Here is a 288,358-nt window from a genome sequence, read left to right as displayed (position 1 = left end):
CACAATTTACCCATGATGCATTAATGTTTTGATGCTCTCAAACACAGTGTCTGTGCCTCTCTCCAGGTAACCCTGCAGCTCTGGGGAAGTCCTTCAAGGAGGACGGTTCTGAGGCATCCAGCCAAGAGGAAGTTGTGTGTAAGTAACCCCCCACCCAATCCGGTTCACCCCCCACCCAATCTGGTTCACCCCCCAACACAGTCCACCCTACTCAATACTCATTCCAACATGGTTACCCCCCAACACAGTCCACCCTACTCATTCCAACATGGTTACCCCCCAACACAGTCCACCCTACTCCCTACTCATTCCAACATGGTCACCCCCAACACAGTCCACCCTACTCCCTACTCATTCCAACATGGTTACCCCCAACACAGTCCACCCTACTCATTCCAACATGGTCACCCCCAACACAGTCCACCCTACTCCCTACTCATTCCAACATGGTTACCCCCCAACACAGTCCACCCTACTCCCTACTCATTCCAACATGGTTACCCCCAACACAGTCCACCCTACTCATTCCAACATGGTTACCCCCAACACAGTCCACCCTACTCATTCCAACATGGTCACCCCCCAACACAGTCCACCCTACTCCCTACTCATTCCAACATGGTTACCCCCCAACACAGTCCACCCTACTCATTCCAACATGGTTACCCCCCAACACAGTCCACCCTACTCATTCAAACATGGTCACCCCCAACACAGTCCACCCTACTCCCTACTCATTCCAACATGGTTACCCCCCCCCAACACAATCCACCCTACTCATTCCAACATGGTCACTCCCCAACACAGTCCACCCTGCTCCCTACATTTAGTTTTCACCAGGGGGGGGGTGCACAGGGCCTGAGATTAAGTCCAGTTGTCCTAACTCCAAATTTTATGTCTCCTGTCGATTTGTGGAAAGTCTGAGCTGTCGCTCTCTGTCTGTCTCTCTATTCAATTCAATTCAAGGGGCTTTATTGGCATGGGAAACATGTGTTAACATTGTCAAAGCAAGTGAGGTAGATAATATATAAAGTGAATATATAAAGTGAAAAACAACAAAAATTAACAGTAAACATTACACATACAGAAGTTTCAAAACAGTAAAGACATTACAAATGTCATATATATACACAGTGTTGTAACAATGTACAAATGGTTAAAGGACACAAGATAAAATAAATAGCCATAAATATGGGTTGTATTTACAATGGTGTTTGTTCTTCACTGGTTGCCCTTTTCTCGTGGCAACAGGTCACAAATCTTGCTGCTGTGATGGAACACTGTGGAATTTCACCCAGTAGATATGGGAGTTTTTCAAAATTGGATTTGTTTTCGAATTCTTTGTGGATCTGTGTAATCTGAGGGAAATATGTCTCTGTCTGTCTCTCTCTTTCTATCTCCCTCTCTCTGTCTCTCTCTCAGTTTCTGATTCTGATTCTCTCTTTCTCTCTCTGACTGTCTGATTTTCTCTGACTGTCTGATTCTCTCTCTCTCTCTGACTGTCTGATTCTCTATCTGATTTTCTGATTCTCTCTCTCGGACTGTCTGATTCTCTCTCTGACAGTCTATTTCTCTCTCTGACTGTCTGATTCTCTCTGACTCTGATTTTCTCTCTCTCTCTGACTGTCTGATTCTCTCTCTGACTGTCTGATTCTCTCTGACTCTCTGATTTTCTCTCTCTCTGACGGATTCTCTCTCTCTCTGACTGTCTGATTCTCTCTCTCTCTCTCTGACTGTCTGATTTTCTCTCTCTCTCTGACTGTCTGATTTTCTCTCTCTCTCTGACTGTCTGATTTTATCTCTCTCTCTGACTGTCTGATTTTCTCTCTGACTGTCTGATTTTCAACTGACTCTGATTCTCTCTCTCTCTCTGACTCTCTCTCTGACTCTGATTCTCTATTTCTCTCTCTGTCTCTTTTGAAAGAATAAAGACATTTCAAATGTAATATGATTGGCTCTGTCTGTCTCTCTCTCTCATTCTCTCTCTCTCTCTCTGATTCTCTCTTTCTCTCTCTGATTCTCTCTTTCTCTCTCTGATTCTCTCTTTCTCTCTCTCTCTCTCTCTGATTCTCTCTTTCTCTCTCTGATTCTCTCTTTCTCTCTCTCTCTCTCTCTGATTCTCTCTTTCTCTCTCTGACTCTCTGATTCTCTCATTCTGACTCTCTGATTCTCTCTTTCTCTCTCTCTCTCTGATTCTCTCTTTCTCTCTCTGATTCTCTGATTCTCTCTTTCTCTCTCTCTCTCTGATTCTCTCTTTCTCTCTCTCTCTCTGATTCTCTCTTTCTCTCTCTGACTCTCTGATTCTCTCTTTCTCTCTCTCTCTCTGATTCTCTCTTTCTCTCTCTGATTCTCTCTTTCTCTCTCTCTCTCTGATTCTCTCTTTCTCTCTCTCTCTGATTCTCTCTTTCTCTCTCTGATTCTCTGATTCTCTCTTTCTCTCTCTCTCTCTGATTCTCTCTTTCTCTCTCTCTCTCTGATTCTCTCTTTCTCTCTCTCTCTGATTCTCTCTTTCTCTCTCTGACTCTCTGATTCTCTCTTTCTCTCTCTCTCTCTGATTCTCTCTTTCTCTCTCTGATTCTCTCTTTCTCTCTCTGATTCTCTGATTCTCTCTTTCTCTCTCTCTCTCTGATTCTCTCTTTCTCTCTCTCTCTGATTCTCTCTTTCTCTCTCTGACTCTCTGATTCTCTCTTTCTCTCTCTCTCTCTGATTCTCTCTTTCTCTCTCTGACTCTCTGATTCTCTCATTCTGACTCTCTGATTCTCTCTTTCTCTCTCTCTCTCTGATTCTCTCTTTCTCTCTCTGACTCTCTGATTCTCTCTTTCTCTCTCTCTCTCTGATTCTCTCTTTCTCTCTCTGATTCTCTCTTTCTCTCTCTCTCTCTCTCTGATTCTCTCTTTCTCTCTCTGACTCTCTGATTCTCTCTTTCTCTCTCTCTCTCTGATTCTCTCTTTCTCTCTCTGATTCTCTCTTTCTCTCTCTCTCTCTCTCTGATTCTCTCTTTCTCTCTCTGACTCTCTGATTCTCTCATTCTGACTCTCTCCATTTCTGAGGCTATATATTGCCCGTTGTCCATGCTCTAGCTTCGCAGGCTATTCACAGCCCTAGGGATGCTAATGCTAGCCCGTGTGGTGCTGTGGTATAGCCTTTGTATAGCACACAACGTAAATATTCCGGGTAGCCATTTGATTACCAGTTCAAGAGTCTTATGGCTTTTTGTCCTAGACTTGGTACCGCTTGCCATGCGTTAGTAGAGAGAACAGTCGATGACTGGGGTGGCTGGGGTCTTTGACAATTATTAGGGCCTTCCTCTGACACCACCTGTTGTAGAGGTCCTGGATGGCAGGAAGCTTGACCCAAAGTGATGTATTGGGCCGTACGCACTACCCTCTGTAGTGCCTTGCGGTCAGAGGCCGAGCAAATACCATGCAGTGATGCAACCAGTCAGGATGCTCTCGATGTTGCAGCTGTAGAACCTTTTGAGAATCTCAGAACCCATGCCAAATCTTTTTAGTTTCCTGAGGGGGAATAGGTTTGTTGTGCCCTCTTTGACTGTCTTGGTGTGTTTGGACCATTCTAGTTTGTTGGTGATGTGGACACCAAGGAACTTGAAGCTCTCAACCTGCTCCACTACAGCCCCGTCGATGAGAATGGGGGCATGCTCGGTCCTCCTTTTCCTGTAGTCCACAATCATTTCATTAGTCTTGGTTCCGTTGAGGGATAGGTTGTTATTCTGGCACCACCCAGCCAGGTCACAGACCTCCTCCCTATAGGCTGTCCCGTCGTTGTCGGTGATCAGGCCTACCACTGTTGTGTCGTCTGCAAATTTAATGATGGTGTTGGAGTCGTGCCTGGCCGTGCTGTTGTGGGTGAACAGGGAGTACAGGCGAGGACTGAGCATGCACCCCTGGGGGGCTCCAGTATTGAGGATCAGCGTGGCAGATGTGTTGCTACCTACCCTCACCACCTAGGGGTGGCCCGTCAGGAAGTTCAGGATCCAGTTACAGAGGGAGGTGTTTAGTCCCAGGATCCTTAGCTCAGTGATGAGCTTTGAGGGTATTATGGTGTTGAATGCTGAGCTGTAGTCAATGAACAGCATTCTCACATAGGTGTTCCTTTTGTCCAGGTGGGAAAGGGAAGTGTGGAGGGCAATAAATATTGCATCATCTGTGGATCTGTTTGGGCTGTATGCAAATTGGAGTGGGTCTAGGGTTTCTGGGATAATGGTGTTGATGTGAGCCATTACCAACCTTTCAAAGCACTTCATGGCTACGGACGTGAGTGCTACGGGTCTGTAGTCATTTAGGCAGGTTGCCTTCGTGTTCTTGGGCACCGGGACTATGGCGGTCTGCTTGAAACATGTTGGTATTACAGACTCAGACAAGGAGAGGTTGAAAATGTCAGTGAAGACACCTGCCAGTTGCTCAGTACATGCTCGGAGTACACGTCCTGGTAATCCGTTTAGCCCCGCAGCCTTGTGAATGTTGACCTGTTTAAAGGTCTTACTCACTTCGGCTACAGAGAGCGTGATCACACAGTCGTCCGGAACAGCTGATGCTCTCATGCATGCCTCAGTGTTGCTTGCCTCAAAGCCCTGCCACATAAGAAGAGCGTCGGAACCGGTGTAGTATGATTCTATCTTAGCCCTGTATTGACGCTTTGCCTGTTTGATGGTGCATCGGAGAGCAGAGCGGGATTTCTTATAAGCTTCCGGGTTAGAGTCCCGCACCTTGAAAGTGGCAGCTCTACTTTTTAGCTCAGTGCGGATGTTGCCTGTAATCCATGGCTTCTGGTTGGGGTATGTACGTACAGTCACTGTGGGGACGACGTCCTCGATGCACTTATTGATAAAGCCAGTGACTGATACTGTGTACTCCTCAATGCCATCGGAAGAATCCCAGAACATATTCCAGTCTGTGCTAGCAAAACAGTCCTGTAGTTTAGCATCTGCTTCAATCTGACCACTTTTTTTATAGCCCGAGTCACTGGTGGTTCCTGCTTTAATTTTTCGCTTGTAAGCAGGAATCACATACATTGTAGTGTGTGTGTCCGTGTGCATACTGTACTGTGATATTCAGATGTGCAGCATACACGTTCAGACTTAGCTAAACCAATAAATGTCCTATTAGTATAACAAGTTCGCAATGTCATAAAGCATGATGTTTCTCACTGAGAAATGCCTGTTGCTACTCACTGATCTCACTAGGTATGGAAACGAGTGTTGATGTCAAATGTTGATTAAAATGCATTGGTTTCCTGTCAACTATGAATGAATAAATGAATGAATAAATGTCTTCAAACCCTTCAGATTTGGATCCGTACGTTCTGGGACACCGAAAGAAACATGTCAGCAATAGACCCTGCCATAGGTAGGTACCCTATTGAAACATGTCAGCAATAGACCCTGCCATAGGTAGGTACCCTATTGAAACATGTCAGCAATAGACCCTGCCATAGGTAGGTACCCTATTGAAACATGTCAGCAATAGACCCTGCCATAGGTAGGTACCCTATTGAAACATGTCAGCAATAGACCCTGCCATAGGTAGGTACCCTATTGAAACATGTCAGCAATAGACCCTGCCATAGGTAGGTACCCTATTGAAACATGTCAGCAATAGACCCTATTGAAAAACATGTCAGCAATAGACCCTGCCATAGGTAGGTACCCTATTGAAACATGTCAGCAATAAACCCTGCCATAGGTAGGCACCCTATTGAAACATGTCAGCAATAGACCCTGCCATAGGTAGGCACCCTATTGTCCCGACACCGTAGTAGGTGGCAGGGTCAATCCCATTTAAATTCCTATCAATTCAGACTGTAAATAACATTTATGTTCCAAATGTTCCTAATTGAAAAGCATTGAAGAGATTTGAAATTGAAGTTCACATGGTACTCCCTGAATTGACTGGAATTGAAAAGGAATTGAACCCAACCTTAGAAGGTAGAAGTTGCTCCTAATCACAAGTCCAGAGACTACCTGATGATTATGGTTTGGAATGGGGATAGATTAGCCTGATCCTAGATCTGTGGTTAGTAGCCCCCCCCCCCCTCCAGTGCAGATATACACCATATGTTTGTTTCTGATGAAAGACCTGAAAATGATTCTTATTCCCCCTTCCCTTTTTTCCCCCTGCAGCATTCCCGATGCCAAAAGTTCCCAGGGAGAGAGCGTTCCAAAGGGGTCACACAGCCTGCCTGACTGGACGAGGAAGACCCGCACGCTTCAACTCGACCAGGAGGCCTCTGGGGGCCAGGAGCAGGTGAGACAGACCGAGAACAAAGCTACATCCAAAATGGCCCCCTATTCCCTTTATAGTGCACTACTGTTAACCAGGGCCAAAAGGGGGTTCTGTACAGGAAGTAGAGTGCCATTTGAGATTCAGACTAATTCTCACAAATACAAAGAAGTTAGTTGTTGCTAAGCAATTAAACCATTGGTTTTTTTTTTCAGATTGTCATGTATCATGTTCAAATGTATGAACAGGCATTTTGATTGGTTGTTTTTTGTGTTTGTTTTACATAGACTGTTTTACATAGTTACATAGACTGAGAAAGAGTTCATTTAGACCAGGCAGACATTTTAAGATGGATGATCTCTACTTCTCCCCTGTAGCATGTGTTGTGTCAATGACCAAATTAGGGCTGATGCTCTGTATAAGCAACGTGTGTGTGTGTGTGTGTGTGTGCGTGCGTGCGTGCGTGCGTGAACATGTTATATTCTTATTTACAATAAAAGTGACTCCAAAATGACACAATACATTATTTACCATTCATTTCTATCGGGCACAAAATAATCTGAAACACAACCATAACAAACTGCAAATGAATCCAACAAGTTTGTAGAGTCACAAGCTTGATGTAGTCATTGCGTGTTAAGAACATGGGACTACATTTAATACACTTTAAGAGTAATTACCAATGACACCTTCAAATGGGGGGATTAGATACATAAAGATATAAAAATATTAAATAAAGTAAACATAAAGTGCTTTCATGTCTAAACTGTAAAACTGATACACAAAGTATGTGGACACCTTCTCGCCAATCATGGGCATTAATATGGAGTTATACACTACATGACCAAAAGTATGTGGACACCTTCTCGCCAATCATGGGCATTAATATGGAGTTATACACTACATGACCAAAAGTATGTGGACACCTTCTCGCCAATCATGGGCATTAATATGGAGTTATACACTACATGACCAAAAGTATGTGGACACCTTCTCGCCAATCATGGGCATTAATATGGAGTTGGTCCTCCCCTTTGCTGCTATAACAGTCTCCACTCTTCTGGGAAGGCTTTCCACTAGATGTTGGAACATTGCTGCTATAACAGCCTCCAGTCTTCTGGGAAGGCTTTCCACTAGATGTTGGAACATTGCTGCTATAACAGCCTCCACTCTTCTGGGAAGGCTTTCCACTAGATGTTGGAACATTGCTGCTATAACAGCCTCCACTCTTCTGGGAAGGGCTTTCCACTAGATGTTGGAACATTGCTGCTATAACAGCCTCCACTCTTCTGGGAAGGCTTTCCATCAGATGTTGGAACATTGCTGCTATAACAGCCTCCAGTCTTCTGGGAAGGCTTTCCACTAGATGTTGGAACATTGCTGCTATAACAGCCTCCACTCTTCTGGGAAGGCTTTCCACTAGATCTTGGAACATTGCTACTATAACAGTCTCCACTCTTCTGTGAAGGCTTTCCACTAGATGTTGGAACATTGCTGCTATAACAGTCTCCACTCTTCTGGGAAGGCTTTCCACTAGATGTTGGAACATTGCTGCTATAACAGCCTCCACTCTTCTGGGAAGGCTTTCCACTAGATGTTGGAACATTGCTGCTATAACAGCCTCCAGTCTACTGGGAAGGTTTTCCACTAGATATTGGAACATTGCTGCTATAACAGCCTCCACTCTTCTGGGAAGGCTTTCCACTAGATGTTGGAACATTGCTGCTATAACAGCCTCCAGTCTTCTGGGAAGGCTTTCCACTAGATGTTGGAACATTGCTGCTATAACAGCCTCCACTCTTCTGAGAAGGCTTTCCACTAGATGTTGGAACATTGCTGCTATAACAGCCTCCACTCTTCTGGGAAGGCTTTCCACTAGATGTTGGAACATTGCTGCTATAACAGCCTCCACTCTCTGGGAAGGCTTTCCACTAGATGTTGGAACATTGCTGCTATAACAGCCTCCAGTCTTCTGGGAAGGCTTTCTACTAGATGTTGGAACATTGCTGCTACAACAGCCTCCACTCTTCTGGGAAGGCTTTCTACTAGATCTTGGAACATTGCTACTATAACAGTCTCCACTCTTCTGTGAAGGCTTTCCACTAGATGTTGGAACATTGCTGCTATAACAGTCTCCACTCTTCTGGGAAGGCTTTCCACTAGATGTTGGAACATTGCTGCTATAACAGCCTCCACTCTTCTGGGAAGGCTTTCCACTAGATGTTGGAACATTGCTGCTACAACAGCCTCTACTCTTCTGGGAAGGCTTTCCACTAGATGTTGGAACATTGCTGTGGGGACTTGTTTTCATTCAGCCACAAAAGCATTAGTGAGGTCGGGCACTGATGTTGGGCGATTAGACCTCACTTTGTGCATCGGGGGAATTGTCATGCTGAAACAGGAAAGGGCCTTCCCCAAACTGTTGCCACAACGTTGGAAGCATAGAATCATCTAGAATGTCATTGTTATGCTGTAGCATTAAGATCTCCCTTCACTGAAACCATGAAAAACAGCCCCAGACCATTATTCCTCCTCCGCCAAACTTTACAGTTGGCACTATGCATTCGGGCAGGTAGCGTTCTCCTGGCATCTGCCAAACCCAGATTCGTCCATCTAACTGCCAGATGGTGAAGCGTGATTCATCTGTTCAGAGAAGATGTTTCCACTGCTCCAGAGTCCAATGGTGGGGAGCTTTACACCACTCCAGCAGACGCTTGGCATTGCGCATGGTGATCTTATGCTTGTGTGTGGCTGCTCGGCCATGGAAACCCATTTCCTGAAGCTCCCGACGAACCGATATTGCGCTGACGTTGCTTCCAGGACAGACGAGGACAGACGATTTTTACGCGCCACGCGCTTCAGTACTCGGCTGAACTGTTGTTGCTCCTAGACATTTCCCATTTCACAATAACAGAACTTACAGTTGACTGGGGGGCAGCTCTAGCAGGGCAAAATCTCTGAGCTCTTCAGTAAGGCCATTCTACTGGCAATGTTTGTCTATGGAGATTGCATGGTGGTGTGTTCGATTTTATACACCTGACAGCAACAGGTGTGGCTGAAATAACCAAATCCACTCATTTGAAGGGGTGTCTACGTACTGCTGTATATATAGTGTATGTTTATAGTGTTTATAGTGTATGTATGTGAATATCCTTGTATATAAGTTGACATTCTGTACTGTCACCTCATATAACACATTGTATCTCAAATCCAAAATGCTGGAGTACATAGCCAAATTAAATATTTTAGCTGTACTGTACAAATATGTTGGGGAGAGTGTGTGTGTGTGTGTGCGTGCGTGCGTGCGTGCGTGCGTGTGCGTGCGTGCATGTGTTAGTGCATGTTTGTGTGTTTGTGCTCCAAAGTCAAGTCCAGCTCAGGAGCAATACGAGTGCTATCAGCGTTAGCCAGGGTGAGGCGCTCTGCCCTTTGACCCCCCCCACTCTCCCCACCCGCTATAGCTCTGGGTCAGAGTCCAGCAATGCCTCATTCATGTGACAGGGGTTACGTAACAGACAACAGCTCTATGGCATTCCTGCTCTGGCAAATAGTGTAATGGAGCTACAGTATATGTTTTAAAGGCACACTCGGGTCAAGTAACTTCTTCCTAGAGAGCAAATGGGTGTTCAGGGTTTTGCTCCAGCCCTACTTTAACACAGCTAATTCTATCTATCTGGTCCACAGCATCAGGGCAGTGAGAAGAGGGGCAACCACCCTGCCAGCATGAGGCAGCCACTGGGACCAGACAGGTAATCACTGGCTATATCAATGTTCAACCCACCAGGCAATCAGGAGCCGTATGTACCAGAGTTGGAGTGCTGACTTAGGATCAGTTTGGCCTTTTAGATACCAATGCATGAGATTATATGGACATGGGGACCTGATCCTAGATCAGACTCTGGATACATAACAGCCCCTGCTCTACATCTAGGGTCTACTGAGAAAAGCCAGTGAGAGCATTTGAACGAGGCACAAAGACAGTTGATCACTTAACCCAGTGAATACAGTCATTATTACCCACCTTCTAAAAGGGTCCTCACATTGACTGACAGTGAAGAGACTTCCCTGCACAGACATACTGGCTCAACACTGAGCCAGCTGACAGTACAGTTTCTACATTGTGATAGGTGTTGCTTCGTAGACACATTTGTTTGTTGTCTTTGGCTGTAGATTGACTATGAGAGGAACGTCGGATACAGAAAGCTAACAGTGTGACTGTGTTCAGGAAATACCCACCAGCACAGCGGTGCCTGTCAGAGATGGCCTAACATTATGCTAGCTAGCATGCTAACAGAAGAGCGTTAGCGTCAATCCCCCCCCACAACAGGGCCTGACATGGAGGACCTAGCATTACGCTAGCGTAATTACACAACATATACCCAATACACACAAATCTAAGTAGGAATGAATTAAGACTAAATACATATGGATGAGCGATGTCAGAATGGACTAAGATATGTAAACATTATTAAAGTGACTAGTGTTCCATTCCTTAAAGTGGCCAGTGATTCCTCGGCTATGCCTGTAGGCAGCAGCCTCAAATGTGCTAGTGTTGGCTGTTTAACAGTCTGATGGCCTTGAGATAGAAACTGTTTTTCAGTCTCTCGGTCCCTGCTTTGATGCACCTTTACTGACCTCGCCTTCTGAATGATAGCTGGGTGAACAGGCAGTGGCTCGGGTGGTTGATGTCCTTGATGATCTTTTTGTTCTTCATGTGACATTGGGTGCTGTACGTGTCCTGGAGGGCAGGTAGTTTGCCCCTGGTAATGCGTTAGGCAGACCGCTCCACCCTCTGGAGAGCCTTGCGGTTTGCGGGCGGCACAGTTGCCATACCAGGCGGTGACACAGCCTGACAGGACGATTTCAATTCTGCATCTGTAAAAATTTGTGAGGGTTTTAGGTGACAAGCCAAATGTATTTAGCCTCCTGAGGTTGAAGAGGCTCTGTTGCACATTCTTCACCACACTGTCTATGTGGGTGTTCCATTTCAGCTTGTCAGTGATGTGTACGCCAAGGAACTTGGAAGCTTTCCACCTTCTCCACTGCGGTCCCATCGATGTAGATAGGGGGGTGCACCCTCTGCTGTTTCCTGAAGTCAACAATCATCTCCTTTGTTTTGTTGACGTTGAGTGAGAGGTTGTTTTCCAGGCACCACACTCCCAGGGCCCTCACCTCCTCCTTATAGGCTGTCTCATCATTGTTGGTAATCAGGCCTACTACTGTTGTGTCGTCTGCAAACTTGATGATTCAGTTGGAGGCGTGCTTGGTCACGCAGTCATGGGTGAATAAGGAGTACAGGAGGGGGCTGAGCACACAACCTTGTGGGGCCCCAGTGTTGAGGATCAGCGGAGTGGAGGTGATGTTTCCTACCTTAACCACCAGGGGGCGGCCTGTCAAAAAGTCCAGGAACCAGTTGCACAGGGCAGGTTCAGACCCAGGGCCTCGAGCTTAATGATGAGCTTGGAGGGTTCTATGGTGTTGAATGCTGAGCTATAGTCAATGAACAGCATTCTTACATAGGTATTCCTCTTGTCCAGATGGGATAGGGTAGTGTACAGAGTGATGGCGATTGCATCGTCTGTGGGATCTATTGGGGCGGTAAGCAAATTGAAGTGGGTCTAGGGTGAAGTGGGTCGATTACCAACCAGTCTGTCGAGCAACATGCTTCAATTCCTCTTCTCCTCCCTCATTTATCCTGTATCGTTGACGACGAACCCTCATCTCTGTCTCTCCTCCTTCAGGGAAAAGAGGAAGAAAGCATACTTGGCGGCGAATGGGAGCATGGTGCCACCAGCCTCTCAGCGAGCGCGACAGTCGACAGGGAAAGGTGGGTATGATGGAGATGATTTTGCCCTGATATTCTTCCTATCCTAAAGCTCTGAAATGGTAGCTCTGTGAAGAAATGGCTTGATGTTTTTTGTTGTTGTTGTTGTTGTTGTTTGGAGGAAAAGGCTTAAGCGACAGTCTCACCAGAAGTGGGCGGAGCAAGCAGAGGGAGGCGGGCGGAGCAAGCAGAGCGAGGCGGCTGGAAAGGGACGGGACAGGCAGAGCAGGGACTGTATGCTAGCAGGATAGTCCATATCTCCAATGTTTCCATCAGTGGATGAATTGGTCTAATCGAACCTAGCTAACTCTTCCAATTAAAAGGAGCTAGAAGAAAGTGATTCATAACAAAAAATATATATTATTTTGTGTGACTACAGCGCCAACGATTTAACCCAAAAATAGAAACACAATCTAATTGAGCGAGGCTTCGGTTGGGTCATTATAAGAGGATTCGGTTGGGTCATTATAAGAGGCTTCGGTCGGGTCATTATCAGAGGATTCGTTTGGGTCATTATAAGAGACGTCGGTTGGGTCATTATAAGAGGATTCGGTTGGGTCATTATCAGAGACGTCGGTTGGGTCATTATAAGAGGATTCGGTTGGGTCGTTATAAGAGGATTCGGTTGGGTCATTATAAGAGGATTCGGTTGGGTCATTATAAGAGGATTCGGTTGGGTCGTTATAAGAGGATTCGGTTGGGTCATTATAAGAGGATTCGGTTGGGTCATTATAAGAGGATTCGGTTGGGTCATTATAAGAGGATTCGGTTGGGTCATTATAAGAGGATTCGGTTGGGTCATTATAAGAGGATTCGGTTGGGTCATTATAGAGACGTCGGTTGGGTCATTATAGAGGATTCGGTTGGGTCATTATAAGAGGATTCGGTTGGGTCATTATAAGAGGCGTCGGTTGGGTCATTATAAGAGGATTCGGTTGGGTCATTATAAGAGGATTCGGTTGGGTCATTATCAGAGGATTCGGTTGGGTCATTATAAGAGACGTTGGTTGGGTCATTATAAGAGGATTCGGTTGGGTCGTTATAAGAGGATTCGGTTGGGTCATTATAAGACACGTCGGTTGGGTCATTATAAGAGGATTCGGTTGGGTCATTATAAGAGACGTCGGTTGGGTCATTATAAGAGACGTCGGTTGGGTCATTATAAGAGACGTCGGTTGGGTCATTATAAGAGGATTCGGTTGGGTCATTATAAGAGGATTCGGTTGGGTCGTTATAAGAGGATTCGGTCGGGTCATTATCAGAGGATTCGGTTGGGTCATTATAAGAGGATTCGGTTGGGTCATTATAAGAGGATTCGGTTGGGTCATTATAAGAGGATTCGGTTGGGTCATTATCAGAGGATTCGGTTGGGTCATTATAAGAGGATTCGGTTGGGTCATTATAAGAGACCTCGGTTGGGTCGTTATAAGAGGATTCGGTTGGGTCATTATAAGAGGATTCGGTTGGGTCATTATAAGAAGATTCGGTTGGGTCATTATAAGAGGATTCGGTTGGGTCATTATAAGAGGATTCGGTTGGGTCATTATCAGAGGATTCGTTTGGGTCATTATAAGAGATTCGGTTGGGTCATTATAAGAGGATTCAGTTGGGTCATTATAAGAGGATTCGGTTGGGTCATTATAAGAGGATTCGGTTGGGTCGTTATAAGAGGATTCGGTTGGGTCATTATAAGAGGATTCGGTTGGGTCATTAAAAGAGGATTCGGTTGGGTCATTATAAGAGGATTCGGTTGGGTCATTATAAGAGGATTCGGTTGGGTCATTATAAGACACATCGGTTGGGTCATTATAAGAGGATTCGGTTGGGTCATTATAAGAGACGTCGGTTGGGTCATTATAAGAGACGTCGGTTGGGTTATTATAAGAGGATTCGGTTGGGTCATTATAAGAGGCGTCGGTTGGGTCATTATCAGAGGATTCGGTTGGGTCATTATCAGAGGATTCGGTTGGGTCATTATCAGAGGATTCGGTTGGGTTGTTATAAGAGGCGTCGGTTGGGTCATTATAAGAGGATTCGGTTGGGTCATTATAAGAGGCGTCGGTTGGGTCATTATCAGAGGATTCGGTTGGGTCATTATAAGAGGATTCGGTTGGGTCATTATAAGAGGATTCGGTTGGGTCATTATAAGAGGATTCGGTTGGGTCATTATAAGAGACGTCGGTTGGGTCGTTATAAGAGGATTCGGTTGGGTCATTATAAGAGGATTCGGTCAGGTCATTATAAGAGGCGTCGGTTGGGTCATTATAAGAGGATTCGGTTGGGTCATTATAAGAGGATTCGGTTGGGTCATTATAAGAGGATTCGGTTGGGTCATTATAAGAGGATTCGGTTGGGTCATTATAAGAGACGGGTTGGGTCATTATAAGAGGATTCGGTTGGGTCATTATAAGAGGATTCGGTTGGGTCATTATAAGAGACGTCGGTTGGGTCATTATAAGAGGATTCGGTTGGGTCATTATAAGAGGCGTCGGTTGGGTCATTATAAGAGACGTCGGTTGGGTCATTATAAGAGACGTCGGTTGGGTCATTATAAGAGGATTCGGTTGGGTCATTATAAGAGGATTCGGTTGGGTCATTATAAGAGGATTCGGTTGGGTCATTATAAGAGGATTCGGTTGGGTCATTATCAGAGGATTCGGTTGGGTCATTATAAGAGGATTCGGTTGGGTCATTATAAGAGACGTCGGTTGGGTCATTATAAGAGGATTCGGTTGGGTCATTATAAGAGGATTCGGTTGGGTCATTATAAGAGGCATCGGTTGGGTCATTATAAGAGGATTCGGTTGGGTCATTATAAGAGACGTTTGGGTCATTATAAGAGACGGGTCATTATAAGAGACGTCGGTTGGGTCATTATAAGAGGATTCGGTTGGGTCATTATAAGAGGATTCGGTTGGGTCATTATCAGAGGATTCGGTTGGGTCATTATAAGAGGATTCGGTTGGGTTGTTATAAGAGGCGTCGGTTGGGTCATTATAAGAGGATTCGGTTGGGTCATTATAAGAGGATTCGGTTGGGTCATTATAAGAGGATTCGGTTGGGTCATTATAAGAGGATTCGGTCGGGTCATTATCAGAGGATTCGGTTGGGTCATTATAAGAGGATTCGGTTGGGTCATTATAAGAGGATTCGGTTGGGTCATTATAAGAGACGTCGGTTGGGTCGTTATAAGAGGATTCGGTTGGGTCATTATAAGAGGATTCGGTCGGGTCATTATAAGAGGCGTCGGTTGGGTCATTATAAGAGGATTCGGTTGGGTCATTATAAGAGGATTCGGTTGGGTCATTATCAGAGGATTCGGTTGGGTCATTATAAGAGGATTCGGTTGGGTCATTATAAGAGGATTCGGTTGGGTCATTATAAGAGGCGTCGGTTGGGTCATTATAAGAGGATTCGGTTGGGTCATTATAAGAGGATTCGGTTGGGTCATTATAAGAGGCGTCGGTTGGGTCATTATAAGAGGATTCGGTTGGGTCATTATAAGAGACGTCGGTTGGGTCATTATAAGAGGATTCGGTTGGGTCGTTATAAGAGGATTCGGTTGGGTCATTATAAGAGACGTCGGTTGGGTTATTATAAGAGGATTCGGTTGGGTCATTATAAGAGGCGTCGGTTGGGTCATTATCAGAGGATTCGGTTGGGTCATTATCAGAGGATTCGGTTGGGTCATTATAAGAGGATTCGGTTGGGTCATTATCAGAGGATTCGGTTGGGTCATTATAAGAGGATTCGGTTGGGTCATTATAAGAGGATTCGGTTGGGTCATTATAAGAGGCGTCGGTTGGGTCATTATAAGAGGATTCGGTTGGGTCATTATAAGAGGATTCGGTTGGGTCATTATAAGAGGATTCGGTTGGGTCATTATAAGAGGATTCGGTTGGGTCATTATAAGAGGATTCGGTTGGGTCATTATAAGAGGATTCGGTTGGGTCATTATAAGAGGATTCGGTTGGGTCATTATAAGAGGCGTCAGTTGGGTCATTATAAGAGGATTCGGTTGGGTCATTATAAGAGGATTCGGTTGGGTCATTATAAGAGGATTCGGTTGGGTCATTATAAGAGGATTCGGTTGGGTCATTATAAGAGACGTCGGTTGGGTCATTATAAGAGGATTCGGTTGGGTCATTATAAGAGGATTCGGTTGGGTCATTATAAGACACATCGGTTGGGTCATTATAAGAGGATTCGGTTGGGTCATTATAAGAGACGATTGGGTCATTATAAGAGGACGTCGGTTGGGTTTATAAGAGGCGTCGGTTGGGTCATTATAAGAGGATTCGGTTGGGTCATTATAAGAGGCATCGGTTGGGTCATTATAAGAGGATTCGGTTGGGTCATTATAAGAGGATTCGGTTGGGTTGTTATAAGAGGCGTCGGTTGGGTCGTTATAAGAGGCGTCGGTTGGGTCATTATAAGAGGCGTCAGTTGGGTCATTATAAGAGGCGTCAGTTGGGTCATTATAAGAGGCGTCAGTTGGGTCATTATAAGAGGCGTCGGTTGGGTCGTTATAATTCAAAACAATGCTTTCTAAAATAAATCATACACACTTTACACGCTCGCCATTGGTGAGTTTAGGCTTTTACTACTTGTAGTAACTACATTCAACCTACAGAGAGCAATGTTGTACAAGATTATAAGGCATAGCTTTTCAGTCAACATCTGATCTGCTTATCTGTGTGTCTCAGTCATACGCATATGCCTTCAGGTTGATTTGATGTAAATCAAAGGTTTGCAAATCATATTTGAACTAAATCTAATTGAATGAATGTTGGGGTTGTATGTGTGTCTAGACGGAGACTCCAGTCAGGAGGTATACGGCGAAACCTCGTCTGAGAGCTACAGCTCGGCCTTCAGCCCCCAGCACCACGAACCAGAGAGCCTGGACAGTGAGGACGAAAAGGATAAAGGTGAGACAGACACATATACCATGATTAGATTTTGGGCTTGTCTTATTTTTGGGACATCACTAAGACTTTTGTTCTCCCTCTCTATCCCTCTCTCTCGCTCTCTCTTTCATTCTCTCCCTCTTTCTCGTGCTCTCTCTTTCATTCTCTCCCTCTCTAACCCTCTCTCTCGCTCTCTCTTTCATTCTCTCCCTCTTTCTCACGCTCTCTCTTTCATTCTCTCCCTCTCTCTCCCCTCTATCCCTCTCTCTCGCTCTCTCTTTCATTCTCTCCCTCTTTCTTGTGCTCTCTCTTTCATTATCTCCCTCTCTCTCCCTCTCTATCCCTCTCTCTCGCTCTCTCTTTAATCCTCTCTCGCGCTCTCTCTTTCATTCTCTCACTCTCTCTCGCTCTCGCCCTCACCCAGATACGGACAGTACCCAGGGCCCAGCGGACTCCTTCTTCCCCTGCCAGGAGGTTGCAGGTGGGGCAATGCCCACCATCCACCACCTGGTCTCTGCCAAGCCTGTTGGGGAGCCCCCCAGCCTTGACTATCCCCCAAACACCTTCATGCACCCCATGCCCTGCATATTGCCCAACGGTGCACTACCTGCCGATGCCCCTCTGCCAGTCATGCCCCCCCACCAGGTGGCAGCTGCCCTGGTAGACAACAAGGTGGTCGGAGGGCTGATCATGCAGGTGCCCTTGGTCCTCCGAGAGCCTACGTCCACCACCGTGCCAGTTCCCTTGCCAGGGGATCCAGAGCAGATACCCATGGTACTCCCAGGGTTTGGCTCCCTAGCCCTGGGCTTACACTCCCCTGGCAGCCCTGCCCTGCAGCCCCCAGTCCAGCACTTCAAGACAGCCCCTCCACAGACCACTGCCAGCTCTGAGGGTGTCACCACCCTCCCTGCCCACCAGCCCCTGGTGGAAGCTATAAGTGTCATCACCCCTGGTCCGCCCTATGCCTCACCCCTGCAGCCTGCCTACTCCAACCCAGACCCTGCCGCCCCCCTAACCCCATCCGTACCCCTGGGGGACCTTAGCATCCCTCACATCAAGCACCCAGATGTGTCCCTTTTCTCGGGCCTGCCCTCCCTGTACACTATGGCCCCCATCCCCACTTCCGTCATGGCCACACTAGGGGTAGCGCCTTCCCCTGGACAGGTTCAGGCGGTGGTGCCCCCGTCCGTACCCACCCACATCCCCGGCCCAGCGCCCGGCTCAACCCAGACCGACTCCACCTCCTACGTCAACAGCACCAGTAACTCCGTCGCCCAGCAACAGGCGCAACCACAACAACAACAGCAGCAGCAGACAACTCACCAGGAACCGGCCATGTGCTGCGGGGCGTGCGGTTGCCGAGGCGGCTGCGGCAACAGCCGTACAGCGCCATCGTTTTTCTTTCCCCACCAGATGGCGCCACGGCAGGTGTTTGGTGCGCCGCCCATCTTCCAGCTCACGTCCCTGTGCGCCAGCAACTACCTCAACCAGCCGCCCCCGCAAAGCAACGGCCAGGCCCAGCTAACATTCTTCCCCCCCGCCCCTTACGCTGGCCAGACCCTGCTGCACACCCATCCTGACCATGTACTGGGCACCCAGCTAGGCTATAGCCTCCAACAGATGGTGTCGCCCTTCAACCGTTTCTACCCGCACATGTACCCCTCCAGCGTGGGTATGGTGCCCAGTTCGGGAGGCGGCGGAGGGGCCCTGGGGGGAGCGGTTGGCGTCAACAAGAACAACGGCAATGTCTCCTGCTACAACTGTGGGGTCAGTGGGCACTACGCACAGGACTGCAAACAGCCCTCTGTTGATTCATCACAGCAAGGTAATAACGCCACGGCCAGGGGCCTCTTCAGATGGACCCATTCGGCCCCTCAGCCCGCTCTTACTCTCTATCACATACCAGTGCTTTATAACCCTACACCCACCCACACAGAGGGTACCCTTGACCAAGTTTGGGAAGGCACACCTTTGCAGTAACCCTCCCCACCTCCATTGGCAGGACTTATTTACAGCCAGGAGCTGCTGTTAAAGTGCTCTCTCTCATCTCAGGAGATCTGTGGACGTTTTTCTCTCAAAACTCTCTCTTAGCAGTTAAAAATGACAAGAAAAATCCCAACCGCTCAGGTGCATTTTGGGAATTCATCTCAGTGGTTTCTTGTCTTTTTGCTTAATTTTTCGGAGGTTATTTTAATCCTCCCATTTTGTATTGTCTTCTTTGTTCCACTGACGCCGTCCCCTCTCTGTTTTTCAGGCAGCTTTCGGCTGAAGTACGCCGCCTCCCACTCTTCAGAAGGACTAGACAACGCCAGCTGAACACGTCTTTTCGTTCCGTCATCTGGTTCCTTGTCACGAGCGGTCCAAGAGAACCCTCCGTTTCAAGAGGGTTTCACTCTGATGTTTCTCAGTCATTGTCATTGTTGGTTTGACCTTTTTAAAGAGCGTGTGTGAGGAAGGTCCTGAGTACTTGTGGCGGAGACATCCTCTACGTCCCGTCACAGCTGAGAGTGAAGCTGTCTTGTTTCCATAGAGACGCACCCCCCCCACTGATCCCTTAGAGGCTTTTGGTATTTTGCACTGAAAACTGGCACAAGACAGCAAGCAGCTCGTGTTCACTAACTTGTTTTTGATATTAGAGTGTGGGAGCTTGGGAAATGACACCACGTCTCTTAGAGTATGGGAGCTTGGGAAATGACACCACGTCTCTTAGAGTATGGGAGCTTGGTAAATGACACCACATCTCTTAGAGTGTGTGAGCTTGGGAAATGACACCACGTCTCTTAGAGTGTGGGAGCTTGGGAAAATGACAACACGTCTCTTAGAGTATGGAAGCTTGGGAAAATGACACCACGTCTCTTAGAGTATGGGAGCTTGGGAAAATGACACCACGTATCTTAGAGTATGGGAGCTTGGGAAATGACACCACGTATCTTTAGAGTATGGGAGCTTGGGAAAATGACAACACGTCTCAGAGTGTGGGAGCTTGGGAAAATGACACCACGTATTTTAGAGTATGGGAGCTTGGGAAAATGACACAATGTCTCTTAGAGTATGGGAGCTTGGGAAATGACACCACGTCTCTTAGAGTATGGGAGCTTGGGAAAATGACACCACGTATTTTAGAGTGTGTGAGCTTGGGAAAATGACACCACGTATTTTAGAGTGTGGGAGCTTGGGAAAATGACACCACGTATTTTAGAGTGTGGGAGCTTGGGAAAATGACACCACGTCTCTTAGAGTATGGGAGCTTGGGAAAATGACACCACGTATCTTAGAGTATGGGAGCTTGGGAAATGACACCACGTCTCTTAGAGTATGGGAGCTTGGTAAATGACACCACGTCTCAGAGTGTGTGAGCTTGGGAAAATGACACCACGTATTTTAGAGTATGGGAGCTTGGGAAAATGACACAACGTCTCTTAGAGTATGGGAGCTTGGGAAATGACACCACATCTCTTAGAGTATGGGAGCTTGGGAAAATGACACCACGTCTCTTAGAGTATGGGAGCTTGGGAAAATGACACCACGTATTTTAGAGTGAAAAATGACACCATGTATTTTAGAGTGTGTTGGTAAATGCTCTCTTAGGTGAAAAATGACACCATGTATTTTAGAGTGTGGGAGCTTGGGAAAATGACACCACGTATTTTAGAGTGTACAAGCTTGGTAAATGACACCGCGTCTCTTAGAGTGTGTGAGCTTGGGAAAATGATTTTGTTCTCTGAATACATGGGGATTCTGCGTGATCTCGATTAAAGAATTTCCTATACTTCATTTTTTACAGCGGTATATTTATGCCTCCTTATTGTTATTAGACGAGGATTTGAATGGTTTAACTGTACAACTACGAAAGATGAGTACAAACAAAAAAGTTAATGTAAAAAAAAAAAGCTGGGATTATTTTTTAAATATTTTTTGCTCCAGTGTTTATGAATGTACAACATATTTCTTTTTTTTTTTTAAATGTAAGGAATCTGGCAGTATCAAAACATGTTTCTTAAAGCATTTGCCACTTGATAATAATGTGAAGCGCAGAGTAAGACGTTTTTAATCATCATGTTTGTCATGTTGAAGTTAAATGCTGCTGGGTGTTTATTTTAGTTATAATCTTTGACAAAATGCACTACAACTTCCAGGAATTCTGAAGTTTCTCAAGTGCACTGAAGCAGTCCTAGAAGAACTAGAGCCAGATGTTATTGCAACAGTGAAGCTCTGACAATATACACTGTTGTCCCTCCATCCAGTATTCTCTTGGAAATGCTGTGCTGACCTGCAGAGTCGGGGCCACTATTTGGCTCCTACTATTGATAACACTGTTCTCCTCTGAAAATAACTATATTTTCTTTGAGCCATTTCTACAGGACTGTGGTGGCCAAGGCAGATATCATGTAACTTTTCTGGAGATTCATTATATTTATTCCCACTTCTTCATTTAAAATGCAGCTGTGAGATCTAACTGTATGGCATATGTTTGGTACATTGGTAAATGTACATCAAAGAAATATGCACATACACACTACGAATTGTGTGTGTTTTCATGTGGAGTATGAACACGATTAGCGTGAGCACTAATGGAGGTGTCTGACTGGAGTTGTTTGGGGTATCAGGATCAGTAGCTTTCCAGGGATTGATTTTTTTTAAGTGAAAATAACCAAACTGCAAAGCATTCCAGTAGACTAAATCTGATCTTTCTTGGTCCTCCCCATTGTTTAAAGTGAAAGACAGACATTTTATGGCAGTCTGGAAACTTTAGCCCGCTCTGATTTTTTTCACTGATATACAAAATGCAAAGAATTCAATACATCTGTTTGATTCCTCCCGTATGTGTAGGTGAAAGGCAGGAAATATATGGAACTTCTGCCTGTAACTGGGGGGGGGGCAAGTGATCATAATCTTCGGGCAAACCAAATAAAAATGCTCTTGACTTACCCCGATGGGCAAGTGCCTTTTCAGACCTTAAAGTCAATCCCTGCCTTCTCAGACATATCACTTGAGGGAATTCTCAATGATTTAGAACTCTTTCATGTCTGTCTTAAGATTTGGGGTCTACAAGTTGTAAAAGATGTGCATGTACAATGGGGAGAACAAGTATTTGATACACTGCCGATTTTGCAGGTTTTCCTACTGACAAAGCACGTAGAGGTCTGTAATTGTTATCATAGGTACACTTCAACTGTGAGAGACGGAATTCTTACTGGTTGGTAGGTGATCAAATACTTATGTCATGCAATAAAATGCAAATTAATTACTTAAAAATCATACAATGTGATTTTTCTGGATTTTTGTTTTAGATTCCGGCTCTCACAGTTGAAGTGTACCTATGATAAAAAATGACAGACCTCTTCATTAGTAAGTAGGAAAACCTGCAAAATCGGCAGTGTATCAAATACTTGTTCTCCCCACTGTATATATTACACTTGTGCATACGGAGTACACACTCATTTGTTGATATGATAAGTTCTGTCCATTTTCATGAATAGCCACACTTAGTACTGTTTTCCTCCAGAAACATGATTAAAAAGCTGCCCCTGTCCCCTTACATGTACCTAAAATGTTGAGGCAAACTCGGAATTTGATTCAAAAACGGTGTGGACATGTGTTGAACACAGGGAAAGAAAACATGTGGACACTCTGTACAGAATTGTATGGATGATTGAAGAACCATGTGAGCTCGGAGGACGATTGTACATATGAACCTGCCAGTTAAACTTGTTAAACTTTCCTGGTTAAAAAAGGCTGTACTGTATGGGGTACACTCACTGTTACCTTCGGGTGTATGTTTACTGTACTCTTTATGTAAATGTTATTGTACTGGAAATGTCAAATATATTTCTAAAACGAATTGGGTTTTTATGCAAATTGTTGATCTGTTTTCCTGGAATTAACAGCAATAAATACAAAATCATTATTCTTGTTTATTTCACTCTGTGTATATTTAGACCATACACTGCTTGGATGTAGTTTTTTACTTCATAGTACTGTACATTCGTTTGATCCAGTTGGTTTGCCGTAGTAGTCAGCTGAAAATAATTGAAAAGCGCACTTTGACAGGCCACGCTGTGTGTCTGCAGTTAATTGTTTAATAGATGGTTCCCTGGAACGTGTCTGTAGAAAACCACCTGTCTGGAAAAGGACCACCTGACATTCACAAATAACCAGTCTTTGGTGAGTAGCTGCTATATAATATTTCCCCCAATCAACTGGTGACGGTGCTGAACATGTTTTAGGAAGGTTTACTCTGTTGATCTTGACAACTTTCTGTTGAAGTTACGATTAGCTACGACTTTTTGTTTTGTTTAATTGGTGAATTACTTGCCGATTTACTTAACATAACTATTGATGTCTGCTTGGCTGCCTGGACGTGATCAAACATTTGGCCACCGCTCCAAAATCAGGAGAATAGCATAAATGTAACATCAGAGAGGACGGGACATTTTATCATTTAGGGTTAACGTTAACTAGCTGCTTTTTTTGTGTGTGTGTGTGTGTGTGTGTGTGTGTGTGTGTGGCGTACTTTTTTCAAAAGTAATATCCGCATTAGATGGATAATTGCGTCCCATTCATTGACGGGTCTGTTTCACTGATCCACGTTTGACTTTTCTTTCCAAGTTCTGCCTGCCTTCCTCTCCCACCAGTTACAATGGCAGCCGTGTCTGTAGCCAATACTAACTTCACCCTGGCGTTGTTCAAGAAGATCACAGAGAAAAACAAGAAGGGCAATGTTTTGTACTCCCCTCTCAGCATCTCCGCTGCCCTCGCCATGGTTTTTCTGGGTGCCAGTGGCAACACTGCTACTCAGATGTCAGAGGTGAGTCCGTGTGACCCGTTTTATTTTCGTTGTTCCGTCGATACGACACACTGTAAAACCGTAGTTATCCTGTATGACTCGGTGGAGTATGGCCCTTGTAACGCCAGGACTTTGGCTTTGTTTTACCATGACCAACTACACAATGTATACACACACATGTACATCACTTTGGGTTAAAACTTCTGCTAAATGGCAACAACAAAATAAACATATAGTACCAGTCATGTTTGTGCTGTCTAATTAGGATAACGTAGTTGAAGGAGATGACTATACTACAGTTCAAAGGTCTGGGGTCACTTAGAAATGTCCTTGCTTTTTATTTATTTTGTCGCTTAAAATGACATCAAATTGATTTAGAAATACAGTGTAGACATTGTTAATGACTATTGTAGCTGGAAACGTATTTTTTATTTATTAAAATGTACGTCTAGGTAGACCTTCTATAACGAGGCCCATTATCAGCAACCATCACTCCTGTGTTCCAATGGCACGTTGTGTTCGCTAATCCAAGTGTGTCATTTTAAAAGGCTAATTGATCATTTAGAAAACCCTTTTGGCGTTATGTTATAGCACAGCTGAAAACTGTTGGTCTGATTTTAAAGAAGCAGTAAAACTGGCCTTTGGGCAAGTTGAGTATCTGGACCATCAGCATTTCTGGGTTCGATTACAGGCTCAAAATGGCCAGAAACAAAGACTTTTCTAATGCATTTCGTCAGTCTATTCTTGTTTCTGAGAAATGAAGGCCAGGTGAGAAATTGTGTGTGTGTATATATACACACATCTTGTCCTATTTTGATGGCACGTTTCCAGTGTTGTGGTACAGGAGTGAATAGACTACAGTTACATTATGTTGGCTACATCTAAAAAGGGGAAGCCGTGTTACAATTGGAGATCTCCCATTGTAAAAAGGGGAAGCTGTGTTACAATGGGAGATCTATTGGAGATCTCCCATTGTAACACATCACACACACACATACAGTACCAGTCAACAGTTTGGACACTTATCCATTCAAGGGTTTTTATTTTTACTATTTTCTACATTGTAATATAACAGGCATCAGACTAAACATGGACTTAACATGTGTTTTTTTTTTTTAAATGTATGTTTTATATTTTTGTTCAATGTGTTTGATGAAAATAGTTTGGACTGTTCACTAGCAACAAAGATTGGATAATGGTGGCTAGCATTTGACTTGTCATATCGTCCTGTCTGTTATAGTTCACCCTATATCGTCTCAACTTCCATCAATTAATAAAAAATATGAGAAAAATTAAAGGCTCTACGTGAGTTCTCACTTACGTTCACTGGAAAGGTTTTTCCCACAGGTTTTCTGGGATGAATAGGCGTGGCTGACATGGCTAACCTATCCATGATGTCCTTGTCATCATCTGATCTATAAAACTGAGGTTATTGGTCAGCCCTACACACTGCCTTTTATTGTGGCAACGTGGAGGGTAATGTAGTTGTGTATATTGTGAGGTAATATCTCATCAGGCTCTCGGCTCTTCCTATTTGTTTTAGACTATAGGTTGTAGCCATGACAGGAAAACAAGGGTTGCAATATTATAGGGCGAGGCCCTGACATGAACAAACTGGGGGGAAAGCTACTTAGTCTGTTCAGTTCATGCAATCCCTACCTCTAGTGATGCACGCAAGATCGGTGGTGTGACGTTTAAGGTCATTAAAATGGGAGTGTCTCAAGTAAGTGAGGGTGGGACACTAATGATGCTTTCCTGTTGAGTAATGTTCACAGAACAAATATGTCAGGGGTGGTCTCAATTTCCTGTCAAGGACTCGACACTACAAGTGTCATTCCACCCACTTCGATGTCCGCTGGGTCTCTGTCCCGCTGATGTCTCTGCTTTGCCGACGCACACAAACCTAAAGAGGCTAAAGGCTTCGGTCCGGCTGGCGCCTAGCCAGACACGGCTAAGCAAAACGAACGTGTGCTCGCACACTACTTTAAGAAACCTTTTTAATAAGACCTTCTCTTGAAAAACTAGAACAAAAGCTAGTCCATTGTGATATGCCATAGCCAGTATTGATGGGTATAAATCTATACAGTTACATTTTGGAATGTTTTTCACTCTGTATCATATCAACAATATCTCAATATTATTTTGTGCTAGTTGGCTATACCTGCACCAAAACATATATTTTTTCATAACTTGTTTCTCCTTTTGTTTAGGGAGCTAATTTGTTTAATGCGCTTTTCATTTCCATAACTGATCAACCTTGTTTTCTCATGGCTTTCTGCAGCAGACATGCAATAGGTTTGGATCGTCATCTCGCAATAAATCAGAATTGAATCACTATGTATTGTATCGGCAGATAAGTATGGTGAGGTCCCTCCGGTATGGGGGTAATATGGTGAGGTCTCAGTGTGATCCTTGGTAATTCCCAGCTCTAGTAGCCTTTATACACTTCCTCAAAATAGTCCGAATTAAACTACGATAATTCAAGAAATCGGTCATTAATTCAGTCGTTAAGTCGTAAGGATCTTAGTCATTACATTTTACATCCAACTTAGATGTTTGGTGCAGTATTTCTCAAGTGAGTGTGCATGAAAAACAACTTGTTATCATTGAATGGCAACAAACACTTCATTGAATCCCTACTGTTGACGAAGGGGGCGTGGACTTCGGCTGCCCCAAGAAAACAATGTGCATGAACCGCCGAAAAACCCCTTATCAAAGACCAACAAGACCGTCACAAAATGTTGTCATTTTAATGTATGCTCTTTAATTTGTTACTTTAATTTTATTATTAACTGCATTGTTGATTTATGGGCTTGTAAGTAGGCGTTTCACAATACCTGTTGTATTTGGCACATGTGACAAATACAATTTTATTTGAGACTGGAGGGAATACTAGCTTATTTTCTCTACTAAGGTTTCAATTTGTTATATTTTTTTCTCATAATTGTTAAGGAAATATAAACAGGAAGTTCTGGTCACAAACCAATCATTTTGAAATAGTTCAGCAACACGAATGTAATCTGGGCTTGTCTAAGTGACAAATGGATGTCACAGGAAGATGCAACCACAATGTCACATTAGGTACATGTAAATTTATTTTTTGTTGGTTTCTCCCCCTACTTTTGTCACTAGACGATGTGCTTCAACAAAGCTACGGGTGACATCCATGTTAGCTTCGGCAAACTCATTCATGACCTGAACCTGCAAGGAGCCCCATACTCACTGAGACTGGCCAATCGCCTGTACGGAGAACAGTCTTACCAGTTTGTTGAGGTAACGTCCACAATGTGGAGTAAGTGTTGCATCTCAAATTAAAACATTTTTCTTTCTGAATAGACCCCAGTGACTGTATTAGAAAGTCATTATGCAAAGAGATACACCACACTAGCAATTTCCAGGATGTCCTATACATTCTATGACGAACTGTACATAGTCTAGTCCATTGTAGACGAGTCTCTTTAGTTTACGTACTAAGGGGTTTATAAAGTTAAGATATTGACTGTCTTAACCCTCTTGCGTCTGTGGTAAATGTGACAGACTTTCCTCGGGGACACCAAGAAGCACTACAATGCTGAGCTGGAGGCTGTGGACTTCAAGTCCAACGCGGAGGCTTCTAGAAAGAACATTAATGCTTGGGTGGAGAAGCAGACCTCTGGTGAATAGAGGCCAAAAGCTGTCTCCATGTGCACAATAACATTAACTCTTCTTTAAAATAATAATTAATAGCCTATGTATTGATATTATTCACTAAAATGTTTAACTATTCTCATTTGGTGTAAAAAATCTTTAAGGGACCACTAGATTGAGAATACATTTATTTCCTCCATTAGGTGTCCTTGATGCATCTGCTGTTTGTAACAAAGCTGTAGAAGAAGAAAGTAATTATCACCTCTAGTCTCTGTATTTTTGTTGTAGAGAAAATAAAGGACCTGTTGCCGGAGGGGGTTGTCGACCACCTGACCAGACTGGTGTTGGTGAACGCCATCTACTTCAAAGGCAACTGGTGTAAGAAGTTCAAGGGGGCCAGCACCAGCGATGCCCAGTTCAAACTGAACAAGGTACCAACCAGCCTGACAAAAATAACTACAGACATGAGAACAATAGTTTAACACCCCTGGTGATCATTCATCAAGAGTCTTTAGAGTAGCGCTTCTAAGGCAAAAGAGATGACTTTCACCAAACCACATTTTTATTTCTACTACATTTAATTACATCTTTATTTATTTACCATGTGTGTCACATGTGTAGCTTGATTCACTTTCATGACAATCAATGAGTAACTTTTGCAACCATGGTAATTTGTGACTACACAATAATTTGACTCCAGAATGAGTGTAAGCCAGTGAAAATGATGTGTCAGACGGCCAAGTTCCCCCTAGCCTTCATCCCTGAGGCCAACTGCCAGATCCTGTGTCTGCAATACGAGGGGAACGAACTGAGCATGTTCATCATACTCCCCAACGACATGGAGGACCACGTCACTGGTCTGCAGAAGGTAGGCAATGTTTACTCCGTCAGCAACATGGGGTTTGTGGCCTAAAACAATACAGTTAACTGCACGGCAAATACCTGCATTATGGTAATTAGAGGGTTAGCTCAAACCGAAATCAGTCTGTCATCCTCATATTCTTTAGAAGTGTCAGTCATGACTGTTTCCCAACCCCCCCCCTCAAAAAAAAACACAGCTGGAGAAGCTGCTGACCTATGAGAAAATTGTGGCGTGGACCAGGCCTGACATGATGGACACAGTGGAGGTTCAGGTGGGCCTGCCTAAGTTCAAGCTGGAGGAGACCCTTGACCTGAAGGACTTGCTGATCAGCATGGGCATGACGGACGCCTTCGACCTCTCAAAGGGAGACTTCTCGGGCTTGTCGCCCAGCAACGACTTGGAGCTGTCCGAGGTGGTGCACAGGGCCTTTGTGGAGGTCAACGAGGAGGGCACAGAGGCGGCAAGTGTCACGGCCGCCATCATGGGGATGCGCTGTGCCTTGAGGACCCCCAAATTTGTGGCTGACCACCCCTTTCTCTTCTTCATCAGCCACAACACCGAGAGCATTCTGTTCTATGGTCGCTACTGCTCCCCTTAGGAGCTTTAGCAAATGGGACATTCCACTTGGGTATTAAAAGATATATAATTACTGAAGCTGCTACATCAATATCGCATCTGTGCTTAGTGATCTTTGTCAATAAAAAAAATTGATGCGTTGAGTATATTTGTGGTGAAATGATGTTTTGAGGAATTTTCTTACTGATATGATGTCTATTTTTACCTTATCATGATCAATGTTTGTCTCCTCTGACCACCTAATTCAAATACCATTATCCTCAAACGTGTTTTTGTACTTTTTGTTTTGCTTACGAACTCCTAGTCTTCTGATTTGAATACTGGAGTTCTATTCAATTAAGCAACTATGTTTACAGAATAGTAAAGAATGTATCAACTAAAGTGTGCGTCATTGTTAGTAACTTTGATTTGGAAGTTTGACTATGAAAGCACTGATCATTTGTGCAATCTGGTCTCCTTGGGACATTCCTAACCACTCCGCTTTACCATAACCCTTACTGAACCATTGACAATGGGGTAGGGACATCCCTATCCTAACCACTCCCCTTTACCATAACCCTTACTGAACCATTGACAATGGGGTAGGGACATCCCTATCCTAACCACTCCCCTTTACCATAACCCTTACTGAACCATTGACAATGGGGTAGGGACATCCCTATCCTAACCACTCCCCTTTACCATAACCCTTACTGAACCATTGACAATGGGGTAGGGACATCCCTATCCTAACCACTCCCTTTACCATAACCCTTACTGAACCATTGACAATGGGGTAGGGACATCCCTATCCTAACCACTCCCCTTTACCATAACCCTTACTGAACCATTGACAATGGGGTAGGGACATCCCTATCCTAACCACTCCCTTTACCATAACCCTTACTGAACCATTGACAATGGGGTAGGGACATCCCTATCCTAACCACTCCCCTTTACCATAACCCTTACTGAACCATTGACAATGGGGTAGGGACATCCCTATCCTAACCACTCCCCTTTACCATAACCCTTACTGAACCATTGACAATGGGGTAGGGACATCCCTATCCTAACCACTCCCCTTTACCATAACCCTTACTGAACCATTGACAATGGGGTAGGGACATCCCTATCCTAACCACTCCCCTTTACCATAACCCTTACTGAACCATTGACAATGGGGTAGGGACATCCCTATCCTAACCACTCCCCTTTACCATAACCCTTACTGAACCATTGACAATGGGGTAGGGACATCCCAAGGACCACGGCTAGCAATGATCATGCACAAATCGAACACTGTTATTCATGTTGGTGTATAATAAGTCACATTGTCATAGATGCTAAGCAACAACAGCCCTTTGAGTGTTTCTAAAATCCTCTTTGGGGGGGCAAATGAATGGTAGAAAAACAATAGGAACCGTTTCCCTGTTTGAGCGCTAGGTTTTATGGGTATTATGCCTCATACTGTGGTGCTCTCTTATCGCAGCATTGGCCAACTCCTTGACCAACATGGCTGACCTTCTGAACTCCACCCTCTCCACCAGTACAGTTGGCATCCTGTACTGGTTACTGATTGGTTGGGAAGATGACACCCTTTTTAAAAAAACAAAAACATCCTGGTTTACAAATAATGACGGCTCTGCAGTAACTTTTATTTATAGTCAGTGTGAAAAATATGTTGATATAATGGCTGAGATATTTAGATGCAGATTCAAAAGTTTGGGGCCACTTAAATGTCCTTGTTTTTGAAAGAATCACTTTGTCCATTAAAATAACAATTGATCAGAAATACAGTGTAGACAATGTAAATGACTATTGTAGCTGGAAACGTCTGATTTAGTGTTTTTTTATGGAATATCTACATAGGTGTACAGAGGCCCGTTATCAGCAACCATCACTCCTGTGTTCCAATGGCACGTTGTCTTAACTAATCCAAGTTTATCATTTTAAAAGGCTAATTGATCATTTAAAACCCCTTTTACAATTGTTAGTACAGCTGAAAACTTGTGCTGATTGAATTAACAATAAAAATGGCCTTCAAGGTTAGTTGAGCATCTGGAGCATCAGCATTTGTGGGTTCGATTACCCTCTAAGAATGGCCAGAAACATAACTTTCTTTTGAAACTCGTCAGTCTATTCTTGTTCTGAGAAATTAAAGCTATTCCATGTGAGAAATGGCCAAGAAACTAAAAATCTCATGCAATGCTGTGTACTACCCTTCACAGAACAGTGCAAACTGGCTCTAACCAGAATAGAAAGAGTGGGAGGCTCCGGTGCACAACTGAGCAAGAGGACAACTACATTAGTGTCTAGTTTGAGAAACAGAAATCTCAAGTCCTTCAGCAGCTTCATTAAATAGTACCTGCGAAACACCAGGCTCAACGTCAACAGTGAAGAGTTGACTCCGGGTTGCTGGCCTTCTAGGCAGAGTTGCAAGGAAAAAGCCATATCTCAGACTGGCCAATTAAAATGGCTGTAGTTATGGATGGGCCCAGTAGAAAGCCCCTTGGTAATAACCAGGTCCAGAGTATGGCTACGGTTATGGGTGGGCCCAGTAGAAAGCCCCTTGGTAATAACCAGGTCCAGAGTATGGTTATGGGTGTGCCCAGTAGAAAGCCCCTTGGTAATAACCAGGTCCAGAGTATGGCCACAGTTATGGAAGGGCCCAGTAACATGTTGGATAAAGTCCATAGATTTCAAAAGATTCATAAATTCAATGGCCTTGGAGTCAGCGTCTTTGTCAATGTGAATATTAAAATCACCCAACACAATGATTTTATCATTGTTCTCAAGGACAATAGACAATAGTTCTGATAAATCAGTAAAGAAAGTGGGGCAGTGCTTTGGTGGCCTATACAGGGTGATGGTCAGCACTGGTGGCTGACATTTAAACAGTATAACATGATACTCAAAAGACCCAAAGTCGCCAAACGAAATATCCTCGGGGCGGCAGGGTAGCCTAGTGGTTAGAGTGTTGGACTAGTAACCGGAAGGTTGCAAGTTCAAATCCCCGAGCTGACAAGGTACAAATCTGTCGTTCTGCCCCTGAACAGGCAGTTAACCCACTGTTCCTAGGCCGTCATTGAAAATAAGAATTTGTTCTTAACTGACTTTCCTAGTTAAATAAAGGTTAAAAAAAAATAATAATATCCTCACAGCTGAGAGCGTTAGTAAAAATAGAGGCTGTACCCCCCCACCCTTTTTCAATTTTCTGATAGAGAATGAAAAGCTGTAGTCCGGAGGGGGGGGGGGATTCAATAAGAGCAGTACTACAGTTTGATGACGGCTATGTTTCAGTGAGAAACATGCAATCAACTTTTCGCTCAGTAATGAGGTCATTCACAAGAAATGTTTTACTGCTATAACATGTAAAAGTGCCATTTTCAATGAAAGGGAAAGGGGTAATACCTAGTCAGTTGTATAGGGAAAGGGGGGATACCTAGTCAGTTGTATAGGGAAAGGGGGGATACCTAGTCAGTTGTATAGGGAAAGGGGTGATACCTAGTCAGTTGTATAGGGAAAGGGGGATACCTAGTCAGTTGTATAGGGAAAGGGGGATACCTAGTCAGTTGTATAGGGAAAGGGGGATACCTAGTCAGTTGTATAGGGAAAGGGGGATACCTAGTCAGTTGTATAGGGAAACCTAGGGGGATACCTAGTCAGTTGTATAGGGAAAGGGGGATACCTAGTCAGTTGTATAGGGAAAGGGGGATACCTAGTCAGTTGTATAGGGAAAGGGGATACCTAGTCAGTTGTATAGGGAAAGGGGGATACCTAGTCAGTTGTATACCTAGTCAGTTGTATAGGGAAAGGGGGTCAGTTGTATAAAGGGGTGATACCTAGTCAGTTGTATAGGGAAAGGGGGATACCTAGTCAGTTGTATAGGGAAATACCTAGGGGGGAAAGGGGATACCTAGTCAGTTGTATAGGGAAAGGGGGATACCTAGTCAGTTGTATAGGGAAAGGGGGATACCTAGTCAGTTGTATAGGGAAAGGGGGATACCTAGTCAGTTGTATAGGGAAAGGGGGATACCTAGTCAGTTGTATAGGGAAAGGGGGATACCTAGTCAGTTGTATAGGGAAAGGGGGATACCTAGTCAGTTGTATAGGGAAAGGGGGATACCTAGTCAGTTGTATAGGGAAAGGGGGATACCTAGTCAGTTGTATAGGGAAAGGGGGATACCTAGTCAGTTGTATAGGGAAAGGGGGATACCTAGTCAGTTGTATAGGGAAAGGGGGATACCTAGTCAGTTGTATAGGGAAAGGGGGATACCTAGTCAGTTGTATAGGGAAAGGGGGATACCTAGTCAGTTGTATAGGGAAAGGGGGATACCTAGTCAGTTGTATAGGGAAAGGGGGATACCTAGTCAGTTGTATAGGATACCTAGTCAGTTGTATAGGGAAATACCTAGTCAGTTGGGGAAAGGGGGATACCTAGTCAGTTGTATAGGGAAAGGGGGATACCTAGTCAGTTGTATAGGGAAAGGGGATACCTAGTCAGTTGTATAGGGAAAGGGGGATACCTAGTCAGTTGTATAGGGAAATACCTAGGGGGGAAAGGGGGATACCTAGTCAGTTGTATATGGGAAAGGGGAAAGGGTATAGGGATACCTAGTCAGTTGTATAGGGAAATACCTAGGGGGGAAAGGGGGATACCTAGTCAGTTGTATAGGGAAAGGGGGATACCTAGTCAGTTGTATAGGGAAAGGGGGATACCTAGTCAGTTGTATAGGGAAAGGGGGATACCTAGTCAGTTGTATAGGGAAAGGGGGATACCTAGTCAGTTGTATAGGGAAAGGGGGATACCTAGTCAGTTGTATAGGGAAAGGGGGATACCTAGTCAGTTGTATAGGGAAAGGGGGATACCTAGTCAGTTGTATAGGGAAAGGGGGATACCTAGTCAGTTGTATAGGGAAAGGGGGATACCTAGTCAGTTGTATAGGGAAAGGGGGATACCTAGTCAGTTGTATAGGGAAAGGGGTATAGGGAATACCTAGTCAGTTGTATAGGGAAAGGGGGATACCTAGTCAGTTGTATAGGGAAAGGGGGATACCTAGTCAGTTGTATAGGGAAAGGGGGATACCTAGTCAGTTGTATAGGGAAAGGGGGATACCTAGTCAGTTGTATACAGGAAAGGGGGATACCTAGGTATAGGAAAGGGGGATACCTAGTCAGTTGTATAGGGAAAGGGGATACCTAGTCAGTTGTAGTCAGTTGTATAGGGGGGGGATACCTAGTCAGTTGTATAGGGAAAGGGGGTCAGTTGTATAAAGGGGATACCTAGTCAGTTGTATAGGGAAAGGGGGATACCTAGTCAGTTGTATAGGGAAAGGGGGATACCTAGTCAGTTGTATAGGGAAAGGGGGATACCTAGTCAGTTGTATAGGGAAAGGGGGATACCTAGTCAGTTGTATAGGGAAAGGGGGATACCTAGTCAGTTGTATAGGGAAAGGGGGATACCTAGTCAGTTGTATAGGGAAAGGGGGATACCTAGTCAGTTGTATAGGGAAAGGGGGATACCTAGTCAGTTGTATAGGGAAAGGGGGGATACCTAGTCAGTTGTATAGGGAAAGGGGGATACCTAGTCAGTTGTATAGGGAAAAGGGGGATACCTAGTCAGTTGTATAGGGAAAGGGGGATACCTAGTCAGTTGTATAGGGAAAGGGGGATACCTAGTCAGTTGTATAGGGAAAGGGGGATACCTAGTCAGTTGTATAGGGAAAGGGGGATACCTAGTCAGTTGTATAGGGAAAGGGGGATACCTAGTCAGTTGTATAGGGAAAGGGGGATACCTAGTCAGTTGTATAGGGAAAGGTTGTATAGGGAAAGGGGGATACCTAGTCAGTTGTATAGGGAAAGGGGGATACCTAGTCAGTTGTATAGGGAAAGGGGGATACCTAGTCAGTTGTATAGGGAAAGGGGGATACCTAGTCAGTTGTATAGGGAAAGGGGGATACCTAGTCAGTTGTATAGGGAAAGGGGGATACCTAGTCAGTTGTATAGGGAAAGGGGATACCTAGTCAGTTGTATAGGGAAAGGGGGATACCTAGTCAGTTGTATAGGGAAAGGGGGATACCTAGTCAGTTGTATAGGGAAAGGGGGAACCTAGTCAGTTGTATAGGGATACCTAGTCAGTTGTATAGGGAAAGGGGGATACCTAGTCAGTTGTATAGGGAAAGGGGGATACCTAGTCATTGTATAGGAAAGGGGGATACCTAGTCAGTTGTATAGGGAAAGGGGGATACCTAGTCAGTTGTATAGGGAAAGGGGGATACCTAGTCAGTTGTATAGGGAAAGGGGGATACCTAGTCAGTTGTATAGGGAAAGGGGGATACCTAGTCAGTTGTATAGGGAAAGGGGGATACCTAGTCAGTTGTATAGGGAAAGGGGGATACCTAGTCAGTTGTATAGGGAAAGGGGGATACCTAGTCAGTTGTATAGGGAAAGGGGGATACCTAGTCAGTTGTATAGGGAAAGGGGGATACCTAGTCAGTTGTATAGGGAAAGGGGGATACCTAGTCAGTTGTATAGGGAAAGGGGGATACCTAGTCAGTTGTATAGGGAAAGGGGGATACCTAGTCAGTTGTATAGGGAAAGGGGGATACCTAGTCAGTTGTATAGGGAAAGGGGGATACCTAGTCAGTTGTATAGGGAAAGGGGGGATACCTAGTCAGTTGTATAGGGAAAGGGGGATACCTAGTCAGTTGTATAGGGAAAGGGGGATACCTAGTCAGTTGTATAGGGAAAGGGGGATACCTAGTCAGTTGTATAGGAAAGGGGGAACCTAGTCAGTTGTATAGGGAAAGGGGGATACCTAGTCAGTTGTATAGGGAAAGGGGGATACCTAGTCAGTTGTATAGGGAAAGGGGGATACCTAGTCAGTTGTATAGGGAAAGGGGGATACCTAGTCAGTTGTATAGGGATACCCTAGTCAGTTGTATAGGGAAAGGGGGATACCTAGTCAGTTGTATAGGGAAAGGGGGGATACCTAGTCAGTTGTATAGGGAAAGGGGGATACCTAGTCAGTTGTATAGGGAAAGGGGGATACCTAGTCAGTTGTATAGGGAAAGGGGGATACCTAGTCAGTTGTATAGGGAAAGGGGGATACCTAGTCAGTTGTATAGGGAAAGTATAGGGAAAGGGGGATACCTAGTCAGTTGTATAGGGAAAGGGGGATACCTAGTCAGTTGTATAGGGAAAGGGGGATACCTAGTCAGTTGTATAGGGAAAGGGGATACCTAGTCAGTTGTATAGGGAAAGGGGGATACCTAAGTTGTATAGGGAAAGGGGGATACCTAGTCAGTTGTATAGGGAAAGGGGGATACCTAGTCAGTTGTATAGGGAAAGGGGGATACCTAGTCAGTTGTATAGGGAAAGGGGGATACCTAGTCAGTTGTATAGGGAAAGGGGGATACCTAGGTTGTATAGGGAAAGGGGGATACCTAGTCAGTTGTATAGGAAACCTAGTCAGTTGTATAGGGAAAGGGGGATACCTAGTCAGTTGTATAGGGAAAGGGGGATACCTAGTCAGTTGTATAGGGAAAGGGGGATACCTAGTCAGTTGTATAGGAAAGGGGATACCTAGTCAGTTGTATAGGGAAAGGGGATACCTAGTCAGTTGTATAGGGAAAGTCAGTTGTATAGGGAAAGGGGATACCTAGTCAGTTGTATAGTCAGTTGTATAGGGAAAGGGGGATACCTAGTCAGTTGTATAGGGAAAGGGGGATACCTAGTCAGTTGTATAGGGAAAGGGGGATACCTAGTCAGTTGTATAGGGAAAGGGGGTCAGTTGTACCTAGTCAGTTGTATAGGGAAAGGGGGTACCTAGTCAGTTGTATAGGGAAAGGGGGTACCTAGTCAGTTGTATAGGGAAAGGGGATACCTAGTCAGTTGTATAGGGAAAGGGGGATACCTAGTCAGTTGTATAGGGAAAGGGGGATACCTAGTCAGTTTGTAGTATACATTATGTTAGTATGGGTATTCGAACACAGCTCTTGTCAGTTGTATAGGGAAAGGGGGGGGGATACCTAGTCAGTTGTATAGGGAAAGGGGGATACCTAGTCAGTTGTATAGGGAAAGGATACCTAGTCAGTTGTATAGGGAAAAGGGATACCTAGTCAGTTGTATAGGGAAAAGGGGATACCTAGTCAGTTGTATAGGGAAAGGGGATACCTAGTCAGTTGTATAGGGAAAGGGGATACCTAGTCAGTTGTATAGGGAAAGGGGGATACCTAGTCAGTTGTATAGGGAAAGGGGGATACCTAGTCAGTTGTATAGGGAAAGGGGGATACCTAGTCAGTTTGTAGTATACATTATGTTAGTATGGGTATTCGAACACAGCTCTAGTCAGTTGTATAGGGAAAGGTGGGATACCTAGTCAGTTGTATAGGGAAAGGGGGGATACCTAGTTAGTTGTATAGGGAAAGGGGGGATACCTAGTCAGTTGTATAGGGAAAAGGGTGATACCTAGTCAGTTTGTATAGGGAAAGGGGGATACCTAGTCAGTTTTATAGGGAAAAGGGTGATACCTAGTCAGTTTGTATAGGGAAAGGGGGATACCTAGTCAGTTGTATAGGGAAAGGAGGGATACCTAGTCAGTTTGTAGTATACATTATGTTAGTATGGGTATTTGAACACAGCTCTACTCAGTTGTATAGGGAAATGGGGGATACCTAGTCAGTTGTATAGGGAAAGGGGGGTTACCTAGTCAGTTGTATAGGGAAAGGGGGGGATACCTAGTCAGTTGTATAGGGAAAAGGGTGGATACCTAGTCAGTTGTATAGGGAAAAGGGTGGATACCTAGTCAGTTGTATAGGGAAAGGGGGATACCTAGTCAGTTGTATAGGGAAAGGAGGGGATACCTAGTCAGTTGTATAGGGAAAAGGGTGGATACCTAGTCAGTTGTATAGGGAAAGGGGGGATACCTAGTCAGTTGTATAGGGAAAAGGGGTGATACCTAGTCAGTTGTATAGGGAAAAGGGGTGATACCTAGTCAGTTGTATAGGGAAAAGGGGTGATACCTAGTCAGTTGTATAGGGAAAAGGGGGATACCTAGTCAGTTGTATAGGGAAAAGGGGTGATACCTAGTCAGTTGTATAGGGAAAGGGGCGATACCTAGTCAGTTGTATAGGGAAAGGGGATACCTAGTCAGTTGTATAGGGAAAGGGGGATACCTAGTCAGTTGTATAGGGAAAGGGGGATACCTAGTCAGTTGTATAGGGAAAGGGGGTACCTAGTCAGTTGTATAGGGAAAGGGGGATACCTAGTCAGTTGTATAGGGAAAGGGGGGATACCTAGTCAGTTGTATAGGGAAAGGGGGGGGGGTACCTAGTCAGTTGTATAGGGAAAGGGGGATACCTAGTCAGTTGTATAGGGAAAGGGGGGATACCTAGTCAGTTGCACAACTGAATGCATTCAACTGAAATGTGTCTTCCGCATTTAACCCAACCCCCTCTGAATCAGAGAGGTGCGGGGGGCTGCCATAATTGACATCCATGTCTTCGTCACCCAGGGAACGGTGGGTTAACTGCCTTGCTCAGGGGCAGAATGTCTGCCTTGAGGCAACCAATGGAATATCAAACAAATTATTTACCTTAAAATCTCCAATCTAACAGAATTGTAGGAGATGACTCACTAGGTTTAAATACTTACTTACCTTTTTGTATTCAGGAAATGTTTTCTTCTTCTTTTGTCTCAGGGTATTCGCCTTATGTAGCCCCGCCCACCTGACTGGTTGCTCTACCTGGAGTTTGTGGTATACAACACATGTCTGCTCATTTGGCTGGCTGGACTGCTATTCTTGATAATTTAACTCATTCATTATGGTACAGATCATTACCTATTGCACAGTGTGCAGAGACTGAAAGCAGATTGACATCCAGACAAATAAATCATTCACACTCAATTCTACATTTCTTGTATATAAGCAGAGATCTGGTTATAAAATAAAAACTACTGACTACTAGTATCTAACTTAGTGGCTGAAAAACGAATCCTGCCATGGATGTCTATTCAATAGATTTATATTGTAAATTGGCTGTTGGATGTTTCAAATTGATTTTTAAAAAATATATGTATTTATATATTTTTTTTAATCAAAAGCTTAAAATATATATATATATATTCTTGTTAAAAAATTCAGTACACACAATCCAATCTTGTGTAATTTACACATGTCAAGAAAAAATCTTGTCTTTTCAAGACACTACCCAGTAGTAAACTAAAGTACATAGAAATTGAACAGGGTGCTTTTTTTTAGTTAAGTCGGAAGGTGGCAGCATTTAGCTGATGACTGAGCTGAGACAGGCTCTGTTCTCAAACACCCCCAGTATCATTGAGGTGTTCATCCATGAACAAACACAACTGAAAACAAACAGTAATACTGTATTTGTAACTTTAATATCATGGAGATTTTAACTTTATAATTTTGCTCTATTTTTGGTATCTACATATTAGTTGAGTCTTAAACCATGAAAGTGTGTTTATGTGATCTCAACCCCAGAAGTATATTCCTGACTGACTTTGAAGAGGTCATGAAAGAGGCACTAGGGTGTTTAAAGCTGTCCTTTGGGTTCTGACCATTGGCTTGAGTGACCGCTGGCAGCGCTGTGTGTGTGTGTGTGTGTGTGTGTGTGTGTGTGCGTTCATGCTTGTGTGTGGCTCAGTCAGTTGTGGCTTTGCCTAACTGGGTCATGAGTTATATACAGTGCCTTGCGAAAGTATTCGGCCCCCTTGAACTTTGCGACCTTTTGCCACATTTCAGGCTTCAAACATAAAGATATAAAACTGTATTTTATTGTGAAGAATCAACAACAAGTGGGACACAATCATGAAGTGGAACGACATTTATTGGATATTTCAAACTTTTTTAACAAATCAAAAACTGAAAAATTGGGCGTGCAAAATTATTCAGCCCCTTTACTTTCAGTGCAGCAAACTCTCTCCAGAAGTTCAGTGAGGATCTCTGAATGATCCAATGTTGACCTAAATGACTAATGATGATAAATACAATCCACCTGTGTGTAATCAAGTCTCCGTATAAATGCACCTGCACTGTGATAGTCTCAGAGGTCCGTTAAAAGCGCAGAGAAGTCAGCGTGGTTAGTCATTTAGGTCAACATTGGATCATTCAGAGATCCTCATCTAACATTACAGACCAATAGCCTATCCCATCTAACTGTACAGACCAATATCCTATCCCACCCCATCTAACAGTACAGACCAATAGCCTATCCCATCTAACAGTACAGACCAATAGCCTATCCCATCCCATCTAACAGTACAGACCAATAGCCTATCCCATCTAACAGTACAGACCAATAGCCTATCCCATCCCATCTAACATTACAGACCAATAGCCTATTCCACCCCATCTAACATTACAGACCAATAGTCTATTCCACCCCATCTAACATTACAGACCAATAGCCTATTCCACCCCATCTAACAGTACAGACCAATAGCCTATTCCACCCCATCTAACAGTACAGACCAATAGCCTATTCCACCCCATCTAACATTACAGACCAATAGCCTATCCCATCCCATCTAACATTACAGACCAATAGCCTATTCCACCCCATCTAACATTACAGACCAATAGTCTATTCCACCCCATCTAACATTACAGACCAATAGCCTATTCCACCCCATCTAACAGTACAGACCAATAGCCTATTCCACCCCATCTAACAGTACAGACCAATAGCCTATCCCATCTAACAGTACAGACCAATAGCCTATTCCACCCCATCTAACAGTACAGACCAATAGCCTATTCCACCCCATCTAACAGTACAGACCAATAGCCTATCCCATCCCATCTAACAGTACAGACCAATAGCCTATCCCAGGATCGCTAGTCTCCATCTGTCTCCATCTGCAGGAGTCTGAGGGTTGTGACATCATCTCCAAGGTGTCTTCTCATCAAGACCAATATCAACGACGGGGCAGGGAGGGGTAGTGGCGGTTGATGTGACCAAATAGAGAGCAATGGTGTGTAGGGAGGAATGACTAGTGGGTGCGAACGAGTCACGCAAACCCTCACTGCAACAAAAAAAACAATTTTCTGTTCATTCGTCTCCATGGATCAACCCCTCCTCTATACAGCTGTCAGGGCGCATCACAGGTACCACTTTACACCATGCTTCTTGCTCTGCTACCGAACTGCACAGCCCCCCTCTGTCAGATGTCGTGCTGCGAGTTCGCCTGCGTGCAGATTAAACATTTCAACTTTACTTCTCTATACAGCGCATTTACAGTCATATCACCACAAATGGGAAGTGTGTGTGTGTGTGTGTGTGTGTGTGTGTGTGTGTGTGTGTGTGTGTGTGTGTGTGTGTGTGTGTGTGTGTGTGTGTGTGTGTGTGTGTGTGTGTGTGTGTGTGTGTGTTTGTGTGTTTGTGTGTTTGTGTGTTTGTGTGTGTGTGTGTGTGTGTGTGTTCTTGAATGCTAAGTGACTCAGATGCTACTATCCCAGAGAGTGATGTATTTTTGACTGATGGCCATAGTTCTGTTGTTCCTCAGTGACAGATGACTAATGACACTCCTACAATACTGTGGGTGTTGTTCCTCAGTGACAGATGACTAATGACGCTCCTACAATACTGTGGGTGTTGCTCCTCAGTGACAGATGACTAATGACGCTCCAACAATTCTGTAGATGTTGTTTCTCAGTGACAGTTCCTACACTACGGTAGCTGCCACCATTACATGCTAATTAATGTCATCAAATAAAATAAAATTTATTTATAGAGCCCTTCGTACATCAGCTGATATCTCAAAGTGCTGTACAGAAACCCAGCCTAAAACCCCAAACAGCAAGCAATGCAGGTGTAGAAGCACGGTGGCTAGGAAAAACTCCCTAGAAAGGCCAAAACCTAGGAAGAAACCTAGAGAGGAACCAGGCTATGTGGGGTGGCCAGTCCTCTTCTGGCTGTGCCGGGTGGAGATTATAACAGAACATGGCCAAGATGTTCAAATGTTCATAAATGACCAGCATGGTCGAATAATTATAAGGCAGAACAGTTGAAACTGGAGCAGCAGCACGGCCAGGTGGACTGTGGACAGCAAGGAGTCATCATGTCAGGTAGTCCTGGGGCATGGTCCTAGGGCTCAGGTCTTCCGAGAGAGAGAGAGAGAAAGAGAGAATTAGAGAACGCACACTTAGATTCACATAGGACACCGAATAGGACAGGAGAAGTACTCCAGATATAACAAACTGACCCTAGCCCCCTGACAGATAAACTACTGTAGCATAAATACTGGAGGCTGAGACAGGAGGGGTCAGGAGACACTGTGGCCCCATCTGAGGACACCCCCGGACAGGGACAAACAGGAAGGATATAAACCAGGCAAGGCAGTCATTTGAGAAACCAAGGCTGTTGAGTCTGCCGATAAGAATGTGGTGATTGACAGAGTTGAAAGCCTTGGCCAGGTCGATGAATACGGCTGCACAGTAATGTCTCTTATCGATGGCAGTTATGATGTCGTTTAGAACCTTGAGTGTGGCTGAGGTGCACCAATGACCAGCTCGGAAACCAGATTGCATAGTGGAGAAGGTACGGTGGGATTTTAAGTGGTTGGTGATCTCTTTGTTAACTTGGCTTTCGAAGACCTTAGAAAGGCAGGGCAGGATAGATCATCAAGCACTATGATGAAACTGAAGGTCAGTAATGGTGGACTGTCATTTCTCTTTGCTTATTTGAGCTGTTCTTGCCATAATATGGACTTGGTCTTTTACCAAATAGGGCTATCTTCTGTATACCACCCAAAACACAACTGATTGGCTCAAACGCATTAAGAAGGAAAGAAATTCCACAAATTAACTTTTAACAAGGCACAACTGTTAATTGAAATGCATTCCAGATGACTACCTCATGAAGCTGGTTGAGAGACTGCCAAGAGTGTGCAAAGCTGTCATCAAGGCAAAGGGTGGCTACTTGAAGAATCACAAATATAAACTATATTCAATCACATAACAACAGTATATCACTGAACATAAACTCCTTAATCCCTCCCCTCAGACATCATTGCAATATTGCAGAACATGCAGAACACTGCTCAACGCACCCCCATTCTTGCCATAATATGGACTTGGTCTTTTACCAAATAGGGCTATCTTCTGTATACCACCCAAAACACAACTGATTGGCTCAAACGCATTAAGAAGGAAAGAAATTCCACAAATTAACTTTTAACAAGACACAACTGTTAATTGAAATGCATTCCAGATGACTACCTCATGAAGCTGGTTGAGAGACTGCCAAGAGTGTGCAAAGCTGTCATCAAGGCAAAGGGTGGCTACTTGAAGAATCACAAATATAAACTATATTCAATCACATAACAACAGTATATCACTGAACATAAACTCCTTAATCCCTCCCCTCAGACATCATTGCAATATTGCAGAACATGCAGAACACTGCTCAACGCACCCCCATCTCCGTAAGTAATAGAACAGCAGAACACACTGCTCAACGCACCCCCATCTCCGTAAGTAATAGAACAGCAGAACACACTGCTCAACTTACCCCCATCTCCTTAAGTAATAGAACAGCAGAACACACTGCTCAACACACCCCCATCTCCTTAAGTAATAGAACAGCAGAACACACTGCTCAACACACCCCCATCTCCTTAAGTAATAGAACAGCAGAACACACTGCTCAACGCACCCCCATCTCCTTAAGTAATAGAACAGCAGAACACACTGCTCAACACACCCCCATCTCCATAAGTAATCCGATTACATTGCCGTGTTTGGGTAATACAAAAGTTACGTTACTGATACATTTTTTGGGACAGGTAAGTAGTAGCTGTAACAGATTACATTTAGAGAGTCATCTACCCAACCATTTTCATCAATCTTTTATGATATTACTTGTTTCAGCTAGGTTTTTGATTTGATTTTATTAAGATTTATTTTAGTCCTCATTTGGACTAATCTTCCAAGAGTCCTTAAACATTAAAATACAGTTGATAATACAATCACATTTTCACATATAACAAACACACTGTTACAAACAGACATAATACACTGACATATTGACCAGATAAATACTGTAACAGTCTGAAAAGGTAGATTGATTCCTTCACCTACCATAGTCCTGCACAACCTTCCAATGTATTACATTGAAATGGTTGTAATGTACTGTATTTATATATTGAAAGGTTTCTGGTTCGCTCAGATACATTATTACATTTCTTTATTGCTCTGAATCTAAATGTTCTTTTGCCTGTTTCTCTTTTCTGTCTGGAAAACACATAGATGGTGGACAGTCTATTCCTAGTATTTACTGAATGTTTGTCTCTTATAAACTGAATACTGTTGTGAATGGAGTTTGGTCATTTTTAAATGGTGTACATTCATGAAATAAATAAAAAAACTGCATGTATGATCAGAAGGATATCCAAATATTTACCGGGAAAGTTTCTTAAGCAAACAACCCAAGCATTAATTGAGAGTCAGGTGAACTCCTGTTCTACATTCTGTAATGTGATTTAAATAATCCTCGAGATAAATCAGCTCCCAGGGTACAGCAGCCAAATCATTTAGAAATAACTCATGATTAAATGTAAAACAAACAAAAAAAATGTCTCTTGACCACAATCCTTTGGGGTTTCTTTGGAACCTTGGTGTTCATGGTTATGGTCACAATATTATGGTCTGTCCAGCCCACTGGCATTGGTCTTGCTTTTAAGCATTGCAATGGTATATTACAGAAGATCAGATCAATGCACGTGTCCGAACAGTGACCTAACTAATGATCCAGTTGTATGGTGGTGTTTAAAGATAGTTTTCTTTTGTTTTTGGTCTTTTGAATCCTAAGGTTAGTCAAGGTTATAGCTTTATTCCAAGCAATAATAACCCTCCTCCACTTGCCATGTGTCATGACAATTCACTGTATTTAATTCATTGAAGAAGGTGTTTCCTGTTTCAGCTCTGACCCAGACTGTGGAAGGAAATCCGTGTTCCATTTCCCTAATCATGCGAAGGAACTGTCACGTAGCGTTCATCATAAAATGGGTAGTGCTCCTGCATATCTTATTTTTCTCTCATCCATTTCTAATTGAGAAAGACCATAAGACCGCTGTTTGATATAGGGCACTAAAGAGCTACTAATAAAGTAAAACAATAGCATGATAATAAACTGGAACGAGGTAATATTCTCATTTGACAGTTAAAAAGTCAACAATGTCATCTAAAGAGAGCCTTTTGCATACCTTTCTTAAAACATCTCTGTATGATTTGATTTAGTTCATTCATTGTGCACTATCTATCGATATAATACTCAGTATGTTGTGGTCCGACAACAGGACAAGAGAAGCAGGTACTACGTCATAAATAACAATCATGTTTTATTATTCTTATCATTGAAAAACAGAAAAAAGAACAAGATGGAAATACATAAGTGTTTAAGTGAGAGTGAAAGCTAAGATAGACAGAGAGCTAAGATAGACAGAGGGATAAGATAGTCAGAGAGCTAAGATAGACAGAGGGATAAGATAGACAGAGGGATAAGATAGTCAGAGAGCTAAGATAGACAGAGGGATAAGATAGACAGAGGGATAAGATAGTCAGAGAGCTAAGATAGACAGAGGGATAAGATAGACAGAGAGCTAAGATAGACAGAGGGATAAGATAGACAGAGGGATAAGATAGACAGAGAGCTAAGATAGACAGAGGGATAAGATAGACAGAGAGCTAAGATAGACAGAGGGCTAAGATAGACAGAGGGCTAAGATAGACAGAGGGCTAAGATAGACAGAGAGCTAAGATAGACAGAGAGCTAAGATAGACAGAGGGATAAGATAGACAGAGGGCTAAGATAGACAGAGAGCTAAGATAGACAGAGGGCTAAGATAGTCAGAGAGCTAAGATAGACAGAGAGCTAAGATAGACAGAGGGATAAGATAGACAGAGGGATAAGATAGTCAGAGGGCTAAGATAGACAGAGAGCTAAGATAGACAGAGGGCTAAGATAGACAGAGGGATAAGATAGACAGAGGGATAAGATAGACAGAGGGCTAAGATAGACAGAGGGATAAGATAGACAGAGGGATAAGATAGACAGAGAGCTAAGATAGACAGAGAGCTAAGATAGACAGAGGGATAAGATAGACAGAGGGATAAGATAGACAGAGGGCTAAGATAGACAGAGGGCTAAGATAGACAGAGGGCTAAGATAGACAGAGGGATAAGATAGCAGAGGGCTAAGATAGACAGAGGGATAAGATAGACAGAGAGCTAAGATAGACAGAGAGCTAAGATAGACAGAGGGCTAAGATAGACAGAGAGCTAAGATAGACAGAGGGCTAAGATAGACAGAGGGATAAGATAGACAGAGAGCTAAGATAGACAGAGGGATAAGATAGACAGAGGGCTAAGATAGAGATAGACAGAGCTAAGATAGACAGAGGGCTAAGATAGACAGAGGGATAAGATAGACAGAGAGCTAAGATAGACAGAGGGATAAGATAGACAGAGGGATAAGATAGACAGAGGGATAAGATAGACAGAGAGCTAAGATAGACAGAGAGCTAAGATAGACAGAGGGATAAGATAGACAGAGAGCTAAGATAGACAGAGGGCTAAGATAGACAGAGGGATAAGATAGACAGAGAGCTAAGATAGACAGAGGGATAAGATAGACAGAGGGCTAAGATAGACAGAGGGATAAGATAGACAGAGGGATAAGATAGACAGAGGGATAAGATAGACAGAGAGCTAAGATAGTCAGAGGGATAAGATAGACAGAGGGCTAAGATAGTCAGAGGGATAAGATAGACAGAGAGCTAAGATAGACAGAGAGCTAAGATAGTCAGAGGGATAAGATAGACAGAGGGCTAAGATAGTCAGAGGGATAAGATAGACAGAGGGCTAAGATAGTCAGAGGGATAAGATAGACAGAGAGCTAAGATAGTCAGAGGGATAAGATAGACAGAGGGCTAAGATAGACAGAGGGCTAAGATAGACAGAGGGCTAAGATAGACAGAGGGATAAGATAGACAGAGGGATAAGATAGACAGAGGGATAAGATAGACAGAGAGCTAAGATAGTCAGAGGGATAAGATAGACAGAGAGCTAAGATAGACAGAGGGCTAAGATAGACAGAGAGCTAAGATAGATAGACAGAGAGCTAAGATAGTCAGAGAGCTAAGATAGATAGACAGAGAGCTAAGATAGTCAGAGAGCTAAGATAGATAGACAGAGAGCTAAGATAGTCAGAGAGCTAAGATAGACAGAGGGATAAGATAGACAGAGAGCTAAGATAGACAGAGAGCTAAGATAGTCAGAGAGCTAAGATAGTCAGAGAGCTAAGATAGACAGAGGGCTAAGATAGACAGAGGGCTAAGATAGTCAGAGAGCTAAGATAGACAGAGGGATAAGATAGACAGAGAGCTAAGATAGACAGAGGGCTAAGATAGACAGAGGGCTAAGATAGACAGAGGGATAAGATAGACAGAGGGATAAGATAGACAGAGGGATAAGATAGACAGAGGGATAAGATAGATCAGAGAGCTAAGATAGTCAGAGAGCTAAGATAGACAGAGAGCTAAGATAGACAGAGGGCTAAGATAGCAGAGGGCTAAGATAGCAGAGGGCTAAGATAGTCAGAGAGCTAAGATAGACAGAGGGCTAAGATAGACAGAGGGCTAAGATAGACAGAGGGCTAAGATAGACAGAGGGCTAAGATAGACAGAGGGCTAAGATAGACAGAGGGATAAGATAGACAGAGGGATAAGATAGACAGAGGGCTAAGATAGACAGAGAGCTAAGATAGATAGACAGAGAGCTAAGATAGACAGAGGGATAAGATAGTCAGAGAGCTAAGATAGACAGAGGGATAAGATAGACAGAGGGATAAGATAGACAGAGAGCTAAGATAGACAGAGAGCTAAGATAGACAGAGGGATAAGATAGACAGAGGGATAAGATAGACAGAGGGCTAAGATAGACAGAGGGCTAAGATAGACAGAGGGATAACACAGACAGAGAGCTAAGATAGTCAGAGAGATAAGATAGACAGAGAGCTAAGATAGTCAGAGAGATAAGATAGTCAGAGAGATAAGATAGACAGAGAGCTAAGATAGTCAGAGAGATAAGATAGTCAGAGAGATAAGATAGTCAGAGAGCTAAGATAGACAGAGAGTATACATTTCTGCCTAGACAATAAATATGAATCATTGGACATTTACTGAATTTAACACACACAAATAAAAGTAATTTTAAATCTCAAAGGTGAATGTGCATGTCAACTCGACATCATGTCTCGCTAGTTATTGAATGGATGATGAATCAGTCCCCTGTAGTGCAACAGTAACTCCATGTGTGAAATACTGAAAGAAAACATCAAACGAAAATTGGTATTGTGAAGACTGAAATTGTCATGTTTATTTTATGTAGAGCAGAACAACATACTTTTGTTCATAAGAGCACGCATGGAAAGCAACTGAAACCATTTTGAACACAGACAGTTCCTTCTAGAATTACTGTCCAGGGGTTTGACTGTGTTTAACTTTATTCAGCAGTTTCAATGATACGACAGTGAACTGCCAATTTACACAAAGTTTAGTAACGTGTGTGACTTGTCAGGGTGGGACTGCAGGAGAATGATTTGGTAGTGAGAACAATGAAACACAACACAGGCAATATTGACCATAGAGTTAGAGACAGTTTTAGGGGTGGCAGGTAGCCTAGCAGTTAAGAGGTCGGTTAACAGAAAGGTCGCTGGTTCGAATCCCCGAGCTGACTAGGTGACAAATGTGCCGATGTGCACTTGAACAAGGCATTTAACACTAATCTCTCCAGGGTCGCCGTCAATAACGGCTGATATGAACCGTCCCCACTGTCCCCACCTTCCCCACTGTCCCCAGTGTGTCTCAGGGAGAGTGGGATATGAACCGTCCCCACTGTCCCAGTGTGTCTCAGGGAGAGTGGGATATGCAACAAAAAAAACTTGCCCAATTCCCCCCCTGGGGCGGCAGGGTAGCCTAGTGGTTAGAGTGCTGGACTAGTAACCGAAAGGTTGCGAGTTCAAATCCCCGAGCTGACAAGGTAGAAATCTGTCGTTCAGGCAGTTAACCCACTGTTCCTAGACCAGTTAACCCACTGTTCCTAGACCAGTTAACCCACTGTTCCTAGACCAGTTAACCCACTGTTCCTAGACCAGTTAACCCACTGTTCCTAGACCAGTTAACCCACTGTTCCTAGACCAGTTAACCCACTGTTCCTAGACCAGTTAACCCACTGTTCCTAGACCAGTTAACCCACTGTTCCTAGACCAGTTAACCCACTGTTCCTAGACCAGTTAACCCACTGTTCCTAGACCAGTTAACCCACTGTTCCTAGACCAGTTAACCCACTGTTCCTAGACCAGTTAACCCACTGTTCCTAGACCAGTTAACCCACGGTTCCTAGACCAGTTAACCAACTGTTCCAAGACCAGTTAACCAACTGTTCCTAGACCAATTAACCAACTGTTCCTAGACCAGTTAACCCACTGTTCCTAGACCAGTTAACCCACTGTTCCTAGGCAGTTAACCCACTGTTCCAAGACCAGTTAACCCACTGTTCCTAGACCAGTTAACCCACTGTTCCTAGACCAGTTAACCCACTGTTCCTAGACCAGTTAACCCACTGTTCCTAGACCAGTTAACCCACTGTTCCTAGACCTGTTAACCCACTGTTCCTAGACCTGTTAACCCACTGTTCCTAGACCAGTTAACCCACTGTTCCTAGACCAGTTAACCCACTGTTCCTAGACCAGTTAACCCACTGTTCCTAGACCGTCATTGAAAATAAGAATTAGTTCTTAACTGACTTGCCTGGTTAAATAAAGATTAAATTAATTCACACAGTCATTCACACACTTGTTCATGTGTGAAGTAGGACACATGTGATACGGTATCTTTCTCTGTGATAGTAACTAAGTGGATTGTGATGGATACAGACTTTACAACATTTTACAACCATGAAACAACGTTCTTTCTCGCTTCAACTGGAGCTGCACACAGACACGTCACACACACACACACACACATAGACACGTCACACACTCCCTCACATAGACACGTCTCACACACACACACATAGACACGTCACACACACACACACACATAGACACGTCACACACACATACACTCCCTCACATAGACACGTCTCACACATACACACATACACTCTCTCACATAGACACGTCACACACATACACACATACACTCTCTCACATAGACACGTCTCACACACACACACACATACACTCCCTCACATAGACACGTCTCACACACATACACACATACACTCCCTCAAATAGACACGTCACACACATACACTCTCTCACATAGACACGTCACACACACACACACATACACTCCCTCACATAGACACGTCTCACACACATACACACATACACTCTCTCACATAGACACGTCACACACATACACACATACACTCCCTCAAATAGACACGGCACACACATACACTCCCTCACATAGACACGGCACACACATACACTCCCTCACATAGACACGTCACACACATACACTCCCCCACATAGACACGTCACACACATACACACATACTCAGCCTGGAACGTAATTCAAATGATCCTTCAATTGATTTACAAATCCTGACTGAAAAGAGCACGTCACAGACCTCTTTGGGTAAACCGACCTTGACAGAAAATAATTTATTGAGGTCAAATATTAACAGCAAAATTTCTCTCTCTCTCTCCTCTCCTTTCTCTCTCTCTCCTTCTCTCTCTCCTTCTCTCTCTCTCTCTCTCTCCTTCTCTCTCTCTCTCTCCTCTCCTCTCTCTCCTTCTCTCTCTCTCTCTCTCCTTCTCTCTCTCTCTCTCCTCTCCTCTCTCTCTCTCTCCTTCTCTCTCTCCTCTCTCTCTCTCTCTCTCCTTCTCTCTCTCCTTCTCTCTCTCTCTCTCTCACTCTTTCTCTTTCTATTTCTCTCTCTCATCCTGTATCACCCAATTCTGTGTTCTGTGTATTTTCTACAGTGTATATTTACACGTGTATAAACGTCCAGAAAATTCAGGCATAAACACACAACACAAACAGAAATGTGACTAGAAAATATTTGAATCACTATATCAAAAGTGCTTTGGATAAATAACTACAATTTATTCCATTCATCAAAACAAATCGAGATAGAATCCCCCCCCCATTCCTTTCTTTGATTGTCTCCACCACACTAGTCTTTGATTGTCTCCACCACACTAGTCTTTGATTGTCTCCACCACACTAGTCTTTGATTGTCTCCACCACACTAGTCTTTGATTGTCTCCACCACACTAGTCTTTGATTGTCTCCACCACACTAGTCTTTGATTGTCTCCACCACACTAGTCTTTGATTGTCTCCACCACACTAGTCTTTGATTGTCTCCACCACACTAGTCTTTGATTGTCTCCACCACACTAGTCTTTGATTGTCTCCACCACACTAGTCTTTGATTGTCTCCACCACACTAGTCTTTGATTGTCTCCACCACACTAGTCTTTAAACCTGAGCCGTACCCTGCATGTCTTCTGCCAATGTGTTATGCTGGTGAATGAGGAAGTTATGGGGCGCATCAGCGTCTATTGCATATAAACACAAGGGTTGGCTTTGTGCTGCCCAGCATTCATCACACGGTGAGGCATAACGCTTCTCTGAGAGTGTCCCGCGGCACGGTTCATGTCGTGGCCGCTGCCGTCCGACCACTGGGGTGAGTCCGCGGGCTCCTGCTTGATGGTCTGGCGCGGTCCGTGACCTTTGAACTCGTAGCTCAACTTGTCCTGCTGCTGCTGCTGCACGTAGCCCTTGTTGCTGTGCTCCATGGGGCCGCTTGCGTACACGTCAATGCAGTTGATGCTCTGGCTGCTACACAGGGGGTCTGGGTGGGACAACCTCTGGGGACTGAACTGGGACAGGTCCTTATTGACCTTCAAGGGCCTGCTGCCACTGCCCACCATGTTATTATAGTCCTGGAAGTGGCCGTTGTTGTAGGGCGGGCTGATGGGGCTGATGCCCGCCTTGCCCCTCTGGCACGACGAGTACTGTTCGTAGTAGTCCGCCTCCGACTTCATATGGAGGCCGTTGTTGTCGACGTAGCTGTTGCCGTCGTGGTAGCGATGGTCCAAGGGCTCCCGGCAGGGCCACGGACGGCCATACGTGTCGCAGCCGTTCTCCGAATCCGAGTCCTGCTCCACCTTGATGGGCATCTCAGGCAGCAGGAGGTTGCCATAGCACTCGCTCTTCACCTCCTCTCCCACGCAGTACAGGTCCAAGCCGCCAGGGCTCTGGAGGCTCTCGTACATCCTGGGCACGTAGATTTCACCACCTCGCCCTCCTCCGTGGCACATGCTGGGGGACATGCGGTAGGGCTTGCCATAGTGCCCACCCTTCCCGAGTCGATTAGAGGGGGTGTAGCCGCCACTTTGCCCCCCCCGGATGGGCCCCGAGGCAGGCCGCATGGGCCACAGGGAGTCCAGGCCTGGGCCTTTGTGGTGGGGGACGCCGCCCATGGAGGTTTTGCAGTAGTTGAGGGGCTCGTCCTGTCCACACTCTGTCTTGTACTTGAGGCTGTCTTTGGACAGGGGCGTCCAGGGGGCGTGGCGGCGATGTTGGGGACCACCAAGTTTGGAGCAGTTGAGGAGGAGCGCTTCCCCGCCATCGACTACCCCCCCCGCACTGCCAGCCTGCCTCCTCAACTGCTCCTCTCTCTCACTGCAACATGGAGGAAGAGAGAGAGGGAGGGAGATTAGTGTGATGCATTTGATACAGGGAGAATGACAGAGATGATACAGGGAAAATGACAGAGATGATACAGGGAAAATGACAGAGATGATACAGGGAAAATGACAGAGATGATACAGGGAAAATGACAGAGATGATACAGGGAGAATGACAGAGATGATACAGGGAGAATGACAGAGATGATACAGGGAGAATGACAGAGATGATACAGGGAGAATGACAGAGATGATACAGGGAGAATGACAGAGATGATACAGGGAGAATGACAGAGATGATACATGGAGAATGACAGAGATGATACAGGGAGAATGACAGAGATGATACAGGGAGAATGACAGAGATGATACAGGGAGAATGACAGAGATGATACAGGGAAAATGACAGAGATGATACAGGGAGAATGACAGAGATGATACAGCGAGAATGACAGTGGCATTATTAGACTTGGGCTTTGATCCAGGTTGGAACCTTTTGAGATGAGTTTCCATAACCACATATAACTATGATCGGCTATGAAAAGCCAACTTACTCCTGAGGTGCCGACCTGATGCACTCTAAAACCACTGTGATTATTATTATTTGACCCTGCTGGTCATCTATGAACATCTTGGCCATGTTCTGTTATAATCTCCACCCGGCACAGCCAGAAGAGGACTGGCCACCCCACATAGCCTGGTTCCTCTCTAGGTTTCTTCCTAGGTTTTGGCCTTTCTAGGGAGTTTTTCCTAGCCACCATGCTTCTACCCCTGCATTGCTTGCTGTTTGTGGTTTTAGGTTGGGTTTCTGTACAGCACTTTGAGATATCAGCTGATGTAAGAAGGGCTTTATAAATACATTTGATTGATTGATTGACATCACTTGCGCTATGCAGTATTTTCATTTTTTTTTACTGACAAATATTAATAACAAAAATAAACTTTACAATGTACTGCTTAGGCAGTAGCAGGCACTGCTAAAAGCCCCTGGAGTGACGCAGTACTTGATGTGATTGGTCGAGATTTCATAATGAAGTGGACCACTCACGTCCCTTGACCCCTATCCCACCCCTACAACACGGGTGAGTGGTAGCAGATCTTCCGCTTCTTAGACTTGCTTTCAATGAGAATTACAGATCTATAATTCACATTTCTATGTGAATTTGGTCGAGTTGACAAAACAGTTACATATTGCAGCAGTATATTTAGTGATTGGGCAAGCTAAGGATGTTGATATAAGTCATGATATTAGGATTTATTTATTTTTACATTTCATTTGAAATGATTCTACTGTCAAAATTGCTTACAAAGTGCAAATAAGATCTTTTTTTTTTTCATAAAGTCAGTGTCTCCCAAAACAGAGTTTTGTACCAGAGTATGTAACAACGTAAATAAAGGTTGGGTTTGTTTCAATCCTGCCCACAGTTGACAGCACACAATAATCATCCATTTGGAGTTCAGCTGGACGCGACCTGATTGCAAAGAATCTGGTCAATTTGGGTTGGATTTGGATATCGTTATCGGGGCTAGATAGGGACCATTCAGTAAATTACACATTGTATGAGGGACAATATGTTAAAATTCCAAAACCTGACAATTTCAATGACTTAAATACCTCAAACTTACTATAAAAGTTGTAGCAATTCATATGCAAATATCGAAAGCATTTAATGAGAAAAATAAAAGGTGTGCAACATAAGAATATCGTCTCTCTGACATTATGTAATTTATTGACGGTCCCTAACGAGCCCCGGAGGTAGTCTATCCAAAGTCAAAGTCAGGTGATGATGTCTCCTTCTGTTCTAGTGTAGTGATGATGCCCCCTCCTTACCTATATTCTAGTGTAGTGATGATGCCCCCTCCTTACCTATATTCTAGTGTAGTGATGATGCTCCTTCCTTACCTATATTCTAGTGTAGTGATGATGCCCCTTCCTTACCTATATTCTAGTGTAGTGATGATGCCCCTTCCTTACCTATATTCTAGTGTAGTGATGATGCCCCTTCCTTACCTATATTCTAGTGTAGTGATGATGCCCCTTCCTTACATATATTCTAGTGTAGTGATGATGCCCCCTTCCTTACCTATATTCTAGTGTAGTGATGATGCCCCCTCCTTACCTATATTCTAGTGTAGTGATGATGCCCCTCTTACCTATATTCTAGTGTAGTGATGATGCCCCTTCCTTACCTATATTCTAGTGTAGTGATGATGCCCCCTCCTTACCTATATTCTAGTGTAGTGATGATGCCCCTTCCTTACCTATATTCTAGTGTAGTGATGATGCCCCTTCCTTACCTATATTCTAGTGTAGTGATGATGCCCCTTCCTTACCTATATTCTAGTGTAGTGCTGATGCCCCTTCCTTACCTATATTCTAGTGTAGTGATGATGCCCCCTTCCTTACCTATATTCTACCTATATTCTAGTGTAGTGATGATGCCCCTTCCTTACCTATATTCTAGTGTAGTGATGATGCCCCTTCCTTACCTATATTCTAGTGTAGTGATGATGCCCCTTCCTTACCTATATTCTAGTGTAGTGATGATGCCCCTTCCTTACCTATATTCTAGTGTAGTGATGATGCCCCTTCCTTACCTATATTCTAGTGTAGTGATGATGCCCCTTCCTTACCTATATTCTAGTGTAGTGATGATGCCCCTTCCTTACCTATATTCTAGTGTAGTGCTGATGCCCCTTCCTTACCTATATTCTAGTGTAGTGATGATGCCCCTTCCTTACCTATATTCTAGTGTAGTGATGATGCCCCCTTCCTTACCTATATTCTAGTGTAGTGATGATGCCCCTTCCTTACCTATATTCTAGTGTAGTGATGATGCCCCCTCCTTACCTATATTCTAGTGTAGTGATGATGCCCCCTTCCTTACCTATATTCTAGTGTAGTGATGATGCCCCCTCCTTACCTATATTCTAGTGTAGTGATGATGCCCCTTCCTCCTATATTCTAGTGTAGTGCTGATGCCCCTTCCTTATATATTCTAGTGTAGTGATGATGCCCCTTCCTTACCTATATTCTAGTGTAGTGATGATGCCCCTTCCTTACCTATATTCTAGTGTAGTGATGATGCCCCTTCCTTACCTATATTCTAGTGTAGTGATGATGCCCCCTCCTTACCTATATTCTAGTGTAGTGATGATGCCCCTTCCTTACCTATATTCTAGTGTAGTGATGATGCCCCTTCCTTACCTATATTCTAGTGTAGTGCTGATGCCCCTTCCTTACCTATATTCTAGTGTAGTGATGATGCACCCTCCACTCTTGTGCTTGCCCCTCATCATCATGTTGTTCATCTTCATCTCAGTGATGGAGGGCAGCAGAAGGGGCACGGCCACACAGAACAGGGCCAGCTGGGGGGGTAGCGGGGCCCCCGAGCCCCACTTCCTCTTCTGTCCTTGGAGGAACTTGAGTCGGCCCTGGATCTGCATGGTCTGTCAGAGGGAGACGAGGTCAGAGATTACAAAGTGAAGTGTTTTAGCGCACACTAAAGAACATGGTCATGTCAAATAAGTTATTTTTGGCCAGATGCCATTTAGAAGCCTATACTTTGAAGCGAAATAATAATGTAAAAAAATTAATTATGGCATACAACTTGTCGATCTCAGCACTTTTAATTAATGAGGAAAAATAACGTATTTGATTGAGACAAAGCCAAGTTTTCATTCAGTCACAACAAGCCTAGAGAATTAACAGCACGACCATAGTTGTGACACTGGGACACTGAATTCTGTACAGTCATTTTTTTTTTATCTCTCTCTCCTCCCACATCATATTTGAAATAACTTTTAGACTATACACTTTATGACACTGTCATGAAGCATTATGACCATCCTGTGTCACTTTACTTGGACTAAGAAAACACACTTTACGACACCGTTTGACAGGAGAAACTCTGTTGACCTTTCCAACTTCAAGCCACATCAATTTCCACTGTTATATCCAAACCTCCAAACGGATCGTCAGACATATGGGAGGTGGACCAACGGCTCTAAATAGCAAATACATCTGTGTCCAAGCACCAAATCCCTTGGCCTGTTACGTGCGGGATAGGGGCACATTCTATTTATACCTACACTCAAGCTACAATTTCAGCAAATATTTTTCATCTGGGGAAGTTAATCTCAGTCAGCTCTCATTAGAAGCATTGTGGCTGGCTGGGGTCTCTGGCAGGGTTCATCTGACTCACCAGGAAGCCAGAGGTGCTGTCCAGCAGGCAGCGCACGCGGGACATGAAACAACGGTTGAGAAAGGAGGAGAACTCAGGAGCGACTCCCCCCGTCTCCTGAGAATGAAACAGGCTGCTCACCACCAAGTCTTCATCTGTATAGAAAAAGACAAATATTCACTACAATGCAGATTTCCAGTTTTGTACAGTAGACAAGACCTAAAAAATACTGACAAGTGAACATTGTAGAGTAAATTGTGTTTTTTCACACACACACACACACCATCTCTGGCGTGGAGAGGCATCATAGTTTTAGTGGGGACTTTCCACTCATACTTTGGCCATTAATCACAGATTCTGCTTGGTTGTTGTGAGTAGAGAATAACATTTGATAACAGTGACTCTCTCTTTTTTTTTCTTCAAAACGAATAAACAGTTGCAGTCTAGTCTGTTTAATGAATCAGTACTCGTTACTCACTCACTCCCTCTGTTACTAGGCAGAGGGCCTACCTCTACTAAACCCCCGTAACCCCCCCCCCATACTGTTGCTGGTACTTATATACACACACCAGTTCCTGAGACTAAGTGGTGCTGGCTGGGGTTCATGGCCCAGTGGAGCTGTCTTCTGAACTCTTGTCGGTCGTCCACATGGACATAATCAAAGACGTTTTGCTGCATCACATCCGTCTGCATGAGGAGAGAGAGAGAGACAGAGACAATAACGCAACGAGGCCCCCCCCCCCAGAACCTAGAACCTATAACACCCCGAGCCCATTACCAGATCGCCCTCTGCTTGAAGTATTGATGGGATCCAGGGTCGTGGCCTATTGTGTTGGCAAACAGTGGTGCCCTCGCCACTTAATCTCTGCCGCGGGTTCACTGGGTCGGCCCGACGGTCTCACACGCAGACCCAAAAAGATCTGTAATGGGTCTGGTTAACAGGCTGCTAATGGTGTGATTTTTGCATGAGTTTCAAAGCTGGATCAAATCTTGTTTTTAGGTCATTTTGTAGCTGGAATAACTTTGAAAGAAATACATTTAACTTTTTTTTTTCTTTTTTTTTAAAGAATGTGACTGTTTGAATGACTGAAGTGTAACATATTGCAGTGAATGACTGAAGTGTAACATATTGCAGTGAATGACTTCACACAACTTGAGTTAAATTGGGTATTCAGAGCAATATCCTCAAACAGCTCTTTAAAAAAAAAAAGTGACATATTTACTGAAAGATTCAGTAAAGAGCAGCTGGTTGTTGTTGCCCATATGTGTTTTATTTGTATTAGTGTTGCTGCTGAATTCCTCAAGGCCACAGAACGGACCCCACTGATTCCCCTACAGTACACTACAGTGGCTCTTGGCTCTCCAATGTCACCGAATCACAGGGAGGAGGGGGGGGCCAAAGAGTGCAAGCCTTGTTTGTTCAAACATTGCGTGACACCAGCTCCCTAAAAGCAGAGCAGCCCAGCCCTCCTGAAAACAAGGCCCTTTTTACAACCCAGCCCAAATGTGTAATGCCTCTCTCTTAACCAGCAATAGCTGTGCTTTCTGTCAGGGAAATTACAGATTCCAACTGAAATATTCAACCCCCCCCCCATAACTTCCACATTGGAGACACGCAAGGTTTTTTTTTTTTTTTTTACAAGATTTTTGCCAATGGCAAGCGCCACCACAGCTCCCAGCGGCAGACAGATCGGATGTCTATTGTGTGAGGTTCTCTCTAAAACAGAATAGTGATGTTTTCCCTGGATCCTCGCGTTTAAATTTTCAAAAGCGTAATTACAAATGGAACAAATAGGATCAAAGCAACAACACTGTCTCTGCACCATTTCAGGGCTTTCTTGCGGTGTCGTCCCTAGAAACGCTCCTACATTTTGTCTCCCGTGTTGCATATTAGTGCTGTGTCTGTTTGTCTGTCTTCACTATGGCTTCTTAAATATGATGAGAAAAAGATTAACAATGTGTTTCGACTCCACCTCATATCAACTTCAATCGGGGGATCTTTATAACCCAACAGAAATGGAACATACTGTTTTTATTGTGAAGGCTTTTTATTTGTGTTTATATTTTAGGGGGTTGATCATCTTTAATATTGCAGATAGATTGTGGCTTCCATCAATGTAATAGTCTGCACCATTTCCAATCACCCAGGAATTTTTTTTTTTTTTTTTGGGGGGTAAATATACAGTATGTACACTACTGTTCAAAAGTTTGGGGGTCACTTAGAAATGTCCTTGTTTTCCATGAAAACATACCTGAAATGAGTTGCAAAATGAATAGGAAATATAGTCAAGACGTTGACAAGGATATAAATAATGATTTTTTTTTAAATGTAAATAATAATTGTGTCCTTCAAACTTTGTTTTCGTCAAAGAATCCTCCATTTGCAGCAATTACAACCTTGCAGACCTTTGGTGTTCTGGTTGTCAATTTGTTGATGTAATCTGAAGAGATTCACCCCATGCTTCCTGAAGCACCTCCCACAAGTTGGATTGTCTTGATGGGCACTTCTTACGTACCATACGGCCAAGCTGCTCCCACAACAGCTCAATAGGGTTGAGATCCGGTGACTGTGTTGGCCACTTCATTATAGACAGAATACCAGCTGACTGCTTCTTCCCTAAATACTGTAGTTCTTGCATAGTTTGGAGCTGTGCTTTGGGTCGTTGTCCTGTTGTAGGAGGAAGTTTGGCTCTAATTAAGCGCCGTCCACAGGGTATGGAATGGTGTTCCAAAATGGAGTGATAGCCTTCCTTCTTCAAGATCCCTTTTACCCTGTACAAATCTCCCACTTTACCAACACCAAAGACCATCACATTGCCTTATCAGACGCTTTTTCACAATCACACCCAAATGCATCAGACAAACAGATAACAGTTGTAAGCTGCGAATTGAAGAGTCAACTTTGTGTGTCTGTGTGTACATATGAGTTGAAGTTTGTTTTGAGCCAATTACACATCATACAAATTATGAATTGAATGGTTCAGGTGAACAATGATTCATACTGCGTGATCTATCGTGTGTGTGTCCATACTTCCTTCTTACCCGGAAGGAGCCCCCAACCCTGTGACCTGGTGTGAAGAGACAGTGGCCTTTGACTGACACCTCCACATTTTGTATTTTTATCTCACTTTTATTTAACTAGGCAAGTCAGTTAAGAACAAATTCCTATTTACAATGACGGCCCTACACCAGCCAAAACCTGGGCCAATTGTGCGCCACCCTATGGCACTCCCAATCACAGCCGGGTTGTGATACAGCCTGGATACGAACCAAGGTGTCTGTGGTGATGCCTCTAGCACTGAGATGCAGTGCCTTAGACTGTTGCACCACTTGGGAGCAATGCGGAAGGTCTCGGGGTCACTAGGTCTCCGACTGACACCTCCAGATTGTCACCAGGTGTGACTGTATATTAATCTGTGTGTCTGATTGCCGTGGCCATTGGGACAGCAGTCTCTACCACGCTGACACTGGGTGTAGAGACCTCTGTCTCAACTCACCACTGTCTATGGGGGGGGGCTCTCTCAATGTGCAGAGTACACACACACACACAGTCCCTCCACTTTACATGGCATACTAACCTGCCACTGCTCGACAACTGTTGTAAATGTCAGCAGAAATAACTTTAAATTAAGACCAGTTATCTAATCTGTATACCCTGGAGTACCATACTTGTCAAAATAAAAATAAACATTCAATTAATAATAATAATAATAATAATAATAATAACGAGACATACCTGATGGAAGCCCAAATAGTCAACGATGTTTGAGGAGGAAAAGAAAACCATTCCATCGCTGCTCACCACCAACGCAAAGCCAGTAAGGGACTAAAAGGGGAAATAGAGGAGACCAACATTAGTTTGTATTAATCATGATACTAATAAGAGGCACTTGGCTCTTGGAGCTTGGTTTATCTTGTTTGGCTTAATGGCAATTTAATATCACAGATATGAGGGTGAATAATTCCTCATATTATATGTGTCTTCCAAGGAACAACCCACAGGATGTCCACAACTGAGGTGGGTGGGTGGGTGAGAGAGAGAGAGAGAAGGAGAGAGGAGAGAGAGAGAGAGAGAGAGAGGGAGAGGGAGAGAGAGGGAGAGAGGAGAGAGGAGAGAGGGAGAGAGAGAGAGAGAGAGAGGAGAGAGAAAGGGGGAGAGAGAGGAGAGAGAGAGAGAGAGAGAGAGAGGAGAGAGAGAGAGAGAGGGAGAGAGAAAGAGAGGAGAGGGGAGAGAAAGAGAGAGAGGAGAGAGAGAGAGAGAGAGAGAGGAGAGAGAGAGAGAAAGAGGGAGAGAGAGAGAGAGAAAGTGTAAACTGTAATTGATGAACTTCCAGTGTTTGTACTTGGTGATCCCCGGCGATCGCGTGACTGGTGCTGTACTCCTGCCAGAGCCTGTCACCTCCAGTTTACTGTGAGCAACACCAGGTCAGCTCTGGCTGCTACACTGCTCTACTCCTGGCTAGTACTGAGACTGCTCTACTCCTGGCTAGTACTGGGACTGCTCTACTCCTGTCTAGTACTGGGACTGCTCTACTCCTGTCTAGTACTGAGACTGCTCTACTCCTGTCTAGTACTGAGACTGCTCAACTCCTGGCTAGTACTGAGACTGCTCTACTCCTGGCTAGTACTGGGACTGCTCTACTCCTGTCTAGTACTGAGACTGCTCTACTCCTGGCTACCACTGGGACTGCTCTACTCCTGTCTAGTACTGAGACTGCTCTACTCCTGGCTAGTACTGAGACTGCTCTACTCCTGGCTAGTACTGAGACTGCTCTACTCCTGGCTAGTACTGGGACTGCTCTACTTCTGGCTAGTACTGGGACTGCTCTACTCCTGGCTAGTACTGAGACTGCTCTACTCCTGTCTAGTACTGGGACTGCTCTACTCCTGTCTAGTACTGGGACTGCTCTACTCCTGGCTAGTACTGGGACTGCTCTACTCCTGTCTAGTACTGGGACTGCTCTACTCCTGTCTAGTACTGGGACTGCTCTACTCCTGGCTAGTACTGGGACTGCTCTACTCTTGTCTAGTACTGGGACTGCTCTACTCCTGGCTAGTACTGGGACTGCTCTACTCCTGGCTAGTACTGGGACAGCTCCAATTGCTGTTTGGGTGTGTGTTGATCTAGGTTTCAATGGTTGTGTGTGTGGGTGCGTGCGTGCGTGCGTGCGTGTATGTGTGTGTGTGCGTGTGTGTGTGTGTGTGCGTGTGTGTGTGTGTGTGTGTGTGTGTGTGTGTGTGTGTGTGTGTGTGTGTGTGTGTGTGTGTGTGTGTGCATGTACTGTATATAGTCCATGATGGATAAAGGGTGGTCTGAACTGGTCTGGTGCGGTAGCTGGTAGCTGTCAGTTGCCTGAGCTGTCCCATGTAGATCAGTTGATAGAGCATGGAGCTTGCAACACCAGGGTTGTGGGTTTGATTCCCGAGAGGAACCAGTTTTAAAATGTATATCCTCAATACTGCAAATTGCTCTGGATTAGAGCGTCTGTTAAATGTCAATGTTTTGTTGTCCCTCGGTGGCCACCCAAGTACCAGCCCTTTTGCTCCCTGCTCTCTCCTACACTGCCAATCATTCCTCTCATACAGACAGAGGTACAACACAACATAGAGAGCCAATGGGCTTCTGTTTCAACACTACATAGACAGCCAATGGGCTTCTGTTTTAACACAACATAGACAGCCAATGGGCTTCTGTTTTAACACAACATAGACAGCCAATGGGCTTCTGTTTTAACACAACATAGACAGCCAATGGGCTTCTGTTTTAACACAACATAGACAGCCAATGGGCTTCTGTTTTAACACAACATAGACAGCCAATGGGCTTCTGTTTTAACACAACATAGACAGCCAATGGGCTTCTGTTTTAACACAACATAGACAGCCAATGGGCTTCCGTTTTAACACAACATAGAGAGCCAATGGGCTTCTGTTTTAACACAACATAGAGAGCCAATGGGCTTCCGTTTTAACACAACATAGACAGCCAATGGGCTTCCGTTTCTCAGGCTCCATCCCTTTCCTCAACCTCCAACCAACATAGCACGCCTCAGACTTCAACAGGCTTCTGTTCTTTGTCAACTTCTTTTATCCCCATTACTTGCCTCGTGCCTTCACCTCCCTAGTACTCCTTGTCTGTGAGTGACGGGCATATTTAACCGCTTTATTGAAAAGCAAACTCCGGGGCTGTGCGGTGTATTCTCAAAATGGTCGTCCCCTTATATTAGTGAAGGAGTTGTGATGCCTTGCAGGAGAGCTACGCGTCGACGACCTCATTTAGAAGGAAACGTCTGGATGACGACATGTGACTCCAACAACAGTACAGAAAAGGTTCATGCAACGAGGCCGCAGCCCCCCTCCCCCAAAAAATAAATAATAATAAAAATGATAAATGATCTATTTTCCACCATGAACAACTAACACCCTTGACACTTCAGTGTTGCTTACTGAAAGGTCTAATTTGACGGCGCAACATTTGTATTTGATTTTGTGTGTAGATAAAGACGTTAAAACCACAATACACAAAACAACAAAAACATTCAAAATGTTACCAACATTTATTTTATTTGATTAAAAAACGTTTTTTTTTTCAATTCAATTGACTACTGATCCTCCACATCCCCAGTGGAAAACAAGAACAAAGAACCTGCGCACAGATCCCAGGGAGACACTGAGGAGATCTACCGTGGTAAATCTAAGGTGATGGAAGCTATCTCTCACTGCTCTGAGCCAGATCCTTACAGGGTGAGATCACTTCACTGGCATGCCATTTAACCTACGCTCACTGCTAATGTACTAATGCAGGTACTGCCTGCAGACGTGTGTGTGTGTGTGTGTGTGTGTGTGTGTGTGTGTGTGTGTGTGTGTGTGTGTGTGTGTGTGTGTGTGTGTGTGTGTGTGTGTGTGTGTGTGTGTGTGTGTGTGTGTGTGTGCGGTGTGTGTGTGTGTGTGTGTGTGTAGCGGTGTGTGTGTGTGTGTGTGTGTGTGTGGTGTGTGTGTGTGTGTGTGTGGTGTGTGTGTGTGTGTGTGTGTGCGGTGTGGATGAAGACAGTGTCAGGTGTAGCAGTGTGGATGAAGACAGTGTTTGACAGGTTTAAACGGCACACTCCTGGAACTGTGAGACTGCTGATCTGGCCCAGTAAATTAACTTCCACTCCCCCAGCGACCAGCGATGCTGTCACCAAGCACTGCTCAGCAAAAAACAGCAGGCCTGTGCGTGACAAGCTACTCTATGAATATCTATTACTGTTCTGTAATGCATAGTGGATATAGGATATGGTGTGCATGTATTAGTAAATATCTTGTAGTACAGGAAATGGTGTATATATATTAGTAAATATCTTGTAGTACAGGAAATTGGGTTTTATATATTAGTAAATATCTTATAGTACAGGAAATGGTGTATATATATTAGTAAATATCTTATAGTACAGGAAATGGTGTATATATATTAGTAAATATCTTGTAGTACAGGAAATTGTGTTTATATATTAGTAAATATCTTGTAGTACAGGAAATTGTGTTTATATATTAGTAAATATCTTGTAGTACAGGAAATGGTGTATATATATTAGTACATATCTTGTAGTACAGGAAATGGTGTATATATATTAGTACATATCTTGTAGTACAGGAAATTGTGTTTATATATTAGTAAATATCTTGTAGTACAGGAAATGGTGTTTATATATTAGTAAATATATTGTAGTACAGGAAATTATGTTTATATATTAGTAAATATCTTGTAGTAAGCAGGAAAACTTTTGAAGTATTCACAAGGAAGATATAGTGGCCAGTATATTTACTCAGGGCACCATTGGGAATGAGACCCTGGTCTACCCTGAATAAATACAAGTTAATCAAAAATAATTCAAAGATGAGGTACACCATCCCGTTCACGAAAATGGATCGCTCCAACAGACACGTGACGTGGCTTGGCTTGCTATATAAAGCAGGCAGACAGGCATCAAGACGTTCAGTTACTGTTGCATTGAACGTTGGAATGGGTAAAACGAGTGACCCATGTGACTTTGAGCGTGGTATGATGGTCAGTGCCAGGCAGCGCCGCTTCTAGTATCTCAGAAATGGCAGGCCTCCTGGGCTTTTCACGCACGAAAGGGTCTAGGGTTTACCAAGAACGGGTCTAGGGTTTACCATGAATGGGTCTAGGGTTTACCATGAATGGGTGTAGGGTTTACCATGAATGGGTCTAGGGTTTACCATGAATGGGTCCAGGGTTTACCAAGAATGGGTCTAGGGTTTACCATGAATGGGTCTAGGGTTTACCATGAATGGGTCCAGGGTTTACCAAAAATGGGTCTAGGGTTTACCATGAATGGGTCTAGGGTTTACCAAGAATGGGTCCAGGGTTTACCAAGAATGGGTCTAGGGTTTACCAAGAATGGGTCCAGGGTTTACCAAGAATGGGTCTAGGGTTTACCATGAATGGGTCCAGGGTTTACCAAGAATGGGTCCAGGGTTTACCATGAATGGGTCTAGGGTTTACCATGAATGGGTCTAGGGTTTACCATGAATGGGTCTAGGGTTTACCATGAATGGGTCTAGGATTTACCATGAATGGGTCTAGGGTTTACCATGAATGGGTCTAGGGTTTACCATGAATGGGTCCAGGGTTTACCATAAATGGGTCTAGGGTTTACCATGAATGGGTCTAGGGTTTACCATGAATGGGTCTAGGGTTTACCATGAATGGGTCTAGGGTTTACCATGAATGGGTCTAGGGTTTACCATGAATGGGTCTAGGGTTTACCAAGAATGGGTCTAGGGTTTACCAAGAATGGGTCTAGGGTTTACCATGAATGGGTCTAGGGTTTACCATGAATGGGTCTAGGGTTTACCAAGAATGGCTCTAGGGTTTACCATGAATGGGTCTAGGGTTTATCATGAATGGGTCTAGGGTTTACCATGAATGGGTCTAGGGTTTACCATGAATGGGTCTAGGGTTTACCAAGAATGGGTCTAGGGTTCACCATGAATGGGTTCTAGGGTTCACCATGAATGGGTCTAGGGTTCACCATGAATGGGTCTAGGGTTTACCATGAATGGGTCTAGGGTTCACCATGAATGGGTCTAGGGTTTACCATGAATGGGTCTAGGGTTTACCATGAATGGGTCTAGGGTTTACCATGAATGGGTCTAGGGTTTACCATGAATGGGTCTAGGGTTTACCATGAATGGGTCTAGGGTTTACCATGAATGGGTCTAGGGTTTACCAAGAATGGGTCTAGGGTTTACCATGAATGGGTCTAGGGTTTACCATGAATGGGTCTAGGGTTTACCATGAATGGGTCTAGGGTTTACCATGAATGGGTCTAGGGTTTACCATGAATGGGTCTAGGGTTTACCATGAATGGGTCTAGGGTTTACCATGAATGGGTCTAGGGTTTACCATGAATGGGTCTAGGGTTTACCATGAATGGGTCTAGGGTTTACCATGAATGGGTCTAGGGTTTACCATGAATGGGTCTAGGGTTTACCATGAATGGGTCTAGGGTTTACCATGAATGGGTCTAGGGTTTACCATGAATGGGTCTAGGGTTTACCATGAATGGGTCTAGGGTTTACCATGAATGGGTCTAGGGTTTACCATGAATGGGTCTAGGGTTTACCATGAATGGGTCTAGGGTTCACCATGAATGGGTCTAGGGTTTACCATGAATGGGTCTAGGGTTTACCATGAATGGGTCTAGGGTTTACCATGAATGGGTCTAGGGTTCACCATGAATGGGTCTAGGGTTTACCATGAATGGGTCTAGGGTTTACCATGAATGGGTCTAGGGTTCACCATGAATGGGTCTAGGGTTTACCAACTAACAAAAAGTGGGTGAAAACAACTCGTTGATGAGACGTCGAAGGAGAACGGCAAGAAGCGAGCTAACAGGTGAGCCACAAACAGCTGAAATAACGTTGCAGTACAACAGTGGTGTGCAGAACACCATCTCAGAACACACAACTGGTCGGTCCTTGTCACGGATTGGCTATTGCAGCAGACGAACACACCGGGTTCCTATCAGCTAAAAAACAAGTAGAAGCGGCTCCGGTGGGCACGCCATCACCAACACTAGATAAATCCCGGGTTCCTGTTGCGTCATGCTGATGGGCGAGTCAGGATTAGGTGTAAGCCGTATGAGTCCGTGGAACCATCCTGCCAGGTGTCAACGGTACAGGCAGTGAGAGGTGGTGTACTGGTGTGGGGAATGTTTTCCTGGCACACGTTAGGTCCCTTCATCCCTTGACACATTCATAGAGCCTTTATGTAGTTCACCGGTGTGTCAATAAGACTCGCTATAAGCATTTATAACAGCTCATAACTCTTTACAATACATTACACACAGATGGTTCGTAGACGTAGCTGTCACTTGTCTTCATGATTCAGTACTCCAGCCAAGTCCTCTGATATCATATCTCTAAACCACTAAACCAGACGTCAGAATCCCTTTCATATAGAGTGAGAGAAAGAAAGAGAGAGAGAGAGAGAGAGAGAGAGAGAGAGAGAGAGAGAGAGAGAGAGAGAGAGAGAGAGAGAGAGAGAGAAGAGAGAGAGAGAGAGAAAGAGAGAAAGAGAGAGAGATAGAGAAATAGAGAGACAGAGAGAGAGAAAGAGAGAGACAGAAAGAGACAAAGAGAGAGGTTCATGGAATTCCAACAGCATTAGATCATGGAAACTTGCTACTGGCCTGGACTAGAAAACATTTCAAATTCAAAGTCCAAATACTCTCATGGCTCCTATATATGAACACATTACAAAACATACTCTCATTACATTTGGAAACGGCAGAGCGCTGATGGAGAAAGAGAGACTGGGGGGGGGCGACATATCTTTGTTTAACTTCACACACGTTTGATTGTTTTTCTCCTCACATTGTCACCGCCAGATCAAAGCGTGAAAGCCAGGGTCACGGCACAGTGAAAAAGGTGTTCCTGGTATTCAGAGCTGTTCCTGGTATTCAGAGTCATCTGTGGCAGCCGTCGGGGGGGCAGAGACAGAGAGACAGAGAGACAGAAAGACAGAGACAGAAGAAACTCACTGGCATTCTTTCCCTGCCCCAGTGGGGCCCGTTGCCACAGCATCGGCTAACACCGCGAGGTGGCAGCGTGGTTAGTCATTTTTAGAGTGTACGTCATGCAACAAGAGGCGACATGGTTATTATTGCCAATCAACTCCTTGTTTATGGCCTGTGTTGTGCCCGCCGGACACATTAACCTTAACCTTAGCCTTGGGGTGGCAGGTAGCCTGGTGGTTAGAGTTAGAGGTGTAGTGGTTAGAGTGTGAGGTGGCAGGTAGCCTGTGGTTAGAGAGGTGGCAGGGTAGTGGTTAGAGTGGGTGGCAGGGTAGTCTAGCCTGGTGGTTAGAGTGTAGAGGTGGCAGGTAGCCTAGTGGTTAGAGTGTAGAGGTGGCAGGTAGCCTAGTGGTTAGAGTGGCAGGTAGAGGTGGCCTAGTGGTTAGAGTGTAGAGGTGGCAGGTAGCCTAGTGGTTAGAGTGGTAGAGGTGGCAGGTAGCCTAGTGGTTAGAGTGTAGAGGTGGCAGGTAGCCTAGTGGTTAGAGTGTAGAGGTGGCAGGTAGCCTAGTGGTTAGAGTGTAGAGGTGGCAGGTAGCCTAGTGGTTAGAGTGTGGAGGTGGCAGGTAGCCTAGTGGTTAGCGTGTAGAGGTGGCAGGTAGCCTAGTGGTTAGATTGTAGAGGTGGCAGGTTGCCAAGTGGTTAGAGTGTAGAGGTGGCAGGTAGCCTAGTGGTTAGAGTGTAGAGGTGGCAGGGTAGCCTAGTGGTTAGAGTGTAGAGGTGGTAGGTCGCCTGGTGGTTAGAGTGTAGAGGAGGCAGGTAGCCTAGTGGTTAGAGTGTAGAGGTGGCATGTAGCCTAGTGGTTGGAGTGTAGAGGTGGCAGGTAGCCTAGTGGTTAGAGTGTAGAGGTGGCAGGTAGCCTAGTGGTTAGAGTGTAGAGGTGGCAGGTAGCCTAGTGGTTAGCGTGTAGAGGTGGCAGGTAGACTAGTGGTTAGAGTGTTGGACGAGTAACCAGAAGGTCGCAAGATCAAATCCCCGAGCTGACAAGGTAAAAAAAACTGTTGTTCTGCCCCTGAACAAGGCAGTTAACCCCACTGTTCCTAGGCTGTCATTCAAAAATAAGAATTTGTTCCTAACTGACTTGCCTAGTTAAATAAATAGAAAATGTACCTTAACCTCACTGAGTTGTTCTCTGGAGGTGAATGTACAGTATCAAACAAAAGGAACACCTTCCTAATATTGATATTTTGCCGTCAGAACAGACTCAATTCGTCGGGACGTGGGACTCTACAAGGTGTCAAAAGCGTTCCACAGGGATGATGGCCCATGTTGACTCGAATGCTTCCTTCCCACAATTGTGTCAAGTTGGTTGGATGTCTTTTGAATGGTGGACCATTCTTGATATACACGTGAAAAACCCAGCAATATTGCATTTCTTGACACAAGCCCGCTGTGCCTACTACCATACCCTGTTCAAAGGCACTTAACTCTATTAACTTGCCAATTCACCCTCTGAATGGTCACACATACACAATCAATCTAAATGCTTCTTTAACCTGTCTCCTCCCCCTCATCTACACCTGGGGTCTCCAACAGCTACCAGCCAAACAATTCTGTACGTACATGCAATTTGAACGTGTTCCATCGTAAAATGTCATAAACAAATCTCAGACAACGCAAGCTCCCAGCGCAACTTGACATTATCCCACCCCCCTGGTTAGCCACTATTGGCTTAAAAACCACAACACAATATCTGCCAATTCAATTTCCAGAATGATTTATCTTGTCTGTGTGATGAGCGCGTTCGTCTATAACTTTGTGTGTAGCCAGTTGATGTGATAACCGTCTTGTGGATTGACAGAAATACTTTCTTTCCCCAAAACCTTCTCATGTTAACAGAAGTCTATCATGAATGAGTATATCATGAGGAAGTATATCCCGAGGAAGTATATCACAAGGAAGTACATCATGAGGAAGTATATCATGAGGAAGTATATCATGAGGAAGTATATCCCGTGGAAGTATATCACGAGGAAGTATATCATGAGGAAGTATATCCCGAGGAAGTATATCACGAGGAAGTATATCATGAGGAAGTATATCACGAGGAAGTATATCATGAGGAAGTATATCATGAGGAAGTATATCATGAGGAAGTATATCATGAGGAAGTATATCATGAGGAAGTATATCCCTAGGAAGTATATCATGAGGAAGTATATCATGAGGAAGTATATCACGAGGAAGTATATCACGAGGAAGTATATCACGGGGAAGTATATCACGAGGAAGTATATCATGAGGAAGTACATCACGAGGAAGTATATCATGAGGAAGTATATCATGAGGAAGTATATCACGAGGAAGTATATCACGAGGAAGTATATCATGAGGAAGTATATCATGAGGAAGTATAGCCCTAGGAAGTATATCATGAGGAAGTATATCATGAGGAAGTATATCATGAGGAAGTATATCCCTAGGAAGTATATCATGAGGAAGTATATCATGAGGAAGTATATCACAGGAAGTATATCACGGGAAGTATATCACGAGGAAGTATATCACAAGGAAGTATATCATGAGGAAGTATATCATGAGGAAGTATATCACGAGGAAGTATATCACGAGGAAGTATATCACGAGGAAGTATATCATGAGGAAGTATATCATTTTTTATTTATTTATTTTTTTACCTTTATTTAACCAGGTAGGCAAGTTGAGAACAAGTTCTCATTTACAATTGCGACCTGGCCAAGATAAAGCAAAGCAGTTCGACAGTTACAACGACACAGAGTTACACATGGAGTAAAACAAACATACAGTCATTAATACAGTATAAACAAGTCTATATACAATGTGAGCAAATGAGGTGAGAAGGGAGGTAAAGGCAAAAAAGGCCATGGTGGCAAAGTAAATACAATATAGCAAGTAAAACACTGGAATGGTAGGTTTGCAATGGAAGAATGTGCAAAGTAGAAATAAAAATAATGGGGTGCAAAGGAGCAAAATAAATAAATTAATTAAAATTAAATACAGTTGGGAAAGAGGTAGTTGTTTGGGCTAAATTATAGGTGGGCTATGTAGAGGTGCAGTAATCTGTGAGCTGCTCTGACAGTTGGTGCTTAAAGCTAGTGAGGGAGATAAGTGTTTCCAGTTTCAGAGATTTTTGTAGTTCGTTCCAGTCATTGGCAGCAGAGAACTGGAAGGAGAGGCGGCCAAAGAAAGAATTGGTTTTGGGGGTGACTAGAGAGATATACCTGCTGGAGCGTGTGCTACAGGTGGGAGATGCTATGGTGACCAGCGAGCTGAGATAAGGGGGGACTTTACCTAGCAGGGTCTTGTAGATGACATGGAGCCAGTGGGTTTGGTGACGAGTATGAAGCGAGGGCCAGCCAACGAGAGCGTACAGGTCGCAATGGTGGGTAGTATATGGGGCTTTGGTGGCAATCATGAGGAAGTATATCACGAGGAAGTATATCCCTAGGAAGTACATCATGAGGAAGTATATCATGAGGAAGTATATCACGAGGAAGTATATCCCTAGGAAGTACATCATGAGGAAGTATATCATGAGGAAGTATATCACGAGGAAGTATATCATGAGCAAGTATATCCCTAGGAAGTATATCCCTAGGAAGTATATCATGAGGAAGTATATCCCTAGGAAGTATATCCCTAGGAAGTATATCATGAGGAAGTATATCATGAGGAAGTATATCATGACGAAGTATATCACGAGGAAGTATATCAAGAGGAAGTATATCACAAGGAAGTATATCATGACGAAGTATATCACGAGGAAGTATATCACGAGGAAGTATATCACGAGGAAGTATATCCCTAGGAAGTATATCCCTAGGAAGTATATCACGAGGAAGTATATCAAGAGGAAGTATATCACAAGGAAGTATACCATTTGTATCTATTATTTGTTATTTGCCATGAAATTAGCAGCAGCAGTACAGAACCCTCGCTAGACCGGCACATTCCTACTCACTAGATTAAAGGGGAATAACATAAAAAAATCTAAATGTGTTAGTTTTCTTCCAGACCTAAAAAAAAGTGTCTTCTGATGTGATTTAAATGGACTCAGAACAACCAACATCGTTGTTTCCCTATGAACAAATGTAATTTTAAGAGTAAAAAACTAAAAACTAAACTAAAAACATCTAACAATTTGGAAAAATATAAAACATAATCTGAGAAATAAATGACAGATTTTATAGGGCCCCTTACAGTTGTTCATGAACCATTATTTTACCAGGTATATTGGCAGAAAACAGTGTGATACTTTCTTTTGTACACTAAGGACCTGGGACGAGTTGTAGGGGGAATAGAAGAATGAGACTATTTGAACGCAAGGACAAAATGTGTAGCTCACAACATGTTTAATTATTTTTAAGTAGCTCTCATGCTTAAAAAAAAAAGGTTGGAGACCCCTGATCTATACTGATTGAAGTGGATTTAACAAGTGACATCAACAAGGGATCATAGCTTTCACCTGGTCAGTCTGCGGTATATTCAGAATGTATTCAGACACGTTGACTTATCCCACATGTTGTTACGTTACAGCCCTATTGTATAAAATGGATCAAATAAAATCCTCATCATTCTACACACAATACCCCATAATGACATCACAATACCCCATAATGACATCACAATACCCCATAATGACATCACAATACCCCATAATGAAAACTACTGAAGCTACTCTTCACTGATCTCCCTGTCCACCATCCCCACCTCCATCAAGCGATATTAGATAGCTCCAGTGGCCATTAGGGCTCAGGGTACAGGGGGCAACAGCCCTCCCCTACCCTCTCCCCTGCCCCTCATCCCAAAAGCCCCCCAGAGTCTGCTACAGAATAACCAGAGTGGAGGTTTATTGGTTTGTTACAGGATAACCAGTGTGGAGGTTCATTGGTCTGCTACAGGATAACCAGTGTGGAGGTTCATTGGTCTGCTACAGGATAACCAGTGTGGAGGTTCATTGGCCTGCTACAGGATAAACAGAGTGGAGGTTCATTGGTCTGCTACAGGATAACCAGTGTGGAGGTTCATTGGTCTGCTACAGGATAAACAGAGTGGAGGTTCATTGGTCTGCTACAGGATAAACAGAGTGGAGGTTCATTGGTCTGCTACAGGATAACCAGAGTGGAGGTTCATTGGTCTGCTACAGGATAACCAGTGTGGAGGTTCATTGGTCTGCTGCAGGATAACCAGTGTGGAGGTTCATTGGTCTGCTACAGGATAAACAGAGTGGAGGTTCATTGGTCTGCTACAGGATAACCAGTGTGGAGGTTCATTGGTCTGCTACAGGATAACCAGTGTGGAGGTTCACTGTTGTGTCATGCACACTCTTTAACCATGACAATATACACGTTTGTCCAACATGATCTCTCCAAACGTCAACTTTTTAAGTTGCTTCAAACATCACATTTCAAAATGTTTTTGACACCCAGGATTGCTACTTCTACTCAGCCAAACGTTGAAGTGTTTGTAAGGGTTAAGGATCAAATACAAACATACCATAGGGATTGAACACATGACCTTCAAATCCCTGGGATTATTCTCATTACACTGTAGTCATTGGGGCAGCAGGGTAGCCTAGCGGTTAGAGTGTTGGACTAGTAACCAGAAGGTTGCAAGTTCAAATCCCCAAGCTGACAAGTTACAAATCTGGCGTTCTGCTCCTGAACAGGCAGTTAACCCACTGTTCCCCGGTAGGCTGTCATTGAAAATAATAATTTGTTCTTAACTGACTTGCCAAGTTAAATAAAGATACAATTTGGTGGATGCTGTTATCCTGAGTGGCTCACAGTAGTGAATACATACATTTTCATGCTTGTTTCCCCCCCCCCTCCACCCCATGGGATTTGCACCCACAACCCTGAGTGCTATTCTCTATCAACTGAGCCGCCCACTACAATTTAGCAAAACTCAAACCTACGGTGGTAATAGTTCTCACTGTTGCCCACCTAGTGGCCGGGTTTTTAAGACATTTCCTGACGTCCTCAGGACACGGACAGACGTCCGATTTCGAAGTGTTATCTTGAACGATCTGGCTGCATTTTGTCTGCTTACCTCCAGAAGGAGTCCGCTCTCTGTGATGCTGTTGCCCACAGGCAGGCTGTCTTTCCTGGGATCAGGGACAGAGTTGGTGGATGGACTGATGTGCTTTCTGCTGGACGGCTTCTCGTGATTAACTGGAAAATAAGAGAGAGGGAAATAAAACATAAATACAGTTACCAAGTTGATATTTCTGATGACTTGACTCTGTCAACTTGTTCTTGTTTAGTGGTGGACTATTAATGCAACCTTAATATAACTAGGCAAGTCAGTTAAGACCAATTTCTTATTTACAATGACGGCTTACCCTGGCCAAACCAAGACGTTGCTGGGCCATTTGTGCGCCGCCCTATGGGACTCCCAATCACATCTGGATGTGATACAGCCTGGATACGAACCAGGAATTGTAGTGACACCACTTGCTTTAGACCCCTGCGCCACTCAGGAGCCCGACTGTACTACCTACTATACTGATCCCTATACCAACTACTATACGGCAGAGTAGCCTAGTGGTTAGAGCATTGGACTAGTAACTGAAAGGTTGCAAGTTCAAATCCCGAGCTGACAAGGTGCAAAATCTGTCTTTCTGCCCCTGAACAAGGCAGTTAACCCACTGTTCCTAGCCCGTCATTGAAAATAAGAATTTGTTCTTAACTGTGCTTAGTTAAATAAAGGTAAAAAAAAAAAAATCCATACCACCTACTATACTACCTCCTATACTACCTACTATCCTACTATACTACCTACTATACCACCTACAATACAACCTCCTATACTGCCCCCTATACTACCTACTATACCACCCACTGTACTACCTACTATACCACCTACTATACTGCCTACTATACTGCCCCCTATACTACCTACTATACTGCCCCCTATACTACCTACTATACCACCTACTATACTACCTACTATACTGCCCCCTATACTACCTACTATCCTACAATACTACCTACTATACTACCTACTATACCGCATGCTGTACTACATACTATACTGCCTACTGTACTACCTACTGTGCTACCTACTATACTACACTGTACTACGTACTATATTTCCTGCTATACTACCTACTATACTACCTACTGTGCTACCTACTGTACTACGTACTATATTTCCTGCTATACTACCTACTATACTACCTACTGTGCTACCTACTATACTACACTGTACTACGTACTATATTTCCTGCTATACTACCTACTATACTACCTACTGTGCTACATATTACACAAACTACTATACTACATACTATACTGCCTACCGTACTACATACTGTACTACTGTACTACACACTATGCAACCTACTATACTACCTACTATACTACCTACTGTACTACCTACTATGCTACCCACCGTGCCACCTATAATACTACCTACTATACTACCTACTGTGCCACCTACTGTACTGCCTGCTATGCTACCTACTATACCACCTGCTGTACCACTGTACTACCCACTGTACAACCTACTATACTACCTACTATTCTACCTACTATACTACCTGCTATACTACCCACTGTACAACCTACTATACTACCTACTATTCTAGCTACTATACTACCTACTATGCTGCCTGCTATACTACCTACTATACCACCTGCTATACTACCTACTATACTGCCCACTGTACTACCTGCTATACTACCTACTATACTGCCCACTGTACAACCTACTATACTACCTGCTATACTACCTACTATACTACCTACTATTCTACCTACTATAGCAACTACTATTCTACCTCTTATTCTAGTCTCCTCAGTTTAGTCTGACTGGTGGAAACCAGGGCAGTTAATGAGAGTGACCGTGTAGTTTCTCTCTCTCTCTGTCTCTCTCACACTCTCTCACACTCTCTCTCTCACACACACACACACACACACACACACACACACACACACACACACACACACACACACACACACACACACACACACACACACACACACACACACACACACACACCTCTCTCTCACAACTCTCTCTTATGAAAGCCTGGGAGAGGATGCTAGTCCGGGAAAGACAAATATAGAGGATGACTAAAATCGTTAAGAGTTCTGCTTCCTGAGTCAACATCTTCCTGAGCCAATCATTACCCTGGTTTTTGGTGTTGTGTCAAAAGAAAACCTAATGGGTCAACGTTTATATGATCTCTTTATGTATAACCAGGTGACAACTGCCAGACTAGTAGGTCTGAGTGACCCTTCTTTTTCCCGCTGCTTTAAATAATACAACTGTCACGTTCTGACCTTTATTTCCTTTTGTTTTGTATGTATTTAGTATGGTCAGGGCGTGAGTTGGGGTGGGCAGTCTATGTTTGTTTTTCTATGATTTGGGGATTTGTATGTTTCGGCCTAGTATGGTTCTCAATCAGAGGCAGGTGTCATTAGTTGTCTCTGATTGAGAATCATACTTAGGCGGCCTGGGTTGCACTGTTTGTTTGTGGGTGATTGTCTATGTTGATTGCTTGTGTCAGCACAGCACAGCACAGCACAGTTCTCATTAGCTTCACGGTCGTTATTTCATTATTGTTTTTGTATAGTTTTTCAGTGTTTTCTTTATTAAAATTCATGATGAACACATACCACGCCGCATTTTGGTCCTCCGATCCTTCTCGCCTCTCCTCTTAAGATGAAGAGGAGGACGACCGTGACAACAACCCTCAGATGTCAGTAGCAGTCTACTACACAACACAGGCAATAACAATACAGGTGTGTTCTTATATGCAGGGTGTATCATATAATCGTTATGCATGATTAGTATCCATCAGTCATACGTGTACACAACTAGTGAAGAGAACGCGTAAGGGCCCCTCACCTTCTAGTCCTCTGTAGCTCACAACCCCCAAACATTTCAAATGCTTAGTGGTATCTCTGTCTCTAACATTCCTCCAACTCAACATCATGTCACTCACCCTCTGTCTAACATTCCTCCAACTCAACATCACATCACTCACCCTCTGTCTAACATTCCTCCAACTCAACATCATGTCACTCACCCTCTGTCTAACATTCCTCCAACTCAACATCATGTCACTCACCCTCTGTCTAACATTCCTCCAACTCAACATCACGTCACTCATCTGTTCAGCAAGCGACATGTTATTGTTTCTAGTCATTATAGGCACACAAAGACATGTTTCACAATTGCAACTCTGAGAATATATCATCAATCTGGAGGGAGGCAGGAAGGGAGGGAGGAAGGGGTAGAGAAAGAGTGAGAAAGAGAGAGACAAAGAGAGCGTTCAACTCCCTGTGAAGGCCTAACGTTCAGCTACCTGTGAAGGCCTAGCATTCAACTCCCTGTGAAGGCCTAACGTTCAGCTACCTGGGAAGGCCTAGTGTTCAGCTACCTGGGAAGGCCTAACGTTCAGCTCCCTGGGAAGCCCTAACGTTCAGCTACCTGGGAAGGCCTAGTGTTCAGCTACCTGGGAAGGCCTAACGTTCAGCTACCTGGGAAGGCCTAACGTTCAGCTACCTGGGAAGGCCTAACGTTCAGCTACCTGGGAAGCCTAACGTTCAGCTACCTGGGAAGGCCTAACGTTCAGCTACCTGGGAAGGCCTAGTGTTCAGCTACCTGGGAAGGCCTAATGTTCAGCTACCTGGGAAGGCCTAACGTTCAGCTACCTGGGAAGGCCTAACGTTCAGCTACCTGGGAAGGCCTAACGTTCAGCTACCTGGGAAGGCCTAACGTTCAGCTACCTGGGAAGGCCTAGTGTTCAGCTCCCTGGGAAGGCCTAACGTTCAGCTACCTGGGAAGGCCTAACGTTCAGCTACCTGGGAAGGCCTAGTGTTCAGCTCCCTGGGAAGGCCTAACGTTCAGCTCTCTGGGAAGCCCTAACGTTCAGCTCCCTGGGAAGGCCTAACGTTCAGCTCCCTGGGAAGGCCTAGCGTTCAGCTCCCTGTGAAGGCCTAGTGTTCAGCTCCCTGGGAAGGCCTAGTGTTCAGCTCTCTGGGAAGGCCTAGTGTTCAGCTCCCTGGGAAGGCCTAGCGTTCAGCTCCCTGTGAAGGCCTAGTGTTCAGCTCTCTGGGAAGGCCTAGTGTTCAGCTCCCTGGGAAGACCTAACGTTCAGCTCATTGGGAAGCCCTAACGTTCAGCTCCCTGGGAAGGCCTAATGTTCAGCTCCCTGGGAAGGCCTAACGTTCAGCTCATTGGGAAGCCCTAACGTTCAGCTCATTGGGAAGCCCTAACGTTTAGCTCCCACCCCCGTAAACATTGTAGGGGTGCCAACTTCAGAAGCATGCGAGCACTCCCCTCTGACAGGCCTTGTGTGCACCCTCCCTCCCTCCGCAGCACAGGAAATCCACAGGGGAGAGAGGAGGGGGGAGAGGAGCTGGCTGACCGAAGCCCCATTGTCACACAAGCTAACCGCCTATCAATCTTCTCTCTGGTCCCTGACAGAGCGCTGGCACCTGGCCAAACCCTTGCGTGCAAGCCGGCAAGACACATTAGCCTATAAAGAATTTAATCATAACAACAGCTGTTAAATATTGATGACTGCTGGCAAACACTGAATGCTCTCCGCAAAGGTCAAAACCGCAGTGTAATGGAAACAAATTCTTCATTACATGATGTATTGAATATCCCAAACTCTCTTCTTTTTTTTAGGTAACGTGGCATGAAATCAAGGACAAAAGCTGAAGAACATAAGCACATTGGGTACGTTTAGCAGGTGCTAGAGTTGTAGGTACACCCATTGTAGTATTTTTCTGTAATGAAATATCGGACCAAGTCGCAGCGTTGGTAAGTGTCCATAATGTATTTATTAAACTGAACACAGAATACAAAAAAAAACCAAGAGCGATAAATCAAAGACCGAAAGAGTTCTGTGTGGGAAAAAAAAGACACAGAAAACAACTACCCTCAAATCATAGTGGGAAAACAGGCTGCCTAAGTATGGTTCTCAATCAGAGACAACGATAAACAGCTGCCTCTGATTGGGAACCATACCAGGCCAAACACAGAAATACAAAAACATAGAACACATAGAATGCTCACCCCAACTCACGCCCTGACCAAACTAAAACAGAGACATAAAAAGGGAACTACGGTCAGGACGTGACAATTTTCTGTGTTATGGTTGCAATTCTTGACCCGAGACCACAATCACATTAACTCCTTAATCTGACTTGTTGTTTTTAGAACATACAAACTGATGTTTATTCTGTGTCAAATATACTTATATCTCTGTGGATATGTTGTTGTAACCTGTTAAAAAAACAGATTTGGCAACTCTCAATTTATGTTTGAAAAAATTAGAAGCTAACTCCAATCAATTTTATTTGGGCGGGAAATCACACATTTCATATTTCGCTGTAGAATAGAGTGACATCATGAAAAAGGGGCGGCAGCGTAGCCTAGTGGTTAGAGTGTAGAGGCGGCAGGAAGGCCTAGTGGTTAGAGTGTATAGACTGCAGCGTAGCCTAGTGGTTAGAGTGTAGAGGCGGCAGCGTAGCCTAGTGGTTAGAGTGTAGAGGCGGCAGCGTAGCCTAGTGGTTAGAGTGTAGAGGTGGCAGGTAGCCTAGTGGTTAGAGTGTAGAGGCGGCAGCGTAGCCTAGTGGTTAGAGTGTAGAGGCGGCAGGTAGCCTAGTGGTTAGAGTGTAGATGTGGCAGGTAGCCTAGTGGTTAGAGTGTAGAGACGGCAGCGTAGCCTAGTGGTTAGAGTGTAGAGAAGGCAGCGTAGCCTAGTGGTTAGAGTGTAGAGAAGGCAGCGTAGCCTAGTGGTAAGAGTGTTGGGCCTGTAACCGAAAGGTTGCTAGATTGAATCCCTTGAGCTGACTGAATGACTGACTGAATGACTGACTGACTGAATGACTGACTGACTGAATGACTGACTGACTGAATGACTGAATGACTGTAGTTCTATTTCTATCTGTAGTTAATTCCGGTTTTCTTTGATGAACTATACACGTTAATTAATTTGTTTCAGGGTTGCTCCTCTTCCAGATTCTTCCAAAGGGGGTTGAGATACAACCCTGACTCTGTTATCGGCATGGGTTGGGACTGGCTTCTCTGTTGCTTTATCCACAATATTTGTTGGCCATTGAAGATCCCTTGAAACCCAGTCAAGGGTTGGGGCTAGCTATCTATGTAATGGTAACATCTACTCGCGTAAAGGAGAGAGAGGCCAAGTTGTTGGGTTTTTACAGTTGATATCAAACCGGAGCTGGAGACCTCACACACTGCGTTGTCTGAGGCATCGGCACCCATGAACCGACTTTGTGTGTGTGTGTGTGCGTGTGTGCGCGCGTGCGTGTGTGCGTGCGTGTGCGTATGTGCGTGCGTGTGTGTGCGTGTGTGTGCGCGTGTGTGTGTGTGTGCGTGTGCGTGTGTGTGTGTGTCCAATGCTATTTATAGCTTTTCCTTTCCATTCATATGCTGACAAGAACGATGGCAGCGTTACATTCATAAAAGTGATGAGAAGGGGATTGTCACTAGAGGCTACAGCTGTACTTCTCCATTTACTTCCTCTCTGTTTTTCACAAGCAGGGTGTTACCATAATACATAATACATAATACTACATAATACAATGTATTAATTCATTGTTTCAAAGGAAAAATGTATGAATTCAATTCACTTTTATATATTTACAACAGTGAACCCTATTGGATGAAGTATTGCAACATAGGCATAATGTTTGTACACACATGCAAGACAACGTTTTTAGTAAACTGTAAACTAATTTATTAAGTTGTAAGCTCATTTAGTAAACTGTAAACTCATTTAGTAAACTGTAAACTCATTTAGTAAACTGTAAACTCATTTAGTAAACTGTAAACTCATTTAGTAAACTGTAAACTCATTTAGTAAACTGTAAACTCATTTAGTAAACTGTAAACTCATGTAGTAAACTGTAAACTCATTTAGTAAACTGTAAACTCATTTAGTAAACTGTAAACTCATTTAGTAAACTGTAAACTCATTTAGTAAACTGTAAACTCATTTAGTAAACTGTAAACTCATTTAGTAAACTGTAAACTCATTTAGTAAACTGTAAACTCATTTAGTAAACTGTAAACTCATTTAGTAAACTGTAAACTCATTTAGTAAACTGTAAACTCATGTAGTAAACTGTAAACTCATTTAGTAAACTGTAAACTCATGTAGTAAGCTGGAAATGCATTTAGTAAACTGTAAACTAATTTAGTAAGCTGTAAACTGTATAAATGCAATTTATTTCAAGTTTAATTAGAGCCAAATCTGAAAATGAAAAGCTCCCGTTTAAACAAGCAGAAACTTTAGGACTGAAACAGATATTTTTCCAAATGTGGTGGACATTATTAAACCATCCACATGCTTTATAGCAAACGATGGCAAATACAAATACAAAGAAGGGAAGAGAGAGCCACATGGGGTTTTGTGTGGGCTTGGCTCTGTAGCAGAGTTATTGTAAGTGCTTCGTAGAGTCCGGGGTCCTAAAGTCAATCCAGTTAATCAAAGTCAGAGCAAAATATTTTACTTTGGGGCCCGAGGCCTCGGTAATAGAACTTTCAAGAATTATACAGCAGATCCCTTTATTATTTTTTTGTACAGTATGTTTAATCAATCATGTGAAGGCTAAATCGTCCCCGCCATTTTTAATCTCATGGAAATGTATAGAGACTTAGCTTTAGACTTGAATATAATGCCTTGAATATAGCTCTGTGCAGGAAACACTTAAGACAAGTCAAACAACTCTGGAAATAATTATTTGTTTTGGAGCCCTCTATTTTAGTCTCCTGGATGCGGGGATGAGAGGAGAAAGAGAAAGAGAGAGAAAGAGGAGAAGGACAGGTTTTAAAGAGAGTCCGGACAGACAGAGAGAAGTGCACCCCAAGCAATGGAATTCACCATTTGAAGCCTATCCACAAAGACAAAGCAGATAGGCTTATGAACATGGCTAGAAGTGTCCTCCTACTCAACTGGTCAACCCTTAGCACGGTCTATTTTGCGGTTACACTTGCTAGCTAACCAGCCGAGGCCCGTACCTGACACCTCTCAGAAAGATATGTTTTTACTTGGAATGTTATCATCACCTTCATCTGATGAAGTACTGCAACAGTGAACCCTATTGGATGAAGTATTGGAACAGTGAGCCCTATTGGATGAAGTACTGCAGCAGTGAGCACTATTGGATGAAGTATTACAACAGTGAACCCTATTGGATGAAGTACTGCAACAGTGAACCCTATTGGATGAAGTACTGCAACAGTGAGCCCTATTGGATGAAGTATTGCAACAGTGAGCCCTATTGGATGAAGTACTGCAACAGTGAGCACTATTGGATGAAGTATTGCAACAGTGAACCCTATTGGATGAAGTATTGCAACAGTGAACCCTATTGGATGAAGTATTGCAACAGTGAACCCTATTGGATGAAGTATTGCAACAGTGTACCGTGAACCCCCTATTGGATGAAGTATTGCAACAGTGAATCCTATTGGATGAAGTATTGCAACAGTGAACCCTATTGGATGAAGTATTGCAACAGTGAACCCTATTGGATGAAGTATTGCAACAGTGAACCCTATTGGATTAAGTATTGCAACAGTGAGCCCTATTGGATGAAGTACTGCAACAGTGAACCCTATTGGATGAAGTATTGCAACAGTGAGCCCTATTGGATGAAGTATTGCAACAGTGAACCCTATTGGATGAAGTATTGCAACAGTGAACCCTATTGGATGAAGTATTGCAACAGTGAACCCTATTGGATTAAGTATTGCAACAGTGAGCCCTATTGGACGAAGTATTGCAACAGTGAACCCTATTGGATGAAGTACTGCAACAGTGAACCCTATTGGATGAAGTATTGCAACAGTGAGCCCTATTGGATGAAGTACTGCAACAGTGTACCCTATTGGATGAAGTATTGCAACAGTGAGCCCTATTGGATGAAGTATTGCAACAGTGAACCCTATTGGATGAAGTACTGCAACAGTGAACCCTATTGGATGAAGTATTGCAACAGTGAGCCCTATTGGATGAAGTACTGCAACAGTGAACCCTATTGGATGAAGTATTGCAACAGTGAGCCCTATTGGATGAAGTATTGCAACAGTGAACCCTATTGGATGAAGTATTGCAACAGTGAGCCCTATTGGATGAAGTATTGCAACAGTGAACCCTATTGGATGAAGTATTGCAACAGTGAACCCTATTGGATGAAGTATTGCAACAGTGAACCCTATTGGATTAAGTATTGCAACAGTGAACCCTATTGGATGAAGTATTGCAACAGTGAACCCTATTGGATGAAGTATTGCAACAGTGAACCCTATTGGATTAAGTATTGCAACAGTGAGCCCTATTGGACGAAGTACTGCAACAGTGGATCTCTGCCCACACAACAACAGAAGTAATATGTTAAAAAGGCCAGAGAGCGCTTCAGTAATGCACCGACAACACGCAATGCTAGCTGGCTAGGCTAACCAACCCTGAGCCTGCCAGGCTAACTAACCCTGAGCTGGCTAGGCTAACTAACCCTGAGCTGGCTAGGCTAACTAACCCTGAGCTGGCTAGGCTAACTAACCCTGAGCTGGCTAGGCTAACTAACCCTGAGCTGGCTAGGCTAACTAACCCTGAGCTGGCTAGGTTAACTAACACTAAGCTGGCTAGGCTAACTAACCCTGAGCTGGCTAGGCTAATTAACCCTGAGCTGGCTAGGCTAACTAACCCTGAGCTGTTTAGGCTAACTAACACTGAGCTGGCTAGGCTAACTAACCCTGAGCTTGGCTAGGCTAACTAACCCTGAGCTCCAGCAGCAGTAGCCTTCAGCCATTGGGACTTTTCCTCTTTTCTTGTTGTGCTAGCACTAGGCCACTCTTTCCGGTGCCTGTTTAGCATTAGCGCTAACTTTGTGAGAAAATACGTGGGCAGCGAACTATTCTCTCTTCAGTTTTCATTCAAAATCCCCCGCCGTCCACCACACGTATGCATGTGTGTTTATATCTGTATCAAGAGTTAGCCTAGCCAAGGAGCATACTCAGCAGAGAACAGGCTGAGGATAATCAGAGTTAGCCTAACCAAGGAGCATATTCAGCAGAGAACAGGCTGAGGATAATCAGAGTTAGCCTAGCCAAGGAGCATACTCAGCAGAGAACAGGCTGAGGATAATCAGAGTTAGCCTAGCCAAGGAGCATATTCAGCAGAGAACAGGCTGAGGATAATCAGAGTTAGCCTAGCCAAGGAGTATACTCAGCAGAGAACAGGCTGAGGATAATCAGAGTTAGCCTAGCCAAGGAGCATACTCAGCAGAGAACAGGCTGAGGATAATCAGAGTTAGCCTAGCCAAGGAGGATACTCAGCAGAGAACAGGCTGAGGATAATCAGAGTTAGAGTGAGGAGTAACAAACTAATGCTGGTACTTTGGATGTGCCACTGTTGATGAGGGGAGGACACAGTCAGAGAACTGATGAGCTGAAAAGTCATGGACCCCGTTGGCATCGCCACTGTTAATACTGCCACTGGCAAGAGAGGTACAGGAAATGGACACCATCTGGCAATGGTCCAAACAGCTCTCTATGCAACGACAAACTAGCTGATTTGCAAGTCTGTGGACGGACCTGGACGTCCCAGATCGACAATCTACCTGTCACACAATACCCACGAAGCAGGCCAAAGATTGACACGTTAATGGCGATCATGAATTATGTACGATCCGGATCACGACTATCACTTGATCCCCAAACTGTGGACACATTTATCACCTTATGCCCACTTAATTACAGTTCCTGGGGCCTCTGGCAGAATACAACGAGGTCACAAAATATCCCTTGTCATAGAGCAGGTATTGAAGTGTCAATAACGTGTCAATAATGAATGTAGAAATGACAATATATGGATGATAATACTGGCATGCTGTTTAAGGGACATGATATGTATCAGTGTAGTCATCAAAATCTGTGGGACATTTTCTTCTGGCTCAAGCCATTTATACAGTGCCTTGCGAAAGTATTCGGCCCCCTTGAACTTTGCGACATTTCAGGCTTCAAACATAAAGATATAAAACTGTATTTTTTTGTGAAGAATCAACAACAATTGGGACACAATCATGAAGTGGAACGACATTTATTGGATATTTCAAACTTTTTTAACAAATCAAAAACTGAAAAATTGGGCGTGCAAAATTATTCAGCCCCCTTAAGTTAATACTTTGTAGCGCCACCTTTTGCTGCGATTACAGCTGTAAGTCGCTTGGGGTATGTCTCTATCAGTTTTGCACATCGAGAGACTGAAATTTTTTCCCATTCCTCCTTGCAAAACAGCTCGAGCTCAGTGAGGTTGGATGGAGAGCATTTGTGAACAGCAGTTTTCAGTTCTTTCCACAGATTCTCGATTGGATTCAGGTCTGGACTTTGACTTGGCCATTCTAACACCTGGATATGTTTATTTTTGAACCATTCCATTGTAGATTTTGTTTTATGTTTTGGATCATTGTCTTGTTGGAAGACAAATCTCCGTCCCAGTCTCAGGTCTTTTGCAGACTCCATCAGGTTTTCTTCCAGAATGGTCCTGTATTTGGCTCCATCCATCTTCCCATCAATTTTAACCATCTTCCCTGTCCCTGCTGAAGAAAAGCAGGCCCAAACCATGATGCTGCCACCACCATGTTTGACAGTGGGGATGGTGTGTTCAGGGTGATGAGCTGTGTTGCTTTTACGCCAAACATAACGTTTTGCATTGTTGCCAAAAAGTTCAATTTTGGTTTCATCTGACCAGAGCACCTTCTTCCACATGTTTGGTGTGTCTCCCAGGTGGCTTGTGGCAAACTTTAAACAACACTTTTTATGGATATCTTTAAGAAATTGCATTCTTCTTGCCACTCTTCCATAAAGGCCAGATTTGTGCAATATACGACTGATTGTTGTCCTATGGTTTGAAATATCCTTGTCCTAAAGTTTGAAATATCCAATAAATGTCGTTCCACTTCATGATTGTGTCCCACTTGTTGCTGATTCTTCACAAAAAAATACAGTTTTATATCTTTATGTTTGAAGCCTGAAATGTGGCAAAAGGTCGCAAAGTTCAAGGGGGCCGAATACTTTCGCAAGGCACTGTATATATATATTTTTTTTATTTAACCTTTATTTAACTAGGCATGTCAGTTAAGAACAAATTCCTACTTACAATGACGGCCTACACCGGACAAACCCGGACGACGCTGGGCCAATTGTGCGCCACACTATGGGACTACCAATCACGGCCGATTGTGATACAGCCTGGATGCCATATGTGACTGCATGTCATAAAACATCATACACAACATTGTTGAACATTCGTGACAAGCGACTTCAGTTCTCCCACTGGCCTCCCATTGGCCTTGTTCACATGTCACAGCCAGCCTTATTTACACAATACTGTTTTCAACATTTATTACAGGCACTTGATTAGCATGTATGACGGGCGGGCACAGTGGAGAGGGGAGGAATTATTTTTCCCATGCATCCTCCTTAATTGTGATCTTCCTGCAGGCTGTTGAGCCTCACGCGCTTGACGGAAAACGACCGCCAGATCACGGCAAGCCTGCTAAAAGTGGAAAAGCCATGGGAGTCACGCAGGCCCCCACCAGAGCTACATAGCACAGCCCTTCTTCTATCCCGGTCACCTTTCTCTCTCTCTCTCTCTCTCTCTCTCTCTCTCTCTCTCTCGGTCCCTTTCTCTCTCTCTCTCTCTCTCGGTCCCCTCTCTCTCTCTCTCTCTCTCTCTCTCGGTCCCCTTTATGTCTCTCTCTCTCTCTCTCTCTCGGTCCCTCTCTCTCTCTCTCTCTCTCTCTCTGTCTCTCTCGGTCCCTTTCTCTCTCTCTCTCTGTCTCTCTCAGTCCCCTTTCTGTCTCTCTCTCTCTCTCTCTCTCTCCCCTCTCTCTCTCTCTCTGTCTCTCTCTGTCTCTCTCTCTCTCTCTCTCGGTCTCTCTCTCTCTCTCTGTCTCTCTCGGTCCCCTTTCTTCTCTCTCTCTCTCTCTCTCTCTCTCTCTCTCTCTCTCTCTCTCTCTCTCTCTGTCTCTCTCGGTCTCCTTTCTCTCTCTCTCTCTCTCGGTCCCCTTTCTGTCTCTCTCTCTCTCTCTCGGTCCCTCTCTCTCTCTCTGTCTCTCTCGGTCCCCTTCTCTCTCTCTCTGTCTCTCGGTCCCCTTTCTGTCTCTCTCTCCCCTTTCTCTCTCTCTCTCTCTCTCGGTCTCTCTCTCTCTCGCTCTTTCTTTCTTTCTCTCTCTCTCTCTCTCTCTCAGGCATCTGGATTTTGTGTGTTTGTGTTTGGTATACTGTGTGCGTGTGTGTGTGTGTGTGTGTATACAATACACTGTATATATTTTGCTCAGCCAATGAAGCTTTAGTGTACACTCAGTGTACACACTACATAGTAACTTGTCTTCTGTTCAACACAACTACTGTCATTCTCAATATGGTGCACGTTTCTCACACACAAATTAATTTCCAACACAATCTATGCCCCCTGGGATTTCTGCAACATTCCCATGTCCGATCTTGTTGTCTTGTAATGAAGAAATCAAACATGAGGGCAAAATACTAAGTGACTAGATTAATTTCAGATGCAGAATGCAGTCGCTTTGGGTTTTACTGATTTGTCTAAAAGCCAGGGGTTGCTACTATTCCAACTATCTTCTCCAGAGGTATGGGAGGAGGGAAGGAGAAGGGAGAGGGGGAGAAGAGGGGAGGAGGAGGGAAGGAGAAGGGAGGAGGGAAGGAGAAGGGAGGAGGGAAGGAGAAGAGAGGAAGAGGAGGAGGAGGGAAAGAGGAGTAGAGAAGGAGGGAGGAGGAGGGAGGAGGGAAGGAGAAGGGAGGAGGGAGGAGAAGGGAGGGGGAGGAGAAGAGATGAAGAGGAGGAGGAGGAGGGAAGGAGGAGTAGAGAAGGAAGGAGGAGGAGAAAGGAGGAGGGAAGGAGAAGGGAGGAGGGAGGAGAGAGAGAAAGAGAAGGAGGAGGGAAGGAGGAGTAGAGAAGGAGGGAGGAGGAGGAGGGAGGGGGAGGGAGGAGGGAAGGAGAAGGGAGGAGAAGAGAGGGAGGAGAAGGGAGGGGGAGGGAGGGGAAAGAGGAGGAGGAGGAGTAGATAAGGAGGGAAGAGGGAGGAGGGAAGGAGAAGGGAAGATGGAAGGAGAAGGGAGGGGAGAGGAGAAGGAAGGGAGGAGCGAAGGAGAAGGGAGGAATAGGAGGAGGAGGGAAGGAGGGGTAGAGAAGGAGGGAGGAGGAGGAAGGAGGAGAAAGGAGGGAAGGAGAAGAGAGGAGGAGAAGGGAGGGAGAGGGAGAAAAGAGGAGGAGGGAGAAGGAGGAGGAGGAAGGAGGAGGAGAGAAAGAGGAGGAGGGAGAAGGAGGAGGAGGAAGGAGGAGGAGAGAAGGAGGGAGGGAGGAGGAGGAGGGAAGGAGGCAAGGAAGCTAGAGGAGGAGGAAAGGAGAGAGGAGGAGGAGGGAAGGAGGAAATGAGGGAAGAGGAGGCAAGGAGAGAGGAGGAGGGAAGGAGGGAAGGAGGGAAGGTGAGAGAAGGGAAGGAGAAGGGAAGGAAGGAGGAGGAGGGTAGGAGGAAAGAAGGGAAGAGGAGGCAAGGAGAGAGGAGGAGGGAAGGAGAGAGGAGGGCCTCGTGAAAAACATGGGCCTCTCTCGTGAAAAACGTTGGTCTCTCTCATGAAAAACACGGGCCTGTCTTGTGAAAAACATGGCCCTATCTCGTGAAAAACATGGGCCTGTCTCTTGAAGAACATGGGCCTCTTTCGTGAAAAACATGGGCCTATCTCGTGAAAAACATGGGCCTATCTCTTGAAGAACATGGGCCTCTTTCGTGAAAAACATGGGCCTATCTCGTGAAAAACATGGGCCTGTCTCGTGAAAAACATGGGCATCTCTTATGAAAAGCCTTAGCAACATAAATTAGACAGTTCTCGGTTCGGGTTGACCCGTGAAGACGTTTAGCTCCTGGGTGTAGCAGTGTAACCTATTAGTTAACAATCTCCCTCCCTCCCTCCCTCCTCTCTTTATCTTTTCATCTCCCCCTCCCCATATTTCCACCCGTAACATCAAATGAATTCACTGACTAAAACAGTGGACCAGTTGAGTGCTTGATAAAATAGCTGAACATAAGTAACTCTCCAGAATGTGTCCTTCGTTACCCCAAAAAACAAGATGGCACCAGACAGCTGTTCTACATCTGAGTTAATAACCTCTCGATGGAGATCAATGGGTAATGGACCTCTGGTACCGGATCTAAAACTTTTGACATGCAGGACTTATGATATTTTGGGGAGCATAATTGCCATCCTAAACATGAGTCAAACTGTGAGAATAATCCACCAAACGGACATCTCTAAAATGCCTATAATGTGTGTGTGTGTGTGTGTGTGTGTGTGTGTGTGTGTGTGAGTGTGTGTGTGTGTGTGTGTCTGTGTGTGACTGTGTGTGGTTTATATGTTTCTATACCTACCCTCATCTATAACCGCCCAGTGTTTACAATGGTTTTCATTAAACCAGATTACAGTAGCGTATGAATCTGCCTGGGTTTTAGACCCCAGATTACAGCCTTTACTGCCAATCTGATGAGCAGCTAGGGCGGGGTATCAGTAAGCAGAGCAGCTAGGGGGCGGGGCATCAGTAAGCAGAGCAGCTAGGGGGCGGGGCATCAGTAAGCAGAGCAGCTAGGGGCGGGGCATCAGTAAGCAGAGCAGCTAGGGGCGGGGCATTAGTAAGCAGAGCAGCTAGGGGGCGGGGCATCAGTAAGCAGAGCAGCTAGGGGCGGGGCATCAGTAAGCAGAGCAGCTAGGGGGCGGGGCATCAGTAAGCAGAGCAGCTAGGGCGGGGCATCAGTAAGCAGAGCAGCTAGGGGGCGGGGCATCAGTAAACAGAGCAGCGAGGGGCGGGGCATCAGTAAACAGAGCAGCTAGGGGCGGGGCATCAGTAAACAGGGCAGCTAGGGGGCGGGGCATCAGAAAAAGAGCAGCTATGGGGCGGGGCATCAGTAAACAGAGCAGCTAGGGGGCGGGGCATCAGTAAGCAGAGCAGCTAGGGGGCGGGACATCAGTAAACAGAGCAGCTAGGGGGCGGGACATCAGTAAACAGAGCAGCTAGGGGGCGGGGCATCAGTAAAGCAGCTAGGGGGCGGGGCATCAATAAGCAGAACAGCTAGGGCGGAGCATCAGTAAACAGGGCAGCTAGGGGGCGGGGCATCAGAAAAAGAGCGGCTATGGGGCGGGGCATCAGTAAACAGAGCAGCTAGGGGGCGGGGCATCAGTAAGCAGAGCAGCTAGGGGGCGGGACATCAGTAAACAGAGCAGCTAGGGGGCGGGACATCAGTAAACAGAGCAGCTAGGGGCGGGGCATCAGTAAGCTGAGCAGCTAGGGGGCGGGGCATCAATAAGCAGAACAGCTAGGGCGGAGCATCAGTAAACAGGGCAGCTAGGGGCGGGGCATCAGAAAAAGAGCGGCTATGGGGCGGGGCATCAGTAAACAGAGCAGCTAGGGGCGGGGCATCAGTAAGCAGAGCAGCTAGGGGCGGGGCATCAGTAAGCTGAGCAGCTAGGGGCGGGGCATCAGTAAGCAGAGCAGCTAGGGCGGGGCATCAGTAAACAGAGCAGCAAGGGGGTGGGGCATCAGTAAACAGAGCAGCTAGGGGGCAGGGCATCAGTAAACAGAGCAGCTAGGTGGCGGGGCATCAGAAAAAGAGTGGTTATGGGGCGGGGCATCAATAAACAGAGCAGCTAGGGGGCGGGGCATCAGTAAGCAGAGCAGCTAGGGGCGGGACATCAGTAAACAGAGCAGCTAGGGGGCGGGACATCAGTAAACAGAGCAGCTAGGGGGCGGGGCATCAGTAAGCAGAGCAGCTAGGGGGCGGGGCATCAGTAAGTAGAGCAGCTAGGGCGGGGCATCAGTAAGCAGAGCAGCTAGAGTGGGGCATCAGTAAACAGAGCAGCTAGGGCGGGGCATCAGTAAACAGAGCAGCTAGGGGGCGGGGCATCAGTAAGCAGAGCAGCTAGGGGGCGGGGCATCAGTAAACAGAGGGGCCTCTGCCGCCAGCAGAGCTCCAGTTAAGGCTTTCCTCATGTGGGATCTTGCCATAGAGTAACAAGCGGGAGACATCCGGAGGGCAATAAGGACAGTCGCCTGGCCTAGCCAGGCCCAGATTGAGGGGGAGAAGGGGGGTCTCCAAGGCAAGGGCTTCAAGGCCCTGTCGGCTCTGTCAGTGGCTGAATCATGCAGCTGTATCCTGGGTAGAGGAGAGAAACAGACAGGGGCCCTTGGACTCTTGGAGCTGCCACAGCCATGCCCCTCTCAACCGGCTACAGACACGAAACAGCTCATGGAAAGCTGGCAGCCTCTCAACTTCCAGCTGCATTTGGCCTGGGTCTCCCTCTTTCAAAACAGTGAAAGGAGTAATTATCTGCACTATTCAATAAAGAGCTGACGATTCTGGATTCTGGCTAAGCCTGGCCTGAACCCTGCCTCAGAATTCCTCTCTCAGCCTGCAGCCTAGTCACTTCAAGGTTCCCCAACGTGAATTGGCACAAATGATCCTTACTATTATTATTATATATTTATGTGAGTCAGACTTGATTCCCATTGCAGGTGTAGGCTACAGCGATTTTAAATCCCTCATTTAGGGAAAGTAAGGATTGGAAAGCTGTCGCAGTCATCCCCCTCTTCAAAGGGGGAGACACCCTGGACCCAAACTGTTACAGACCTATATCCATCCTGCCCTGCCTATCTAAGGTCTTTGAAAGCCAAGTCAACAAACAGGTCACTGACCATCTCGAATCCCACCGTACCTTCTCCGCTGTGCAATCTGGTTTCCGAGCCGGTCACGGGTGCACCTCAGCCACGCTCAAGGTACTAAACAATATCATAACCGCCATCGATAAAAGACAGTACTGTGCAGCCGCCTTCATCGACCTTGCCAAGGCTTTCGACTCTGTCAATCACCATATTCTTATCGGCAGACTCAGTAGCCTCGGTTTTTCGGATGACTGCCTTGCCTGGTTCACCAATTACTTTGCAGACAGAGTTCAGTGTGTCAAATCGGAGGGCATGCTGTCCGGTCCTCTGGCAGTCTCTATGGGGGTGCCACAGGGTTCAATCCTTGGGACGACTCTTTTCTCTGTATATATCAATGATGTTGCTCTTGCTGCGGGCGATTCCCTGATCCACCTCTACGCAGACGACACTATTCTATATACTTCCGGCCCGTCCTTGGACACTGTGCTATCTAACCTCCAAATGAGCTTCAATGCCATACAACACTCCTTCCGTGGCCTCCAACTGCTCTTAAACGCTAGTAAAACCAAATGCATGCTTTTCAACCGTTTGCTGCCTGCACCCGCACGCCTGACCAGCATCACCACCCTGGATGGTTCCGATTGAATATGTGGACATCTATAAGTACCTAGGTGTCTGGCTAGACTGTAAACTCTCCTTCCAGACTCATATCAAACATCTCCAATCGAAAATCAAATCAAGAGTCGGCTTTCTATTCCGCAACAAAGCCTCCTTCACTCACGCCGCCAAACTTACCCTAGGAAAACTGACTATCCTACCGATCCTCGACTTTGGCGATGTCATCTACAAAATTGCTTCCAACACTCTACTCAGCAAACTGGATGCAGTTTATCACAGTGCCATCCGTTTTGTCACTAAAGCACCTTATACCACCCACCACTGCGACTTGTATGCTCTAGTTGGCTGGCCTTCGCTACATATTCGTCGCAAGACCCACTGGCTCCAGGTCATCTACAAGTCCATGCTAGGTAAAGCTCCGCCTTATCTCAGTTCACTGGTCACGATGGCAACACCCATCCGTAGCACGCGCTCCAGCAGGTATATCTCACTGATCATCCCTAAAGCCAACACCTCATTTGGCCGTCTTTCGTTCCAGTTCTCTGCTGCCTGTGACTGGAACGAATTGCAAAAATTGGAGACTTTTATCTCCCTCACCAACTTCAAACATCTGCTATCTGAGCAGCTAACCGATCGCTGCAGCTGTACATAGTCTATCGGTAAATAGCCCACCCATTTTTACCTACCTCATCCCCATACTGTTTTTATTTATTTACTTTTCTGCTCTTTTGCACACCAATATCTCTACCTGTACATGACCATCTGATCATTTATCACTCCAGTGTTAATCTGCAAAATTGTAATTATTCGCCTACCTCCTCATGCCTTTTGCACACAATGTATATAGACTCCCCTTTTTTTCTACTGTGTTATTGACTTGTTAATTGTTTACTCCATGTGTAACTCTGTGTTGTCTGTTCACACTGCTATGCTTTATCTTGGCCAGGTCGCAGTTGTAAATGAGAACTTGTTCTCAACTAGCCTACCTGGTTAAATAAAGGTGTTCTCAACTAGCCTACCTGGTTAAATAAAGGTGAAATAAAAATAAAAATAAAAAGTAGCTTCTGCCGAGTCTCCAACAACTGGATGTTCCAGTTTTATGGGAAATGGAAAGAGAGCCTGTGATGCGACTTTACGCTTTTGACGTTAACAAGACGACACTCTATCTTAACTCCTCCTCCACATTTACTGGATTGGTTGAACAGTGCAGAAGAGAACCATTCCATCTTAACTCCTCCTCCACATTTACTGGATTGGTTGAACAGTGCAGAAGAGAACCATTCCATCTTAACTCCTCCTCCACATTTACTGGATTGGTTGAACAGTGCAGAAGAGAACCATTCCATCTTAACTCCTCCTCCACATTTACTGGATTGGTTGAACAGTGCAGAAGAGAACCATTCCATCTTAACTCCTCCTCCACATTTACTGGATTGGTTGAACAGTGCAGAAGAGAACCATTCCATCTTAACTCCTCCTCCACGTTTACTGGATTGGTTGAACAGTGCAGAATAGAACCATTCCATCTTAACTCCTCCTCCACATTTACTGGATTGGTTGAACAGTGAAGAAGAGAACCATTCCAGACAGTTGTTTTTCTGTCAATACCAGTATGTAGGGAGATTTAGTTTCAGACCAGTATTTAGGGAATCTAGTTTCAGACCAGTATTTAGGGAATCTAGTTTCAGACCAGTATGCAGAGCATCTAGTTTCAGACCAGTATGTAGAGGATCTAGTTTCAGACCAGTATGTAGGGGATCTAGTTTCAGACCTGTATGTAGGCGGATCTAGTTTCAGACCAGTATGTAGGGGGATCTAGTTTCAGACCAGTATGTAGGGAGATTTAGTTTCAGACCAGTATGAAGGGGATCTAGTTTCAGACCAGTATTTAGGGAATCTAGTTTCAGACCAGTATGTAGGGGATCTAGTTTCAGACCAGTATGTAGGGTACTCTAGTTTCAGACCAGTATGTATGGGGATCTATTTCCAGACCAGTATGTAGGGGGATCTAGTTTCAGACCAGTATGTAGGGGATCTAGTTTCAGACCAGTGTGTAGGGGATCTAGTTTCAGACCAGTATGTAGGGTACTCTAGTTTCAGACCAGTATGTAGGGGGATCTAGTTTCAGACCAGTATGTAGGGGATCTAGTTTCAGACCAGTATGTAGGGGATCTAGTTTCAGACCTGTATGTCTAGGACGGATCTAGTTTCAGACCAGTATGTCGGGGATCTAGTTTCAGACCAGCATGTAGGGAGATTTAGTTTCAGACCAGTATGAAGGGGATCTAGTTTCAGACCAGTATTTAGGGAATCTAGTTTCAGACCAGTATGTAGGGGATCTAGTTTCAGACCAGTATGTAGGGTACTCTAGTTTCAGACCAGTATGTATGGGGATCTATTTCCAGACCAGTATGTAGGGGGATCTAGTTTCAGACCAGTATGTAGGGGGATCTAGTTTCAGACCAGTGTGTAGGGGATCTAGTTTCAGACCAGTATGTAGGGTACTCTCGTTTCAGACCAGTATGTAGGGGGATCTAGTTTCAGACCAGTATGTAGGGGATCTAGTTTCAGACCAGTATGTAGGGGATCTAGTTTCAGACCAGTATGTAGGGGATCTAGTTTCAGACCAGTATGTAGGGGGATCTAATTTCAGACCAGTATGTAGGGGGATCTAGTTTCAGACCAGTATGTAGGGGGATCTAGTTTCAGACCAGTATGTAGGGGGATCTAGTTTCAGACCAGTATGTAGGGGGATCTAGTTTCAGACCAGTATGTAGGGGGATCTAGTTTCAGACACTAAACACTAAAAACTGTAGTTATTCTTGTTCCTCAATGTTTAAAATTCTAAAACGATGCCAGTCTGTCTAGTATTTTGTTTTTGTGACGGGATAGTGAACATTATAAAAGGTCTTCTCATTTTCTTCCACTAGGTCTAAAGGAAGAGGGCAGAGGGGCTGATAAATGAACCCAGCTATATGCTGTTATTTTGGTAACCAAATGACCATCAAAAAGCTTATCTCACAGGCAATATTTAAGCGGAGTGGGCGCCATACATTTAGCCAAAACCTTGTCACGAGAATGGGCCATTGTTAACAGACTCCCTGTAAAGAGTAGATGGCCTGAAATGGCGACTATGCAGTCGTGACTTGAGCATATTGGTACTGTAGATCATCCAAGATTACTCTTAGCAGAGAGCAGTAGATTTCGGTGATATTGGAAACATGTGGAGTCCACTATGTTGCCCTATAGGGAGCTCCTTCAAAGCCCATATTAAGGATCATGTGTATCAGATTCTGCCTCGACGTTAGAGACAGAAAGTTCAATCAAATGCTGCCAGTGACTCCATGCTGTCTAGATCCATCAGGACCTTTGACAGCATTAGGCCCTGCTACAGGATGTCCTGTGGAACATGTGGGAACCTTGGTGAGATGGGAAAGGAGGGGGGAATTGGATTAGTGCCATGTGTGGCACACTTCACCAGATAACATTGGTTATTATCGCTGCCACAGTTGTCCTCTCATTCTGAGCAAATAAACTGATTTTGGGTTAGTGTTTCACTAGCAGTTGAATGAAGAAACCTGTGGCTAGGATTGTTGGAACGGGGCCCATGGTTGGTTGGACTGTTGGAGCGGGGCCCATGAATGGTTGGATTGTTGGAGTGGGGCACATGGTTGGTTGGATTGTTGGAGCGGGGACTATGGTTAGTTGGATTGTTGGAGCGGGGTCCATGAATGGTTAGATTGTTGGAGTGGGGCCCATGAATGGTTGGATTGTTGGAGCGGGGTCCATGAATGGTTGGATTGATGGAGCGAGCCACACGGTTGGTTGGATTGTTGGAGCGGGGCCCATTGTTGGCTGGATTGTTGGAGCAGGGTCCATGGTTGGTTGGAGAGGGCCCCACTGTTGGTTGGATTATTGGAGCAAGGCACACGGTTGGTTGGATTGTTGGAGCGGGGTCCATGAATGGTTGGATTGTTGGAGCGAAGCACATGGTTGGTTGGATTGTTGGAGCAGGGACTGTGAATGGTTGGATTGTTGGAGTGGGGTCCATGAATGGTTGGATTGTTGGAGCGGGATCCATGAATGGTTGGATTGTTGGAGCGAGGCACACGGTTGGTTGGATTGTTGGAGCAGGGTCCATGAATGGTTGGATTGTTGGAGCAGGGCCCATGGTTGGCTGGATTGTTGGAGCGGGGTCCATGCATGGTTGGATTGTTGGAGCGAGGCACACGGTTGGTTGGATTGTTGGTGCAGGGTCCATGAATGGTTGGATTGTTGGAGCAGGGTCCATGAATGGTTGGATTGTTGGAGTGGGGCCCATGAATGGTTGGATTGTTGGAGCAGGGTCAATGAATGGTTGGATTGTTGGAGCGAGGCACACGGTTGGTTGTATTGTTGGAGCGGGGCCCATGAATGGTTGGATTGTTGGAGCAGGGTCCATGAATGGTTGGATTGTTGGAGCGGGGCCCATGAATGGTTGGATTGTTGGAGCGAGGGACACGGTTGGTTGTATTATTGGAGCGGGGCCCATTGTTGGCTGGATTGTTGGAGCAGGGTCCATGGTTGGTTGGAGAGGGGCCCATGGTTGGTTGGATTATTGGAGCAAGGCACACGGTTGGTCGGTTGTTGGAGCGGGGTCCATGAATGGTTGGATTGTTGGAGCAAGGCACACAGTTGGTTGGATTGTTGGAGCGGAGTCCATGAATGGTTGGATTGTTGGAGCAAGGCACACAGTTGGTTGGATTGTTGGAGCAGGGTCCATGAATGGTTGGATTGTTGGAGCGAGGCATGCGGTTGGTTGGATTGTTGGAGCAGGGCCCATGGTTGGCTGGATTGTTGGAGCGGGGTCCATGAATGGTTGGATTGTTGGAGCGAGGCACACGGTTGGTTGGATTGTTGGAGCAGGGCCCATGGTTATCTGGATTGTTGGAGCGGGGTCCATGGTTGGTTGGATTACTGGAGTGAGGAACACGGTTGGTTGGATTGTTAGAGCGGGGCCCGTAAATGGTTGGATTGTTGGAGCGGGGTCCATGAATGGTTGGATTGTTGGAGCGAGGAACACGGTTGGTTGGATTGTTGGAGCGGGGTTCATGGTTGGTTGGATTGTTGGAGCAGGGCCCATAGTTGGTTGGATTGTTGGAGCGGGGCCCATGGTTGGTTGGATTGTTGGAGCAGGGCCCATAGTTGGTTGGATTGTTGGAGCGGGGCCCATGGTTGGTTGGATTGTTGGAGCAGGGCCCATGGTTGGTTGGATTGTTGGAGCAGGGCCCATGGTTGGTTGGATTGTTGGAGCGGGGCCCATGGTTGGTTGGATTGTTGGAGCAGGGCCCATGGTTGGTTGGATTGTTGGAGCAGGGCCCATAGTTGGTTGGATTGTTGGAGCGGGGCCCATGGTTGGTTGGATTGTTGGAGAAGGGGCCCATGGTTGGTTGGATTGTTGGAGCAGGGCCCATAGTTGGTTGGATTGTTGGAGCGGGGCCCATAGTTGGTTGGATTGTTGGAGCAGGGCCCATAGTTGGTTGGATTGTTGGAGCGGGGCCCATGGTTGGTTGAATTGTTGGAGCAGGGCCCATGGTTGGTTGGATTGTTGGAGCGGGGCCCATGGTTGGTTGGATTGTTGGAGCGGGGCCCATGAATGGGCAGTCAGACCATGTTGTCAGCTAACATCCCCAGTAGTGGCAGCAAAAGAGAAACAGGCCAGAGTCAGAGAGACAGCTCTAAAAGGAATTAGGGTTGATGCTGTTGATTTAGTTTAATGTAATACAGACCAGCCAGACTGATGCTACTGATGTGCTAAAGGCACATGAGTTTTAAAGAAGTAAAACAACATGTACTTGTAGGGTCTATACTGTACTGTATTGTACTATACAATACTGTACTATACGTCATTCTGCATGTAGTCTCATATGTTTCCTTCACAGCATACGTTTCCTTTATGACATGGCCACAGGAATCTCTCTAAAATGACTTCAGTATGTTTCAAGAGTCGGGAACGTTACTGATTTAGCAAAGTATTAACAGCTCAAAAATACCCCCTGGAGGAACTCACACAAGCCTAGAGAGGCCATCCTCCCTTTCTGAACCTTTCTGAACCTTCTCCACTGTGACTAGTCTGTTCTCTCTGTTTGAACTTTCTCCACTGTGACTATTCTGTTCTCTCTGTGTGAACCTTCTCCACTGTGACTATTCTGTTCTCTCTGTCTGAACCTTCTCCACTGTGACTGATGACTAGTCTGTTCTCTCTGTCTGAACCTTCTCCACTGTGACTAGTCTGTTCTCTCTGTGTGAACCTTCTCCACTGTGACTAGTCTGTTCTCTCTGTCTGAACCTTCTCCACTGTGACTAGTCTGTTCTCTCTGTCTGAACCTTCTCCACTGTGACTAGTCTGTTCTCTCTGTCTGAACCTTCTCCACTGTGACTGATGACTAGTCTGTTCTCTCTGTCTGAACCTTCTCCACTGTGACTAGTCTGTTCTCTCTGTGTGAACCTTCTCCACTGTGACTGATGGCTAGTCTGTTCTCTCTGTCTGAACCTTCTCGACCTTGACTAGTCTGGCCTCTCTGTGTGAACCTTCTCCACTGTGACCAGTGGCTAGTCTGTTCTCTCTGTCTGAACCTTCTCCACTGTGACTAGTCTGTTCTCTCTGTCTGATCCTTCTCCACTGTGACTAGTCTGTTCTCTCTGTCTGAACCTTCTCCACTGTGACTGATGACTAGTCTGTTCTCTCTGTCTGAACCTTCTCCACTGTGACTAGTCTGTTCTCTCTGTCTGAACCTTCTCCACTGTGACTGACTAGTCTGTGACTAGTCTGTTCTCTCTGTCTGAACCTTCTCCACTGTGACTAGTATGTTCTCTCTGTCTGAACCTTCTCCACTGTGACTAGTCTGTTCTCTCTGTCTGAACCTTCTCCACTGTGACTGATGACTAGTCTGTTCTCTCTGTCTGAACCTTCTCCACTGTGACTAGTCTGTTCTCTCTGTGTGAACCTTCTCCACTGTGACTGATGGCTAGTCTGTTCTCTCTGTCTGAACCTTCTCGACCTTGACTAGTCTGTCCTCTCTGTGTGAACCTTCTCCACTGTGACCAGTGGCTAGTCTGTTCTCTCTGTCTGAACCTTCTCCACTGTGACTGGTCTGTTCTCTCTGTCTGAACCTTCTCCACTGTGACTAGTCTGTTCTCTCTGTCTGAACCTTCTCCACTGTGACTAGTCTGTTCTCTCTGTCTGAACCTTCTCCACTGTGACTGATGGCTAGTCTGTTCTCTCTGTCTGAACCTTCTCCACTGTGACTAGTCTGTTCTCTCTGTCTGAACCTTCTCCACTGTGACTAGTCTGTTCTCTCTGTCTGAACCTTCTCCACTGTGACTAGTCTGTTCTCTCTGTCTGAACCTTCTCCACTGTGACTAGTCTGTTCTCTCTGTCTGAACCTTCTCCACTGTGACTGATGACTAGTCTGTTCTCTCTGTCTGAACCTTCTCCACTGTGACTAGTCTGTTCTCTCTGTGTGAACCTTCTCCACTGTGACTAGTCTGTTCTGTTCTCTGTCTGAACCTTCTCCACTGTGACTAGTCTGTTCTCTCTGTCTGAACCTTCTCCACTGTGACTGATGACTAGTCTGTTCTCTCTGTCTGAACCTTCTCCACTGTGACTAGTCTGTTCTCTCTATGTGAACCTTCTCCACTGTGACTAGTCTGTTCTCTCTGTCTGAACCTTCTCTCTGTCTGAACCTTCTCCACTGTGACTGAGTGGCTAGTCTGTTCTCTCTGTCTGAACCTTCTCCACTGTGACTGGCTAGTCTGTTCTCTCTGTCTGAACCTTCTCCACTGTGACTAGTCTGTTCTCTCTGTCTGAACCTTCTCCACTGTGACTAGTCTGTTCTCTCTGTCTGAACCTTCTCCACTGTGACCTGACTGACTAGTCTGTTCTCTCTGTCTGAACCTTCTCCACTGTGACTAGTCTGTTCTCTCTGTCTGAACCTTCTCCACTGTGACTGATGACTAGTCTGTTCTCTCTGTCTGAACCTTCTCCACTGTGACTAGTCTGTTCTCTCTGTGTGAACCTTCTGTGTGACTAGTCTGTTCTCTCTGTCTGAACCTTCTCCACTGTGACTGATGACTGTCTGTTCTCTCTGTCTGAACCTTCTCCACTGTGACTAGTCTGTTCTCTCTGTCTGAACCTTCTCCACTGTGACTAGTCTGTTCTCTCTGTCTGAACCTTCTCCACTGTGACTAGTCTGTTCTCTCTGTCTGAACCTTCTCCACTGTGACTGTCTGTTCTCTCTGTCTGAACCTTCTCCACTGTGACTAGTCTGTTCTCTCTGTCTGAACCTTCTCCACTGTGACTGATGTTCTCTCTGTCTGAACCTTCTCCACTGTGACTGATGACTCTGTTCTCTCTGTCTGAACCTTCTCCACTGTGACTGAGTCTGTCTGTTCTCTCTGTCTGAACCTTCTCCACTGTGACCTTGACTAGTCTGTTCCTCTCTGTCTGAACCTTCTCCACTGTGACCAGTGGCTAGTCTGTTCTCTCTGTCTGAACCTTCTCCACTGTGACTGATGGCTAGTGACTGTGGCTAGTCTGTCTCTCTGTCTGAACCTTCTCCACTGTGACTAGTCTGTTCTCTCTGTCTGACCTTCTCCACTGTGACTGTTGTTCTCTCTGTCTGAACCTTCTCCACTGTGACTGTGACTAGTCTGTTCTCTCTGTCTGAACCTTCTCCACTGTGACTAGTCTGTTCTCTCTGTCTGAACCTTCTCCACTGTGACTAGTCTGTTCTCTCTGTCTGAACCTTCTCCACTGTGACTAGTCTGTTCTCTCTGTGTGAACCTTCTCCACTGTGGCTAGTCTGTTCTCTCTGTCTGAACCTTCTCCACTGTGACTAGTCTGTTCTCTCTGTCTGAACCTTCTCCACTGTGACTGATGACTAGTCTGTTCTCTCTGTCTGAACCTTCTCCACTGTGACTAGTCTGTTCTCTCTGTCTGAACCTTCTCCACTGTGACTAGTCTGTTCTCTCTGTCTGAACCTTCTCCACTGTGACTGAACCTGACTAGTCTGTTCTCTCTGTCTGAACCTTCTCCACTGTGACTGATGACTAGTCTGTTCTCTCTGTCTGAACCTTCTCCACTGTGACTGATGACTAGTCTGTTCTCTCTGTGTGAACCTTCTCCACTGTGACCAGTGGCTAGTCTGTTCTCTCTGTCTGAACCTTCTCCACTGTGACTGATGGCTAGTCTGTTCTCTCTGTCTGAACCTTCTCCACTGTGACTAGTCTGTCTGATCCTTCTCCACTGTGACTGGTCTGTTCTCTCTGTCTGAACCTTCTCCACTGTGACTAGTCTGTTCTCTCTGTCTGAACCTTCTCCACTGTGACTGATGATTAGTCTGTTCTCTCTGTCTGAACCTTCTCCACTGTGACTAGTCTGTTCTCTCTGTGTGAACCTTCTCCACTGTGACTGATGACTAGTCTGTTCTCTCTGTCTGAACCTTCTCCACTGTGACTAGTCTGTTCTCTCTATGTGAACCTTCTCCACTGTGACTAGTCTGTTCTCTCTGTGTGAACCTTCTCCACTGTGACTGATGACTAGTCTGTTCTCTCTGTCTGAACCTTCTCCACTGTGACTAGTCTGTTCTCTCTGTGTGAACCTTCTCCACTGTGACTAGTCTGTTCTCTCTGTCTGAACCTTCTCCACTGTGACTAGTCTGTTCTCTCTGTCTGAACCTTCTCCACTGTGACTGATGACTAGTCTGTTCTCTCTGTCTGAACCTTCTCCACTGTGACTAGTCTGTTCTCTCTATGTGAACCTTCTCCACTGTGACTAGTCTGTTCTCTCTGTGTGAACCTTCTCCACTGTGACTGATGACTAGTCTGTTCTCTCTGTGTGAACCTTCTCCACTGTGGCTAGTCTGTTCCCTCTGTCTGAACTTTCTCCACTGTGGTGGCTAGTCTGTTTGGTTCCCTTTATCTTTCCATCAGAGCGCTCTCCATAGTAATTTGGGGGTGTTTATATTTGTCCTGTTACACAACAGTGTGAAATGGAAATATGTTTCTTGTATTTCCCAACTCCCCCTGAGACACCCACACGGAGCGGGTTCACAGACAGGGTCAACATGGTCCAGCGCCCCTCGAGCAATTGGGGTTAAGTGCCTTGCTCAAGGGCAAAGTGACAGACCTTTTTTCACATTGTCGACTCCAGGATTTGAACCAGTGATTTTTCGTTACTGGCACAACGTTGAGGCTACCTGCCACTGAGCTGTGGAAGCCGAACCAATCCAATACCCCAGAAGAGACCTGTGACTTCGCTCTCTCTCATGTTTTTTTTTACAAGCTAAGGGAAACAAAAACAAGAACCATATCCAGCACCCAGGCAACCATATCCAGCACCCAGACACCCAGGCAACCATATCCAGACACCCAGGCAACCATATCCAGACACCCAGGCAACCATATCCAGACACCCAGACACCCAGGCAACCATATCCAGCACCCAGGCAACCATATCCAGACACCCAGGCAACCATATCCTGATACCCAGGCAACCATATCCAGACACCCAGGCAACCACATCCAGACACCCAGGCAACCATATCCAGCACCCAGGTAACCATATCCAGCACCCAGGCAATCATATCCAGACCCCAGGCAACCTTATCCAGACACCCAGGCAACCTTATCCAGCACCCAGGCAACCATATCCAGACACCCAGGCAACCTTATCCAGCACCCAGGCAACCATATCCAGACACCCAGGCAACCATATCCAGACACCCAGGCAACCATATCCAGCACCCAGGCAACCATATCCAGCACCCAGGCAACCATATTTGTATTTATATTTATTATGGATCCCCATTAGTTCCTGCCAAGGCAGCAGCTACTCTTCCTGGGGTTTATTAGGGATCCCCATTAGTTCCTGCCAAGACAGCAGCTTCTCTTCCTGGGGTTTATTAGGGATCGCCATTAGCTCCTGCCAAGGCAGCAGCTACTCTTCCTGGGGTTTATTATGGATCCCCATTAGCTCCTGCCAAGGCAGCAGGTACACTTCCTGGGGTTTATTATGGATCCCCATTAGTTCCTGCCAAGGCAGCAGGTACACTTCCTGGGGTTTATTAGGGATCCCCATTAGTTCCTGCCAAGGCACCAGCTACTCTACTCTTTTTATCTGTTTTTTAAATCTGAATCTACTGCTTGCATCAGTTACCTGATGAGAAATAGAGTTCCAAGTAGTCATGGCTCTATGTAGTACTGTGCTCCTCCAATAATCTGTGAATAGACCTCTGGTGGCATGTCTTGTGGGGTATGCATGGGTGTCCGAGCTGTGTGCCAGTACTTTAAACAGACAGCTCAGTGCTTTCAATATGTCAACACCTCTTACAAAAACAAGTAGTGATGAAGTCAATCTCTCCTCCAATTTGAGCCGTGAGAGATTTACATGCATATTATTAATATTAGCTCTCTGTGTACATTTAAGGGCCAGCTGTGCTGCCCTGTTCTGAGCTAATTGTACTTTTCAGAGGTTCCTCTTTGTGGCACCTGACCACACGACTGGACAGTAGTCAAGGTGCGACAAAACTAGAGCGTGTAGGACCTGCCTTGTTGATAGTGTTGTTAAGAAGGCAGAGTAGCATTTTATTATGGACAGACTTCTCCCCATCTTAGCTACTGTTGTATCAACATGTTTTGACCATGACAGGTTACAATCCAGGGTTACTCCAAGCAGTTTAGTCTCCTCAGCTTGCTCAATTTCCACATTATTTATTACAAGATTGAGTTGTGTTTTATAGTTTAGTAAATGATTTGTCCCAAATAAAATGCTTTTAGTTTTTTTTAAATATTTAGGACTAACGTATTCCTTGCCACCCATTCTGAAAAAAAGTGTTGCAGTCATTTCACTCAATCATCTGCATACATGGACACACTGGCTTTACTCAAGGCCTGTGGCATGTCATTTGTAAAGATTGGAAAAAGTAAGGGGCCTAGACAGCTGCCCTGGGGAATTCCTGATTCTACCTGGATTATGTTGGAGAGGCTTCCATTAAAGAACACCCTTTGTGTTCTGTTAGACAGGTAACTCTTTATCCACAATATAACAGGGGGTGTAAAGCCATAACATATACGTTTTTCCATCAGCAGACTGTGATCGATCATGTCAAACATTGCACTGAAGTCTAACAAAATAGCTCACACAATCTTTTCATCATCAATTTCTCTCAGACAATCATCAGTCATTTATGTAAGTGCTGTGCTTGTTGAATGTCCTTTCCTATAAGTGTGCTGAATGTCATCTGTTGTCAATTTGTTTTCTGTAAAATAGCCATTGACCAGTTACAAATAGCATTGTAACTGGTTAAACACAATGTTTTGCAAAAGTTTACCAAGTGTTGGTAACAGGCCGATTGGTCGGCTATTTGAGCCAGTAAAGGGGGATTTACTATTCTTGGGTAGCGGACTGACTTTTGCTTCCCTCCAGGCCTGAGAGCACACACTTTCTAGTAGGATTAGATTGAATATACGGCAAATAGGAGTGACAATATCGTCCGCTATTATCCTTGGTAATTTTCCATCCAAGTTGTTAGACCCCGGTGACTTGTCATTGTTGATAGACAACAATCATTCTTTCACACTCACTTTCCATTATTAAAAAATTACAATGCTTGTTCTTTCATAATTTGATCAGTAATACTTGGATGTGTGGTGTCAGCGTTTGTTGCTGGCATGTCATGCCTAAATCTGCTAATCTTGCCAATTAAAAAAATCATTAAAGTTGTTGGCAATATCAGTGGGTTTTGTGATGAATGAGCCATCTGATTCAATGAATGTTGGAGCTGAGTTTGCCCTTTTGCCCAAAATGTAATTTAAGGTGCTCCAAAGCTTTTTACTATCATTCTTTGTCATTTATCTTTGTTTCATAGTGTAGTTTCTCCTTCTTTTTTATTCAGTTTAGTCACATGATCTCTCAATTCGCAGTATGTTTGCCAATCAGTTGTGAAGGCTGACCTATTTGCCATCTCTTTTGCCTCATGCCTCTCAACCAGACAATTTCAATCCACGGAGATTTAACAGTTTTTACAATCCTTTTCTTAATGGGTGCGTGTTTATTATATACCTGGAATAAGCAATTTCATAAATGTGTCAAGTGTGGGGTCTGGTTGCCTCTCATTACACACCACAGACCAGCAAATATTCTTTATGACACCAACATAAGAATCACTACAAAACATATTGTATGACCTCTAATACACTATATTAGGTCCAGCATTTGGAACGTTGGTTTTCCTAGATACGGATACTGTATTGTGATCACTACATCCGATGGGTCTGGATACTCCTTTAAAGCACATTTCTGCAGCATTAGTAAAGATGTGATCAATACATATTGATGATTTCATTCCTGTGCTGTTTGTAAATACCCTGGTAGGTTGATTGATAACCTGAACCAGGATGCAGGCACTAGTTACAGTTTGAAGCTTTCTCTTGAGTGGGCAGCTTGTTGAAAGCCAGTCAATATTGAAATCACCCAGAACATATACCTCCCTGTAGATATCACATACATAGGATGAAACCAAGTGTAAAGCCACAGTATCTACTGTGCTGAATGGGTTGAGTGTAAATGTTGAAGAAATACAAGGCTAACTTGAACATGTCAAATGGACTCTCCAGAGAATTTTGTATTCTTTATCAAGCATTTCACACATGTTATCCAGATACTGACTGTTAACACTTGGTGGTCTATAGCAGCTTCCCACCAGAATGGGCTTTAGGTTAGACAGATGAACCTGTAGCCATATTACTTCAATAGTATTTAACATGAGATCCTCTCTAAGCTTTACAGGAATGTGGTTCTGTCACATCTGCTCCCGCTCTTCCCTCCCCCTGCCACTTGAGGGCGCCAGAGAGCCCTGCATCAAGCACTCCTGCCATCCATCACGCACACCTGCCTTTCCTCGTCACGTGCATCAGCGATATTGGACTCACCTGGACTCACCTGGACTCACCTGGACTCACCTGGACTCACCTGGACTCACCTGGACTCACCTGGACTCACCTGGACTCACCTGGACTCACTTATCACCTGTTCATTTCCTCCCCTATAGTTGTCTGTTCCCCACTGCTGCATTGTATTGCTTTAATATTAGTTTGCTGACGCTGTTCCTGTCTCGTTCCATGTCCGTCTTTATTAAATGTTTTACTCCCCGTAACTGCTTCGTCTCGCCAGCGTCAACTCGTGTGACAGGCTCTGAATATAAACAGCAACACCTCCACCTTTGGCATTTCTGTCTTTTCTGTAGATGTTATAACCTTGTGTTGCTACCACTGTATTGTCAAAGGTGAATTTCAGAGATTGTCAGAAGTTGAATGTCATCTGTTACTAGCAAATTATTGATTTAATGAACCTTGTTAAACTTTCTTAAAAGCTACATTTGTTAATGTGGGCTATTTTTAGCACTTTTCTGGGATGCTTGATTGTTTTTATTGCTTTACTGGGAAGCTAAGCCGAGGTAGACATGCTCATGTTATTTATGTTAGTGCAGGGTGAGCTGCACACAGTGGACTTCCTACTGGAGCACACCGCCTCAGTGCTAACAGTAAAACTCTGGTTCATAGACACATGATTACTCCATACAGTAGCTGTAGGATCAACAGAGGTATTCAGGGCAGTAAGAGGGACATAAATTAGGTTAATTACATTGTGTCTTCCAACACCCCCTGGGATAATGTACATATGCTGAAGCATTATGACAACTCAGTGACACAATGGTAGGGATTAACTGAACTGGGCTTTGGGTCATTGATAAGTCATTGTCTCAACGCAGCCTTATAGTGCTGTGAAAGGATCCAGGAACGTAAATGATTTGGGTGGATCCCATCCTCCTTATAAAACAAGCTTTGTTTCCAGAAGGTATCAAAGATGTCAATAAATGTTACACCCAGACCTGTAGTAGTCTGGTAGTCAGTTATGGAGTCAGTTAAACGTCTGTTGAACTGTTCAATGCCACCATTTAGGGAGAGCAGAGGGACAGATATTATGGGGTGTATGTTGGTGTCAAGCAGAGACCCAATCAGTTCTTTAAAGTCCAGCTGTTCTGAGCTGCCCTTCATAATGTTATTGAATCCTACATGAACTATGATAGACTCAATTTCCTGATGCTGGTTTATAATGTTAGGGAGCAACTTATTGATGCTCTGTACTCGTGCTTCTGTATAGCACAACATTTTTGCTCTAGGGACTGAGACATTTCTCACCATTGAACTGCCCAATAGAAGGTAATGGAGAAATCCAGCACGCAGGCAACAATATCCAGCACCCAGGCAACAATATCCAGCACCCAGGCAACAATATCCAGCACCCAACTGCTTTATCTCATGTGACAGACGGAGAACAGGAGGGGGAGAGGAGGGAGGAGAAGGGAGGAAAGGTGGACACAAGGGGAGGAGAGCGAGGGTCATGGGGATAGCGTGCAAGGAGCTAATGGAACGTTTTAACCTCAAACTGGTCACAAAAGTAGCCCGCAATCAAAACATTTGTAAGTGCCAAGTTCAAATGCTTTACATTTCAAATGGGAAAGACCTGCTGTTTCTTTTTCTTGAAGTGCTGATTTTCCACTGTAGCTGGCAACCGGGGCGGACTGGGACAAGAATTAAGCCCTGGCTTTTTATCCACACCAGCCTACATCTTGGTCTTATAAATTATGACAGAGTCGGAGCAGGTCTCTTTGCTGATGCCACGTTTGACTTTGAATATGATTTTGCATGAGCTCAGCTCAGTCTTTCAGAGAAAATGGCCGGCCCATCCTGAGGCCTGTCGTTGCCCACTGATCAGCCAAAGGCTCATTATAGATTAGAATAACAGGAAATACAATTTAAAAAAAGGATATTAGCAGGCCCATGGGCAGCCAGCCATGTCACTTTATATTTATTTATTTTTTAAATGAAAAAAAATATTTTTGTGAATCAATTCTGACCAGCCCACGCAACAACAAAAATGGTCAGTCCCATCTGGCATTTGCCAGAATTGTCAGATGGCCAATTCCCCTGCTGGCGGGCGAAAGACTGCCATCTGCAATGGAGGGAACTCGGATGACATGTCAAGGAAAGATCTGAAACGGACGGTTCCATATCTAGAAACAGATTTGTCCTGTTAAACTGATATTTGTTTTGGGGGGAGGTGTTTCTACTAGCCACTTACACATTTTGTGAAGTTGGCTTTAGCTAGCCATGTCATAACTATCTACCAAGAAGCCATTTCAGCCTGGCATGCCTGCTGGCAAGGTTGGCAGACTTTAGAAAAGCAAGTGATAACTAAATGTACTGAATAAGACACATGCCTTCCAATCCTTGATCTAGATTTGAGCAAAAATTCAGAGAAGGATATTTAGTTTCTTAATAAATAAAAGAACCACCAGTTCTGCACCATATGCATAAAAATATATAGTGTCAAGAAAAACTATGTGAACCCTTTCGATTTACCTGGACTTCTGTATAAATTGGTAATACAATTTGATCTGATCTTCATTTAGGTCACAACAATAGACAAACACAGTCTGCTTCAACTAATAACACACAAAAAATTATAGGTTTTCATTGAACACACCATGTAAACATTCACAGTGCAGGTTGGGAAAAGTATGTGAACCCTTGGATTTAATAACTGGTTGACCCTACTTTGGCAGCTATAACCTCAACCAACCGTTTTCTGTAGTTGGGATCAGACCTGCACATCGGTCAGGAGGAATTTTGTACCATTCTGCTTTACAAAACTGTTTCAGTTCAGCAATATTATTGGGATGTCTGGTGTGAACTGCATCTCAACGGGTTGAGGTCAGGACTGACTAGGCCACTCCAGAAGGTCAGGACTCTGACTGGGACACTCCAGAAGGTCAGGACCCTGACTGGGCCACTCCAGAAGGTCAGGACTCTGACTGGGCCACTCCAGAAGGTCAGGACTCTGACTGGGCCACTCCAGAAGGTCAGGACTCTGACTGGGCCACTCCAGAAGGAGTATTTTCTTCTGTTGAAGCCATTCTGTTGTTGATTTACTTCTGTGTTTTGGGTTGTTGTCCTGTTGCATCACCAAACTTCTGTTGAGCTTCAATTGGTGGACAGATAGCCTTACATTCTCCTGCAAAATGTCTTGATAAACTTGGGAATTCATTTTCCCATTGACGATAGCAAGCTGTCCAGGTCCTGAAGCAGCAAAGCAGCCCCAAACCATGATGCTCCCTCCACCATACTTTACAGTTGGGATGAGGTTTTGATGTTCCTGTGCTGTGCCTTTTTTTCTCCACACATACTGTAGTGTTGTGTGTTCTTTACTTCCAAACAACTCAACTTTAGTTTCACCTGTCATCTGTTTTACGTATCATAGACTCGTCAACGGAGAAGTTAACATGTTCCAGAGATTTATGTAAGTCTTTAGCTGACACTCTAGGATTCTTCTTAACCTCATTGAGCATTCTGCGCTGTGCTCTTACAGTCATCTTTGCAGGACGGACACTCCTAGGGAGAGTAACAACAGTGCTGAACTTCCTCCATTTATAGACTATTTATCTTACCGTGGACTGACTTTTAGAGATACTTTTGTAACCCTTTCCAGCTTTAAGCAAGTCAACAATTCTTAATCTTAACTCTTCTGAGATCTCTTTTGTTCGAGGCATGGTTCACATCAGGCAATGCTTCTTGTGAATAGCAAACTGTGAGTGTTTTTTATAGGGCAGGCCAGCTCTAACCAAAATCTCCAATCTCATCTCAATGATTGTACTCCAGGTAGCTGACTCCTGACTCCAATTAGCTTTTGGAGAAGTCATTAGCCTAGGGGTTCAAATACATTTTCCAACCTACACTGTGAATGTTTAAATTATGTATTCAATATAGACAAGAAAAATACAATCATTTGTGTGTTAAATAGTTTAAGCAGACTGTGTTTGTCTATTGTTGTGACTTAGATGAAGATCAGATCTAATTTTATGACCAATGTATGTAGAACTCCAGGTAATTCCAAAGGGTTCACATACTGTTTCTTGCCACTGTACAAATATATACAAAAATCCATGATTTATTTACATAGATTTGAGGTGGTTATGATGGTTATGGTTTTAGATTTAAGGTGGTTCTGATGGTTATGGTTTTAGATTTAAGGTGGTTATGATGGTTATGGTTTTAGATTTAAGGTGGTTCTGATGGTTATGGTTTTAGATTTAAGGTGGTTCTGATGGTTATGGTTTTAGATTTAAGGTGGTTCTGATGGTTATGGTTTTAGATTTAAGGTGGTTATGATGGTTATGGTTTTAGATTTAAGGTGGTTCTGATGGTTATGGTTTTAGATTTAAGGTGGTTCTGATGGTTATGGTTTTAGATTTAAGGTGGTTATGATGGTTATGGTTTTAGATTTAAGGTGGTTCTGATGGTTATGGTTTTAGATTTAAGGTGGTTCTGATGGTTATGGTTTTAGATTTAAGGTGGTTCTGATGGTTATGGTTTTAGATTTAAGGTGGTTATGATGGTTATGGTTTTAGATTTAAGGTGGTTCTGATGGTTATGGTTTTAGATTTAAGGTGGTTATGATGGTTATGGTTTTAGATTTAAGGTGGTTATGATGGTTATGGTTTTAGATTTAAGGTGGTTATGATGGTTATTTACATATATTTAAGGTGGTTATGATGGTTATTTACATATATTTAAGGTGGTTATGATGGTTTTAGATTGATAAGGCTGTTTCAGGTGTTTGAAAAATACAAAATTAGCAAATTTACAGATATTTTTTTTTTGGGGGTGAATGACACCCTGAATATGACGTGGAGGGAAGTCAAGGTCTGTGGTGTGCTTGTGAAGACATTTCATCATTGAGACAGTCATTCAGACACACTAGTGACTATTACCATCACCACAAAGCTTTTTCGAGAAACACTGGGTTTCCAATGCCATTCAAAACATTTTTTTACCTTTATTTAACTAGGCAAGTCAGTTAAGAACAAATTCTTACTTACAATGACGGCCTACCAGGGAACAGTGGGTTAACTGCCTTGTTCAGGGGCAGAGCGACAGATTTTTACATTGTCAGCTCAGGGATTCAATCTAGCAACCTTTCGGTTACTGGCCCAAAGCTCTAACCACTAGGCTACGCTGATAAATAATAAATAAATAAAGAATAAAGAAGAGGTAAATAAAGAATATCCCCAATAAAGAAGAGATGTTGTATCTCCAATGAGAGAGCTCCTAATGAGGAAGAGATGTCAAATATCCAATGAGAGAGTTCCTAATAAAGAAGAGATGTTGTATCTCCAATGAGAGAGCTCCTAATGAGGAAGAGATGTCAAATATCCAATGAGAGAGTTCCTAATAAAGAAGAGATGTTGTATCTCCAATGAGAGAGCTCCTAATGAGGAAGAGATGTCATATATCCAATGAGAGAGCTCCTAATGAGGAAGAGATGTCATATCTCCAATGACAGAGGTCCTAATAAAGAAGGCCTGGTCTGTATAAGAAAAGACATCAGCCCATCAGGAAGAAAAACAGAGGATTGAAGTAGATCTGAGGAGGACCATAAAGAGCACAGGCCCAATCTTACCCCTCCCATTGGACCATTATAAGGCATGTGTGAAAAGAAAGTCATAGGCCTAAGCTCTGAAATGAGTCTGTTGAAACACCTAGATGGGAGGGGGCCAGATGTGGCTCCATGTGGCTCACAGTCGCAGTAACAGTTGGCGCAGGTTTGTGTTTCACTGTGCCCTTGGTGGAACTTAGTGGGCCATGTGGTGAGCATTTGCTAGGCTAGCTGTGCTGATAAAACCACACTCTGGGCCTGTTGTCACCTGAGGAAAGCTTCTTCCACAGACTGTTTTGACTGTTCTGGAGTCCCACAGCCAGGAAACACCCCTGAGTGTGCCAGACAGCATCCCATGTTACCATTCTCCTCTCTCTTCTCCTCCCTAGACTGCATCCCATGTTACCATTCTCCTCTCTCTTCTCCTCCCTAGACAGCATCCCATGTTACCATTCTCCTCTCTCTTCTCCTCCCTAGACAGCATCCCATGTTACCATTCTCCTCTCTCTTCTCCTCCCTAGACAGCATCCTATGTTACCATTCTCCTCTCTCTTCTCCTCCCTAGACAGCATCCCATATTACCATTCTCCTCTCTCTTCTCCTCCCTAGACAGCATCCCATATTACCATTCTCCTCTCTCTTCTCCTCCCTAGACAGCATCCCATATTACCATTCTCCTCTCTCTTCTCCTCCCTAGACTGCCATAGCTTCAGTCCGTCCAAATATTTAACCCCTATTTTTTATTTATTTAACCTTTATATAACCAGGAAGGGCTCATTGAGATTTGAAATCTCTTTTTCAAGAGCGTCCTGGCCAAGATAGGCAGCACCAAGTCATTACACAATTACAGACAGACAACATGAAAAACTACAAGTAATCTATTAAAAACCAATAGAATTCACAAGAATATAAAAATGCAAATTAAAAACTTTGACAGGTCAGGGATTCAGTCTTAAAATCCTTCATCAGTGATTTAAAAACATCAATCGGGACAAGTTCTTCTGTACTGTACTGTACATCTACCTCTGAGTGATACTGTACTGTATATCTACCTCTGAGTGATACTGTACTGTATATCTAGCTCTGAGTGATACAGTACTGTATATCTACCTCTGAGTGATACAGTACTGTATATCTACCTCTGAGTGATACAGTACTGTATATCTAACTCCTGGGGATACAGTACTGTATATCTACCTCTGAGTGATACTGTACTGTACTGCATATCTAACTCCTGGGGATACAGTACTGTATATCTACCTCTGAGTGATACTGTACTGTACTGCATATCTAACTCCTGGGGATACAGTACTGTATATCTACCTCTGAGTGATACAGTACTGTATATCTACCTCTGAGTGATACTGTACTGTATATCTACCTCTGAGTGATACTGTACTGTATATCTACCTCTGAGTGATACTGTACTGTATATCTACCTCTGAGTGATACAGTACTGTATATCTACCTCTGAGTGATACTGTACTGTATATCTACCTCTGAGTGATACTGTACTGTATATCTACCTCTGAGTGATACTGTACTGTACTGCATATCTAACTCCTGGGGATACAGTACTGTATATCTACCTCTGAGTGATACTGTACTGTATATCTACCTCTGAGTGATACTGTACTGTATATCTACCTCTGAGTGATACTGTACTGTACTGCATATCTAACTCCTGGGGATACAGTACAGTACATCTACCTCTGAGTGATACAGTACTGTATATCTACCTCTGAGTGATACTGTACTGTACTGTATATCTAACTCCTGGGGATACAGTACTGTATATCTACCTCTGAGTGATACTGTACTGTATATCTACCTCTGAGTGATACAGTACTGTATATCTACCTCTGAGTGATACAGTACTGTATATCTAACTCCTGGGGACACAGTACTGTATATCTACCTCTGAGTGATACTGTACTGTATATCTACCTCTGAGTGATACTGTACTGTATATCTAACTCCTGGGGATACAGTACTGTATATCTAACTCCTGGGGATACTGTACTGTACTGCACATCTAACTCCTGGGGATACAGTACTGTATATCTACCTCTGAGTGATACTGTACTGTACTGCATATCTAACTCCTGGGGATACAGTACAGTACATACATTGAAGCTTTAGAGACATGACTATTATAAAGTACTGCGATACTAATTCAAAGGAAACAGGAAATAGAAAGACTCATGAATCTCCATAACTTTTCTTGATAATGTATGATTTATTAGTGGACTTTAAGCCACTCTGAGATGAGTCAAACAAAGCCAGAAGGTTAAACTAGTTATAAACAGGGAGAAATCAGACGTCGGAGTTTAGCCATAAACCATCATTTAGATAACCCTTCACTTCAGAACAATAACAGACCATTGCATTCACTTGATCCAGGAAGTGTCCTCCCCGAGCGCCAGGCTGATTCATTCTTATCTTGCCAAGAGAGAGAGAGAGAAAAGTAACTGTTAATAGGAACCAGCCAAAGGGACACTGGCCTGACACATCTGGTTAAATTTACAGTTACATGTGGAGAGCGTTTTGCTGGGAAACATTTAAAAGAATCCGTCATCCTGCCAAATACTGATTTGATTTGACAGGGGTTTTATTTCTGTTTTTGAACGTATATAAACACACACAGTAGAGGAGCAAAACAACAATATATTAAATAGAATATCAACCTTGAAACGTTTTATCATTCATGTCGCAGAGAGATAAAAATAAACTTTCTGTGTTCAACTTTTGGGAAGGAAGATATTGTACCACAACCCTATGCCCTTGTTATCATATGAATCTGATTACCAGAAAACATCCACCTGTATAGGAGAGGTGCTGGCTAGCAGAGTATAACACCTGTATAGGAGAGGTGCTGGCTAGTGGAGTAGAACACCTGTTTAGGAGAGGTGCTGGCTAGTGGAGTAGAACACCTGTATAGGAGAGGTGCTGGCTAGCAGAGTAGAACACCTGTATAGGAGAGGTGCTGGCTAGTGGAGTAGAACACCTGTATAGGAGAGGTGCTGGCTAGTGGAGTAGAACACCTGTTTAGGAGAGGTGCTGGCTAGTGGAGTAGACCACCTGTTTAGGAGATGTGCTGGCTAGCAGAGTAGAACACCTGTTTAGGAGAGGTGCTGGCTAGCAGAGTAGAACACCTGTTTAGGAGAGGTGCTGGCTAGTGGAGTAGAACACCTGTTTAGGAGATGTGCTGGCTAGCAGAGTAGAACACCTGTTTAGGAGAGGTGCTGGCTAGCAGAGTAGAACACCTGTTTAGGAGAGGTGCTGGCTAGCAGAGTAGAACAACTGTTTAGGAGAGGTGCTGGCTAGTGGAGTAGAACACCTGTTTAGGAGAGGTGCTGGCTAGTGGATTAGAACACCTGTTTAGGAGAGGTGCTGGCTAGCAGAGTAGAACACCTGTATAGGAGAGGTGCTGGCTAGTGGAGTAGAACACCTGTTTAGGAGAGGTGCTGGCTAGCGGAGTAGAACACCTGTTTAGGAGAGGTGCTGGCTAGTGGAGTAGACCACCTGTTTAGGAGATGTGCTGGCTAGCAGAGTAGAACACCTGTTTAGGAGAGGTGCTGGCTAGCAGAGTAGAACACCTGTTTAGGAGAGGTGCTGGCTAGCAGAGTAGAACACCTGTTTAGGAGAGGAGAACACCTGTTTAGGAGAGGTGCTGGCTAGCAGAGTAGAACACCTGTTTAGGAGAGGTGAACACCTGTTTAGGAGAGGTGAACACCTGTTTAGGAGAGGTGAACACCTGTTTAGGAGAGGTGCTGGCTAGCAGAGTAGAACACCTGTTTAGGAGAGGTGCTGGCTAGTGGATTAGAACACCTGTTTAGGAGAGGTGCTGGCTAGCAGAGTAGAACACCTGTTTAGGAGAGGTGCTGGCTAGCAGAGTAGAACACCTGTTTAGGAGAGGTGCTGGCTAGCAGAGTAGAACACCTGTTTAGGAGAGGTGCTGGCTAGTGGAGTAGAACACCTGTTTAGGAGAGGTGCTGGCTAGTGGATTAGAACACCTGTTTAGGAGAGGTGCTGGCTAGCAGAGTAGAAGACCTGGTTAGGAGAGGTGCTGGCTAGCGGAGTAGAACACCTGTTTAGGAGAGGAGCTGGCTAGCGGAGTAGAACACCTGTTTAGGAGAGGTGCTGGCTAGCGGAGTAGAACACCTGTTTAGGAGAGGAGCTGGCTAGCGGAGTAGAACACCTGTTTAGGAGAGGTGAACACCTGTTTAGGAGAGGTACTGGCTAGCGGAGTAGAACACCTGTTTAGGAGAGGTGCTGGCTAGTGGAGTAGAACACCTGTTTAGGAGAGGTGCTGGCTAACACCTGTTTAGGAGAGGAGCTGGCTAGCGGAGTAGAACACCTGTTTAGGAGAGGAGCTGGCTAGCGGAACACCTGTTTAGGAGAGGTGCTGGCTAGCGGGGAACACCTGTTTAGGAGAGGTGAACACCTGTTTAGGAGAGGTACTGGCTAGCAGAGTAGAACACCTGTTTAGGAGAGGTGCTGGCTAGCGGAGTAGAACACCTGTTTAGGAGAGGAGCTGGCTAGCGGAGTAGAACACCTGTTTAGGAGAGGTGCTGGCTAGCGGAGTAGAACACCTGTTTAGGAGAGGTGAACACCTGTTTAGGAGAGGTACTGGCTAGCAGAGTAGAACACCTGTTTAGGAGAGGTGCTGGCTAGCAGAGTAGAACACCTGTTTAGGAGAGGTGCTGGCTAGCAGAGTAGAACACCTGTTTAGGAGAGGAGCTGGCTAGCGGAGTAGAACACTTGGAAAAGAAAAGGAGAGCTGCACAATAACCGAATAACCAACGTTTTGACAGACAAGCTGGTTTCATTATACCCTGATGAAGACAGCCTGTCTGTCGAAACGGTGGTTATTCAATTATTGCATCTGAGCTCCTAGAGTCTGTGGCTCTCTTTTTCTTTTTTTCAAATGATTACATGGTTTGACAGTGAATGGCCTGTTTAGACTCCCACATTGACAACAATCATTTTTACTGGTGTGGCTAATTCTCATGCAGAAAAACATCCCAGACAGACACCCAAGACTGACCGTACGAGTCCGTCCTAGAACTCCTTTCTGTCGGGACAGGATTTCCCATTGAGGAGAGAAAAGAGGGAAGGGATTGGCCAGTCATGAGGTGTAAATCTGATACCATTACAACATGTGATGAAAGCCACCTGCGCCAACAGCACTACAAAGGCTGCCCTGTCCTCACAAAGACCCTCCGTTTAATTCACTTTTAATTGAGGCCTGATCTCTGACAGCTGACTTTTGGATACATGGATGCCGCAATGTCTGTGAAGACTGATGACTCCTTTGTGAATAGCCATTGGGCGTTCGTTGCGCAACACCCCAGCCGTCCATTCAGTGTGTTTGCTTTACGACTAATAATCAACAATATGTTCTATAATAAACTGTCTCCTCTGGTGACAGTGGTATTCATTAACGCTCGGTGAACAGCCTCTCTGTCGAACGCAGCGCCGGACAGTGACCTCACCGTCCACCGGACTCACCGGGAGGGTTGTTTCTACACAAGGGGCAGACGAAGGAGCCGTTCAGCCAGAAATACCCCAGAAATAAATCATGGTTTACAAACTGCGCTACAGAGTTATGCAATGTCAAAACATGTGGCCTCCGTGCAAAACAAACTCTCGGCACGCAAGGCCCCTTAGGCCATTCTGACACTGGCGGAGCCAGGCCTGTGCACTGTCTCCCTGCTCTGTTTATGAGGGCCTGTAGTGAGACATTTGAAAACACTCACATCAGTATGTTTCTCCCAATATAAGTAAATTGCTTAAATGGACTTACAGAGGACAATTTATTCCTACACGCAAAGGTATGTCGTTGTCGAGAGGTTGGAGAGAAGAAGTGTCCTGAACTGATTGTTTCGACACTAAAATAACAGTCATTTCTGAAAAGCAATCAAGTACACAATAGCTTGCAGTTACAGTGCCTTGCGAAAGTATTCGGCCCCCTTGAACTTTGAGACCTTTTGCCACATTTCAGGCTTCAAACATAAAGATATAAAACTGTATTTTTTTGTGAAGAATCAACAACAAGTGGGACACAATCATGAAGTGGAACGACATTTATTGGATATTTCAAACTTTTTTAACAAATCAAAAACTGAAAAATTGGGCGTGCAAAATTATTCAGCCCCCTTAAGTTAATACTTTGTAGCGCCACCTTTTGCTGCGATTACAGCTGTAAGTCGCTTGGGGTATGTCTCTATCAGTTTTGCACATCGAGAGACTGAAATTTTTTCCTATTCCTCCTTGCAAAACAGCTCGAGCTCAGTAAGGTTGGATGGAGAGCATTTGTGAACAGCAGTTTTCAGTTCTTTCCACAGATTCTCGATTGGATTCAGGTCTGGACTTTGACTTGGCCATTCTAACACCTGGATATGTTTATTTTTGAACCATTCCATTGTAGATTTTGTTTTATGTTTTGGATCATTGTCTTGTTGGAAGACAAATCTCCGTCCCAGTCTCCGGTCTTTTGCAGACTCCATCAGGTTTTCTTCCAGAATGGTCCTGTATTTGGCTCCATCCATCTTCCCATCAATTTTAACCATCTTCCCTGTCCCTGCTGAAGAAAAGCAGGCCCAAACCATGATGCTGCCACCACCATGTTTGACAGTGGGGATGGTGTGTTCAGAGTGATGAGCTGTGTTGCTTTTACGCCAAACATAACGTTTTGCATTGTTGCCAAAAAGTTCAATTTTGGTTTCATCTGACCAGAGCACCTGCTTCCACATGTTTGGTGTGTCTCCAAGGTGGCTTGTGGCAAACTTTAAACAACACTTTTTATGGATATCTTTAAGAAATTGCATTCTTCTTGCCACTCTTCCATAAAGGCCAGATTTGTGCAATATACGACTGATTGTTGTCCTATGGACAGAGTCTCCCACCTCAGCTGTAGATCTCTGCAGTTCATCCAGAGTGATCATGGGCCTCTTGGCTGCATCTCTGATCAGTCTTCTCCTTGTATGAGCTGAAAGTTTAGAGGGACGGCCAGGTCTTGGTAGATTTGCAGTGGTCTGATACTCCTTCCATTTCAATATTATCGCTTGCACAGTGCTCCTTGGGATGTTTAAAGCTTGGGAAATCTTTTGTATCCAAATCCGGCTTTAAACTTCTTCACAACAGTATCTCGGACCTGCCTGGTGTGTTCCTTGTTCTTCATGATGCTCTCTGCGCTTTTAACGGACCTCTGAGACTATCACAGTGCAGGTGCATTTATACGGAGACTTGATTACACACAGGTGGATTGTATTTATCATCATTAGTCATTTAGGTCAACATTGGATCATTCAGAGATCCTCACTGAACTTCTGGAGAGAGTTTGCTGCACTGAAAGTAAAGGGGCTGAATAATTTTGCACGCCCAATTTTTCAGTTTTTGATTTGTTAAAAAAGTTTGAAATATCCAATAAATGTCGTTCCACTTCATGATTGTGTCCCACTTGTTGTTGATTCTTCACAAAAAAATACAGTTTTATATCTTTATGTTTGAAGCCTGAAATGTGGCAAAAGGTCGCAAAGTTCAAGGGGGCGGAATACTTTCGCAAGGCACTGTACATTGCAGAGAGGCGGGAGCAATCATCACAGACAGCACTTACTGGTATTGTCCGTCAAACATGTCAAACACCTTTATTACCAACATATGAAGACCAATCAAAGCTTTCCTTTCAGTTGGCACTAAGCTTTGTGTCAGGAAGTGAGCTGTATCAGATAAATGAGAACCCAAAGTTGTCCAATTGTAACAATGTTTCTCTGATTGGATAATACGGAACCAGAGTGCCCGGCAAGCGTGTGGCGAGCAGGCATTGGTTTTTCAATCAGGTGTGGGGGGCCAGGAGTGTGTATCTTCACCAACCAGATTACGGAGATCACAGGTTGCGCGGACCGGGCACAACGCACGTCTAACAAAACTCAAAGCGCATTCTCCACTCTCCTATTTAGCAAACATAATAACACATCACTCCTGACAGACACAAGCAAAACATATTTACCTAAATGTTGCAGCAGCCTCCACCTAAACGTTCGTGCGCTGTCTAACGAACTGGGTTACAGCTTTAACTAACACTATTCTGTCTTTTTACGGTGATGGAGCGCAGCAACAACAACAAAAACGTTTATACCGACACATGTAGTCTATTGATTATAATAAATATGCATAAAATGCATCCTCCAATTGCAAAGTCTGCCTATGCCCCACACATGGTTAAACGAAATGTTTACTCCTTTAATACCCTCAAACACCAAGTTAAGGATCATCACTGTCAATCATGAATGATAATTCTTCACGTTTTATCAGTGAAACGTCCATACTGCACCTGCATGTCAATCATCAATTTCATGGGAATAGGATTCCACATCTTCTTGAATGACTCGTTTTGAGAGCAGATTAGAGCAGACGGTGTGGAACAAACTATATAGCCTTTCTTGTATTTTCAATCAAAGTATATATCCTGTCTAGTGACGTGCTCTCTTGAGTTTTTGGAGGATGAGAAGAAGAGAAAAAGGGGACTATTCAGCTCCATCAAAGCTGAATCAATGTCTTGATTACAACATACCATATTACAGAATAAAGATTGATTCATCTTTGATCTAACTTTACTAAACGATCACCATTGTGATAATCTTCTATAGTGATAGTGATAATAGTGATAATCTTCTATAGTGATAGTGATAACAGTGATAATCTTCTATTTTGTAACGATAATAATATGTGATGTGTAGTACTATTAGACGTAGGCAACAGATCTTGATGAGGGTTATTTTAAACCATTGGAACGCTCTTTTATGGAGCTGAAATGACGCACTCAACCTGAAAGGCTTGTGAGCGTACAGAGAACATCTTTGTATTTCTGAACCAAGGACATATTGAATAGTCCTAGACTAGACTTATTGAATAGTCTATTCGTAGGCTTTAGCCTAATGTCAATGCAAATACATTTACTGTAGCTTTAACAGACTGATTTTGATTTCTGGATTATATTAATTCGATTTCTGCGGGGGGGTGACGCCCTTTTATGGTGCTGAAAGGGACAGCGACAGGATCGCTCAATGATGTTAAAGATGATCAACCAACTTGTGGTCCTGTAGGATAGCTCTGCCATTCGGACAGTTCTGGAACAGTCAACAATCATTTGCAATATAGCCTAATAGGTCTGCGACTACGTGATTCGTAGGCTATAGCCTAGTGTAAATTCTTATTTTCAATGACGGCCTAGGAACAGTGGGTTAACTGCCTGTTCAGGAGCAGAACGACAGATTTGTACCTTGTCAGCTCGGGGGTTTGAACTTGCAACCTTCCGGTTACTAGTCCAACGCTCTAACCACTAGGCTACCCTGCTCTGTATCATAAATAAACGTTGATAAGCCTGAATACATGGTTATAATATAGGCTACCCTATTACAAAGTAAAAGAAAATAGAGGTGAACTATCAATTCATTGATAATTAAACATGCCATCAAATAAATTGACCAAGTTGTAAACATGAATCATTACTACATAGAAGTGCAGGAAATTTGTTTTAAAACAGTCAATCATATGTTGGTGTGGTGTATTCATGCATCTCAATAAACTATAACCTAAATGCATTATTACCTCCCAACTTGGCCCAATTCACATTTCCAATTTCCCACCCTGACATACCAGTCTAGAATGGGCCCTGCGGCATCTCAACCAATAGCCAATATAGACTAAATATCCCAAACAGGGCTGCAGGAACTCCCAGAGAGGGTCAGGCTCTTGGGCTTTGGGGTGTCCTCGGCAGAACGGTGTTGCTATAACCAAGAGGTTACATATCGTTCTGGGTTCCACTGCGCAAGAGGGGGTCTGTTGAGTTTTATGAACATCAAGGCAGACAAACGGTGAACTTGGATCCTAGATCTCGTTGGTGTGATGATAAGTCAAGGCAGACACACGGTGAACTTGGATCCTAGATCTCGTTGGTGTGATGATAAGTCAAGGCAGACACACGGTGAACTTGGATCCTAGATCTCGTTGGTGTGATGATAAGTCAAGGCAGTCACACGGTGAACTTGGATCCTAGATCTCGTTGGTGTGACAAGGTTCATGTGGCTAACCCCATCTCACACTCTGCCGAGCTGCAGGACATTAGATATGTATGTTCAACGTTCTGATTGGCCAAAGTGGTCAAGCCTCCGACAGTCCTCTGCAGTGCAGACACGTAGCCTACAGTTGTTCATTCTGGTCACCATCTCAGAGAAGACAGGAAAGAAACCACCATTTACCTCTAGGCTGCTATACATATTCATTAGGCTTGTCATTCTATCATCTTTCTTGGAATTTTAGTGGTAATTAAATGTATTTTATTTAGAATTTATCAGAATATAATTTTCCAGAAATAGTTTTATCAGCTTAGTGTATTCTCAAATTGAAAACAGTGAGTGAGCGTCGCTCCCCTGCGCTCCGGGCAGCACTACACCCCTGGTTAGAAGAAAATATAAAAGTGATCACATTTAGTTTATATTCAAACTTGGGCTGGCTAGACTACCTAGGCCTTTTCAATCTAAAAGTGTGACCTGGAATGAGTCAATCAACACAATAGTGATGACATAGACTGAGTTCATGTTTAATTAGCCGTACAGCTGCATCGGCTTTACACAAAGCAAGCTTCAGCCCTGTGAGTTCTATTGTCCAATCGTAGTTGTCGTGTCTGTGTCTGGGTAGAGGAAACCCCCTGTTAGTCTAGTCTACATGTCATTCATATGAACAAGTACAAGGTTGCTGTAATTGTACAGGGTTTTAATCCTCCCCAGGGCCAGGAGTTTTTCCAGGAGTTTATTAAAACCATATGACCTGATTAGAAAAACTCTGGTCCTGTCATAGCCCATATATCACTCTTTATTTTTTATTTTTGAGTGATTAATGACTGTCACAGGCTCCAGAGTTGTAACTGGTCAGGTTACCATATCAGGGAAACACTGTTCAGGGAAACACGGATCAGGGAAACACTGATCAGGGAAACACGGATCAGGGAAACACGGATCAGGGAAACACTGATCAGGGAAACACGGATCAGGGAAACACGGATCAGGGAAACACCGATCAGGGAAACACGGATCAGGGAAACACGGATCAGGGAAACACGGATCAGGGAAACACGGATCAGGGAAACACTGCTCAGGGAAACACGGATCAGGGAAACACGGATCAGGGAAACACGGATCAGGGAAACACGGATCAGGGAAACACGGATCAGGGAAACACGGATCAGGGAAACACTGCTCTGGGAAACACTGTTCAGGGAAACACTGATCAGGGAAACACTGTTCAGGGAAACACTGTTCAGGGAAACACTGATCAGGGAAACACTGTTCAGGGAAACACTGATCAGGGAAACACGGATCAGGGAAACACTGATCAGGGAAACACGGATCAGGGAAACACTGTTCAGGGAAACACTGATCAGGGAAACACAGATCAGGGAAACACTGATCAGTGACAACACCTCTGGGACCTAAGCTGCTCCATCTGTAATGTACTAATCTTCATGGGTTGTGGATTGTGAACGTGAGATTTTTACAACATTTCCTCTAGTTTGCATAGCTCCATCACCCCCAAACTAAACATAATTTATGTTATAAGCAGTTCGATTTAGAAGTTTGCTTTCACAGAGATTCCAAGTTTTCTCTGTTATGGGAGAACGTCTTGGGTGTGGTAGAATGCTTGCTAAGTGCCCAAGTAAAGGGTGCAAAATAGTTAGAGGGTGAAATAGTTAGAGGGTGAAATAGTTAGAGGGTGAAATAGTTAAGAGGGTGAAATAGTTACGAGGGTGAAATAGTTAGAGGGTGAAATAGTTAAGAGGGTGAAATGAGAGCACTATGAAATCTAAGACTTCCTGAGCTGGATACCTGAATTTATAACAGGACCACCTGATGGGATACTGGCAGTGCAGCATCACCAGTAAACTGTTTTTAGACGTCCCCGGTTGTAAAGTGATCCACATGTGTCCCTCCCATTGTTCTCTCCTTTGACTCCTGGAAGAGGGGGCTTGCATTTCCTGGTTAACACCAGGGGGACGTCATCCTATTGTGTCCCGTCCCATGGACATGCCTCTTTCCTGCCCATGCTGACTCAAGGTCTTCCCGCACTGTTCGTCGGACACAAGTCTTTCACAATTATTACATGTCACAATGTGCAACGTTACCAAATTACAAAATAAATATTAACCTGGCCAGATTGTACGATTTGCTTCAGCTTCTTGGCGTCAGCGATTGGCTGGAGAGTCTACGTCAACAACAATGACAGTGTAATTGATCTGAGCATGTGACAGCAGCCTCCCGAGTGGTTTTGGAAAAACTGAAAGTATGCATCTTAGAATTAGTTTTCACATAAAAAACATTTTACGTCCGAACTCAGAATGAAATGGGCATCACAAAAATAACATGGTCGCTGCGGTAGAAGGTTTATTTTGACTGTCGATTTTGTGCTTTTATCAAAATCCCATCAGGTAGTCTGGTTTCAGATGTGTCCACATAAACAGGATTATAAATAAATAGTTATCCCTGCAAAGCATGTAAATGTTTATTTCAAACTATTATATTAATCTGACTATGTTCAATAATCATATTATTGTGTGCATACTCAGTGCCGGGCTGTAATCGCGTTGGTCAGCTACCGGGATCTGCTCGTAACACCAGAAACACGATAAACATTTATAACACTGACAGAACTTTGTCTACGATCTCATTATGGGTCATAATCGGCAAACCAAAACTCTGTCACACATGGATCGAGCCAAGACATCCGACTATTGTTTTTACGTCCTAAGAATTTGCCCAACGATGTGGACATTTATTTCTGTCTAGGACGGAAAATAAGATGGATAACATCGTACAGTCTGCGTTGGCTTTTAGATGGCCTTCTTCACTGCCCGTGAAGAAGACTTGTGGCGGAAAAACGCTGGAAAAACATGAGATTTTCAGTCTGGTTTAGAGAGTTAATTCATATCATCATTATCATCTGTCTGTTTTTTTTTTTTACAGACCACTATAAGTTCATGTTAGAGGCCCTGTTGAATCAAAACCACTAAGTAGATTTCTGGAGGAAGAATGATAAATATTATTCATCCCAAACTGCAAACATTTACGTTTAAATCAACAACAAAAAAGTTGGTTTAGTTGTGCTGGTATACGGTACATAAATCACAGAGTATTCGTGCAGTTCAAGATTAATATTTTACACCAAGATTAAGCTCAGCACAAACATTCAAATCTACAATGCGTACATGTAACATCCCATTCCTGCCTTGAGCTGTAACTGTCAAAACACAGTGAAAACAGACCAGACCAAAAGCATGCAGTAACTTAAGGGAGGAAGGCTTGGCACGGGCTGAGAATGTAATGTATTGCTTCCACAGGGTGCGTTGACAGACGCTCGTTGCAGAGGAGGAGAGGAGGGAGATAGAGAGAGTGAGTGAGTGAGCAATTTACTGGTGGAGGGATGTAAATGTAGCTGTAAATATTGACATTCAGAGCAAGACAAAGCAGCAACACTGTCCCCCGTAGGGAAAGCTGTCACCGCCAAACCCCCCTCTCTCTCTCTCTCTCTCTCTCTCCGTCTCTCTCTCTCTCTCTCTCTCCGTCTCTCTCTCTCTCTCTCTCTCTCTGTCTCTCTCTCTCTCTCTCTCTCCGTCTCTCTCTCTCTCTCTCTCTCTCTCTCTCTCTCTCTCTCTCTCTCCATCTCTCTCTCTCTCTCTCTCTCTCTCTCTCTCTCTCTCTCCGTCTCTCTCTCTCTCTCTCTCTCTCTCTGGCTCTCTCTCTCTCTCTCTCTCTCTCTCTGTCTCTGTCTCTCTCTCTCTCTGTCTCTCGCCCCTCTCTATCTCTCCCTGCAGTTCTCTACGTTGAATGACTTTTTACATGGATTCGATGTGCTAGACTACAGCCGAGGCTATCGTTTTCATTCGCACGCAATCTATTCCCTGTGCAGTCATTATAATGCCTTCAACAGGGTCTCTCTGTCTCTCTCTCTTTCTGTGTCCCTCCTGTTGAACTCAATAACCTCTCTAATATTATCCTTATTATAGGCTTTGAGGGTCATCATCACCTCTGGGAAGAGATTAAGGCAAATGACTGTACATTTAGCATTAACTAGAGAGGGTCATGAACAATTATATATATGTAGTCAATAGAGGGGGGGGGGGGCTGTTCTGAAATCACCATCCGCCATTATGATACTCTTCATAAGGAAATAACTCAATAGGAATGAATGGGAATTTGCAGTATTACAAAGTAATGTTTCAAGGACAAAAAAATAGTAAGTATTTATTTTAAAAGTATTTATATTTTCAATTTTTATTGAGAAATGATTGGCTTCTGTTCAGTTTAAAATATTTGTTGTTTAAAAAAAGTATGTATTACAGTATTACAGTATCTGTAAACGTGTATATCTTACAAAAACCTGAAGCTGTTGAAAGGAAAACATACAGTTGGAGTCGGAAGTCTACATACACTTAGGTTGGAGTCATTACAACTAGTTTACATACACTGAGGTTGGAGTCATTACAACTAGTCTACATACACTTAGGTTGGAGTCATTACAACTAGTCTACATACACTTAGGTTGGAGTCATTACAACTAGTCTACATACACTTAGGTTGGAGTCATTACAACTAGTCTACATACACTTAGGTTGGAGTCATTACAACTAGTCTACATACACTTAGGTTGGAGTCATTAAACTAGTCTACATACACTTAGGTTGGAGTCATTAAACTAGTTTATATACACTTAGGTTGGAGTCATTAAAACTAGTCTACATACACTGAGGTTGGAGTCATTAAAACTAGTCTACATACACTTAGGTTGGAGTCATTAAAACTAGTCTACATACACTTAGGTTGGAGTCATTAAAACTAGTTTACATACACTGAGGTTGGAGTCATTAAAACTAGTCTACATCCACTTAGGTTGGAGTCATTAAAACTAGTCTACATACACTGAGGTTGGAGTCATTAAAACTAGTCTACATACACTTAGGTTGGAGTCATTACAACTAGTCTACATACACTTAGGTTGGAGTCATTAAAACTAGTTTATATACATTTAGGTTGGAGTCATTAAAACTAGTTTATATACACTTAGGTTGGAGTCATTAAAACTAGTCTACATACACTTAGGTTGGAGTCATTAAAACTAGTCTACATACACTTAGGTTGGAGTCATTAAAACTAGTCTACATACACTTAGGTTGGAGTCATTAAAACTAGTTTACATACACTTAGGTTGGAGTCATTAAAACTAGTCTACATACACTTAGGTTGGAGTCATTAAAACTAGTCTACATACACTTAGGTTGGAGTCATTAAAACTAGTCTACATACACTTAGGTTGGAGTCATTAAAACTAGTCTACATACACTTAGGTTGGAGTCATTAAAACTAGTTTACATACACTTCTAGGTTGGAGTCATTAAAACTAGTCTACATACACTTAGGTTGGAGTCATTAAAACTAGTCTACATACACTTAGGTTGGAGTCATTAAAACTAGTCTACATACACTTAGGTTGGAGTCATTAAAACTAGTCTACATACACTTAGGTTGGAGTCATTAAAACTAGTCTACATACACTTAGGTTGGAGTCATTAAAACTAGTCTACATACACTTAGGTTGGAGTCATTAAAACTAGTCTACATACACTTAGGTTGGAGTCATTAAAACTAGTCTACATACACTTAGGTTGGAGTCATTAAAACTAGTCTACATACACTTAGGTTGGAGTCATTAAAACTAGTCTACATACACTTAGGTTGGAGTCATTAAAACTAGTCTACATACACTTAGGTTGGAGTCATTAAAACTAGTCTACATACACTTAGGTTGGAGTCATTAAAACTAGTCTACATACACTTAGGTTGGAGTCATTAAAACTAGTCTACATACACTTAGGTTGGAGTCATTAAAACTAGTCTACATACACTTAGGTTGGAGTCATTACAACTAGTCTACATACACTTAGGTTGGAGTCATTACAACTAGTCTACATACACTTAGGTTGGAGTCATTAAAACTAGTCTACATACACTTAGGTTGGAGTCATTAAAACTAGTCTACATACACTTAGGTTGGAGTCATTAAAACTAGTTTACATACACTTAGGTTGGAGTCATTAAAACTAGTTTACATACACTTAGGTTGGAGTCATTAAAACTAGTCTACATACACTTAGGTTGGAGTCATTAAAACTAGTCTACATACACTTAGGTTGGAGTCATTACAACTAGTTTACATACACTTAGGTTGGAGTCATTAAAACTAGTCTACATACACTTAGGTTGGAGTCATTAAAACTAGTTTACATACACTTAGGTTGGAGTCATTAACACTAGTTTACATACACTTAGGTTGGAGTCATTACAACTAGTTTACATCCACTTAGGTTGGAGTCATTAAAACTAGTTTACATACACTTAGGTTGGAGTCATTAAAACTAGTCTACATACACTTAGGTTGGAGTCATTAAAACTAACATACACTTAGGTTGGAGTCATTACAACTAGTACATACACTTAGGTTGGAGTCATTAAAACTAGTCTACATACACTTAGGTTGGAGTCATTAAAACTAGTCTACATACACTTAGGTTGGAGTCATTAAAACTAGTCTACATCCACTTAGGTTGGAGTCATTAAAACTAGTCTTACATCCACTTAGGTTGGAGTCATTAAAACTAGTCTACATCCACTTAGGTTGGAGTCATTAAACTAGTCTACATCCACTTAGGTTGGAGTCATTAAAACTAGTCTACATCCACTTAGGTTGGAGTCATTAAAACTAGTTTATATACACTTAGGTTGGAGTCATTAAAACTAGTCTACATCCACTTAGGTTGGAGTCATTAAAACTAGTTTACATCCACTTAGGTTGGAGTCATTAAAACTAGTCTACATACACTTAGGTTGGAGTCATTAAAACTAGTCTACATCCACTTAGGTTGGAGTCATTAAAACTAGTCTACATCCACTTAGGTTGGAGTCATTAAAACTAGTTTACATCCACTTAGGTTGGAGTCATTAAAACTAGTCTACATACACTTAGGTTGGAGTCATTAAAACTAGTCTACATACACTTAGGTTGGAGTCATTACAACTAGTCTACATACACTTAGGTTGGAGTCATTACAACTAGTTTATATACACTTAGGTTGGAGTCATTACAACTAGTCTACATACACTTAGGTTGGAGTCATTACAACTAGTTTATATACACTTAGGTTGGAGTCATTACAACTAGTCTACATACACTTAGGTTGGAGTCATTACAACTAGTTTACATCCACTTGGGTTGGAGTTATTCAAACTTGTTTTTCAACCACTCCACATATTTTTGTTTCACAAACTATGGTTTTGGCAAGTCGGTTAGGACATCTACTTTGTGCATGACACAAGTCAATTTTTCCAACAATTGTTTACAGACATATTATTTCACTTCTATTAATCAAAGAATGAAGGAGTACGATAATGACGGGCCGGTGCATTCAAAGGTTCTTAAGACAGTATAAGCTATCCAGGGTTATTATATACAGTGGGGCAACACAGTCTCACAATCAATTCGTGCATATATGTACAAAATGCATTTCAGCAAATTTCGTGCATTTTTGTGCGTTTTTCTGGCTTAATTCGTGCGAAAAGACAGAAATTTAACCAGTAGGCACACAAGCCTTTTCAACAACCATATAGACGCGATAGTTTATATTTCATTTTTGTTCTTAAACTCGATGTAGGATCAGGCAAAATCCCTTGAGTTGCGCACCTTATGCAGGTTTGGTCCTCGGTTGGTTGCCATGTGTCCATGTGGTCATGATGTCTAGGTCCGCTTGTCAACAGATGGAAAGGTGGAAAGCATAGTGGTGGAAAGCAGGTGGAAAGCATAGTGCAACCTAGGAGTTTGGTTTCTAGTTTTGAGTCGGTTGATCCACTTCCATCTCTGACACGTGGAAACCGGAGGGGGGAAGGGAGGGGGTGCACTCCACGTAGGCCGGAGGGGTCCGGGCGCGGCCGGCCAAAGTTCCAGTTGGAGTTAGGGTTAGGTATAGTTAGTCAAATGGTTAAGGTTAGGGTTAAGGTTAGGGTTAGGTATAGTTAGTCAAATGGTTAGGGTTAAGGTTAGGGTTAGGTATAGTTAGTCAAATGGTTAAGGTTAGGGTTAAGGTTAGGTATAGTTAGTAGAATGGTTAAGGTTAGGGTTAAGGTTAAGGTTAGGGTTAGGTATAGTTAGTCAAATGGTTAAGGTTAGGGTTAGGGTTAGGGTTAGGGTAAGGGTAAGGTATAGTCGCGTATATGGTTGTTGGAAAGGCTTGTGTGCCTACTGGTTAAATTCGTGTCTTTTCGCACTAATTAAGTAGCACATAAATTCATGTATTTTCAAATTAATTGAACCACACAAAAATGCACAAAAGCGCACGAAATCTGCTGAAATACATTTTGTACATATATGCGCGAATTGGATGTGAGGCTGGGCTGAGTGGGGAGAACAAGTATGCAAAAAATATATTTAAAAAATGCAAATTAATTACTTAAAAATCATACAATGTGATTTTCTGGATTTTTGTTTTAGATTCCGTCTCTCACAGTTGAAGTGTACCTATGATAAAAAATTACAGACCTCTACATGCTTTGTAAGTAGGAAAACCTGCAAAATCGTCAGTGTATCAAATACTTGTTCTCCCCACTGTATGTCATTGGTCAGGAACTGTGTTGTCTGTTGTCTGAGTTAATCAAGGGACCAGGGTTCTGGTCTCGAAGGTTTCCACCGTTCCTACAGTACTGCAGTTTAACTGAAGCCCGGGCCAGAAAGACAATTTCCATACTCGGCCACATAGAGAAGTTTGATTAGAAAATTCCTAATAAGACACTTTAGTCATAACCTTTGTGCAAAAAACATCCATTGAATTATTCAAATTATTGTCACTGAGGCTTATTTTTTTTTTTCCATCACTCACAGCCGAAGATTTGAAAATGTTATATTCATCCAACGTCTGCCATGTTTTTGGATGATGTGATGACCTTGTCGCTGCTTGCACAGCTTCCTGTGTGCACTGAGTGCTAGCAGAGATATTAGAGAAAGGAGGAGATATAAAATGAATGCAGGAATGTATAACACCCCACCCAGCAGACTGTCGACCAATCCTATTCACGTTGTCGTGGTTGCCATGGTGCGTCACGCGGTTGCTAAGCCAATCGTCACGCATTCCCTTCTCAAAGTCAGGGTATGAGTCGAGAAACCTGACTATTTTCCTTCGAAAGTACGCAATGTCACGATTTCAAAAGCGATACGATATTACAGAGAACAAGTGAATTCTCAAAACCTCAGAAAAGATTTGTTAAATTAAGTTAAGTTAAACTTCTTGACAAAATTCATGCTAATGTTGGGTTTTTTGAGCTAGCGCCAAATAGACTCCTATTCACTCCTTGAAAGAGAGCTCTCCATGTCCCAGAATGCACCTCAAAGCCCATTGACGACGCATGGGCAACGTGCGATTCCGTTAAAACGATTCCAATGGAGTTTCCTATCTCCTCATTAAGGTTCTCTGGTGCTCATTCTCATGTAACGTTGGTCCCGTAAACCGGATGCAACCCGGATACCGACCGTCCATGAATCGGCGTATGCGAACGTCATTAAGATTTTCTAGAAAACAGTGGTCGGACATCTTGAACGCAGTCTCCAGTTCTCATTATACCTCAGTGGAGTTAATTGTCTGAGTTAATGACCCCACAGAGAAGGATTTACAGTCTTCATATGCAATGCTGGTGTACTGGAACAGTATAGGGACAATTGTAATTCTATTGAAGTGACTTTGAAGGGAGGGAGACCGAGCTCTTCTCTCCCAAACAAGCAGCATATGTGACCAGTCATTCAGTCATCCATTCAGTCAGTCCTTCATAATGGATCATTTACACACAGTTATGGCAGCAGACGGGAATTATTTCCTGAACATTTCTTGCATGTGATCGTGAAACTAGAATAAGATCAAACCGGTTCCGTGATCCTGTTGATCGGAAAAATAACGCTTCCTTTTTTGAAATCGCTCCTTATTTAAACCCGTCTGAGCACCTTTTATCTCGTCTGATCTCCTTTTAAACTCCTCCTGGTTAAATCCCTCTTTATTTTGGTTACCTCAACAGGCTTTTAAACTCCTCCTGGTTAAATCCCTCTTTATTTTGGTTACCTCAACAGGCTTTTAAACTCCTCCTGGTTAAATCCCTCTTTATTTTGGTTACCTCAACAGGCTTTTAAACTCCTCCTGGTTAAATCCCTCTTTATTTTGGTTACCTCAACAGGCTTTTAAACGCTGAGATAAAGATCAGCATTCAAGGCAGTCTGTTTTCTAAATCTCTCGCTGCGCCCCTCTGGCCTCCTCCAGTGAAGGATTGCTGTGTGTATGTGTGTGTGTGTGTGTGTGTGCTTTTCTATGTCTTACAAGCATGTGTCTGTATATAGTGTGTTCCTTGGGGGAAAATGTGTGTGTGCGTACGTGTTTTCCTCTGTGTGTGTGTGTGTGTGTGTGTGTCTTTTGAGGAAGTCCAAGCTCATTTCTGCAGGGCTGGTCTCCTGCACTCCTCTGTTCCGACAGATCATTTTTCATAACCACTTCTCTGAGGTCAGAGACCAGTGTGCTGTAGTCACGCAATCCCCCGCCTGCCTTCACTACACCAAGTGACTCTTAAAAAGGGGCCAGCGCTCCCTTCCTTCTTGCTGCTGTAAGCTCAGCTCATGATATTCACAGTCCACTGGCGGCAGGACACAGCTGTGGTTGCTTCTTTAATAAATGTATATAAAATACACTGTATATAGTCCCGAAGTTTGGACACACCGGAAGCTGGTTGAGAGAACGCCAAGAGGTGTGCAAAGCTGTCATCAAGGAATAGGGTTGGCTACTTTGAAGAATCTCAAATATAAAAACACACTCTTTTTGGTTACTACTGTACATGATTCCATATACGTTATTTCATAGTTAAGATCTCTTTACTATTTTTTCTGTAATGTAGAAAATATATTTTTTAAATAAAGAAAAAACCCTGGAATGAGTAAGTGTGTCCAAACTTTTGACTGGGACTGTATATATTATACATTTAACTAAGGATGAAATGATACATTATATTTGTTAATATTATTGATATTGATATTGCAATGCATTGCTGAAGGAGCACATTTCACCTTTTATACCTGACGGAAACTGTCCATGTGACTAATAACAGCCAAACATGCCAGTCAATACAACAATGAATCAATCTGTGCTGAATAAACGGATGATCTGTGACTGAGGCAACATTACAAGGCAGAAGTCAATTTTGGCTTGAGACGTGGTTAACACATCGTTCAGAAAGCAACTTGTCTGTTTTGAATCAGGAACCAGGCACACACACACACACACACACACACACACACACACACACACACACACACACACACACACACACACACACACACACACACACACACACACACACACACACACACACACACACACACACACACACACACACACACACACACACACATACACACACACACACACACACACACACACACACACACACACACACACACACACACACACACACACACACACACACACACACACACACACACACACACACACACACACACACACACACACACACACACACACACACACACACACACACACACACACACACACACACACACACACACACACACACACACACACACACACACACACACACACACACATACACACACACACACACACACACACACATAAACACACACACACACACACATAAACACACACACACACACACACACACACACACACACACACACACACACACACACACACACACACACACACACACACACATACACACACACACACACACACACATACACACACACACACACACACACACACACACACACACACATAAACACAGACACGCACGCGCACACACACCGCCACTCCTCCCAACACATTGGGTCTACATAGTCTCTCACTTCACTCGTTGGATTCCACTCCATTCTGACAAGTCAGTCGATGGTGGTCTTAACGAGTAAATTGAAATTCCACAGCCTATGTACACTTGGCTCTTCTACCTCTCAACAAGACAAGGAGGTTTTCATGTTACAGTCGGGTCAGACTGGTCCACGACATGGTAATGACTGTCTGGACTTCTGGAATTCCGACGGCCCATTGACAAAGACAACCATTGTCCACTGACCGCCTGTGTCGGACTCCCATGTTCTCCACTGTCGGAACCCTGTCACAGACACACTGTGGCAGCCAACAGGCAACAAAAATGTGACTGAAGAATGGGTAGGGAGGAGAGGGCAGAGCGGGAGGGATAGGGAGGACTAGGGAGGAGTGGGAGGGGTAGGGAGGAGTGGGAGGGGAAGGGAGGAGAGGGAGGAGCGGGAGGGGTAGGGAGGACTAGGGAGGAGTGGGAGGACTAGGGAGGAGTGGGAGGGGTAGGGAGGAGGGGAGGGGTAGGGAGGAGGGGAGGGGTAGGGAGGAGAGGGAGGAGCACAGGGGTAGGGAGGGTAGGGAGGAGAGGGAGGAGAGGGCGGAGCGGGAGGGAAAGGGAGGAGTAGGGAGGAGTGGGAGGGGTAGGGAGGAGTGGGAGGGGTAGGGAGGAGAGGGAGGGGTAGGGAGGAGGGGAGGGATAGGGAGGAGTAGGGAGGAGTGGGAGGGGTAGGGAGGAGTAGGGAGGGGTAGGGAGGAGTGGGAGGGGTAGGGAGGAGAGGGAGGAGCGGGCGGGTAGGCGAGAGTGGTAGGAGGGGTAGGGAGGAGAGGGAGGAGAGGGGGAGAGGGAGGAGAGGGGGAGCGAGAGGGGTAGTGGGAAGCGGGAGGAGTGGGAGGAGTAGGGAGGAGAGGGAGGGGTAGGGAGGAGCAGGAGTGGTAGGGAGGAGAGGGAGGAGAGGGAGGGGTAGGGAGGAGAGGGAGGAGCGGGAGGGGTGGGGAGGAGAGGGAGGAGCGGGAGGGGTAGGGAGGAGAGGGAGGGTAGGGAGGAGAGGGAGGAGCGGGAGGGGTAGGGAGGAGAGGGAGGGGTAGGGAGGAGCGAGAGGGGTAGGCAGGAGTGGGAGGGGTAGGGAGGAGAGGGAGGAGTAGGGAGGAGAGGGAGGAGAGGGAGGGGTAGGGAGGAGAGGGAGGGGTAGGGAGGAGAAGGAGGGGTAGGGAGGAGAGGGAGGGAGGGAGGGGAGAGAGGAGGAGAGGGGAGCGAGAGGGGTAGGGGGAAGGGGAGGAGAGGGAGGAGGGGGGAGGAGAGGGAGGGAGGGGAGGGGTAGGGAAGGAGGGAGGAGGGAGGAGGAGGGAGGAGAGGGAGGGGTAGGGAGGAGCGGGAGTGGTAGGGAGGAGAGGGAGGAAAGGGAGGGGTAGGGAGGAGAGGGAGGAGCGGGAGGGGTAGGGAGGAGAGGGAGGAGCGGGAGGGGTAGGGAGGAGAGGGAGGATCGGAGGGATAGGGAGGAGAGGGAGTGGTAGGGAGGAGCGAGAGGGCTAGGCAGGAGTGGGAGGGGTAGGGAGAAGAGGGAGGAGCGGGAGGGGTAGGGAGGAGAGGGAGTGGTAGGGAGGAGCGAGAGGGGTAGGGAGGAGCGGGAGGGGTAGGGAGGAGAGGGAGGAGCGGGAGGGGTAGGGAGGAGAGGGAGTGGTAGGGAGGAGCGAGAGGGGTAGGCAGGAGTGGGAGGGGTAGGGAGAAGAGGGAGGAGAGGGGGAGAGGGAGGAGAGGGGGAGCGAGAGGGGTAGGGAGAAGCGGGAGGAGTGGGAGGAGTAGGGAGGAGAGGGAGGAGAGGGAGGGGTAGGGAGGAGCGGGAGTGGTAGGGAGGAGCGAGAGGGGTAGGGAGGAGCGGGAGGGGTAGGGAGGAGAGGGAGGAGTGTGAGGGGTAGGGAGGAGCGTGAGGGGTAGGGAGGAGCGGGAGGGGTAGGGAGGAGCGGGAGGGGGGAGTGGGAGGGGTGGGGAGGAGTGGGAGGGGTGTGAGGGGTAGGGAGGAGCGGGAGGCAGGGAGGAGCGGGAGGGGTAGGGAGGAGAGGGAAGGGTAGGGAGGAGCGGGAGGCAGGGAGGAGCAGAAGAGGGAAAGGGAGGAGTGGGAGGCAGGGAGGAGGGGAGGCAGGGAGGAGCGGGAGGCAGGGAGGAGTGGGAGGGGTAGGGAGGAGTGGGAGGGGTAGGGAGGAGCGGGAGGCAGGGAGGAGGAGGGGGGCAGGGAGGAGTGGGAGGCAGGGAGGAGTGGGAGGGATAGGGAGGAGTGGGAGGCAGGGAGGAGTGGGAGGGGTAGGGAGGAGTGGGAGGGGTAGGGAGGAGCGGGAGGCAAGAAGGAGCGGGAGGGATAGGGAGGAGAGGGAGGGGTAGGGAGGAGCGGGAGGGGTAGGGAGGAGCGGGAGGGGTAGGGAGGAGAGGGAGGGGTAGGGAGGAGCGGGAGGCAGGGAGGAGTGGGAGGGGTAGGGAGGAGTGGGAGGGGTGTGAGGGGTAGGGAGGAGCGGGAGGCAGGGAGGAGCGGGAGGGGTAGGGAGGAGAGGGAGGGGTAGGGAGGAGCGGGAGGCAGGGAGGAGCGGGAGGGGTAGGGAGGAGTGGGAGGCAGGGGAGGAGTGGGAGACAGGGAGGAGTGGGAGGGGTAGGGAGGAGTGGGAGGGGTAGGGAGGAGCGGGAGGCAGGGAGGAGCAGGAGGGGTAGGGAGGAGCGGGAGGTGTAGGGAGGAGAGGGAGGGGTAGGGAGTAGCGGGAGGGGTAGGGAGGAGAGGGAGGGGTAGGGAGGAGAGGGAGGCAGGGAGGATTGGGAGGCAGGGAGGAGTGGGAGGGATAGGGAGGAGATGGAGGCAGGGAGGAGTGGGAGGGGTAAGGAGGAGTGGGAGGGGTAGGGAGGAGCGGGAGGCAGGGAGGAGCGGGAGGGATAGGGAGGAGCGGGAGGGGTAGGGAGGAGCGGGAGGGGTAGGGAGGAGCGGGAGGGGTAGGGAGGAGAGGGAGGGGTAGGGAGGAGAGGGAGGGGTAGGGAGGAGCGGGAGGCAGGGAGGAGTGGGAGGGGTAGGGAGGAGTGTGAGGGGTAGGGAGGAGTGGGAGGCAGGGAGGAGTGGGAGGGGTAGGGAGGAGTGGGAGGCAGGGAGGAGTGGGAGGCAGGGAGGAGTGTGAGGGGTAGGGAGGAGCGGGAGGGGTAGGGAGGAGCGGGAGGGGTAGGGAGGAGATGGAGGGGTAGGGAGGAGCGGGAGGCAGGGAGGAGTGGGAGGGGTAGGGAGGAGATGGAGGCAGGGAGGAGAGGGAGGGGTAGGGAGGAGCGGGAGGGGTAGGGAGGAGCGGGAGGGGTAGGGAGGAGAGGGAGGGGTAGGGAGGAGCGGGAGGCAGGGAGGAGTGGGAGGGGTAGGGAGGAGTGTGAGGGGTAGGGAGGAGTGGGAGGCAGGGAGGAGTGGGAGGGGTAGGGAGGAGGGGAGGCAGGGAGGAGTGGGAGGCAGGGAGGAGTGTGAGGGGTAGGGAGGGGTAGGGAGGAGTGGGAGGCAGGGAGGAGTGGAAGCAGGGAGGAGTGGGAGGGGTAGGGAGGAGTGGGAGGGGTAGGGAGGAGTGGGAGGCAGGGAGGAGTGAGAGGGGTAGGGAGGAGTGGGAGGCAGGGAGGAGGGGAGGCAGGGAGGAGTGGGAGGCAGGGAGGAGCCGGAGGGGTAGGGAGGAGTGGGAGGCATTGAGGAGTGGGAGGGGTGTGAGGGGTAGGGAGGAGCGGGAGGCAGGGAGGAGCGGGAGGGGTAGGAAGGAGTGGGAGGGGTGTGAGGGGTAGGGAGGAGTGGGAGGCAGGGAGGAGTGGGAGGCAGGGAGGAGTGGGAGGCAGGGAGGAGCGGGAGGGGTAGGGAGGAGTGGGAGGCAGGGAGGAGTGGGAGGGGTGTGAGGGGTAGGGAGGAGCGGGAGGGGTAGGGAGGAGCGGGAGGGGTAGGGAGGAGAGGGAGGGGTAGGAAGGAGAGGAAGGGGTACGGGCGGGTTGGAAGTCACAACTTAAAAGGTTGCAATTCATTACGTGTCATGGTTCAGGCCAGAAATTGTCGGTAGTGGCCAAATTCACTGACTTAATTGAATCCAAACCTCCGGACAGACAGACGGACCTTCAGCAGGTCCACACAGATGGGGTTGCTGTGGGCATTCGATGTTTCACTGTGCTAATTGTCTTAGCTTTTTTTCTCAAACTCTGTAATTTAATGGCTGGTCCACATGAGCTCCTGGATGGTTCTTATCCAAGAAAAATAACGCTGACACATACTGTACTGCAGAGCCTAATGCTGAATAAAAGTGGCCTCATAGGTTTTTTGTGTTTTATTTCCCAGATATTCCAGATAACTCATATTATGTCATCTTGTGAGTGCGAGGCACCCAAAAGTCCTACGCCTTGTGAATCTGCTCCAAATATATCAATGCAAACCAGAGGCAGTGGCGAATCTGATTGGCCAAAACTGAAGCATTCTGGGTATTCTGCTCTAGCTGTCATCCATCCAACTGGTGAGTCACAGACCCAGTTACAGTCCAGCACAGAAGATTATCACCCTGCCCCTGAAAGGTCACTTTTCCCCGGGAAACTGGACTAATGTTCAAATTCAACTTTGCTTTATTGGCAGTTCATTTGATTGAGTGAAATCATTCTGAACAAGTCAGTACAGTAATAGAGTAAATGTGTTGATTACCAAATTTAGCAAAACAGTTCAGAATCTCATCAGTATAGGGTAGAGAGAGAGAGAGAAGTCATACATGAGACACAGAGAGAGGAGAGAAAGATAGAGAGGAGAGATGCAGTGAGAGAGGGAGAAAGAGAGAGAGGAGATAGAGAGTGGCAGAGAGAGAGGGAGAAAGAGAGAGAGGAGAGAGAGAGAGGAGAGAGAGAGAGGCAGCGAGAGAGGGAGAAAGAGAGAGAGGAGAGAGAGAGAGAGAGGAGAGAGAGAGTGGCAGAGATAGAGAGAGGCAGCGAGAGAGGGAGAAAGAGAGAGAGGAGAGAGAGAGTGGCAGAGAGAGAGGGAGAAAGAGAGAGAGGAGAGAGAGAGAGAGAGGAGAGAGAGAGAGGCAGCGAGAGAGGGAGAAAGAGAGAGGAGAGAGAGAGAGAGAGGAGAGAGAGAGTGGCAGAGAGAGAGGGAGAAAGAGAGAGAGAGAGAGAGAGAGAGAGAGGAGAGAGAGAGGCAGCAAGAGAGAGAGAAAGAGAGAGAGAGAGAGAGAGGAGAGAGAGAGTGGCAGAGAGAGAGGGAGAAAGAGAGAGAGGAGAGAGAGAGAGAGAGGAGAGAGAGAGAGGCAGCGAGAGAGGGAGAAAGAGAGAGAGGAGAGAGAGAGAGAGAGAGGAGAGAGAGAGTGGCAGAGATAGAGAGAGGCAGCGAGAGAGGGAGAAAGAGAGAGAGGAGAGAGAGAGTGGCAGAGAGAGAGGGAGAAAGAGAGAGAGGAGAGAGAGAGAGAGAGGAGAGAGAGAGAGGCAGCGAGAGAGGGAGAAAGAGAGAGAGGAGAGAGAGAGAGAGAGGAGAGAGAGAGTGGCAGAGAGAGAGGGAGAAAGAGAGAGAGGAGAGAGAGAGAGAGAGGAGAGAGAGAGAGGCAGCGAGAGAGGGAGAAAGAGAGAGAGGAGAGAGAGAGAGAGAGAGAGAGAGAGAGAGAGAGGGAGAAAGAGAGAGGGAGAAAGAGAGAGGAGAGAGAGAGAGAGAGAGGGAGAAAGAGAGAGAGGAGAGAGAGAGAGAGAGAGGAGAGAAGAGGGAGAGAGAGAGAGGAGAGAGAGAGAGAGAGAGAGAGAGAGAGAGAGAGAGAGAGAGAGAGAGAGAGGAGAGAGAGAGGAGAGAGGGAGAAAGAGAGCAGAGAGAGAGAGAGAGGAGATAGAGAGAGGCAGCGAGAGAGGGAGAAAGAGAGAGAGGAGAGAGAGAGAGAGAGCAGCGAGAGAGGGCAGAGAGAGAGGGAGAAAGAGAGAGAGAGAGAGAGAGAGAGAGGAGATAGAGAGAGTGGCAGAGAGAGAGGGAGAAAGAGAGAGGAGAGAGAGAGAGAGAGAGAGAGGAGAGGGAGAGAGGCAGCGATAGAGAGAGAGAGGAGAGGGAGAGAGATAGAAAGAGAGGCAGCGAGAGAGGGAGAAAGAGAGAGAGGAGAGAGAGAGAGAGGAGAGAGAGAGTGGCAGAGAGAGGGAGAAAGAGAGAGGAGAGAGAGAGAGAGGAGAGATGCAGTGAGAGAGAGAGAGATAGAAAGAGAGGCAGCGAGAGAGAAAGAAAGAGAGAAAGGAGAGAGAGGAGAGAAAGGCATGGTAACAAAGTTAAGGAAAAAAAATATTTAAAAAAATGTCTATCCAAACACAGACCTTTTTGTGTTTCCTAGCAGCCAATCAACAAACAGATAAACATGGTAGCAGAATAACGCCGATAACCATTAACACTGGGAAAATCGAGGGGAAAAAAACACAAAAAAACATAAACACAGCATAAAAGAAGATAATCATAGAAAATAGTTATTGCTGTGCTTATACCACGGCATGTGGAACCACATTATCGACAGTCACGTCACTCACGTGTGCCCGAAGAGAGCTTTATCATTCACTAATTTATGACATATTGAGGTCATTTTCTCAACGTATAAACAACATTGCGTGCGAATGGATCAGTGTCCTGTAGATCCATTTGTCCTCTGTGGAAAGGAGTCTGCCTCCATGTATCAGCCCTTTGAGTCATCTCCGGCTCTATTTACTGTTTCTAGTAATAGGGGGGATGTACTTGAAACAAACAAATATGTTGTATTGTCAGACACCGGATTTGTACAGTGAAATGTGTTGTTTAGGACTGAAACATTATATTGGTGTTATTGTGATGTGTTCTTACTGCATGGGTCTAACTGAGTCTTGTTGATGGATTCTTGTGTTGCACCCTCAAATTACTCTGTGGATCGACTGTGGGATGTCCTCGAATTACTCTGTGGATCGACTGTGGGATGTCCTCAAATTACTCTGTGGATCGACTGTGGGATGTCCTCGAATTACTCTGTGGATCGACTGTCCTCGGGATGTCCTCGAATTACTCTGTGGATCGACTGTGGGATGTCCTCTCTGTGGATCGATTGTCCTCGACTCTGTGGATCGACTGTGGGATGTCCTCGAATTACTCTGTGGATCGACTGTGGGATGTCCTCGAATTACTCTGTGGATCGACTGTGGGATGTCCTCGAATTACTCTGTGGATCGACTGTGGGATGTCCTCGAATTACTCTGTGGTTCGACTGTGGGATGTCCTCGAATTACTCTGTGGTTCGACTGTGGGATGTCCTCGAATTACTCTGTGGATCGACTGTGGGATGTCCTCGAATTACTCTGTGGATCGACTGTGGGATGTCCTCGAATTACTCTGTGGATCGACTGTCCTCGAATTACTCTGGGATGTCCTCCTCGAATTACTCTGTGGATCGACTGTGGGATGTCCTCGAATTACTCTGTGGATCGACTGTGGGATGTCCTCGAATTACTCTGTGGATCGACTGTGGGATGCCCTCGAATTACTCTGTGGATCGACTGTAGGATGTCCTCGAATTACTCTGTGGATCGACTGTGGGTTGCCCTCGAATTACTCTGTGGATCGACTGTGGGATGTCCTCGAATTACTCTGTGGATCGACTGTGTGATGTCTGTCGTCGGTTGGGGGAAAGCCCTGGGAATTATTATTATTTGTTTTTGTCAGCCACACCCGTTGCTGACAGGTGTATAAATTCGAGCACACTGCCATGCAATCTCCATAGACAAACACTGGCAGTAGAATGGCCTTACTGAAGAGCTCAGTGACTTTCAACGTGGCGCCGTCATAGGATGCCACCTTTCCAACAAGTCAGTTGTGTCAAATTTCTGCCCTGCTAGAGCTGCCCCCCGGTCAACTGTAAGTGATGTTATTGTGAAGTGGAAACGTTTACCAACTGACATATTAAACCATGGTGATCCATGTGCAGGAGACAGTGGGGAGGAATGTTTTGAGGGAGTCTTCTGTAATCTTGGTACAGTGGCCAAATCCAAAGTGCTCCAAAATTGGCATTAGGGGCCCAATTCATTAGCTCGGATTAGCTCCATTTCAGTTGCCATAACGACAGACATCTAAGATGAGGACTGTAAAACACCAGCGGTTTTGTAACTGAGTGTTATTTCATTTGGAAATAACTAGCTCATTTCCTGTTTTGGGTCTGTGAGAGGTGCCAATGGCGGCCCATAAATAAGTAAATATTACTGTGAAATCTTTACGTTGTTTAAATGGAATTCTGGGCTTTTAGAATGTCGAAGCTGAGCATTTATGTGCTTTTCCTTATTGAGCTTTACTGGGGGGGAAAAATCTGCTTGTGAAGGAATTAGCTGATGCTGAAAGAAGCTTTCGGTAGTAAGGCTTCTTACTACACTGCTGTTCTCGAAAAGATACATCGGCTATAGACGGAGAATGGGTCATTCTTACACCAATGCTGCAAACACGGGAATGTCATAGGAATGTCATGGTGTTGCCCTTTTACAGTTGAACACTGGGCCTAGAGTTGCCCTTATTACAGTTGAACACTGGGCCTGGTGTTGCCCTTTTTACAGTTGAACACTGGGCCCAGAGTTGCCCTTTTTACAGTTGAACACTGGGCCTGGTGTTGCCCTTTTTACAGTTGAACACTGGGCCTGGTGTTGCCCTTTTTACAGTTGAACACTGGTCCTGGAGTTGCCCTTTTACAGTTGAACACTGGGCCTAGAATTGCCCTTTTTACAGTTGAACACTGGGCCTGGAGTTGCCCTTTTTACAGTTGAACACTGGGCCTGGAGTTGCCCTTTTTACAGTTGAACACTGGGCCTGGAGTTGCCCTTTTTACAGTTGAACACTGGGCCTGGAGTTGCCCTTTTTACAGTTGACCACTGGGCCTGGAGTTGCCCTTTTTACAGTTGACCACTGGGCCTGGAGTTGCCCTTTTTACAGTTGACCACTGGGCCTAGAGTTGCCCTTTTTACTGTCGAACACTTGGGCGGCAGGGTAGCCTAGTGGTTAGAGCGTTGGACTTGTAACCAGAAGGTTGTGAGTTCAAACCCCTGAGCTGACAAGGTACAAATCTGTCGTTCTGCCCGTGAACAGGCAGTTAACCCACTGTTCCCAGGCCATCATTGAAAATAAGAATGTGTTCTTAACTGACTTGCCTGGTTAAATAAAGGTAAAATTAAATTGTTGCATGTTGCATTTATTTTTGTTCAGTACAGCATCCTGGACTGTCTGCATTTACCATTTTTAAACTCATCACTCCCGCTACTGTTTATTGTCGATTCCTTTATTCCTAACATAACATTAATATATATATACAAAAGTATGTGGACACCCCTTCAAATTAGTGGATTCAGCTATTTCAGTCACACCCGTTGCTGACAGGTGTATAAAATCGAGCATACAGCCATGCGATCTCCATAGACAAACATTGGCAGTAGAATGGCCTTACTGAAGAGCTCAGTGACTTTCAATGTGGCACCGTCATATGATGCCACCTTTCCAACAAGTCAGTTAGTCACATTTCTTCCCTGCTAGAGCTGCCCCAGGCAACTGTAAGTGCCTATATTGTGAAGTGGAAATGTTTAGGCACAACAACGGCTCAGCGGCAAATTGGTAGGCCACACAAGCTCACAAAACAGGACCACTGAGTGATGGAGAGTAGCACGTAAAGATCGTTGGTCCTCGGTTGCAACACTCACTACAGAGTTCCAAATTGTGTCTGGAATCAACGTCAGCTCAATAACTGTTTATCGGGAGCTTCATGAAATGGGTTTCCATGGCCGAGCAGCCACACTCAAGCCTAAGATCATCATGTGCAATGCCAAGAATCGTCTTGAGTGGTGTAAAGCTCTCCAGCATTGGACTCTGGAGCAGTGGAAATGCTTTCGCTGGAGTGATGAATCACGCTTCACCATCTGGCAGTCTGACGGACAAATCTGGGTTTGGCAGATGCCAGGAGAACGCTACCTGCCTCAATGCATTGTGCCAACTGTAAAGTTTGGTGGAGGAGGAATAACGATCTGGGGCTGTTTTTCATGGTTCGGGCCCCTTATTTCCAGTGAAGGGAAATCTGAACGCTACAGTATACAATGACGATCTAGACGATTCTGTGCTTCCAACTTTGTGACAACAGTTCGGGGAAGGCCCTTTCCTGTTTCAGCATGACAATACCCCCCAGTGCACAACGCAAGGTACATTTAGAATAGGTTTGTAGAGATCGGTGTGGAAGAACTTGATACTTTTGGTCATGTAGTGTACCTTCTTTTCTTTCTGTGTTACAAATTGTGCCTGTGGGCTGGAGAGCCCTGCCAAGGAGTAGTCACGCAAAGGGCTCTGCTGTGAATAACTGGATCATTCATTACCCATAACTGCCCTCTGTCACATTCACAGCAATTACTCCCTTTATGTGTCATCCGCTTCGCTATGATCCTCTAACTGCTGTTTGGGTTAGCTTTTTCTTTCTCTCTTTTCTCAGATATTTTCTCTCCTCTTCCGTCTCTCTTTCTTTCTCTCTGTTCTCTCTGTTCAACTACGAAATATTTTGTCTGTTTCACTCATTTGGTTAGAAAGCAAAGCAGAGCTGACCTGTGATAGCATGTGTTATGTGTAATATGTTGTACTTTCTAATATTTTTCATGCTTTTTTGACCCTAACCCTAACTCTAACCCTAAACCTAACTCTTACTCTAACTCTAACTCCAACACTAACTCTAACTCTAACCCTAAACCTAACTCTTACTCTAACTCTAACTCCAACACTAACTCTAACTCTAACCCTAAACCTAACTCTTAACTCTAACTCTTAACTCTTAACTCTAACCCTAACTCTAACTCTAACTCTAACCCTAAAACTAACTCTAACTCCAACACTAACTCTAACTCTAACCCTAAACCTAGCTCTAACTCTAACCCTAAAACTAACTCTAACTCTAACTCTAACCCTAAATCTAGCTCTAACTCTAACTCTAACTCTAACCCTAACTCTTAACTCTAACCCTAACTCTAACTCTAACTCTAACTCTAACCCTAAAACTAACTCTAACTCCAACACTAACTCTAACTCTAACCCTAAAACTAACTCTAACTCTAACTCTAACTCCAACACTAACTCTAACTCTAACCCTAAACCTAGCTCTAACTCTAACTCTAACCCTAACTCTAACTCTAACTCTAATCCTAAAACTAACTCTAACTCTAACTCTAACCCTAAACCTAGCTCTAACTCTAACTCTAACCCTAACTCTAACTCTAACTCTAATCCTAAAACTAACTCTAACTCCAACACTAACTCTAACTCTAACCCTAAACCTAGCTCTAACTCTAACTCTAACCCTAACTCTAACTCTAACTCTAACCCTAAAACTAACTCTAACTCCAACACTAACTCTAACTCTAACCCTAAACCTAGCTCTAACTCTAACTCTAACCCTAACTCTAACTCTAACTCTAATCCTAAAACTAACTCTAACCCTAACTCTAACTCTAACTCTAATCCTAAAACTAACTCTAACTCTAACTCTAATCCTAAAACTAACTCTAACTCTAACTCTAACTCTAATCCTAAAACTAACTCTAACTCTAACTCTAATCCTAAAACTAACTCTAACTCTAACTCTAACTCTAACCCTAACTCTAACTCTAACTCTAATCCTAACTCTAACTCTAACCCTAACTCTAACTCTAACTCTAACTCTAATCCTAAAACTAACTCTAACTCTAACTCTAACCCTAACTCTAACTCTAACTCTAATCCTAAAACTAACTCTAACTCTAACTCTAACTCTAATCCTAAAACTAACTCTAACTCTAACTCTAATCCTAAAACTAACTCTAACTCTAACTCTAATCCTAAAACTAACTCTAACTCTAATCCTAAAACTAACTCTAACTCTAATCCTAAAACTAACTCTAACTCTAACTCTAACTCTAACTCTAATCCTAAAACTAACTCTAACTCTAACTCTAACTCTAACCTAACTCTAACTCCAACACTAACTCTAACTCTAACCCTAAAACTAACTCTAACTCTAACTCCAACACTAACTCTAACTCTAACCCTAAACCTAGCTCTAACTCTAACTCTAACCCTAACTCTAACTCTAACTCTAATCCTAAAACTAACTCTAACTCTAACTCTAACCTAAACCTAGCTCTAACTCTAACTCTAACCCTAACTCTAACTCTAACTCTAATCCTAAAACTAACTCTAACTCTAACTCTAACCCTAACTCTAACTCTAACTCTAATCCTAACTCTAACTCTAACCCTAACTCTAACTCTAACTCTAATCCTAAAACTAACTCTAACTCTAACTCTAACCTAACTCTAACTCTAACTCTAATCCTAAAACTAACTCTAACTCTAACTCTAACTCTAATCCTAAAACTAACTCTAACTCTAACTCTAATCCTAAAACTAACTCTAACTCTAACTCTAATCCTAAAACTAACTCTAACTCTAATCCTAAAACTAACTCTAACTCTAATCCTAAAACTAACTCTAACTCTAACTCTAACTCTAATCCTAAAACTAACTCTAACTCTAACTCTAACTCTAACCCTAACTCTAACTCTAACTCTAACTCTAACCCTAAAACTAACTCTAACTCCAACACTAACTCTAACTCTAACCCTAAAACTAACTCTAACTCTAACTCCAACACTAACTCTAACTCTAACCCTAAACCTAGCTCTAACTCTAACTCTAACCCTAACTCTAACTCTAACTCTAATCCTAAAACTAACTCTAACTCTAACTCTAACCCTAAACCTAGCTCTAACTCTAACTCTAACCCTAACTCTAACTCTAACTCTAATCCTAAAACTAACTCTAACTCCAACACTAACTCTAACTCTAACCCTAAACCTAGCTCTAACTCTAACTCTAACCCTAACTCTAACTCTAACTCTAACTCTAACCCTAACTCTAACTCTAACTCTAATCCTAAAACTAACTCTAACTCCAACACTAACTCTAACTCTAACCCTAAACCTAGCTCTAACTCTAACTCTAACTCTAACTCTAACTCCAACACTAACTCTAACTCTAACCCTAAACCTAGCTCTAACTCTAACTCTAACCCTAACTCTAACTCTAACCCTAAAACTAACTCTAACTCCAACACTAACTCTAACTCTAACCCTAAACCTAGCTCTAACTCTAACTCTAACCCTAACTCTAACTCTAACTCTAATCCTAAAACTAACTCTAACTCTAACTCTAATCCTAAAACTAACTCTAACTCTAACTCTAACTCTAATCCTAAAACTAACTCTAACTCTAACTCTAACTCTAATCCTAAAACTAACTCTAACTCTAACTCTAACTCTAACCCTAACTCTAACTCTAACTCTAATCCTAACTCTAACTCTAACCCTAACTCTAACTCTAACTCTAACTCTAATCCTAAAACTAACTCTAACTCTAACTCTAACCCTAACTCTAACTCTAACTCTAATCCTAAAACTAACTCTAACTCTAACTCTAACTCTAATCCTAAAACTAACTCTAACTCTAACTCTAAGCCTAAAACTAACTCTAACTCTAACTCTAATCCTAAAACTAACTCTAACTCTAATCCTAAAACTAACTCTAACTCTAATCCTAAAACTAACTCTAACTCTAACTCTAATCCTAAAACTAACTCTAACTCTAACTCTAACTCTAACTCTAATCCTAAAACTAACTCTAACTCTAATCCTAAAACTAACTCTAACTCTAATCCTAAAACTAACTCTAACTCTAACTCTAACTCTAATCCTAAAACTAACTCTAACTCTAATCCTAAAACTAACTCTAACTCTAACTCTAACTCTAACCTAACTCTAACTCTAACTCTAATCCTAAAACTAACTCTAACTCCAACACTAACTCTAACTCTAACCCTAAACCTAGCTCTAACTCTAACTCTAACCCTAACTCTAACTCTAACTCTAACTCTAACCCTAAAACTAACTCTAACTCCAACACTAACTCTAACTCTAACCCTAAACCTAGCTCTAACTCTAACTCTAACCCTAACTCTAACTCTAACTCTAACCCTAAAACTAACTCTAACTCCAACACTAACTCTAACTCTAACCCTAAACCTAGCTCTAACTCTAACTCTAACCCTAACTCTAACTCTAACTCTAATCCTAAAACTAACTCTAACTCTAACTCTAATCCTAAAACTAACTCTAACTCTAACTCTAACTCTAACTCTAACTCTAACCCTAACTCTAACTCTAACTCTAATCCTAACTCTAACTCTAACCCTAACTCTAACTCTAACTCTAACTCTAATCCTAAAACTAACTCTAACTCTAACTCTAACCCTAACTCTAACTCTAACTCTAATCCTAAAACTAACTCTAACTCTAACTCTAACTCTAATCCTAAAACTAACTCTAACTCTAACTCTAATCCTAAAACTAACTCTAACTCTAACTCTAATCCTAAAACTAACTCTAACTCTAATCCTAAAACTAACTCTAACTCTAATCCTAAAACTAACTCTAACTCTAACTCTAATCCTAAAACTAACTCTAACTCTAACTCTAACTCTAATCCTAAAACTAACTCTAACTCTAACTCTAATCCTAAAACTAACTCTAACTCTAACTCTAACTCTAACTCTAACTCTAACCCTAACTCTAACTCTAACTCTAATCCTAACTCTAACTCTAACCCTAATCCTAAAACTAACTCTAACTCTAACTCTAACTCTAATCCTAAAACTAACTCTAACTCTAACTCTAATCCTAAAACTAACTCTAACTCTAACTCTAATCCTAAAACTAACTCTAACTCTAATCCTAAAACTAACTCTAACTCTAATCCTAAAACTAACTCTAACTCTAACCAAAAACCTTTAATTCTATCGCAATCCCTGATAATAGAAAACAACTCCACCCTTTTGTCTCTCATCTGTACAGAGTTACAGTATCATGGTGTTTGTTACATGTTTTTGTATTGAACAGTACCGAGACATATACAATGGAGTAATCAAGCCTCTAACCACATAGAACCAGATTGATTTACAGGACATTAGGCTTTGGATGGCGAACCCAGTGACAGCATGGTAACCGAATGTACAGTAGTGATGGGGGTGGGGGGGTGGGTGGGTGGACAGTTATATATAGTGACATTCCTGCACCGAAATGTCAGTATTTTTCCATCATAGCTTGTTTCCATCTTCTTTTTATATTGGGAGTCAATTGCTCTCTGATGTCCCTCTGAAACAGGCATATGGTGAGCATTATGCTTGGGACATCGAATCGCTATAAAATCACAGTATCGAATCACAATACATGTAGAATCGTGAGAATCGCAATACATATCGTGTCAGCGCCAAAGTATTGTGATAATGTCGTATCGTGAGGTCCCTGGCAATTCCCAGCCCTAAGGGACAGTACAGTACAGCCCTTCGCTGATTGGACGGTATTCTGTAATTGCTCTCTTCTTCAATGCCCAATTTGGGTCCTTCCCTCATTTTGTGATAGGCCAACCTTTTTTTCCACCCCATATACATTTTTGCTGGAACAGCCATTCTGAAAAGCTTGCCCCTAGATTTATTAATTAAGCTGCCTCCAGTGCGCATGTTGTGGGCTCCCGATCTCAAATTGCCAATCGGTAATAGGTCCTGAAACTGGCAATGGGGGGAGACCGGACACTTCCCAACAGGTTCATGGTTGATGACGCATTGTAATCAATTGCTTGATTAACAACATTTAAATGCTCAAATGCATTTAAATGACCAATAGAAGTTCAAAAGATGGATTATATTGTTAAACTACAGTAATACACTAAAAACTGAACAGATATGCAAACACGTTTATATATCACTATCAACTATTCATTTGAATTCATAAAGATTGATTTTTCTTACAACAGCTTTTCAAAGTGTTTTGTAGTGAGTTACACAAGCAATGGCTTTCCACAGTCTTAACGAGTTCTCAACTTAGCTCTATGGCTGCAATAGTACAACATCTAAACAATAAACAACATCTAAACAATAAACAACATCTAAACAATAAACAACATCTAAACAATAAACAACATCTAAACAATAAGCAATATCTAAACAATATCTAAAAAGAAACGTCCCTTTTTCTGGACCAGGTCTTTCAAAGATCATTCGTAAAAATCCAAATCACTTCACAGATCTTCATTGTAAAGGGTTTAAACACTGTTTCCCTGCTTGTTCAATGAACCATAAACAATTCATGAACATGCACTTTGGAACGGTCGTTAAGACACTAACAGCTTACAGACGGTAGGCAATTAAGGTCACAATTATGAAAACTTAGGACACTAAAGAGGCCTTTCTACTGACTCTGAAAAACACCAATAGAAAGATGCCCAGGGTCCCTGCTCATCTGCGTGAACGTGCCTTAGGCATGCTGCAATGAGGCATGAAGGCTGCAGATGTGGCCAGGGCAATAAATTGCAATGTCCGTACTGTGAGATGCCTATGACGGCGCTATAGGGAGACAGGGCGGATAGCTGATCGTCCTCGCAGTGGCAGACCACGTGTAACAACACCTGCACAGGATGTGTACATCCGAAACATCACACCTGCAGGACAGATACAGGATGGCAACAACAACAAATGCCTGAGTTACACCAAGAACGCACAATTCCTCCATCCGTGCTCAGACTGTCCGCAATAGGCTGAGAGAGGCTGGACTGAGGGCTTGTAGGCCTGTTGTAAGGCAGGTCCTCACCAGACATCACCAGCAACAACGTCGCCTATGGGCACAAACCCACCGTCACTGGACCAGACAGGACTGGCAAAACGTGCTCTTCACTGACGAGTCACGGTTTTGTCTCACCAGGGGTGATGGTCGGATTCGTGTTTATCGTCGATGGAATGAGCGTTACACCGAGGCCTGTACTCTGGAGCAGGATCGATTTGGAGGTGGAGGGTCCGTCATGGTCTGGGGAGGTGTGTCACAGCATCGGACTGAGCTTGTTGTCATTGCAGGCAATCTCAACGCTGTGCTTTACAGGGAAGACATCCTCCTCCCTTATGTGGTACCCTTCCTGCAAGCTCATCGTGACATGACCCTCCAGCATAACAATGCCACCAGCCATACTGCTTGTTCTGTGCGTGATTTCCTGCAAGACAGGAATGTCTGTGTTCTGCCATGGCCAGCGAAGTGCCCGGATCTCAATCCCAATGAGCACGTGTAACAGTATAACGTCCCCTCGCCCATACCCAGGCGCGAACCAGGGACCCTCTGCACACATCAACAACAGTCACCCACGAAGCATCGTTACCCATCGCTCCACAAAAGCCGCGGCCCTTGCAGAGCAAGGGAAACCACTACTTCAAGGTTTCAGAGCAAGTGACGTCACCGATTGAAACGCTAATTAGCGCGCACCACCGCTAACTAGCTAGCCGTTTCACATCCGTTACACACGTCTGGGACCTGTTGGATTGGAGGGTGAGGGCTACGGCCATTCCCCCCAGAAATGTCTGGGACCTGTTTCGATTGGAGGGTGAAGGCTACGGCCATTCCCCCAAGAAATGTCTGGGACCTGTTTCGATCGGAGGGTGAAGGCTACGGCCATTCCCCCAAGAAATGTCTGGGACATGTTTCGATCGGAGGGTGAAGGCTACGGCCATTCCCCCAAGAAATGTCTGGGACATGTTTCGGTCGGAGGGTGAAGGCTACGGCCATTCCCCCAAGAAATGTCTGGGACATGTTTCAATCGGAGGGTGAGGGCTACGGCCATTCCCCCCAGAAATGTCCGGAAACTTGCAGGTGCATTGGTGGATGAGTGGGGTAACATCTCACAGCAAGAACTGGAAAATCTGGTGCAGAACATGAGGAGGAAATGCACTGCAGTACTTAATGCAGCTGGTGGCCATACCAGATACTGACTGTTACTTTTGATTTTGTCCCCTCCTTAGTTCAGGGACACATTATTCCATTTCTGTTATAGTCACATGTCTGTGGAACTTGTTCAGTTTATATCTCAGTTGTTGAATCTTGTTATGTTCATACAAATATTTACACATGTTAAGTTTGCTGAAAATAAAGGCAGATGACAGTGAGAGGACGTTTTTGTTTGTTGCTCAGTTTATAAACCACACACTGTACGTACACAGATGGAAACATGTATTTGTATGTGGTTGGTATAGTCTTAAAATACCAAGAATTGGCCCTATAAACATTTAATTTTGTCATAATTTATCTTTTTTAAAGCAGCTGATTGATGTTTCAATACCTTTTTAAGGGTAACTTTATATTCTGCAAGAAAATCATACAATTAATTAACAGTAAGAGTTGCTGACTGAGAATGAATTGCTCATAAGTTACCAACGTAGCAATAGCTGCCTCCTACACATCGCCTAGTCTAGCTAGCTCATTGCTAGTACATTGAGATGAACAGTATGGAGGCCTAAGTGACATTCAGTGGAGCAGAGAATCATTTCGCTTGTCTGAGCTCAGAGCCTAGCAGCCTGCTTGACTGTGATTACAGAGGACAGACTCCAACAATGGTGTTGGGCCGACAAAGAGCCTCTCCGTTTCACATGAAGCCTGGGCAAACACCTCTCAGTGCCGGGTCCTCAGATCTGTACTTCTCTGCGCTGCTCAACAGTAACAGTTTGCCCCCCCTCACTTATGGCCCTTTTGTGATCCTGAGGGAACCAATAGTCCTATGGGCAATGTTTGCCAGCGACCACTCAAGCAGATACACAGGCCAGCGTAGACAAAGGGGGTGTCACCCTAGGATCCTAAATACATACACCTGCTCGCCGTTCAGCCGCTTACTGTACACATACAAGAGATTAACATGTTAAAAGCAACTGTGTGACATCGTATAGGAGGACCTGAACAATGGGTGGGAGGAACAAGGTCAAAAGCTTGTTTGCAATGTTCAATTCAGAGTATAGAATGACATTACCGTATTAGTTACCTCAATGGTGAAAGACATCGCTATTTGCATTGCAAATGTAACGATAAGCATACATGTATACACGGATTTTACATACACAAACATAACTTGTTCATGCAATGCATAAATAATTACCTGTGATGGTGTATACAACAACAACAACAACAACAACGACAACGGCAATATTGTCATTCTCTCAAGGCACCAACATTTTTAAAAAGAAGTGTTGATAGGGGACAGAATGCGGTCGGACCATCAAATAATTGGCATGCTCTTACAGAATCTCCACGTGGGCGAGGATATTGGAAATGTTTTCAAAGCCTGACAACTTGTTTTTAACTAGGTCGGAATCATTTATAACAGATTTTTTTCTGACATAACATACTGTAGGTACAGCAGATCCCCTTATTGTATGGGACACTTTTAAATGTGCCTTTAGAGGCCATGCAATTCCGTACTCATCTATAAAACAAAAGCAATTTAGATCAAAAGAGTCCATATTAACAAAGGAAATTGAAGGACCAACAGTACAGTTAGATAGCAATAAAAACGGTACCGTAGAGGCACAGAATAAGTTAGAGAAAAAACAAAAAGAAATGGATGAACTGATTCAAGAAAGATCCAATATATTTTATACAAATAAAGAAAACAGGATGGATTATGGGGGAAAATGCACCAAATATTTTTATATTTTTTCAACACAGAAATGCTATCAAAAAGATTTGACTGAAACGTGTTACAAATAACAGAGTTACCCATGATTCACCAAACTATATTTTGAAAGAGGAAATAAAGTACTTTAAGCATATGTGTTTGTTTCAGTCTCCACCATCTCCACTAACCAAAGTGAATTGTATGGATATTTTTCCTAATAATAATGTAAAATGAACATCTGTAAAGAAAGACTCATTTTAAGGCCAAATAACAGAGGAGGAACTTACTGATGCGATTAAAGCCTTTAAGGATGGGAAAACTCAAGGTCTGGATGGCATACCAGAGGAAGTACACCAAACTCCAGGTCTGGATGGCATACCAGTGGAAGGACACCAAACTCCAGGGCTGGATGGCATACCAGAGGAAGTACACCAAACTCCAGGTCTGGATGGCATACCAGTGGAAGGACACCAAACTCCAGGTCTGGATGGCATACCAGTGGAAGGACACCAAACTCCAGGGCTGGATGGCATACCAGTGGAAGTACACCAAACTCCTGGGCTGGATGGCATACCAGTGGGCTGGAAGTACATCAAACTCCAGGGCTGGATGGCATACCAGGGGCTGGATGGCATACCAGTGGAAGTATACCAAACTCCAGGGCTGGATGGCATACCAGTGGAAGTATACCAAACTCCAGGGCTGGATGGCATACCAGTGGAAGTATAAACTCCAGGGCTGGATGGCATACCAGAGGAAGTACACCAAACTCCAGGGCTGGATGGCATACCAGTGGAAGTATACCAAACTCCAGGGCTGGATGGCATAGTGGAAGTACACTAAACCAGTGGATGGCATACCAGTGGAAGTATACCAAACTCCAGGGCTGGATGGCATACCAGTGGAAGTAACCAAACTCCAGGGCTGGATGGCATACCAGTGGAAGTAACCAAACTCCAGGGCTGGATGGCATACCAGTGGAAGTATACCTAACTCCAGGGCTGGATGGCATACCAGTGGAAGTACACCAAACTCCAGGGCTGGATGGCATACCAGTGGAAGTACACCAAACCTTCTTTGATATACTCAGAGGACCGCTATTAGCCACTCCTATGTAAATGGTAAATTATCAGACACTCAACAAGATGGTTTGATTGAATTATTACTGGTTAATATAAAGATCCAGTCCATTAAAAAAATTGGAGGCCTCTTACACTTCAGTGTTGTGATGCAAAGAATTCGAGCAAAATGCATATTGCATAGAATTAAAATGGTATTATCGGATAATATTCATCCTAATCAGGTTTTTTACATGGACGATACATTGGAGATAATATAAGACAAGTACTGGAAACAATAGAATACTATGAAATATCGGGGACACCAGGCCTGGTTTTCATAGCTGATTTTGAAAATGCTTTTGATAAAGTACGACTGGAGTTTATATATAAATGCCTAGCATATTTCAATTTGGTGGAATCTCTAATAAAATGGGTTAAAGTTATGTATAGTAACCCTTGGTGTAAAATAGTAAATAATGGCTAGTTCTCAGAAAGACTTTAACTGTCAAGAGAAGTAAAACAAGGTGGTCCACTATCTATTTATTATTACCATCGAAATGTTAACTGTTAAAATCAGATCCAAGAATAATATCAAGAGGCCTGGAAATCCAGGGTTTAAAAACAAAGGTGTCATAGTACGCTGATGTTCATGTTTTGTTTTAAATCCACAATGTGGATCCATCCACAGCCTCATAGAGGATCTAGATAACTGTTCCAACCTCTCTGGAATACAACCAAATGACGATCAGTGTATTATATTATGCATTGGATCACTAAAAAATTACAATGTTTACATTACCGTGTAGTTTACCAGTAAAATGGTCTGACGTGGATGTGGACATACTCGGTGTTCATATCCCAAAAGAAAGAAATGATCTCACTCCAATACATTTTTATAGGAAGTTAGCAAAAATAGATAAGATCTTGCTAACATGGAAGGGAAAATACCTGTCTATTTGTGGAAAAATCACCCTGATTAACTATTTAGTCATATCCCAGTTTACCCTGATTAACTCTTCAGTCATATCCCAGTTCACCCTGATTAACTCTTTAGTCATATCCCAGTTTACCCTGATTAACTCTTCAGTCATATCCCAGTTTACCTATTTGCTTATGGTCTTGCCTACACCTAGCGACCTGCTTTTTAAATTATATGAGCAAAAAGTATTACGTTTTATTTGGAATGGCAAGCAGGACAAAATTAAAAAGCCCTATTTATATAATAAATATGAATTCGGGGGGGGTGGGGGATTTTGAAGACATTTGAAGAATTTGTTTAACACTTTTTTTGCTTACTGATGATTCTGTATGTTTTATTTCAGAAAAACCGTTGAGTAGGTGTTGAGTAGGTGTTGAGTAGGTGTTCTTAAGCTGTGTGCCTGGGGTTATCACAGAGCCCACTCTTCCCCAGCCACACAGCTGTAGTGGGGTTGGTTATCACAGAGCCCACTCTTCCCCAGCCACACAGCTGTAGTGGGGTTGGTTATCACAGAGCCCACTCTTCCCCAGCCACACAGCTGTAGTGGGGTTGGTTATCACAGAGCTCACTCTTCCCCAGCCACACAGCTGTAGTGGGGTTGGTTATCACAGAGCTCACTCTTCCCCAGCCACACAGCTGTAGTGGGGTTGGTTATCACAGAGCCCACTCTTCCCCAGCCACACAGCTGTAGTGGGGTTGGTTATCACAGAGCTCACTCTTCCCCAGCCACACAGCTGTAGTGGGGTTGGTTATCACAGAGCCCACTCTTCCCCAGCCACACAGCTGTAGTGGGGTTGGTTATCCAGAGCCCACTCTTCCCCAGCCACACAGCTGTAGTGGGGTTGGTTATCACAGAGCCCACTCTTCCCCAGCCACACAGCTGTAGTGGGGTTGGTTATCACAGAGCCCACTCTTCCCCAGCCACACAGCTGTAGTGGGGTTGGTTATCACAGAGCCCACTCTTCCCCAGCCACACAGCTGTAGTGGGGTTGGTTATCACAGAGCCCACTCTTCCCCAGCCACACAGCTGTAGTGGGGTTGGTTATCACAGAGCCCACTGTGGGGGTGGCAGGTAGCCTAGTGGTTAGAGCATTGGGCCAGTAGCCAAAAGGTTGCTAGATCAAATCCCTGAGCTGACAAGGTAAAAATATGTTCTGCCCCTGGACAAGGCAGTTAACCCATTGTTCCTAAGCCATCATTGTAAATAAGAATTTGTTCTTAACTGACTTGCCCTAATAAAATAAAAGAATCCTCACACAACTCATTTCCTTTTTTAACATGTCTTCTTCCTGTGTTGGGCAGTCTCTTCTTCCTGTGTTGGGCAGTCTCTTCTTCCTGTGTTGGGCAGTCTCTTCTTCCTGTGTTGGGCAGTCTCTTCTTCCTGTGTTGGGCAGTCTCTTGTTTGTTTCTGTTTACTGGAGAGGATAGAGACCAATAGGAAAGAGGGTGCTGAAATAGCAGTGGGCAGGATTCTAGCCTAACCAATCAGCAGCAAGAGGAGTGCAGCCACAGGAAACATAGCTAGGATTCTGTGCCACAGCAACACCTAGTCATTTGGATAAATCATCAGACCTGCAACGACACTTCAACATTCAACTGATAAAATTCTTATTACTTACATTTTTTTTTTGTGTGTATTTTCTGAAAACTGCATTGTTGATTAAGGGCTTGTAAGTAAAGCATTTCACTGTAAGGTCTACTACACCTGTTGTATTTGGCACGTGTGACAAATACATTTTGGGATTTTATTTGATGTGTTGAAACCTCGGGTACAACACCCTATGGTCAAAGGTCAAATAGTATGGTCAAGGGTTAAAGAGTATGGTCAACGGTCAAATAGTATGGTCAAAGGTCAAATAGTATGGTCAAGGGTCAAAGAGTATGGTCAACGGTCAAATAGTATGGTCAAAGGTCAAATAGTATGGTCAAAGGTCAAAGAGTATGGTCAAAGGTCAAATAGTATGGTCAAAGGTCAAATAGTATGGTCAAAGGTCAAATAGTATGGTCAAAGGTCAAATAGTTTGGTCAAAGGTCAAATAGTATGGTCAAAGGTCAAATAGTATGGTCAAAGGTCAAATAGTATGGTCAAAGGTCAAATAGTATGGTCAAAGGTCAAATAGTATGGTTTATCTGTATTCAACTTGTTGCCTCTGGACAACATATCGATTTTTTTTGTCATTTACACAATTAGCCAACCATGTTGAAGGCACGGCATGCTGAAACATTCTCTAAATGCTTGTAAGATGTGCGACTCCACACATCAAGAATGTTTTGGGTGAGTGGTCTTCAAATCGCCTCAATCACTAATCTATGAAACAGTGAATCATCTGTGTTGTGAGTCTGTATGTTGTAAGTGCTGTGTCTTTTATGTTGTGGAAACACATTTGATCCTGTGCCCATCAACCCGATGGCAAATACTGACACAGATTACAGACTTTCACTGTCTGAACTCTCCTGTCGTCACTTCCTTATCCCATGTCCACAAACATGCTGTTGATGCATCATTGTACTCTATAGCGGTAAACTAAGGTGCTTCTCTGGCCAGAGGTTTCATATATATATGGGGCGACTTCCTGATTGACGACCTCAAGGTAAAAGAGTTTAGCAGGACATAAGGGCCTTAGCGTGATCTTGGGGCGTGATTAAAACCGGAGCCCGTCTAGGGCCCCGACGGTTGGCTGTATTGCTGACGTACATTGAGCATGAGGTTAGGTTCCTGGAGACATCCTCTTCCTCATTCTTCACCCATATATAGAGCTGAGTACAGAAGTGGCAGACATGTCTTACCAAAGTACTTTCCTGCTTTGTGGCAGAAAGGCCACAATAACAGAGCCTAAACAGAGCCATAGCAACGCCATAACAGAGCCTAAACAGAGAAATAACAGAGAAATAACAGAGCCATAACAGAGCCTAAACAGAGAAATAACAGAGAAATAACAGAGAAATAACAGAGCCATAACAGAGAAATAACAGAGCCTAAACAGAGAAATAACAGAGAAATAACAGAGAAATAACAGAGAAAAACAGAGCCTAAACAGAGAAATAACAGAGCCAAACAGAGAAATAACAGAGCCTAAACAGAGCCACAACAGAGCCAAACAGAGAAATAACAGAGCCAAAACAGAGCCATAACAGAGCCACAACAGAGCCACAACAGAGCCATAACAGAGAAATAACAGAGTCACAACAGAGCCAAAACAGTGCCACAACAGAGAAATAACAGCCTAAACAGAGAAATAACATAGCCACAACAGAGCCACAACAGAGCCACACTGACAGATGGGACTAATGAAACATATGGTCCGGAAATTAAAATGAGCGTGAAATGTGATGTAGAGGCCTGACCTGATCCCACTGGCTACATTAAATAGGCAAACATACCTCCCTACATGATCGTCATGTTTTCAGAAATCCACTCAGGCTAAGTGTGACTCCGGTAGACGTCTACAACACTATCAGCGATTGAGAAGGGGAGATTGCCGCCTAGCTTAAATTGATCGCATCTCTAGATTGGATTAGGTTTCACAACTCAGTCTCGAATCTTTCAGCGCGGGATGCTTCGTCTCAAGAGAGCCCGGAAAACAGACTTGATTTGATAAATGAAAAGACCCTCTTGCGTTGATAAATGTCAGCCAACTGAGACACTCTACGAACATGCCCAGGCTTGTATTTGATCAACCCTCAGTGACGGACATAACCAGAGGTGGCAAAATGAAGAAAACGTGTCTTATTTTAGGAGGTTCCCTTTTGCCCCCGTTACTCCTCTGCCCTAATGCCTGTCCTTGTCCAGAGGAGGGAGGGGCAGGGAGGAGGTGTGAGTCCAAAGTGCCAGGCCCGTGGGGCGTGACGACGGGCACAAAGGAAAGCTGATCAGTCAGCCATGATGAGCACATCCTGCTTTATATCAAAGTCTGATGTTTAGCAGCTGGTTGCTTTGCATCAACACAAAATCAAATCAAAATCAACACAAAATCAAATCAAACGGGCCTTTCTGAGTGAACGCCAACTAGAAAGAACGAGCCTGAATGTCACCAACTCAAGACCTATGGACATTTAAACAGTTCCCACTGGACACAGATCTCAATTCAGCGTCTATTCCACCGTTGATTCCGCGTCAAATAACAACGTTGATTCAACCAGTTGGTTCCCGGTGAGTTTGGATTATTTTCCATCATTTCGTTGAGCAAAACAACATTTATGTGGGTAAAGGGTCTCTTGTGAAATATTATTCATCTTTTAGAAACTTTGATGCTCCCATCTAAGTGCTACACCAGGGGAGGGCAACTCCAGTCCTGATTGGTGTCACTCCCCCTCCATCCCCCAGCCAATCACAGCTGATTAATCACATTGCGTTCTAAACTGAAGATCATGATTATGTGATTATTGGAGTCAGGTGGTGTTCTCTGGGGCCTGGGGGGTAAAACTGTGTCACCAATCAGGCCCTGGAGGACGGGAATTACCCTCTGTGCTAGATTGTGGGTGGCCTTCTCTCTTGACACTAACCTTGTCTCGCGCTTCCAACACTGTGAAACCCACACAGCCACACTGATCTCTCTCTTCGCTTTTTACTGTATCTCTAGGCTAACGTCCCTTGATTCTGTCACACTTTTCATTATGTTGCCCAGATACCACGTCTGAAATGAAATCTGAACCTATTATTGTCATGGTGACTAAAATCCTTTTATGTAACTACAGAACATGGCAGAAGTGTCCTGTCTTGGATTGAACATTCCATGACTCCAAAATGTCTTTTGCTGCAGTGGATCCATTTCAATGACCCCCCCCTTTTCAATCCATTTCAATGACCCCCCTTTTCAATGACCCCCTTTTCAATGACACCCCCCTTTTTCAATGACCCCCCTTTTCAATGCCCCCCTTTTCAACCCATTTCAATGACCCCCCTTTTCAATCCATTTCAATGACCCCCTTTCAATCCATTTCAATGACCCCCCTTTTCAATGCCCCCCCCCTTTTCAATCCATTTCATGACCCCCTTTTCAACCCATTTCAATGACCCCCCTTTTCAATCCATTTCAATGACCCCCTCCCCCTTTTCAATCCATTTCGATGACCTCCCCCCTTTTCAATCCATTTCAATGACCCCCCTTTTCAATCCATTTCGATGACCCCCCATTTCAATCCATTTCAATGACCCCCCAGTTCTTCAGCAAAGTCCCCTTTCCTCTCCTGCAGCCTTTCAGAAGCAGTTAGTTAGCAGGGATGTGATTCCCATGACTGATAGAGGATGGGGGGAAAGCAGAGAAGAGCGGTTCTTTATTACTGGGCTCAGGGCTGAAGAAGGGCGTTCAACCCATCTGATTGTCATTACAGGCCCTATTGACTTCCATGGCTGGACGTCATTACCAGAAAGAGAGAACAAATCTGATAACGGAAAACATAGTCACATCTGAGAGATGACGTGAAAGCGGATAGCGCAGAGGACAAGGAACAATGTGGACGCGCTGTGTTACCTCATACTAGTAGTCATTCAGCAGATATTTTAGAGATTAATACACAGTCAACATATATAGTAGGCCTAAATACTACACAAGTGAACCCACAACATTGGTGTGTCCAGCCCCACCTAGTACAAGACCTACAACATTGGTGTTTCTAGCCCCACCTAGTACAAGACCTACAACATTGGTGTTTCTAGCCCCACCTAGTACAAGACCTACAACATTGGTATTTCCAGCCCCACCTAGTACAGGACCTACAACATTGGTGTTTCTAGCCCCACCTAGTACAGGACCTACAACATTGGTGTTTCCAGAACCTAGTACAGGACCTACAATTGGTGTTTCTAGCCCCACCTAGTACAAGACCTACAACATTGGTATTTCCAGCCCCACCTAGTACAGGACCTACAACATTGGTGTTTCTAGCCCCACCTAGTACAGGACCTACAACATTGGTGTTTCTAGCCCCACCTAGTACAGGACCTACAACATTGGTGTTTCTAACCCCACCTAGTACAGGACCTACAACATTGGTGTTTCCATCCCCACCTTTACAGACCAACAACATTGGTGTTTCTAGCCCCACCTAGTACAATACCTATTTGGTGTTTCTAGCCCCACCTAGTGTACAACATTGGTGTTTCTAGCCCCACCTAGTATAGGACCTACAACATTGGTGTTTCTAGCCCCACCTAGTACATACCTACAACATTGGTGTTTCTAGCCCCACCTAGTACAGGACCTACAACATTGGTATTTCTAGCCCCACTAGTGGACCTACAACATTGGTGTTTCTAGCCCCACCTAGTATAGGACCTACAACATTGGTTTTTCAGCCCCACCTAGTACAGGACCTACAACATTGGTGTTTCCAGCCCCATCTAGTACAGGACCTACAACATTGGTGTTTATAGCCCCACCTAGACCACAAGACCTACAACATTGGTATTTCCAGCCCCACCTTACAACCTACAACATTGTGTTTCCAGCCCAACCTAGTACAAGACCTACAACATTGGTGTTTCCACCCAACCTAGTACAAGACCTACAACATTGGTGTTTCTAGCCCCACCTTACAGGACCTACAACATTGGTCTTAGTACAATACCTACAACATTGGTGTTTCCAACCCCACCTAGTACAGGACCTACAACATTGGTGTTTCTGCCCCACCTAGTACAAGACCTACAACATTGAGCCCCACCTAGTACAGGACCTACAACATTGGTGTTTCTAGCCCCACCTGTACAGGACCTACAACATTGGCAGTTTCCAGCCCCACCTAGTACAGGACCTACAACATTGGTGTTTCTAGCCCCACCTAGTACAGGACCTACAACATTGGTGTTTCCAGTCCAACCTAGTACAAGACCTACAACATTGGTGTTTCCAGCCCCACCTAGTACAAGACCTACAACATTGGTGTTTCCAACCCCACCTAGTACAGGACCTACAACATTGGTGTTTCTAGCCCCACCTAGTACAAGACCTACAACATTGGTGTTTCTAGCCCCACCTAGTACAAGACCTACAACATTGGTGTTTCTAGCCCCACCTAGTACAGGACCTACAACATTGGTGTTTCCAGCCCCACCTAGTACAGGACCTACAACATTGGTTTTCCAGCCCCACCTAGTACAGGACCTACAACATTGGTGTTTCAGAGCCCCACCTAGTACAGGACCTCAACATTGGTGTTTCTAGCCCCACCTAGTACAAGACCTACAAAATTGGTATTTCCAGCCCCACCTAGTACAGGACCTACAACATTGGTGTTTCCAGCCCAACCTAGTACAAGACCTACAACATTGGTGTTTCCAGCCCAACCTAGTACAGGACCTACAACATTGGTGTTTCCAGCCCCACCTAGTACAAGACCTACAACATTGGTGTTTCCAACCCCACCTAGTACAGGACCTACAACATTGGTGTTTCTAGCCCCACCTAGTACAGGACCTACAACATTGGTGTTTCCAGCCCCACCTAGTACAAGACCTACAACATTGGTGTTTCTAGCCCCACCTAGTACAGGACCTACAACATTGGTGTTTCTAGCCCCACCTGTACAAGACCTACAACATTGGTGTTTCCAGCCCAACCTAGTACAGGACCTACAACATTGGTGTTTCCAGCCCCACCTAGTACAAGACCTACAACATTGATGTTTCAACCCCACCTAGTACAGGACCTACAACATTGGTGTTGGAGCCCCACCTAGTACAGACCTAAGAAGGGAACATTGGTGTTTCCAGCCCCACCTAGTACAAGACCTACAACATTGTGTTTCACACCCCACCTAGTACATGACCTACAACATTGGTGTTTCTTACAAGACCTACAACATTGGTGTTTCTAGCCCCACCTAGTACAGGACCTACAACATTGGTGTTTCTAGCCCCACCTAGTACAGGACCTACAACATTGGTGTTTCCAGCCCCACCTAGTACAAGACCTACAACATTGGTGTTTCCAGCCCCACCTAGTACAGGACCTACAACATTGGTGTTTCTAGCCCCACCTAGTACAGGACCTACAACATTGGTGTTTCCAACCCCACCTAGTACAAGACCTACAACATTGGTGTTTCTAGCCCCACCTAGTACAAGACCTACAACATTGGTATTTCCAGCCCCACCTAGTACAGGACCTACAACATTGGTGTTTCCAACCCCACCTAGTACAAGACCTACAACATTGGTATTTCCAGCCCCACCTAGTACAGGACCTACAACTTGATGGTAAACCTGTCAAACACATGTGTAGAAACCCAGAAATAAGCATCTAATGTTATCTTTACAGAAGCAACGTGTGTCCTAGACATTATTTGGGGTCTGTCTGCAATTACCCTTCCTAATATACGGTAGTAAGCACATTCCTGTATGATTGGAGAGCAGCACAGCGCTCTATTAAGGCTGAACGGTCTCTTGTTCTGTGGGCTACACTGCCAGAGCAGAGGAGAATAAGGAATGAAGGCAATGGAAGCACAAAGACCAAAGAGGATGTTTAATTCATCACATTGTAAATATTTAAATAGTTTACTAATTAAACCTGGGCTTTGTGACCCGCCATAAAACATGAATGGGATTTACATCTCTCTGCTCTGACAACACACAGAGACAGAGGATTACATCTCTCTGCTCTGACAACACACAGAGACAGAGGATTACATCTCTCTGCTCTGACAACACACAGAGACAGAGGATTTACATCTCTCTGCTCTGACAACACACAGAGACAGAGGATTACATCTCTCTGCTCTGACAACACACAGAGACAGAGGATTTACATCTCTCTGCTCTGATAACACACAGAGACAGAGGATTACATCTCTCTGCTCTGACAACACACAGAGACAGATGATTACATCTCTCTGCTCTGATAACACACAGAGACAGAGGATTACATCTCTCTGCTCTGACAACACACAGAGACAGAGGATTTACATCTCTCTGCTCTGACAACACACAGAGACAGAGGATTACATCTCTCTGCTCTGATAACACACAGAGACAGAGGATTACATCTCTCTGCTCTGACAACACACAGAGACAGAGGATTACATATCTCTGCTCTGACAACACACAGAGACAGAGCCACAACGACAGGTATTGTTGAGCTGCAGAGGGAAGGGAGGTGTGGATCTCAAACAGTGGGTCATGGACAATGACGTTTTTTTTTAAATGTTTTGGGTAGGGCTGCACAATTAGAGATGCACTCCGGGATCTTAAGCACAACAAATTGGTTATCACATAAATTGCTAAATTCGTCACGTCTAACGAAATGAATGACATAGTACACAATTGGATGACATAGTACACAATTGGATGACATAGTACACAAAAAAAGAGGACTACTTTTGGTTTGTGAGCAACACTTTCAAAACTACTAAATTATACACATTTTCCAGAGTGCATCTTTAATCAAATTTTAATCAGGATTGCAATATTGACATGTGCAATATCCATATTCAAGAGGCTGCAAACACCATGAATATAACATTCGAATGTAACAAGGGTCCCCTGGGAAGCGCTCTGACCAACACCTTGGTTCCTACCCTGTCATAACAACTTCTACAGTACCTGTCTTTGACATTAGTTGTCATGCCAAACAACACCAACCATTGAATCAGTAAACAAATTGCATTTCTATGATTCCAACAGTTCAACCGAGTGTTTTGATCTATATTGCAAGTAAAATAATCGCAATTGCAATATTTTGTGAAAAAAAATAGCAATTTCATTATTTGCCCATATCGTGCAGTCTTAGTTTTGTGAGCCTCTATTGTAGATTAGAGACCTGACTAGGCTAACCTAATCATACAAAGGGGCAGCCTAGGGAACATTTTGGCTTTCTGATTTGTGTAGCAGCCTCCCATACTCTTTTACCATCCTTCTCCCATCCTCCTGTCATCTGCCTCTCCCACCTCCTCCCATTCTCCTCTTCCAGTCTCCTCTCCCACCTCCTCTCCCATCCTCCTCCCATTCTCCTCTCCTAGCCTCCTCTCCCATCCTCCTCTTCCACCTCCTCTTCCACCTCCTCTCATCCTCCTCCCCACCTCCTCATCTGCCTCTCCCACCTCCTCCCCCCATTCTCCTCCCCCCAGCCTCCTCTCCCACCTCCTCCTCCCACCTCCTCTCCCCCATCCTCCTCTCCCATCCTCCTCACCCATCCTCCACCGATTCTCCTCTCCCATTCTCCTCTCCCATCCTCCTCTCCCATCCTCCTCACCCATCCTCCACCGATTCTCCTCTCCCATTCTCCTCTCCCATCCTCCTCTCCCCCACCTCCTCTCCCACCTCCTCTCCCACCTCCTCTCATCCTCCTCTCCCACCTCCTCTCCCATCTGCCTCTCCCACCTTCTCTCCCATTCTCCTCTCCCACCTCCTCTCCCACCCCTCTCCCATCCTCCTCTCCCACATCCTCTCCCACCTCCTCTCCCAGCCTCCTCTCCCACCTCCTCTCCCATCCTCCTCCGATTCTCCTCTCCCACCTCCTCTCCCACCTCCTCTCCCATCCTCCTCTCTCATTCTCCTCTCCCACCTCCTCTCCCCACCTCCTCTCCCATCCTCCTCTCCCACCTTCTCTCCCATTCTCCTCTCCCATCCTCCTCTCCCATTCTCCTCTCCCATCCTTCTCTCCCATCCTCCTCTCCCATCCTCCTCTCCCTCCTCTGTGACCGCAATCCCCCTTTGTGGTGGGGAGGAAAATGGATCATGGTTAGAAGGGTTCCAGCTTTTGTCAACAAAAAAAATTGTTGCATTTTAGCTAACCATAACCCTTTCCCTAATATGAACCTAATTATCTTAACCTGCTACATTAATTCTCTAGCCTGCTGCGTAAGATCTCCTTACATGTTATGAAAAGTCAAATCTGACGTTAATTTGACAAAAGCTGGATCCCTCCTAGCAATGACCAGGAAGATGGCCCCTTACTATTCTGACTGGCTGATTGGGGGCTATAAAGAATCACTAGATATAACAGAAGAAAGCAGAGACAAAGGCGTCAGTCACTTTTATGTGTAGTTCTATTCCTGCCATCTTTAGGAGGAAGTCGTGTAACACATGAGAGATGACTAGAACGGTCGAGCTATGAGGAGGAGGCTGCTTAATGCCGAGCTCTATTTCATCTCGTTAAATAATAATAATAATAATAACCTAAGCATCAAATCACATGTAATCTGCTCACCAGTGCCACAGATAGGACCAGGCTAAATTAAGATAACTATTCATACTAACGATGACCCCTTCACTACGCCCTCCGTTCCACTGAAGTTAGGATCCAGGACATTGCTTTGATGAGATCTGGAGCCTCTTTCCCTCCATGATGAAATCCATGAATCCCCCAAGTCCTCATCTCATGCTGGCACAACAGTCTTAGCACCTGTACCCACTGGATCCTCTTCTTCACAACAATCTTAGCACCTGTACCCAGCAGGTCCTCTTCTCCACAACAGTCTTAGCAGCTGTACCCACTGGGTCCTCTTCTTCACAACAGTCTTAGCACCTGTACCCAGCAGGTCCTCTTCTTCACAACAATCTTAGCGCCTGTACCCAGCAGGTCCTCTTCTCCACAACAGTCTTAGCAGCTGTACCCAGCGGGTCCTCTTCTTCACAACAGTATTAGCAGCTGTACCCAGCAGGTCCTCTTCTCCACAACAGTCTTAGCAGCTGTACCCAGCGGGTCCTCTTCTTCACAACAGTATTAGCAGCTGTACCCACTGGGTCCTCTTCTTCACAACAGTCTTAGCAGCTGTACCCACTGGGTCCTCTTCTTCACAACCGTCTTAGCAGCTGTACCCAGCAGGTCCTCTTCTCCACAACAGTCTTAGCAGCTGTACCCACTGGGTCCTCTTCTTCACAACAGTTTTAGCACCTGTACCCACTGGGTCCTCTTCTTCACAACAGTCTTAGCACCTGTACCCAGCAGGTCCTCTTCTTCACAACCGTCTTAGCAGCTGTACCCACTGGGTCCTCTTCTTCACAACAGTCTTAGCGCCTGTACCCACTGGGTCCTCTTCTTCACAACAGTCTTAGCTGCTGTACCCACTGGGTCCTCTTCTTCACAACAGTCTTAGCAGCTGTACCCACTGGGTCCTCTTCTTCACAACAGTCTTAGCTGCTGTACCCACTGGGTCCTCTTCTTCACAACAGTCTTAGCTGCTGTACCCACTGGGTCCTCTTCTTCACAACAGTCTTAGCAGCTGTACCCAGCGGGATACAGGACCTTCTATTTTCATTTGTATTTTCCCAGTTGAGATCAAGGTATTTTTTTACAATGGAGCCTTGCACACAACACAATGCACGTAGTAAATACACCCGAGGGAAAAAAAACTGAACAGAAAAGAGAATACAAAAAAATACTAATGAAAAACAATCACATTCCTCAGCAAAGAGGTCATCAATCAACAATCTGAACTGCCCGAAAGGCACAAATACATCCATATTTAGGGAACTCTGCAGATAGATTCCTTTGACCCCATGTATTGAACAAACAGTTGCTTTTTCAAAGTCTGTAGCAACAGACAGAATATCCAGATATTAGCTATCCCTGTGATCAGGTATGGTAACTGGTACTTCTGTAGGGTATGTGAAGATGCCGGGTAATATGGGCTTTATAAATGAGTAAAATGCAGTGTTTTGACCTACATGAGGTCAAAGAGGACCGTCCCACTTTCTGAACAGTGTCAAGAGCAAGAAAAAGATCTGCGTCCTCCTCTTTAGAGAGAGGCAGGACCTATTTCTATAGAAGAAGCCCATTCTTATTATCAGCTTCCTAATTAATTAACTATTTTTTTCACAGCTGATCCCATCAAAATCCAGAAAAGAGACGTTAAATTCTACAACCACCTAAAAGGAAACGATTCCCAAACCTTCCATAACAAAGACATCACCTACAGAGAGATGAACCTGGAGAAGAGTCCCCTAAGCAAGCTGGTCCTGGGGCTCTGTTCACAAACACAAACACACCCTACAGAGCCCCAGGACAGCAGCACAATTAGACCCAACCAAATCATGAGAAAACAAAAAGATAATTACTTGACACATTGGAAAGAATTAACAAAAAAACAGAGCTATACATATGCTTAAATCATTAGAATCATTTTTTGTGTGCCCTAGAAAACAACAAATAATTCACCCGCATTCAATACTAATGTAAGGTCAATTAAGCTTTTCTGCAAAACAATGAAAACAGATTGTAGTTCACAAGTGAAGAAATAGAATACACAACAGTAGTGAGGTAATAGACTACACAACAGTAGTGAGGTAATAGAATACACAACAGTAGTGAGGTAATAGACTACACAACAGTAGTGAGGTAATAGACTACACAACAGTAGTGAGGTAATAGACTACACAACAGTAGTGAGGTAATAGACTACACAACAGTAGTGAGGTAATAGAATACACAACAGTAGTGAGGTAATAGAATACACAACAGTAGTGAGTAATAGAGTAGTGAGGTAATAGAATACACAACAGTAGTGAGGTAATAGAATACACAACAGTAGTGAGGTAATAGAATACACAACAGTAGTGAGGTAATAGAATACACAACAGTAGTGAGGTAATAGAATACACAACAGTAGTGAGGTAATAGAATACACAACAGTAGTGAGGTAATAGAATACACAACAGTAGTGAGGTAATAGAATACACAACAGTAGTGAGGTAATAGAATACACAACAGTAGTGAGGTAATAGAATACACAACAGTAGTGAGGTAATAGAATACACAACAGTAGTGAGGTAATAGAATACACAACAGTAGTGAGGTAATAGAATACACAACAGTAGTGAGGTAATAGAATACACAACAGTAGTGAGGTAATAGAATACACAACAGTAGTGAGTAATAGAATACACAACAGTAGTGAGGTAATAGAATACACAACAGTAGTGAGGTAATAGACTACACAACAGTAGTGAGGTAATAGACTACACAACAGTAGTGAGGTAATAGAATACACAACAGTAGTGAGGTAATAGAATACACAACAGTAGTGAGGTAATAGAATACACAACAGTAGTGAGGTAATAGAATACACAACAGTAGTGAGGTAATAGAATACACAACAGTAGTGAGGTAATAGAATACACAACAGTAGTGAGGTAATAGACTACACAACAGTAGTGAGGTAATAGAATACACAACAGTAGTGAGGTAATAGAATACACAACAGTAGTGAGGTAATAGAATACACAACAGTAGTGAGGTAATAGAATACACAACAGTAGTGAGGTAATAGAATACACAACAGTAGTGAGGTAATAGACTACACAACAGTAGTGAGGTAATAGACTACACAACAGTAGTGAGGTAATAGACTACACAACAGTAGTGAGGTAATAGTATACACAACAGTAGTGAGGTAATAGAATACACAACAGTAGTGAGGTAATAGAATACACAACAGTAGTGAGGTAATAGAATACACAACAGTAGTGAGGTAATAGTATACACAACAGTAGTGAGGTAATAGAATACACAACAGTAGTGAGGTAATAGAATACACAACAGTAGTGAGGTAATAGAATACACAACAGTAGTGAGGTAATAGTATACACAACAGTAGTGAGGTAATAGTATACACAACCATAGTGAGGTAATAGAATACACAACAGTAGTGAGGTAATAGAATACACAACAGTAGTGAGGTAATAGAATACACAACAGTAGTGAGGTAATAGAATACACAACAGTAGTGAGGTAATAGTATACACAACAGTAGTGAGGTAATAGTATACACAACAGTAGTGAGGTAATAGAATACACAACAGTAGTGAGGTAATGGAATACACAACAGTAGTGAGGTAATAGAATACACAACAGTAGTGAGGTAATAGAATACACAACAGTAGTGAGGTAATAGACTACACAACAGTAGTGAGGTAATAGACTACACAACAGTAGTGAGGTAATAGAATACACAACAGTAGTGAGGTAATAGAATACACAACAGTAGTGAGGTAATAGAATACACAACAGTAGTGAGGTAATAGAATACACAACAGTAGTGAGGGAATAGAATACACAACAGTAGTGAGGTAATAGAATACACAACAGTAGTGAGGTAATAGAATACACAACAGTAGTGAGGTAATAGAATACACAACAGTAGTGAGGTAATAGAATACACAACAGTAGTGAGGTAATAGAATAGACAACAGTAGTGGGGTAATGTCACGCCCTGGTCTTAGTATTTTGTGTTTATATATTTATTTGGTCAGGCCAAGGTGTGACATGGGGTTATTTTGTGTTGTGTTGTGGTATTGGGGGTTTTAGTAGGTATTGGGATTGTGGCTGAGTAGGGGTGTCTAGCATAATCTATGGCTGCCTGAGGTTCTCAATCAGAGTCAGGTGATTCTCGTTGTCTCTGATTGGGAACCATATTTAGGTAGCCTGGGTTTCACTGTGTGTTGGTGGGTGATTGTTCCTGTCTATGTGTTTGCACCAGATAGGGCTGTTTTGGTTTTCACTTTTCATTATTTTGTAGTTTCCGCTTGTATTGTTTTTTTCCTTCATTAAAAATATATCATGAATCATCATCACGCTGCATTTTGGTTCGATCCTTGTTCTACCTCTTCGTCAGAGGAGGAGATAGAAGAGAGCCGTTACAGGTAATAGACTACACAACAGTAGTGAGGTAATAGAATACACAACAGTAGCAGACACTCTTATCCAGAACGACTTACAGTAGTGATTGCTTTTTTTCTTACTGGTCCCCATTGAGAATCGAACCCACAACCCTGACGTTGCAAGTGAGCCAAACAGGACTGGGCATTGTTTAATATGGGCATGGAAAGACTCTAGGAGATCCTATTCATTCATTATATGAATGTTTCAGCGCCTTCAGAAACCATTCAAACCCCTTGACCCATTCCACACCCTACTGTGTTACAGCCCGAACTCAAAACGGACCAAATTTGATCTCTTTTTCTCAGAAATCCACACAACCAATATTGTTAAAGTATACAGACAAAACTACACGACCCAGAACTGACCACTGTGGGACACCTTTCGTTATATCCAGAAAACTAGACTCTAAACACCATCGCTAGACACACATTGAGTTCTATCTGTCAAGTGTTTTTTTTTATAACAGTTACACATTGCCTGGACTAGGCCAATTGAAGAAAGCCTCTGAATTAGCCGTGAGAGCTATGAAATTGATGAGGAGTAACGAGGGATCAGAGAGAGAAAAGAGAACCAGACACTTCCAAAAAATTTAAAAAAAAAATGGTGATAGATGTTGCTGGAATGCACGTGCCTGTTTCTGCTGTTGTTTGAATGCACGTGCCTGTTTCTGCTGTTGTTTGAATGCACGTGCCTGTTTCTGCTGTTGTTTGAATGCACCAGAGACTTGAAGGGAAAAGCAACGACTTAAAAGAGAAAGAGAGCATTATCTGGTTATCTGGCGGAGAGGAAAAACATCTTTTCCTGCTTTAAAGTGTTCCAGATTGTTGGTTGATACACTACTGGTGTGACTCACTGCAACAAAGTGTAACTGATTGTCCAAGTCCAGAGCATAAAACATACATTGGATGGAAGACAGCTCCGTTATGAGAGAGAGACAACAGAAACGGAGGAGACAAAACAAGAACAAGTTAGAAAAGTTATGATAAGACCGAAGAATGTTTGTACAAAAGGTATACCGTATGAAACAGTGAAGAGCAGTGGAGAGAGGCTAGAATAATTCAGATTTACTGTATATAAATGTAATTGATTGTCAATTAAAAAACAAAACATTTGTAAATATTGCAAATGAACATCAAATAACCTGATCAAATGCACTTATGTGCTAGATGACAATTGACTTATAATGTGCATACAACCAGAGTACTCCGCCTGAGTATACATATGTGGGGCGGCAGGGTAGCCTAGTGGTTAGAGCGTTGGACTCGTAGCCAGAAGGTTGCAAGTTCAAATCCCCGAGCTGACAAGGTACAAATCTGTCGTTCTGCCCCTGAACAGGCAGTTAAACCACTGTTCCTAGGCCGTCATTGAAGATAAGAATTTGTTCTTAACTGACTTGCCTCGTTAAATAAAGATTAAATTAATTTAAATACGTTGACTAAGCAGGGTGAAGCCCTGAACATACTATTTTACTATGGGTCTAGGGCAGTAGTCACCAACTGAGTCATGAACACTTTCTGAGTCGAAATGCAAGCCGAGATCTACCGCTCCGATAAAATAAAATATAAAACTATGCAACATTAACCAATTAAAAACAGTTCTGTAACAATGAGGTTTGTGAATTATTATCACTGCATATTGGCTATGCTTGAATTACCCTACCAATGCTGTTCTTCGCAAACCATTTAAAAAAATATATATATATTTCAACATTTTGGTAAATGATCACACTGGTAATAGATCGTTTGGTGTGTTACTTTGTGAGGCACAGCTGAGTTAGCATAATAATTAGCTTTTTATACTGGTCTGAGAAGCCTGCATCTGACTGTCAGTCTGTGTGGAGGGAGGGGGCAGCGGTGAGGCTGCCTATCACCGTCCCTCCGTCCCTCCGTTCTCCTGAGGAAAGGGATCAGTCTTCCAGCTGATGGCGAAACTCGAGTCGCACCGCATTATTTCTGCCTCATGCACCAATTCATGTTGTTACTCCGAGGACCAGAGAAAGTGAGATATTCCTCTATATTAAAATAGACACAAGCTGCTAATAGTAATAACGCAAAGCTTATTGGAACACTTGGCTGTAGTCATTCATTGCAGCTGCAGTGCTGGTTGTAGCGTGAGTGGAAGTAGGGAGAACAGATTTTATGGCTAGTAAAAGTGTTGAACAAAGTGTTGACAGTGTTGAATAACAACTTCATCATGAACTTACTGCTCTGTTTGTCACACTGTGCCCAACAGCTGAAATCACTGACTTCACATCTGTCGACCATTATCTAGGGACAGTAACTGTCTAATCATTAGTCTGTGAGCTAGGGGAGGCTGATTAGACTGTGAACTGGGGGAGGCTGATTAGACTGTGAACTGGGGGAGGCTGATTAGACTGTGAACTGGGGGAGGCTGATTAGACTGTGAACTGGGGAGGCTGATTAGACTGTGAACTGGGGAGGCTGATTAGACTGTGAACTGGGGAGGCTGATTAGACTGTGAACTGGGGAGGCTGATTAGACTGTGAACTGGGGGAGGCTGATTAGACTGTGAACTGGGGAGGCTGATTAGACTGTGAACTGGGGGAGGCTGATTAGACTGTGAACTGGGGAGGCTGATTAGACTGAACTGGAGTTGTCTGGGGAGGCTGATTAGACTGAACTGGGGGAGGCTGATTAGACTGAACTGGGGAGGCTGATTAGACTGAACTGGGGAGAGACTGATTAGACTGAACTGGGGAGGCTGATTAGACTGAACTGGGGAGGCTGATTAGACTGAACTGGGGGAGACTGATTAGACTGAACTGGGGGAGGCTGATTAGACTGAACTGGGGGGGCTGATTAGACTGAACTGGGGAGACTGATTAGACTGAACTGGGGAGGCTGATTAGACTGAACTGGGGGAGGCTGATTAAACTGAACTGGGGAGACTGATTAGACTGTGAACTGGGGAGACTGATTAGACTGTGAACTGGGGGAGACTGATTAGACTGTGAACTGGGGAGGCTGATTAGACTGTGAACTGGGGAGGCTGATTAGACTGAACTGGGAGAGTCTGATTAGACTGAACTGGGAGAGACTGATTAGACTGAACTGGGAGAGACTGATTAGACTGAACTGGGAGAGACTGATTAGACTGAACTGGGGAGAGACTGATTAGACTGAACTGGGGAGAGACTGATTAGACTGAACTGGGGAGGCTGATTAGACTGAACTGGGGGGGACTGATTAGACTGAACTGGGGAGACTGATTAGACTGAACTGGGGGAGGCTGATTAGACTGAACTGGAGGAGACTGATTAAACTGAACTGGGGGAGACTGATTAGACTGTGAACTGGAGGAGACTGATTAAACTGAACTGGGGAGACTGATTAGACTGTGAACTGGAGGAGACTGATTAGACTGTGAACTGGAGGAGACTGATTAGACTGAACTGGGGGAGACTGATTAGACTGAACTGGAGGAGACTGATTAGACTGTGAACTGGAGGAGACTGATTAGACTGTGAACTGGGGGAGACTGATTAGACTGAACTGGGAGAGACTGATTAGACTGTGAACTGGGAGAGACTGATTAGACTGTGAACTGGGGAGGAGACTGATTAGACTGAACTGGGGAGAGACTGATTAGACTGAACTGGAGGAGACTGATTAGACTGTGAACTGGAGGAGACTGATTAGACTGTGAACTGGAGGAGACTGATTAGACTGTGAACTGGAGGAGACTGATTAGACTGTGAACTGGAGGAGACTGATTAGACTGTGAACTGGGGGAGGCTGATTAGACTGTGAACTGGAGGAGACTGATTAGACTGTGAACTGGAGGAGACTGATTAGACTGTGAACTGGAGGAGGCTGATTAGACTAAGCTGTTTAATCAGTCTCTCCCAGCCCACAGGCACACTCCACAGTTGGCCCTAACATAGTTGGGCTGTGAAGTGTCATGTAATTCTGTGTTTTGTCATGTAGTGATATTGTAGTTTCTCTAATGAGAGTTCCTACTCCCTACTAGGGAAGAAGGGTCTTCTTACCTGTGAAGAAACTCTTAACCCGGAGGTAGCTGACACTGAGGCGCAGCACGGACAGTTTATCTAGCTTGGAGATGATGTCTGGGGAAAAAGGTAGCATGCTGGCCAGCCGGTCCAGCTCTGCGTTCAGGCGGTCCCGGTGCCTCTTGGATGGGTTGGACTTCTCACTCACAGTCGCTGGTTTCCTGGTGAAAACACAGCCGGACATATGTTAGGGTCTGTTTATTGTGACGGTTTGTAGCTGTTAGATTTTTTTTATTTTTTTTTAAAGCTCAACTGTTAACAGAGAGGTACTGTGCTTTTGGGTGCAGGAGGGCCGAGAGACACATAGCAACAGGATATGAACATGGAATCATTATGTAAATCAATACAATGTATTCATGGTCTTTGGAAGAGGAATGTTTCAGTCTGTGTTGTTTTTTCACGACCCGATCAACAGTAGTAACATAGTGAAACATACAATATGTGACGTCAATTTACATCAAATGTTTCATTCAGCAATTGAGCACACACACACACACACACACACACCTACACATGCACACGCACACACACACCTACATGCACGCGCACACACGCAAACGCACACGCACACGCACACACACACACACGCACACGCAAACGCACACGCACATGCACACACACACACACAGGGTACCCTGAAAGTTGTGAACAAACAAACAGCCATCAATCAATAATACCATTATCAAGAGACTTTACAGACACAGACGGGTTGCCAGCCTCAAACACCATTCCTCCTCCAATTTGACATATTGTAGCTAGCTGTTGTTGGATTCAACATTACAAAGGTTAGCGCTACAGTGTCTGACGGATAGCTTGGCTAGCCTACACAGCATTTTGAAACCATCACGTTTCCTACAAGTCATTTTAACCTGGCATTACATGGAACGACAAAAACATCCACAATAATCTGCCAACTACTTCTGTCTCCTGTCACTAAAAACCTCCAAATGACACTATTACTAATGTTATTATTATTATTATTATTATTTATTTTTTTCACCTTTATTTAACCAGGTAGGCTAGTTGAGAACACCTTTATTTAACCAGGTAGGCTAGTTGAGAACACCTGTATTTAACCAGGTAGGCTAGTTGAGAACACCTTTATTTAACCAGGTAGGCTAGTTGAGAACACCTTTATTTAACCAGGTAGGCTAGTTGAGAACACCTTTATTTAACCAGGTAGGCTAGTTGAGAACACCTTTATTTAACCAGGTAGGCTAGTTGAGAACACCTTTATTTAACCAGGTAGGCTAGTTGAGAACACCTTTATTTAACCAGGTAGGCTAGTTGAGAACACCTTTATTTAACCAGGTAGGCTAGTTGAGAACACCTTTATTTAACCAGGTAGGCTAGTTGAGAACACCTGTATTTAACCAGGTAGGCTAGTTGAGAACACCTTTATTTAACCAGGTAGGCTAGTTGAGAACACCTTTATTTAACCAGGTAGGCTAGTTGAGAACAAGTTCTCATTTACAACTGCGACCTGGCCAAGATAAAGCATAGCAGTGTGAACAGACAACACAGAGTTACACATGGAGTAAACAATTAACAAGTCAATAACACAGTAGAAAAAAAGAGAGTCTATATACATTGTGTGCAAAAGGCATGAGGAGGTTGGCGAATAATTACAATTTTGCAGATTAACACTGGAGTGATAAATGATCAGATGGTCATGTACAGGTAGAGATATTGGTGTGCAAAAGAGCAGAAAAGTAAATAAATATAAACAGTATGGGGATGAGGTAGGTAAAAATGGGTGGGCTATTTACCGATGGACTATGTACAGCTGCAGCGATCGGTTAGCTGCTCAGATAGCAGATATTTAAAGTTGGTGAGGGAGATAAAAGTCTCCAACTTCAGCGATTTTTGCAATTCGTTCCAGTCACAGGCAGCAGAGAACTGGAACGAAAGGCGGCCAAATGAGGTGTTGGCTTTAGGGATGATCAGTGAGATACACCTGCTGAAGGTTACTAATATTAACATATTAGTAACCTTCACATAAACTGAATTCATCCCAAACTGATCAATTATTGCTCCAAATTCAAGCCAAAGCCATAGCATATAAATAGCCTACATATCACATCAACAATCTATAACATTTTACATTTGTCCAAACGTATGCATATCTTGACTCATTTTGTAAACATTTCCCAGTGTTCGCTTGGCAGTGTACTAGTAATGTATCTAATACACGCTACTGAAATATGAAAATCTCACAAATAACAAACTAGATGTACTAATGGGCTACCATGTAGACGGGCTATTACAACACAGTGAAACATGGTGAAAGTGTATTGAGGACCCCCACAAATAAAAGTTTAAGCAAACTTCAGAAGTAGAAGTACACATAAAATCCATAAAACAGTTTAACAACATGGTCAAATATAAATGTTGCGAGGAAAACAAGAGATCCTTAACTGTTTTTGAATGGGTTTTCTTCTCTTCCTGCCCGCGTACATGCAGTCTCCTGGTGGAATCATCGTGCTGCGCTCGGTAAAGGGAACAGGTGCGCTGCAGGGTGCAGAGAAGATGGAGAAAACGTTTCAGTGTCCCCCCCCCAAAAAAACACATGACGTAGAAAAGTTCCAAAAAAAGAAATACTATACTCCATAAAGTAACGGATGGGAAAATTGCTTATATAAGTTTAGTGATGCTATCAAGATCGAGTCATTTGTCAACGTAATTTGAGAAGAAGACTATTGCCATTCAAATAATCAATAAGAAGATGATCAGGAATAAAGAGGATACAGTTATAACCTGGCCTAAATAGTTGTTTGTCAATATCGTGTCAATAGTTTTGACAGGGAGTTTACACGAGTGAAACGTGAATATAATGAAACCGCAAAATCCATAATAACGCAAGTTGCCAACACTCACTAAAGTTATTCACATCAAATAAAAACAACTTTGAAAGATATTCTCAAATAGGCAATTTAGAAGAAATGGAAAACAACATAAAGTTAAAACACTTACCAAGGTCTGTCAATATTACTTAATTCCAGTATAATGTTAGATGGGTCATTCAAATTGAACGGGTATGTTATAGATGATAAGGTACTTCCTAAGCAGACAATGGTAATAATTCCTCGGGAAAATACAACAAACGTCTACCAGACGTCTGAACTGATGTTTTCAATCACTTTGCAATGCTCGAGGCAGATGTGGTTGTTGATGCTTTATACCCGATTGAGTCGCTTTCACTTCCTCGTGTTTCAGGTGGCGGATTCCTCTGAATGACATGTGGAGCTCTTCGCACGCAACCGCCTCCCAAACAGACTGCGTACGCACACACATTTATGAGAAGCGCGAGCGGAGGAATCTCACCAGAAGCGTCACACTACAAATCTCATTACCGTTCTCCTGGCAGCAGGATGTGCATCATTCGTGGATTTTTTTCTTCTCCTCAAAATAAGAGTCCCCTTACAAAGACATGCCAAACTTTGGGAATATCAATTTAAAAAAAAAAACAATTTCACAGAATTCCAATCACCTTTATTTAAAAAAAAAAATGATGGATCAATTGAAGTAGTTTTATTTTTCATATTTTATTATTCATACAATTTCTGCAGAAAGTTTAAACCAATACTGGTATGTTGAAAGCCATTGTATAGGCTCTATGTAAAGAAATACACTTATAATTCAAATATGTGTCATTGTAATTACTCAATAGAGTCTTCAAAACTGAAATGGGTCTCTTGTGCTGGGCAACAACTTTAATACAGAGTGCTGGTGAGTCCTATACTCCACCCACTCCATTCACCTCAAGCAATACACTGCATACAGTATGCGGTACATATTGGTTTATAGAGAAACACATATTATTGGTGCTGATGTAAAAGTGGGATTGTGAGTACTCAGTAAGCCCCGTAGAATCTGTACATGGTATCATTTCTTGGGGCACTGAATGAATCAAATCAAAATCAAATCAAATGTATTTGTCACATACACATGGTTAGCAGATGTTAATGCGAGTTTAGCGAATTGCTGGTCTTCTAATCCAGCCATTCCATAGGCCACAATGCAAATCACTGTATATGAAATACATATTGGCTTATGGAGAAAACCCTATTATTGTGCTGATGGAAAAGTGGGGTTGGTAGTTTTGTTTTCCACTGTGAACCAATATGTATTTCATATACAGTGTTTTGCATTGTGGCCTATGGAATGGCTGGAGTAAAAGGTCATCAACACTCAGTTTTATTCAATGCCCCATGAAATGACACCATATGTAGATTCTACAGACCCTACTGAGTTCTCAAAACCCAATTTTACATCGACACAAATAAATAAATAAAAATTCACTGTAAGCCCAATATTGTCAACATACCAGTCTGAACATTGGATTTATTTTTAAAAAAAGAGAGATCTTCAAAATATTCTTCATTAATGTTTCAAATGTTTTCCATAAATTCCTTATTGTATGTACTTGTAAGCTCAATAAATATCGACGTTGATTAAAATCTCAAATATGTATTTTTTTATTATTATTTATCAACCTTGCAATGTTTTGAAATGTGGGCTTTTGTTTCGAAGGTGATCTTATTACCATAGCCACGTGACGTCCTCGGTAGTTCTGCTAGTGGAACAGTAGTACAGCTATTACTGTAGCTGAAATATGCACAGGGAGGTTTTTACTCTCGGGTGTCTGACGCGCTGTCCGAAATGGTAAGGATATTTGGAGCAAGCATTTTTTTGGATCGTTTTGGATTCGTAAAACCACATCTAAACTGTTAATAGCTGGATATATTATCTCCTCAACTTGGTTTGAATGGTGCGTCAGGAATTTTCTGTGTTCCACAGTGGTGTCTTATTTTGTTTACTAGCCCGTAGTCTGTGCTGTATTTCATCACAATGATTTTAAAATAACCTAAATGGTTTGAACCAGCTAGGGCTGGAACAAATCCCAACAGTTGAGTTCAGTAGTGGTCACATTTAATTGCATTTACCTCGCTGCCAGATGCTATGAGATTTTACTCTGGGCGATATGTACATTTTAAGTACATCTGTTGCCCTTTTGTGTACACAGGCTAATCTTTGATCATCTAGCCTATGTAAGGTTATATGCCGAGAGGCTGGTGGGTGATTGTCATATGGGATTTGTAGCCTACAGTGTTTTTGTTGTTGTTTTTGTCTGCATGAAGTCAAAAATTATATTATAATGTAATTATATTCACTAAAGAGAACCTGACTTTCACTCCATGTGTCATTTGTTTAGGTTGCTGTTATGTAACTGACTCTGAAAACTAACTGAGATTTTTTTGATGTGATAAAAATATCTGAAATCAATTTTATTTGATTCCCATGTTTCTTGTTCATAATTTTTTATGAATAAACAAATGTTGCAGATGGTGGCAATGGACATGACATGCTGCTTTCTCTCTCTCTGTGTCTCTCTCTGTCTGTCTCTCTCTGTCTCTCTCTGTCTGCCTCTCTTTCTCTATGTCTCTGTCTCTCTCTGTCTCTCTCTCTCTGTCTGTCTCTCTCTCTCTGTCTGTCTCTCTCTGTGTCTCTCTCTGTGTCCCTCTCTGTCTGTCTCTCTTTCTCTATGTCTCTGTCTCTCTCTGTCTGTCTCTCTTTATGTCTCTGTCTCTCTGTCTCTCTCTGTCTCTGTCTCTCTGTGTCTCTCTGTCTGTCTCTCTCTGTCTCTCTTTCTCTATGTCTCTGTCTCTCTCTCTCTGTCTCTCTCTGTGTCTCTCTCTGTCTGTCTCTCTTTCTCTATGTCTCTGTCTCTCTCTGTCTGTCTGTCTCTCTCTCTTTATGTCTCTCTGTGTGTCTCTGTCTGTCTGTCTCTGTCTCTCTCTCTCTATGTCTCTGTGTCTCTCTCTGTCTGTCTCTCTTTATGTCTCTGTCTCTCTCTGTCTGTCTCTCTCTGTGTCTCTCTCTGTCTCTGTCTCTCTGTGTCTCTCTCTCGCTTTCTCCCTCTCTCTGTCTCTCTGTGTGTCTCTCTCGCTCTGTCTGTTTCTCTCTGTCTCTCTGTCTGTGTCTGTCTCGCTCTCTCTGTGTGTCTCACTCTCTCAATTCATTTCAATGTTCCCTCAATTTCATATATCTGTCCTCTCTCTCTCTCTCTCTCTCTCTCTCTCTCTCTCTCTCTGTCTCTGTCTCTGTCTCTGTCTCTGTCTCTGTCTCTCTCTCTCAATTCAATTCTGTCTTCAATTCAAGGGCTTTATTGGCATGGGAAACGTGTCTCTAACATTGCCAAAGCAAGTGAGGTAGACAACATACAAAGTGAATCTGTCTCTCTCTCTCTCTCTCTCTGTCTCTGTCTCTCAATTCAATAAAAAAATGTCCCTCAATTTCAATTCTGTCTCTTTCGCTCTCTCTCTGTCTCTCTCTCCCTGTCTCTCTCTCTATCTTAATTAAATTCATATCAATTTCAATTTTCCCTCAATTGCAGTAATATTTCTCTCTCAATTAAATTCTCTCTCTCTTTCGCTCTCTCTCTCCCCTCTCTTTATCTCTTTCTGTCTTGCTGCCCCCCTCTCTCTCTCCCTCTCTCTCTTTTATCTCTTTCTGTCTTGCTGCCCCCTCTCAATTCAATTCAATTCAAGGGCTTTATTGGCATGGGAAACATGTGTTAACATTGCCAAAGCAAGTGAGGTAGATAATATATAAAGTGAATATATAAAGTGAAATAAACAATAAAAATTAACAGTAAACATCACACATACAGAAGTTTCAAAACAATAAAGACATTACAAATGTCATATATATATATATATATATATATATACAGTGTTTTAACAATGTACAAATGGTAAAGGACACAAGATAAAATAAATAAGCATAGATATGGGTTGTATTTACAATGGTGTGTGTTCTTCACTGGTTGCCCTTTTCTCGTGGCAACAGGTCACAAATCTTGCTGCTGTGATGGCACACTGTGGAATTTCACCCAGTAGATATGGGAGTTTTTCAAAATTGGATTTGTTTTCGAATTCTTTGTGGATCTGTGTAATCTGAGGGAAATATGTCTCTCTAATATGGTCATACATTGGGCAGGAGGTTAGGAAGTGCAGCTCAGTTTCCACCTCATTTTGTGGGCAGTGAGCACATAGCCTGTCTTCTCTTGAGAGCCATGTCTGCCTACGGCGGCCTTTCTCAATAGCAAGGTTATGCTCACTGAGTCTGTACATAGTCAAAGCTTTCCTTAATTTTGGGTCAGTCACAGTGGTCAGGTATTCTGCCGCTGTGTACTCTCTGTGTAGGGCCAAATAGCATTCTAGTTTGCTCTGTTTTTTTGTTCATTCTTTCCAATGTATCAAGTAATTATCTTTTTGTTTTCTCATGATTTGGTTGGGTCTAATTGTGCTGCTGTCCTGGGGCTCTGTAGGGTGTGTTTGTGTTTGTGAACAGAGCCCCAGGACCAACTTGCTTAGGGGACTCTTCTCCAGGTTCATCTCTCTGTAGGTGATGGCTTTGTTGTGGAAGGTTTGGGAATCGCTTCCTTTTAGGTGGTTATAGAATTTAACGGCTCTTTTCTGGATTTTGATAATTAGTGGGTATCGGCCTAATTCTGCTCTGAATGCATTATTTGGTGTTCTACGTTGTACACGGAGGATATTTTTGCAGAATTCTGCGTGCAGTCTCTCAATTTGGTGTTTGTCCCATTTTGTGAAGTCTTGGTTGGTGAGCGGACCCCAGTCCTCATAACCATAAAGAGCAATGGGCTCTATGACTGATTCAAGTATTTTTAGCCAAATCCTAATTGGTATGTTGAAATTTATGTTCCTTTTGATGGCATAGAATGCCCTTCTTGCCTTGTCTCTCAGATCGTTCACAGCTTTGTGGAAGTTACCTGTGGCGCTGATGTTTAGGCCAAGGTATGTATCGTTTTTTGTGTGCTCTAGGGCAACAGTGTCTAGATGGAATTTGTATTTGTGGTCCTGGTGACTGGACCTTTTTTGGAACACCATTATTTTGGTCTTACTGAGATTTACTGTCAGGGCCCAGGTCTGACAGAATCTGTGCATAAGATCTAGGTGCTGCTGTAGGCCCTCCTTGGTTGGTGACAGAAGCACCAGATCATCAGCAAACAGCAGACATTTGACTTCGGATTACAGTAGGGTGAGGCCGGGTGCTGCAGACTTTTCTAGTGCCCGCGCCAATTCGTTTATATATATGTTGAAGAGGGTGGGGCTTAAGCTGCATCCCTGTCTAACCCCACGACCCTGTGTGAAGAAATTTGTGTGTTTTTTGCCAATTTTAACAACACACTTGTTGTTTGTGTACATGGATTTTATAATGTCGTAGGTTTTACCCCCAACACCACTTTCCATCAGTTTGTATAGCAGACCCTCATGCCAAATTGAGTCGAAGGCTTTTTTGAAATCAACAAAGCATGAGAAGACTTTGCCTTTGTTTTGGTTTGTTTGGTTGTCAATTAGGGTGTGCAGGGTGAATACATGGTCTGTTGTACGGTAATTTGGTAAAAAGCCAATTTGACATTTGCTCAGTACATTGTTTTCATTGAGGAAGTGTACGAGTCTGCTGTTAATGATAATGCAGAGGATTTTCCCAAGGTTACTGTTGACGCATATTCCACGGTAGTTATTGGGGTCAAATTTGTCTCCACTTTTGTGGATTGGGGTGATCAGTCCTTGGTTCCAAATATTGGGGAAGATGCCAGAGCTAAGGATGATGTTAAAGAGTTTTAGTATAGCCAATTGGAATTTGTTGTCTGTATATTTGATCATTTCATTGAGGATACCATCAACACCACAGGCCTTTTTGGGTTGGAGGGTTTTTATTTTGTCCTGTAACTCATTCAATGTAATTGGAGAATCCAGTGGGTTCTGGTAGTCTTTAATAGTTGATTCTAAGATCTGTATTTGATCATGTATATGTTTTTGCTCTTTATTCTTTGTTATAGAGCCAAAAAGATTGGAGAAGTGGTTTACCCATACATCTCCATTTTGGATAGATAATTCTTTGTGTTGTTGTTTGTTTAGTGTTTTCCAATTTTCCCAGAAGTGGTTAGAGTCTATGGATTCTTCAATTACATTGAGCTGATTTCTGACATGCTGTTCCTTCTTTTTCCGTAGTGTATTTCTGTATTGTTTTAGTGATTCACCATAGTGAAGGCGTAGACTCAGGTTTTCCGGGTCTCTATGTTTTTGGTTGGACAGGTTTCTCAATTTCTTTCTTAGATTTTTGCATTCTTCATCAAACCATTTGTCATTGTTGTTAATTTTCTTCGGTTTTCTATTTGAGATTTTTAGATTTGATAGGGAGGCTGAGAGGTCAAATATACTGTTGAGATTTTCTACTGCCAAGTTTACACCTTCACTATTACAGTGGAACGTTTTACCCAGGAAATTGTCTAAAAGGGATTGAATTTGTTGTTGCCTAATTGTTTTTTGGTAGGTTTCCAAACTGCATTCCTTCCATCTATAGCATTTCTTAATGTTACTCAGTTCCTTTGGCTTTGATGCCTCATGATTGAGTATTACTCTGTTTAAGTAGACTGTGATTTTGCTGTGGTCTGATAGGGGTGTCAGTGGGCTGACTGTGAACGCTCTGAGAGACTCTGGGTTGAGGTCAGTGATAAAGTAGTCTACAGTACTACTGCCAAGAGATGAGCTATAGGTGTACCTACCATAGGAGTCCCCTCGAAGCCTACCATTGACAATGTACATACCCAGCGTGCGACAGAGCTGCAGGAGTTGTGACCCGTTTTTGTTGGTTATGTTGTCATAGTTGTGCCTAGGGGGCATATGTGGGAGGGAATGCTGTCACCTCCAGGCAGGTGTTTGTCCCCCTGTGTGCTGAGGGTGTCAGGTTCTTGTCCGGTTCTGGCATTTAGGTCGCCACAGACTAGTACATGTCCCTGGGCCTGGAAATGATTGATTTCCCCCTCCAGGATGGAGAAGGTGTCTTCATTAAAGTATGGGGATTCTAGTGGGGGGATATAGGTAGCACACAGGAGGACATTTTTCTCTGTTAGGATCATTTCCTTTTGAATTTCTAGCCAAATGTAGAATCTTCCTGTTTTGATTAATTTAATGGAGTGAGTTAGGTCTGCTCTATACCAAATTAGCATACCCCCTGAGTCCCTTCCCTGTTTCACACCTGGTAGTTTGGTGGATGGGACTACCAGCTCTCTGTAACCTAGAGGGCAACCAGTGGGTCCATCTCCTCTATACCAGGTTTCTTGCAGGATGACAATGTCTGTGTTACCGATTTCTTTGGTGAAGTCCGGGTTCCTGCTCTTTAGGCCAAAGGCAGATGACCTCAGGCCTTGGATATTCTAGGATGATATAGTGAAGGCTTTTTGTTCCATAGAGTGTCCAATGTTGTTGGTCATGGTTTGGCCTCAGGCCAGTAAGTGTGAGCAGAGCCTGCTGAGCATCTGGTACATGCCATTGGCTTGGGCGAGTGTGAGAGTGGGGGTTGGAACTGTTTGCCCGCTCACTACCTGGGCGTATGATTGGCTTCCATGTTGAGGCCCTCTTTGCGGGGGTGGGGTGCATGGGGTGGGCAGGAGTGGCAGAGGTCTGATCTGAGGGGGCCTAAATGGGGTATGGGCATGGTTGACGTGGGGGGTGTTGATTGGCTCTCTCTCTCTCTCTCTCTCTCCCCTCTCTTTATCTCCCTCTCTTTATCTCTTTCTGTCTTGCTGCCCCCCTTCTCTCTCCCCCTCTCTTTATCTCTTTCTGTCTTGCTGCCCCCTCTCTCTCTCTCTCTCTCTCTCTCCCTCTCTTTATCTCTTTCTGTCTTGCTGCCCCCCTTCTCTCTCCCCCTCTCTTTATCTCTTTCTGTCTTGCTGCCCCCTCTCTCTCTCTCTTTAGCTCACAACACACATTCCATTAATGAAAGAAGCAACTGTAAAGTCAGATGATTTTCAGATGAAAGCTACTGTATATCCTAAAAAGATGATAACTCTGATTTATAAAACATGGAATCTGACTTCCCAGAAAAAGGGCAAATGTTTTGTAGAATGCACTTAGGCAGGCTCGCATGTGGAAAAAAACAAAAACAAGAGTCCCCCGGAGTGGAAGAATGGGCCCCGAGGTGATGCACTTGCAATGTGGTACATGGAAGGAGATGGAAGGAGATGGAATACAACAGGATGTACAGCTGTGGTAGACCGAGAGAAAGAGAGTTTGTGTGTGTGTGTGTGTGTGTGTGTGTGTGTGTGTGTGTGTGTGTGTGTGTGTGTGTGTGTGTGTGTGTGTGTGTGTGTGTGTGTGTGTGTGTGTGAGAGCTTGTAGGATACTGTTCAACCCATCTAAACTTCACTAGCTCACCTCCTCTCAATACAATTGGAGAATACACATGCCTGCATATTATATCACCCGGCAGGGTGGGAGGGGCCATCTTCGTGAAATAAACATCTGCAAACGTGTTTTCCGTGATTGATGTTGGCTTCATAGTGGTTTTCAGATGTCGGCACGGGGAGAAGGTGCTATGTAGGGAATAAGACGACGGGGGAAGGGAAGGAGGAGACCAGCTGTTCTCAAGGCCATGCAGAGACCTTTTTGGGGGGGGGTGTACAGCTCTGTGTGAGGACACCTTCTCAGCTCTGTGTGAGGGCACCTTCTCATAGTAGGACAAAAGGGTATTTTACGTTACAGCCTTTATTCTAAAATGGATTAAATAAATAAAATTCCTCATCAATCTACACACAATACCCCATAATTTCAAAGTGAAAGCAGGTTTTTAGAAATGTTTGCAAATGTATTAAAAATAAAAAACAGAAATACCTTATTTACATAAGTATTCAAACCCTTTGCTATGAGACTCAAAACTGAGTTCAGGTGCATCATGTTTGGATCATCCTTGAGATGTTTCTACAACTTGATTGGAGTCCTCCTTTGGTAAATTCAATTGATTGGACGTGATTTGGAAAGGCACACGCCTGTCTATATAAGGTCCCACAGTTGACAGTGCATGTCAGAGCAAAAACAAAGCCAAGAGGTCGAAGGAATTGTCCGAAGAGCTCTGAGGCAGGATTGTGTTGAGGCACAGATCTGGGGAAGGGTACAAAAACATTTCTGCAGCATTGAAGGTCCCCAAGAACACAGTGACCTCCATCATTCTTGAATGGAAGAAGTTTGGAACCACCAAGACTCTTTATAGAGCTGGACACCTGGCCAAACTGAGCAATTGGAGTTGAAGGGCCTTGGTCAGGGAGGTGATCAAGAACCCAATGGTCACTCTGACTGAACTCCAGAGTTCCTCTGTGGAGATGGGAGAACCTTCCATAAGAACAACCATCTCTGCAGCACTCCAACAATCAGGCCTTTATGGTAGAGTGGCCAGAAGGAAGCACTCCTCAGGAAAAGGCACATGACAGCTCACTTGGAGTTTGCCTGAAGGCACCTAAAGACTCTCAGACCGTTAGAAACAAGATTCTCTGGTCTGATGAAACCAAGATTGAACTCTTCGGCTTGAATGCATAGTGTCACATGGAGGAAACCTGGCACCATCCCTACGGTGAAGCATGGTGGTGGCAGCATCATGCTGTGGGGATGTGTTTTCAGCTGCAGAACTGTGAGACGAGTCAGGATCAAAGGAAAGATGAACAGAGCAAAGTACAGAGAGATCCTTGATGAAAACCTGCTCCAGAGCACTCAGGACCTCAGACTGGGACGAAGGTTCACCTTCCAACAGAGCAACGACCCTAAGCACACAGCCAAGACAACGCAGGAGTGGATTCGGGACGAGTCTCTGAATGTCCTTGAGTGGCCCAGCCAGAGCCTGGACTTGAACCCGATCGAACATCTCTGGAGAGACCTGACAATAGCTGTGCAGCAATGCTCCCCATCGAACTTGACAGAGCTTGAGAGGATCTGCAGAGAAGAAAGGGAGAAACTCCCCAAATACAGGTGTGCCAAGCTTGTAGCATTGGGACCCAAGAAGACTTGAGGCTGTAATCACTGCCTAAGGTGCTTCAACAAAGTATTGAGTAAAGGGTACTTACAGTACCAGTCAAAAGTTTGAGTAGTGAGATCAGTTCAAGCTCTGAGCAGTGAGATCAGTTCAAGCTCTGAGTAGTGAGATCAGTTCAAGCTCTGAGCAGTGAGATCAGTTCAAGCTCTGAGTAGTGAGATCAGTTCAAGCTCTGAGTAGTGAGATCAGTTCAAGCTCTGAGCAGTGAGATCAGTTCAAGCTCTGAGCAGTGAGATCAGTTCAAGCTCTGAGTAGTGAGATCAGTTCAAGCTCTGAGTAGTGAGATCAGTTCAAGCTCTGAGTAGTGAGATCAGTTCAAGCTCTGAGTAGTGAGATCAGTTCAAGCTCTGAGTAGTGAGATCAGTTCAAGCTCTGAGTAGTGAGATCAGTTCAAGCTCTGAGTAGTGAGATCAGTTCAAGCTCTGAGTAGTGAGATCAGTTCAAGCTCTGAGTAGTGAGATCAGTTCAAGCTCTGAGTAGTGAGATCAGTTCAAGCTCTGAGCAGTGAGATCAGTTCAAGCTCTGAGCAGTGAGATCAGTTCAAGCTCTGAGCAGTGAGATCAGTTCAAGCTCTGAGCAGTGAGAGCAGTTCAAGCTCTGAGCAGTGAGAGCAGTTCAAGCCATTGATGTTCAAGCTCTAGCAATTGCAATTTGTAGAGAGACATGTTTGCTCCTGCTTCTGTGGCTATAAAGTAGCATCGTAGAGCATAGAACACCATACTAGCCAGTGTTTGTAAACAAAAAGGCATATAACACCGTTTCCGGTAAGTTAAAAAGTCGTCGCTAGCTACAGTCAAGGACTGCCTCTTGCTTGGTAAGCTACTCTGGCTCCCCCTAGTGGATATATACTACACAAGGCACCTCTTGCTTGGTAAGCTCCTCTGGCTCCCCCTAGTGGATATCCACTACACAAGGCACCTCTTGCTTGGTAAGCTCCTCTGGCTCCCCCTAGTGGATATCCACTACACAAGGCACCTCTTGTTTGGTAAGCTACTCTGGCTCCCCCTAGTGGATATCCACAACACAAGGTGGACTTCCTCACTAAGTGGAATGCGATGTGGACAAAAGGGTGAGTTGCCCCAAGAAAACAGACTATTCCCATGCACCTGCATCCACAAATTAAGCTTTTAAATCAAATCAAATCTTATTAGTTACATTTAATTTTTTTACAAATTTTACTAGGCAAATCAGTTAAGAACAAATTCTTATTTTCAATGACGGCCTAGGAACAGTGGGTTAACTGCCTGTTCAGGGGCAGAACGACAGATTTGTACCTTGTCAGCTCGGGGATTCGAACTTGCAAACTTTCGGTTACTAGTCCAACGCGCTAACCACTAGGCTACCCTGCCGAATACAACAGGCGTAGGTAGACCTTACAGTGAAATGCTTACTTACGAGCCCCTAACCAACAATGCAGTTTAAACAAATGAGGATAAGAATAAGAAATAAAAGTAACAAGTAATTAAAAAGCAGTGATAAAATACAGAGTCAATGTGGAGGCTATATACAGGACCGGTACAGAGTCAATGTGGAGGCTATATACAGGGGGTACCGGTACAGAGTCAATGTGGAGGCTATATACAGGGGGTACCGGTACAGAGTCAATGTGGAGACTATATACAGGGGGTACCGGTACAGAGTCAAGGTGGAGACTATATACAGGGGGTACCGGTACAGAGTCAATGTGGAGACTATATACAGGGGGTATCGGTACAGAGTCAATGTGGAGGCTATATACAGGGGGTACCGGTACAGAGTCAATGTGGAGGCTATATACAGGGGGTACCGGTACAGAGTCAATGTGGAGGCTATATACAGGGGGTACCGGTACAGAGTCAATGTGGAGACTATATACAGGGGGTACCGGTACAGAGTCAATGTGGAGGCTATATACAGGGGGTACCGGTACAGAGTCAATGTGGAGACTATATACAGGGGGTACCGGTACAGAGTCAATGTGGAGGCTATATACAGGGGGTACCGGGACAGAGTCAATGTGGAGGCTATATACAGGGGGAGGTACCGGGACAGAGTCAATGTGGAGGCTATATACAGGGAGGTACTGGTACAGAGTCAATGTGGAGGCTATATACAGGGGTACCAGGACAGAGTCAATGTGGAGACTATATACAGGGAGGTACCGGTACAGAGTCAATGTGGAGACTATATACAGGGGGAGGTACCGGTACAGAGTCAATGTGGAGGCTATATACAGGGAGGTACCGGTACAGAGTCAATGTGGAGGCTATATACAGGGGGTACCAGGACAGAGTCAATGTGGAGACTATATACAGGGGGAGGTACCGGTACAGAGTCAATGTGGAGACTATATACAGGGGGAGGTACCGGTACAGAGTCAATGTGGAGGCTATATACAGGGAGGTACCAGGACAGAGTCAATGTGGAGGCTATATACAGGGGGTACCAGGACAGAGTCAATGTGGAGACTATATACAGGGGGAGGTACCAGGTACAGAGTCAATGTGGAGGCTATATACAGGGAGGTACCGGTACAGAGTCAATGTGGAGGCTATATACAGGGGGTACCAGGACAGAGTCAATGTGGAGACTATATACAGGGGGGAGGTACCGGTACAGAGTCAATGTGCGGGGGCTCCGTTTAGTTTTAGTTACCTTAAGCTACCCAACCAAATACCTGGTATTGAAATTGTTTTGAATGTATCTAAGCTACTCTACCTGGTGTTGACACACTGAGTGTACAAAACATTAGGAAAACTTGCTTTTTCCATGACACAGACTGACCAGGTGAATACAGGTGTGCGCTGTGATCCCTTAGTGATCCACTTCAATCAGTGTAGATGAAGGAGAGGAGACAGGTTAAAGAATGGTTTTTAAGTCTTGAGACAATTGAGACATGGATTGTGTATCTGTGCCACTCAGAGGGTGAATGGACAAGACAAAATATTTAAGTGTCTTTGATCTGGTATGGTAGTAGGTGCCAGGAGCATATTGGTTTGAGGGTGTCAAGAACTGCAACGCTGCTTGGTTTTTCACACTTAACCGTTTCCCCGTGTGTATCATGAATGGTCCACCACCCAAAGGACATACAGTCAACTTGACACAACTGTGGGAAGCATTGGAGTCAATATGGGCCATGCGTTCCCTGTGGAACGCTATCGACACCTTGTAGAGTCCATGACCTGAAGAATTGAGGATGTTCTGAAGGCCAAAAGGGGGGGGGGGGTTTGCAACTCAAGGCTAAGGAATCTCCTGACCCAGACAGACACGCAGTTTCCCTCCATCATCATATTTTGCCACTGACACACAAGATGACTTCCCCCAGGGAGAGACATCACGGATCAAATCGGAGCGATCCTCCAGGTCGTGAGTTGGTTAATCTGACGAATGAAAAACAAAACAGGAGTCAAACAAGGCTGTTTAGTAACCAAAGGAAGATCCGGTGATAGGTTATGTGTCTCATCAGTAATATTGACAGCTAGATCTAAAGCAGTGGTTATACTGGCTCATCAACTTTATATCAGACCCCCGAGACCCCCTCTGGGTTCCCGTCTACCTGTAGAATAAAGGAACTTCTGCTAAAAACCTAAATATTGGTATGAAATGGGTTGTTGTATACTATGTCATTCTATATTCCACAGAAATAACAATGGTCTCTTGGCTGTGTAGCTAGAAAATAAACTCTGCAGAGTGACTCATTACATTTGCATCCCACATGCTAACTCATTCCAAATGTTTCTGGGCTGTCGTTGGGCGAATACCTCTCTCAAGATGATTTGTGGCATCCAAACACAAAAGACACTGAATGTTCGGGACGGAAACGTTTCTGTCACTAAGTCATTGTTTTCATTCAACACAACAGGCCATAATAGCAACTGTGTAGTCTGAGTCAGACATCTTAAACAATGAGACATAAAGTGAAAAAACATACCAGTGGTATCAGGTTAATAACACTGTTTTGGGGGGGGGACAACTTTCATGAACGAGAATGAATGAACAGGCCTGTTTCAAATCACATTTTATTCATCACATGCTTCGTAACAACAACAGGTGTAGACTATCAGTGAAATGCCTACTTATGGGTCCTTTTCCAACAATGTTAAGATTAAGATTGAGAGAATAAATAACAAACAAATGTAGAAATAGTGACACGGCGAACACAGTGATTTAAAAAAATTAAAGCTTTGTGTAACTAGGTAAGTGAGTTAACTTAAGAACAAATTCTTATTTACAATGATGGCCCTACACCAGACAACGCTGGGCAAATTGTGCGCCGACCTATGGGACTCCCAATCACGGCCGGTTGTGATTCTTTTATATTTATCTGTTTATATTATTTATTTAACAAGTCAGATAAGAAACAAATTCTTATTTACAATGATGGCCTTCCCGGGGAGGTGGATTTGATTTGATCTAGCAACCTTTTGGTTACTGGCACAACACTCTAACCACTAGGCAACCTGCCGCCTCTACACTCTAACCACTAGGCTACCTGCCACATCTACACTCTAACCACTAGGCTACCTGCCGCCCCACTAATACAGGTTTGGAAAGGTGCAGACACCGGCTGTGGATACCCAATAACAATAACGATTACAAGTAACATAGCTATATACAGAGATTACCAGAACCGAGTCGATGTGCAGGGCTACAAGGTTATTGTGGTAGCTATGTACTGTACATGTAAACTGTAGGTAGGAGTATATGGGTAGTATTTTACTAATAGTGTTCCTATTGTTATAGGAATACATTTGTATTTTATTATAAAATTATAAAATTGTATTTCATTATTTGTAAACATTTATGAGCATGTATAAGCATCATCGGCATTACATTTACAAGCATTTATAGTATTTTTATTAATATATAAAACACGCATAAACATTTAAAATGGCTTATTTATGATAGTCGTTATAGAATGTGACATTATTTTCATATGGAATCACTCATATGGCAATGCTAAAACATTGTTGAGGGGTCAGGCATTGACTAAAACTATACTGTATGTAAAGGTACAGTAACACTTGACTGAACTTCAAACAATGCTAAGACGAGGTTATATACACTAACTACAATGAATCAAAGTCAAAATTCAAGTCAAGAAGAAAAGGTCACACTGAAAATCGTTAACTCTCATACATAGTCGTCTTTTTTCCAATCAAGCAGCTTTGGATGCAGGACATTCACACAGCATATTATACTAATATATTATATATATTATATTATAAGTATTATACTAATATATTATATATATTATATTATAAGTATTATACTAATATATTATATATATTATATATTATATTATATTATACATATTATACTAATATATTATATATTATATTATACTAATATATTACATATATTATATATAATAGTATACATATTATACTAATATATGATATATAATATATTATACTATACATATTATACTAATATATTACATATATTTTATGTTATAATATACATATTATACTAATATATTATATATATTATACATATTATACTAATATATTATATATATTATATATTATATTATACATATTATACTAATATATTATATATATTACATATTATATTATACATATTATACTAATATATTATATATATTATATATTATATTATACATATTATACTAATATATTATATATATTATATATTATATTATACATATTATACTAATATATTATATATATTATACTAATATATTACATATATTATATGCCATATTATACATATTATACTAATATATTATATATATTATATATTATATGATACATATTATACTAATACATTATATATTATATTATATATATTATACTAATATATTACATATAGTATATGTCATATTATACATATTATACTATATATTATACTAATATATTACATATATCATAGATCATATTATACATATTATACTAATATATTATATACATTATATATTATATTATACATATTATACTAATACATTATAAATATTATATATTACATTATACATATTATACTAATATATTATATATATTATATATTATATTATACATATTATACAGCGATTGGAGGCCAAAATGCAAGGAGAAACCGTAATGCATACATCCCTACAAGCTGTGTCAGTGATTTGGGTATCCATAGCAGTGTGCTGCACCTTTCCAAAACACATACGTCCACGCCAAGGCCTATTTGGCTCCATACACTGGAGAGAATCTCAACTGTTGTTTAGTCAATTAACCACACGTAGGACAAAGAGCATTTGATGCCAAGAAAAAGCAAGATAATATTATTATTGTCCGACAAGTTAGCATGAAGTTCAAATAAAACGCTGTGCTTTATCCCGTGAAACATACTGAAACGTTTTCAATTTACTGCGAGGGGAAACTTTTTATCACAATTACATCAACTAGTTTCTTTATTCATCAATGACTTGCTCACGAATTAGAACATTTTAAGCTGTTTTTTCTACACCAAAATATTGTAAAACAGGTCAAAGGCAAGATAAGGTTTTATTGATTGAAGTAATCCATCCACTGAGTATTAGTTACACAGTACTCCATCCACTGAGTATTAGTTACACAGTACTCCATCCACTGAGTATTAGTTACACAGTACTCCATCCACTGGGTATTAGTGGTTACACAGTACTCCATCCACTGAGTATTAGTTACACAGTGCTCCATCCACTAGGTATTAGTGCTACACAGTACTCCATCCCCTGGGTATTAGTGGTTACACAGTACTCCATCCACAGGGTATTAATGGTTACACAGTACTCCATCCACTGGGTATTAGTGGTTACACAGTACTCCATCCACTGAGTATTAGTTACACAGTACTCCATCCACTGAGTATTAGTTACACAGTACTCCATCCACTGGGTATTAGTTACACAGTACTCCATCCACTGAGTATTAGTTACACAGTACTCCATCCACTGAGTATTAGTTACACAGTACTCCATCCACTGAGTATTAGTTACACAGTACTCCATCCACTGAGTATTAGTTACACAGTACTCCATCCACTGAGTATTAGTTACACAGTACTCCATCCACTGAGTATTAGTTACACAGTACTCCATCCACTGAGTATTAGTTACACAGTACTCCATCCACTGAGTATTAGTTACACAGTACTCCATCCACTGGGTATTAGTGGTTACACAGTACTCCATCCACTGAGTATTAGTTACACAGTACTCCATCCACTGGGTATTAGTGGTTACACAGTACTCCATCCACTGAGTATTAGTTACACAGTACTCCATCCACTGGGTATTAGTGGCTACACAGTACTCCATCCACTGGGAATTAGTGGCAACACAGTACTCCATCCCATGAGTATTAGTTACACAGTACTCCATCCACTGAGTATTAGTTACACAGTACTCATCCACTGAGTATTAGTTACACAGTACTCCATCCACTGGGTATTAGTTACACAGTACTCCATCCACCGGGTATTAGTTACACAGTACTCCATCCACTGGGTATTAGTGGCAACACAGTACTCCATCCACTGGGTATTAGTGGCAACACAGTACTCCATCCACTGGGTATTAGTGGCAACACAGTACTCCATCCACTGGGTATTAGTTACACAGTACTCCATCCACTGGGTATTAGTTACACAGTACTCCATCCACTGGGTATTAGTGGCAACACAGTACTCCATCCACTGGGTATTAGTGGCAACACAGTACTCCATCCACTGGGCATTAGTTACACAGTACTCCATCCACTGGGTATTAGTGGTTACACAGTACTCCATCCACTGGGTATTAGTGGCAACACAGTACTCCATCCACTGTTGTATTAGTGGTTACACAGTACTCCATCCACTGTTGTATTAGTGGTTACACAGTACTCCATCCACTAAGTATTAGTTACACAGTGCTCCATCCACTAGGTATTAGTGCTACACAGTACTCCATCCCCTGGGTATTAGTGGTTACACAGTACTCCATCCACAGGGTATTAATGGTTACACAGTACTCCATCCACTGGGTATTATTTACACAGTACTCCATCCACTGAGTATTAATTACACAGTACTCCATCCACTGGGTATTAGTGGCTACACAGTGCAAAGATTCATCAGGTTTTATCAGTTGTTTTATTGATTGAAGTACTCCATCCACTGGGCATTAGGTGCCACACAGTCCAAAGATTCATACGGTTTTAGTAGTCTTTTCACACCCTGACCATAGTTTGCTTTGTATGTTTCTATGTTTTGTTTGGTCAGGGTGTGATCTGAGTGGGCATTCTATGTTGTGTGTCTAGTTTGTCTGTTTCTGTGTTTGGCCTGATATGGTTCTCAATCAGAGGCAGGTGTTAGTCGTAGTCTCTGATTGGGAACCATATTTAGGTAGCCTGTTTGGTGTTGGGTTTTGTGGGTGATTGTCTCCTGTGTCAGTGTTTGTACCACACGGGACTGGTTTCGGGTTTTCACATTTATTGTTTTGTAGTTTGTTCATGTATAGTTTTTCTTATTAAAAAACCATAAACTTCAACACCACGCTGCGTATTGGTCCGCCTCTCCTTCGACGGAAGAATCCCGTTACAAGTCTTCAATAAATTCTTCGACCTGAATTTGCTCTATTTTTGGCTATGAATTGAAGCTACTTGTACGCTTCATGTACCTATATTCCCATGTTACATCACAGAAAGGCTTACGTCACCAAGCACGGGATGTTATTTAATGAAAAATGACGGAGAACTTCTTAAAACTCTAACAAACATAACTGACGAATCATAAGGATATCCTACTTCATCATTGTTTACACGCTAACAGTTTAAACAGGTTAGCATCATGAAGTCAACAAAACAAGACTATTGTTGATTCTTCGAAAGCTGATGACGTCATAACTTCCCCCATCCCTCCACCAATCATAGTTATTTTATTCGCAGACCCATGAATAAAAAGCCTTTTATGAACTTTTCACGCTCATTCGTTATTTATTTCCTATATTTTATAATCCAGTTGCTACACTAAGGCTACCATAAAAAAAAATGTTTTGATTAATGAGGCAATCACAAAAAATGTCCGTTATCTAAAAATATACAGATGCCTGGTATGGCAACTGCTCAGCCTCCGACCGCAAGGCACTACAGAGGGTAGTGCGAACAGCCCAGTACATCACTGCCTGGTAGGGCAACTGCTCAGCCTCCGACCGCAAGGCACTACAGAGGGCAACTAGTCCGACCGCAAGGCACTACAGAGGGTAGTGCGAACTGCCTGGTAGGCAACTGCTCAGCCTGCCCCCAGTACATCACTGCCTGGTATGGCCTGCTCAGCAAGGCACTACATCACTGGAGCCAAGCTTCCTGCCATCCAGGACCTCTACACCAGTGGGTGTCAGAGGATGGTCCAAACAATTGTCAAAGACTCCAGCCACCCTAGTCATAGACTGTTCTCTCTGCTACCGAGCGGTACCGCAGCGCCAAGTCTAGGTCCAAGAGGCTTCTAAACAGCTTCTACCCCCAAGCCATAAGACTCCTAAACATCTAGTCAAATGGCTTCCCAGACTATTTACACTCCTCTTTACACCACTGCTACTCTCTGTTATCATCTATGCAAAGTCACTTTAATAGCTCTACCTACATGTAAATACTACCTCAAATAACCGGTGCCCCCTTCACATTGACTCTGTACCAGTACCCCTCTGTATATAGTCTCACTATTATTATTTCACTGCTGCTCTTTAATTACTTGTTACTTTTATCTCTTATTCTTATCTGTATTTTTTTTTAACTGCATTTTTGATTAGTGGCTTGTAATTAAACATTTCACTGTAAGGTTGTAGATTCACCTGTTGTATTCGGCGCGTGTGACTAATAACATTTTATTTGATATTGTTATTTTTCTTAAATATTCTAGTTGAGTTATTTGACGTTATTTTTATTATTATTATAGGAGTATTGTTATGGCTGATGTTCTTTGTTATCTGTGACCAGAAGGGTATACTAGAAAGCCGGATCAAGTTAGCCATTAGCCAGCTAACTTGAGTTAGCCATTAGCCAGCTAACTTGAGTTAGCCAGCTAACTTGAGTTAGTCAGCTAACTTGAGTTAGTCAGCTAACTTGAGTTAGCCAGCTAACTTTAATAAATGTAATGAAATAACCATTGATTATTAGTTAACATTAATTAATTAGCATGAACTTTATGAATTATGAAGCCTTTATGTGGTTAATGCACTTTTTTTTCAGGACATAAATGCTTCAACATTTCACAAAAAGTGATGTTAGCTGATGAAGATTATCTCATAGATTATCTCATAGACCAAAACGTACAAGATCTCCTAAGTCTGTGTTTATCACAGACCTTATTTTCAGCATTTATCCAAAAACCCTACAAAAAAAATCCATTAATTTCCCCATAGGCTTTTGCCAACGAGCCATGGCGGAGTTAGTGCTCACAGATATGATTATGATTTCGGGTGTGTTCGTAAATTCAATGCAAGAGTGTGCTCTGGGCGTTCGTAAATACAGAGCGTTGTCAAATTGTCCATTGCTAAATTCAGAGCGTTTCGCTATCGGAGGGTTCAGAGCACCCACTGGATGCTCAGGCCGAGGAGTAGATCCAGCATTCAACGGTTGTCAAGCACCCAAGCTAACTGGCTAACGTTGGCTAGTTAATGAGTAATGTCATGAGTAATGTATATAAAACATACTGACTAAGTATCCCCCTTGATCCTACTTAGCAGGTGACGGCAGACATGCACTGGTTGATGTTTGTGACTATCCAGCAGGTGTAGCTGCTGGTAAATGTTTTACCCGCATAACGTGGAACTGCTGGTAAATGTTTTAACTACATAACGTGAAATCATTCAATATTATAATTAAAAACATTCAATTAAAAACTGTATGTAGCTATGAAGGCTCTGTCCAATATTCTCCCGAAAGCCCGTATGATTGACATCCTGAGTAGGATTTTGGTTTGGGCTGGAATTATTTGCTTCCTCAATTTGTTTCCCAAAAATGTTTTTATATCTAGGGGCTAGAATCCTCATGGCCTGCAAATACATGGAGAAAGCTGAGGGGGCCCTGAAATAAGTCAAGGAAGGCTTTGGCAGCCCAAATCCTTCAGAGAGTTTGCCAGTGACCACCAATAAAGGTAAGGGGAAGTGAGACATGACTTGAAACTTTAGTCGATTGCTTAGTTTTTCCACATGGTGTCTCTACAACGTTTCACCATAGCCACCTGCTTATTAAGGCATACCTCAGATGGTCTTTAGGCAAACCTCAGATGGTCTTTAGGCAAACCTCAGATGGTCTTTAGGCAAACCTCAGATGGAAATTGTTACCATTTTTCCGTGTTCTGAGACTTATGTTTTTGTTGTACCTTGTCCCTGTCCAAAAAAAAAAAAAAAATTTGACTTGATTGTATCACGAGTCAAGACTTCATTGGGACAATGGATTGATTCATTTGCACTCCTGTCAACATTAAAACATTGTACATTTTGAATTAAAAAAAAATTGTAGAAGAGAAGGAACTCAATATCCTCATCAACAATGCTGGCTTCATGGTGTGTCCGTACGGGAAAACAGCTGATGGATTTGAAATGCAGATTGGTGTCAATCACATGGGTAAGTGAACCTACATAGCACAGGAAGAGAAACAAAGTTTTTCTTTGGCCAGGCATCACATGATGCTAAAATATAAAAGGGCACAGACATACCACATATTATTGATCATTGACTAGGGTTTAACTGCCAATTGGCTGTACTAGTAGCCATTCCTATAAGGAAATGCTTATTTATCTGCTTACTTCCTTGTGGACAGCTGCTTCCCTTAGAGATTTGGTTTTGTTATGACAGAAATACACTAAATGAATTGAAGACTCTGGCCTAAACCACTACTGACTAACCACATGGATGATTCCAAGGCAAAGGAGGAACGTTCCAGACCACACAACATTTAATTCAAGCAAGTCCTGACTTGTACATAGTGTTCTCCATTATTAATCATTTACTGGTGTTGTAATCTTTATGCAAATATCTATCCAGGAAGCGAAGCTACTGCAAGTTAAGGTACACTACATGGCCAAAAAGTATATAGACACCTGCTCGTCTAACATCTCATTCCGAAATCATGGGCATTTGCTGCTATAAAAGCCTTCACTCTTCTGGGAAGGCTTTCCACTAGATGTTGGAACATTGCTGCTATAACAGCCTCCACTCTTCTGGGAAGGCTTTCCACTAGATGTTGGAACATTGAGGCGGGGACTTGCTTCCATTCATCAACAAGAGCATTAGTGAGGTCGAGCACCAATTCATCCCAAAGGTGCTCGATGGGGTTGAGGTCAGGGCTCTATGCAGGCCAATCAAGAGCTGCAACGGTCAACTGTAAGTGCTGTTATTGTGAAATGGAAACGTCTAGGAGCAACAATGGCTCACCCACGAGGTGGTAAGCCACACAATCTCACAGAACGGGAATCGTCTGTCCTCGATTGCAACACTCACTATAGAGTTCCAAACTTCCTCTGGAAGTAACGTCAGCACAAGAACTGTTCGCCGGGAGCTTCATGAAATGGGTTTCCATGGCCGAGCAGCCACACACAAGACTAAGCTCACCATGCACAATGCCAAGCGTCTGCTGGAGTGGTGTAAAGCTCGCCACCATTGGACTCTGGATCAGTGGAAACACGTTCTCTGGAGTGATGAGTCACGCTTCACCATCTGGTAGTCCGACGGACGAATCAGGGTTTGGCGGATGGCAGGAAAACGCTACCTACCCCAACACATAGTATCAACTGTAAAGTTTGGTGGAGGAGGAATAATGGTCTGGGGCTGTTTTTCATGGTTTGGGCTAGGCGTCTTAGTTCCAGTGAAGGGAAATCTTAACACTACATCATACAATGTCATTCTAGAGGATGGTTGTAAAGATGGGGAGAGGTCTGTCCGTAATAAAGAGATGGGGAGAGGTCTGTCTGTAATAAAGAGATGTGGAGAGGTCTGTCTGTAATAAAGAGATGGTGAGAGGTCTGTCCGTAATAAAGAGATGGGGAGAGGTCTGTCTGTAATATAGAGATGGGGAGAGGTCTGTCTGTAGTAAAGAGATGGGGAGAGGTCTGTCTGTAGTAAAGAGATGGGGAGAGGTCTGTCTGTAGTAAAGAGATGGGGAGAGGTCTGTCCGTAATAAAGAGATGGGGAGAGATCTGTCCGTAATAAAGAGATGGGGAGAGGTCTAGCTGTAATAAAGAGATGGGGAGAGGTCTGTCTGTAATAAAGAGATGGGGAGAGGTCTGTCTGTAATAAAGAGATGGGGAGAGGTCTGTCTGTAATAAAGAGATGGGGAGAGGTCTGTCTGTAATAAAGAGATGGGGAGAGGTCTGTCCGTAATAAAGAGATGGGGAGAGGTCTGTCCGTAATAAAAGAGGTGCTCTGCTTTTTTGACACCACACTCCACGAAGCAAATCCTGCAGACTCTAGTTGTATCTTACCTTGGTTATTGTCCAGTCTTCTGGTCAAGTGTTGCAAAGAAAGCTGCAGCTGGTCCTAAACAGAGCGCCACATCTTCTTCTTCATTGTAATCAGTGGGTTAATATTAATACTATGCATGGCAGTCTCTCTTGGCTAAGAGTTGAGGAAGACTGAAGAAGACGTCACTTCTTGTTTTTATAAGAAACAATGTGTTGGAAATTCCAAACTCTTTGCATAGTCAACTTACACACAGCACTGACACACACACTTAACCCAACAGACATGCCACCAGGGGTCTTTTCACAGACCCCAAAGATCCAGAACAAATTCAATGAAATGTACGGTATTATACAAAGCCATGAGTGCATGACACAATGCCTCTTCCCCATGTGGCCTACTTGGTGTGTGTATGTACTGAGATGTATGTGGAACTGATAGATGCACATTTACATTTCTTGTTAATGTTTTTAAATGTATATAAATTGGTAAGTATTTTGTCTGTAATGTATTTTTTGTTATACGTCTGACTCCAACAAGACTAGTTGTCACCGTTGACGTCGGCTAATGTGGATCCTAATAAATCAAATCAAAAATTAAGTTGACTGCAATGAATTACATGTCATTTACTTCCTCCTTATTATCCATCAGATCCAAAACAAGCTCCTCACCATGCTCAGATTCCTGGTTTCCACCCTCTTTCAGCATTGCTACCAAAGTGTGCAGTCGGGGTCCAGTAATTTAATCAGGAGAACATTCACACCCATGTCTTGAAAGAGAAGATTCCGGAAAGTCATAGCTAGTCAATGCCTAATGCAATGAGAGAAGAATCGTCATTCAGCGCAACATTGCAAGCTTACATCTACGGCACCACACTGACTCTTAATGTTGCTGGTCTCCTGCTGTACGTCTGGCGAGGGACCGCTTCTGGAAAGAATGACAATGTACCCACCTCCTCGCTGTGCAATAAACTTTACTGTTTCAAACCCTAATCCAGTTAGACCACCTGTAACGATGTACACAGACTTCTTCTGGAAAAGCTGGTTTGGCTTAGGCAGCAACTGAATGTCGGACAGTGCCTTTGGAATCATCTTTACCCAGCGCCTCAACAGACAGGGTCTTTGAGCTGAAGTATGACTTAAGATTCATCAACAGACAGGGCCTTTGGAATCATCTTTACCCAGTGCTATAACAGACAGGGCCTTTTGAATCATCTTTACCCAGTGCTATAACAGACAGGGCCTTTAGAATCATCTTTACCCAGTGCTATAACAGACAGGGCCTTTGGAATAATCTTTACCCAGTGCTATAACATACAGGGCCTTTAGAATCATCTTTACCCAGTGCTATAACAGACAGGGCCTTTGGAATCATCTTTACCCAGTGCTATAACAGACAGGGCCTTTGGAATCATCTTTACCCAGTGCTATAACAGACAGGGTCTTTGGAATCATCTTTACCCAGTGCTATAACAGACAGGGCCTTTTGAATCATCTTTACCCAGTGCTATAACAGGCAGGGCCTTTGGAATCATCTTTACCCAGTGCTATAACAGACAGGGCCTTTGGAATCATCTTTACCCAGTGCTATAACAGACAGGGCCTTTGGAATCATCTTTACCCAGTGCTATAACAGACAGGGCCTTTAGAATCATCTTTACCCAGTGCTATAACAGACAGGGCCTTTGGAATCATCTTTACCCAGTGCTATAACAGACAGGGCCTTTGAAATCATCTTTACCCAGTGCTATAACAGACAGGGTCTTTGGAATCATCTTTACCTAGTGCTATAACAGACAGGGCCTTTTGAATCATCTTTACCCAGTGCTATAACAGGCAGGGCCTTTGGAATCATCTTTACCCAGTGCTATAACAGACAGGGCCTTTGAAATCATCTTTACCCAGTGCTATAACAGACAGGGTCTTTGGAATCATCTTTACCCAGTGCTATAACAGACAGGGCCTTTTGAATCATCTTTACCCAGTGCTATAACAGGCAGGGCCTTTGGAATCATCTTTATCCAGTGCTATAACAGACAGGGCCTTTGGAATCATCTTTACCCAGTGCTATAACAGACAGGGCCTTTGGAATCATCTTTACCCAGTGCTATAACAGACAGGGCCTTTGAAATCATCTTTACCCAGTGCTATAACAGACAGGGTCTTTGGAATCATCTTTACCCAGTGCTATAACAGACAGGGCCTTTTGAATCATCTTTACCCAGTGCTATAACAGGCAGGGCCTTTGGAATCATCTTTACCCAGTGCTATAACAGACAGGGCCTTTTGAATCATCTTTACCCAGTGCTATAACAGACAGGGCCTTTAGAATCATCTTTACCCAGTGCTATAACAGACAGGGCCTTTGAGATGAAGTACGACTCAGATTCCTCAACAGGCAGGAAGTCAATGCTACCAAATGACATTCTCTGAAAGGTAGTGGTTTCAAAATCTAAAGACTTCTTGTCCAAATGAATTGATTTGAGCAACTGTACACGTGAGGCTTTTCTGCTCTGATAGATCCCCTTTCCAATATGCTAGACATCTGAACAGTCTGAATGCGAACATCATCATTGCCACAACTGAAGACATTTTGTGAAAAGGAGGATTGCCACTCATTTTCTCATACAGCAACAATGTGTCTCACACCGGAAACATTGCAAGCTGAGATTTGTCAAATAACAAAGACAAATGCATCAAGCTTGTTCACACTTTGAAGCTGATCACTGAACTGAGCCAAGACAATGATGTTTGGGATAGTGGGCAGCATTTTTACATTCGGATAAAAAGCGTGCCCAGAGTAAACTGCCTGCTACTCAGGCCCAGATGCTAATATATGCATATTATTCGTAGTATTGGATGGAAAACACTCTGACGTTTCTAAAACTGTTTGAATGAAGTCTGTGAGTATAACAGAACTCATATGGCAGGCGAAAACCTGAGAAAAATTCAACCAGGAAGTGGGAAATCTGAGGTTTGTAGTTTTTCAACCCCATTGCCTATCGACTATACAGTGTCTATGGGGTCATATTGCACTTCCTAATGCTTCCACTAGATGTCAACAGTCTTTAGAACCTTGTTTGATGCTTCTACTATGACGGAGGGGGGAATGGGAGCTGAATGAGTCAGAGGTCTGCCAGAGTGGCATGAGCTGATCACGTGCGTTCACTTGAGAGTTAGCTTGCGTTCCATTGCATTTCAACAGACAAAGGAATTCTCTGGTTGAAACATTATTGAAGATTTATGATAAAAACATCCTAAAGGTTGATTCTATACTTCGTTTGACATGTTTCTACGAACTGTAATATTACTTTTTGTCTGAACTTTTGCCTCGACTTGCCTGCGCCTCGTGAGTTTGGATTGTGTACTAAACACGCAAACAAAAAGGAGGTATTTGGACCTAAATTATGGACTTTATCAAACAAATCAAACATTCTTGTGGAACTGGGATTCCTGGGTGCATTCTGATGAAGATCATCAAAGGTAAGTGAATATTTATAATGCTATTTCTGACTTCTGTTGACTCCACAACATGGCGGATATCTGTTTGGCATGTTTTGTTGTTTGAGCGCTGTACTCAGATTATTGCATGGTGTGCTTTTTCCATAAAGTTTTTTAAAAATCTGACACAGCGGTTACATTAAGGAGAAGTATATCTATAATTCTGTGCATAATACTTGTATCTGTTATCAAAGTTTATTATGAGTATTTCTGTAAATTGACGTGGCTCTCTGAAAAATTGCCGGATGTTTTCGAGGCACAACATTAATGACCATAATGCCTTGGGAGTATTAGTTGGCATGTAGTCATCAGAGACAATACTGAAGTCATTGTGGAAGAAGTATTCTTCAACTACAAGATTGACTTCCAAGATACCTCGAATATAACATGCTTCAGTTCAACCAACACCCGCCTTGCTTTGTCTGTGAAACAGACAGATACTTCCAAATGGTCCACTGCAACATTTGCAGCTCTCAAATACAGAACCATTTCAGGCTGCAAAGGGTTTGAGGAACAGTCAAAGGGACAATTTCATCAGGAAAGCCAGGCCTTGCCATGAATGCATTCACTGTTGTGACTTGAGTCAGTTGTAGCAAGTAGTCTAGCACTACAGGATGAATGCAGAAGTCATGCAACTGTGGCAGGAGCTCTTCAGGGACAGACACAACAGAAATGTCTTCACCATAATGGACATCTCCTCTGTTTTTGAAAACAGAACCATACCGAAACCCTCTGTTACTTAGGTAATTGTAGAAGTCGTCAGTACTCATAGTTGATGTGCATCGCTTGTAAACCGAGTCTATAGAGATGTCCTGTTCCTCGGCCAACCTCCCTTGCTTGCATGATATGCTGCCTGATGCATACGTTACTGTAGGTGATTGTATCTTGAACGTTGTCTCATTTTCAACGTGATCCAGTTTGACACTCAACTCAGGAGAATTTGGTGAAATGACAAATGGACTCTGAAAACTGACACTGAGTTGCAGTGTGTTGAGTGGCACCGCCTAATGTACCTTGCTGTGCTGCCTCAAAGATGACACTGACCCTTACCCTAACCTTTACCCTGAACCATTAACCATTAAACCTTAAACCTTACCTTAAACGTTTTAAATGTTGACTTCAGTGGAGTGACAACAGAGTTCGTTTAGCACTTACCCATTTCGGGCCATTTAAAAAAAATTGAGGCCACCATTCTTTGATTCCCTCAGGGTACCTGGGGCGGCAGGTAGCCTAAAGTATTGAGCATTGGGCCAAAAGGTTGCTGGATTGAATCCCCAAGCTGACAAGGTAAAAATCTGTTGTTCTGCCCCTGAACAAAGCAGTGGTTGCCTGGTAGGTTGTCATTGTAAATAAGAATTTGTTCTTATTAACTGACTTAACTAGTTAAATAAATAAAGGTTAAATTCAATGTTAAAAAAAAAAAAAAATTGACATATAATGACAATTTTGCCCAACCCCCCAAAAATGACTAGTTAGACAGGCCCACTGGGCAAAAAAATGGACCAGCCAATCTGACATATGTCCGAAATGCCAGATGGTCAGTCCACCCCGGGACCAGTATCTGTGAGAAAGTTGTACTACATGGAACACTGCAAGGAACTGTTGGGCTCCACCCTTAATTACTCTTGGTGAGTCATATCGGAAAAATAACTTGTATATTGCACTCTAATTTAAATTGGTGATAAGGGATGGTAAATATACAGTGTCACAGAAAAGTAACATTCTCTAGAAGTTCTTTGACGAAATTAAAAGTTTAAAAGTTCATTCAACGCATCAAATACTCCCAGAGACGTTGTACGGCCAGACTGGCTAAATGTTTGCCCAGTTTGTATATTGTACTGCAAAGAGTGAAAAACTGAGGAAAACACTCACTTGTTTCAGTGGCTGAAGAACCCCACAACCCTCCCCTCTGCCATCTGCTCTGCTGGATAAAGGTGAAATCAGGTGACATCAGCTTTCCCTTGATGAGATCGACAGTGGTTTGCAACTCTATCAAAACAGCTGACACAGAGAGCCATCTCACAGTCACCTGGTAGGACAAACAAGTGTTAATATAATTACAGGTGGTACTCAAACAGCACCTGCTCATGTAGCTGAAAAGGGATTAATAGTCAAACATATGATTGTCTATATGTCTTTATCTTTTTAGAAATTGCACTCTGGGCACAATTGGTAGGTTGACAGTGGTAGCCTGCATTAAGCCCCCTAAGGGCTAAGGACTGGGGCTGACTCTCTAATAAAAGCTAACATATCGTTGCAATTGTTGCATGTTGCATTTTTAGAAAACAAGTCATTTTTTTTATTTCACCTTTATTTAACCAGGTAGGCTAGTTGAGAACAAGTTCTCATTTGAGTTACTAACAATCGTGCAATACAATGTACAGTCAGAAAGCAGTTTATCAGTTACACCGGCGGGGCCCCGTGGCAATAAATTAATAAAACCAAAAGCTTACCTACACTTGGAAGAGTTCCAGTGATGGATTTCCATACTCAGCAAGCTAACATAGCATCCCTCTATATTGGATAGCCATAGTCAGCAAGCTAACATAGCATCCCTCTGTTATAGTCAGCAAGCTAACATAGCATCCCTCTGTTATAGTCAGCAAGCTAACATAGCATCCCTCTCTGTTATAGTCAGCAAGCTAACATAGCATCCCTCTCTGTTATAGTCAGCAAGCTAACATAGCATCCCTCTCTGTTGGATAGCCATAGTCAGCAAGCTAACATAGCATCCCTCTCTGTTGGATAGCCATAGTCAGCAAGCTAACATAGCATCCCTCTCTGTTTGAGCTGGGTGTTTGAGTAGGCTGCATTTGCTAGCTAAGTGAAAGTTTAAAAATATACTACCAAATGTAGCTTTCTCTCTCTCTTGCTTTTCCCTAATTTTGTAAGAAATTAATTTATTAAAAACGCTTAAACGATTGTCTTTCTCTCTCTTTGAGTCAACTACTCCCCACATTTTATCCACTGCAGTGCTAGCTAGCTGTAGCTTATGTTTTCAGTACTAGATTCATTATCTGATCCTTGATTTGGTGGACAACATGTCAGTTCATGCTGCAAGAGCTCTGATAGGTTGGAGCACATCCTCTGGAAGTTGTCATAATTACTGTGTAAGTCTATGAAAGGGGGTGAGAAACCTCCTAGGTTTTGTGTTTAATTTTATGTACCCAGAGGCAGAAGCTAGCTGTGAGTAAGACCTTTAAACAGGTCAACATTCACAAGGCTGCAGGACCAGACGGATAACCAGGACGTGTACTCTGAGCATGCGCTGACCAACTGGCAAGTGTCTTCACTGACATTTTTAACCTCTTCCCCGTCCGAGTCTGTAATACCTACATGTTTCAAGCAAACCACCATAGTCCCTGTGCCCACGAACGCCAAGGTAACCTGTCTAAATGACTATTGCCCCACAGACCTCACATCTGTAGCCATGAAATGCTTTGAAAGGCTGGTCATGGCTCACATCAACACCATTACCCCAGAAACCCTAGACCCACTCTAACTTGCATACTGCCCCAACAGATCCACAGATGATGCAATCTCTATCGTACTCCGCACTGCCCTTTCCCACCTGGACAAGAGGTATACCTATGTAGGAATGCCCCCCCCACACACACACACACACACACACTACATCCGCTCACACACAGAAATATGCATATTGACGCCACACACACACACACACACACTTTACATACGCTCTGTCACTAGAATTATGTTTTCAATGTTCATAAACCCAATTGAATTAATTACTCAGCCTGAAACCCAGAATTTGTAAGAAACTGGTTGAAATGAATCAGACAGAGGCCCAGCTACAATGTATTTGAAAATGTATTTAAGAGAGCGTGCTAGCCTGTTGTACAAAACAATTCATTTTATACTGGCTTCGCACGCACACATTCACACAAACATACGCACACACATTCACACAAACATACACACACAACATTCACACAAACATACACACACAACATTCACACAAACATACACACACAACATTCACACAAACATACACACACAACATTCACACAAACATACACACACAACATTCACACAAACATACACACACAACATTCACACAAACATACACACACAACATTCACACAAACATACGCACACAACATTCACACAAACATACACACACACAACATTCACACAAACATACACACACACAACATTCACACAAACATACGCTCACACATACTTCCACACAAAACAGAAGGTATATAACACACATACTGTCTCACTACCCAGCCGACAGAGATTAGGGAGACCTTGTCCTTGAGACGTCCCGTTCTCTCCCAAATCTCTAGTCAGGTCGGCACCGAATATTGCTCAGACAGTCTGTGCTCAAGACACTATAACAGACATATTGTTTGACTGACTAAAACTACACACATCATTAATTATAACTTTATGATTCTAGTCAATTTCTACAATTATATAGTTTCTGAGTGGAGTGTTCTAATCATTCCTTTAAAGCTATAAGTTCCATCAACAGCTCACACACACACACACACACACACACACACAAAACACACACACAATGCATATTGACGCCACACACACACGCACACGACATACGCTCACACACACAAAACACACACATATGCATATTGACGCCACACACACACACACACACACACACACACACACACTACATACGCCACACACACAAAACACACACACACACTACATACGCTCACACACACAACACACACACATATGCATATTGACGCCACACACACACACACACACACACACACAAAACACACACGCACACTACATACGCTCACACACACAAACACACACACATATGCATATTGACGCCACACACACACACACACACACACACACACATACACACACATATGCATATTGACGCCACACACACACTACATACGCCACACACACACTCGCACATAGACACACTTTCACACCCTCATACACTCTTCACATACACTACTGCTACTCTGTTTATTATCTATCCTGATGGCCTAGTCACTTTACCCCTACCTACATGTACATGTTACCAATCAATTACCAATTACATCCTGAGTGGCGTCACAACAGACCCTGGTTCGATCCCGGGCTGTATCACAACCGGCCATGATTGTAAATAAGAATTTGTTCTTAACTAACTTGCCAAATTAAATAAAGGTTAAATATTACTATTTCCTTTTTATTGTGCAATTTTGCTTACTTAATAACTCTGTGTGTTTTGAGAAAGGGCTCGTAATTAAGTATTTCACGGTAAAGTTGTATTTGGTTGTATTTAAAATGGGATTATATGTCCAACATGAAGGGGAAAAAAACACTCTTTAGGGGCCGCAGAATGGCCAGCGACCCTCCTCTGGGTGTACAATCTGTGGATTTGGAAAGTTCAACTGCTCCTGACTTAAATGGATCACCCTTTTTACTGCGACACAATGTACGGGGAAACGTTTTACTGCGACACAATGTACGGGGAAACGTTTTACTGCGACACAATGTACAGGGAAACTTTTTACTGCGACACAATGTACGGGGGAAACTTTTTACTGCGACACAATGTTCAGAGAAACGATTGGATTTTAAACGGATTAAATAACAATGGTATTTAAAATTTATTTTCTAAAGTGGATAATTCTAATACAATTACAGTAGCATTATAAATTATGTTTTGTTATTCGTACTACTGTTGTTACCATAACATAATAACTATCTGATAATCATTACTCTTAATGCTGTTAACAATAATGTCAACGCTATAATATTGTTTGTGCTATAATGACAATTAACTGGTAACATTTCCTCATAAAATATTACACATTTTTTTGACATCTTCATTGTGGGACTTTTTTTGAAGGGAAATCGCAGAGGTCACGGCCTTATTTTTTGCTAGGTCTTGCTTATTCTTGGTGACGTGAACCGAGGTGCTCTCAGCATTATACCTAAAGCGGACATTGCCATTGGCTGAACAGAGGTGCTCCCAGCATTATACCAAAAGCGGACATTGCCATTGGCTGAACAGAGGTGCTCCCAGCATTATAGCTAAAGCGGACATTGCCATTGGCTGAACAGAGGTGCTCCCAGCATTATAGCTAAAGCGGACATTGCCATTGGCTGAACAGAGGTGCTCCCAGCATTATACCTAAAGCGGACATTGCCATTGGCTGAACAGAGGTGCTCCCAGCATTATAGCTAAAGCGGACATTGCCATTGGCTGAACAGAGGTGCTCCCAGCATTATACCTAAAGCGGACATTGCCATTGGCTGAACAGAGGTGCTCCCAGCATTATACCTAAAGCGGACATTGCCATTGGCTGAACAGAGGTGCTCCCAGCATTATAGCTAAAGCGGACATTGCCATTGGCTGAACAGAGGTGCTCCCAGCATTATAGCTAAAGCGGACATTGCCATTGGCTGAACAGAGGTGCTCCCAGCATTATACCTAAAGCGGACATTGCCATTGGCTGAACAGAGGTGCTCCCAGCATTATACCTAAAGCGGACATTGCCATTGGCTGAACAGAGGTGCTCCCAGCATTATACCAAAAGCGGACATTGCCATTGGCTGAACAGAGGTATTCCCAGCATTATACCAAAAGCGGACATTGCCATTGGCTGAACAGAGGTGCTCCCAGCATTATACCTAAAGCGGATATTGCCATTGGCTGAACAGAGGTGCTCCCAGCATTATACCTAAAGCGGACATTGCCATTGGCTGAACGACGTCACATTAACAGGTTACCAATTTGACGGCTCCAACACAGTTCCACCTCCACCACTGCTAAAACAACCCCTATGCAGATGTCTGCTATCGCTGGTAAACACTTGATCTGATTAAATCTAGGCCTAAATCTAAGCCTAAATCTAGGCCTAAATCTAAGCCTAAATCTAGGCCTAAATCTAAGCCTAAATCTAGGCCTAAATCTAAGCCTAAATCTAGGCCTAAATCTAAGCCTAAATCTTGGCCTAAATCTAGGCCTAAATCTAAGCCTAATTCTAAGCCTAAATCTAGGCCTAAATCTAAGCCTAAATCTAGGCCTAAATCTAGGCCTAAATCTAAGCCTAAATCTAGGCCTAAATCTAGGCCTAAATCTAAGCCTAAATCTAAGCCTAAATCTAGGCCTAAATCTAAGCCTAAATCTAGGCCTAAATCTAAGCCTAAATCTAGGCCTAAATCTAGGCCTAAATCTAAGCCTAAATCTAGGCCTAAATCTAAGCCTAAATCTAGGCCTAAATCTAGGCTAGATATTAAAACAAAGCAACAACCATCGTCAATTATTATTTATTTTTTTAGAAATGACAGGCTACGTTTTTTTTTTTGTACAGGACACAGTATTTACTCTATAAAATCATGGAGAGCAGCTTTGATCGTGTGAGATTTCCCAGGTTTTCTGTTGTCGGCATCTTTAAGTACTGTTAAATCTCTTGTTAGAGATTAGCCAGTTTTTGCCTTCCCGGAATAAACTTCCAGAAATGGTCAAACCCCTCACCTGGAATAGGTTATGGTTAGCATCAGAACAGGAAGAAAATCTGAATTGTTTTTAACATTATTAGCTAGGTAACCTACACAAATATTTTTTGAACAAAAATGTTTTTTCATCACAATGTACAGTATATCAATTTTTGTGAACAACATGTAGCTTGTCTATAAATAATAAACATTTAAAATTACTGGTACAGATGTTAGGGGAAAAAAATGAGTCTTTAAAAGTATCATTAGATATATATATATATATCCAAGTCAGCTGATGTTTCATAATATTATAGTTAATGTCTCAACATAAAGCAGCTTGTGTTTTTTTATTAGAGGTGAGAACTTTACATGGTTGGATATGCCTCCAGCTCCTTAGTCTCCTTAGTTCACCTGCATGGCCTTTATCTCAAAGGACTGATTGCAGTCCTCTAAGGAAATGCTGATAGATTTCCACCGATATCAACGCTTTCAATAAAGGCCACGCCAGTTTATTTTATTTTGTCAGACAGTATCTCCTTGGCCACAGTATCTACAGTCATCAAGTGGATTTCTATATGGGTTACCCTCATTGTACTCGTAAACTTTTCATTTTCTAAAACTTGTTATGCGGCAAAATTGGTGCAAAAGAGCTTGTCTGAGATATACTTTTTTCCTCTGTCTGATACAGAATTGGTTAATTATTACGTTTAAGAACCAGTATATTTTCTTCTCATTTTTTTTCACTGTTAGTCTGCACCTTTTGAGGTGTACATCGTCAAGAACCTTAAAAACAGAACAGTAATGAGAGGAAACCAGAACTTCCCTAGTTATCAAAATATTGCTAATAGGTTGATGATATCATTTTCCACTAATCGTCATACTTCAGTATTTTGTGACAACTTGCACATTTCTGTAATAATGTGTGAACTAAAGAGAGAGAGAGAGATTTGCTGACAGGAAAAGTCAACATGAGGTGAGAGGGGGACATTCAATTGATGTCATTATTAATGATGATCCAGGGGTAATGTTTGCTAGTAGGATACTTGCCAGTACCTGACTTACTCCGTAACCAATAGCAGTTTTAGCGCTGCAATATAACGCACCAGCAGGTCAAAGTTGATTCCACTGTAGTTGTAAACTTTACAGGTGTAAAACAAACAAGCATTGTAACAGATAAGTAGGCAGATAACGTCAGACAACTTCTAGTGAACAAAAAGAATGCTTTAGTATGATGAGCATCTGAAAAGTGTGTCATGTCTATTTGTAAGAATCCTTGATCAAATTGGTATGTTCTGTACAATACAATACACGGGTAAATGGAGCCTGCCTTTCCAACTGAGGACATGTACCAATAAAGCTTTTTTTACATAACTCAAATGGCGTTCTATTTACATAGCCATAGAACATAGCCATAGAACATAGAACTTAGCCATAGAACATAGCCATAGAACATAGAACTTAGCCATAGAACTTAGCCATAGAACATAGAACATAGCCATAGAACATAGCCATAGAACATAGCCATAGAACATAGAACTTAGCCATAGAACATAGCCATAGAACATAGCCATAGAACATAGAACTTAGCCATAGAACATAGCCATAGAACATAGCCATAGAACATAGCCATAGAACATAGAACTTAGCCATAGAACATAGCCATAGAACATAGCCATAGAACTTAGCCATAGAACATAGCCATAGAACATAGCCATAGAACTTAGCCATAGAACATAGCCATAGAACATAGCCATAGAACATAGAACTTAGCCATAGAACATAGTCTATTTCCTGGAAGAGCAGAGCATGTAATATTTTTTGTTCGTGCACTGGCTGTTCGACTCTTCTACTTTCTCAGAGAAAACAACAAGGCAAGAAAATGATGTGTGTTTTACTCAACTGTTTTCCGACTTGTCAGAAACTTAATTGCATAAGGGAAATAGAGCCAGTGCACTAACAAAAAATATCTGAATTTAAAAAACTACCACCACCAGGTTCTATCCCCAAAGTACAGAACTACTACCACCAGGTTCTATCCCCAAAGTACAGAACTACCACCACCAGGTTCTATCCCCAAAGTACAGAACTACTACCACCAGGTTCTATCCCCAAAGTACAGAACTACCACCACCAGGTTCTATCCCCAAAGTACAGAACTACCACCACCAGGTTCTATCCCCAAAGTACAGAACTACTACCACCAGGTTCTATCCCCAAAGTACAGAACTACTACCACCAGGTTCTATCCCCAAAGTACAGAACTACTACCACCAGGTTCTATCCCCAAAGTACAGAACTACCACCACCAGGTTCTATCCCCAAAAAGACCGTGTTTGATGATGAATTATGATAAGGAAAGGTAAAGTTGACCTTTTTGAATGGCACTAGCATGCGGCAATGAAACGTGTCATTTTGACAAAGAACATTTTTTCATGAATGATTCAGAAGGGAAAAGTACAGTTTTTTATATTGCACAGATTCACAACTGTCTGTTCATATTGCCAGGTTTGGTAAAAAATACTTGTGTCCATGTGCATACAAGTTCATACGTGGTTTAAGCATCTTTGGTTGCTTCCAAATCAGAGGGCATAGCTCATATGTGGGCAGCTATTATGAAAACGAGGACCAATCATTGTCAGAGTATCAAAACAAATCAAATATTATTGGTCACATACACATGGTTAGCAGATGTTATTGGTCACATACATATTGTTAGCAGATGTTAATGCGAGTGTAGCGAAATGCTTGTGCTTCTAGTTCCGACAGTGTAGTAATATCTAACAAGTAATCTAACAAATTCACAACGACTGCCTTATACACGCAAATGTAAGAGGATGGAATAAGAATATGTACATATAAATATATGGACGTACGATGACCGTTCGGCATAGGCAAGATGCAATAGATGGTATAAAATACAGTGTATACAGTTTAAGTCAGAAGTTTACATACACCTTAGCCAAAGACATTTAAACTCGGTTTTTCACAATTCCTGACATTTAGTCCTCATAAAAATTCCCTGTCTTAGGTCAGTTAGGATCACCACTTTATTTTAAGAATGTGAAATGTCAGAGTAATAGTAGAGAGAATGATTTATTTCAGCTTTTATTTCTTTCATCACATTCCCAGTGGGTCAGAAGTTTACACACACTCAATTAGTATTTGGTAGCATTGCCTTTAAATTGTTTAACTTGGGTCAAACGTTTTGGGTAGCCTTCCACAAGTTTCCCACAAAAAGTTGGGTGCATTTTGGCCCATTTCTCCTGACAGAGCAGGTGTAACTGAGTCAGGTTTGTAGGCCTCCTTGCTCGCACACACTTTTTCAGTGGCCACCATTTTTCAATGATGGCCACTCCAATACCTTGACTTTGTTGTCCTTAAGCCATTTTGCCACAACTGTGGAAGTATGCTTGGGGTCATTGTCCATTTGGAAGACTCATCTGCAACCAAGCTTTACCTTCCTGACTGATGTCTTGAGATGTTGCTTCAATATATCCACATCATTTTCCTGCCTCATGATGCCATCTATTTTGTGAAATGCACCAGTCTCTCCTGCAGAAAGGCACCCCCACAACATGATGCTGCCACCCCTGTGCTTCATGGTTGAGATGGTGTTCTTCGGCTTGCAAGCCTCCTCCTTTTTCCTCCAAACGTAACGATGGTCATTATGGCCAAACTGTTCTATTTTTGTTTCATCAGACCAGAGGATATTTCTCCAAAAAGTACAATCTTTGTTCCCATGTGCAGTTGCAAACCATAGTCTGGCTTTTTAATGGTGGTTTTGGAGCAGTGGCTTGCTGAGCGGCCACTCATGGTTATGTCGATATAGGACTCGTTTTACTGTGGATATACAGTGGGGCAGCCACCAATTGTGCAAGTTCTCCCACTTAAAAAGATGAGAGAGGCCTGTAATTTTCATCATAGGTACACTTCAACTATGACAGACAAAATGAGAGAGAAAAAAATCCAGAAAATCACATTGTAGGATTTGTAATGAATTTATTTCCCGTCTCCCGGGGTCGTCGTTACACACATGAAACACATGAAACAATGTATTTGATTGTCTTTTATCGTACTCAAACATTGTCGACCCAAAAGTAAATCACAATGGATGAGGGCTCTTTTGACAGGTGTGTGTTTATATGCCGGTACATCAATATGAAGGTTAGATTAACAGGTCTCCCTTTTGTTATCAAACTGTACTTTTGACAGGGAAGTCATCACAGGGGCTACCTGTGATGCTATGTTAATTAATAAAGACAAAACCTTGCATCCTAGCGATGAACTCCTAGTGTAAGGACCGACGCCGGAGAAGAGAAGCAGGTTCGGGGAGTAGGAACATTTAATATGGAACAGACATCAACCTGGACAGAGACAGCATTAGAACCGGGTATGCAAAGACAAATAAACATTAATCCTGGAGGGAACAGACATCAACCTGGACAGAGACAGCATCAGAACCAGGTATGCAAAGACAAACAATCATTAATCCTGAAGCAGGGAACAGACATCAACCTGGACAGAGACAGCATCAGAACCAGGTATGCAAAGACAAACTAACATTAATCCTGGAGGGAACAGACATCAACCTGGACAGAGACAGCATCAGAACCAGGTATGCAAAGACAAACAATCATTAATCCTGAAGCAGGGAACAGACATCAACCTGGACAGAGACAGCATCAGAACCAGGTATGCAAAGACAAACTAACATTAATCCTGGAGGGAACAGACATCAACCTGGACAGAGACAGCATCAGAACCAGGTATGCAAAGACAAACTAACATTAATCCTGAAGCGGGGAACAGAGCTTGGGAACAAACACATATAGTGGCGGTAATGACACAGGTCATTGAGTCCAGGTGAGTTCAGGTGAGTCCAGGTGAGTCCAATAATAATTTGATGCGCGTGACGAGGGGAAGGCAGGTGTGTGTACTGATGGTGGCAGGAGTACGTAATGCTAGGGGAGCCTGGCACCTCCGAGCACCAGGGAGGGGGAGCTGGAGCAGGCGTGGCACCTAGTGATGTTATCACAACACAAACAGATAAACCACCTTATTTGTTAATATGTAACCATTTATTGCCCTGACGCGGTCATGGTTGTGATGCATCCAGGACTGGCAGACCGGTACTGAGGAAAACTCTTCACAGGAAGCTTATCATGTCACCATGTTAGGAGGAAGTATCGCTTATGACTGTAAAGTCAACAGATATAATTCAAGGCGAGTTCTTTTTTTTCTAGTACCACAAGTTGAAAAGGAGAATAGAAAATGGCTGGGTGCAACACAGACTGCGTTGAGAAACCGATAGCTAGAGGATTTGAAATACTTGGACGTTTTGTTGGTAGACACCACTGGTGGTTTTTTATTCTCCCCATGTTGATTTCTGCGGGTCTTGGCGGAGGATTTTACTTCCTTGCGGACAGAGAAGCTAACGGCATTGAAGAGATGTTCACACCTATGGACGGACCAGCGAAAGACGAACGGCGAGTAGTAAAAGAATACTTTCCACAGAATGACAGCGACTTCTCACGTTTGCGTCTCTATACCGAAGGGACTTTTGCATCTCTCATAATTGTTACGCCCTCAGCAAATATCCTCACAAATCCTGCTTTTACAAAAATTATTGCTATGGATAGGGAAGTGAAAGCCATTGAAGTAGGAACATTTAATTTCTCAAACCTTTGTGTTCAGAAAGGTGATGTGTGCGTGTCAAATTCAATCTTTGATATTGTAAAAACTCCCAATGTTACCACTATTGATTACCCATATCATGGCAACATTTTCATCGCATCTGAAATTGGTGGTGTGAAACTGAAAACTGGATCAACTGAAATTGAAAGCGCAAAGGCAATTCGACTTTTTTACTTCTTAAAAGAAGACAACCAGACTGTAAATACGATGTGGCTGCAGAAGTTCATAGAGACTGCGTCGACGATGCAAAAAGAAGAAGACGTGAGTACATGGTTTTAGAGATGAAACACATGACATGTTCTCTTGTCAACTTGTATAGGATGGGTGTCTTCTCACCATGTTCAGGCCTACAGCCTAATTGATCAAACGGCACATTTAAAAAAACATGTAATGTCATGATAATTTGATTATTCAAACATATTGAGTTGTTTTACTAATGTTACCTGAATATGGTCTTGTATCTATATTCTTATTTGTCTTTGCAGATGACCATATACCATACCATATCATATTTGTCTATTTGTCTTTGCAGATGACCATATACCATACCATATCATATTTGTCTATTTGTCTTTGCAGATGACCATATCGTATTTTACATCAATATCAAGAGATGAAGAGTTTGAGAAGAGCTCTGACTCAATCATTCCTCTCTTCTCGTTGACCTATGCCCTGGCCATCACCTTTTCAATCATATCTTGTATAAGGTATCTTTTCTGATTTCAATAAGTATAGGACAATGAATATAGGACAGCTCGAATGGAAAATCGCAATGACAGTGTTGACTGTAAAAAGATAGATTTTAGGGCTAAATTCAAATCAAATCCACATTTTGACCCACAATACTTTTTAAAAAGACAAGTCAGAAAGGACTATAACAAACAAACAAACTATTTTATGAAAAACTCATTCTCAGCATTTACATTTGAATAATTTAGCAGACGTTCTTACCCAGAGTCATTTACAGGAGCAATTAGGGTTAAGTGCCTTGCTCAAGGGCACAGCGACAGATTTTTAATCTAGTCATCTCTGGGATTTTACCTACAAGTAATGATCATGCTGTTTAATCAGCTTCTTGGTATGCCACACCTGTCAGGTGGATGGATTATCTTGGCAAAGGAGAAATGCTCACTAACAGGGATGTTAACAAATGTGTTCACAAAATTTGAGAGAAATAAGATTTTTGTGTGTACGTAAAACTTTGGGGGATCTTCTATTTCAGCTCATGAAACATTGGACCAACATTTTACATGTTGCGTTTATATTTTTCTGTTCAGTATTATCAAACGTTACGTTCAACAGTGATTGAAATCAAATGGAACGACCCACCAGGAACTGACAGTAAAAACACAACTTCTCAAAACCGAGGTTGAAACGTTCATTACTGATGGACATCGATTTACAAGTTGTTTTGCAATGTATTTCGTCGCACAGTAACATCGCTATTGCTAATATTTAATATCAATATGAGGATTGAGAATCCAATTCCAGAGCCACTCGTTGGAGTCCGATATGATTCCACATCATCAGTCAATATAGTACAGCTCAATTGAAAATGATAATAAGTGTTTATTATCTGAAACTAGATTTGTGGCTCAAATCAGTCGAACCCACATTGTAACTGTATTACTGTATTCAAGACATATCAGAGAACACTACTTATTAGCGTTTACTCACACTGGGTCTAATGTGTTTGTCTAGGTTGGACTGTGTTAGGAACAAGGTGTGGGTGGCGACCTTTGGTGTCCTCTCAGCTGGTATGGCGGTGTTGTCCAGTTTTGGGTTGTTGCTGTACTGTGGGATGCCCTTCGCTATGACTGTGGCAACAGCTCCATTCCTGATTCTGGGTAAGCTTACAAACTCTCATTATGATACAATAAACCAAATGGAACTGACATCCTGTTTAGACCTGATATGAAATGTACTCGGATTGTGATCTTAACAGATGTGATCACACAGTCGTCCGGAACAGCTGATGCTCTCATGTATGCCTCAGTATTGCTTGCCTTGAAGCGAGCATAGAAGTTATTTAGCTCGTCCGGTTGGCTCGTGTCACTGGGCAGCTCGTGGCTGTGCTTCCCAAATGCAACTGACATCCTGTTTAGACCTGATATGAAATGTACTCGGCTTGTGATCTTAACAGATGTGATCACAAGAATGAACACGGGTAGAAACAAGATCTGACATTTTGTAAAACAGTGTCATTTTTCTCCACAGGAATTGGTGTTGACGACATGTTCATCATGATTTCTTGTTGGCAGCAGACTCAAGTTCATGACAACGTAGAGGACCGTGTGGCAGCTACATACAAAGAGGCAGCTGTCTCTATCACCATCACAACACTAACTGATGCCCTGGCCTTCTATATTGGTCTGTTAACTCCCTTTGGTTCTGTACAGTCCTTTTGTATGTATACTGGCACAGCTGTGCTGTTCTGCTACTTGTACAACATCACCTTCTTTGGTGCATTTCTGGCACTGAATGGAAGACGTGAAAAGAGCAACAGACACTGGCTGACCTGCATGAAGGTTTCAGAACCAGAGGAGAATTCTGAAAAGTACAATATCTGCTCTGTAGGGGGAGCTTATGATCATGAAACAGGAAAAGAGGAACCAATGCCAGTTAACAACTTCTTTAAGACGTACTATGGTCCATTTCTAACAAATAATTGGACCAAGGGGTTTGTGATCCTGCTCTATGCTGTATATTTGGGCTCAAGCATCTATGGTTGCTTACAAATCCAAGAGGGCATAGACCTTAAAAATCTAGCAGCTGATAGCTCATATGTAGGTAGCTATTATGATAATGAGGACGAATTCTTTTCAGAGTATGGCCCAAATGTTATGGTTGTTGTGACAGACAGTGCGTTTAAATATTGGGACGAAAGTGCTCGGAATATTCTTGACTCCTGCCTTCAAAACTTTGAAGGTCTACCAATGGTTTCTCAAAACAGGACCATATCTTGGCTCAATGAATATCTTACATTTGGAAAGATGACCCATTTGAATCTAAGTGAGGAAAATACATTCAAAAGTAATTTGTCTGCATTTCTCGAGAGGTCTGATTTCATACAAGATGTGAATTTTACAGACAACACAATATATGCTTCACGTGTGTTCATTCAGACAGTCAACGTCAGTACAGCTGTTGATGAAAAGAACATGTTGAACGAGCTTCGGGAGACAGCTAGTGATTGTTCAGTAAAGTTGGTTGTTTACCATCCTGCTTTCATATACTTTGACCAGTATGCAGTCATTGTTAGTAACACCATCCAAAACATTGTAGTTGCCACTCTTGCCATGCTGGTGATCTCCCTCCTGTTGATTCCCAACCCAATATGTTCTCTTTGGGTGACCTTTGCCATTGCCTCTGTCATAGTGGGCGTTGCTGGTTTCATGGCGTTTTGGGACGTCAATCTCGACTCTGTATCCATGATCAATCTTGTCATCTGCATCGGTTTCTCAGTGGACTTTTCCGCTCACATTTCCTATGCCTTCGTCTCTAGCGATAAGGGAACTGCTAACGAGAAGGCTATAGATGCTGTCTATCACTTGGGCTATCCTATCATACAGGGAGCTGTGTCTACTATCTTAGGAGTGGTGGCTCTGTCTGCAGCTGAGAGCTACATCTTCAGAACCTTCTTTAAGATCATGTTCCTGGTCATTTTGTTTGGGGCCGTCCATGGTATAGTGTTTATTCCAGTGTTTTTGTCTTTCTTTGGAATCTGCAGCGCTAAAGTTGGCGATGAAGAAGATGCAGGTGATAACCCTCAAGATAATACCTATCAATTGAAACAGAAAATGAATGATAATACTGTTTGTGAAAACAATTTCTGACTGTCCTTAAAACTGCTGGGCCAGGTGGTCATTAATTCTTGAAGCAGCTGAGCACTACCCCCAGCTGAAGGATTTGCACCTGTTTCTACTGATAACTATCAGACATAGAAACTGCTAGAAAAAACATCAAATAAAGTTAATGATAAAAGGATATTATGGTAAAGTGTACATTGTAGCTTTGATTGTGGTGTTTTACACCCTATTGGAAGAAAATATAACACATTGTGTATGAACGCTTAGTAAATCTGACTTGCATTTGACAAATGTAATTATATTTGAGTCATAGTTGAAATATGCAGGAATCTGTAGAATAAGAATGTCTAAGTCATTCTGAAAAACACATAAACACATTAGGTTATATGTTATAGATTACAGGTTACAGGTTATAGGTTATAGGTAACACATTCTTTGTTGTTGGTACTGAGTTTGTGTCATGTATTGCAAAGGTAAAATATATATTTATATATATATATGTGTGTGAGATTTCATATTTAATTTCTATTTAGTCATATTGAGTTTCAGTCTATCAAACTGTGTGATATAGTTTTTTCTGTAGTGTCTATTTTTTTAACAATGTTTATTCATTTGGTTTGTGTTTTTCCACAAGGCATTTGAAGTGTTGTGTTTATTATTTTACTACATATGTTAATTACATGCAAGTAGACTATGTTGATGATATTAATGGTAGATTAATCCGTATCGCGGATGTTCAACGTTAATTAATAGTAGTTAATGTGATTGCAATTTAACACTAGAAAAGTCATTTTGACTCAAACATTCTAACAGTCTAATAAATATATTTCATATATGCAATTGGAAAAAATAATAATGTGGCTATGTTTATGAAGGTCATCAGAGTAATCTTGAAAAAGATTTCAAAGAACACAATAGCTTTCTCATTAGTTTATGTTACTATAGGCTACCTGTTGCAGCATGCTCAAATGCAGAGTTTGATTTTAGATTGATTTAGTTATTTGGGATATTTATAGTAGTTATAATATATATTATATATATTACTATTATAATAGTTATTTGGGAATGGTAAGGGAAACCTCTGAATATCTTTCTGATACTATATGGAAATCAAAAACGTTCTACCTGCATCTGTTGAAGGATTTGAAAAATGTCACTTTTTGGCCTCTCATGGAGGAGGAGAAAAGAAATGACATGTCCTCTTTAAAACTGCTTATAAGACAAATTATGTTTGTGACATTGAAATTCTTACAACATACACGTGTTTAAATTTAAACTTATTTAGAAAAAGGTCAAGGATGGAGGAAAGGCTTGACTTTGAAAATTAGATATTTGAATTTTTAAATTCATATGGAGTCAAAATGACTCTGCTTTTCTTATATTAAAGGTGTACTTCCTGTTAGCGGAGACTGTATTCAGGGTAAATGCGGCATATGTCGACTCAATCGGTTTACATTTCTAATGTTTCAGCGATACAGACTGAATAGAGACCTTAGTAAAAAATCATGAATAAACTGTTGATTGTCACCAACTTCCATATTTGACCTATACAATTTTTAATATTTTATGTGCAAATTCAGAATAATTTCATTACTATGCTATTATATTCGCTATGATATTCTTATATGTTATGTGGAGTACTAATGACTTATCATGTAATCTTCCAAGGCATTGACTCAGCTTTAACTAAACGAGTACCTTCGTGACTCTCTGGTGCATTCTGGCAGCACAACACCCCTGCAGTCCTCTCCACCGAAACGAGCGCACCTAGCCTACTGGTTTGCCTCACACATTTTTTTTATAATGCAATGAGAGGCCACATGTGTGGCTGTTTTAGAAAAACACTGGGAGTATTTGGTTAAATAAAAATGTCTGTCTGGTCTCAGGAAAAAACATTTTTTTCCCAAATGGATTGAAGTAGCAGCAAATGTGTTGAATGGGTCAATAATAAACATGGAGAGCCTCACAAGTTTGTCAAAATGACCTTATGTCTTTCAATCTAATAGGCACTTTACTTACTTTTGTACATATTCATCAGAAACTTTTGTAAGTAGTTAGGCCTGTCTTCTCCAAGATTAGCTGGATTTTAGCCCAAAAGAACAGGATAAATATGAGTAGTTGAAATTCTTCACAGATCCAAAAAGTTGGACCCATTTGGGAATGGACCTTCGGCTTTCCCACCCGGACCGTAGACCTGGTCCAATCCGAGTGAGAGAAGCAGCATGAAAGTCATTTTTTTAAGGTACTTTATTAAACGGAGCTGATAAAGCATGGGAGAAGGGAGAGAGGGGTGCCACCCTAGCAGTCGGGGGAGGGGCCGCACTGTGAGCGAGGGACACAGGGAGCAAGGAGGGAGTGAGAGACAAGGAGGGAGGGAGAGACGAGAGACAGCAACCAACCAAGCCGACTCACGCTATAGTAGACCAATAGCTGCCATAGCTAGGTTATTTATTATCAAATATGATGACATAGTACCTGCCTTGACTGCATCAAACCGGGAGAAGATAGTTAAGCAACATAGCTAATGTTAGCTAGCTAGGCTAATTGAGACCTGCAGTGCACGCACTTTCTCATCCTGCAGTTACAAACAACAACATCTCCATTCAGAATATTAAGTAGCAGCCTACCTGTAGGCTCTTTGTTGTTGTAGCCTATCCTTTAACTTTGAATTATTTTGTCCTTTTAATTCTATTGATTATATAGCTCCTAACTTTTGCTACACACAGAGGATCTATGACTGTAACCTATTGCCGTCTTTGATGAGTTTAAGGAGTTTTTTCCAGTTGTCACAGTTCCAGAAGAATTGCTGTCTCAGTTGCATGAATACTGCATTCAACCCGTAGTGTTAGACTTCCTGATTGAGAATCATACTTAGGTAGCCTGGGTTTCACTGTGTGTTTGTGGGTGTTTGTTCCTGTCTCTGTCTTTGCACCAGATAGGACTGTTTAGGGTTTCACACGTTCCATGTTTATTGTTTTGTAGTGTTCATGTGTACATTTACATATTAAAAGAACCATGGACACTTACCACGCCGCATATTGGTCCTCTGATCCTTCTCGCCTCTCCTCTTCAGATGAAGGGGAGGAAATCCTTGACAATATTACATGGATTTATTGTGAAGGTGTAGGCTATATTACATGGATTTATTGTGAAGGTGTAGGCTATATTACATGGATTTATTGTGAAGGTGTAGACTATATTACATGGATTTATTGTGAAGGTGTAGGCTATATTACATGGATTTATTGTGAAGGTGTAGACTATATTACATGGATTTATTGTGAAGGTGTAGGCTATATTACATGGATTTATTGTGAAGGTGTAGGCTATATTACATGGATTTATTGTGATGGTGTAGACTATATTACATGGATTTATTGTGAAGGTGTAGACTATATTACATGGATTTATTGTGAAGGTGTAGGTAGACTATATTACATGGATTTATTGTGAAGGTGTAGACTATATTACATGGATTTATTGTGAAGGTGTAGACTATATTACATGGATTTATTGTGAAGGTGTAGACTATATTACATGGATTTATTGTGAAGGTGTAGGCTATATTACATGGATTTATTGTGAAGGTGTAGGCTATATTACATGGATTTATTGTGAAGGTGTAGGCTATATTACATGGATTTATTGTGAAGGTGTAGGCTATATTACATGGATTTATTGTGATGGTGTAGACTATATTACATGGATTTATTGTGAAGGCCTGGTAGACTATATTACATGGATTTATTGTGAAGGTGTAGACTATATTACATGGATTTATTGTGAAGGTGTAGACTATATTACATGGATTTATTGTGAAGGTGTAGACTATATTACATGGATTTATTGTGAAGGTGTAGGTAGACTCTATTACATGGATTTATTGTGAAGGTGTAGACTATATTACATGGATTTATTGTGATGGTGTAGACTATATTAGCGGACATAGATTGTTGAAGGTGTAGACTATATTACATGGATTTATTGTGAAGGTGTGGTTCCCTGACTATATTACATGGATTTATTGTGAAGGTGTAGACTATATTACATGGATTTATTGTGAAGGTGTAAAAGACTATATTATCATGGATTTAATTGTGAAGGTGTTGACACTATATTATGTGGTTTATTTGACAAAGAGTGAAGAGTTTTACATGGATTTATTGTGAAGGTGATTAAATATCTTGGGAGCCGCTTATTGTTGAAGAATACTATATTCCACATGGATTTATTGTGAAGGTGTAGGCTATAGGACATGGATTTATTGTGGAAGGTCCTAGGCTATATTACCAGGTTGATTTATGCAGAAACACTGTGAGCTAAATTACATGGATTTATTGTGAAGTCTTGAGCTATATTACATGGATTTATTGTGAAGGTGTAGGCTATATTACATGGATTTATTGTGAAGGTGTAGGCTATATTACATGGATTTATTGTGAAGGTGTAAACATGGATTTATTGTGAAGGTGTAGGCTATATTACATGGATTTATTGTGAAGTGTAGACTATATTACATGGATTTATTGTGAAGGTGTAGGCTATATTACATGGAATTGTGAAGGTGTAGGCTAGTAAACTGCTGGAGTTATTGTCAAATAGTCCTGGAACTGAAGGTACATGGATTTATTGTGAAACTCCATCAGTGCTAATAACCTACTGGATTTATCAGAGAACACAGTGGACTATATTACATGGATTTATTGATTTGAAGCTCTGTCTATTACAGAGGACATTTAGCTCTGTCAAAATCAAATCAAATTAAATTTTATTTGTCACACGCGTAGGCTAAATACAATTGTGAAGTGTAGACTATATTACAAATACTTATTGCCCTGAACCAACAATGCAGTTCAAGAAATAGGTTAATAAAATTACAAATGGAAAATTTATAATAAGTAAGACAATAAAATAACAGTCCCAAGGTTATATACAGGGGTAGACTATATTACATGGATTTATTGCTGAAGATATGTGTAAAGTGACTATATTACATGGATTTATTTGAAGGTAAAGACTATATTACAGTGTATGCCATTATTCTGATGGTGTAACTAGACTATATTTTCATAGCTTGTTTCTTTAGAGGTGTCTAAAATAAATAATGGATTTATTGTGATGGTGTAGACTATATTACATGGATTTATTGTGAAGGTGTAGGCTATATTACATGGATTTATTGTGAAGGTGTAGGCTATATTACATGGATTTATTGTGAAGGTGTAGGCTATATTACATGGATTCATTGTGAAGGTGTAGGCTATATTACATGGATGTATTGTGAAGGTGTAGGCTATATTACATGGATTTAGTGTGAAGGTGTAGGCTATATTACATGGATTTATTTGACTTTTTAAAATGTAGATGTTCCAAAGGTCTGCATCAGCAGTTAATTCACGTGAGAATGACAGTTATTTTAACAATTAAACAATTAATCAAGTTATTAACAATCACCATCCGATGAAATGTTGTGACCGCCACAGCCCTCAGTGTTCACTCAGTGCCTTTAGGCCACATATTTATTGTGCATTTGGACAGGAGATCATTTTCTCTAGAGACCTCTACATTTCAGAAAATGTAATTCGGTAGCATTGACTTCCTGTCTGTTGAGGAATCTTGAGTCATACTTCAGCTCAAAGACCCTGTCTGTTGAGTCGTACTTCAGCACAAAGACCCTGTCTGTTGAGTCGTACTTCAGCTCAAAGACCCTGTCTGTTGAGTCGTACTTCAGCTCAAAGACCCTGTCTGTTGAGTCGTACTTCAGCTCAAAGACCCTGTCTGTTGAGTCGTACTTCAGCTCAAAGACCCTGTCTGTTGTGGCGCTGGGTAAAGATGATTCCAAAGGCACACTGTCCAACATTCAGTTGCTGCCTAAACCAACCCAGCTATTCCAGAAGAAGTCTGTGTACATTGTCACAGGTGGTCTCTCTGGGCTGGGGTTTGAAACAGGGAAGTTCCTTGCTCAGAAAGGTGGAGAGTACATCGTCATACTCTCCAGAAGTAGCCCCACACCAGACATACAGCAGGAGATAGTCATTCTGGAGAGACAATGGAGTGCCCGTATTGTATGGATGGGATGTGATGTCTCTGTTTCTGAGCATGTGCTCAGAGTGATTGGTCTCATTGGTCAGAAGTTTCCCTCTTGTCCAATCAAAGGGGTGTTTCACAGTGCAGTCGTCCTGCATGATGGATTGATTGAAAATCTTGACAAATCCCACTGAGAAAGTCCTAAAGCCCAAGGTGAATGGAGCTCTGAATCTGCACCACGCCACAAAACACTGTTAGACTACTTTGAGAGCTGCTACTCCTCTATCGCCTCACAAACCAAAATGATCATATTTGACCCGATGGTGACGCTCTAAACATGCACAAATTCCCATAGGAACACAGCCATTTTAAAAGCACGGGGACTTGTGCAGGAATGAATGATACATGTGAACTTTAAACTTTTTGTTTTTTTAAACTGAAGTCGTAACCTTTTCACTGATGTAATGAGATCTCATGTCTGATCCCCAGTTCGTCCACTAGATTGCAGTAGAATATCACATGACATAACTTGGTCACTTGAAACCATTCTGGTGTGTCACTGTACTACAAGAGACTTTCTGACTTCTAAAATTGACCCAATCAGGGCTTCCTGTTTATGACGTTTAAAAAAAATAAAAGGAATAAAACACATTTACACAAGGAAACGTCAAACCATTCGTTTTTTCCCATTGGAACCAATGGTGGATCAACGACACATATGGAAGATTCACGGTCATGTCATATTAAAATGTGGATGGAACAAATAAATGCATTGCGTTACGATCAAATCAAATCACATTTTATATAATGTCACGTGCTTCGTAAACAACAGTTTTAGACTAACAGTAAAATTATTACTTACGGGTCCTTTTTTAAAGATTAAATAAAAAATAACAGAAATTGCCACACAAGGAATAAATATACAGTAAAAAAATGAATAACAATAACGAGTTATAATAACATGGCTATAGACAGGAAGTACCAGTACCGAGTTGACGTGCAGGGGTACAAGGTTAATGAGGTAGCTATGTACATATAAACTCAGCAACAAAAGAAATGTCCCTTTTTCAGGACCCTGTCTTTCGAAGATAATTCATAAAAATCTAAATCACTTCACAGATCTTCATTGTAAAGGGTTTAAACACTGTTTCCCTGCTTGTTCAATGAACCATGAACAATTCATGAACATGCACCTGTGGAACGGTCGTTAAGACACTAACAGCTTACAGACGGTAGGTAATTAAGGTCACAGTTATGAAAACTTAGGACACTAAAGAGGCCTTTCTACTGACTCTGAAAAACACCAAAATAAAGATGCTCAGGGTCCCTGCTCATTAGTGTGAACGTGCCTTAGGCATGCTGCAAGGAGGCATGAGGACTGCAGATGAGGCCAGGGCAATAAATTGCAATGTCCGTACTGTGAGATGCCTAATACAGAGCTACTGGGAGACAGGACGGACAGCTGATCGTCCTCGCAGTGGCAGACCAAGTGTAACAACACCTGCACAGGATCGTTACATCCAAACATTTTATTTTTTATTTATTTCACCTTTATTTAACCAGGTAGGCAAGTTGAGAACAAGTTCTCATTTACAATTGCGACCTGGCCAAGATAAAGCAAAGCAGTTCGACACATACAACGACACAGAGTTACACATGGAGTAAAACAAACATACAGTCAATAATACAGTATAAACAAGTCTATATACGATGTGAGCAAATGAGGTGAGAAGGGAGGTAAAGGCAAAAAAGGCCATGGTGGCAAAGTAAATACAATATAGCAAGTAAAACACTGGAATGGTAGTTTTGCAATGGAAGAAAGTGCAAAGTAGAAATAAAAATAATGGGGTGCAAAGGAGCAAAATTAATTAATTAATTAATTAAATACAGTAGGGAAAGAGGTAGGTGTTTGGGCTAAATTATAGGTGGGCTATGTACAGGTGCAGTAATCTGTGAGCTGCTCTGACAGTTGGTGCTTAAAGCTAGTGAGGGAGATAAGTGTTTCCAGTTTCAGAGATTTTTGTAGTTCGTTCCAGTCATTGGCAGCAGAGAACTGGAAGGAGAGGCGGCCAAAGAAAGAATTGGTTTTGGGGGTGACTAGAGAGATATACCTGCTGGAGTGTGTGCTACAGGTGGGAGATGCTATGGTGACCAGCGAGCTGAGATAAGGGGGGACTTTATCTAGCAGGGTCTTGTAGATGACATGGAGCCAGTGGGTTTGGCGATGAGTATGAAGCGAGGGCCAGCCAACGAGAGCGTACAGGTCGCAATGGTGGGTAGTATATGGGGCTTTCGTGACAAAACGGATTGCACTGTGATAGACTGCATCCAATTTGTTGAGTAGGGTATTGGAGGCTATTTTGTAAATGACATCGCCAAAGTCGAGGATTGGTAGGATGGTCAGTTTTACAAGGGTATGTTTGGCAGCATGAGTGAAGGATGCTTTGTTGCGAAATTCTAGATTTAACTTTGGATTGGAGATGTTTGATATGGGTCTGGAAGGAGAGTTTACAGTCTAACCAGACACCTAAGTATTTGTAGTTGTCCACGTATTCTAAGTCAGAGCCGTCCAGAGTAGTGATGTTGGGTAGGTGCAGGTAGCGATCGGTTGAAGAGCATGCATTTAGTTTTACTGGTATTTAAGAGCAATTGGAGGCCACGGAAGGAGAGTTGTATGGCATTGAAGCTTGCCTGGAGGGTTGTTAACACAGTGTCCAAAGAAGGGCCAGAAGTATACAGAATGGTGTCGTCTGCGTAGAGGTGGATCAGAGACTCACCAGCAGCAAGAGCGACCTCATTGATGTATACAGAGAAGAGAGTCGGTCCAAGAATTGAACCCTGTGGCACCCCCATAGAGACTGCCAGAGGTCCGGACAGCAGACCCTCCGATTTGACACACTGAACTCTATCAGAGAAGTAGTTGGTGAACCAGGCGAGGCAATCATTTGAGAAACCAAAGCTGTCGAGTCTGCCGATGAGGATGTGGTGATTGACAGAGTCGAAAGCCTTGGCCAGATCAATGAATATGGCTGCCCAGTAATGTTTCTTATCGATGGCGGTTAAGATATCGTTTAGGACCTTGTAAATCTCAACGCTGTGTGTTATCCCATTGAGCACGTCTGGGACCTGTTGGAGCGGAGGGTGAGGGCTAGGGCCATTCCCCCCAGAAATGTCCGAGAACGTGCAGGTGCCTTGGTGGAAGAGTGGGGTAACATCTCACAGCAAGAACTGGCTAATCTGGTGCAGTCCTTGAGGAGGAGATGCACTACAGTACTCAATGCAGCTGGTGGCCACACCTGTTACTGACTGTTACTTTTGATTTTGACCAACTGCGACCTGGTCAAGATAAAGCAAAGCAGTGTGACAAAAAAAACAACAACACAGAGTTACACATAAACAAACATACAGTCAATAACACAATAGAAAAAAATGTCTGTGGACATGTCTGTGTAACTTGTTCAGTCTATGTCTCAGTTGTTGAATCTTGTCATAGAAATATTGACACATGTCAAGTTTGCTGAAAATAAACGCAGTTGACAGTGAGAGGATGTTTCTTTTTTGCTGAGATTAGGTAGGGATAAAGTGACTTGGCAACAGGATCGATTATAAACAGTAGCAGAAGTGCGCGCGCGCGTGTGTGTGTGTGTGTGTGCCTGCGTGTGTGTGTGTGTGTGTGTGTGTGTGTGTGTGTGTGTGTGTGTGTGTGTGTGTGTGTGTGTGTGGTGTGTGTGTGTGTGTGTGTGTGTGCCTGCGTGTGTGTGTGTGCACGTGTTATGGGAGAGCAATGACTAGTAAAATAGTTCTCGTGAATGACCTCATTACTGAATGCAAAGTTGATTGGGTGGCTGTCTCCATACTGTAGTGTCGCTCTTATTGAAGCCCCCCAGACTACACATTTTCGAACTCTATCATTAATGGGAAAAAAGGTGGGAGGCCACCAAAGCACTGCCCCACTTTCTTTACTGATTTATCTGAACTATTGTCTATTGTCCTTGAGAACAATGATAAAATCATTGTGTTGGGTGATTTTCATATTAATGTTGACAAAGACACTGACCCCAAGGCCATTGAATTTATTAATCTTTTGAAATCTATGAAATCTATTATCCAACATGTTACTGGGCCCACCCATAACCACAGCCATACTCTGGGCCGGGTTATTACCAAGGGGCTTTCTACTGGGCACACCCATAACCACAGCCATACTCTGGGCCTGGTTATTACCAAGGGGCTTTCTACTGGGCCCACCCATAACCACAGCCATACTCTGGGCCTGGTTATTACCAAGGGGCTTTCTACTGGGCCCACCCATAACCACAGCCATACTCTGGGCCTGGTTATTACCAAGGGGCTTTCTACTGGGCCCACCCATAACTACAGCCATACTCTGGGCCTGGTTATTACCAAGGGGCTTTCTACTGGGCCCACCCATAACCACAGCCATACTCTGGGCCTGGTTATTACACTTTCCACCCATAACTACAGCCATACTCTGGGCCTGGTTATTACCAAGAGGTTATTGATATATACCCTATTGTTGATTATTACCAAGGGGCTTTCTCTGACCCATCACCACTGTGGACCTTTATACTACCTTGTTGCCCAGCACAGAGCCATACTCTGGACCTGGTTATTAAGAAACGGCTTTCTTCCCACCCATGAAGTGCCATACTATTTTATTAAGGGATTGAGAAATGGGCCCACCACCCATTCAGCCATCCTCTGGTGATGGTTAACTTTAAAGCAAATTACTGGGCCCACCCATAATGCCACAGCTCTGACCTGGTTATTACCAAGGGGCTTGAAAAAGGTCACATCCAAACCACAGCCATACTCTGGGCCTGGTTATTACCAAGGGGCTTTCTACTGGGCCCACCCATAACCACAGCCATACTCTGGGCCTGGTTATTACCAAAAGGCTTTCTACATGGCCCAGGGGCTTTCTACTGGGCCCACCAGGTTACAGCCATATTGGACCTGTTTATTCTTTCCTGGGCCCACAAAACCACAGCCAACTCTGGACCTGGTTACACAGGGTTAATAACCTCTATTGTTGATGTTGCACACAGGGTGAATAACCTTGTTGCCCAGCACAGGTAATACTGAACACATTATTAAGAAACGTAATCTTCCCTAAAGTGCCTACATATTTTATTAAGTGATTGAAAAACTCCACCACCCATTCTGGGATGAATAACCAAATTAAGGGCAACACACAGGGTAAATAAAAAGGTCACATCAAACAGAGAGCCCATTGGGTGAATCAAGGTGGGTGGAATCAGGCCAGACACAGGTTACAGTGATTGAATAATTCCAACACACAAAAACACAGTCAACCCAACACACAGGGTGAATAATCCAACACACAGGGTGAATAACCCAACACACAGGGTGAATAACCCAACACACAGGGTGAATAACCCAACACACAGGGTGAATAACCCAACACACATGGTGAATAATCCAACACAGGATCAAAATAGACCGGAGAATAAAACACAAGTGCTACACCAAATGACATGAATACAAAAACAATCCCGCACAAAACAAGAGCGGGACAACCTACTACATATAAGGACGTTAATTAAACTAAAATACACACAGGTGAAACTAATAAGACAAAACCAACAGACAAACGAAAAAGGGATCGGTAGTGGCTAGTAGGACGGTGACGACGACCGCCGAGCACCGCCCGAATAGGCAGGAGAGCCAACTTCAGCGGAAGTCGTGACAATGAGAGAGAAAATGAATAAATTAAAGAGAAATTGCAGACAGGCGGAGAGGAAGTGGAGAAAGTCAAAGTTGCAGGTCCATTATGATATTCTGTGAGATCAACTTGGCATCGGGAATAAGGCAATTAGAAATGACAGAAGGGCAAATTTCTCTGATTTGATCACTAATTATCAGAATTATCAGAAGAGTGCTCTTCTCGATCATTGATGGCCTGATTATTCCTACCCCAGCAAACCTATGTGAACTTCCTTCCACGTATAAATGTGATGAGTTTGCGGCATGCTTCAGAGATAAGATAACAAACATTAGGCTGGGTGTTAGTCAAGCAAGACCTGATGAGAAGTTTGATGATACAGTGCCTTCGGAAAGAATTCAGACCCTTGACTTTTTCCCACATTTTGTTACAGCCGTATTCTAAAATGGATTAAAAAATAAAGAAACCCTCAGCAATCTACACAGACATAGTAGCTATAACCTATGGTCACCATAGTAGCTATAACCTATGGTCACCATAGTAGCTATAACCTATGGTCACCATAGTAGCTATAACCTATGGTCACCATAGTAGCCATAACCTATGGTCACCATAGTAGCTATAACCTATGGTCACCATAGTAGCCAAAACCTATGGTCACCATAGTAGCTATAACCTATGGTCACCATAGTAGCCAAAACCTATGGTCACCATAGTAGCCATAACCTATGGTCACCATAGTAGCCAAAACCTATGGTCACCATAGTAGCCAAAACCTATGGTCACCATAGTAGCCATAACCTATGGTCACCATAGTAGCCAAAACCTATGGTGACCATAGTAGTCATAACCTATGGTCACCATAGTAGCTATAACCTATGGTCACCATAGTAGCCATAACCTATGGTCACCATAGTAGCCATAACCTATGGTCACCATAGTAGCTATAACCTATGGTCACCATAGTAGCTATAACCTATGGTCACCATAGTAGCCATAACCTATGGTCACCATAGTAGCTATAACCTATGGTCACCATAGTAGCCAAAACCTATGGTCACCATAGTAGCCATAACCTATGGTCACCATAGTAGCCAAAACCTATGGTGACCATAGTAGTCATAACCTATGGTCACCATAGTAGCTATAACCTATGGTCACCATAGTAGCCATAACCTATGGTCACCATAGTAGCCATAACCTATGGTCACCATAGTAGCTATAACCTATGGTCACCATAGTAGCCATAACCTATGGTCACCATAGTAGCCATAACCTATGGTCACCATAGTAGCCATAACCTATGATCACCATAGTAGCCCACAGTTGAAGTTGGAAGTTTACATACACTTAGGTCGGAGTCATAAAAACTTGTTTTATAACAACTCCACAAATGTCTTGTTCACAAACTATAGTTTGTGAACTATATAGGCAAGTCGGTTAGGACATCTACTTTGTGCATGACACAAGTCATTTTTCCAACAATTGTTGTAAACAATTGTTTACAGACAGATTATTTAACTTAAAATTCACTGTATCACAATTCCAGTGGGTCAGAAGTCTACATACACTAAGTTGACTTTGCCTTTAAACAGCTTGGAAAATTCCAGAAAATGATGTCATGGCCTTAGACGCTTCTGATAGGCTAATTGACATCATTTGAGTCAATTGGAGGTGTACCTTAGATGTATTTCAAGGCCTACCTTCAAACTCAGTGCCTCAGTGCCTCTTTGCTTGACATCATGGGAAAATCAAAAGAAAGAAGACCTCAGAAAAAAAATTGTAGACCTCCACAAGTCTGGTTCATCCTTGGGAGCAATTTACAAACGCCTGAAGGTACCACGTTCATCTGTACAAACAATAGTACGCAAGTATAAACACCATGGGACCATGCAGACGTCATACGGCGGCAGGGTAGCCTAGTGGTTAGAGTGTTGGACTAGTAACCGGAAGGTTGCAAGTTCAAACCCCCGAGCTGACAAGGTACAAATCTGTTGTTCTGCCCCTGAACAGGCAGTTAACCCACTGTTCCTAGGCCATCATTGAAAATAAGAATTTGTTCTTAACTGACTTGCCTGGTTAAATAAAGGTAAAATTAAAATTAAAACTGCTCAGGAAGGAGACGCTTTCGGTCTCCTAGAAACTAATGTACTTTGGTGCGAAAAGCACAAATCAATCCCAGAACAACAGCAAAGGACCTTGTGAAGATGCTGGAGGAAATAGGTACAAAAGTGTCTATATCCACAGTAAAACGAGTCCTATATTGACATAACCTGAAAGGCCGCTCAGCAAGGAAGAAGCCACTGCCATAAAAAAGCCAGACTACGGTTTGCAACTGCACATGGGGACAAAGATTGTACTTTTTGGAGAAATGTCCTCTGGTCCGATGAAACAAAAAATAGAACTGTTTGGCCATAATGACCATCGTTATGTTTGGACGAAAAAGGGGGAGGATTGCAAGCCAAAGAACACCATCCGAACCGTGAAGCACTGGGGTGGCAGCACCATGTTGTAGGGGTGCTTTGCTGCAGGAGGGACTGGTGCACACACAAAATAGATGGCATCATGAGGGAGGGAAATTATGTGGATATATTGAAGCAACATCTCAAGACATCAGTCAGGAAGTTAAAGCTTGGTCTCAAATGGGTCTTCCAAATGGACAATGACCCCAAGCATACTTACAAAGTTGTGGCAAAATGGCTTACGGACAACCAAGTCAAGGTATTGGAGTCACAAAGCCCTGACCTCAATCCTATAGAAAATGTGTGGGCAGAACTGAAAAAGTGTGTGTGAGCAAGGAGGCCTACAAACCTGACTCAGTTTCACCAGCTCTGTCAGGAGGAATGGGCCAAAATTCACCCAACTTATTGTGAGAAGCTTGTGGAAGGCTACCCGAAACGTTTGACCCAAGTTAAACCATTTAAAGGCAATGCTATCAAATACTAATTGAGTGTATGTAAACTTCTGACCCACTGGGAATGTGATGAAAGAAATAAAAGCTGAAAGAAATATATTTTTCTGACATTTCACATTCATAAAATCAAGTGGTGATCCTAACTGACCTAAGACAGGGAATTTTTACTAGGATTAAATGTCAGGAATTGTGAAAAACTGAGTTTAAATGTATTTGGCTCAGGTGTATGTAAACTTCTGACTTCAACTCTATGTATATAATGTATATATATTTAGTTTTGAAAGAATACATCTACGAATGAGATTATTCCAGCTTCATTAATAAATGAGTAAAGATGACATTTTCACTTGTTTAATATTATTGTATATAGTATTTTATAGTAAACTGTGTTAGAGACATGAGCATCTTCTCTGTTTGCCCACAGCGACTGTGCACCAGCCACCTGCTCACGGCCTGCTTCAGATGATGACACGGCTCAGAAACTATGGGAGCTAAGCTGCAGGATGCTTTCTGTATCATGGGATTGAATAACTCAGAAATACAGTGTATGGTTTTCATTGAGATGTCATTTGATGAGATATATGGTACATATGGTTGATATAGATTTTTTTTTTTAAATACTGTACAAATGGTCATAATGTGATATTGCACATCAATAATTAATTACACTAACATTTTGGGCATTTACGAACTCAGCATTTCATATTAGAATTCTACTGCATCTTTACAGCATACAGTGGTTTTCATATTAGAATTCTACTGTATCTTTACAGCATACAGTGGTTTTCATATTAGAATTCTACTGTATCTTTACAGCATACAGTGGTTTTCATATTAGAATTCTACTGTATCTTTACAGCATACAGTGGTTTTCATATTAGAATTCTACTGTATCTTTACAGCATACAGTGGTTTTCATATTAGAATTCTACTGTATCTTTACAGCATACAGTGGTTTTCATATTAGAATTCTACTGTATCTTTACAGCATAGTGGTTTTCACAGTGGTTTTTTCATATTAGAATTCTACTGTATCTTTACAGCATACAGTGGTTTTCATATTAGAATTCTACTGTATCTTTACAGCATACAGTGGTTTTCAAACAGCATACAGTGGTTTTCAATTAGTTTTCTACAAAATCTTTACAACTACAGTGGTTTTCATTTAGCATGATGTATCTTTCCATACAAATGGTCTTTACATTTTTTCATATTAGAATTCTACTGTATCTTTACAGCATTAAAGTGGTTTCATATCAGCATGATTATAAGTGTGTGGTTTTCATATTAGTATTCTACTGTATCTTTACAGCATACAGTGGTTTTCATATTAGAATTCTACTGTATCTTTACAGCATACAGTGGTTTTCATATTAGAATTCTACTGTATCTTTACAGCATACAGTGGTTTTCATATTGGAATTCTACTGTATCTTTACAGCATACAGTGGTTTTCATATTGGAATTCTTTAAACAACATAATTCTAAAATGTTTTCTACAAAACTTGCAACTACCAAGGGATCTCTTCAGCATGATGTAATTTTCCTAAATGGTCTATTTGTCTAATGATAGAGAATTAAAATGTATTCACATCAGCATGATTATAAGTGTGTATTTTCTTTCTGTATTTATATTCTGTTGTAAATTATAAAAGTAATCAGATTTGGACAGTTTGCAACATTTTTATTTTTAAACACATGGGCATAAATATTTTCTATATCGCTAAACCTCTGCTTGACTTTTGATATTCCAATCCTCAGTCTTGGAATATTTGACTTCTAGTTCATTGCTCCTTCATCTGCTGCACACTACACATGTTATTGAACACAACCAGAATAAACAGGAATAACATGGGATGAAAGTAGCGTTATACACTAGTTTAAGATGATCTATCGTGTCCCATGATACTCGGAAAGATTGAAAGACTAAATTTCCTAACAAACTATAATCAATTATTCAGGATAATACATACACTACATGTCCAAAAGTATGTGGACAACTGCATGTTGAACATCTCATTCCAAAATCATGGGCATTAATATGGAGTTGCCCCCCCCCCTTCCTTTGCTGCTATAACAGCCTCCACTCTTCTGGGAAGGCTTTCCACTAGATGTTGGAACATTGCTGCTATAACAGCCTCCACTCTTCTGGAAAGGCTTTCCACTAGATGTTGGAACATTGCTGCTATAACAGCCCCCACTCTTCTGGGAAGGCTTTCCACTAGATGTTGGAACATTGCTGCTATAACAGCCTCCACTCTTCTGGGAAGGCTTTCCACTAGATGTTAGAACATTGCTGCTATAACAGCCTCCACTCTTCTGGGAAGGCTTTCCACTAGATGTTGGAACATTGCTGCTATAACAGCCTCCACTCTTCTGGGAAGGCTTTCCACTAGATGTTGGAATATTGCTGCTATAACAGCCTCCACTCTTCTGGGAAGGCTTTCCACTAGATGTTGGAACATTGCTGCTATAACAGCCTCCACTCTTCTGGGAAGGCTTTCCACTAGATGTTGGAACATTGCTGCTATAACAGCCTCCACTCTTCTGGGAAGGCTTCCCACTAGATGTTGGAACATTGCTGCTATAACAGCCTCCACTCTTCTGGGAAGGCTTTCCACTAGATGTTGGAACATTGCTGCTATAACTGCCTCCACTCTTCTGGGAAGGCTTTCCACTAGATGTTAGAACATTGCTGCTATAACAGCCTCCACTCTTCTGGGAAGGCTTTCCACTAGATGTTGGAACATTGCTGCAGGGACTTGCTTCCATTCAGCCACGAGCATTTGTGAGATTTGGCACTGATGTTGGGCGATTAGGCTTGGTTTGCAGTCTCCGTTCCAATTCATCCCAAAGGTGTTTGATTAGATTGAGGTCAGGGCTCTGTGCAGGCCAGTCAAGTTCTTCCACACCAACTTCGCTTGTGCACGGGGGCATTATCAAACTGAAACAGGAAAGGGCCTTCCCCAAACTGTTGCCACAAAGTTGGAAGCACAGAATCATCTAGAATGTCATTGTATGCTGTAGCGTTAAGATTCCCCTTCACTGGAACTAAGGGGCCCGAACCATGAAAAACAGCCCCAGACAATTATTCCTCCTCCAAAGTTTTCAGTTGGCATGATGCATTGGGTAGCGTTCTTCTGGCGTCCGCCAAACATAGATTCATCCGTGGGACTGCCAGATGGTGAAGCTTGATTCATCACTCCAGAGAACGCATTTCCACAGCTCCAGAGTCCAATGGCAGCGAGTTTTACATCACTCCAGTCGACACATGGAAATCTATTTCATGAAGCTCCCGATTAACAGTTCTTGTCCTGACGTTGCTTCCAGAGACAGTTTGGAACTGGTTAGTGAGTGTTTCAACTGAGGACAGATGATTTTTACGGGCTACAAGCTTCAGCACTCGGCGGTCCCGTTCTGTGAGCTTGTGTGGCTTACCACTTAGCGTCTGAGTCGTACTTTTACCACCTGTACTTTTCCACTTCACAATAACATCACTTACAGTTGACCAGGGCAGAAATTTGACATGTGCCAATGTATGTTTATGGAGATTGCTTGGCTGTGTACTCGATTTCATACACCTGTCGGCAACGGCTGTGGCTGAAATAGACGAATCCACTAATTTGAAGGGGTGTCCACATACCTTTGTATATATATTTTATTATATTAGTATATATATTAGTATATTAGTGTATTTTATTTGTAAAAACCAATCACCATATTTGAAAGGTTGTCTACTTTTTACCATAAAAGAAAAAGAGGAATAATAATCACAGAATAAAAATATAAACGATACATGCAATGATTTTACTAAGATACAGTACATATAAATAATAATAATAAGTCAACTGAAATACATTTCTTAGACCCTAATCTATGGATTTCCCATGACTGGGCAGGGGCGCAGCCATGGGGAAATTAAGCACTGGCCACAACACATTATTTAAAAATAATTAATTAAAAATAATTAATTTAAATAATTAAATAATTAAAAATCATGTATATGTGGAATTATTTGTTTCTTGTTTTTAATATTTTGCTGCAGCCTTCCGTTTTGTTGGGATGAAATTGTGATATGCAAAGAAAAGTATATAAATGTCTAACTATCAGGATGAGAAAGAGCAAGCTACTTCTGTACTTATCACATTGCCAAATATCAGAACTCAAAGTCAAACAGATCACGCAATATGCTTTTGATATATATGCTCAAGCCCACTTGAATGTTTATTGGTCAGTAGGCTTTTTACTATCATGCAAGGTTGCAAACTCCTAAGCCTGACCATCTGACGGGAATCGGTAAATAAAATAAAATACAATAGTGTTTCACCCAAATAAAAATCAAATACAATAGGGTTTCATCCAAATAAAAATAAAATACAAAATAACAATCAAATACAATAGGGTTTCACCCAAATAACAATCAAATACAATAGGGTTTCACCCAAATAACAATCAAATACAATAGGGTTTCACCCAAATAACAATCAAATACAATAGTGTTTCCCCCATCTTTGCTGCTTGAGCCACTAATAACAACAAGAACAATGTTAACTCATAAATTAATTAAAAGTTAAAAGTGACTTTAAACTGGTTCATTTGAAATCATTTTATAATTTTTTTTACAGAAGAAATACATTACAGATTAGTACCTGTTTTTAAGATTAATATAAGAATAGAGTAATATCCTAACAGATTTTTACACTATTTTTAAAAAGTGTAAAAACATCATGTTCAAACATTTTAAAAAGTTGATTTTGTAATAATGGCAAAATATTGCATAACACCTTTAACAAATATTATTACAGAAATATAATCATAATGTTTACACAAATATAGTTGCTTGGATCTTCTAAACAGCAGGGAGAAATAGTATGGAGTCTTTGGTCCACAGCATCTTTCTTTACCTGTGGGATTACTGACTAAAAACATACCTGGGCAGTCACTGCTACAGGTGGGAATACATCCAGACATGGAAGGCGAGCCGGCATACTATCTCGGTTCAGGATGTCTCTACTGGCCCCCTCTGCCTGCCTTGCTGCTATCGATGTTCGTTCACTCAGGAATAGAAAATGAACTTCTGCTTTTGATCCAAACTATGAGAGATTCCAGAGAATCATGTGTCTGATCGAGACATGTCTGGACCAATATCTGTTACAAACTCGGCCGTATTCGCTCCTGGATTTTACCATCCGACAGCTCATTCAAGTTCTCAAAAATCAAAAGGCAGTTGTATCTGATTCATGATTAATCAGCGCTGGTGTACCAACTCCACAGTACTACATCAACCATGCTCCCCTGACCTTGAATTCCTAACTATGAACTGCAGACCATTCTACCAAGGGAATTTGAGACAATTGTGCTAACCGGTGATTACATCCCACCGCAAGCTAACGCCAGCAATACCATCAGCTAACTAGCACATCACATTTCCACAGTGGAAAGATCTCACCCGACTCCAACACAAAATGTGCTGCCGGTGATTACATCCCACCGCAAGCTAACGCCAGCAATACCATCAGCTAACTAGCACATCACATTTCCACAGTGGAAAGATCTCACCCGACTCCAACACAAAATGTGCTGCCGGTGATTTTAACCACTTCAACCTGTCCCACGAGTTACCTAACTATGAACAACTGGTGACATGCCCCACAAGAGAAGATACCATTCTAGAGCACTGATACAGTTCAATCTCATCTGCTTACCATGCATTCCCTAGAGCTCCCCTTTAAGAATCTGACCTTGCGATGCTGCTCCTCATTTGTATAAACAAAAACAAAAACTCAAAATTATCAAACCAAAGTCCGAAACGGTTCAAATATGGTCCACAGATTCCGTTGAATCTCTGAAGGGCTGTTTTGAATGTACAATGTGTACCACACTCGATGAGTGCACAGACACTGTGACGCCATGCATCCGGTTCTGTGTAGAGACGGGTATCAAATCAAATTTTATTTGTCACATGCCCTGAATATCTCCACAAAATCATGACATCATACGGCAACAGCATGCCCTGGTTCTCAAAATAACTAGCTTTACTATGTAGGGAAAATAACTCTGCCTACATCAATGGATATCAAGAAAAATACTAAATCAACCAAATTTGAACTGCGCTCTGCAAGGAAGGACAAAACAACTGGAAGCACAAGCACAATTAAGCACAAGCTTAATGAGTTTTATGAGCAGTTTGAGGAAACAAGCGCATAGACAACCTGCCTCAACCACTTCAGACCCGTCGACCTGACTTCTGTGGCCATGAAAGCATTTGAACGCCTAGTCCTACCTAAAACCATTGACGGATCAACTCTAGTTTGCCTACAGAGCTAGTAGGTCTGTCGAAGATGCTGTCATCCTGGCATTCTGCCACACATTGCAACGCCTGGAGACACCTAACACCTACGCAAGCATCTTGTTCATTGACTTTAGCTCGGCCTTCAATACATTAAATTCTAATGCTCAACACCTACACAAAAAAAACACAGAGATAGCCATAGACTGGTGTGAGCTCTCTGTCCACCAAGCGCACCTCCAAACGTGCAACAAAAAAATCCTCAATGACCCCTCCCATCCAGGAAACTACCTCTTTCAGCCCCTCCAATCCAGGAAACTACCTCTTTCAGCCCCTCACATCCAGGTAACTACCTCTTTCAGGCCCTCCAATCCAGGAAACTACCTCTTGTCTGATCAAACATATAAATATGATTAGAAAATCCAATATCTACATGTTCATTTTCAATTATAAATGTTCAATTGGAATCTCTATAGTCTTGTCAACATGTCATCTATCATGTCCTCTTTCTGATCATCATTCTCAGATTCACCCTCAGTACTCTCCATCAGCATTGATACCAATGTAGACAGTGTCCTATTGGGGTCCAGCAATGTAACCAGAGGCACATTCACACCCCTATCCTGAAAGATGAGGTTCTGCAGGGTCATGGCTAGCATTGAGTCGATGCCTAAGGCAGAGAGAGGAGAATCGTCATCTAACTCATGCTTGTCAACACCAATTGTTTGACTGAGTACAGACCTGATGTATTCACTTGGGGAAGATGACACAGAAGTATGTTCAGACTGTGACTTTTGGAATTTGAGTTTTTGCACTGCCTCATCCACTAACGCAGTTATACGCACGGTCAATGATGCATTTTGAGAGAGAACATTGCTCATCATGTTCTTGATGTGAAACCTACATACAACCTGTTGGGGTTTGTTTAGCAAGAGGCATTGTTCCAAACTCTCATGAATCTCTGTAACATCCATCACCATCAATCCCCTTGTCTCCAGAAACCTGTGTAAATGATCCTTGTTAAGCAGGAGACCAAGGTTCAAAGCTCCCCAGTTGATGGATTGCCCAGATAGTCCAATATTCCGTCTATAGTGACAGAAGTAGTCCAGGAATGAATTAGCTGCTGCATAGTTTGTTTGTGAGGCATTGCCAAGGAAAGAAGAGATGGAAGAGTAGCACACAAAGTAGTCTAACTTGCAGTGTTTTGTGGCGTGGTGCAGATTCAGGGCTCCATTCACCTTGGGCTTTAGGACTTTCTCAAAGTGGGATTTGTCAAGGTTTTCAATCAATCCATCATGCAGGACGACTGCACTGTGAAACACCCCTTTGATTGGACAAGAGGGAAACTTCTGACCAATGAGACCAATCACTCTGAGCACATGCTCAGAAACAGAGACATCACATCCCATCCATACAATACAGGCACTCCATTGTCTCTCCAGAATGACTATCTCCTGCTGTATGTCTGGTGTGGGGCTACTTCTGGAGAGTATGACGATGTACTCTCCACCTTTCTGAGCAAGGAACTTCACTGTTTCAAACCCCAGCCCAGAGAGACCACCTGTGACAATGTACACAGACTTCTTCTGGAATAGCTGGGTTGGTTTAGGCAGCAACTGAATGTTGGACAGTGTGCCTTTGGAATCATCTTTACCCAGCGCCACAACAGACAGGGTCTTTGAGCTGAAGTACGACTCAACAGACAGGAAGTCAATGCTACCGGATGACATTCTCTGTAAGGTAGAGGTCTCTAGAGAAATTCCCAAATGCATGGACTTTAGCCAATTATAAATCTGTGGCCTCTTGGCAATGAGTGATCCCTTTTGTAAGATGCTGGACATCTGAAGAGTCTGGATGTGAACACTATCATTAACATTCAGGAAAACACTCTGTTCAAGCAAGCGGTGGGACTGGGATTCACAGACAATGACAACATGTCTGACATCAGGACAATTGCTGACTTCTGCCAACAGAGATTTATCAAATGGTGGAAGGAGGAGAATTGCATCAGCAAACATTCCACTGCACTGTGTCCCTACAATGGCATTCCATCTTGATTTGTTTGCTGTCTGGATTAGGACCTTCAGCAGACTAGAGTCAGGAACAGAGGAGATGATGCTCAACCTCCTCCGTTGTTTGATGGTAGGTAACAGTCTGTGCCATATCTCCCATGCCAGAACAAAGTAGGACACACAAGGAGCCTCCTTCAGAAATGTGAGCCTCTTTGTCTTGTAGCATGCTGCTTCAGGAATCACAATCTTAGAAGATGCAGCAATGGGATAACATGATACTACATCATCTCCCACTTTCAGTGTGTTCACATCTTTCCCTACAGCTGTGACAGTACCACTGAAGTCAAGAGCCAGAAGCTGGTGGTTCTGAGATGTGTGATTGTTCCAGTACATTGTCTGACCATAGTTCAGCTCAGAGACACTGACAGGATAGTAGTCTGAGGAATGAACGCCTATCTTACTGAGCTGAATCTTAACTGATTTCTTATGGATGTTTGTATTGTCAGCATCACAAGGAATGGCAGACAAGCTAGTCATTCTGCAGGGGTCATTTGTCTGAAAGATGCATGGCTCAGTCATTGAAGAGAAAATCCTTCCCTCAGTGCTCTCAATGCTTCCAATGGGAGTATGTACAATATCAGGTTTCAAAATCAGCCCACCTTTCACAACCAACTCTGGGTAACTTTTGCAAGGGTATGACTTTAAGACCTGAGACAGAGCTATGATGTCTTCTGTAGAGACAGAGTTGATGTCAATCAGCTGGAAGGAAAGCTTTTCCATTTCTGCAGCACACGATCTAGTCATGCCTGACAGGACAAAGCCTGCGCTGATGTGGTCCACCGTGTCCTCCGCCGACCGGTAGGTTATTACTCTGATGGAATTTGTAAATTGCATGGCCCTCAATGACAGGACAATTTTCCTGAGCATCTCACAGCAGCTTATCATACTCTCCAGAACATACTCAGTTCTCAGTGAAGTAACATCTTCCTGACCCCACACAAATAAGACTTCCTGGAAGTGTTTGTTGAGATCTGTGATATTAAGGTTTGCCAGGAGTGTAGGAAATCCATGGCTCAAGACCTCCTTAGATTGTGTGAAGGAGATGTATCTAGACTGTGAACTTAAGTGTGGTTGCATGGCTTTTGGAAGGCCTACCTGGTCGGAAAATACCAAGGCCTTTGGTGCCTCGCTGGTATTAGAGGAGATGATATCCTCACAGACATTGAATTCATTGTGGAAGAAGTATTCTTCCACAACATGAGAGCGGCTCCCAAGATATTTAATCACCACATGCTTAAGCTCAACCAAAACTCTTCCCTCTTTGTCTGTAAAGCAACCACATACTTCATAGTGATCAACACCTTCATCAATTGCTTTCAGATACACAATCATTTCCTCTTGCAGAGGTTCAAACACTGTCAAGCTGCCTATTTTGACAGGAAACCTGGGCCTTGAAGAGAGTCCATATGCTACTGTAACAGGAGCAAGTTGCATCAGGAAGTCTAACACTACGGGGTGAATGCAGTATTCATGCAACTGAGACAGCAATTCTTCTGGAACTGTGACAACTGAAAAAGCCTCCTTAAACTCTTTACCATAGTGTATATCCCCCGTGTTCTGGAAAACAGTGCCATACTGAAACCCACCCAGAGCAATTTCAGTGTAGAACTTTTCAGAATTCAACACTGAATTGCATCTTTTGTAGATAGAGCTTAGCGAAATGTTCTGTTCTTCAGCTAGCTGTCCTCGCTTGCACGTTATTGTGCCTGATGCATGGTTTGTGGAGGGAGAATATATCTTAAAATGGGTCTCATCCACTGCTGGTTCAAGTTGCACTTTCATCTCTGGTGCATTCTGTGTGAAAACATAGGGACTCTGAAAACTGATACTGACTTGCAGTGTGTTGAGTGGAACCTTTGGTTTGGCACTGGCCATGAAGGCAGCCAAACCCAACTCAGTATAGAAGGCACCAGGGATTATGGCAACACCATTGTGTTTATGCTCATGCAGGTAGGATACTGAGTCAGAAGACAGATCACAACTGAAGGTATTGCTATCGCTAGCTGTATGAGTTAGCACAGGATGATTACCTGATGTATGATGTATCTTTGATGCAGACATGATAACATCTCTCCGAGTAGAATCAAACTGATACCTTGGGAAAGATGTTGGTGAAGCCTCACGGCCTCTGTAGAACTGATCCCAGTCTACCTGAACCCCCAACTCAAACAGTTTGGACACAGTATTCAGCATTGTCTCATGATCTTTATCTGGCTGCACTGAGGACAGAACCATGGTGTCATTTCCAAGAGTCTCCTGGATGTTTCTTTGTAGAGCCCTTCTAGGGCCAATCTCCACAAAGACTACATTCTTTTTCCCTTTGGTTGCAGATCTCACTGCCTGTTCAAATGAAACTGTCTCTCGTATGTTCCTGGCCCAGTATTTGCCTGTGCTGAAGTCTGGCTGCTCTACCTCCTTTCCTGTTACTGTGGAGAACAATTCTGTCTCAACATCATTGACTTGTAAAGAGCCAATACTGTCCTCTAGTTGAGACAGGATGGGATCCATCATCTGGCTGTGGTATGCAGCAGGGACATCCAAAACATGGAGGAACAGATTCTTACTCTTGACTGAGCTGCTCAGCTTTCGATGGAGACTGTCTATAGCCTCTGCATCACCTGAGAGCGTGCAGGACTGCGGGCTGTTGAAGGCAGCCAAGGAAATCTTATTTGAGTAAGAGGGAAGGAGGTTCAAGACCTCTGATACGACCATGTTACTGACCACAAGCATTTTCCCTCCTGTGACCGTATTCTGCAGAGTACTGCGGAAGTAGATCACCTTCACTGCATCCTCAAGGGACAACAGACCAGAGCAGTGGGCAGCAGCAACCTCTCCTATAGAGTGGCCAAGAATGGCATCAGGTTTGATGCCCCAGTGCTTGAAGAGACTGGCTATGCCAACCTGAGTGGCAAAGAGGAGGGGCTGGACAACATCTGGGTTTGAAAGATCTTTACTCTCTGATTCACTCTCAAGTCTCTCTATGATACTCATGTTATTGAACTTCTGGAAAAGCTTCTCAATTTGGCTGATCTTCTCTCTGAACACAAGCTCATGTTTCAAGAGCTGCTGGCACATGCCTTGATAGGTTACACCGTTCCCACAGAAGACAAATACTAGCCTGGGATCTGAGTAAGATGGCGTTGTTACCTTATTCATGGCAGATGTGAGTTGATCTTTAAGGTCAGCCAGAGAGGGAGCTCTGAATGCTTTCCGATATCGATGTTTCAAGTGGCTTCTTCTACATGCAGATGTGTACGCAAGAGCTTCTAGATCACCTTTGTTGTCTCTGTCTATCTGTTGAATTGTGTCCTCCATCATCATACTCATAGACTTTTCAGAACTGGCAGAGAGGACAAATAAATTGTGTGATTTCCTACCACTTTTTTGAGGAACATTTGACTGCTTGTGTTGTTTGACAATAGCATGTGCATTTGTTCCTCCAAAACCAAAATTGTTTATTCCTGCAACTCTTACAATAGAATCTCTCCACTTTTCTGCTTTAGTAGGAATCTTTACATTTAAAGCTTTAGCATCTATACTGGAACTGTCCTCAGAGTAGAACAGTGAAGGGACAATGGTTTCATGTTTCATCATTAGGAGTACCTTGATTAGACCTGCCACTCCAGCTGCAGATTCTGTGTGTCCGATGTTGCCTTTCACAGAGCCGATGAGGAGTGTCTCTGAACCTGGAGGTCTGGCTTTGGCAATGACTTTGGAGATGCTGCCTGCTTCTATGGGATCTCCCACTGGAGTTCCAGTCCCATGAGCCTCTATGTACTGGACCGATAACAGGTCAGACTGTGAATAGATTCCACGCAGCAGCTCCTCTTGCTGGACCATGGATGGCTTGGTGATTGGAGTGACTGTGCGGCCATCTTGGTTAACAGCAGTGTTGCTTATGATGCCCCATACATGGTAATTCTCCTTGAGAGCCTGTGTAAAATATAAATCAGTGTGTGGTCTAAGGTTAAAAAAATATATATTAAAAAAAAAAGGAGCAATTTTGTGACAGAGAAACAGAAAAATAATTTACTTTTTTTAGTGGCTTCAGCAGAATAATCCCACAGCCCTCTCCTCTGCCATAGCCATCTGCTCTGCTGGAGAAAGGTTTGCTGGTGCCTTCAGGTGAAATCATCTTTGCCTTGCTGAGCGCGACAAAGGCTAGCGGCTGTATGATAGAATTGACGCCACCACAAAGAGCCATCTCGCAGTCACCTGAGAAGCGAAAGGCATACAGTATACAAATCCGTGTGATGATATTTTGTGATGAGAGCCACCATGCTTTTACTTCTGCTTTGCTCTTCAGGGCACTTTGACAGAGCTGCGTAAAAAGGGCTTTGTAAAATAAATCGGATTTTAGATTATTTATTTTTTTGTTGTTGTTGTGAATTCAGTCCGTGTGTAAGTTTACATTTTGACAAAATGTTGCATGGGTTGTAAAAGGTAGGTAAATGTGATTACGTTACACACCTTGTCTTATGGCTTGACAAGCTAAATGAAGAGCCACAAGGGATGAAGAGCAGGCACAGTCAATGGAGAGTGAGGGTCCAGTGAAGTTGAAGATGTATGAGACTCTGTTGGCTGCTATACTCATAGAAAGTCCGGTACCGGTGCAGTGGTTGATTAAATTTGGGTTCATAAATCCAACAGATTGTTCATAATCTCTGTTCATAAGCCCTTGAATGAAAATAGGCACACATTATTGAAAATAATACACAAATGACATTTTATTGTGTGTGGGCTTTCTTTCAATGGAGGACCAATGCAGTCAAAATTAAATGGGCAATAATACCAAAATGATTCACTAATAAACTGCCAATTCGCTTACGTTACAATGTCTTTATCACTATGTCATTATTCCTGTAAGTACAGTGTAACAAGTATTGTAATTACTAATTGTTACACTCTACACAACATACTGTATTACTTACGATTGGTGTAAAGGCGAGGGTAAATGCTGTGAATACAGTATGTAAGTAATGACAATAGTTGCTGCACTGCACTTACAGAAACAATTACACAGTAATAAGGGCACTGTAATGCTACCAGGTTATTCTATTTTATATGCAATATAAAACCAGTATTTATATTTAGTATCTAGGTTGTTTGTGATATTTTGAGGTATCTTTCTTTTTTAGGTTGTTTGTGATATTTTGAGGTATCTTTTTTTAGGTTGACGTGGCAAAGCGATCATAAACATCTTGGTGGTGTAGGTCATCTAAAAGATTGTGTGTTGGCATGATGCTCTGGTCATAATCTCCCACTAATTGTTTTACCTGGGTGGTCTGTATCCAATCGCAATCAAGTGTCATCACCCATGTGTCGTCACAATAACAATGCAGTGTCTTAGGGACCTGTTCAATAATTACTGGGGAGGGGACTCAATATTAGGATGGTTGGAACCCCCTCTCCCCCAGTGCAGAGTGTACAAAACATTGAGAACACCTTCCTAATATTGAGCTGCACCCCCTTTTTCCCAGTTCCCTTTATCTATTTCCGTTGCCAGAGCCTGACCCCCTGCTTTACTAGACACCAGACATTTACAGATGCTCCCAATCATTTCAATGAAACCTTGGCAAAAGCAGTGCTGCACCTTTTAAAGATGCACTATGCGGAAATCGCTCTGCCATTTTCCTGGTTGCTAACATTCTAATTCGCCTAATTTCAGTTTGTGACAAAACCAGCAAGTATAGGGTAGAGAATCATTGTACCATCTAAACCCACTTTAAAAAGCGGCAATATGTCATTTTTGGGGGACCACCAAATTCACATAGTAGTGTGAGTTATAGATCTGTCATTCTAATTGAAAGCAAGTCTAAGAAACGGTAGATCTGTTCTATGTGGGCTATTTCTATGCTTCATGTTATGATGTTTTGGTTTTTCGTCTTTTACTTTTGGTTTTATACACCAGCTTCAAAACAGCTGAAAAATACAATATTTTTGGTTATTGAAAAGATATGTCACAGCGGGTTAGATTGATTCTCTACACTATACTTGTCACATAAACTTAAATTAGGTGAACTATTATAATTTCAGCAACCAGGAAATGGCGGAGCGATATCACAATACTGCAACTTTATGAGGTTTATGCTGCTCAGCATGTAAATGATGTTCTGTCGGTTCCATTTTCTACATTTCAACACATAGTTTATGCCCAAGAACACTTGATAAACCGGCTTGTGCTCACGCTGGCTAAACGTTACGCTGTATGTAAGCAAATAAAAAACCTAGCTCGCTACTATAGAAAGCGCTGTGCAGGGCTGTAGTCATGAAGCTAATTTCACATTCAGGAGCCAGGGACAGCGGAACGAAAGGGGGTGCAGGACCTCCTATGAGCGCACACCATTTCCTTTTAATTAATAATATTATATATATATATATATAATTAATAATTAATTAAAAGACATGTCATTTAAGTTTATCTGAAAACATTTTTTGGCTATTACCTTTTAACGTGATATTAAAACAACCAGGCATGATGTTTTTGTCTGATTGTTAAACAAATCACTTGCAAAAAGTAGGCTCCCTGCTCCCTGTTTAATACAGTTTCTAAACAGTGCATTGTGCACCCGCCATTCATCTTAAAACACCAAACGGGTTATGACACTAGACGATTGTCATTGGGCATAGTGTAGACTGAATTGATTGATGCTTCCATTGCTGTCACGGTCCCGGGTGGTCTTCACTGTCTACTCAGGCTACTTCCACCCTTATTGTAGAACATTTTCTGCATACAACTTCAGACATTTTATGGGCTATTTGTTAGCCAACTTGCAGCTTCTCTTCTGTCATTAGGCCGACTTGTTGCCCTAGTAGAATTACCAGAAGAATGTCATAAATAAATAGAATGAATGCATCAATAATAAGTCTAATCTAGTTGACATAATCTTCCATTTCTGTTGATTGGGCAAAGGTTCATTTCTGATTGGGCAAAGTTTCTCTTCCATTTCATTTTCTGATTGGGCAAAGGTTCTCTCTTCCATTTCTGATTGGGCAAAGGTTCTCTCTTCCATTTCTGATTGGGCAAAGGTTCTCTCTTCCATTTCTGAGGTTCTCTCTTCCATTTCTGATTGGGCAAAGGTTCTCTCTTCCATTTCTGATTGGGTAAAGGTTCTCTCTTCCATTTCTGATTGGGCAAAGGTTCTCTCTTCCATTTCTGATTGGGCAAAGGTTCTCTCTTCCATTTCTGATTGGGCAAAGGTTCTCTCTTCCATTTCTGATTGGGTAAAGGTTCTCTCTTCCATTTCTGATTGGGCAACGGTTCTCTCTTCCATTTCTGATTGGGCAAAGGTTCTCTCTTCCATTTCTGATTGGGTAAAGGTTCTCTCTTCAATTTCTGATTGGGCAAAGGTTCTCATTTCTGATTGGACTTTCCATTTCTGATTGGGCAGGGATTGGGCAAAGGTTCCCTCTTCCATTTCTGATTGGGTAGAAAATTGTAGGGACAGAAAATAACACTGAAACAGTGGATTTTTCCTGCAAAATGTCCAAAGAACATCAGTTTGACCAGTTTCAAGGAGACGGAAAGCTGTGAAAAACGGTCCAACATGAATCTGATAAGATTTCAGTTCATCTCCGATGCGTATTTCATGTGGTTGAAATAGCCTACTGTCAGCTTTTATGTCGCTGACAAAGACAGCATGTTTGCACAGTCCCTAACCGCGCATTCCTATTATCTCAAGATGCTGAAAGAAATCATATATATGAGACAAAATTCATATTTGATGTATAATTTTACTGCAAGACATACTATTATATTAGGTCACATGTGTGAGTTATAATCCTACAGCCAGTATCCATGTTTCAGTTACTACTACTAGGCAAAAACGTGATGTATTTTTAGTTCAGAGGAGCAAGGAAGCACTTCCGCCCTCTCTGCCAAAAGCTGTATTTTAAAGAAAAGGAGACCAAAGGGCCACTATGATGGAGAATCGAATGCATATATTTGTTTAAGGCATTTTATTTGATGAAATTAGGTAAAACTGGTTGAAGGGATGGCCAAATCTTGTGGCAGTAGAGGGAGTTTCTGGTATTCTGGGGTAGTTTGTGTCACACCCTGACCATAGTTTGCTTTGTATGTTTCTATGTTTTGTTTGGTCAGGGTGTGATCTGGGTGGGCATTCTATGTTGTGTGTCTAGTTTGTCTATTTCTATGTCTGGCCTGATATGGTTCTCAATCAGAGGCAGGTGTCAGTCATTGTCTCTGATTGGGAACCATATTTAGGTAGCCTGTTTTGTGTTGGGTTTTGTGGGTGATTGTTCCTGTCTTTGTGTTTGTTACACCAGATAGGGCTGTTTTCGGGTTTTTCCACATTTCTTGTTTTGTATATTGTTCATTTATCATCTTTATTAAAGATGTATGAAGATAACCACGCTGCATATTGGTCCTCCTCTCCTTCGACAGAAGAAAACCTTAACAGTTTGGGGTTGCTTGGAGTCTTTTGTTGTCATTAGAGGCATTTTGGGATGGTCTGGGGTATTTTGGACTAGCTGTTGGGGGTCATTTGTGCGTGGTTTTCGTAATTATTAGGGCCCAACATTTCTGTGGTCCAAATCATCTTTGCATTCATATTGCAGTCTTTAGTGAGAAACCGGGATAATTTGACAAAATTGAAAAATCAGTGAACACACTTCTGAACAAGCCATACCATAAGATCCTTTTATGGGACACTGGGTGTGAAAACACCCTAAAATAACACATTGTTATCCACCTTACCTATAAATACTCCTGTCTTGGTCCCACTGGCCTTCTCCATTGGCATCCCAGCATTCTCCAGAGCCCTGTATGCACACTGAAGAAGGAGTTTTTGCTGGGGGTCCATTTGTTCCACTTCTGTTTCAGTGATGCCAAAGAATTTGTGATCAAACTCATTAAACCTGCAAAATGATAAATAATTCAAAGGGGAACTCCAAACAAAAAACTGTCAGCGATGTTGTACCTCACACTCTTAGAAAAAAGGGTTCCAAAAGGGGTTCTTTAACTGTCCCCATAGGAGAACCCTTTTAGGTTCCATGTAAAAATGAAACCATTTGTGGAAAAGGGTTCTACATGGAACCAAAAATAATCGTTCAAGGGGTTCTCATATGGGTACAACTAAAGAACCGTTTAAGGTTCTAGATGGCACCTTTTTCTCTAGGAGTGTACCTGAGGTATTGTGTATTTCAGTAAACAGAGGACATAACTGTTGGGTTCTGAGAATCTGAAATATACTTATTCATGTTACTGAGGGAGAGAGGGTAATGTATAACCTTTACATTATGTCAGGATATGTTACTGAGGGAGAGAGGGTAATGTATAACCTTTACATTATATCAGGATATGTCACTGAGGGAGAGAGGGTAATGTATAACCTTTACATTATATCAGGATATGTCACTGAGGGAGAGAGGGTAATGTATAACCTTTACATTATATCAGGATATGTTACTGAGGGAGAGAGGGTAATGTATAACGTCACTGAGGGAGAGAGGGTAATGTATAACCTTTACACTATGTCAGGATATGTCACTGAGGGAGAGAGGGTAATGTATAACGTCACTGAGGGAGAGAGGGTAATGTATAACCTTTACATTATGTCAGGATATGTCACTGAGGGAGAGAGGGTAATGTATAACATTTACATTATGTCAGGATATGTCACTGAGGGAGAGAGGGTAATGTATGACCTTTACATTATATCAGGATATGTCACTGAGGGAGAGAGGGTAATGTATAACGTCACTGAGGGAGAGAGGGTAATGTATAACCTTTACATTATATCAGGATATGTCACTGAGGGAGAGAGGGTAATGTATAACATTTACATTATGTCAGGATATGTCACTGAGGGAGAGAGGGTAATGTATAACCTTTACATTATGTCAGGATATGTCACTGAGGGAGAGAGGGTAATGTATAACCTTTACATTATATCAGGATATGTCACTGAGGGAGAGAGGGTAATGTATAACGTCACTGAGGGAGAGAGGGTAATGTATAACCTTTACATTATGTCAGGATATGTCACTGAGGGAGAGAGGGTAATGTATAACCTTTACATTATATCAGGATATGTTACTGAGGGAGAGAGGGTAATGTATAACGTCACTGAGGGAGAGAGGGTAATGTATAACCTTTACATTATGTCAGGATATGTCACTGAGGGAGAGAGGGTAATGTATAACGTCACTGAGGGAGAGAGGGTAATGTATAACCTTTACATTATGTCAGGATATGTCACTGAGGGAGAGAGGGGTAATGTATAACATTTACATTATGTCAGGATATGTCACTGAGGGAGAGAGGGTAATGTATAACCTTTACATTATATCAGGATATGTCACTGAGGGAGAGAGGGTAATGTATAACCTTTACATTATATCAGGATATGTCACTGAGGGAGAGAGGGTAATGTATAACCTTTACATTATATCAGGATATGTTACTGAGGGAGAGAGGGTAATGTATAACCTTTACATTATATCAGGATATGTCACTGAGGGAGAGAGGGTAATGTATAACGTCACTGAGGGAGAGAGGGTAATGTATAACCTTTACATTATGTCAGGATATGTCACTGAGGGAGAGAGGGGTAATGTATAGCATTTACATTATGTCAGGATATGTCACTGAGGGAGAGAGGGTAATGTATAACCTTTACATTATATCAGGATATGTCACTGAGGGAGAGAGGGTAATGTATAACATTTACATTATGTCAGGATATGTCACTGAGGGAGAGAGGGTAATGTATAACCTTTACATTATATCAGGATATGTCACTGAGGGAGAGAGGGTAATGTATAACGTCACTGAGGGAGAGAGGGTAATGTATAACCTTTACATTATGTCAGGATATGTCACTGAGGGAGAGAGGGTAATGTATAACCTTTACATTATATCAGGATATGTTACTGAGGGAGAGAGGGTAATGTATAACGTCACTGAGGGAGAGAGGGTAATGTATAACCTTTACATTATATCAGGATATGTCACTGAGGGAGAGAGGGTAATGTATAACGTCACTGAGGGAGAGAGGGTAATGTATAACCTTTACATTATGTCAGGATATGTCACTGAGGGAGAGAGGGTAATGTATAACCTTTACATTATGTCAGGATATGTCACTGAGGGAGAGAGGGTAATGTATAACGTCACTGAGGGAGAGGGGTAATGTATAACCTTTACATTATGTCAGGATATGTCACTGAGGGAGAGAGGGGTAATGTATAACATTTACATTATGTCAGGATATGTCACTGAGGGAGAGAGGGTAATGTATAACCTTTACATTATATCAGGATATGTCACTGAGGGAGAGAGGGTAATGTATAACGTCACTGAGGGAGAGAGGGTAATGTATAACATTTACATTATGTCAGGATATGTCACTGAGGGAGAGAGGGTAATGTATAACATTTACATTATGTCAGGATATGTCACTGAGGGAGAGAGGGGTAATGTATAACATTTACATTATGTCAGGATATGTCACTGAGGGAGAGAGGGGTAATGTATAACATTTACATTATGTCAGGATATGTCACGGAGGGAGAGAGGGGTAATGTATAACGTCACTGGGGGAGAGCGGGTAATGTATAACGTCACTGAGGGAGAGAGGGTAATGTATAACGTCACTGAGGGAGAGAGGGTAATGTATAACGTCACTGGGGGAGAGAGGGTAATGTATAACGCCACTGAGGGAGAGAGGGTAATGTATAACGTCACTGAGGGAGAGAGGGTAATGTATAACGTCACTGAGGGAGAGAGGGTAATGTATAACGTCACTGAGTGAGAGAGGGTAATGTATAACGTCACTGAGGGAGAGAGGGTAATGTATAACGTCACTGAGGGAGAGAGGGTAATGATAACGTCACTGAGGGTAATGTATAACGTCACTGAGGGAGAGAGGGTAATGTATAACGTCACTGAGGGAGAGAGGGTAATGTATAACGTCACTGAGGGAGAGAGGGTAATGTATAACGTCACTGGGGGAGAGAGGGTAATGTATAACATCACTGAGGGAGAGAGGGTAATGTATAACGTCACTGGGGGAGAGAGGGTAATGTATAACATTATATCAGGTAGTAACACTCTGAGAATTAGAACATAACAATGATTAACAGTCAGACTGAAAATGACCTTTTCTTAAATCTGTGTGATCGCAAAGCAACGGCAATATTGCACCCCCAAAAATATTTAGATTTAATCAAGTTAATTAGTTGAGTACGGAATTGATGACTAGTGAAAAGTGCCCTCTGTGAGAGAAATATCGAATATGTCTTCTTATCATGTATAGAATCAGAGGTGGCTTTATGAAAAATGGTTGAAGTCAGAGTGCAGTCTAACTGGCAGTTCAATGTAACTATAATATAATATATATATATATGTTGCAAATACTGAGGCCAAAATATATTTTTGCTTCAGTATAACTATACTACAACTGCAGTTATTATGCAAATACAGTGTCCAAAATACCACATTCAACTGCAGTTACTGCACGTTTACTGCACGTTTACTGCAGTTTCGAAACCTCAGTCTTTTTTTTGTAAGGGTGTAGCTAGGTAGTAGGCTGACCGGTAATGACAGCATGCATTTAGACCAATTTGCAATCTGGGATCTGATAATCTGTTCAATGCTCATTTAAATTCTTGATTTTTGAAGAAAATGAGATATACATTTCCACACCCTATTATAAATCACACGCAAACAGTTTTTTTTACTGAATTGTTTACAAACAAGAACATAAACAAACAATTTATTGTACTGCATCTATTTTCAAATATTTTTTTTAATGATTTCATAGCCCTTTACACTCGTACCCGTGTATACAGGTTGAAAGTGGCAGATTTGAACACTGATAGTCACCTAAATTGGAACGCAGCGTCAGTACAGTAGCCTCTGCTGGGTCGTTAATAATCGGATGTTACAATTTTAGGGGAAATGGAGGAGAAAGCCTGTGATGTGACCTCTGCTTTCAGAAGTTAACAAGACGACACTCCATCTCATTTATCTCATTTATCAATCATTTACTGGATTGGTTGAACAGTGCAGAAGAGAACCATTCCATCTTAACTCCTCCTCCACATTTACTGGATTGGTCAAACAGTGCAGAAGAGAACCTCCCCCTGACAGTTTGTTTTATTCTCGTTAAGTCCAGAATGGGTGTGATCTGGTTTCAGGCGTTTCGTTATGCCTGCTACGTTAGTTTACTGTACAGTAACATGCTACACATGACGTCAGAACTCAGGCTCTGCCTTCACAGCGCTCTATGGGTTTTGACTGACAGCCGTTCTGAAGTTTAGCACCACACCCGACAAGATGTGCCCCCATCCCTTCCGCTAATTGGGCAACTTTTGCAACTTTTTTATTGTCTGAGTGACATAAATGCTGTAAATTACAAGGACCCAATGTATTTTGAAAGATAAGACGCTGAGGACTAAAAAGAAATACCTCGAGTCCAAATGTGCATTTCCGTATCACGAAACTGTAATATACAGTCAACGTTTATAATCACTATGTTTGATGTAGTGTGGAAGGACCACCAGAGGGCAGGCTGGGCTCATGGATAGTAGCCCAACAAGGCATGGGAGACAAGGTAACCAGAGGCAATTAAGCACAGCTGGCGGTACTAATGACATACTCTCCTTCCCCTATAAGAGAGAGAATGGAACCAGCAGAGAGAGGGGAAAACTATCTCTGGAAGATGACCACCGAGAGAGAGGAGCTATCCAGGAAGAACCACTAAGACGGTGACAATCCCGTGACTTTTTGTTGTAGTTTAAAGATAATCCTATTGTGTTCCTGTTTCATCTGGAGAAGAAGATGTATGTTTTTCCTTGGAAGATTTTCATTGATTATGTTGGAGTGTTTGTGTTGACCAAATGCCCTCAATAGAGAACTGTGTTCAATCAAGAAAACCTACTCCGGACTCGTTTATTCCACCTTCCCGCTTTAGAGTGACGCCCAATTACTTGGTCCGCTCACAGTAGTTACAAGATGACATGGCGTTATACCCTGGGTTGTCCTGAACAGAATGAGTCTGTTTGTTGTATTGTGAAGAACATTTGCGCGGATCAGGCATCTGAATGCCTTCATGACTCCATTCTACTCGCATCAAAATTACAATCTGCATCTCTGAATTACCTTGTGAAAGCAAAACACTGTAAGATGTTTGGAAAAAGAGCGGCAAGATGTGGTGGTTTCCGATAGAGGTGCTGGTTCAGATCTAGGTGCAACTGTCCCGGGAATTCACACTTTATAGCCACCCTCAAGAAAGGCACACACACAGCAAACAGGAAGTGGACTAGGTGGAAGTGTTGTAGTGATAGAGTTAGTGGTTGTATGCTCAGTGATGCAACGGCACACAGGTAGGATGTTCCGGGTGGAGGATTGTCCAGGAAGAAAGGTCCAGATTTGTTGATGTGGGGTTTGCAGAGCCTTGTGCTCAATCTGGGCTCTGACATGCAACTAAAGAGTTCAGAGATTGTGTTGGGTATTTTCCTGCCACTGATGAGCTGGCCAGGTCACATGGCACAGGTCAAGAGAGCGTTAACCCTAGCAACAGAGTTTCCAAGGGCAGAGGTGTGAAACCGGGGGATGGTAACCTCTGCTGGGCTGGAGAGGGTGTCTCTCGAAAGTTTGTGCCTCTGTGTCTCAGAACCAAAGAGAGGGTTTTTGAGAAGTTTTTAACAAGCATATTTTATAATTTAGCTAGTCCTGTTGGCAATAGAACAAGCTTTCAAATTATGGCCACCTGACCCAGATTGCAATTGATAATGGACCGTTTTTGGCTTGATAATGGACCGTTTTTGGATTGATAATGGACCGTTTTTGGATTGATAATGGACCGTTTTTGGATTGTGTAAAACAACAGTAATCGTGTAACAGCAGGGGATGCAGGGCAGTGTTCCAAACAAACCAACGTCAAGTGTCCTTGCTCTAGTTCCAACACAAAAAAATAATAGTTGAAGACTCTTCTTTGAGTCATAAAAGTGCATTGAAATGACTTAGGAACTGTGTACACGTTGGAGAGGTGCATGGCCACTTGGAAACACTAGTTAGACATTTCACTCAAACCCTTGTCATAAAAAAAAAAAAGCTTCACAGTGCCTTCAGCAAGTATTCACAACTCTTGACTTTTTCCATATTTTTTTTGTGATACATCTGAATTTAAAATTGTTTCTATTGAGATTTTGCGTCACTGGTCTACACCAGGGGAGGCTGGTGGGAGGAGATATAGGAGGACTAATTGTAACAGCTGGAATGGCAACAAAAAAAATGGAACAATATCAAACATATGGAAACCACATGTTTGACTCCGTTCCATTTATTCCATTCCAGCTGTTACAATGAGCCCGTTCTCCTATAGCTCCTCCCACCAGCCTTCCCTGTAATATACACACACAATAACCCATGTCAAAGTGGAATTATGTTTTTAGAAATGTCTTGAGCCCCATAGTCCATCGGTAAATAGCCCACCCAATCTACCTGTACATAGTCTATCTGTAAATAGCCCACCCAATCTACCTGTACATAGTCCATCGGTAAATAGCCCACCCAATCTACCTGAACATAGTCTATCGGTAAATAGCCCACCCAATTTACCTACCTCATCCCCATACTGTTTTTATTTTATTTACTTTTCTGCTCTTTTGCACACCAGTATCTCTACCTGCACATGACCATCTGATCATTTATCACTCCAGTGTTAATCTGCTAAATTGTAATTATTCACTCCTATGGCCTATTTATTGCCTTACCTCCTCATGCTTTTTGCACAAAATTTATATAGATTTTTTTTCTTCTATGTTATTGACTTGTTTATTGTTTACTCCATGTGTAACTCTGTGTTGTTGTCTGTTCACACTGCTATGCTTTATCTTGGCCAGGTCCGCAGTTGTAAATGAGAACTTGTTCTCAACTAGCCTACCTGGTTAAATAAAGGTGTTCTCAACTAGCCTACCTGGTTAAATAAAGGTGTTCTCAACTAGCCTACTTGGTTAAATAAAGGTGAAATAAATAAAATAAAAAAATTCAAGCACTTTGTTATGGCAAGCCTAAATAAGTTCAGGAGTAAAAATGTGCCTAATTCACATAATAAGTTGCATGGACTGTGTGTGTGCAATAATAGTGTTTAACATGATTTTTTACTGACTACCTCATCTCTGTACCCCACACATACAATTATCTGTAAGGTCCCTCAGTCGAGCAGGGAATTTCAAACACAGATTCAAAACACAACGACCAGGGAGGTTCTCCAATGCCTCGCAAAGAAGGGCACCTATTGGTAGATGGGTAAAAAAAAATCTGACATTGAATAGTCACACCCTGATCTGTTTCACCTCTCTGGTGCTCGTCTCCACCCCCTACCAGGTGTCTCCCATTGTTCCCTATGATCCCATTGTTCCCTATGTTTGCAGAGAGTTAAATAAAGTTTGTTCAGAGCTATCGATGTGTCTGCTTGGGGGGGGATATATACGGCTGTGATTATAATCGAAGAGAATTCTCTTGGTAGATATGGTAGACATTATTAATGTTGCCTAATTTCCATAGAACGTCCCCTGTTTGCTAGAATTAGTTCTATTTTGCAAGAGGAATTGTGACATAGAGTTTATAGATTTTCCATTTATTTTATTGTAAGGTAAATGGGAGTGATACATACCCATCCATGAATGCAGCCTTAGCTGTGCGCGACTTTCCAACTTTGTTGTCATTGGGGTCATACCAGTGGGAAGAGACAAACCTTTCATCAGGAATCTGTAAAGCACAGTTCTTCCCCTCCAACAGAACCTTCCAGAAATTGTCAAGCCCCTCTCCTGTATAGAAATATATATATATCTTTTTACGACAGTTTAAAAATGTAGATTATGGCATTATTTTGTCATCATTATTAGGGGTCCAAGCAGTGCAGCAAACAATTGTTTTTGTTACTGTTAAAGTAGAGCGTTTCTTGTTTACAATGAGGTATAACTATGAAATTTAAACATCTTGGCCATGTTCTGTTATAATCTCCACCCGGCACAGCCAGAAGAGGACTGGCCCACCCCTCATAGCCTGGTTCCTCTCTAGGTTTCTTCCTAGGTTTTGGCCTTTCTAGGGAGTTTTTCCTAGCCACCGTGCTTCTACACCTGCATTGCTTGCTGTTTGGGGTTTTAGGCTGGGTTTCTGTACAGCACTTTGAGATATCAGCTGATGTACGAAGGGCTATATAAATACATTTTTTTGATTTGAAAGGGTAATGAAACTTAAGGTAGTGCACCAGACAAGATTTGCCGCCACAGGAAATGTTAACTATTTTTAAAAAAGTTTCAAAGTCTGAGTTTTACCTCCTGGGAAATTACAGCCAATGCCGACAACAGCAATGTCCTCCTCAGCATCTCCCATCATGAATCCACTGTCCGAAACTTCTAGAGCATGAATGACATGAATGTAAGATGAACAAATATTACATTTTTAAATTAAACTGAATCAAGGAAAATGTGTTTGATCAAAATACAATGTTTGATATTCCCCTTGATTTTAGAAGTTTGAACTGAAGATAAAATCATAGGTTTCAAATTGTATTAATTCTATCAATATCAGTTAAAGGCAACACAAACTTACCTCATGAGTCTTGAACCTTCATTTGACAATGCAGTTGAAGATCACAGTGTAGCTTTTTATATGGTCTCTTTTGCCCTCCCCAAAACATGAATCATTGACTATCTACATGACCGTGTAAATATACAGAACGTTTGTCCTTAAATTTGATTACTGCACCTTGTATATTATGGACAAAGTTCTGTGCTAACAAAAATAAGGGGTTAAATATGTGTCCCAAAAAATATATATAAAGTACCAGTCAAAAGTTTGGACACACCTATTCATTCAAGGGTTTTTCTTAATGTTTTACTATTCTCTACATTGTATGATAATAGTGAAGACATCAAAAATATGAAATAACACACATGGAATCATGTATTAATCAAAAAAGTGTTAAACAAATCCAAATATATTTTGATGACAGCTTTGCCAACTCGTGGCATTCTCTCAACCAGCTTCACCTGGAATGGGGTATTCACCTCCATGAAGAATAATTTGTAAGTTGGGGGTATTATGCAAGGTAGACAGTATGAAGAGTTCTAGGAAAATATTGTCCTGCAAGATAATCAGTAAATCATTATTAAAAAATCACATGTAATTAAACTTGACTTGTTGCATGTTTTAGAGGTGCGTTTATGTATTTCTTTCCTGACATATTGCATACAAATATGAGGTTGAAGAAAATGCAAATATGCATGAACTTCATACATATCAAAGGTTATTGTTTAGTAGTCTGACAAGCAAAGTTATTGTGCAGTTCAATATTATGTTTCAGAGACAAAGGAATATTCAAAACTTGTAAGGAAGTGATAAATACCACACTACTTCCTTATTGTCATCATTTGGTTACATATTGTGAAGCATGTATTAGGGGCTACACAATGATGAGAACTTCCTTGTCTCCGAGGGGCAGTTTGATAAATTATTGACTTGGCTGGCCTTGACTTTGATTACACAACATGATTGATATCAAAACAAACCACCTTAAAAACATCAACACCAGAGTACTACGGTTTGCCTTAAACTCATGAAGCCTTGAAGTTATATTGTTCAAGAATCAACAGGTATATATCATTCATTTATTAAAGTCCAAAAATGACCCCTTTAAATGTAACAATATAACTTTAAATTGAATGTAAGTATTATAAAAGGATGTAATAATATAGATTTTATCCAAAGCAACTTAGTCATGCGTGTATACATTTTACATACAGGTGGCCCTGGGTATTGAGCCCACAACCCTGGTGGTCCAAGCACCACCCTCTACCAACTGTGCTACAGTGGACCACGTGTGCATGATTAGTTCATACCAATGTTAAGACACACCTTCCATTTGAACATAAAATGACTTGTTTGAAGTAAAGATTTTATGAACTGATCATAAACACCATGTCACGTTCTGACCTCTATTTTCCTTTGTTTTGTCTTTATTTAGTATGGTCAGGGCGTGAGTTGGGGTGGGCCGTCTATGTTTTGTCTTTATTTAGTATGGTCAGGGCGTGAGTTGGGGTGGGCCGTCTATGTTTTGTCTTTATTTAGTATGGTCAGGGCGTGAGTTGGGTTGGGCCGTCTATGTTTTGTCTTTATTTAGTATGGTCAGGGCGTGAGTTGGGGTGGGCCGTCTATGTTTTGTCTTTATTTAGTATGGTCAGGGCGTGAGTTGGGGTGGGCCGTCTATGTTTTGTCTTTATTTAGTATGGTCAGGGCGTGAGTTGGGGTGGGCAGTCTATGTTTTGTCTTTATTTAGTATGGTCAGGGCGTGAGTTGGGTTGGGCAGTCTATGTTTTGTCTTTATTTAGTATGGTCAGGGCGTGAGTTGGGGTGGGCAGTCTATGTTTTGTCTTTATTTAGTATGGTCAGGGCGTGAGTTGGGGTGGGCCGTCTATGTTTTGTCTTTATTTAGTATGGTCAGGGCGTGAGTTGGGGTGGGCCGTCTATGTTTTGTCTTTATTTAGTATGGTCAGGGCGTGAGTTGGGGTGGGCAGTCTATGTTTTGTCTTTATTTAGTATGGTCAGGGCGTGAGTTGGGTTGGGCAGTCTATGTTTTGTCTTTATTTAGTATGGTCAGGGCGTGAGTTGGGGTGGGCAGTCTATGTTTTGTCTTTATTTAGTATGGTCAGGGCGTGAGTTGGGGTGGGCAGTCTATGTTTTGTCTTTATTTAGTATGGTCAGGGCGTGAGTTGGGGTGGGCAGTCTATGTTTTGTCTTTATTTAGTATGGTCAGGGCGTGAGTTGGGGTGGGCAGTCTATGTTTTGTCTTTATTTAGTATGGTCAGGGCGTGAGTTGGGGTGGGCAGTCTATGTTTTGTCTTTATTTAGTATGGTCAGGGCGTGAGTTGGGGTGGGCAGTCTATGTTTTGTCTTTATTTAGTATGGTCAGGGCGTGAGTTGGGTTGGGCAGTCTATGTTTTGTCTTTATTTAGTATGGTCAGGGCGTGAGTTGGGTTGGGCAGTCTATGTTTTGTCTTTATTTAGTATGGTCAGGGCGTGAGTTGGGTTGGGCAGTCTATGTTTTGTCTTTATTTAGTATGGTCAGGGCGTGAGTTGGGTTGGGCAGTCTATGTTTTGTCTTTATTTAGTATGGTCAGGGCGTGAGTTGGGGTGGGCAGTCTATGTTTTGTCTTTATTTAGTATGGTCAGGGTGAGTTGGGGTGGGCAGATGTTTTGTCTTTATTTAGTATGGTCAGGGCGTGAGTTGGGGTGGGCAGTCTATGTTTTGTCTTTATTTAGTATGGTCAGGGCGTGAGTTGGGGTGGGCCGTCTATGTTTTGTCTTTATTTAGTATGGTCAGGGCGTGAGTTGGGGTGGGCAGTCTATGTTTTGTCTTTATTTAGTATGGTCAGGGCGTGAGTTGGGGTGGGCCGTCTATGTTTTGTCTTTATTTAGTATGGTCAGGGCGTGAGTTGGGGTGGGCCGTCTATGTTTTGTCTTTATTTAGTATGGTCAGGGCGTGAGTTGGGGTGGGCAGTCTATGTTTTGTCTTTATTTAGTATGGTCAGGGCGTGAGTTGGGGTGGGCAGTCTATGTTTTGTCTTTATTTAGTATGGTCAGGGCGTGAGTTGGGGTGGGCAGTCTATGTTTTGTCTTTATTTAGTATGGTCAGGGCGTGAGTTGGGGTGGGCAGTCTATGTTTTGTCTTTATTTAGTATGGTCAGGGCGTGAGTTGGGGTGGGCAGTCTATGTTTTGTCTTTATTTAGTATGGTCAGGGCGTGAGTTGGGGTGGGCAGTCTATGTTTTGTCTTTATTTAGTATGGTCAGGGCGTGAGTTGGGGTGGGCAGTCTATGTTTTGTCTTTATTTAGTATGGTCAGGGCGTGAGTTGGGGTGGGCAGTCTATGTTTTGTCTTTATTTAGTATGGTCAGGGCGTGAGTTGGGGTGGGCAGTCTATGTTTTGTCTTTATTTAGTATGGTCAGGGCGTGAGTTGGGGTGGGCAGTCTATGTTTTGTCTTTATTTAGTATGGTCAGGGCGTGAGTTGGGGTGGGCAGTCTATGTTTTGTCTTTATTTAGTATGGTCAGGGCGTGAGTTGGGGTGGGCAGTCTATGTTTTGTCTTTATTTAGTATGGTCAGGGCGTGAGTTGGGGTGGGCAGTCTATGTTTTGTCTTTATTTAGTATGGTCAGGGCGTGAGTTGGGGTGGGCAGTCTATGTTTTGTCTTTATTTAGTATGGTCAGGGCGTGAGTTGGGGTGGGCAGTCTATGTTTTGTCTTTATTTAGTATGGTCAGGGCGTGAGTTGGGGTGGGCAGTCTATGTTTTGTCTTTATTTAGTATGGTCAGGGCGTGAGTTGGGGTGGGCAGTCTATGTTTTGTCTTTATTTAGTATGGTCAGGGCGTGAGTTGGGGTGGGCAGTCTATGTTTTGTCTTTATTTAGTATGGTCAGGGCGTGAGTTGGGGTGGGCAGTCTATGTTTTGTCTTTATTTAGTATGGTCAGGGCGTGAGTTGGGGTGGGCAGTCTATGTTTTGTCTTTATTTAGTATGGTCAGGGCGTGAGTTGGGTGGGCAGTCTATGTTTTGTCTTTATTTAGTATGGTCAGGGCGTGAGTTGGGGTGGGCAGTCTATGTTTTGTCTTTATTTAGTATGGTCAGGGCGTGAGTTGGGGTGGGCAGTCTATGTTTTGTCTTTATTTAGTATGGTCAGGGCGTGAGTTGGGGTGGGCAGTCTATGTTTTGTCTTTATTTAGTATGGTCAGGGCGTGAGTTGGGGTGGGCAGTCTATGTTTTGTCTTTATTTAGTATGGTCAGGGCGTGAGTTGGGGTGGGCAGTCTATGTTTTGTCTTTATTTAGTATGGTCAGGGCGTGAGTTGGGGTGGGCAGTCTATGTTTTGTCTTTATTTAGTATGGTCAGGGCGTGAGTTGGGGTGGGCAGTCTATGTTTTGTCTTTATTTAGTATGGTCAGGGCGTGAGTTGGGGTGGGCAGTCTATGTTTTGTCTTTATTTAGTATGGTCAGGGCGTGAGTTGGGGTGGGCAGTCTATGTTTTGTCTTTATTTAGTATGGTCAGGGCGTGAGTTGGGGTGGGCAGTCTATGTTTTGTCTTTATTTAGTATGGTCAGGGCGTGAGTTGGGGTGGGCAGTCTATGTTTTGTCTTTATTTAGTATGGTCAGGGCGTGAGTTGGGGTGGGCAGTCTATGTTTTGTCTTTATTTAGTATGGTCAGGGCGTGAGTTGGGGTGGGCCGTCTATGTTTTGTCTTTATTTAGTATGGTCAGGGCGTGAGTTGGGTGGGCCGTCTATGTTTTGTCTTTATTTAGTATGGTCAGGGCGTGAGTTGGGGTGGGCCGTCTATGTTTTGTCTTTATTTAGTATGGTCAGGGCGTGAGTTGGGGTGGGCCGTCTATGTTTTGTCTTTATTTAGTATGGTCAGGGCGTGAGTTGGGTTGGGCCGTCTATGTTTTGTCTTTATTTAGTATGGTCAGGGCGTGAGTTGGGGTGGGCCGTCTATGTTTTGTCTTTATTTAGTATGGTCAGGGCGTGAGTTGGGGTGGGCCGTCTATGTTTTGTCTTTATTTAGTATGGTCAGGGCGTGAGTTGGGGTGGGCCGTCTATGTTTTGTCTTTATTTAGTATGGTCAGGGCGTGAGTTGGGGTGGGCAGTCTATGTTTTGTCTTTATTTAGTATGGTCAGGGCGTGAGTTGGGGTGGGCCGTCTATGTTTTGTCTTTATTTAGTATGGTCAGGGCGTGAGTTGGGGTGGGCAGTCTATGTTTTGTCTTTATTTAGTATGGTCAGGGCGTGAGTTGGGGTGGGCAGTCTATGTTTTGTCTTTATTTAGTATGGTCAGGGCGTGAGTTGGGGTGGGCAGTCTATGTTTTGTCTTTATTTAGTATGGTCAGGGCGTGAGTTGGGGTGGGCCGTCTATGTTTTGTCTTTATTTAGTATGGTCAGGGCGTGAGTTGGGTGGGCCGTCTATGTTTTGTCTTTATTTAGTATGGTCAGGGCGTGAGTTGGGGTGGGCCGTCTATGTTTTGTCTTTATTTAGTATGGTCAGGGCGTGAGTTGGGGTGGGCAGTCTATGTTTTGTCTTTATTTAGTATGGTCAGGGCGTGAGTTGGGGTGGGCAGTCTATGTTTTGTCTTTATTTAGTATGGTCAGGGCGTGAGTTGGGGTGGGCAGTCTATGTTTTGTCTTTATTTAGTATGGTCAGGGCGTGAGTTGGGTTGGGCCGTCTATGTTTTGTCTTTATTTAGTATGGTCAGGGCGTGAGTTGGGGTGGGCAGTCTATGTTTTGTCTTTATTTAGTATGGTCAGGGCGTGAGTTGGGGTGGGCCGTCTATGTTTTGTCTTTATTTAGTATGGTCAGGGCGTGAGTTGGGGTGGGCCGTCTATGTTTTGTCTTTATTTAGTATGGTCAGGGCGTGAGTTGGGGTGGGCCGTCTATGTTTTGTCTTTATTTAGTATGGTCAGGGCGTGAGTTGGGTTGGGCAGTCTATGTTTTGTCTTTATTTAGTATGGTCAGGGCGTGAGTTGGGGTGGGCCGTCTATGTTTTGTCTTTATTTAGTATGGTCAGGGCGTGAGTTGGGGTGGGCAGTCTATGTTTTGTCTTTATTTAGTATGGTCAGGGCGTGAGTTGGGGTGGGCAGTCTATGTTTTGTCTTTATTTAGTATGGTCAGGGCGTGAGTTGGGGTGGGCAGTCTATGTTTTGTCTTTATTTAGTATGGTCAGGGCGTGAGTTGGGGTGGGCAGTCTATGTTTTGTCTTTATTTAGTATGGTCAGGGCGTGAGTTGGGGTGGGCAGTCTATGTTTTGTCTTTATTTAGTATGGTCAGGGCGTGAGTTGGGGTGGGCAGTCTATGTTTTGTCTTTATTTAGTATGGTCAGGGCGTGAGTTGGGGTGGGCAGTCTATGTTTTGTCTTTATTTAGTATGGTCAGGGCGTGAGTTGGGGTGGGCAGTCTATGTTTTGTCTTTATTTAGTATGGTCAGGGCGTGAGTTGGGGTGGGCCGTCTATGTTTTGTCTTTATTTAGTATGGTCAGGGCGTGAGTTGGGGTGGGCCGTCTATGTTTTGTCTTTATTTAGTATGGTCAGGGCGTGAGTTGGGGTGGGCCGTCTATGTTTTGTCTTTATTTAGTATGGTCAGGGCGTGAGTTGGGGTGGGCAGTCTATGTTTTGTCTTTATTTAGTATGGTCAGGGCGTGAGTTGGGGTGGGCAGTCTATGTTTTGTCTTTATTTAGTATGGTCAGGGCGTGAGTTGGGGTGGGCCGTCTATGTTTTGTCTTTATTTAGTATGGTCAGGGCGTGAGTTGGGGTGGGCCGTCTATGTTTTGTCTTTATTTAGTATGGTCAGGGCGTGAGTTGGGGTGGGCAGTCTATGTTTTGTCTTTATTTAGTATGGTCAGGGCGTGAGTTGGGGTGGGCAGTCTATGTTTTGTCTTTATTTAGTATGGTCAGGGCGTGAGTTGGGGTGGGCCGTCTATGTTTTGTCTTTATTTAGTATGGTCAGGGCGTGAGTTGGGGTGGGCCGTCTATGTTTTGTCTTTATTTAGTATGGTCAGGGCGTGAGTTGGGGTGGGCCGTCTATGTTTTGTCTTTATTTAGTATGGTCAGGGCGTGAGTTGGGGTGGGCCGTCTATGTTTTGTCTTTATTTAGTATGGTCAGGGCGTGAGTTGGGGTGGGCCGTCTATGTTTTGTCTTTATTTAGTATGGTCAGGGCGTGAGTTGGGGTGGGCAGTCTATGTTTTGTCTTTATTTAGTATGGTCAGGGCGTGAGTTGGGGTGGGCCGTCTATGTTTTGTCTTTATTTAGTATGGTCAGGGCGTGAGTTGGGGTGGGCCGTCTATGTTTTGTCTTTATTTAGTATGGTCAGGGCGTGAGTTGGGGTGGGCCGTCTATGTTTTGTCTTTATTTAGTATGGTCAGGGCGTGAGTTGGGGTGGGCAGTCTATGTTTTGTCTTTATTTAGTATGGTCAGGGCGTGAGTTGGGGTGGGCAGTCTATGTTTTGTCTTTATTTAGTATGGTCAGGGCGTGAGTTGGGGTGGGCAGTCTATGTTTTGTCTTTATTTAGTATGGTCAGGGCGTGAGTTGGGTTGGGCAGTCTATGTTTTGTCTTTATTTAGTATGGTCAGGGCGTGAGTTGGGTTGGGCAGTCTATGTTTTGTCTTTATTTAGTATGGTCAGGGCGTGAGTTGGGTTGGGCAGTCTATGTTTTGTCTTTATTTAGTATGGTCAGGGCGTGAGTTGGGTTGGGCAGTCTATGTTTTGTCTTTATTTAGTATGGTCAGGGCGTGAGTTGGGTTGGGCAGTCTATGTTTTGTCTTTATTTAGTATGGTCAGGGCGTGAGTTGGGTTGGGCAGTCTATGTTTTGTCTTTATTTAGTATGGTCAGGGCGTGAGTTGGGGTGGGCAGTCTATGTTTTGTCTTTATTTAGTATGGTCAGGGCGTGAGTTGGGGTGGGCCGTCTATGTTTTGTCTTTATTTAGTATGGTCAGGGCGTGAGTTGGGGTGGGCCGTCTATGTTTTGTCTTTATTTAGTATGGTCAGGGCGTGAGTTGGGGTGGGCCGTCTATGTTTTGTCTTTATTTAGTATGGTCAGGGCGTGAGTTGGGGTGGGCCGTCTATGTTTTGTCTTTATTTAGTATGGTCAGGGCGTGAGTTGGGGTGGGCCGTCTATGTTTTGTCTTTATTTAGTATGGTCAGGGCGTGAGTTGGGGTGGGCAGTCTATGTTTTGTCTTTATTTAGTATGGTCAGGGCGTGAGTTGGGGTGGGCAGTCTATGTTTTGTCTTTATTTAGTATGGTCAGGGCGTGAGTTGGGGTGGGCAGTCTATGTTTTGTCTTTATTTAGTATGGTCAGGGCGTGAGTTGGGGTGGGCCGTCTATGTTTTGTCTTTATTTAGTATGGTCAGGGCGTGAGTTGGGGTGGGCCGTCTATGTTTTGTCTTTATTTAGTATGGTCAGGGCGTGAGTTGGGGTGGGCCGTCTATGTTTTGTCTTTATTTAGTATGGTCAGGGCGTGAGTTGGGGTGGGCAGTCTATGTTTTGTCTTTATTTAGTATGGTCAGGGCGTGAGTTGGGGTGGGCAGTCTATGTTTTGTCTTTATTTAGTATGGTCAGGGCGTGAGTTGGGGTGGGCAGTCTATGTTTTGTCTTTATTTAGTATGGTCAGGGCGTGAGTTGGGGTGGGCAGTCTATGTTTTGTCTTTATTTAGTATGGTCAGGGCGTGAGTTGGGGTGGGCAGTCTATGTTTTGTCTTTATTTAGTATGGTCAGGGCGTGAGTTGGGGTGGGCAGTCTATGTTTTGTCTTTATTTAGTATGGTCAGGGCGTGAGTTGGGGTGGGCAGTCTATGTTTTGTCTTTATTTAGTATGGTCAGGGCGTGAGTTGGGGTGGGCAGTCTATGTTTTGTCTTTATTTAGTATGGTCAGGGCGTGAGTTGGGGTGGGCAGTCTATGTTTTGTCTTTATTTAGTATGGTCAGGGCGTGAGTTGGGGTGGGCAGTCTATGTTTTGTCTTTATTTAGTATGGTCAGGGCGTGAGTTGGGGTGGGCAGTCTATGTTTTGTCTTTATTTAGTATGGTCAGGGCGTGAGTTGGGGTGGGCAGTCTATGTTTTGTCTTTATTTAGTATGGTCAGGGCGTGAGTTGGGGTGGGCAGTCTATGTTTTGTCTTTATTTAGTATGGTCAGGGCGTGAGTTGGGGTGGGCCGTCTATGTTTTGTCTTTATTTAGTATGGTCAGGGCGTGAGTTGGGGTGGGCAGTCTATGTTTTGTCTTTATTTAGTATGGTCAGGGCGTGAGTTGGGGTGGGCCGTCTATGTTTTGTCTTTATTTAGTATGGTCAGGGCGTGAGTTGGGGTGGGCCGTCTATGTTTTGTCTTTATTTAGTATGGTCAGGGCGTGAGTTGGGGTGGGCAGTCTATGTTTTGTCTTTATTTAGTATGGTCAGGGCGTGAGTTGGGGTGGGCCGTCTATGTTTTGTCTTTATTTAGTATGGTCAGGGCGTGAGTTGGGTTGGGCAGTCTATGTTTTGTCTTTATTTAGTATGGTCAGGGCGTGAGTTGGGGTGGGCAGTCTATGTTTTGTCTTTATTTAGTATGGTCAGGGCGTGAGTTGGGTTGGGCAGTCTATGTTTTGTCTTTATTTAGTATGGTCAGGGCGTGAGTTGGGTTGGGCAGTCTATGTTTTGTCTTTATTTAGTATGGTCAGGGCGTGAGTTGGGTGGGCAGTCTATGTTTTGTCTTTATTTAGTATGGTCAGGGCGTGAGTTGGTGTGGGTAGTCTATGTTTTGTCTTTATTTAGTATGGTCAGGGCGTGAGTTGGGGTGGGCAGTCTATGTTTTGTCTTTATTTAGTATGGTCAGGGCGTGAGTTGGGTTGGGCAGTCTATGTTTTGTCTTTATTTAGTATGGTCAGGGCGTGAGTTGGGGTGGGCAGTCTATGTTTTGTCTTTATTTAGTATGGTCAGGGCGTGAGTTGGGGTGGGCCGTCTATGTTTTGTCTTTATTTAGTATGGTCAGGGCGTGAGTTGGGGTGGGCAGTCTATGTTTTGTCTTTATTTAGTATGGTCAGGCGTGAGTTGGGGTGGGCAGTCTATGTTTTGTCTTTATTTAGTATGGTCAGGGCGTGAGTTGGGGTGGGCAGTCTATGTTTTGTCTTTATTTAGTATGGTCAGGGCGTGAGTTGGGGTGGGCAGTCTATGTTTTGTCTTTATTTAGTATGGTCAGGGCGTGAGTTGGGGTGGGCCGTCTATGTTTTGTCTTTATTTAGTATGGTCAGGGCGTGAGTTGGGGTGGGCAGTCTATGTTTTGTCTTTATTTAGTATGGTCAGGGCGTGAGTTGGGGTGGGCCGTCTATGTTTTGTCTTTATTTAGTATGGTCAGGGCGTGAGTTGGGGTGGGCAGTCTATGTTTTGTCTTTATTTAGTATGGTCAGGGCGTGAGTTGGGGTGGGCAGTCTATGTTTTGTCTTTATTTAGTATGGTCAGGGCGTGAGTTGGGGTGGGCAGTCTATGTTTTGTCTTTATTTAGTATGGTCAGGGCGTGAGTTGGGGTGGGCAGTCTATGTTTTGTCTTTATTTAGTATGGTCAGGGCGTGAGTTGGGGTGGGCAGTCTATGTTTTGTCTTTATTTAGTATGGTCAGGGCGTGAGTTGGGGTGGGCAGTCTATGTTTTGTCTTTATTTAGTATGGTCAGGGCGTGAGTTGGGGTGGGCAGTCTATGTTTTGTCTTTATTTAGTATGGTCAGGGCGTGAGTTGGGGTGGGCCGTCTATGTTTTGTCTTTATTTAGTATGGTCAGGGCGTGAGTTGGGGTGGGCAGTCTATGTTTTGTCTTTATTTAGTATGGTCAGGGCGTGAGTTGGGGTGGGCCGTCTATGTTTTGTCTTTATTTAGTATGGTCAGGGCGTGAGTTGGGGTGGGCAGTCTATGTTTTGTCTTTATTTAGTATGGTCAGGGCGTGAGTTGGGGTGGGCCGTCTATGTTTTGTCTTTATTTAGTATGGTCAGGGCGTGAGTTGGGGTGGGCAGTCTATGTTTTGTCTTTATTTAGTATGGTCAGGGCGTGAGTTGGGGTGGGCAGTCTATGTTTTGTCTTTATTTAGTATGGTCAGGGCGTGAGTTGGGTGGGCAGTCTATGTTTTGTCTTTATTTAGTATGGTCAGGGCGTGAGTTGGGGTGGGCCGTCTATGTTTTGTCTTTATTTAGTATGGTCAGGGCGTGAGTTGGGGTGGGCCGTCTATGTTTTGTCTTTATTTAGTATGGTCAGGGCGTGAGTTGGGGTGGGCAGTCTATGTTTTGTCTTTATTTAGTATGGTCAGGGCGTGAGTTGGGGTGGGCAGTCTATGTTTTGTCTTTATTTAGTATGGTCAGGGCGTGAGTTGGGGTGGGCCGTCTATGTTTTGTCTTTATTTAGTATGGTCAGGGCGTGAGTTGGGGTGGGCCGTCTATGTTTTGTCTTTATTTAGTATGGTCAGGGCGTGAGTTGGGGTGGGCAGTCTATGTTTTGTCTTTATTTAGTATGGTCAGGGCGTGAGTTGGGTTGGGCAGTCTATGTTTTGTCTTTATTTAGTATGGTCAGGGCGTGAGTTGGGGTGGGCAGTCTATGTTTTGTCTTTATTTAGTATGGTCAGGGCGTGAGTTGGGTTGGGCAGTCTATGTTTTGTCTTTATTTAGTATGGTCAGGGCGTGAGTTGGGGTGGGCAGTCTATGTTTTGTCTTTATTTAGTATGGTCAGGGCGTGAGTTGGGTTGGGCAGTCTATGTTTTGTCTTTATTTAGTATGGTCAGGGCGTGAGTTGGGGTGGGCAGTCTATGTTTTGTCTTTATTTAGTATGGTCAGGGCGTGAGTTGGGGTGGGCAGTCTATGTTTTGTCTTTATTTAGTATGGTCAGGGCGTGAGTTGGGGTGGGCAGTCTATGTTTTGTCTTTATTTAGTATGGTCAGGGCGTGAGTTGGGGTGGGCAGTCTATGTTTTGTCTTTATTTAGTATGGTCAGGGCGTGAGTTGGGGTGGGCAGTCTATGTTTTGTCTTTATTTAGTATGGTCAGGGCGTGAGTTGGGGTGGGCAGTCTATGTTTTGTCTTTTTATTTAGTATGGTCAGGGCGTGAGTTGGGGTGGGCAGTCTATGTTTTGTCTTTATTTAGTATGGTCAGGGCGTGAGTTGGGGTGGGCCGTCTATGTTTTGTCTTTATTTAGTATGGTCAGGGCGTGAGTTGGGGTGGGCAGTCTATGTTTTGTCTTTATTTAGTATGGTCAGGGCGTGAGTTGGGGTGGGCAGTCTATGTTTTGTCTTTATTTAGTATGGTCAGGGCGTGAGTTGGGGTGGGCAGTCTATGTTTTGTCTTTATTTAGTATGGTCAGGGCGTGAGTTGGGGTGGGCCGTCTATGTTTTGTCTTTATTTAGTATGGTCAGGGCGTGAGTTGGGGTGGGCCGTCTATGTTTTGTCTTTATTTAGTATGGTCAGGGCGTGAGTTGGGGTGGGCAGTCTATGTTTTGTCTTTATTTAGTATGGTCAGGGCGTGAGTTGGGGTGGGCCGTCTATGTTTTGTCTTTATTTAGTATGGTCAGGGCGTGAGTTGGGGTGGGCAGTCTATGTTTTGTCTTTATTTAGTATGGTCAGGGCGTGAGTTGGGGTGGGCCGTCTATGTTTTGTCTTTATTTAGTATGGTCAGGGCGTGAGTTGGGGTGGGCCGTCTATGTTTTGTCTTTATTTAGTATGGTCAGGGCGTGAGTTGGGGTGGGCAGTCTATGTTTTGTCTTTATTTAGTATGGTCAGGGCGTGAGTTGGGGTGGGCCGTCTATGTTTTGTCTTTATTTAGTATGGTCAGGGCGTGAGTTGGGGTGGGCAGTCTATGTTTTGTCTTTATTTAGTATGGTCAGGGCGTGAGTTGGGGTGGGCAGTCTATGTTTTGTCTTTATTTAGTATGGTCAGGGCGTGAGTTGGGGTGGGCCGTCTATGTTTTGTCTTTATTTAGTATGGTCAGGGCGTGAGTTGGGGTGGGCAGTCTATGTTTTGTCTTTATTTAGTATGGTCAGGGCGTGAGTTGGGGTGGGCCGTCTATGTTTTGTCTTTATTTAGTATGGTCAGGGCGTGAGTTGGGGTGGGCAGTCTATGTTTTGTCTTTATTTAGTATGGTCAGGGCGTGAGTTGGGTTGGGCAGTCTATGTTTTGTCTTTATTTAGTATGGTCAGGGCGTGAGTTGGGGTGGGCATGTTTTGTCTTTATTTAGTATGGTCAGGGCGTGAGTTGGGTTGGGCAGTCTATGTTTTGTCTTTATTTAGTATGGTCAGGGCGTGAGTTGGGGTGGGCAGTCTATGTTTTGTCTTTATTTAGTATGGTCAGGGCGTGAGTTGGGGTGGGCAGTCTATGTTTTGTCTTTATTTAGTATGGTCAGGGCGTGAGTTGGGGTGGGCCGTCTATGTTTTGTCTTTATTTAGTATGGTCAGGGCGTGAGTTGGGGTGGGCCGTCTATGTTTTGTCTTTATTTAGTATGGTCAGGGCGTGAGTTGGGGTGGGCAGTCTATGTTTTGTCTTTATTTAGTATGGTCAGGGCGTGAGTTGGGGTGGGCCGTCTATGTTTTGTCTTTATTTAGTATGGTCAGGGCGTGAGTTGGGGTGGGCCGTCTATGTTTTGTCTTTATTTAGTATGGTCAGGGCGTGAGTTGGGGTGGGCAGTCTATGTTTTGTCTTTATTTAGTATGGTCAGGGCGTGAGTTGGGGTGGGCCGTCTATGTTTTGTCTTTATTTAGTATGGTCAGGGCGTGAGTTGGGGTGGGCAGTCTATGTTTTGTCTTTATTTAGTATGGTCAGGGCGTGAGTTGGGGTGGGCTCTATGTTTTGTCTTTATTTAGTATGGTCAGGGCGTGAGTTGGGGTGGGCCGTCTATGTTTTGTCTTTATTTAGTATGGTCAGGGCGTGAGTTGGGGTGGGCAGTCTATGTTTTGTCTTTATTTAGTATGGTCAGGGCGTGAGTTGGGGTGGGCAGTCTATGTTTTGTCTTTATTTAGTATGGTCAGGGCGTGAGTTGGGGTGGGCAGTCTATGTTTTGTCTTTATTTAGTATGGTCAGGGCGTGAGTTGGGGTGGGCAGTCTATGTTTTGTCTTTATTTAGTATGGTCAGGGCGTGAGTTGGGGTGGGCTCTATGTTTTGTCTTTATTTAGTATGGTCAGGGCGTGAGTTGGGGTGGGCAGTCTATGTTTTGTCTTTATTTAGTATGGTCAGGGCGTGAGTTGGGGTGGGGTCGTCTATGTTTTTGTCTTTATTTAGTATGGTCAGGGCGTGAGTTGGGGTGGGCAGTCTATGTTTTGTCTTTATTTAGTATGGTCAGGGCGTGAGTTGGGGTGGGCAGTCTATGTTTTGTCTTTATTTAGTATGGTCAGGGCGTGAGTTGGGGTGGGCCGTCTATGTTTTGTCTTTATTTAGTATGGTCAGGGCGTGAGTTGGGGTGGGCAGTCTATGTTTCGTCTTTATTTAGTATGGTCAGGGCGTGAGTTGGGGTGGGCAGTCTATGTTTTGTCTTTATTTAGTATGGTCAGGGCGTGAGTTGGGGTGGGCAGTCTATGTTTTGTGTTTCTATGTTTAGGTTTCGGCCTGGTATTGTTCTCAATCAGAGGCAGGTGTCGTTAGTTGTCTCTGATTGAGAATCATACTTAGGTAGCCTGGGTTTCACTGTTGGTTTGTGGGTGTTTGTTTCTGTGTCTGTCACCACACGGGACTGTTTCGGTTTGGTTTTCATTCATGTTCACATTTATTGTTTTGTAGTTCTTAGTGGTCAGTTTATGTTTTATAATAAACGACATCAATACTTACCACTTCAGACAAAGAGGAGGAACTCTGCCATCACACACCATATAATCCAATTTTAGAAAGTTATAGGGCCTTTTGCAACCATGGATGTCCACTACATTATTGCCAGTTGATCTCTGGTTTTCATTTTTTTATTTCACCTTTATTTAACCAGGTAGGCCAGTTGAGAACAAGTTCTGATTTACAACTGTGACCTGGCCAAGAATAAAGCAAAGCAGTGTGACACAGACAACAACACAGAGTTACACATGGAATAAACAATAAACAAGCCAATAACACAAACAAGTCAATGACACAGTAGAAAAAAAGAAAGTATATATACAGTGTGTGCAAAAGGCGTGAGGAGGTAAGGCAATAAATAGGCCATAGGAGTGAATAATTACAATTTAGCAGATTAACACTGGAGTGATAAATGAGCAGCTGATGATGTGGAAATAGAAATACTGGTGTGCAAAAGAGCAGAAAAGTACATCAAATAAAAACAGTATGGGGATGAGGTAGGTAGATTGGGTGGGCTATTTACAGATGGACTATGTACAGCTGCAGTGATCAGTTAGCTGCTCAGATAGTTGATGTTTAATGTTGGTGAGGGAAATAAAAGTCTCCAACTTCAGCGATTTATGCAATTCGTTCCAGTCACTGGCAGCAGAGAACTGGAAGGAAAGGCGTCCAAATGGGGTGTTGGCTTTGCATCAGTCATTGGCTTCATCAATAAGTGCATCGATGACGTCGTCCCCACAGTGACCGTACGTACATACCCCAACCAGAAACCATGGATTACAGGCAGCATCCGCACTGAGCTAAAGACCAGAACTGCCATTTTCAAAGAGTGGTACTCTAACCCGGAAGCTTATAAGGAATCCCGCTATGCCCTCCGACAAACCATCAAACAGTCAAAGCGTCAATACAGGACTAAGATAGAGTCATACTACACCGGCTCTGAGGCTCGTCGGATGTGGCAGGGCTTGCAAACAATTACAGACTACAAAGGGAAGCACAGCCGAGAGCTGCCCAGTGGCACAAGCCTACCAGACGGGCTAAACTACTTCTATGCCCGCTTCGAGGCAAATAACACTGAAACTTGCATGAGAGCACCAGCTGTTCTGGAAGACTGTGTGATCACTCTGTCCACAGCCGATGTGAATAAGACCTTAAAACAGGTCAACATTCACAAGGTTGCAGGGCCAGACGGATTACCAGGACGTGTACTGGTTGTCTATGTTTGTTCTTCTATGAGTTGGTAGTTCTGTGTTTGGCCTGGTATGGTTCTCAATCAGAGGCAGCTGTCAATCGTTGTCCCTGATTGAGAACCATACTTAGGCAGCCTGTTTTCCCCTTTGAGTTGTGGGTTATTTTCCATGTGTTCCACACAGAACTGTTTCGGTTTTTGTTTTGATTCTCTTGTTCTTTTGTATTCTTTTTCCATTAAATCTCATTATGGATATGTACCACGCTGCATTTTGGTCCTCCGATCCTTCCTACTACTCCTCCTCAGAGGAGGAAGAAGAAACCCGTTACACTCCCCCCTATCTGAGATATCTACTCCAGCCCTCATCCTCCACATACAACACCCGTTCTGCCAGTCACCTTCTGTTAAAGGTCCCCAAAGCACACACATCCCTGGGTCGCTCCTCTTATCAGTTCGCTGCAGCTAGCGACTGGAGCAAGCTGCAACAAACATTCAAAATGGCCAGGTTTCTCTGAAAGACTAAATCATGGACACTCTTACTGACAGTTGGGGCTGCTTTGTGTGAGGTATTGTTGTCTCTACCTTCTTGCCCTGCCTTCTGAAAGTATTCATACCTGTTATGACATTGGCCTCTTTGGGTATAGCAACCCCCTCCCCCTCTCCCTGCCTCCCCCTTACCTCCTTCAACTAGGCTGCTTGATTCACCATTCTTTTCATGATTTCGAGACAGCTGTCTCTGTGAATACGCAACTTCCCTCCTCCTTGCAGTCGTGCAATACGATAGTTGAGATGAACTCCTCTTGCCCTTCGGACACTTCCGCAAGCACTGCGGCCGTCTCAGCAAGAAAAACATGATGCGCAGAGTATATTCTGCTTCCGATGACACACCTTCGGCTTTGTGGGGGACTGTCAACCCTTACAATGACACTAATGGCATCAGTCCAGCAACTGACCCAGTGACTCCCACTGGTGAAACACTTTGCGATATCACAGACCGATATCCTCGTCTCAGTTCGCAGGTACTGAAGAGGTTGCCACACGCGGACGCGGTAGTGACTGACATGCCTCTACAGCCACTGAGCGTTTTGAAGCACAAACACCAGGAGATTTGGTTGAAAGGTTACAGCCATTCTTATAACATCGCGGCCAGTGACAACTCGTACATAGGGTCCGACCTTTTCGTTTGCGCCTCAGACATCAACACCACCCGCTGGTGGAATAGTAGCCCAGACCCATGATGAGCCTCATCGAGGCCGGTGGGGGGGTCGAGACTATGGACAACACCGTACGAGGCCTCCAGAGCATAAATCAAATCTAGTTGTATGAGAACAGTGAGGAGCAGACAGGCCCCTAGACGGGGATTATCTTATAACACATCTAAGATAGTACTGAGGTGTACCACACTGGTCGTAAATAAAGTCCAGTGGACGTGTCCACCTCCAAAACAAATGGCAACAATAATCATTCCTTGCCATGTGTAGGTTCAACTACAATACAACTAGTAAAATGCTCCAATCATGTGTTCCGGTAGTATAATATTTCAGAATAAATCGGTAGGATAACTGGTCCCTTTGAGCACCAGTACCAATACCACTGACAGTCAGTCTAGCTACAATCAGTATGAAGGTTAGAGACCTAACCAATCAAATTACCCTTGACAATAGCGACATAGGAGTCACTCAGAGTGCAGCACGGGGAAGGGAATCTCCAGTGCACTCTTCCAATGGTTAACACACATGTCACTAATAAATAGAACCCTCCATTCAGGAGGAAAATTATTAGAATCATTAACCATGATCCCACCACGTATGACTGGTCTAATACTTAGAGTACTTCCTTCATGAGGTTAGGTCCTGTGGATAAAATAGCTATGAAAGACTTGTTCATACCTATCACCACTACAATAGTGGAAGACACAGTGACTTGTAGTAAAAACTACTACAGACTCTCTTGACACCAATTCTGACTGACCTCCAGGCATTGACCTGAAAATTACCTGACTACGTCAGACTCATTCTGAACAAGTTGTAATCTGCCAGGATACTTGGTTTTCTTCCCTTGACATGTGCGCTTGTGTAAGCATAAACGCACATGCACAATGGAACATCCAATTAGGATTTATGCGAGGATCACTTAAGGGTCCGAGCAAAATACCAACCTTAGTAAATAAAGTTGAACATTTACTTCTAGGCCTTTGACTCTACAGTACTCACCAGTTTTCTTCCCAGAAGTCCATAGGTCATCCCTGTAGACTGCCCAGAACTAGTGCCTTACAGCTGTACATTTATCATATAATTATCAACTTAGGATAGTGCCTAAGCAACACACCAAGTAGGAAAACCCTAGATATGGCATTAGAGACAATGCCATGATAGTCATTTTGCCAGAACATTGGACGTATATAGAATACAGTCCAATTAGATGATTTTTGTGTGAGAACTATATTTTGTATATCTTTTGTTTATGCTTCCATTCCTTTTCGGGTTCAGTTCCTTTGACACTTAGGAAGTGATAGAGCCATAAACAAAGTCCCCATACAACCATCACTTAGTGCCACAACGCCGCTCATTGGGGAATGAATGTAATTATATATATTTCATGAGTGTGTGTGCGTTGTTAACATCTGCCTAAGTTACTGCCCAGATCTTCCAGTCTGGACGACGACCAGATGACGGGTCCGGAACGGCGACCCCAAATCCGGACACCTACGGTCCATCCTTGTGGCGGCATGCCCCGCTGTCAGAGAGCCTACCAAGGTAAACCACCAGAGGGGGGGACCGCAACGGCGATCACCAATCAGGACGTCCCCTGGCCCTTCCTGGAGTACTTTGCAGCTTCCAGGGAACCTACCAAGGTACATCACTAGAAGGGACCACAACGGCGATCACCAACCGGACATCAAGTGCCATCCTTGTGATGGACTGCTCCGTTTTCAGAGAAGCCTACCAAGTTCAACCACCAGAGGGGACTGCAATGATGATCTACAAACAGGACATCACGTGTTCATGATTTTATGTTGATTTGTAACTTGCAGGACAAACAAGAACCAAACCACCAGGGGATGTATGTCATGACGTTGGCCTCTTTGGGTATAGCAACCCCATCCCCCTCTCCCTGCCTCCCCCTTGCTTCCTTCAACTAGGCTGCTGTGGTCAGAGGTCATAAATTCCTGAGAAGACCCTGCCACATGGCCACATAGTAGAGAGAGGGTAAACTTTCATAGAGGACAAAAGAAATCCTTCCACCTCGCAGAACTTGAGGTACGAACAAATGTCATGTTCCGGAGAAAGTGTAAAAGATCAGTGAAGAATCCAGCTACGAACTGGTCCGTTTGTCACAACTTGGGAAGCTCATGGGAGATGGTGTGGCCACATGACCATAACGCTGTTTATATAATAGCCTCAGATATGAGGTTTACATCTAATTGTTGTATAAGATGAATGAATGAGTATGATACTGTTTGTATAATGGTGTAATATGATTTTGGACTGTTTAATGAAGAAAAATACAATTCCCTTTTGATTTGAACTAAATCAGAGGACCGCCCCTGAGCCCAGTTAGGGTCAGACATCCTGGGGCAGCCCTCTTCGGCCCTTCCGAATAAAACCCAACTTTGAGAAATTATCAGCAGACCGAGCTTACCTCAATTACGAGATGGCTAAAGGTTGCAGACCATGTTTTTCTCCATTAGGAGGGGAACAAAGGTTGTAGACCATTGCTGAATCTTTTAACCATACCACGTGGTTAAACTCTTAGACTATCGATACCGACAGAATAAGAACAAGTCTTTGATATTGATTACTAGTCTGCAGCTAGGAATTCGGCATCATTGAACGCAAAGAACGACAACCACCGAAACATCCATTCTATAACAAATATCACTCTGAACAATCCCCTCTAACCACAACCGAGAGAGAAAGGGAGAGAGACGGACAATTCTACAAAAGAAATGAACTTTTCACCAGCAATCAAGACGACACACTGAGCGTAAATATATATATTGATTGCAATTGTTCCCGACTGAGTGAGCGTTCATGTGCAAAGGATTAGTATTTCAATTGTTATAGTTATCACTTTGTAGTGACTTCTTAGTTGACCCCCACTTCCCCTTTTTGTCTATATCTGAAAAGTTATTTTAGGAAATGATAACTTTGTAATCTGAATATTTTTCCTTGGTGCCCCGACTTCCTAGTTCATTAGTTACTGATTAATCAGTTGATCGCGCTGTAACTAATTACAGAGAATCTTTGATAAAAACTATCAGTCTTCAGTTAATGACAGTAAAGACACGACATTTATGGCGCCCCCTTGTGAGGACTAAAACAAGGACGCACGTTTGGGTCATTTTGATAATATACATTTATGGCGCCCCCTTGTGAGGACTAAAACAAGGACACACGTTTGGGTCATTTTGATAATATACATTTATGACGCCCCGTTGCGAGGAATCTAATATAGAATTAGACTTTGCTGTGGAATTCTATATATCAATTGTGCAAACAGAAGTTTACGAACAGACTGCTTTGTATACATTCAAATTGGTTGTGTGTGTGATCCCATTTGAAGAGGCTACAGTGGGCCTCCAGCAGTGGTTTTTAGCGTCAGAGCAATGAGTGATCAATTCCAGATTTAGTCCGTTAGGCCAAACGGTACTATTTCTGTTGGTCAATATTAACTTCTAGAGCCAGAAAGGTTAGAAATTAGAAGATATTCGTTCGGTGACCGAGCCGGAGTATTTAGCTGCCTACGCACTACACCAGTGTGGACAGACTACAGGAATATTGTATTATGTACCTTGTCGCTCCGGTCAACATAATGCTAGCAAAGTATGCCGAAAGGTTTAATGTGAGACGTCACTAGTAAACCCACCCTTTCCATGGTGAGAGGACCCTATTTCGTACTTAGAATGTGATATCAGTATGGGGCTCCCGGGTGGCGCAATGGTCTAAGGCCCTGCATCTCAGTGCTAGAGGCGTCATTACAGACACCCTGGTTCGAATCCAGGCTGTATCACACCTGGCCAGAATCCCATAGGGAGGCGCACATCGGCCCAGCGTCGTCTGGGTTTGGCCGGTGTAGGCCGTCATTGTAAATAAGAATTTGTTCTTAACTGACTTGCCATATTAAATAAACATACAAATATATATATTTGGTGAGAGGACACCCATAACAGTATATTTCATCTACTATAAACTCACAAAGCAGTCTCTATAAACTTCTGCAGCCACAGTGTGGTTGTTATTAAGATGTAAAAAAGTCTAATTGTGTTTCCTGTTTGCGATCCAGTTTTACATAACACACCATCTATTTAACTGGGTAAGTAGAACTGTAGTTGTTGTGGGAATATCATTATTTTTTTTTTCACAAAAAAAGATGGTGTGACTTGCACACAAACATTTTTGCAATTGAATTGACCAACTGTTCTATTTTTCACTTTGCTATTCATTGCAGCTATTTCTCTGCAACAATTAAAATAGATGTAAAAGTCCCTTCAGTCACAAATGAGAACAGTCCCTATCATCATGTGGAATGTGGATTTCGACAATTATTTGTTCTTCTTTAGCGGGTGTAAACATCTCTTCACAGGTGTAAACATCTCTTCAATTCCGTTTGCTTCTCTCTCTTCTAGGAAATAAAAAATGCCGCTTGCTTCCCTCTCTTCTAGGAAATAAAATCCTCCATCAAGGCCCACAGAGATGAACATGGGAACAACACAAATTAAAAAAGTTTTTCCCCCAACGAAATGCCCCAATTATTCAAATGCCATAGATATGGCGTTTTCAATACTGTCTTGCACCCAGGCATTTTTATTGTTTGTTTTTAAAACTTGAGTTATTAAAAAATAACTTGCCTTGCATTAGGCCAAGGGTTCTTTAAAAAAAAAAAAAAAAAAAAAATGACTATAAGTATGTGGACACCTGCTCGTCGAACATCTCATTCCAAAATCATGGGCATTTATAAGGAGTTGGTCCCTCTTCGCTTCTATGTCAGCCTCCACTCTTCTGGGAAGGCTTTCCATTAGATGTTGGAACATTGCGGGGACTGGCTTCCATTCAGCCACGAGCATTAGTGAGGTAGGACACTGATGTTGGGCGATTAGGCCTGACTCGCAGTCGGTGATGTTGGGCGATTAGGCCTGGCTCGCAGTCGGTGATGTTGGGCGATTAGGCCTGACTCGCAGTCGGTGATGTTGGGCGATTAGGCCTGGCTCGCAGTCGGTGATGTTGGGCGATTAGGCCTGGCTCGCAGTCGGTGATGTTGGGCGATTAGGCCTGACTCGCAGTCGGTGATGTTGGGCGATTAGGCCTGACTCGCAGTCGGTGATGTTGGGCGATTAGGCCTGACTCGCAGTCGGTGATGTTGGGCGATTAGGCCTGACTCGCAGTCGGTGATGTTGGGCGATTAGGCCTGACTCGCAGTCGGTGATGTTGGGCGATTAGGCCTGACTCGCAGTCGGTGATGTTGGGCGATTAGGCCTGACTCGCAGTCGGTGATGTTGGGCGATTAGGCCTGACTCGCAGTCGGTGATGTTGGGCGATTAGGCCTGACTCGCAGTCGGTGATGTTGGGCGATTAGGCCTGGCTCGCAGTCGGTGATGTTGGGCGATTAGGCCTGACTCGCAGTCGGCGTTCCAATCCATCCCAAAGGTGTTGGATGGGGTTCACTTAAGGGCTCTGTGGAGGCCAGTCAAGTTCTTCCACACCGATCTCGACAAAAAATGTCTGTATGGACCTCGCTTTGTGCACAGGAACGGGTGCGGGCATGAGAAGTATTTCTCCCAACATCTCGTCTCCAACCTGGGCCAACAGGTCGTACCAGCTGTGCCAGCACAGATGAAACGCATCCTGACAAATGAGATGACTCGCTGGGCCAGCATAGGTGAAGCCCATCCTGATTAACGAGGTGAGTCCAATCAATGCGCACCACAACGTGCTCGGTTACACATGCTAAAATGGAGAGAAACCAAAGCCTGTGAAAGAAAAAAATCATACAATACAAAACAGACCATTTTATTTCTTATAATATTTGACTTATATATATGTATACACACACACACAGTGCATTCAGAAAGTACTCATGCCCCTTGACTTGATTCCACATTTGTTGTGTTGCAGCCTGATTTAAAAATGTATAAAAAATAAAATAATTCTCACCCATCTACACACATACCTCATATTGATAAAGTGAAAACATGTTTTTAGAAATGTTGGCAAATGTATTAAATTAAATACAGAAATATCTCATTTACATAAGTATTCACAACTCTGGGTTAATAGATTAGAATCATATTTGGCAGCGATTACAGCTGTAACTCTTCTTGAACTGCACTGTTGGATAAGGGCTTTGTCACGACTTCCACCGAAGGTAGCTCCTCTCCCTGTTCGGGCGGCGCTCGGCGGTCGTCGTCACCGGTCTACTAGCTGCCACCGATTCCTTTTTCTTTTCTGTTGGTTTTGTCTTGATTGTTTTCACCTGTATCTTATTTGTTGTTAATTAGGGGCTATTTAATCTCCCAGGTCCCGCCTACTTCTGTGCGGGTTTATCCTTTATGTCAGTGGTGTATTATTGGGGTTTGCGCTTACGTGCTTGCTGTCCGTTATTTTCCCTGGTTTGGGGATTTATCGGTTTATTGGTCATTTTGCCTGGTTGTTGGCTGGACCCAGCTGAATAAAACGTATTCATTGGAAGCACTGCTCTCTGCGCCTGACTCCACACCCACCACTCCTAGCGATCCGTGACAGGCTTATAAGTAATAATTTCACGGTAAGGTTTACGCTTGTTGTATTCCGCACATGTGACAAATGAAGTTTGATTTGAGTCTTTCTGGGTAAGTCTTTAAGAGCTGTGCACATGTGAATTGTATTTATGTCAAAACTAACTAGGCCACTCAAGAACATTCAATATCATCTTGCTATGCAACTCCATTACCAAATTTCACAGTGGGTGCCAGACACTGTAGCATGTAGGTTTCGCTAGTTCTCTCACCCACTGTGACATTTGGTGGAGGATCGTGATGATCTGGGGGTGCTTCAGCAAGCCTGGAATCGGGCAGATTTGTCTTTGTGAAGGACGCATGAATCAAGCCACGTACAAAGTTGTCCTGGAAGAAAATGTGCTTCCTTCTGCACTGACAATGTTCCCCAACTCTGAAGATAGTTTTTTCTTCCAGCAATAGAATGCTCCATGCCACACAGCCAGATCAATCAAGGTGTGGATGGAGGACCACCAGATCAAGACCCTGTCATGGCCAGCCCAATCTCCAGACCTGAACCCCATTGAAAACCTCTGGAATGTGATCACGAGGGAGATGGCTGGTCACAAGCCATCAAACGTAGCCGAGCTGCTTGAATTTTTGCACCAGGAGTGGAATAAAGTCACCCAACCTCAATATGAAAGACAGGTGAAGGGCATGCCAAGATGCATGAAAGCAGTGATCGAAAAATCAGGGTTCTTCAACCAAATATTGATTTCCTAAGTTAAAACATTATTGTTTAAAAATGAATATGACCTTATTTTCTTAGCATTATTCTAGGTCTGACAACACTGCATCTTTTTTTGTTATTTTGACCATTTGTCATTTTCTGCAAATACATACTCTAAATGACAAATCAAATTATTTGGAAGAAATGTTATCAGTAGTTTATAGAATAAACCAAAAATGTTAATTTTACCCAAACACATACCTATAAATAGTAAAACCAGAGAAACCGATAATGTTTGCCTATTCCCTACCTGTACTTTCCTGGTAACAACCTATTGCCTGATCTCCCAGACTACGTTGCTAGCCTTTTCCCAGCCTGTACTGTTCCCCTTTTGGACCCCCTGTGTATGACCTTCTGCCTATCCCTGGACCCAGCTACCTGCCTCCTCCTGTGTATGACTTTCTACCTGGACCCAGCTACCTGCCTCCTCCTGTGGTCCTTTTACAATAAACACCTGCTGCGCCCTACGCTTGAAACCAGCTCTGTCTCCCATCGTGTTCATTATAGCACCAAAGCCTGTCGTAGTTGTAGGCTGTTAGAATGGATAGGTCAGAGTCCCATTCTAAAATGTTCTTAGATCAGATGCGTTTACCAGACTAAAGTATTTAAACTGCTGCAGCCTGAATAATTGGTCTTTAGTTGGTAGATTTTTGTCACCATTTCAGCGTGGGGATGATCTCCACGTTCTCTGGTCTTGTTCTTTTGTAGAGTTGTAGTTTAAACCACTTCACACACCAGCATCACCCGGGATGGTCTGATGTAAATTTTGTCAGAAGTGGGTTTTATACTTTTAGTAGAAAAGAGGGTGTTCCATGACACCGACGTAAATGTCTGTGCTCACGGGGTGTGGTCGCTGACTAGTTAACTTTATTTGAAAACCCATACTCATTAAAAAGGCTAACATCACATTTCATCTTTTCAAAAGTATTCCTATACCTATAATTTATTTTATACAACATTCAGATGCCAACCACATAATTGAGACGTGTATACAACCAAAGAAACAGTAATGTGTGTCTCCTGTCCTTCATGAGGTCACCAATTGAAACATATTGATATTTCTCTCAGGGCACTTTTCACTAGTCATCTTTCCGTACTCAACTAGTTAACTTTAGCTACAGAAGCAACAGCTATAGACAGGAGTCAACCACAAATCCATTATCTCATTTAGAAGGCTAAAATCACATTTCAACTTCTGACAAATTTTTTCATATTTAATCATACAAGTTCCACAAATGTAAATCTGATAACTGGGACGTATACATTTGTAGAGTTACCGTTATTTGGTTATACCGTCCTTAATGATATCACAAAACAACTTTCACATGATTATTGTTTAGAGCCCCATCAACCATTTCCCACATTAGAAATATTGTTTCAATGTCCAACCTTTTGATAAAGTTTTGCCCAAGTGTCTCCTTGTATCAAAAGGGTTCTTTCCCCTCAATCCTGCATGGTCAGGGAGAGACAGTTCCTGCAAGGTATTTACGACCGTCATAAAACTGACCAACTCCATCCCTCTCCCCCTCTGCGGGAGAGAGAGCACTGTAGAGCTGATCCACTGTAACCTGATCCTTCTGATCCTCACCGGAGAGTCATGACAAGAGGGTGACATGTTCAATGCCGATATAACGTAGGGACAAAATCGAGTGGTTCACTTCCAAAAAGTGGGCCGCATCTGGGTAAGTCGTGTCTTTGCATCTAATTTTTGTACTGTTTTTTTTTTTTTTTTTTGGCGTCATCCTAAATAAAAAGGAATATGTACGCTCCCCACGCTGCACCTTGGTCCTCTTCCTTCGACAGCCGTGACATCACACT

General features: G+C 43.3%; 5 protein-coding genes across 7 annotated transcripts in view; 3 read left to right on the top strand and 2 right to left on the bottom strand.

The window, feature by feature from the left end:
• Nucleotides 1-19,919, top strand: part of LOC112234274 (zinc finger CCHC domain-containing protein 2) — an 81,014-nt gene extending 61,095 nt beyond the window's left edge. For both annotated transcript variants that reach the window (XM_042298724.1, XM_042298723.1), the window contains exons 7-14: nucleotides 67-138; nucleotides 5,306-5,366; nucleotides 6,140-6,263; nucleotides 9,924-9,988; nucleotides 11,981-12,066; nucleotides 16,875-16,991; nucleotides 17,395-18,795; nucleotides 19,225-19,919. In XM_042298724.1, coding sequence (XP_042154658.1) covers nucleotides 67-138; nucleotides 5,306-5,366; nucleotides 6,140-6,263; nucleotides 9,924-9,988; nucleotides 11,981-12,066; nucleotides 16,875-16,991; nucleotides 17,395-18,795; nucleotides 19,225-19,286 — 1,988 coding nt within the window. In that variant the 3' untranslated portion in view covers nucleotides 19,287-19,919. The remainder of the gene's footprint in view (nucleotides 1-66; nucleotides 139-5,305; nucleotides 5,367-6,139; nucleotides 6,264-9,923; nucleotides 9,989-11,980; nucleotides 12,067-16,874; nucleotides 16,992-17,394; nucleotides 18,796-19,224) is intronic.
• A 3,060-nt stretch (nucleotides 19,920-22,979) lies between these two features.
• On the top strand, nucleotides 22,980-28,965 carry LOC112234275 (leukocyte elastase inhibitor). Of its 2 annotated transcripts, none has more exons than XM_024402329.2 (7): nucleotides 22,980-23,135; nucleotides 23,580-23,778; nucleotides 26,890-27,030; nucleotides 27,295-27,412; nucleotides 27,673-27,815; nucleotides 28,085-28,252; nucleotides 28,443-28,965. In XM_024402329.2, exons 2-7 carry the CDS (start codon nucleotides 23,611-23,613, stop codon nucleotides 28,842-28,844), a joined length of 1,140 nt encoding a protein of 379 aa, XP_024258097.1. In that variant the 5' UTR covers nucleotides 22,980-23,135; nucleotides 23,580-23,610; the 3' UTR covers nucleotides 28,845-28,965. The 2 variants fall into 2 exon arrangements, with proteins under 2 accessions (XP_024258097.1, XP_024258099.1); XM_024402331.2 differs by having other exon boundaries at nucleotides 22,989-23,135; nucleotides 23,606-23,778.
• A 22,238-nt stretch (nucleotides 28,966-51,203) lies between these two features.
• Nucleotides 51,204-178,136, bottom strand: LOC112234276. Its single transcript, XM_042298722.1, has 9 exons — nucleotides 177,791-178,136; nucleotides 177,236-177,328; nucleotides 174,797-174,978; nucleotides 73,828-73,949; nucleotides 60,456-60,545; nucleotides 57,289-57,406; nucleotides 56,741-56,874; nucleotides 55,780-55,985; nucleotides 51,204-52,530 (listed from the first exon to the last, which is right to left on the bottom strand). The coding sequence occupies exons 2-9, from the start codon at nucleotides 177,295-177,297 to the stop codon at nucleotides 51,402-51,404; spliced, it is 2,043 nt and encodes a 680-aa protein (XP_042154656.1). The 5' UTR covers nucleotides 177,298-177,328; nucleotides 177,791-178,136; the 3' UTR covers nucleotides 51,204-51,401.
• Nucleotides 178,137-217,175: 39,039 nt separating this feature from the next.
• On the top strand, nucleotides 217,176-223,427 carry LOC112235089 (patched domain-containing protein 3-like). The gene is made up of 4 exons (XM_024403481.2): nucleotides 217,176-217,997; nucleotides 218,316-218,443; nucleotides 219,438-219,583; nucleotides 219,954-223,427. Exons 1-4 carry the CDS (start codon nucleotides 217,314-217,316, stop codon nucleotides 221,570-221,572), a joined length of 2,577 nt encoding a protein of 858 aa, XP_024259249.1. The 5' UTR covers nucleotides 217,176-217,313; the 3' UTR covers nucleotides 221,573-223,427.
• A 17,154-nt stretch (nucleotides 223,428-240,581) lies between these two features.
• LOC112235090 (highly reducing polyketide synthase cm3B-like) lies at nucleotides 240,582-261,919 on the bottom strand. The gene is made up of 6 exons (XM_024403482.2): nucleotides 261,862-261,919; nucleotides 261,198-261,351; nucleotides 253,271-253,431; nucleotides 249,025-249,231; nucleotides 248,588-248,769; nucleotides 240,582-248,487 (listed from the first exon to the last, which is right to left on the bottom strand). Exons 1-6 carry the CDS (start codon nucleotides 261,917-261,919, stop codon nucleotides 242,953-242,955), a joined length of 6,297 nt encoding a protein of 2,098 aa, XP_024259250.2. The 3' UTR covers nucleotides 240,582-242,952.
• Between the last annotated feature and the right edge of the window lie 26,439 nt (nucleotides 261,920-288,358).

The sequence above is a fragment of the Oncorhynchus tshawytscha genome, linkage group LG16 (assembly GCF_018296145.1).
Source record: "Oncorhynchus tshawytscha isolate Ot180627B linkage group LG16, Otsh_v2.0, whole genome shotgun sequence".
Taxonomy (NCBI): domain Eukaryota; kingdom Metazoa; phylum Chordata; class Actinopteri; order Salmoniformes; family Salmonidae; genus Oncorhynchus; species Oncorhynchus tshawytscha.
The sequence above is the reverse complement of the archived record's forward strand: the minus strand, read 5'-3'. Positions and strand labels throughout refer to the sequence as shown.

Coding starts and splice junctions, on each gene's coding strand:
- LOC112235089 (XM_024403481.2), top strand. CDS start 217,314: ATGGCTGGGTGCAACACAGACTGCGTTGAGAAACCGATAGCTAGAGGA. Junction 217,998..218,315: donor CGATGCAAAAAGAAGAAGAC/GTGAGTACATGG, acceptor TTGTCTTTGCAG/ATGACCATATCGTATTTTAC. Junction 218,444..219,437: donor TCAATCATATCTTGTATAAG/GTATCTTTTCTG, acceptor GTGTTTGTCTAG/GTTGGACTGTGTTAGGAACA.
- LOC112234275 (XM_024402329.2), top strand. CDS start 23,611: ATGGCAGCCGTGTCTGTAGCCAATACTAACTTCACCCTGGCGTTGTTC. Junction 23,779..26,889: donor CTGCTACTCAGATGTCAGAG/GTGAGTCCGTGT, acceptor TTTTGTCACTAG/ACGATGTGCTTCAACAAAGC. Junction 27,031..27,294: donor AGTCTTACCAGTTTGTTGAG/GTAACGTCCACA, acceptor TAAATGTGACAG/ACTTTCCTCGGGGACACCAA.
- LOC112234276 (XM_042298722.1), bottom strand. CDS start 177,297: ATGATTCCACCAGGAGACTGCATGTACGCGGGCAGGAAGAGAAGAAAA. Junction 57,407..60,455: donor ACTATTTGGGCTTCCATCAG/GTATGTCTCGTT, acceptor CTCCTCATGCAG/ACGGATGTGATGCAGCAAAA. Junction 52,531..55,779: donor ATCACTACACTAGAATATAG/GTAAGGAAGGGG, acceptor TCCATGTTGCAG/TGAGAGAGAGGAGCAGTTGA.
- LOC112235090 (XM_024403482.2), bottom strand. CDS start 261,919: ATGGGAGATGCTGAGGAGGACATTGCTGTTGTCGGCATTGGCTGTAAT. Junction 248,770..249,024: donor TTGTCAAGCCATAAGACAAG/GTGTGTAACGTA, acceptor TTCGCTTCTCAG/GTGACTGCGAGATGGCTCTT. Junction 248,488..248,587: donor TGCTGAAGCCACTAAAAAAA/GTAAATTATTTT, acceptor TATTTTACACAG/GCTCTCAAGGAGAATTACCA.